This window comes from Chaetodon auriga, chromosome 10 (genome assembly GCF_051107435.1).
Source record: "Chaetodon auriga isolate fChaAug3 chromosome 10, fChaAug3.hap1, whole genome shotgun sequence".
NCBI lineage: Eukaryota > Metazoa > Chordata > Actinopteri > Chaetodontiformes > Chaetodontidae > Chaetodon > Chaetodon auriga.
This window is the reverse complement of record NC_135083.1, coordinates 11,228,507-11,487,500: the sequence shown is the minus strand read 5'-3', so window position 1 is coordinate 11,487,500 and position 258,994 is coordinate 11,228,507. Positions and strand designations below refer to the sequence as shown.

The window sequence follows — 258,994 nt, the reverse complement described above, 5'->3', positions numbered from 1 at the left end:
CTCTGCTGCTCACCTGATTACATCTGCGTGACTCACACACATGGCTACACGTGTTGTCTACATGCATTCTGTTACAGTTTGGCACTTTTGGCTGAAATCTCACACGGAGGACATTATTTGGGTGAACAATGAGACATTGTTAGGCAGGAGGGTACTTTAGAGGTCACTCTTAGATATGACGTGTACCCAGCACATTTGCATTCACAAGGGTGAGATCATGCACCCACATGCACACAACCTTCACACACACGTGCCCCTTAAAAAAATGCTCTTATTGCCCCGAAGGCTGAACAATAACCAGAGTGTGTCTTTCTTCTCTATGGTCTACTGAGCAGGCCTTAATGCCATGTCCAGGGGGTAAGTCAGAGCTTATACAAGCCTTTTTGCCACATACTTTGACATGCTTTATCCATTCCTTTCACCTGTTAGCTGCCTCCTATCTCCTCCTTCCTCATTCCTCCAGCTTATTTCATAGTCTCCCCTTTCCTTGCCTTCCCAGCCAGCAGGTATTTGGGTCAGAAAACACTCACAAGCATGCAAGCGTACATGTTAATAGCCCCCCAAGCTTGGACATGCGCCACTCAGCTGACAACCACAGACTATGTGTGGCCTAATCTCTGACCCAGTACTTCTGGATGGACAGGGATGCCACATAAGTCTGGAGAGTCTAGTGATGTGAGAAAAATCCTCATATCTCAGCACTTGTTTATAAAAAAGATATAAACCTAAAAACACAAATGTTCTCCTTTGCTGGATAGCGTCACATCAGTGATAGAAGGTCAGGTCAGTCCCAGCAGTTCCCTGGAGTGTGTTTTCGTTGCATAACCATGGTGGTTGATGGAGCGTGTGAATTGTTTCTTCCAGTGTCTCGTAGACGTTTTTTGCGGCAGCTGAGAATGTTGGAGTTGTGACCCAGAGGAGAGGCCTGCTCGCCTATAGGGACATTGTAGGGTTTGACAGAATTACACAGGGGTATGATCAGAGCTATGTTAGGATGTTAACCTCGCAAAGTGGTCCTGAAGCCTCATCTGCACATTATACCACATCTCCCAACTCTTCGGTTGTCCTTTTTGTAGTTCATAGTATGTCCTTGCATGGTGCCATTTTGGTGACAGCTAGTCTACCCAAAGAGGTTTAGGGGCTCATGTTGGAGTGTCTGTTTTGGTGTATATGTGTGTGTTCGGTGGTTGGGGGGTTACATCGGGGTACAGTAAGTGCCTGGGATTAATGAAGTAGAGTGTGAACAGTGCAGCTGTCAACCTTCTGCCTCTGAGCGTGCTCAGATCACAGGAGACCTGCTCTCACCATCCGTCCCTTAAAACCCACATAATCACCTCTAATACCCAGAGATTTGATTTCTGTGTGTGTGTGTGTGTGTGTGTGTGTGTGTGTGTGTGTGTGTGTGTGTGTGTGTGAGAGAGAGAGAGAGAGAGAGAGAGAGAGAGAGAGGATATATCAACAGGATGCATGTCTTTGTTTCCATGCATGTCTATACAAGTAGTACTTGAACTGTGCATTTGCATGTGCATTACACAAGTTGTGAGGGAGGTGATGGAGAAATTAGCTGAATGTTGGGTTTGCAGAGTTATTTAAAGAGGAATCTGTGTTTATTGGCACCAGATGTCTCTTCTGTGAAGATGGGCAACAACAACAAGGGTTGCAAGTATCACCAGGGTATCAACTATCCCCTAATGCTGAAAAATTAGCTCTAGAGCTGTATTTAATTATTACAGTGATCAAAATATGTGTGATTTGAACACAAAGATTCATAGAATGTGTACAAACGTACTCATATGTCTTCTTTCTCAGGTGGCGATCAAGTCGATCCGCAAGGAGCGCATCACCGACGACCTGGACAGGATTCACATCCAGAGGGAGATCGAGATCACCGCCTCGCTCAGGCACTCCAACATCATACGCTTCCACGAGGGTAAATGAAATATCATTGCGAATGATTACTTTTAATTCTCATCACCAGGCAGATTTTTAGAGTTTAGTCACATGAGACTGTATATTTGAGGTCCATTTTCAGAGATTTCTGTCCTTAAAAACAGTATTGAGAAGAGATCTAACGCACTGTGGGTTTGGGTATTTTCAACGGATTCATAGAGAACTCTTGAATATTTAATACCCATTTTTGGGTTTTATCCTGTTGACACTTCTTGTCATGTGAATCCACATATTCATGCAGAAAAGCAGCTGTTGTTGTTGTATAATAAACACATATGCATCATGCCGTACTGTAAATGTGTCCTGTGCCCTGTGCAGTGTTCGAGAGCCGGGATAAGATTGTGATCGTGATGGAGTACGCCAGCAGGGGAGAGCTGTACGATTACATCCAGGAGAGGAGGAGACTGCCAGAAACAGAAGCCAGAGGCATCTTCAGACAAATCACATCTGCTGTCCACTACTGCCACAAGGTTTCCATACATGCACATACACACATACTCTACAAACACACATACTTTCTGCAAAACACCACTGGAATTTAGTATGAATTGACCACATGTAAGCACGTGCTGAATTGCATGCTGCGGTATTCAACGGTGCACAAGCAAATACTGTACCACTAAATCCACTAAATCCTAATCCTAATTCTGCAGGAAAACTTGACTTGAGTTTTCAGATCTCTCTGGGTTAAGAGCGCATTATCCCTTGATTGTTTTTTACAGTCACACACTGACACATTTAACAAACACGTTGCCTAAATGAGCTTCCTTCATCCCTCCACAGTACTGTAAGCCCTGGCAAAGGAACAGATTCTTCTTTGTTTCAATTGTTGTGTACATAATATCAAACGTGGCGACAGAAAACAGGAATTATCAAGGCGATACATAAATCCTATGAATGCAGAAGTGCAGTGTGGAAGAAGTGAGGATCTGGGCCTTACAGTCAGCTGAGCTGGATGTGACAGACATGTTTTTGTTTCCTAGCAGTCTTATTTTGGCACGTTGGCTTCTTCATGAATCCCTCACATTAAACTCAGAGATTATCTTTCAGCTCCTGTAGCTTTGTGTAGCAGGCAGGGAGGTGGATTTTGTGCCCTCAAATATTGTCCCAAAATAGACATGAATGTTCCGGCATGAATGAATTATTGAATGTGCCTCTGAGGTATGCAAGGCACATGGAAGGATTATTGAGGCTTCAAGAGAAGAATGAAAATAATTCTAAATCATTTGCTGCTTTTTTTTTTTCTTCAGATCTGTTTGAAGTCAATTGAAATAATAATAATAATAGAATAATAACATGGTCAACATGTATTTCTGCTGTCTTTCTTTCTCTTTCTCTCTGCCTTGCATACACGCACACACATACAGGCACACTGAGGCTTACATTCTGTACATACTGTGCACAAAACATTGAGTAAGGTCATGAGTCAGGTCCTCCGCTTAAGTGCTCTGAAGAGGATGTAATTAGCAAAAGAAAGGAGGCTATTCTGGCTCATTAAGCAGTGATTTGAGAGAAACTGACAGCAACTTTTAAAGTTTCCCTGCATCACAGGGCTTCCTGCGTGGCCACAGTTATCTATAGCGGCACTGTCTCTTCTTATGATTTGCTACCAATTCAATGTCAGGAAAACACAAGTGATCCTACAACAAGCTTTTCCTCTAATCAAGCGTCCAGCGTACTCTGGCTTTTCCTCACCAGGCTGCACAGCTGTCTACACTCTATGGCCTCTTGTTGGCTTTCAGGTGCTTAATGCTATCAGGGGATCAGATCGCATCTCATCAGATGAATTAACCCAAACAAAGCACTTCCTCATGCCTTTCGACAATTAGAAAGTCTGAGGGCCTTTCTCGAGGCTCTCTGATATGTTAGACACATGGCCCTACAACATGAGGCCCAAGTGGAATGTTAATGGTCATAAAGTTTTTAATGAAAGATGAACTGCCCGTGCACCACAGGCTGGGTTTATATTGTAAACTTCACAGCCTTCAGTCTTATGTTTGCATGCAGAGGGAACACATCTGACTGTAAACTGGAGGGAGCACAGGACTTCATGCGCCTCTGCTTTTTCTTGCAGAACGGTGTTGTGCATCGAGACCTCAAGCTGGAGAATATCCTTTTAGATCAAGATTTTAATGTAAAGGTAAGATCGATAAAACACACACAAGCCGAGCCTCCATGTCACTTTCAAACAAAGAGGGTGATTGTGTGTGTTTGGGAAAATAAATGAGAGTTTCCTTCCAAAAACAAGTCATTCATGCTCGGATGAAATAACAGATGTCCACTGACAAAAGCAATGTTGGCCTGAACGGTAAATACATCATGGGTTATTTTCATGGCTTGTCTGAAGACCCCTGATTAAACTTTTGTTTTGGAACATAAAAGGCATACATCTTTATGACACGCTGGCTGATATATTTCAGGAAAAAATCTTTTTCCATTGCTGCACTTAGCATGCCGGAGTGAAGCGTCACGTAGTACAGCTGATAATGGATTTTCTTGCTAGCTCCAAAATAAAATGCAAACAAAATGCACATTCAGAACATACATTGGAGCAGTTTCTACCCACAGCAATTTTTATGTGTTGTTAAGCCATGCACACTGAACCAGCGCAAACATACTGCCTGGTCTTATAAAAGAACCCAGGGGTCATTTTTTGCCTTATTTGGGTGCCTCCTCTCCTTATATGGGAGCTGCGCACAGCCAAAGGGGAATGCAGGGAATCCAGTGGCAATCGCGCCAATCGGAGGGTTTTAATGTAAGTATGCCTTGTCTGTCCGTCAAAAGGAAACACGCCGTGTCAGACCTCGCATTGGCTCTTCATTCATTGCAAACCTGAGGTTCACCACACCGCCCTCTCACAGAATCCGCAGCAGGAAATGACCGAGCCTCTGTGCAATGCATGTGCGAGTTATGCCAGCACTATAGCTGCTCAATGGCATGTTTTGACATAACTAGAGTGAAAAAGTACTGATACTCTTGTGTATAAAGCCAAACACAAATAAGATCGTAGATGATTTTGCTCGACACACCAAATTTCAATTACTTCTCACATGACATTATCACAAGAACCTTGCAGGCAGCGAGCCACTGTAAAACATTTACCAGTGACCTGTTTCAGTCCAGCATGCGTGTGAGAGACGGTGGCTTCTCACAACAGGCCATGTGATTCCCAGACGTGTGTACAGGAGTCATCCGTATGAACTCTTTGAAGAAAGAGCGCGTCTCATACAAGTATTCAGCACTGACGAATGTCTCTTCAGGAGCCTCACACAGATGTACAACTCTTGTGGTGGAGGAGAATTTACACTGCAGAAGGCACACACACAAACACACTGTAGCTTGCAGAACGTAAAGCTGTATAAACTGCACAACTCGCATGCTCAGTCTACACATCATCATTGCCACTGTATGCATAACATGAACTCTTGTATACACATCTGTGAGGTCTCTATTCCCCCGAACCTCTGTTCCACGGAAATAAAGCTGTCATGTTGAGTATTTTTAACACCAGAGGGGCTGATAGCGGACTGGTGCCCATGTTAATAATCTCCTCAGATAGAGAGGAGCCTCGGTCTGTCTGCGTGTGGCTCTCGCAGCCTCGAGTGAGTGATTGTTCCGTGACGTGAGTGTAAGCAGCCTGATGTTTTTGGCCCTCTTCTCTTTCCTCACTCACACTTACACTGGCAACACTCCAGCATACCTACTTTTGGCTCCTTTAAAAGGAATTGCTTTGAGTTATTGTGTTTTTACCACATGGGTAAGAGTTTACAGTACATGCTCACTAAACTGGAATGTGGATTGTCTGACGATGAGCGTGAGTGTTGAAGTGAATAAGTGAGTGAAATTTGTAAACAGTGCAGTGTTAATTGATTAGTCCATTCAGTCATAAACACTCTGAACTTTTACCCCCCCCCCCCCCCCCCCTTCCCCCTTTTAATGAGCAATAGAAGTTTGAATACACTTTTTTCCGCCTGGATATTTTTTTGTAAATGCAGCTGTTATGTCATCTGTCACTGAGACTCACTGTCACATGAACCAAACAGACATGAACACAGCTACACACACATGACTTTTGTGCCCACAGCTGAGCAAATTCTTTCTCTAAAACTTGTTGTTTGGTTGTATTTATTTTTTACGTATTTTTCAGGGTTTCACTTCATATGTATTGTTGTCATAGTTGTTGATTTTTTCTGTGACTCTGCAGCTGGCTGACTTTGGCCTTTCCAATCACTTCGAGAGGGGCACTCTGCTGCAGACCTACTGTGGAAGTCCACTCTATGCTGCCCCAGAGATAGTGAAAGGACTGCCCTACCAGGGGCCAGAGGTGGGTCAAAACACCGCTATCACTGGTTTCCTCATCAGGCAATTTTCCAAACTATGGGTGTTTCTTAAGTTACATCATAGTCAATCAGCGAAGTTGTTGCCCTGGAACCAAAACAAAGAGCTGAAAGACGATAAAGTGCTCCATAGAGCTGAGAGGAACTACAGAGTCGGGTCGTTATTCTCTGTGGGCTCACCACCACAAGGGGCACCTTTCATGTTACACATAGCATTTAAAAATACAGATATTTATTTGTGACGCTTTAAAGCTGAATGCTCGACAATGTTCTATTGAATCTGACTTTGTTATGTGTTTCTGTGTGCTAGGTGGACTGCTGGGCGCTGGGGGTGTTGCTGTATGCCCTGGTGTACAGCAGCATGCCATTTGACGGGGCCAGCCACACCAAGCTCACAGAGCAGATCAGCCGAGGCCGCTACCGCAGACCCAACCCCCCCTCAGGTAAACCTTTACAGTGTCCATGTCTCCATCAGCATTATATTTCTAATCATCAGTGTCTGATGTTTGTTGTTTTCAGTCGTAGTCTGTTAATTACATTATTTTCTAGTGTAGCTGCTATTAATACCTTCTGACTCTGTTCCCTCCAGACGCCTGCGCTCTTATCGACTGGTTGTTGACAGTGCATGTGGATGAGAGGGCTACGATAGAGGATGTGGCCAACCACTGGTGGGTGAACTGGGGTTTTGAAGAGAGTGTGTGTGACTGCCCTTCATCTCCGCATCAAGAATGCCCCTCCCCACTGCTGGCTCGCTACATCGACTGGCAGAATCGGGTCGCAGCTGCTAGCAACTTGACTGTTGACCCAGGGTGCCTATCCTCAGACTCTTCCTGTCCCCCTCAGCTCTCTCCCCACCCCTTTTACTTCAGCTTACCTCTGAAGAGCGACCGTGGAGGAGGAGGGGGAGGAAGGGTACGCGGAGGAATGTCGAGCCTCAGGAAGTCACGCAAGGAGAATGCAATTCCCCAGACTGCACTGGGAGCTTGTGGTGGTGTTTGTGGAACAGCTGCCACCTCCGCTGCAATTTCCGCCACTTCCACCACTGAAAGAAAGAAACCAAAAGGTATTCTGAAACCCCAGAGGAGTTTTGACTCAGTCTTTCACAGCCCTCCTAAAGAAAACTCTCCTTCCCAACCATGTAACGCTGCTCCCCAGCCTTTTCGAACACATACACATGTTGATGTCCTGTCCAGTAGTCTGCCACCTCCCTCTACATTCAGTCAACCCTCATCCAAAATGCCCAAGAAGGGGATACTAAAGAACTTGTATGGAGGGGAGTCGGGCTATGGCTCATCCTCAGAAAAAAGAGTGTCTGGAGCAGGAGTTAAAGAGAATGATGCAAGTGATTTGTGCTCCCACAACCAGCATACTTGTGTCCCAACGGCAGAAGACAGCCCCACCATGCGCACAGAGGCAGTACGGAGAAGGAAGGGTATTCTGAAACGTAACGGGAAGTTCTCCCGCAGTCTGGACCTTCCCGATGACCACCACTCATCTCTCTCTTCAGCACCCACGATATTCCCTGAGGCCCTGCAGCAGCTCCTCCATGCCACAGGGGGCGCCGAGGGCCGCCGCAGCCGCCCCTCCAGTGTGGTGAGCGAGGACAGCCTCTTCTCCTCCGATTCCTTTGACCTACTAGACCTCAGCGCCCAGTCACGTCGCAGGATTTTCTCCCGAGTGATGCAGCACAGCGCCTGCAGCTCTGAGGAGAACCTGGAGCAGCTGAGAGGCGAGGCACACAGGGTTGGTGGAGACGAAGAAGGACAAAAGGAAATGCTAACATGAGCCTAAGGAAAAATGGACTCATCAGTTTGGTGAAAAATGGGTTTGAATAGCAGTTGTTTAGTTCACTTTTCTGTGATAATCACTGTCTGCCATCTTGAAAAGACTGTAGCAAACAGAGAGGTTGCATATCGAGTACATGGACTCAACTCAACTGCATTGTACTGTCAATGTAAAAGTGCATTCACTGACATTTAAATTGTATTCTGAATGCAAGACAGTGCAGAGAGTGACAAGGCACGAAGTGAAACCGAAAGGGGACCAGTATCTGCCAAACTGCAGAGATGGGACCTGAATGCGGCAGAATGCACAGTCCATTTAATGAAGTCACTCTGACCTCACCTGCACAAAAGATCCTCTTTGGAGATTTTACAGCAGATTTCTGTTGGGATGATCTGACTGTGGATGCTGGAATCTGGTTAAGTTAGCACTGCAGGTTTTTGGAAACCATCTTGTGCCATTTTGGATATGTGATTCCATGTATCAGTCTGTTAGTGGTGACAATAAAATAGAAAGAGATATCAAGTGTGTTTCCATCCACCTGCTTTTATGGCCATTTTGCACAGAAAAAAAAGCCTGGTGGAAAAGTTGGTGTATCAATGAAAGGAAAGTGCGACAAAATGCAACTGAAACAGGCTCAGTGAATAAACGAGACGAAAACACCAGATCCATGTGGAGCAATGAGGAGACTGGAACGAGCCTCAAATGAATATATGAAACAAGCATAAAAGCCACAGTTTTCTACCGTTTTGGGTTTGACTGGCACTCTTCTTCTGCAGCAGTTTTAATGGCACGGGACTGGAGAATTAGCCCCACCTACTGTTCATCTTGATGCACTCAAAAAGATCTGTACAGTGGTAGCGGATGGAAATGCACATTAATCCACATCGTATGCCAGTCGTCTGAAAGTTCAGTATTTGCGTTTGAATGTTTGAATGGAATCTTGGCTAAAGATGGCTCTATTGTGAGGATAGATTCTGCTAAACTGAACTGTTGTGATCAGCAGCACTTGACCCTTTTTTATGAGCTCTATATAAACATTTAATAAATTGTTTATAATTCACTAAAATGTAGCTGTAAGCTGATATATAATGATATTTTTAAGTGTTTATTGATGTATAGTAGTAGAAGTAACATTTCTTCAATGATAACTTCTCCTATAAATATTACCAATGTGTTTTACTATATTGTCATTCATTATCTGTTTATTCACTAGCCTACACTTATAGGTGCCCACAGGAAGAGTTCTAAGTTGTTGACAAATCCATTATTAAATGCTTATATCTGCTTACAGCTACAATATAATGTGTTATGAACCATTCACTAAAGGGATGGTTTGGGTTTTTAGAAGTGGGGTTGTACAAGGTACTTACCATATGAATAGTCAGTGTATTACCTACAGTAGATGGCAGTCAGCACAAGCCCAGGTTGGAGGAGCAGACAGGAGTTTCAGCACAGAAGCTAAGCATGTACTGCTGTGAAGTGTGAGTGCTGTGAGTCGACACCCAAATGTATTTTATCTACCTACACAAAGGCCCACAGGTTAAAATAATCAATATCAGTTTGTATTTTGAATATTAAAACCTTGCCTTGCCGTCAGACAGCCATTTCTTTTCAACACAGTCATAAGCAACACTGCACACACTGGTCCAGAGCACTGCTAAATGGGCCAGATAGACACTCACTGAGCACTGCTGTACTAAAACATCAGGTCCTATGTAGCACGAAGTAGTTACAAATAATTGAAACAACTTACCAAACAAGCAATAAAGAAATGCAGGTTCCACAGAAGTTTCCCCTCTCTCTCTCATTATGCCTCTTCTGTCTCCATCTGTACACTCTGGTTCATGAAGGTGTGCTCCTGCTTCCACAGTGAACAGCATTTTGTTGTTGTTACCATCCTAATTGCTCATTTTTATTTTCTTGTATTTGTCATCTCTTCCAAACACTGCTGAAAAGTACATTGTTTTGCTTCCATGCTGGTACTACTCTCTACTTTCGGGGTGCATTTACTGAAGGTAATACATTAACTATGCAGTACCTCATACAATCCTACTTCAAAAAACCTGAACTATCCCTTTAAATGATCATATGCTGTCTATACACTTGAAATAGGGTAAGTTAAAGTAAAGCATTACCTATTTCACCGTGATATTGACTATATTTGTATTACACAGTAATGAACTGTGCACAATTTGCTCGTATGCACCAACAGACACAGTTTGAACCACTGTGCCACCTCCTGCTCGAGGAGGGCCTTTCTGTGTGGAGTTTGCATGTTCTCCCCGTGTTCACCTGGGGTATCCTCCGTAAAAATATACCCCCACTAAAAACATGCAAGAAGATCACCACCTGACCAATGGTGACACAGAAGAATGGGTCCCCGGGCGCCGGTCTGGCAGCCCACCGCTCCTGGTCTGCCGCGGAGGAGGGACGACCAGGATGGGTCAAAGGCGGAAGTCAAATTTCACCTCCGTGTGCTGTGTGCATGTGTGTGTGACAATAAAGGGGAATGTCTCCCCCCGATTCTTCTACTTCTTCTTCTTCTTCTTCTTGAAAAGGATGGATCACATTGCTTTTTACCTTGACAACACCAGTGCTGCTGTGGACATTTAAATAAGTCATGTATGCAGTAGATGCGATTTCTCTGTAATTTTCATACTGTGAGAAAAGAATTCTGTTAACTTTGTTTAAGCATTTCATACCTATTTGTTGTTGCCGTTGAAAATTTTTAATAAATTATGTGAAACTGAAAAGTTTCCAGTTGTTTTTCTGGTGAGAAAAGCAGAAAAGCAGTAGGAGATGAGAGATGAAATGAGCACATGCTGCAAAAGACAACACAATACAGAGAATTCAAGGAACGTTGTTTATGACAACCAAAAGCTATCCATTTAATTGACTTCCACAGTCCTGTGTCTCTATAAACATACAGCTCTATTTACCTTACAGACTGTTTCCATGATGGTGCATGTGCTTAAATAAAAATGCATTTGAAAGGAGAAAACACTCAGCGGAAGAGGTCAGATAAGGCTTAAGTGAAAACATTTGAGTACTGTTTGAGGTCTGTGGTAATTTGAGGATAAATGTGCTTTTGAAATCTAGAAATGTCCTTTCATTTCAGGTTAAGTTTACATTTCATTGGCTCCTTTTGTATAAAGCGAAGGATTAATAAGTGCAAAACTACGTGTTGGAAAAAAGCAAGCAATGAAGCATTGAGTGTAACGCATGCATGCTTTCCCTTTGTTTCCCTGACTGGCTTTCACTAAATACTTTTCCAAACACAGAATGCGTGGTTTGCAGCCTTCTCCTCTTTATAATGGAGACAACCCATCATTGCTGTCAGGTACCTCATACCACTAGGTTTTCATGCTTTAAGACATATTAAAGAATTACACCTTCCTCGATGGACTGACAAAATTCTCCTACCTCTTCATCAAATGAAATCCCTTCAAATGTTATTAGATATTGTCAAAAAGCTGTGTGTCCCTTCTTTGCTGAAAAGCTGCCCTTTTGGACATACAGCGTTAAGATGAAACGAAGCAAAGCTCAGCAGCAGGCCTGTCTAGATGTAGATAGCTGACATACACATGGGGCTTACTTTACACCACACACTTGCATGGTTTTAACACATTTAAGTGTTCTTCCAGTTGAAACACATAGTCTAATGACGTTAATGTAAATGTTTCCCTGTGTCTGTCCTTGTGTGTGTGTGTGTGTGTGTGTGTGTGTCTGGACTGGGCATTTCCTTGCAATCTCGGTTCACCTGCACCTGCTCCCAGCACCAATCAGCCACCACAGCTGCAGTCAATCCAGACTCATCAGCCACAGGATAAAAACCCAGATCTCCTCAACAGTCCTCCTCACTCACTAGCCTGCTAACAAGTCTTGGCCACTTTGCTAGCCCTCATACTTGTCGCTGTTTTAGAGTTTGCATTGTCTGTCTGACTAAAACGAGCTGCCTCTGTCTAGCTCCAGTCCCCCACCTGAAGAAACCACCGACTCATTTCGCCTACCTGCCCCCTCCTCGCCTGGATCAGCCTGGATCATCTCCCTGTGAATATTATCCAGATTTTGTGACAATAAATCCCTTTCACCATTTAAATACTCCTTTGTGTTCTGCATTTGGAGTTAAGTCATTTATCTCAGACCTCATGTAGTTTCTGAGCGTTCTAGTATACTACTCTATACCACAATTTTGAGGGAAATACTGTACTTTTTACTTCTGAGTTTAAGAGTTTACCTAAAGCACATATGAGTTGACACATTTCCCTTCTAAACCTAAGGAAGAAAATAACAGTAATCTCCTCAGTCATAATCATCTCATGACCGTTCAGATTTAGCTTTTAACCTAAGTAAAAGATCTGAATACTTCTTGCACCACTGCCAGACAGACACTGCTTCAGATATTATGGCATTGCTGACCATGTGAGTCTCACTGGGTTTATCTGGGCAGGAATATGCAACAACTTTTCATGCTTCTCCCTCTTGCACCTTTTCGTGTCATGTAATAAGGTAATGGCTCATTTGAAATTTGAAACGTGAGCAGTCTTGAGCCGTAAGCTGTATGATCGGAGTAATGGTCTCCATAACTCAAGGGAGCTCAAGAAACTAAAACGAAGACTTGGCTTTAATAGTCCAAGGAGGATAACTGTAGGGTAACAGCAGCTTAAAGTATTTATGTTGTGTGTGGGCCTCCTGTCGATAATATTGACAACTTCCCTAAACAGCACGGACCCAATGGCCCAAAACTTTAAAGATGTTGAAGTATTCAAAATATCTGCAATGACTACCAATGCAAACCAAGGGTAAGGGGTTCACAGTTAAGTCTTGCAGGCCAAGAGGCTTTTCTTTCTGTTCCCTCACGTGTGGATAAAAGTACCGTTGAGTGAACAAAAGCAGCCAGACTTTACTGGTTTTTAGGCTGATTACTGGGGCCCAGGCAGTTAAGGAACAGTGGCATTATGATGGAGAAATGCTTGACTACCCACATGCTGGTCCTTGAATTTGGTTTTTTAGAGGATATAGCCTTCAGACCTGGAAGAAGCAGTCATAATAAAACAACTGCAGTGATCATTAGAAGTCCTCCATTTAAAGTAATGTAAAGGTAAAGTATTCTGAAGAAAATGTACTAAAAGCACTGATTGTGGCTACTTTGACAGTGCTACATTACAATCGTGTTGTGCTTGAACCCATAAAAACTGTTTTCTGTTGCAGCTCATTTAAGACGTCTATGTTGCTGGCTTGTTTAAACTTTTGTAAATCATCAAACTTTATGAAGTCACGATTTGAGTGTAAATCCTTTAGTGGTGAAATAAACATTTAGATCCTACTAAAGTACTAATACCATACTGTGAAAATACTCCACTATAAGTCAAAGTTCTGCATTCAAAATCTTACTGATTAATCTGACTACTGCATTATGTTGCACACAAAGCATCTTAAAGGCGCCATCTATGACCTCCAAACCAGAAAATCTTTGTTTACCAAACAAAGTAGGAGCTGATTCTTTGCACTTGATAGAAGCACAGCTATCATGTTCCCATTCTGGACAGAACTGGAGGAGAATGATACACATAACTTGTAGAGATAGAATAATCTTTTGTAACAAACCCAATAAGATGAATGTATTGTCACAACTACAACTGGAGTGGTTCAATCTCCTTTGTTTGGATGTAAATACTTCAGGATCCACGTCCTAAAAACATGGGAAAAATTCACCATCTTCCTAGACAAAGAGGAAATCTTTGAGATGATTGCAAAGTCCTCACAAAAGAAATGAGTATGGTGGAGCAGAGCACATCTTTTACTAGATCGCTGACTGGAGGTAATCTGAACCCTAAAGAATTGAACAACAGTGTTTCCTTGTGGCCATTTGGTGTAGTAGGCCAAAAGTACCCTTGTACATACTGTACAATCGCTGCAACAGACACAGTCAGACAGTCACAACCTCTCAAACTTTATTATTATTTTATTTACCCTTGGCAAATTCACATTTGCGTTTTCACATTTTAGCATAGTTATTAGCATTATGGCTATGTTTTCTTTGTAGTTGTTTTTACCTTTGTAGATTTTTACCTTTTTACATATTTTATCCCACTTTCTACGAGTGTTGAGCAAGTAGTACTGCAGCAAAGCACTTTTGTTTGCGTGTCTGCTTTTTTGGCTTTTGTTCTACCAGGTGTTTAATGAACGCCTTGGCATGTTTTACTACAACTATTCATGTGCAGCTTTGAGTTTACCCAGGGCTGACTGGGCATCATTCACAGTCAGCATCACTAAGTGAAGGGCGTGGCTTCATGACATGGTATTTGGATCTTTAATATGACAATGCAAGTTTCACTTTCACTCTGAAAGCCGCATTGATGATGCATTAATGGGTGAGGTGATGACATAAAAGCTGAGTGTTGTTCAAGCTGGCCAGCTTTCTTTTGCCGCAGGTCTGGCTTGATCAGCTCTATAAACAACGTGATATAACATTATTTGTCTGACCATCCCTATATATCTACTGTCTAACGCCAGTCAGACGCAGACTCACAGGAAACCTTAAAGAAAAGGACTGTGGAGAAAAACAAGATGACGGGCATGTAAGTAGTGTCTTACCTTGTTCCATCAGATTGCAGTGTCTAAAAATTATAGTAATCCTGGGTAGAAGGAATTGTGTACAAAGCAGTTTTTTCTGAAGTGGTGGCAGTAGAAATTTGGTGCAACAATGACCTGACTGGATTTCTTTGAGGTTTCACACCTCCCTACTATGCTCTTTAATATTTTCTTCTTTTTTTTTAATTTCCTATAGGAATAATGACAAGCAACAATGGAAGGTAATATTTCCTGTGCCTAACCACACATGCCATTACATTTTCAGATCTGGAGAGATACAGTGAGACAGACTAAATAGAGGAAAGATTATCAGCTTGTAGAATAAACAGCAAAGCAGCATGTAAGATACCACATCAGTAAATGAACCTGTATGACAAAGTCATGAATGTGTATGTTTATTGTCCATTGTTGAGTCCACTGTCATTCTACAGCAAATGATGAGACATGCGAAGCAGGAAAAAATTAAGATGAGGAAGACTGCCGTATGAAAAAACTAGTTCACTGATTACTCAGGAGAACTGGCACTTTTTAGTGTCATAAATAGACTTGGTGTGTCAATATATGTCTGTTTTGTTGCTTAATGATTCCAATCTGCATGTTTTTGAGTCATTACTTTGTAGTTTTGGCCGTATATTCGTGCTCATTGGCCCTCATGCAAGAACATTGTCGTATTCTTATTGTCGAGATCGTTTGCAGAGCCTTCAGGAGAACAGGAGATTTACTGAGACTCTTTTTGTTAATAACTGGACCGGGTTTTTGTTTGTTGTCTATGTTCTACCAGGTGTTCAATGATCCCATCCATGGGCATGTGGTGTTACACCCTCTGCTCATCAAAATCATTGACACGCCTCAGTTCCAGAGACTACGGTACATCAAGCAACTTGGGGGGGGCTACTTTGTTTACCCTGGAGCACCCCACAACCGCTTTGAACACTCCATTGGGTATGTCTGTTGTGTGTTTTCAGATAGGCACAGTTTGGTGTCACAAATCCCAATCCAAATTAAGCATTGTCAAGTTTGCAGCTAAGCACCTAATAAAGGCAGTAAAAGCAATAAACCCAAAGTAAACACATAGCATACCTTGTCATAGGTGTAATAAAAGTTCATTACCAGCTTTGTAGGATATTCATGTGTAGTAATGTGTAATTAGTGTTTGTATGGATGTGTGTGTGTGTGTGTGTGTGTGTGTGTGTGTGTGTGTGTGTGTGTGTGTGTGTGTGTGTGTGTGTGGTGGTGGTGGTGGGGGGGTGCATTAAAGTGTGGGGTACTTAGCAGGACAGCTTCTACAAGCTCTGAGAACAAATCAACCGGAACTTGACATTAAAGACAGAGACGTCCTCTGTGTGCAGATTGCTGGTCTTTGCCATGACCTGGGTGAGTGATACACACCTTTACATGTAGTATGTTTTAAGTGGTAATTGCTTGGTGTGATTGCAAGAGTGAAAAGTAAACTGAAACGATACACAAACTGTCAAATATAAGCCAGTGTCAGTCTAATAAACAGGGTTATGGCCGGCAACAATTAAAGGCTGGTCTCTAATGAAAACAGAAAATAAAAGCAGTGCATGGAATGATTCACGTGAATGTAAAGTGTAGGTTTCTGTTCTTAACAAAACTACTACTGCCAACTAAAAGTCAATAGTTTCATCTGATCTCTGATAGGAAAGGTGATTATATCCATTGAACTACTGGGATCCCTTTAATGTGAAATAAGTGTGAAAGTATTACATTTCATAGAGAGCATCTTAACAGTGAAATAAAAAATGGTAAGTGGAATGCTAGGGCTATGCTCAAAAAGAACTACTTCATATGATGTGTTGTGTGACTATGTCAGAAGGCAAATGTGTCCATAGCTGTTCCAAATGACCTCACATGAAGGCAGGGCTCCTGCGGCTCATTTGCTGCGTGTCGTCCCTTCTCTCTCTGCCCTCTTTCCTGTCGTGTCTTCAGCTGTCTCTGTAACAATAAAGGCAAAAAGCCCCAAAAAAATCTTAAAAAAATAAAATAAATAAATCAGCCTTCAGAGAGAAGGGCAAGAAGCAAAAAAATCATTTGAATATATGTGAATGGTGCACATTTCCAGTCTTTCCCAAAATGTACCTCATCCTAAGTTCAGCAAACCAACAGATGAAACATGGAGGAAATGCTGAAGTTACATTAACAGCAAACTATAATAATAATAGCAAATGTTTACAGATAACAGAATGGTTTATTTTATAAAAATGTGATCATTGGGTTAATTGTTTATTTCTCCACATCAGGACATGGGCCCTTTTCCCACTTGTTTGATGATATGTTCCTCACCAAAGCAGGGAAAGAAATAAAGGTAAGAGAACCGAAGACGATGAAGGTAAAGAAACAATTATTTTTACTGTCCATGATGGAAAACATAATAACCAACACAGCGAGGAACTGCGTTAAAGAAGCAAATCAGGTGGACCCAAATAGTAACCAAATAGCAAAGTTGAAGGAGAATAGTTGTATCAGGTCGGTGCAAGACCATCAGAAATCAGTACAAATTCCAGTAAGCTCTTTCTACTTGTGCAGTGAGTCACTGTATTTTCACTTTGAATTCTCATGCTAAGATACTGAGTCTGTTTCTGCTGCAGCATGAGAGCCTTTCTCTGAAGATGTTTGACCACCTGGTGAAATGTAACAATCTGGAGGCAGAGATGACGAAGTACGGACTAGTGCCATCTGAGGACCTGGACTTGATCAAGGACATGATTGACAGACCAAAAGCAGCCCAAGGACAGGTTGAACCGCTCAGTCCTGCTCATGTGAATTGTGGGAAATCAGTCAGTATAGTCATTGCCACAGCAACCATTGTCTTATGCCGCTATTATCTGTCATCTCCACAGCGGCCATATGAAGGTCGGTTAATGAGCAAGTCCTTCCTCATGGACATCGTGTCCAACAAAAGAAATGGTATCGATGTGGACAAGTGGGACTACCTTGCTAGGTGGGACTACTTGAACAATTTATGATTGAGCAATTTTTGACATCAAATGATGAACTACTGTGCATTATTTCCCCACAACAATTCCAATATTCCAATAGTCGCCCGATTATTTTAACAATATGCTGCATTTTCCTCTGTGCTTTGATTAGGTTATCGTAAGAAGCCCATTTTCACCACATATTTCTTGCCTCTTCTCAGGGACTGCTACTACCTCGGCATCCAGAACAACTTTGACTATCACCGCCTCCTAAACTTCACCAGGGTGTGTAAGGTGAACGGGCAGATGCAGATCTGCTTTAGAGACAAGGTGCTGCCAATGTTACTCTTTCTTTTTGATCAGATTGTGAATAGTGATCCATTTATCTGATTAGTTGTGACTGAACTATAGATAATACTCTCTACAGGAGGTGGACAATCTGTATGACATGTTCCACGCGAGGTACTGTCTCCACAGAAGAGCTTGCCAGCACAGAGTGACCACTAGTATTCAGTTGATGTGAGTACCCACCCATCCCATGCTGGTACTCCACCACATTTGGCTTCGCCTGCGGTCTGATGTATCGTATGTCATCTGCTTCATAATTGACTCTCTTGTATGGTACAAAGCAAAATGTTCTGAAAAGTGATGTGTTGGGTATGATTATCCAGGATCAGAGACGCCTTTTTAAAAGCAGATGGGCACATCACTCTCTCCACAGCCACAGACGACATGGAGGCCTACACCAAGCTGACAGGTCTGTAGATACCGCTGTGTGCTGGTAGCTCCTGTTTGAAGAGCATTAAGACACAAGGAGGAGTGAGCAGGATACACTTCTGTCAGACTGCTGTCAGTGTTATTATCATTCATACTTTATTTTTTGTTCGTTTACGTGAATAGTGATATAAATCCATGATTATTATTCAACCATAAATCCAGATTTACTTGCGCACTCGAGCACTTCAGTTACAACAAGGTCCATCCATCTGTTTTTATGCACAAATTCAATTTGTCCTTTAAAAAAAAAAAAAAAAACCTGAATGGAAATGCAGAAGATTTGAAGAAATCTTGCAAAAACATTTTTAAATGGTTAAAATGGAGCCACCTTGCTCTTGTTCTGTAGATCGTGTGTTTGAGGACATACTCCACTCTTCCTCTGATGAGCTGAAGGACGCCAGGGAGATTCTGAACAGGATCATGAATCGAAAGCTGTACAAGTGTCTGGGTGAAATGCGGGTTGAGGAAACCTCAAAGGTGTGCACTAGTGTCTTTGTGTGTCTGTATTGCATTACACCTCTGTTTGAACAATGAACCTGTGCTGCCTGTCGGCTACACTGACATTTAAAATGAGGCATTACAGAGAAATTTACAGGTGACAGAAACTTTTTCTTAACTCTAACGAAACAAAGCCCCCTGACAGATACTGTGCTGGCTTACTGTTTGTCATTATTTCGCACAAGCTCAATTTTCCCCATAGAGACTAAAACAGTCATACATTCTGCAAAAAGTTTTAGAAAAGCTCCATTATGAGGTGAAAAAAATGTGTTTTCATGTGGACAGAGCCAAAACTGACAGATATGCATTTTTAAATGAACTGTGTATCGTGGATGTAGTCTCGCTGTATGTTTTCAGGATAGAATAAATCTTAAATCTCTTGTTCCTCCCTGTTCTTACCATTTTTCCTCCCTCCCAAAGGAGAAGATTTGTGAATGGGAAAAGGAATTGACTCAAGGCCTCCCTCAGGGGCTGACATCAGAAGACTTTGAACTTTATGTGAGTTTTTAGTCTAATTACTTTCCTCCGTTGTGGCATAATATACTGGCAAGTATAAAAACAGGCTTTCTCTCACCTGTCTTTTAGGACTGTTATATGGACTACGGGATGAAAGAGGGGGACCTGATCAAAAATACGTATTTCTACACAAAGGAAAAGCCTACAATTGCATCAAAGATCCCCATAGACCTGGTCAGAACTAAAGCAATGACAAAAAAAATCATCTTGCTCTTTCTTTGCATGAGCTGTTTGTTCCTTGTATTTCGTTATACAGCAACTTCTGTCATGTCATTATTCTCAAATGAATGCTGCTGTCATTCTTGTCAGGAGCCCAGACTTCTCCCAAAACACTTCTCTGTGCACCTGATCAGGCTTTACTATAAGAAGGCTGATGACAGCAATCTCGAGCCTGTCCAGAAGGTTGTTGAGGAGCGCTTCAAAAGGTGGCGTGCAGAGCTTAAGGTAATGTTTAGATTCAGGCCATTAAATATGCTGTTTGGGGCCCTCAGGTTGGAGGTTCTAATAATGTCAGTGATGTTCCAAGCATCAGGATGGGAACATCAGCTAACATATGTAATATAAGTTACACATATTACAAATGCCGATTAAAGCACATGCCAGTTTCCTAAAACCCACAGTGGCGTCTTCAGATAGCTCGTTTTTATCGACCGACTGTCCCAAACCCCAAACTTATGAATATACTGTGACATAAGAAAAGCACAAATCCTCACGTCACTTTATCAAAAACAGTTGCCGATTCATTTTCTCGATGGACTATAATTCAGCTCCAGTGCGGTCTATAAGCCGATGTCAGTAATGCATCCCTTTTTCTGCACTGCTCTTGTTAATACTGATGCACATCTCTCATCTGTGCTGTCTGTCTTTACATGCAGGCTGAAGAGGAACGCCATAATGCGACGCAGTGAAACGAGGAAGCTGGAGATGAAAAGTGAAAGAAAAGCTCCTTGAAATGTCTGTGCATGAAACTGAATATGTGATCAGCATGTTGGGCATGGTTTTATTCAGCTGACACTACAGGAGACCATATTTAAATGGAAGAAAAAATCATAATTTGGATTTTCATTACGCAGTGTGTATAATGTGACTAATGTGAATAGCACAAAGACAACATATCAAACGCTGAAACTGAGAACATTTTTGAAAATGACATCCTCATTTAGAATTTGATGCCAGCAACACATTTTAAAAAATTTGGGAAGGTGGCAGCAAAAAAACTGGAAAGTAGTGAAACACTAAAAGAAAACACCTGGTGGAACATCTCACAGTTAATTAGGTGAACTGGCAACAGGTTTGTCACATGATCGGATCTAAAAAGAGCCTCCCACAGAGGCTGAGTCTGTCTGAAGGGAAGATGGGGAGAGGTTCACCACTCTGTGACAGACAATTTAAGAATAATGTTTCTCAATGTAAAATTACAAAGAATTTGAGGATTTCACTGTCTACAGTACATAATGTCATTAAAAGATTCAGAGAATCTGAAGAAATCTGCAAGGGACAAGGCTGAAAACTAATATTGGATGGTCGTGATCTTCAGGACTCAAACGCCGCTGCTGTCTCTGGTCCTGGGCTTACTTATGTCAGCAATTTTCCCATATGTTTTGAAACATGTTGCAGGCACCAAATTCTGAAGGAGGATATCATTTTCAAAAACAATAGAATTTCTCAGTTTCAACATTTGACATTTTGTCGTTGTGCCACTTCAAATTTAATATCCCGTAACAACTTAGGCATGTGCTTTAAGCTAATAGCTTCAAGACAAAGATTTGTGCATGCACACATACACACACACACACACACACACACACACACACACACATATATATATATATATATATACACACACACACAGTATATATAAGGACAGCTATATTTGCTCAATGGTTCACCTGCCAAAAACGTAAATATGTTTAAGTGACACCTGAACTGAAGCATTTCATCCCAAAATGCTATATCTATTAAATATTTCAACAATGGATTGTGTTGTCAAAGAAAAACTCAGCATTAATAGCTACAAACTGTTAAAATGTCTGCAGAAGCAAAGAAAGGACTTGATGGACAATCTGAATCTTATTAAAAATTGTTCTGTGGATTGATCTTTGAAAACGATCAATATGGTTTGATCCATGAATGGATCTGAAATTTCAAGTTCAGTCAAAAAACTTTCAAAATCTGTCTCTTTTTTTAAAGAAAACTGTTTCCACTGTCTCAAACATTAATGTTTTTGAGGCTCCCTTACTCTTGCGTAGTGTGTAGTACCACACTCCAAAGAAATGCAGGGTGTTTTCTGATGATAAAATTACTGCTTCTGTAAATGGAGTCTGGTTGCTTTGGTGCCAAGCAGCTGTTTTTGGTTCAGCAAAAAAGATCTTATTCTTTAACAAAAAGGCATCTCTGGAGGGATTTCAATCGTGTTTTCGGACACTTAAAATAACAATCTGAGCCTGTACTGGCTAAAACAAACACTTTTAGTTGACATACATTGAGAGCTCTAATGCCTGGAGGGATTACATTGCAGCCTGTTTCGCAGCTGCTGGACCGATTTCAAAAAACGTGTCCCTATTAGTCACTTAGACACAAAAACATGGGAAAATAGGGTCCATAAACACATATATTTCATCAGAAATCTTGCAGGACACGACTGACTGGGATATGCAGTCCTGCGTGCTCCTCAGCACAAAATTAACCAGTTAGTTACCAGTTAATGTCTGTCAGGCTATTAAAAGCAAAATTAACCAAAACTGACACCCCTAATTGTAATGGCACATTTGCTACATCTCTGCATATGACGCTTATTGGATCGGGTTGGGCAATATGATGATATGTACCACGAGATGTTAGAAATTCGTCTGCCATGACATTCATAATGACAGCTTTCCCCTTTAGTATCACTGACAGTGTAAGACCATCACTGTGGTAGGGTAATTTTGGATTTAGAGGATTTTTGCCCTCACCTGTCAGGTGTTTAAGTCACCAGATTTGTACACGGACATTCTCATCTGGTTATTTTATCCATAAACAAATTCCCAAGTTTCTATAAAATGTATCGTCTTATATATCATCATTATCATCACAATATACAGTATATTGACACTGTCATATAAAATCAGATAGATTTTGAATTGTATTCCTCTTATTATTCCTAACATTTCTCCTTTTTCAAGACACTGCAGTTTCTGCTGCATCATTTATTTGTGGTTTTTCACCTCACTGCACGGACAATTGAGACCGTTATCTGTGATGTCCTGTCCTCTTCCGGGGTTTGGACATCAACGACTCGTTCGCTCTGCTATATTTGGCTCCACCCTCCGCGTGCCAACCAAAGAGGAGCGACCTGCGTCAAGACTTCCGCACATAGCGAGTATTATACCGGAAGTAAGGCGTTTTAGTGGCGATAAAGATAATAAAACATGTTGGTGTTTAACATGTTGGTGTTGCTGATAAACAACCCAGTTCAGCAGGTTATTTTTAGACATGTCAGAAATGTTACTGTTTAATAGACTACAACCAAAATAATTCCACTTGGCATGGAAGAATTGGAAAAGAAACTACTCACATTGGTGGGTGTTTGAATAGTACAATAAAGTATGTGTAGAAATAAGTAGGATTGAAGTACAGTCTGGTGGATTGATCGATAATGGGCACTCCTTGAGCTGGTCTTTTTTTTTTTACCTCCACTGATTGTGGCTATTTTCAAGATCAAGATCAAGATCAATCAAGATCAATATTCCTTTATTTGTCTCGCGAGGGGAAATTCCAGAATACAGCAGCATCAGTAAAGTAATATAAGAAGTGCATGCAAGAAAACAAAACAGTATATACAAAAGAGTGAGGATTTAAATACAAATAAAAAGAAACTGAAAAAAAAAAAAAATGTAAGAAATTGTAGATCATATTTACAGACAGTTATGTACATGTTTTTATTGCACCGCTTATTGTCCAGACTATTGCACTGACTACTTGGAGTAGTTTTTATTGTGCAGTCTGACAGCTGCAGGGACGAATGACCTGCGATACCGCTCTTTCACACACTTTGGATGCAGCATCCTGTCACTGATGGAGCTCCTCAGTGCAGTGAGTGTGTTTTGGAGGGGGTGGGAGTCATTGTCTGTCATGGAGAACAGCTTGGCTGTCATCCTCCTCCCCCCCACCTCCTCCACCAGTTCCAGAGGGCATCCCAGGACAGAGCTGGCCTTCTTGATAAGTTTGTTCAGCCTCTTCCTGTCAGCTGTAGTGATGCTGCTCCCCCAGCAGACTACACCATAAAAAATGGCAGAGGCCACAACAGAGTCATAGAAGGTCTTCAGGAGTGCCCCACGCACCCCAGAAGACCTCAGCCTCCTGAGCAGATAGAGTCTGCTCTGTCCTTTTTTGTAAAGTGCAATGGTGTTATGAGTCCAGTCCAGTTTGTTGTTCAGATGAACACCCAGGTACTTATAAGATGTCACCATCTCAATGTCCCTTCCCTGGATGTTCAGTTGGTGTTGGTGAAGAGTGCGGGCGCCGACGAAAGTCCACAACCAGCTCCTTGGTTTTACTCGCATTAATCTGGAGGTGGTTCTGCTGGCACCAGTCCACAAAATCCTGGATGAGTCCTCTGTATGACCTGTCGCCCCCATCTGTGATGAGGCCGACAATGGCAGAGTCATCAGAGAACTTCTGCAGGTGGCAGGTGGGTGACAGGTGTGAAAAGTCTGCTGTGTAGAGGGTGAAGAGGAACGGTGCCAGCACCGTTCCCTGGGGGGGCCCCACACTGCAGAGGACAGTCCCTGACACACAGTCCCGTGTCCTCACATACTGTGGGCGGTTGGAAAGGTAGTCCACTATCCAGCATGTGAGGTGTTGGTCCACCCCTGAAAGCTCCAGCTTGTGTCTCAGGATGGCAGGCCTGTGGCACAGTGTTACATTACAATCATGTTGTGCTTGAACCCATAAAAACTGTTTTAAATGTTGCAGCTCATCTAAGACCTCTGTGCTGCTGGCTCGTTTAAACTCTTGGAATCATCAAACTTTATGAAGTTACAATGTGTGTAAATCCTTTCGTGGTGGAATAAGCATTTAGATCCTTTACTGAAGTACTAATAAATTGATGTCAGAGTAAAAGGTGCTATATTTCCCTCTGAGATGTAGTGGATTAGAAGTATAAAATAGCATAAAGTAGAAATGTTTGAGTAAATGTACTTACAGTCCACCACTGCAAACCTTTTGCAGCAAAGTAAAAGTACGGTCAAAATTACAGTTATGATTTTCCTCGTCAGAGAAATCTCATTCAGAATGAGAGATAGCGTAGGGTTGATCAGTATGTGAGAGAGGCCAGTTTCAAGTATATTAACGTAATGAATTGCTGGATTAGAGCCCAAGACAAGCAGGTCTCTTCATAGACTACACTCTATGTAAATAAAATGAGATTTACTAAATAATATTATTATATTTTTGTTACATTTTTGTTATTTTGCACTATTTTCTTACTAATTCGTCCAGCAAATACTCTTAGTTCTACTTCATATCTGTTTTGACCCCATCCCTGACTGGTTATTCACTCGTGCTCTAAATTCAGTGTAATTCCATACATTTTTAAATGAGTGATCCTGTTTCCATAACTTTGAATTTCCTCATGTTTTGTCTCAGTATACTCAAGTTCATCTTGGCACAGTTCATTTTCAGTTCAAATTTAACATTATCTTCACTTTGTGTTCTGATACTGTTGCTGAGATTGAACAGTCTCTATACAACAGAAACTTAAGTTTTAATCACGGACATTGGCCTGGAAATAAGTTCTTATCATCGTGATGACGCTGAGATCAACCACTCAGCCCAGTCTGATAACAATTCTGATGTCAGCTGAGAAGGCCTCTGAGGTTTTCTGACCTGACAACAACAACAGTGTCGAAAAGGGATGTCTGTCTGCACACAAAGCATCTTAAAGGCGCCATCTATGACCTCCAAACCAGAAAATCTTTGCTTACCAGACAAAGTAGGAGCTGATTTCTTGCACTTGATAGAAGCACAGCTATCATGTTCCCATTCTGGACAGAACTGGAGGAGAATGGTTCAGTCTCCTTTGTTTGGATATAAATACTTCAGGATCCACGTCTTAAAAACATGGGAAAAATACACCATCATCATAGACAAAGAGGAAATCTTTGAGATGATTGCAGAGTCCTCACAAAAGAAATGAGTATGGTGGAGCAGAGCACATCTTTTACTGGATCGCTGACTGGAGGCAATCTGAACCCGAAAGAATTGAACAACAGTGTTACCTTGTGGCCATTTGGTGTAGTAGGCCAAAAGTACCCTTGTACATACTGTACAATCGCTGCAACAGTATGTCTTCATTGAAGTGTGTAAACATTAAACATTACACAACAATTATTTCCTGACATTAATGTTTCAGATTCTGTGTCAGAATCTGTAGAATTAACAAATGTTTAAAGTGACTGTTGAAATATTGTGTCAAAAATCTGCATACGATAAACTGTCTAACTGTGGCTGGAGTTTCTGCACAAAGACCATCATTATTACTTATTGCTATTATACATTTAAATATTAGATGGTTATTACTGATGCATTCATGTGTGTTGTACCTGATCGAGTTGGAGCTAGTTCTCACTATTTGGGAGACTGTTTTAATCTATAACAATGTGTAATTTAATAAACAATCATGTTTTGGATGATGTAACGTAGATGATCATTTTGAATTTGTTCACACAACACTGACCCACTTTCTCAGATGGACGAATTACTGTCATCTTGTGCATTCAAGGTAAAAACTTGATACTTTTAACTTTTTTTTATAAAATGCATTGCAATGTTCAGATGAAGACAATATGGTATACAAAATGTATAGTATGAAGCTGCAACAGTTTGTGTGTTAGTCTTTTTCGTGTGCAGTAGAAGAGAAGTCCTGCACACTATTCACTCTCCAAATGTAAAAAAACTTTACTCAAGATACTGGACGTTCCTGTCCTCAGACCTTCATCAGGAAAATCTTTTTTTTTTTTAGGACAAGATTCACTCTCACTCAGACATCCACCCCAATCTTCTCCACATTGTTAATGGATTGGTTGCTTTCATAAAGTATGAAAAGGTCACACTTTAATCACATTTCCTCTTAAACAAATTCGGAAATGCAAATTACACGTTCAGTCTGAAGTCAAATCAGTATGTAGATAGAGAGGATGAGATCATAAGATAAAGCCGAAAAGTCAGGTGTTATTCAAACCCTTGTTCAGCAGGTCTGCACCGATCAGCCATGCCAACAATGTGTTTGCGTGACAGTCCCTGCATATGTACCGTTTTTTTGTTTGTTTGTTTGTTTTGTTTTGTTTTATGTAAAATACTGCAAAAAATAACTTAGTAGCCAAAACAGCTTAATAACTTAGACACTCAGTAGAGCTTAAGGTGGAGCAGAGCGCATGGTTTATTGGATCACTGACTGAAAAGCAAGCATTGAACGTCAGCATTATCTCGTGGCCATTTGATGTGGTCGGGTAAAAGTACCTGCGTACAGTGCATTTGGAAAGAATTCACACCCCTTCACTTTCCCCACATTTTGTTATTCTTTTTTTTTCTTTATTCTTTTTTAATTTGTATAGCACCTTTCATACATAAAAATGCAACACAAGGTGCTTGACAAAGGATAAAAACATGATAATAGAAAATAGAACACAACCACAAATACATACACCCACCCATGATAGTGCAAAATAGTACGCAACCACACAACCACACACACACACACACACACAGACACACACACACCCCAACGTAGCTGTCGGTATAATGACATGGCAGGGGACTGAGGAATCAAGAGAGGAAAAAACCACCCATGGGGAGCTCATCCACACTGCAAGGGGTCACAGCCCACAGGGAGCGCCGCCGTAGCAGAGACCCCCGACCCAGATAGACCGGGATGGACTCCACACACAGGGCAGAGCCCCCCAGTCATCCGGGCCCAAGGAGTCCCCAGGACGACGCCCCAGCGGGCAGGCCAGACACACCTCCCAGCGTGGAGGCCCCCCATGAGGAGACACTGGAGCTAAAACATAAAAGACAATGGAATAAAAAGACCTGAAACCTAAAAGACAATGGAATAAGAGACCTAAGACCTAAAGTAAAATCGCCTAAAGGCTAAAGACAATAGGCTAGGATAAAACAGGTCTGAATTAAAAGAGTAAAAGAAATCAATTAAAAGCCAAACTAAAAAGGTGAGTCTTGAGCCTCCTCTTAAAAACACCAACCGTCTCTGCGGTCCTGATGCCCTCCGGCAGGCTGTTCCAAAGCCTCGGACCATAATGGCTGAATGCCGCCTCTCCGTGGGTTTTGGTCCGAACCTTTGGAACAATTAAAAGGCCAGTGCCAGAGGACCTCAGGTTCCGCGAGGGCTGGTATGGTAAAAGCAGTTCAGACAAATAAGGTGGCCCAAGACCGTTAAGACACTTAAAAACTAATAAAAGCACCTTAAAATCGATCCTGAAACACACGGGGAGCCAATGCAGCGATTCTAGAACTGGTGTAATGTGCTCCCGCCCTCTGGTCCTCGTCAGCACACGTGCGGCTGAGTTCTGGAGTAATTGTAAGTTATAGATAGTCTTTTTGGGAAGACCAGAGAGCAGGGCATTACAATAATCTAGACAGCAAGAGATAAAAGCATGCATCAGTACCTCCGTGTTAGCCTGAGAGAGAAACGGGCGGACTCTGGCTATATTTTTAAGGTGGTAAAAACCTATCTTTGTTACATTTTTAATATGAGGAATAAAACTGAGCTCAGAGTCGAAAATGACGCCCAGGTTCTTAACGGATTGTGAGGGTGTAAAACCTTGTAGTTTTGGTAAAAGTGTCTCTCTCTGGGCTTCAGGACCAATAACTAAAACCTCTGTTTTATCCTGGTTGAGCTGTAGGAAGTTCTCTGCCATCCATGACTTGATGTCTAAAATACAGTTTAAAAGGGTATCAATAGGCCCCGTGTCATCAGGAGACACGGCAATGTAAAGCTTTGTATCATCAGCATAACTGTGGAAGCTGATGCCGTGTCTCCTGATGACATCCCCAAGGGGAAGCATGTAAAGATTAAAAAGTACTGGGCCTAAAATTGACCCTTGGGGCACCCCACACTTCATTTCACGGGTTCCAGAGGAACATGCATCCAAACTTACATAGAAACAGCGGTCTGTGAGATACGAGTAAAACCAATTAAAAACAGTACCAGAGAGGCCTACCAGGTTTCTGAGTCTGTTTAATAAAATGTGGTGATCTACTGTATCAAAGGCAGCACTTAGATCCAGTAGCACCAGGACTGTGAGTTTTTGTGAGTCTGCGTTACACCTGATATCATTTAAAATCTTTAAAAGGGCTGTCTCGGTACTGTGGTTCACTCTAAAACCAGACTGATATTTCTCTAAAATGTTATTAGTAGTTAAGAAATAACTTGGTTGGTTAAAGACCAGCATTTCTAAAATCTTAATGTTATGTTACAGCCTTCTTCCAAAATGGATTAAATTCCTTTTTTGTCCCATCAATCTACCCACAATACCCCATAATGACAAAGTGAAAAAGGTTTTTTAGAAATCGTTGCAAATTTATTCAAAATAAAAAACTGAAAAATATCACATGTACATAAGTATTCACACCCTTTGTTATGACACCCAAAATTGAGCTGAGGTGCATCCTGTTTCCACTGATCATCCTTGAGATGTTTCTACAAGTTGATTGGAGTCCACCTGTAGTAAATTCAATTGATTAGGCATGACTTGGAAAGGCACACACTGGTCTATATGAGGTTCCGAATGCACAGTATATATTGTACAATAGGTGCAAGAGTATGTCTTCATTGAAGTGTGTAAACATTAAACATTACACAACAATTATTTCCTGACATTAATGTTTCAGATTCTGTGTCAGAATCTGTAGAATTAACAAATGTTTAAAGTGACTGTTGAAATATTGTGTCAAAAATCTGCATACGATAAACTGTCTAACTGTGGCTGGAGTTTCTGCACAAAGACCATCATTATTACTTATTACTATTATACATTTAAATATTAGATGGTTATTACTGATGCATTCATGTGTAAGCAGCATTTTAATGTTGTACCTGATCGAGTTGGAGCTAGTTCTCACTATTTGGGAGACTGTTTTAATCTATAACAATGTGTAATTTAATAAACAATCATGTGCTGGATGATGTAACGTAGATGATCATTTTGAATTTGTTCACACAACACTGACCCACTTTCTCAGATGGACAAATTACTGTCATCTTGTGCATTCAAGGTAAAAACTTGATACTTTTAACTTTTTTTTATAAAATGCATTGCAATGTTCAGATGAAGACAATATGGTATACAAAATGTATAGTATGAAGCTGCAACAGTTTGTGTGTTAGTCTTCTTAGTGTGCAGTAGAAGAGAAGTCCTGCACACCATTCACTCTCCAAATGTAAAAAAACTTAACTCAAGATACTGGACGTTCCTGTCCTCAGACCTTCATCAGGAAAATCTTTTTTTTTTTTTAGGACAAGATTCACTCTCACTCAGACATCCACCCCAATCTTCTTCACATTGTCAATGGATTGGTTGCTTTCAAAAAGTATGAAAAGGTCACACTTTAATCACATTTCCTCCTAAACAAATTCGGAAATGCAAATTACACGTTCAGTCTGAAGTCAAATCAGTATGTAGATAGAGAGGATGAGATCATAAGATAAAGCCGAAAAGTCAGGTGTTATTCAAACCCTTGTTCAGCAGGTCTGCACCGATCAGCCATGCCAACAATGTGTTTGCGTGACAGTCCCTACATATGTACCGTTTGTTTGTTTGTTTTGTTTTGTTTTATGTAAAATACTGCAAAAAATAACTTAGTAGCCAAAACAGCTTAATAACTTAGACACTCAGTAGAGCTTAAGGTGGAGCAGAGCACATGGTTTATTGGATCACTGACTGAAAAGCAAGCATTGAACGTCAGCATTATCTCGTGGCCATTTGATGTGGTCAGGTAAAAGTACCTGCGTACAGTGCATTTGGAAAGAATTCACACCCCTTCACTTTCCCCACATTTTGTTATGTTACAGCCTTCTTCCAAAATGGATTAAATTCCTTTTTTGTCCCATCAATCTACCCACAATACCCCATAATGACAAAGTGAAAAAGGTTTTTTCCAAATCTTTGCAAATTTATTCAAAATAAAAAACTGAAATATCACATGTACGTAAGTATTCACACCCTTTGTTATGACACCCAAAATTAAGCTGAGGTGCATCCTGTTTCCACTGATCATCCTTGAGATGTTTCTACAAGTTGATTGGAGTCCTGTAGTAAATTCAATTGATTGGGCATGATTTGGAAAGGCACACACTGGTCTATATGAGGTTCCGAATGCACAGTATATATTGTACAATAGGTGCAAGAGTATGTCTTCATTGAAGTGTGTAAACATTAAACATTACACAACAATTATTTCCTGACATTAATGTTGATGTTTTGCTTAAAGTGACTGTTGAAATATTGTGTCAAAAATCTGCATAAGGTAAACTGTCTAACTATGGCTGGAGTTTGTGCACAAAGACCATCATTATTACCATTTTATATTGTGTTAACTGAGAAATGGGATGTTAGCTGCAACAAATCAAATTCATCATGACCAGGGTCAATCCAGCAAGCGGGACACGAAGTTGTGTGGTTAAAAGATCAGATGAATGTTTTTCTGCACATTTGCAAATTTGTGAATCAAAATGGAATTGTTTTTCAGAAGATCACATTTAATCACTTGTATTGGAAAAAGTTTAATTCAGCCCTTTAGCAGCCTTTTAGGGCTTTCAAAACACAGTGTGCACCAAATGTTGCCAATACAGCTTTTTAGAAATTGATGCATCCTCATAACCACAAGTTCTTGTGAAAAAGTCCTGTGTTGTTCAAACCCTTGTTGTTCAGCAGGTCTGCCCTGATCAGCCATGCCAACAATGTGTTTGTGTGATATATCTGCCGTTTGTCAGATCAGCATCCAAAACAGACACAGTCACAACTTCTCAAACTTTATTATTATTTTATTATTTTTTTGATCACTTGGGACAACTGGAAGTGGTTTTTGCCCGTAATCTGTTGTGTCATAAATAGACAGGCTGTGTGTCTGCTTTTTTGGCTTTTGTTCTACCAGGTGTTTAATGAACGCCTTGGCATGTTTTTTCAAACTATTCCTGTGCAGCTTTGGGTTTACCCAGGGCTGACTGGGCATCATACACAGTCAGCATCACTAAGTGAAGGGTGTGGCTTCATGACATGGCATTTGGATCTTAAATCTGACAATGCAAATTTCACTTTCGCTCTGAAAGCCGCATTGAAGATCCATTAATGGGTGTGGTGATGACATAAAAGCCAGGTGTTGTTCAAGCTGGCCAGCTTTCTTTTGTCGCAGGTCTGGCTTGATCAGCTCTATAAACAACGTGATATAACATTATTTGTCTGACCATCCCTATATATCTACTGTCTAACGCCAGTCAGACGCAGACTCACAGGAAACCTTAAAGAAAAGGAATTTGGAGAAAAAACAAGATGACGGGCATGTAAGTAGTGTCTTACCTTGTTCCATCAGATTGCAGTGTCTAAAAATTATAGTAATCCTGGGTAGAAGGAATTGTGTACAAAGCAGTTTTTTTCTGAAGTGGTGGCAGTAGAAATTTGGTGCAACAATGACCTGACTGGATTTCTTTGAGGTTTCACACCTCCCTACTATGCTCTTTAATATTTTCTTTTCTTTTTTTTTTCATTTCCTATAGGAATAATGACAAGCAACGATGGAAGGTAATATTTCCTGTGCCTAACCACACATGCCATTACATTTTCAGATCTGGAGATACAGTGAGACAGACTAAATAGAGAAAAGATTATCAGCAGGAAAAAATTAAGATGAGGATGACTGCCGTATGAAAAAACTAGTTCACTGATTACTCAGGAGAACTGGGGCGCGTTTTTCACTGGCACTTTTTAGGGTCATAAATAGACTTGGTGTGTCATTTGTCTGTTTTGTTGCTTAATGATTCCAATGTGCATGTTTTTGAGTCATTTCTTTGTAGTTTTGGCCACATATTTGTGCTCATTGGCCCTCATGCAAGAACATTGTCGTATTCTTATTCTCGAGATCGTTTGCAGAGCCTTCAGGAGAACAGGAGATTTACTGAGATTCTTTTTGTTAATAACTGGACCGGGTTTTTGTTTGTTGTCTATGTTCTACCAGGTGTTCAATGATCCCATCCATGGGCATTTGGCATTACACCCTCTGCTCATCAAAATCATTGACACGCCTCAGTTCCAGAGACTACGGTACATCAAGCAGCTTGGAGGGGGCTACTTTGTTTACCCTGGAGCATCCCACAACCGCTTTGAACACTCCATTGGGTATGTCTGTTGTGTGTTTTCAGATAGGCACAGTTTGGTGTCACAGATCACAATCCAAATTAAGCATTGTCAAGTTTGCAGCTAAGCACCTAATAAAGGCAGTAAAAGCAATAAACCCCAAGTAAACACATAGCATACCTTGTCATAGGTGTAATAAAAGTTCATTACCAGCTTTGTAGGATATTCATGTGTAGTAATGTGTAATTAGTGTTTGTATGGATGTGTGTGTGTGTGTGTGTGTGTGTGTGTGTGTGTGTGTGTGGTGGTGGGGGGGGGGGTTGCATTAAAGTGTGGGGTACTTAGCAGGACAGCTTCTACAAGCTCTGAGAACAAATCAACCGGAACTTAACATTGAAGACAGAGACGTCCTCTGTGTGCAGATTGCTGGTCTTTGCCATGACCTGGGTGAGTGATACACACCTTTTCACTATTACATGTAGTATGTTTTAAATGGCAATTGCTGAAAATTAAACTGAAACGATACACAAATTCTCAAATATAAGCCAGTGTCAGTCTAATAAACAGGGTTATGGCCGGCAACAATTAAAGGCTGGTCTCTAATGAAAACAGAAAATAAAAGAAGTGCATGGAATGATTCACGTGAATGTAAAGTGTAGGTTTCTGTTCTTAACAAAACTACTACTGCCAACTAAAAGTCAATAGTTCCATCTGATCTTTCAGATTAAATGAAAAAAAATGTGATCATTGGGTTTAATTGTTTATTTCTCCATATCAGGACATGGGCCCTTTTCCCACCTGTTTGATGGAATGTTCCTCACCAAAGCAGGGAAAGAAATAAAGGTAAGAGAACCGAAGACGTGGAAGGTAAAGAAACAATTATTTCTATTGTCCATGATGTATAACATAATAACCAACCACAAAAATGAAGCACAGCCAGGAACCACATTCAGGAAGCAAATAAGGTGGACCCAAATAGTAAGTAGTAGTAGTAGTTGTATCAGGTCAGTGCAAGACCATCAGAAATCAGTACAAATTCCAATAAGCTCTTTCTACTTGTGCAGTGAGTCACTGTATTTTCACTTTGAATTCTCATGCTAAGATACTGAGTCTGTTTCTGCTGCAGCATGAGAGCCTTTCTCTGAAGATGTTTGACCACCTGGTGACATGTAACAATCTGGAGGCAGAGATGAGGAAGTACGGACTAGTGCCATCTGAGGACCTGGACTTGATCAAGGACATGATTGACAGACCAAAAGCAGCCCAAGGACAGGTTGAACCGCTCAGTCCTGCTCATGTGAATTGTGGGAAATCAGTCAGTATAGTCATTGCCACAGCAACCATTATCTTATGCCGCTATTATCTGTCATCTCCACAGCGGCCATATGAAGGTCGGTTAATGAACAAGTCCTTCCTCATGGACATCGTGTCCAACAAAAGAAATGGTATCGATGTGGACAAGTGGGACTACCTTGCCAGGTGGGACTAGTTGAACAATTAACAATTGAGCAATTTTTGACATCAAATGATGAACTACTGTGCATTATTTCCCCACAACAATTCCAATATTCCAATATTTGCCCGATTATTTTAACAATATGCTGCATTTTCCTCTGTGCTTTGATTGGGTTATCGTAACAAGCCCATTTTCACCACATATTTCTTGCCTCTTCTCAGGGACTGCTACTACCTCGGCATCAAGAACAACTTTGACTATCGCCGCCTCCTAAACTTCACCAGGGTGTGTGAGGTGAACGGGCAGATGCAGATCTGCTTTAGAGACAAGGTGCTGCCAATGTTACTCTTTCTTTTTGATCAGACTGTGAATAGTGATCCATGTATCTGATTAGTTGTGACTGAACTATAGATAATACTCTCTACAGGAGGTGGACAATCTGTATGACATGTTCCACGCGAGGTACTGTCTCCACAGAAGAGCTTGTCAGCACAGAGTGACCACTAGTATTCAGTTGATGTGAGTACCCACCCATCCCATGCTGGTACTCCACCACATTTGCCTTCGCCTGCGGTCTGATGTATCGTATGTCATCTGCTTCATAATTGACTCTCTTGTATGGTACAAAGCAAAATGTTCTGAAAAGTGATGTGTTGGGTATGATTATCCAGGATCAGAGACGCCTTTTTAAAAGCAGATGGGCACATCCTGATTGAAGGCTCAGGCGGGAAGGAGTTGACTCTCTCCAAAGCCACAGAGGACATGGAGGCCTACACCAAGCTGACAGGTCTGTAGATACCGCTGTGTGCTGGTAGCTCCTGTTTGAAGAGCATTAAGACACAAGGAGGAGTGAGCCGGATACACTTCTGTCAGACTGCTGTCAGTGTTATTATCATTCATACTTTATTTTTTGTTCGTTTACGTGAATAGTGATATAAATCCATGATTATTATTTAACCATAAATCCAGATTTACTTACACACTTGAGCACGTCAGTTGCAACAAGGTCCATCCATCTGTTTTTATGCACAAATTCAATTTGTGCTTAAAAAAAAAAAAACCTGAATGGAAATGCAGAAGATTTGAAAAATTCTTGCAAAAACATTTTTAAATGGTTAAAATGGAGCCACCTTGCTCTTGTTCTGCAGATCGTGTGTTTGAGGACATACTCCACTCTTCCTCTAAGCTGAAGGACGCCAGGGAGATTCTGAACAGGATCATGAATCGAAAGCTGTACAAGTGTCTGGGTGAAATGCAGGTTGAGGAAACCTCAAAGGTGTGCACTAGTGTCTTTGTGTGTCTGTATTGCATTACACCTCTGTTTGAACAATGAACCTGTGCTGCCTGTCGGCTACACTGACATTTAAAATGAGGCATTACAGAGAAATTTACAGGTGACAGAAACTTTTTCTTAACTCTAACGAAACAAAGCCCCCTGACAGATACTGTGCTGGCTTACTGTTTGTCATCATTTCGCACAAGCTCAATATTCCACATAGAGACTAAAATAGTTTTAGAAAAGCTCCATTATGAGGTGAGAAAAATGTGTTTTCATGTGGCCAGAGCCAAAACTGACAGATATGCATTTTTAAATGAACTGTGTATCGTGGATGTAGTCTCACTGTATGTTTTCAGGATAGAATAAATCTTAAATCTCTTGTTCCTCCCTGTTCTAACTGTTTTTCCTCCCTCCCAAAGATTCCTGAATGGAAAAGGGAATTGACTCAAAGCCTCTCTCGCTGGCTGACATCAGAAGACTTTGAACTTCATGTGAGTTTTTAGTCTAATTACTTTCCTCCGTTGTGGCATAATATACTGGCAAGTATAAAAACAGGCTTTCTCTCACCTGTCTTTAAGGACTGTTATATGGACTACGGGATGAAAGAGGGGGACCTGATCAAAAATACGTATTTCTACACAAAGGAAAACCCTACAATTGCATCAAAGATCCCCATAGACCTGGTCAGAACTAAAGCAATGACAAAAAAAATCATCTTGCTCTTTCTTTGCATGAGCTGTTTGTTCCTTGTATTTCGTTATACGGCAACTTCTGTCATGTCATTATTCTCAAATGAATGCTGCTGTCATTCTTGTCAGGAGCCCAGACTTCTCCCAAAACACTTCTCTGTGCACCTGATCAGGCTTTACTATAAGAAGGCTGATGACAGCAATCTCGAGCCTGTCCAGAAGGTTGTTGAGGAGTGCTTCACAAGGTGGCGTGCAGAGCTTCAGGTAATGTTTAGATTCAGGCCATTAAATATGCTGTTTGGGGCCCTCAGGTTGGAGGTTCTAATAATGTCAGTGATGTTCCAAGCATCAGGATGGGAACATCAGCTAACATATGTAATATAAGTTACACATATCACAAATGCCGATTAAAGCACATGCCAGTTTCCTAAAACCCACAGTGGCGTCTTCAGATAGCTCGTTTTTATCGACCGACTGTCCCAAACCCCAAAGTTATGAATATACTGTGACATAAGAAAAGCACAAATCCTCACGTCACTTCATCAAAAACAGTTGCCGATTCATTTTCTCGATCGACTATAATTCAGCTCCAGTGCGGTCTATATGCCGACGTCAGTAATGAATCCCTTTTTCTGCACTGCTCTTGTTAATACTGATGCACATCTCTCATCTGTGCTGTCTGTGTTTACATGCAGGCTGAAGAGGAACGCCGTAATGCGACGCAGTGAAACGAGGAAGCTGGAGATGAAAAGTGAAGAAAGACAGCGAGCGCTCACTGATACTCATTGGTTCATTATGATTAAAAATTCTTCTTGTTCTATAAGGTTATCATGTTAATGAGCACAGTGGAGCAAAACAAATGCTGTGCATAAATGAGCGTAAATGAGGATGCGTTATTGTGTATTCAGGCCATGTACTCAGGTTTTTTAGAGGCCTGTTCAATATCATAAACATATGTTTGTTTTAGTTTGATCATTTTTAAGTAATTTTTAGACTCCTTTCTCCATCTGCAGCTGGAGGTGTTTCATTTTAAAGTGAATCACCATTTAAAACCACGTTGGTACCCAAAGCAAGCCACTGTGTAATTCTGTCATGCGTAATCGATCATGGCTCCTTAAAATGTCTGTGCATGAAACTGAACATGTGATCAGCATGTTTCAGGGCGTGGTTTTATTCAGCTGTCAGTCACAGTCATGCTTCTTGTATTCTCTGTGTCTTCCTTACAATCAGGGCACTGAGTAAAGCACTGCTGACATGTAATGGAGTCTGTCGTTTAAACAAAACATTTAATTTGTGCTTTAGGGATTTCAGGTACTTAGAGGTGGTTTGTTTTGATGTTAATCACGTGAATTAATGTTGAAATCTGGCTCTTGGGAAGCGCTTTGTGTTTCATTTATCAATATGAAATAAGAATTTAATCATTTGTGATACTCAGGCTCTTTAGCTCAAATTAGCTTTGTCAATGTAACCATCTGTATGAATGTGGTTACGACAAACTTTGGGTGTCACTGTGTTGTGTCATTGTGTGAAAATTTATGATATTCTTAATATGTAATAAGGGCTATAAAAGAAAACCTACCAGACATTATTAGAACCTTTCAACTTTATTTCAATGGAGACGGGTTGGTAATGGATTGTGTCTGCTCTGTTTGAAATAAAACGCTTTTACTCTTAGTTGTGTGGCCTCGTGCAGTTAAACTCATCTGACAGCAGAGGAAATCATGCACTCATGTTTTTCAGCTGGGGTCCAGGAATGCAGACACTACTGAACTGGTAGAAAAAAAATTTATTTGGATTTTCATTACGCAGTGTATATAATGTGACTAATGTGAATAGCACAAAGACAACATATCAAACGTTGAAACTGAGAACATTTTTGAAAATGACATCCTCATTTAGAATTTGATGCCAGCAACACATTTTAAAAAATTTGGGAAGGTGGCAGCAAAAAACTGGAAAGTAGTGAAACACTAAAAGAAAACACCTGGTGGAACATCTCACAGTTAATTAGGTGAACTGGCAACAGGTTTGTCACATGATCGGATCTAAAAAGAGCCTCCCACAGAGGCTGAGTCTGTCTGAAGGAAAGATGGGGAGGGGTTCACCACTCTGTGACAGACAATTTAAGAATAATGTTTCTCAATGTAAAATTACAAAGAATTCGAGGATTTCATTGTCTGCAGTACATAATGTCATTAAAAGATTCAGAGAATCTGAAGAAATCTGCAAGGGACAAGGCTGAAAACCAATATTGGATGGTCGTGATCTTCAGGACTCAAACGCCGCTGCTGTCTCTGGTCCTGGGCTCGTTTAAGATGGACAGAGGCAAAGTGGAAAACTATCCTTTGGTCTGACGAGTCAACATTTGAAATTTGTTTTGGAAATCATGAACGCTGCGTCCTCCAGGCTAAAGAGGAGAGGGACCATCCGGCTTGTTATCAGTGCACAGTTCAAAAGCAAGCATCCGTGGTGGTGTGGGGGTGCGTTAATGGACGTAGCATGGCCAGCCTGCACATTTGCAGTGATAATATCACTCAGCATTAATGGTGCACTCACTCACTCACTCAGGTTTTGGAGCAACAAATGCTGCCAAGCAGATGGTGTCTCTTTCAGGGAAGGCCTTACTTATGTCAGCAATATTCCCATATTTTTTGAAACATGTTGCAGGCACCAAATTCTGAAGGAGGATGTCATTTTCAAAAACAATGAAATTTCTCAGTTTCAGCATTTGACATTTTGTCATTGTGCCACTTCAAATTTAATATCCCGTAACAACACTTAAAATAACAATCTGAGCCTGTACTGGCTAAAACAAACACTTTTAGTTGACATACATTGAGAGCTCTAATGCCTGGAGGGATTACATTGCAGCCTGTTTTGCAGCTGCTGGACCGATTTCAAAAAACGTGTCCCTATTAGTCACTTAGACACAAAAACATGGGAAAATAGGGTCCATAAACACATATATTTCATCAGAAATCTTGCAGGACACGACTGACTGGGATATGCAGTCCTGCGTGCTCCTCAGTGCAAAATTAACCAGTTAGTTATGTCTGTCAGGCTATTAAAAGCAAAATTAACCAAAACTGACACCCCTAATTGTAATGGCACATTTGCTGCATCTCTGCATATGACGCTTATTGGATCGGGTTGGGCAATGTGATGATATGTACCACGAGATGTTAGAAATTCGTCTGCCATGACATTCATAATGACAGCTTTCCCCTTTAGTATCACTGACAGTGTAAGACCATCATTGTGGTAGGGTAATTTTGGATTTAGAGGATTTTTGCCCTCACTTGTCAGGTGTTTAAGTCACCAGATTTGTACACGGACATTCTCATCTGGTTATCTATGAACAATTTGTATGTATGTATCATCTTATATATCATCATTATCATCACAATATACAGTATATTGACACTGTCATATAAAATCAGATAGATTTTGTATTGTATTCCTCTTATTATTCCTAACATTTCTCCTTTTTCAAGACACTGAAGTTTCTGCTGCATCATTTATTTGTGGTTTTTCACCTCACTGCACGGACAATTGAAACCGTTATCTGTAATGTCCTGTCCTCTTCCGGGGTTTGGACGTCAACGACTCGTTCGCTCTGCTATATTTGGCTCCACCCTCCGCGTGCCAACCAAAGAGGAGCGACCTGCGTCAAGACTTCCGCAGTAGCTAGTATTATACCGGAAGTACGGCGTTTTAGTGGCGATAAAGATAATAAAAGTAGCTATAGAATGCTATAGAAGCTATAGAATGCTAGCATGGCACTGTTGATGAACATTACAAGTAATATGAGGAAACAAACTTTATATTCTCATCATAACAGGTTGAGATAACAAAGCTTATTTTCCATAGATAATGGCATAGTTAACTTGTGATCTGGAGATAATGACATTAAATATCGATATGTCCCTGTTGCAACTTTATTCTTGTGGATTTGAACCAGCCCTTCCACCTTGATGTCAGGGAATAACATTAACACGCAATATATTTAAACATAAAACGAATATAACTAAACAAAAACATGATAACTCGACATAAAACATTTTTGAGGGTGTGGTTACTCTTGAGCTCAGTATTTCCCGGCTACGTTTTGTATACTACAGCCCTGGTTTTATTCTGCTGTCAAGGGCTCAACAGACATTTATTTTGAAATTCAGTGGCCGGAAACGTTGTTTATGTTATGATTCGGCTTGACGCTCCTAGTCTAGACACAAAACCCGGGTATTTTTCACCGCCTTAGTGTCTTCTGTGCAGAGCTACCCGATCAGCTGTTGCAGTCGACGTGGGGAAACATTACCGGCTGTAATTTTGTAGGACTCTACTCCTGACTAACCCACATTATCGCCTGTTTGTCAATCAATATGGAGAGCAGAAAACGACCGGCAATGGCACTTTTGACCCCCAGTGACGGCTTCAAAACGCCGGAGAAAAGAGTGGCAGTGGACCGGCTGCAGGACTCGGACTACATGCGATGGGGAGTGGAGGAAACGTGTGGGTACCTACGAAGAGAGGGTCTTGGAGAATGGGCAGAAACATTTAGAGGTTGGTTTTCTGACAGTGTGTCATCCACATACAGTCGGTCAGGTGAGAGCTGCTCATATTATCACACGCACAGGTGGAGATATGTGCAGCCAACCTGCTGTCACATGTGACATACTGGAGAGCTAAACCAGCATCTAAACCGTCATGTTTGCTCTGTTACAGCACAAAGAGTCACAGGCGTCGGGCTGCGGCATCTCAAGGATGCTGATCTGGAGAAGATTGGCATACAGTAAGTTTGCCCACATGTGAAAATTGAGCAGGAGGAAATGTGACCCAAGCTGCTAAGAGTAGTGTCAAAGAAGGGCAAGAGCACATGGCCCTCCTGACTGGGTTACTGTAATGTTTCGCACCTTTTTTCAAATTTTTCATTTTGTCTAGGTGCCTTGGTGACCGCCTGCGGGTCCTGCACAGCCTCAGGAAGCTGTGGCAGATAGAGGCAGAGCAAAGTAAGGTATGGACTGAATCACAGTGCCCCACTCTCAAGGCTGTAGAGACATAATACAGATTAGGAACTTGTAGGATAAACAGCAAGGACGCATGAGAAGATATAAAGCTCATTGCGTGAAACAGGATTGTTCTTTTCGTTTATCTCCTCTTTTGGCCCTCGGCTGGGAAAAAAAGACAAATGATGGTTACAAGCTGAAAGACTGTGGTAGACTGTGTGGTGTGAAGTGAAGAAAAACTCGTTCCTACATCGCCTAAGGGTGATGTTTAGTCTTTCCAGGGATGGGCTCACTTACCTGCCTTGGTTTCATAACTGATTTTTTAATTGACCTGTTTGTTATCCTGTCTCCTGCCAGGTGTTCAATGATCCCATCCACGGACATGTGGAGTTACACCCTCTGCTCATCAAAATTATTGACACACCTCAGTTCCAGAGACTGCGAAACCTCAAGCAGCTTGGAGGGACCTACTTTGTTTTTCCGGGAGCTTCCCACAACCGCTTTGAACACTGCATTGGGTATGTCCTGGGTTAGACACAGTGTTTCTTCATTTGGGTGTATAATGAGGCTTTGCATACGTTTCTAAAGCAATAAAACCAAGGGGAGGGCACATTAAAACTCGTACCATTACATGCTCACATACACCAGCATTGACTGGTGAGGCCAGACGCTGTTGCCAAAGTGACAGAGGTGTAACAAAAGGTGGCTCGCTGATACAACATGTTTTTCCTCAGTCATCATTTTTACAGCTAAACTAAGCAGGAGGCCTACACAAGTGTGGACAAACACACTCACAAAGGAGCTCAGAGTAGCAAAGATATGCTATACCGAAGCATCAAAACTCAGGTTTTCAGCTACAGTCCCTGCATCAGTGTGGCGAGGCCTGCAGGACATCACCAGAAAATCATTTCCTCGCAGACGACCTGAACGTGTTTTTCTGCATCTGTCCTGTTTTGTGATGTGTTCATGCTAGTTCTTGCATGGCGTGAGTTGATTTGTTGTGTGCTGGTGCAGGGTGGGCCACTTAGCCGGACGACTGGTACAAGCTCTGAATGAGAGGCAGCCAGAGCTCCTCATCTCTCGCAGAGACATCCTCTGTGTGCAGATCGCCGGGCTCTGCCATGACTTGGGTGAGTGTTACGCAGGTGCTCACACGGTTCAGGTTTGGGCGTGAGAACAGAAGCCCAAGTTTTGCTCTTCATTATCTTCTATTTTCCAAATGGGAATAGAGCCAAAGTTCACGCCCAACAAAATCAATAACTTTTTTTTCTGTATGCACCCATCCACCCCTCCCAGGACATGGGCCATTCTCCCATATGTTTGATGGGAAGTTCATCCCCCATGCACGTCCGGATATTACCTGGAAGGTAACATGATAATTATAACAATCAACTTGATTTGTATAACACCTTTCATACAAGAAATGCAGCTCAGAGTGCTTCACATGAAAAGAGATGGAATGAACATTAACAAGAGGGATAGAAAATGTATGTTTAATAAGGTGGGGGATTAAAACACACTTAATAATAAAGGAACTGTGATTTATATTTCTCTTGTCGTTCTAGAGAGCCAAAGCCAAAGAAAGTCCTCATGTTGTTGGCATGTGCTGCTGTGCTGAGGTTTCAAACCGCTGTTATGATTCACCAGAAAACCATTTGGCAGTTAGGGCAGCGACTAATGATAACTTTCGTTTTCGAGTAATCTGTTGACTGTTTTCTTGATTGATTGATCGGTTGTCCGAAAATTGGTTTCACAAAGCCCAAGATGACGTCCCCAAATGTTTTGTATTGTCCACAACCCAAAGATAATCAGTTTACTGTCACAGAGGAATGAAAAAAAAACAAAACAGAAAATATTCACATTTAAGTCTGTTTATTGATTATCAAAAGAGCTGGCGATTAATTTGATAGTAACTAGCTACTAACCACTAACCACTACTAGCCACTAACTGATCGGTCAGTGGTTGCAGCTCTATCGGCAAACAAGGAAAAGCAAATAAACACCCTTTGATTCACACCATACTTATACTCAACATACTCAGATGTGCACATCTGTGGGCTGGAAACTGGAAAAGGCCTGGAGCTCTCACTTAGTGAGCCGCTGCACTGATCATTACAGCTTGAGTGCTGTTATGCACTCTGTGCTGAAGTCACTGCAGCCAAGCCAGAGCCAAATAGATCTTAACCCCTAAGTATGCTGGAAAGATCTGCATTAATCCCCTCGCCTGCAGAAAACCTCACAATGAAACTCCCTCCTTGGCACTACAAGGACATTCCTCCTCAGAATTGGTTGATTCATTCCTGAAGTTACAGAAACTTTTTTTTTGAATGACCGTTACCTGTAAAAAAGCAATTACGGCCACCTGAGCGGTAGCATAAGCATGACAGCTGAGGGTAATGATTGCACTGTTCATAATGAATCACTGATAAGAGCTACTTAGCACATGGTCATTATGTAAGTTAGAACCGCAGACCACCTTTCTGATAAACACAGATAAGACAAGTATTCATGTTTTTCGTCCAGCTTGTTTTAGCTGAGATAAGGTCTTTCTATTTGAGTAATGAGTCATTACGCTGTCATTTTCAGATTGCGGCCACTCACGTTCCCGTGTTAATATGAGTGTGTTTCTGTTGCAGCACGAGAAGGCCTCCCTAGACATGTTTGACTACCTGGTGGAAGACAATCACCTGAAGCCGGTGATGGAGGATCACGGCCTGGTGCTGCCCGAGGACCTGGACTTCATCAAGGAACAGATTGGTGGACCACTGGTCTCTAATGCAGGCCGGAAGGTACCAGTTCTGTAGCATCATTGTGCAATAGTTCTTCAAATATTCCTTGGATTCTCACACACTCTTGCACTATTGAAACGCTGTGCATACAGTTTAGTTATGATTAATTTGACCTGTGTATAGACAAACTTGTTCATGGTTTTCTGTGTGGAAGTGGCTGTTACTCAGTCTCAAAACACCAGCCAGACATTAGGTATGACACAACCTTCAGGAAAATATGAATACACCGCTTCTGTCCGTATGATTATAAGGAGTTGGAATTGAAGAAGTGCATAATTTAGGAAAAATCAGAACCATATGATCCTGTAAAAGTGGAAGCTGGCAAGAGATATCTGTGGTAGCAGCTCACTGCTGGCCCTGTGTAGGCAGACCGCTGTTGACCGATGTTTTTAAAATGAGCCATCTCTTAAAATGGGACTCATTTTCATTTCTTGGATTCTTTTAGCTTTGCTGACTTTGTTTTAGCTGCATGTCTGCGTGTTTCTTCCTGCACATTGTACAAAAACACTGAGAGCCACTGCAAAGCGCAGTCACATGCCTTTTATGCTCAATCATACTTGGCTCATAAAGCTGATTCCGATGACACTGCTGTTTGTTTTCTCCACAGTGGCCATATAAAGGCCGTCCGGAAGACAAGTCCTTCCTCTATGAAATCGTGGCCAACAAAAGAAATGGCATTGATGTGGACAAGTGGGACTACTTTGCCAGGTGAGGCTTGTTGATCATAATTTCCTAAATCATATATTAAACATTCAGATTTTTCTCTTTAATTACCCACCTTTCCACATACTTCTCCACTCTGTCTCTTCTCAGGGACTGCTACCACTTGGGCATCCAGAACAACTTTGACTATCACCGTTTCCTGAAGTTTGCCAGAGTGTGTGAGGCGGACGGGCAGAAGCAGATCTGCGTTAGAGACAAGGTGCTGCCAACGTTACTCCTGCCTTTTAATCGGGTGTTAAAACAGCAATGCATTTCGATGATTAGTTATGACTAAAATGCAGGTAATTCTTGCAACAGGAAGTGGGCAATCTGTATGACATGTTCCACACAAGGAACTCTCTCCACAGAAGAGCCTACCAGCACAAAGTGGGCGACATCATCGAGACCATGTGAGTAGCTCATCGCTCTGCTGCAGCTTGTTTCCTTTGCTTCGTGATTCATGTACGGCTTTCGCAGCAAAATGTTCTGAAAAGTGATCAGAATGTTGGGTGTGATCATCCAGGATCACGGAGGCCTTTTTAGAAGCAGACAAGCACATCCAGTTTGAAGGCTCAGGCGGGAGGATGTTCACTCTCTCCACAGCCATAGACGACATGGAGGCCTACACCAAGCTGACAGGTGTGTAGATACCACTGTGTGCCATAAATGTCCTGCCCTTCATCAGCTGTGAGCAGAGGTGTGATGAGCAGTAAACATGTTTAGGAATCATCCTGCTTTCAATCAAAGCAATCAAAGCCTTTTGCACAACAAGTTCAAACTAATGAATCACTCTTTATATTATAAGCTATCAGTCCTGAACTACGTTTAAAGAATAGGCATTTAATGCACAAATTATTGCAATCCCTGCTTTAAACCCAGCGAGATGAATAAAAATGAATGGAATTCATCTTAAAATGAGACTATTTGTAATTGTTTTTACCTGATGACCTGTTTCAGTGATATTTCTCTGGTCTGGATATGTTGAGGTGATTTGAGGTCTGCGTCCTGTGATATTATTTGAGCCTGACTCATTTCCCATTTGTCCTGTAGATCATGTGTTTGAACAAATATTGAACTCCTCCTCCCCGGAGCTGGCTGAGGCGAGGAAAATTCTACGCAACATTGTCTGTCGACGCCTCTATAAGTGTTTGGGCCAAACCCAGGCAGAAAAACCCCTGGATGTTACCCAGGTGCGTGTTTGCGTCTTTGTATGGCTATATTCTAATGCTGGATGTTAGACGAAGATGCTTTGAGTTTTCATGTAGTGCTCCAGCTAACAATAATCTTGATGATCAATTAAGCGATCATATCAGTATCTGTATTATTTATCACAGAATAGCTGGCATTTAGTTTTCTGTTGACTAATCATTTCAGACCCATTGTTTGTGTTTCGATGAAGCCAATGAACTCCCTGTGCACAAAAATACTGGAGATTGCAAAGATCAGATTTGTCAGATTTGAGGCAGGTTAGGTCAAATGTTGACCCCTTTTCTTCTTGCTCTTTCTCCTCTATAAGGAGATGATTCACTCCTGGGAAGCAGTTTTGGCTAAGACTGTCCCTCAGACTGGCGCCCAGGATGTCAGTCTGCAGCCAGAGGACTTTGTAGTCAGCGTGAGTTCTTAATTGAATGACTCAAAATCTAATGCAGTCCTTTTTCTCATAGCTCCAAAATCCAAAAGCTCCATTGTAAGCTAATGCCTTCCCTTTCTCCCCCTTCTCTTTTAGGTAATTTTGATGGACTATGGGATGAAGGAAAAGAACCCCATCAACAATGTCCGTTTCTATTGCAAGGACGACCCAAACACAGCCATCCAGATTTGCAAAAACCAGGTCACAACTGAAGGCCACATAATTCAAATCTTAATATTTCTTTACATGAGCTTCTCTCACATTTAAATCGCTGTTCGTCGCTGACTGTGTCTCGAGCGTGTGCCTCAGAATGAACTCTGTGCTGCTCTTATTCTTGTCAGGTGTCTAAACTGCTTCCGGAGCAGTTTGCCGAGCAGCAGATCAGGGTCTACTGCAAGAAGACGGATGACAGGAGTCTGGAGGCGGCCAAGAAGCAATTTGTCCAGTGGTGCATGAACATGGACTTCTCAAAACCTCGGGTAATACTCCTCTGCTCAAGTGTTGGGAATTGTACAGTGATAATGTTGGATGTTGAACATGTGGCAGGTACTTTGCCGCCACCTCTAGAGATAAATGTAGAGCACAAGAACCTCTGTGGAGCAACATAATGAGCAGGCCAAGAGCACAGTGGTGATAGGATGCCCATTTCAGCAGCCTGCAGAGGGAGCAGTGACAGCAGGTGCTCGTAAACTGATTTAAAATGATTGTCAAACACAAGAATTTGCCATGTGGGTGTTTTATGTGGTAAGAAATACATTTGGCATGTTAGGGCTTAAAGATATACCTTACAAATGTAAAAAAAACTACACCCCTTTTTAACATACAGGTAGTGTTGGGAATAAGGTGCACCAACTGCTGCCTCATTGCTGTAGCCGGAGCAAATCTGCAGAACTGATAATTATTAAGTTAAGACCTGAAAGAAATCTGTAGAAAGGCTGCAAAGTGTTTGAATGTGTGTTTGTACATCGTCTGCCAAGAGAATAGCACTGTTGAACTGTCTCTCATATAAAACGTTGGTTACGTTTGCTCTTGTTTTTACTCACTCACAGGACGGAGACATAATAGCGCCTGAGCTGACGCCTCTGAAAGAAAGCTGGTCGAACAAGAAGAACGGCGCAGACGATGAAGGTGGCAGCTCCAGACAAGTAAACTTCGCCCAACTAAATGGACAAAAGAAAGCCAAAACTCGGCTTTCTGACAAATTTTGAAATCTCCCTCTGGCGCACATTCGGTAGATGAGTGAAAGGTCTTTTTTTCTACGAGGGGAGTGTGTTGATGAGCATGGTTAATTGGCTTCGAAGCTCAGTTTTTCAACCAAGAAGAAATAAAGGGGATTCAGGAATGCACATTCATTCAGGGCCTGCACTCAGGGTTTTTACAGACATAGATCCCCCTGCAATATTTTGTTTTTATAATTTGCTTTTGTTTTACTTTGATCGTTTATGATCAGGTTTTATTTTACGCCCCTTTCCATTTGAAGCTATCATGTGTTTTCTTTATGAACAGTTCATCATGGTCAGTCAAGATGTTTTACTCTCTGCATGCACAATACATATTTCAGGGCAGTGTTTTTACAGGGTGTTCTTTTATTCAGCTTTTAAGAGAAACATGTCCAAAGTTAGTCGGCAGAAACATTTTCTGACATTTAAAATGAGCGTTTCTTTTTACTTGTGGAGTTATTTGAAATTTTTATTTGATCTTACTTAGTATTTATTTTTCAGAGGTGTTTTTCTGGGTGAATGTGTTATAGAGTGCTTTATTTATTCTTACAGGAAGCTGCTCAGCTTGACCACTGGTTATTTTTTGGGGGTTGTCGTTTCACCTCATGGACCTGTGCAACATTTTAAGGGCTATTAGGGATGCCATTTAAAACGTTCTGTAAAATGATTCCCCGTACCAAAATGTGACACAGCCTCATCAAACTTACCTCCTAGCCGGTTGTTTTGTTTTGCTTGATTGTGAGAAAATGTCTTTGAAAGAATGTAAAGAATGTAAACCTACCAAAAGGATATGGGAAATGTAAACGCTATCCCCATTGAAAGGTGTTGAAAACAGTTTGAATATTAAACTCTTTCTGTCAGCTGTGCCCTCCTGTCATTACAGCTCTTAAACACCAGAGGGCAACATTCACTCCGTTTAGACCACAGAGGTGTTGCAGGAAGTGTTTCATTGAGAGAGAGAAGTTGGATTTTGTGTCCTGATAGCACTTTTGTGTTCTGACATCCAAATTTAGAGTTGTTGTTTTGTTTTCCCCACATACATAAAGGCCATAGAGGCACTGCAGTACATAAATAACTCCACTGGTCACAGGTTTATCCTGAATTTCTGTGTTAGTGTGTGGGTTGTTATTCCAATATAAAAGCATAAACAGGAAAGAAAAACTCCCCAAATAGTAATGCAGTATATATTATTTTCTTTTTTAAATCCTCTTATTTGACAGTGAAAACAAATGAGAACAACACATCAAACAAGCAAGATATTAACAGCGTACAATGAAACTGTCTCACACGGAAAGTATAAGGAAAAAAAAAAAAAACATCAGTCCAAAGAAGTGAGTGAATAAAGAGTATGTGAATCTTTTTCTATTTTTTTGTTAATTGAATTAGATGAAGAAACACATCAAAGTCTGAAGCCTGGGCAAAACTGTACTCCAAAGGTTATCTGAGGTTTATATAAGACTTCAGCAGTCCCAAGCCTGGACAAACATGGAAACACAAACATAAACCAGGAAGGGCCTCCAGTGTAAAAAGCTTGTGCCAAATCAAATATGCAGATCCACCTACAGTCCGGGTTGAGAGCCTGGTCGTGCAGATGATCCGCTGTGGTAGCCTTTTGTTATCTGGCCGAGGAGACAGTAAACTGTTGCCATTTAGGCTAGTGAATAAAGAACTGCAGTAATCTGGGTAGAAAGCGGAAAATGACGATTGAGTAACAGATTGTTTCATGCTCTTTAAAATAGGATCACTCATTTAGACTACTTTGAGGAAACTGCATGACTTTCTGCTTTCGCTTGTTTGGTGCAGGCCATTTCAGATTTTTTTTATAATTCTGAAAAATCAAACTAGATATCAGGATGGTTTGTTTTCTCTTGTGGAAACAAGTTTTTCAGGTTTTGCAGCGCATTGGTCAGGTGAGATGTAGTCCTCCAGTGTTGTTATTAATGTGATTACAAATACAGTACAAAGCTGACTTGTTCCATTCAGTATGTGGGTAGCAGGTGTGGCTGCTTGAGGGATAACATAGTGTTTTCTGTTACTATCTTAATCAAATAGGTTATACTTGTGTACGTATTCTATCCACACTGGCACAGCAGCAAACATTCATTTCAATTAAAAAGCATAGAAGTAGCAGTTACGTAAACTGGATATATTAATCCATCACATATGAAGTTCACTAGGTAACATGTTATATTTCTTTGTTTAATCTGTACCCAAAAAAAGCACAAAGATTAGCAATGACAATTTGCCATTTTATGGAGAGGTCATGTCCCGAGCTATTTCTCCGCTGGTTGCCTGTCAATGGCTCACCACAAAGTTAACACAGGGTAGAACCACGCTAGCTGTTTCCAGTATTTGTGCAAAGATATGCTAATATTACTCTGCTCATCTGGTGAACTCGCCCTCAGTATATCTCACAAAATATCAACTGCTCCACGAACAAACTATGAGCAGACCTGGCAAAGTATAATAATGTTTGTTAAACAGTCTGTATGCATTATAACTGAAACAGCACTGACTATGTAAAGTGACTAAACTAGTGGTGGGAGAAATGTCTCGTGAAGTCATGTTTATGCTTGCAGTTTTGCGCTTTAAGGAAACAGAAATCATCGTGGCCCCCTAATCAGGACAGACTGATACTTCAATTAAGGAACAGATGTTAGACAAAATGGGTATTTAGTTCAAAATCAACATAGTCTTCTGGCTGATGAAGAAACATTTTGAAAAAGTATTTCTGATTAATTCATAACAAATGTGTCCTGTGTCCTATCTCTGATTATATTAGACACACCTGTAGTGTTGCAGTGATGTGGTGACTTTGGCAATTCCCAGAAACAGCAATACTTCATGGCCAATGATGAGATGATTTTTAGTCAGAGGACCACTCCAGGTTTACTTCATTTCTTCCATTCTGTAGGAATTAACAGAAATCATATGCATCTCAAATCAAATACATTATCACATTAAGGTTCTGAGTGTTGCTTTCTCATCGGTCTTTCCTCAATGTTTACGAGGGAAAGAAGCCATTTAAGATGTTAACTTTCAAAATACTACTGAAACTATCATAGACTGACTCTAACACACTACTAACCTGAGAGTTTCCAGTCTACAGTTTGGACTCTCCTGGATGTCAGACAGAAGCTTCACTGCTGATTCCTGCAGGCTGTTTTTGCTCAGGTCCAGCTCCTGCAGACAGGATGGGTTGGACTTCAGAGCTGATGCCAGAAAAGCACAGCCTTCATCCGTGACCAGACAGCGTTTCAATCTGCAGAGATTAGAGGATTTTATGAGGGTACTTTCCCATTTTTACCCCCATCATGCACGAACAGCACTCAAGTAACATCTATCTGCAAAATCCAACACAACAGTAGATCCTTGTTCATTATTTAACAGAATTATTTCTTATCTTCATCTAGAGCTCTGCACAGAAGAAAAATACATTCCTTACATCAGAGTCTCCAGTCTACAGTGTGGACTCTCCAATCCAGCAGACAGCAGCTTCACTCCTGAATCCTGTAGATCATTTTCACTTAGGTCAAGCTCTCTCAGACTGGAGGGGATGGACATTAAAGCTGAAGCAAGAGAAGCACAGGAACTCTCTGACAACCAGCAGCACCTCAACCTAAATAAAAGAATAGAGAATGGAGTTAGAGGATACATTATTCCTAGGTTTGAATGCTGATTGCAGGCTTTCATAAAAGAAGAAAAACATGACAAGGCTGCACGGCTGAATCTAGTTCATGGCTGAGGGATTCCTCTGGTACCTTTACAAAAAGTTTAGACCAAAAGTTTGACAATAATGTGTTGAATTTGTGACTTGAGAGTGAACTATTATGGATAATGCTATTTATCCCTTATTATTTAAGGTTTTTAAATATGTAGCTCAACAATGCTATGAAGTACTCTATGGTGGATCACAATACTGTTATCCTTCATTATAGTGTATCAAAACTATTGTCAGTGTCATATTTAATATGCATGTTATTGTAAAACTGAAAAGAGAATGACTCACCTCAGAGCTTCAAGTCTACAATGTGGACTCTCAAGTCCTGCACACAGCAGCTTCACTCCTGCATCCTGTAGATCATTATTACTCAGTTCCAGCTCTCGCAGGCTGGAGGGGTTGGACTTGAGAGCAGAGGCCAAAGAAGTACAGCAGTTTTCCGTAAGCCCACATCTATCAATCCTGTAATTGTAGGATTTGTATTAAATCTGATATGCAGTGCTAAATAAAAGCCTTTGTTTATAACCTTAGTTCAGTTGGCACGGGCAGAGTCCTCTGGCTCAGGTTCTATATACTTCCCAAGTCACTCCTGTGGAGCAGCACATTAAATTTAACATGGACTGATCAGGGTCCTGTCACCAAACCCCTCGAGTGCTGCCTCTCTAAATGGTGGTCTTACCCCACCCTGGTATTCTTGGAGTCAGAACTGAAGGTGTGAAAGGTTACAAGCCTTGTAATCAGACACTGCCATCCAGACACATTGTTCCCTCCATAGCACCATAGCAGCCAATCAGAGGTGATGACTGCTGACAGTGCTGAAAATGCTAAATCAAATTAATATGATGACTGGATACAATTTCAGGCAGGCAAAAATAATAATATTGTTGAATTCTTCACTGTCCACCTCTGGGGTGAGAAACACTAAAAAGGAATGACTCAGTGCTCCATCGCTCTCCATGTAGGAGGAGATGAAGGGGCTAATGCTTGGGGTAAGAAACATCTTGCTGGAACTCTGATGGAATGGCTCTGCAGAATGAAAGCCTACAGAGCCTGTTAGCCGACGTCGATGACAAAAAGAATTTCCCCTTTTGTTCTTTAGATCATTTTCCAGTCACCATCTGCCAAAAATCTAATATTTTCTCATTGATTGTCTCGTGAACTCACCTCAGAAACGTCAGTTTACATTGAGGACTCTCCAGTGCAACAGACAGCAGGTTTACTCCTGAGTCCTTCAGCTTGTTTTTACTCAGGTCTAGCTCTCTCATATGGGAGGGGTTGGACTTCAGAGCTGAGGCTAGATATGCACAGCAGCTCTCTGACAACCTGCAGGAGCTTAATCTAAAGAAGCACAAAGAATATAGCTATTGAAGGCAACATTTTTGGATATAATTTCCTCACTAAACTCTTCACTGTTTCAAACTAAACCTGTTTGAAAGAAATATTTGTACCATGTATTGTAAATATATAGCATGACAGTGTTACTTCTAGATGAACTTCAGCTGTATGGATCAGCACCAAAGAGGAATCGGAATAGGAGGGGAAGGGGCAAGTAGAAACTGAATATAGGGCCAAGGATTCTGCGCTACCCCCTTGAATTTAGCCACATTAATGATACAAAATAATTATTTTTCATGGTTAATAAAATGTCTAACCTCAGAGTCTCCAGTCTGCAGTGTGGACTCTCCAGTCCAGCCGACAGCAGCTTCACCCCTGAATCCTTAAGATAGTTGTTGTTACTTAGGTCCAGCTCTCTCAGATGGGAAGAGGTGGACTTCAGAGCTGATGCCAGATAATCACAGCAAATGTCTGACAAACTGCAGTTCCTCAATCTAAAAAAATACGATGAAGGACAGGAATTAACGCATATTTTAAGGTGGGGTGGGCCATTCTGGAGATCGCACACATCACATCAGCACACATCAGCACACACACAGAACAGAGGCCGAGGGGAGACATTTGCTGAATTTCAAATTCAGTGAATAGTAACAATCTGTCTCCAAAATGATTCATCCCACCTTTCAATCAGATCGCTTAGGGTCTAAATCTATAGCTCAACCTTGCTATAAGTCGAAGTCATACAATACAGTTACAAGCAGAAAGAAAGAAAAAGTCCAAGCTCCATAGAAATAAATATTGTTATGAGAGCATAATAAAAATACAGTCACCTACATGTAAGGTGAAAAGATGACTACTTGAAGATGGAAGAAGAAGGAGGAGGAGAAGAAAAAGTAAGAGCTGTGTGAAAGTTGTCTGACCTCAGAGTCTCCAGCCTACAGTGTGGACTCAACAGTCCAACAGACAGCAGCTTCACCCCTGAATCCAGAAGATAGTCATTTTCACTCAGGTCCAGCTCTCGCAGATGGGAGGGGTTGGACATCAGAGCTGAAGACAGAACTCCACAATGCCACTCAGAGAGCCCACAGCAAGAGAGTCTGCAAATACATAGTCAAAGTCACGATTAACACAAAAACAGAGCAGAGCTAAAGCTAACTGCAATTAATTAGCATTAGTATGAGTGATGGCAATACTGTTTGTAATTAGTGATAATAATGATTACTGTTTACTGCGGAGATAGCTATAGTCACAGCTATAAACACAGTCAACTGATTTAGAAATAGAAATAGACTTTAGGGTATATAGAGCCAATCATGACTGAGTTACAAATTATTAAATAAACATGAGATTAAAAAAAAAAAAGCTTCAGAGCTTTTTACCTTACAGAATTCATAAAAGTCAATATATTAAGTACATCAAAATTTTAAACTGCACATGTATGAGAAACAGGTTGTTAAGGTGGCTTCACACTATTGATATTCACATGTGGACTTACTGAGCATTTCTGCAGTTTCTCACAGCTGGGAGCAATCTCCGTCTTCCATCACCTGATGTGTTGTACCTCTTCAGGTCCAACACATCTAGAACCTTTTCTGACATCTGTAGCATGTAGGCAAGAGCTGAACAATGAGTCTTAGTGAGTTTCTTCTCTGATCTGTTGTCTGACTGCAGGTACTCTTGGATCTCCTGATGCACTGATTGGTCTTTCATCTCCATCAAACAGTGGAAGATGTTGATGCTTCTGTCAGGAGAGATATCATAAGCATTCATCTTCTTCAGGTTGTTTATTGCCCTCTGGATGCTTTCTGGGCTGCTCGCTGTCCAACCCAGCAGAACTCCTAAGAGACGAGGGTTTGACTCCGATAACAGGCCGTGAAGGAAGCGAACAAAGAGGTCCAGGTGGCCATTTCCACTCTTCAGAGATTTGTCCATAACTTTGCCAAGGAAGTTATTCAGACTTGGCTCGCTGTCATTCTTATCCCAGTCCTCTTCCAAGAAGGTCACCAGAACTTTTATGTTTTTGCTCAGGTAACAGTGGACCATGTACACAGCAGCGAGGAACTCCTGTATACTTAAATGAACAAAGCAGTAAATCATTTTTTGAAAGAGTGCACACTCTCTTTTGAGGATCTCTGTGCACAGTCCCGAGAAGACTACGGCTTGTCTGACATCAAGACCACATTGGTCCAAGTCTTCTTGGTAGAACATGATGTTCCCTTTTTCCAAATGTTCAAATGCAAGTCTCCCCAACTTCAGAAAGACTTCTCTGTCAGTCTGCATCAGCTCTGGTTGGATCATCTCATGCCCCTCATCATACTTCTGCGTCTTCCTCTTGAACTGAACCAGCAGAAAGTGTGAATACATTTCAGTCAGAGTCTTGGGAAGCTTGTTTTTGTTGGCGTTCAACATGTGTTCCAGAACCGCAGCAGTGATCCAACAGAAAATAGGGATGTGACACATAATGTAAAGGGTCCTGGACTCCTTAACATGCAAAATGATTCTGTCAGATACTGGTTCATCATTGAATCTCCTCCTGAAGTAGTCTTCCTTCTGAGTGTCAGTGAATCCTCGTACTTCTGTTATCCTGTCAACATATGAAGGAGGGATCTGACTGGCTTCTGCAGGTCTGGAGGTTATCCAAAGGAGAGCCAAAGGAAGCAGATTCCCCTTAATGAGGTTTGTTAACAGCATGTTGACTGATGATATCTGGGTGACATCAGACACAATTTCATTGTTCTGGAAATCCAACAAAAGCCTGCTTTCATCCAGGCCATCAAAGATGAACAAAACTTTACAGAGAGCAAGACCTTCTGCTGTGAGCATTTTTAATGCTGGATGAAAATCATGAATCAGCCTCAGAATGCTGTACTGCTTGTCTTGGATCAAGTTCATCTCCCGGAATGAAAGCAGAACCACAAGGCTGACATCTTGATTTGCCACACCCTGTGCCCAGTCAAGAGTGAACTTCTGCACTGAGAAGGTTTTTCCAATGCCAGCAATGCCATTTGTCAGAACTACTCTGATCTTTTGGCCAGGTAAGACCTTAAAGATGTCAAGGCATTTGATTGCAGTGTCATGCAGGGTCTCCATTTTGGACATGGTCTCAAGTTGCCACACTTCATGTTGGCTATTAATTCCTTCACACTGTCCTTCAGTGATGTATAGCTCAGTGTAGATCCTATTCAGGAGGGTTCGAGGTCCTGTTTCAGCAGTTCCTTCTAGTGCAAATTCACATCTTTCTTTGAGACTGATCTTATGTTTGTCTAAAATCTCCTTCAGACTGCCAGTGACTGAAAGATAAGCAAAAACAATGAATGAATAGGGTTAAGGACTTATACTGCGTTTCCTAAAAAAAAAAAAATCTGAAGTTCAGTTGTAACTTCAACATGTCACATCTGCCTCCGTGGATTCTTGTCCATTCTGCCTCTCTGGTCCTTTCAGCCACATTGCCACATCCCCAGCCCCCTTCCTTGCCATGCTCTACCTGTCCACCAGATGCCCTCAGACCTTTCCACCACACCTGTCTCAATCACCAAACTCACGCCATCAGCCACTCCCTGCTGCCCTGCAGTTAACCCTTTTCCCACCTGTCCCATCACCTGACCTTTCCTGCCCACCTGTATCTTATTCCCCAATCGCCCTGCCAGCACTGAAATCAGCCTCTTTTCCCCAGTCAGTTTACCCATGAACAAAAATGAACAAACACTTCAATATAAACAACCATGCTAAATGAAGATACATAAAATGTATGTGCACATAGAGATAAAGCACACTATTATCTGATACTAAACACAGTATCCCATATATCCTTAACTATGAACAATGTTAAATAAAATAATAGTCTTCCTCCCCTTACACATTATAGGCACCTATTAATGCCTTTATATCATTTAAAAAATTATGCCAGAACTGGTCATGTTTTTCCTATGTAATCATTAAATCTACCTTTCATCAATTCAAAAGAAACATTATGAGTCATTAGCTTAACTCAGTCAGTAAATTCTGGTCAAGTCTAACTCTTTCAGAGGCCTGTCAGTGCTAAACTAAATTCTGCTTTCACATTCTTGGTGGTAACGCTGATTCTTCTCCAAGTAAACTAAGTTCGGGAGGTTCTCGAAAAGTGTGTGTGAGTGTTTCTCCCTTCAACTTGATGAGTCCAGAGGCATCACAGTTGTGGCACAGAGTATTAGTATATAGTATTAGCAATAGCTTCCATGTGCAGAGATCTATAGGAAGAAGGACAGAAACGCTGACTGCTTTAATTCACAGCCTGAAACACAGGCTACATTTTGCCCTGCACATAAAAGACCTGTCTCTGACACTGAACTGTGTTACTTCTGAGAAATGAGTAGCTGTATTTATGCTAAGAAATGCTTGTATAGGGACTTCCCACACCGCCAGCGGGAGAGACCCTGTTTATAAAGATAACGATGCATGGCAGCAGGATGATAGCAGAGCAGAAGCTGCATGTTGTGTGGCTCACACACGTGATGACAATATTTGCATCATCTGCCGCTGTAATGCTTGAAAGCACTCATGATTTTAATTAATGGTAGGATGACGACCATGAGCCCTCCCTAGCTTTAGCCTATTAGCAAGCTTCATCTGAGACATTGTGACACTGACACTAGTGTTGGATTTTGGAGGTCTAGCAGAACCAGTGAACAACACTCAGCTGCCTGACAACATGTTATGCAAAAAACAGTGAAAAAGTGACTGCAGGGACACAAGAAGATTTGCTTTATAAACTGTATACACCTACATGGCTCCGTGCTTTGTCGACTGGGTGTCTGCACTTCCGGACTTCTGGATCTTTTTCCACACTGGGGACATGAGACACTTTCTGCTGATTTCCACTCTTCCTCACAAGAGGCAATGCATTTCCTGCAGTAGCTGTGTCCACAGTTTGTAGAATCTGAATCCCTCAGGACCTCCTGCTCCTTGATGACCTTATAAGTCCTTTTCCGCTCTCTGTGAAGATAAGGGCATTTTCTTTATAAATCAAAACCATTTATTTATTGTTAACAATATCAACTGTAATTCAGTGTAAAGATGAAGAGATATATATCAATCTGATGTAAGCGTAAAGCAACTCCTTCCACTTTTGTAAGTGTTCTCCATTTGTGGATGCAGGTCTGACTCAATCTTAGGCAAGTTTGTCCATATTGTCCACCTCTGAATGTATACTGAAAAGACAAGTCCAGATTTAATGATGAATTGCATACTCCCTGGGCCAAGAAAGGGGTGGTCACCCTACTCCAGAGTGTACCCTAGTCTTAGTGAGTTTCTTTGATCATGTTGTCTTTGCGATATGTCTGGTTATCGCCTCATAACATTTATCATGAGCCCTAGTCCACTGTTGCACAGGTATCTCTTAAAACGTTTTATTTCCTCCTTCATTCTCAAAAAAAAAAAAGTTTTAAAAAACATCTGTCCATATGAAAGCACAAAACACAATTTAAACACTGTCAAGAGCATGCCAAACCACAGGCAGCTCCATTTTCAGTGACCCAAAACTACATCTGTGTGTGAACAAAGGCCAAAACGTATAGAAAATGCTGGATTTTGACAAATACCCATGTACATGTGGTCTTTATCTATCTATCTATCTATCTATCTATCTATATAGATATATGTATGTATGTATGTATGTATAAAATTCTCTGTCATTCCAGATCCAGCCACTCCCTCCTCCCCTGCAGTAACCCCTTTCCTGTCATTTACCTCACCTGGCCTACTCAACCCATTCCTCACCTGGCCCTCATTTTCCAATCAGCCTAGCAGTACTTATGCCGGCCCTTCTCAACTCATTCCCTGCCAGATCGGTTGCCTGTCCGATCTTCCTGTTTGTACCATTACTTGATCTTTGTACCTTGGATTCCCAGCTTGCCCCTTGTCAGACAATTTTGCTTTTGACCCTTACCTTCTTAATTATCTTAGCCAGACCAAGCTCTCATTGTCCTGGAGAACAGGTGAATGCACTGTGGCCCGACCATCCATTTTGTATCTTCCTACCTAGTAAAAGGCCAGCCTCACCAGCAGTATGGAGAGCAATGTGAGCTGAACAATTGATCCAGAAATGGCCTCTAACCTTCTGCTCCACACTCAGCTCATCCTGTCTGGACAATATCACTACATTTCATTGTTTACTGACTGGCGGAGAACACCTTTGCCACTCAGCTGCGCATCAGCCCTGCTAATTTTGGATCCTGCTTATAATGCATATTACAGTATAACCATGGCTGTTTTTGTTATACATTTTACAAAATCCAAAATAATTAAAAAAAAAAAAAAACAGGTGAAAAACTTAAAATACTGACAAAATCACAGCATAAATTACAATTAGCTGTGTTCATCTGGAGTTAGCATTTAAAGTTTTCACACTGAGGGACACAGGTGCACAATCAGCAGCTTACAACCTAATTTCCTGCTTCCTGCAGTGATGACTTTCTTCTTGCACCCAGAAACACGACAATTTTTTTTATGAATGAGGACTTAAAATCTAGGTGAAAATCACAAAATCCTCTCTTTCTAAAAGATATAGGTATTTTTTGGGTGAAATGAGGCTTGTGGCAGCTTACGCAGTCATGGAAGTCATTTATAGCCACATGTCCACGACCTATCTGTCACAGCAGGCCGTCCATACAACAATGCTGAGCGATACATCCTCACTGTGACACGGCTGTCTGCTGTCAGAAATTTAACTCCCTCCACCTCACCATCATTTAGTGGAATGTAAACTTTGAATGATTTTAATTTGTCTTCATGTTCATTAAATGTTGTGTATCTCAGGCTCTGTGAGTTGTGAGTTAAGTGACGTGAGTGAGACCTGAATTTGCAAATTAATTTGGTATGAAAGCCTGCAGTCATAAGCACACAGGTGCATGATGAGGAGTCTGATCTGGAAACACCAAGTTTTTTTCTGACATATTATGTAAACACGGGTCTGTTTTCTGTTGTAAATGGGATGGTTCAACAGTAAGCAAAGAGAATAAGAAGAACTCTTACTTTGTGTTTAATAGTCCAGGTTGATTGCTGAAGCCAAGAGGAGTATCTTTGGACCGGTCACTCTTCATGGACAGACAGGTGGAGACTGGAGACCCTGCTCTGCCCTCCTCGTCTTTCCCACAAACATTCGTTCTTGGTCTAATAGGAAAGTCAGTCACAAACAATTGAGGGCTGTTTACAGCATCCATGAAGAGGTTAAAGGAAATACGCAATACATGAAACATTGATTGATTTAGTCCCTGAAGCAAAGAGAATAAGGACAACTCTTACTTTGTGTTTAATAGTTCAGGTTGATTGCTGAAGCCAAGAGGAGTATCTTTGGACCGGTCACTCTTCATGGACAGACAGGTGGAGACTGGAGACCTCGCTCTGCCTTCCTCGTCTTTCCCATAAACATCCATCCTTGGTCTAGCAGGAAAGTCAGCAATGCCAAGCTCACGTCAGACTCTGAAATCAGTGTGACTCACCGCAGGATGCTTCTGTAGATGACCGCCCAGTTGTCACCTTTTGGGACTATCTTGTCGCATACATTTGCTATTTAATGACAGCAGACAAGGGCTAATAATGGACTATTTGTATTTAGCTAAGGTTGAGTTTGTGGGTCATATTATTAGTAATAACAGACGGGGTACAGAGGGTAAGCTCGATAATTCTAAAAGGACTGAAAGCACTGGTCTTATTTCACATTAATTCACATACTAATTTGCATTATTGTTTTCAATCTTGTACCAAACAAACAGAAACTTGTTGCGTGTTTACTTTAACGTCCACTGAGTTTTTTCAGTATGAAATTCCGACTTGCATTGAAATTGCTTCAAGAAAGAATCTCTTTGCAGCCAGTAAGGACAAGAGGAGCAAGTACACTGACTCATTATGCTTTCAATATAATGTACATTTGAGTATGCAAGTTTTTTATTTAGATAGACTTGAGGGGTTAAAGAGGGTCTCTGACAGCTAAAATGAAAGCTCAGCAGTGGTGGAAGAAGTAGCAAAATCACAGTGTGGAAATACTTCACAAAAGCACAAAAAGTATTAGTATCAAAATAAACAAAGTGCCAAAAATTAATAGTATTATGCAGAAAGTCCCATTTCATAAAAATGCATCTTATTCAACTGGTTCAAAATTCCATACTAATATATACATCTCTTTAATGTTGCAACTAGCAGAAGTGGGATTCATTGTAAATAAAAAGTAACTAATTAAGGTTATCAAAAAAAAAAATGTTGTGGAGTTAAAAGCACAATGTTTGCCTCTGAATTGCAGTGCAGCACCTTCACCTATCAATTAGCAGAACTGGAAATACTCGAGTACAGTACGAGAACCTCAAAATTATTCTTAAGTACTGTGCTTGAGTAAGTGTACTCATTTACTTTGCTCCTCTGCAGCTCACAGGCCTGAGACTAACTGCAGAGAGGAGTTAACTGCTGCCATTGTTTTCAATCATGCTTCATAAAGTTAGTTTCACTTTTGATCGCTCGAAAGAGGAAACATGGACCACGAAGGAACTTCCGCACAATGATACAGAAGAATAACAACGGTGCTGTAATATATAAAGCTATACTACCAGCTACTACTACTAATAAAAATAGTAATAATAACAATAATAACAGTGAAGCCTTATATTTCTGTCATTTGAGTCATGCGCTCAGGAACACCTCTGGCTTATTTCTAAAAAAAAAATAAATAAATAAATAAATAAAATAAAATAAAATAAAATAAAATAAAATAAAAAATTAAGGAGTGCGTCATTGGAGAGATGTGGAGTTTGTTTCAAGAAAGGCCATACAATTTCACATTTTAAATGTACTTTAAGCTTTTTCTAATGGCTTTTAGATGAATTTAACCCCGTGAATATCTTAAAATCATATTTAATAGCATAACCATGCACAGCAGCGCCAACCGTACATACCATTGACTGACCTCACTGGACTTTTTAGCCGTTCATTTCCACAAATCCGTCCAATATCTCCACGTATATATCTCCACACAGTGCGTAAAAGAAATAGAAATTGTCACGTCGTCTGACTTCTCGAGTCCCGTTTCCGCTGTCAGCCCCCCGCACCGCCTCAAGCGCGTTAGTGCCCCCTAACACTCCCATGGTAGTTTCACTATGAGGTGTCGCCTCCCTGCCACCAAACCAGTACACCAAACTGGCCACCACAGACCATTAAATGTCTCTCTTCCGGCTTTTCAAAATAAGTCGACACAGTTCAGTTTAGTTTTCAGGTCACGCTTTCAATCAATAACCAATATCACGTCGACTTCCGTTCCAATGACGTTATTTTCAGGCACTTTATCAACATCCTACTCAGAGCAAAACAGGCAAACGGGAACAAATGAAAACTTGGGGGTGACAAAGACTCGTAAAAGAGATGTGAAATTTTATTGAGATTGTGTGAGAATACAATCATTATAAAATAACAATAATATAATAAACTAATTGTTAATTGTTGGGTCACATACTAGACTGGAAACACAGGGCGCCAGAAAAAAAAGCATATATTGTCCCTCGAAATCAGATCTCAATAAAAAGAAGCTCACTTGAATCTTTATCTCCTAAAATCAGCTGTTTCTTCATGGGTTGTTCATCATTTGTGGCTGCTGTGTCAGTTTCCATCAGTTATCACAAACATCCACAAAGGAGGTTCAAGTAAATTCAATTTAACTTACATTTACTAACATCTGATGACCACCAACAGGGTTTTGACCTCCAGATGTAAACTTCAGGGTGACTAACCAGTTCCAAAGTTGGGCCTTTCTGGCATCAGTGCTCAAGATTGCTGCAGAAATGCTGCGATGGTGCATCACAGTTACAAAGAATTCTGATAAGACAAATATGTGTTTTGAATCAGCTTCAGTCTCTTAGTATTATATCATACATGCAGCCATCAGATACATATTTCAGAGCTTTTTGCGCATCATCTGGTAATTACACGTATGTAACACCAGAGGGGGTCATACACTCATGTGTGTCTGGCTGCTGTATGTCCACTTGAGGTGGGCCAAGGACTGAGACGCCTCAGTTCTTTTCAAGATAATTGATCTCTTTCTAACAGCATAAATATACCTCAACAAAAGTGCACAATTGTTGCTTTAGATGTTAAAGGAATGTGGGACATATGTTTTTCATAACATAAAGTAATTTACATGAGAAATAAGTGGCTTTCTACCAGAGTTTGTTGTTCTGGGACATTGAATAATTTAATTTCTTCACTCATTACGTTACCAAAAATGTCAATTAAGCCATAGTTGTTATCAAAAACAAACAAACAAACAAACAAAAATGTGTCATCTAATTATGCTTTAACTTAGATATTATATATTTAACTTCAGACTGATATTCATTTATATATATATATACAGAAGTACTGACATGTTAGGTTTTCTGCACAATTGATTGATAAAAACATGGGATGAGCCTTTGTTATTCAACCAGGAAGGTTATCTCACAGGATGTATGGAGAACCACATTGCCCTGGTGCACTGTGGGCACAGACACACACACACACACACACACACACACTCACTCTTGCACATCCTGTGGCACTGTGGCAGGCAAGTAATATCCACCACACACACTCACACTGTTCGCCGGCAGGACCAAGGCCAACTGCCTGCTAGTATTTTTATAATCTTCATCCTCCCTGACCTATTGCTCCCCTCCTGGCGCCAGTGGTCTCAGCCCTCCCCCTGCGATGCCTCAACCTTACACACACACACACACACACACACACACACACACACACACACACACACACACACACACACTTGCAAACACACATACTCCTGTACACTCGGCAGCCCCTCCACGGATAATTGAGACCAGCTGTTGCAAGGTGCCTCTTCCCCCGACCCTGCACCCCTCCTTCACCCTGCTGCTGCTGCTGCTGCACTTGCCTTTCTGGCAGAAAGCTACTCCAAAGACCCCCCTCCCCTTCCTTTCTCTGCCCAAACTCACATCATCTCCTTCTCACATGCCTCTGAGTGCTCTTCCCATCAGCTGTGTTGATTGATTAGTGTGTTTTTGTTTTGTTTTGTTTTGTTTTTTTTACTCTTTATCGGTCATTAATGATACTTCAGTTCAGTTCATTCTTGAGTAAGCACAATGCATTCAGTCTTTAACTAGTTTAATTTACAGCATTTTAGATTGTACAGTCGTGAAAATCAAACTTCTGCATTAATTATGACCCATCAAAGTGGTCTGAGGCTCAGCTGTGAAGAAAATTAGTCCTTTTATAAGGCACTCCGTGATGTTCAAAATTGATCATCAAGGCCAAGCTGAGTTTAATGTTGGACAGAAAATTAATCAGTAACTATTTTGAATGAATTATGGTACTAATTTAGAACCAAAGTGTCGAACAATCCCTGCATAAAGGTTCTCAATTGTAAGGACTTGCAATGTTTTTGTGTAATAGTCATGTGCTCGTTGATAGATCATTTTTGGGTTTTGGATTGTTGGTTGAACGTAACAAGCAATTTAAAGGCCTAAACTAAGATTTCACAAATCAAAACAAACATTTATTTCTTTATCATTATTTACTTGTGACATTTTATTGACTAAACATTACATCAATTAATCGAGAAAATATATCATTGATAATGAAAAAATCATTAACCACCCCTTGGTCGCCCCCTTGGTTCCTCCTCTGGGTTTTGGTATATTTGGGAAGAGAGACATGACCCAACCAGTGGTGTCTGCGAGCCACTGATGGTTGGAATTTGTGGAGTTTGGGAGAGGAATGGAGGAGGCGAGGGGCAGGAGGAGGGTTGGGACAGGCATGTCAGACTCTCTTTTCCAGCTGGTCCTGAGGGGTCAAACTGTGTGTGGATGTGTGCATGTCATGGCCTCTCATTAGGGGGTGAGACGCTGCGGCTCCAGACCCCCATGGTAGGATTGCTGGGTGAGTCTGCAATGATCCTGCCACTTTGATGCCCCTGACCCCCATCCCCCCCACCAGGAGGTTAATGAGCCACAGTGAGCTCTGCAGGCGTGCTGTTTTGTGTGTGTGTGTGTGTGTGTATGTGTGTGTGTGTGTGTAGATTTGAGGTGGGGGCATTAAGAGGAGGTGCAAGGAACCTCCAGACCCCTGATATGCTTTTTACTGTGGTCCCAAGCAGCAGTCAGATCAGATGACCCGGCTGTGTATGTTTGGATGTAGAGAATAATATTAGAATAACTCTGAAATAGCTAAAACAGCACCTGCTCCTCATGGTGGATTTATCCATTCCTGCACAGTGAATGAACAAAATAACATAAAACTTTCATGTAAATGGACTTTAAAGGTTTGAAGTAACTAAATCAGCACTGAAAACAGTGTTTTGAGGGAGCATCATATCAGGTTTTGTGCCATTTAGCAGAATTCATCATCCCATCTTTGTCTGGACCTGCTCCTTAAAGCTTGGGGGAGCTTCCTTTTGCTAAAATTATCTTCACATTCAGACAGCAATCAGTAAGTCAAATTTGCTGACAAAAAAGAAAAATATCGTGGCATTTATTTATTTATTTATATATTCATTAAAAGAGCCGTCCTCTCATCGCAGCTCCTCAACGCTCCCTCGTGGACTCCAGCAGTAGTCAGGCAGGGCACGTCATGTGTTTTGAGGGAGTAGCTTTGGAGGGGAGTATGAAGGGAAGAGATGGGATTTTTCGGTTGGGAACTTTCAAAACCATCATCAATTAATCACCAGCCCCAGCTTTAATCAACATGAGGCTGGAGGAGAATCTGTCATAAACAGCAGCTTGGTGGACTTAATGACCCCAATCACCCTGATTTGAGACAGTTAAGCAAATTGAAACTTTTTTTATAGTTTTGCCACATTTTCCATCATTACAGCTGGATTTAATTTAATACAAATTTAATTTGAATAGATAAATCATATTACATAAATAATTTCAGTAAGAAAATCCACAAACTTTTTCAAAGTCTTGTGGATTTGGGGACAGTTTCCCCAAAGCAACCATGAGAATTTTAACCTTCTTTCGCTGCACACTCTCTCAGTTGTCTCATGTTGCCTTGAAATCTCAAACACTGTCAAACATTTTCAGAGCTGCCAAATGTTGCTAACCAGCACTGAAATTAAAATGACCCACCTCTGTGGCAGTGTTTGTGATTGAGTATGTCTACACATCCAAATGCATGAATTTTACACTGTGAGGCAGAATGAAACTCTGGAGTTGAGTTTGATTCACTGCCTTAATCGTCAGTAATTACTGACCATAATTGCTAGTCTTTTTTTTCTCTCAATTTCTGTTCATCTCTAACATCTGCAAATTGCCCCAGTATTACTTCGCATAGCTGAGCAGGCAGTGGAACATGAATGTGTTGTTTTGGGCGGGGCAGTGCAAGCCCTGGCCTGCAAAAGGAAGGCATGGCAGTCCAAAACAGGTGCTCAGACTCTCTTTTTTTTCCTCAATTCTTTTCATCATTCACTCGCTTTCCCTCTTTCTTCTCCCCACACCTGTCGAGGTGTGAGAACTCATGCTGGTTCAGCCGAGCAGCTTAGCCAAACCTAAATAGCATATACTTTATCTCCTCTGCCACCCCCGTCTGCTGTCCCCAGTCACTCCCCGCTGCCCCTTGATGTAAGGTGTTATTTTAGGGTTGATAAGTTGTGTGTCTTTGAGCTCTGCAGCTTAGGCCAAAAAGGGGAAGGGACAGAAAGGCAGAAGTGGGAGAATGGCATGGCTTGTTTGGAGCAAATTTGAAACCCTGTAATTAAGAAAAAATGTTACAGATGGGTGAAAACGAAATGATCCACAACCTGTTACATTACACATGTGCCTTCTGCTCAGAGCTGAAGGGTGTTGGGTGTTTTTACTGTAATCGCACTGTAAAAATCAAATTTTGGGGACCTCTAGTGATTTGATCCTGGTTTGATTGATGGCCTCACCACGAGACAGGTGGTCCCTGCCCCCTGGTGGAGCACCTTACTGGGTCTGCAGTAAGCCGTCATCCCCCCTGTCTGTTGTCACCATGACACAGATCAAGATTTACCCAGCTGTTTAGGCCCTGTGGATGTGCAGGAGCATCAGTGGCTAGAGAAAGTTTCCAATTATCAGCCAATAGAAGAGCATCACTATCCACTGAAAACCACCAGAGTTGGTGATTCTGAATTTTCCAGATAACCTGAATGATTGAATCTTCCTTTATGAGTTTAAAGAAGAATGAACCTGCCCATAAAACTTTCCAGAGTACAAGAGTTTAGCAGTGAGTTACCTTACAGCATAAAATAATGAAATAAACATTTTTACTTACTCCAATACACAGCTGGGAATTTAAAAATATTCTGTGGTGTAATGGCATGAAGGTAATGTGATCATTTTTCAAACTTCCCCTCTGTTTGGTTTTTCCTCCATTATCTTTCTGTTTAACACTCCGCTCTTAGGTGGAAACAGCAATGAATTGTAGACTTTGAAGATGGTGCCAGCATTAAAATAGAAAAAATGTCTCAAGTTATCTGAAATCTGACAGGCTCTTTGTAACATCCCGCAGCTGGTAGCTTGTAAGTACAGTTAAAGAGTAGATAAAACGTATCATGCATTCATTCAGACCCACTTAATGTTTTAAATTTAAGATGTGGGATTTGAAAGCGAAACAAAACTGAACAGAATTTATTAAAATGTCAACACTATGTTTACACACCATCGTGGTAGACGCCTCAGCTACAACCAGAAGTGCAGTTGATTTTCCTTATAAGAAAATCCTCTTTCCATTACATGAATATTCACGGAAACGTGTTCAAATGTGACATATTCTGGTGTGGAACTGACTTCCCGCCTACCTCTGCATGATCATATTTTACATGAAAACACCACTTACTTACTCTGCAAATGTGAAAATGAACTGTACCGCGGTACTTTAATTTGTTTTGCTGATGAATTGTGATCAAACCTAACAGTGAATCTGCTTGGAGCGGTATAATTCCACTGAAACTGATTTGGGCACATCTGGAAAGGCTTTATGGGAAGATTCTGGTTTCAAATACTGTGTTTGTGTGTGTGTGTCTTTGGGTGGCTGTCATGTGGGAATCCTCTCAGCATTCTTCACAGGGGGCTGTTTTCTTTGGCTTTCAAAAAAAAAAAAACAAGCTCTCAGGTAATGACTTCAGTGTGTTGGTGTGTTTTTATTTCATTTGTGTGACACCAAATTCAAGCATCCAGTAAGCACAGCGGTCTGTGTTTCATACGGGGTGGCATGTTTGTGAGGCTGGTGCATGTGTGTGTTTGTGCGTGTTTGGGCACATGTGCGTGCATGCATGCCATCCTCTACTCCTCTCATCTGGTCAGGCCCTCTAGCTGGTAATCTGAGCATAGAGATTAGAAAGAAAAACAGCAGAGAAGAATGTCTTTGGTTGAGCCAGCGAGGAATTTACAATGGCCTTCAGGCTGCTTTGACCTCTCCCTCCCTTTCTCTCTCTCTCTCTCTCTCTCACTCACACACACACACACACACACACACACACACACACACATATCCCTAAAGGAAAATTCATTTGTTTGTAACCCAGGTCTGATTTCATCGTTCAGTTATGATCCCATTTTATTCACCAACTTCAGTTAAGATCTGAGGATGCACTGACATCACTAGAAAGGAGTCCAATGTGCGAAGCAACAGTCGGGCACGTGATCGCACAGGTTAGGAACAAACCCTCAGTTCAGACATCTCATTTTTTTGGAGCTAAAGCAAAAGTGACACACCTACCATGTTGGCATTAGAGTAACCTTCGCAGTGGTGGATCGAGCTATCAAATTATTTGATGCCAAAAAAAAAAAAAATCCTCAGGTTAGGTTCTGAGATTGCCACTGTCTTCCACACGGACTGCTTACCTGCATGCCACCTGCATTACCAAAGCCTGCTCAAACGTGATTGGTCAACACCACCCTGACTACAAATGGAAACCGGAACACTTCCATGCTGCCAAAGTCTGTCCCTTGCCGACAGATCCTGTGTTCATATGCAGAGATCTCTTTCTGGAGAATAATTTGATGCTTCATAAGGTTTATTATTAACATTACAGGGAATTTTATCAAATTTGATGCAGAATATATTTTAAAAAGAAACAAACATTGCCTGAATCATGATGTATAGACTTTTATAGTAAGAAGTATTATTATTTGTTTTGTTAGTTTCTGTGTTAGCCATTTATGGATTCCCAGGTAGTAATCACAGCTGGAATAAAGAAATTTTTAAAACACATAGAATAAATGCAATGAAAATAGTACATAGACATGACAAAGATTGACATAAGATAAACATAAAGAATATTCACTTGTACATAAATATGCAAAACACTGAAATGTAAAGCACTTACAGCACAATTTCTATGCATTTTAAATACTGTTGACCTTTTCATCTTGTACTTTGAAAGAATTGCTGTCATGAGATAATTCAAACAAATTGAAACTGAACAGTCATATTTACATTTGACTTATGTTTTTCGATTCAATTAATCATTTCTTTTCAACTGGAAGTGAAACAATCAAAAAATAAGTGCATTAGTCTAAGCTACTATAAACGTGCCAATCACATTGTTCCAGATATATTTTGTGTAATCTGAACATTTCTGTTGCTACTGGACTGATACTGAAACTGGTGAGTAAAATCCTCATCACAATCCATGAAAATGATGAAAACTTCAAAATAATATGTGAAAACTGTTGTCGCTGTTGGACATAGCGAAGATATGTTTTCAGACGTCTCCATCTGTTGCCGCACGGATGTAATGGTCCAACAGCTTGCAGTGATGTCAGCGTGCGGGCAGAGTTGACACCATGTTGTAGGACAGACAAGGAGTTCGAGGCAGAAAGCTCCGATAGAGTTCTAGTTTCAGAGGGACAGCTGTGTGGACACTCAAGACAAACTGGCAACCAGACCACCTGATCTGACCCCCCTCGCTCAGTCACAGCCCAGCAACCTGCCTTCCTCCCAGACAAACCTCAGCCAGTGTGTGTGTGTGTGTGTGTGTGTGTGTGTGTGTGTGTGTGTGTGTGTGTGTGTGTGCGACAGAGAGAGGAGGGGTATACAGGTCTTTGGACAGACGAAGGGGACAGGTGTTAGGGACAGGAGGTGCCGTGTGGCCCGGAGGCGTGGTCAGGTGGTGACACACCTGTCCCTACTTGCACAAGAGGGTCTAGTTACACATACACACACACACACACACACACACACACAAGCATGCACATCAGTCTGACCATGTGTTCTGACATGCAACGTTAAGCCAACGAGCCTCTCGTGCAATGTGAATCTGCTCAGTGTGACAAACCAGGGCTGATTCTTGTTATGCCAAAGACAACATGGCGAGCTCACTCTGTGGCAAAGCAACGTGATCGTTCTGTGAGAAGTGAGGGGGCACATGAATTGAGCGGCGGGCACGCAATACAAGGCTCTGTGTGGAGATTTGGTTACCTTGAAAGTGTGTGTGACAGAAAAACGAAAGAAAGTGTCTGGATGTGATTAATTGTTGTTTTTGACGCACAGTGGCTTAAGTGTCTTCGTGATCTCTGTGGATCATGTGGCTTGTTGTGCTGATGCAAATGGAGCAAACGGCTCCACAGCAGGCAAATTGATTAAGAAAGGATCGCATAAGACCCAAGGCTCATGCTTGTTCCTTGAAACTCTTTATTTTAGCATAAAATCGATGGTAACTAACAGCTCAGTAAATACTGTTTAGAGTATCAGCCCGCTGCAAATGTACATTAATCCAGTCTGAATGACTCAGAAACGCTTTCATTTGATTTTGAATTCTTCTGATTTCTGAGATCTAAAGTACGATATAGCTTGATGTCCCTCTGTGCTCCCTTTTTAAAAGAGTGTAAGTGGACACCAGTGTGTGTGGCACATGCAGTGTTTCTGTAAAACCTTGGAGATGGGGGGAGATAGACGTCTGGCCCTGGGGTTTGGATTTCAGGCAGGTGCATTCGCCTGCCCTGCGGCTCCTGGAGGGACAGGATAGGACGGGACAAGGCGGGAGGAGGAGGAGAAGGGAGGCAATCTCTGCAGTCACACACACACACACACAAACTCAAGATCCCCAACTCAAAGACTGATCTCCACCCGTCTTAGCCCCCCTCCCCAGCACCCTCCATATCCCTCATTGACTGGAATGCGTCGGGACAATAGAACTGTCCTGGTCCTTCGGCTGGCACTCCCCTGGGCCCACACAGGCCCTGACAGGAGGACAAAAGTGCACCTTGCACCTCTCAGCACCAGTAGCAGCACCCTGGGGGCAAATACCTGAATACCTGTGGTAAATAAGAGGGAGAGGAGAGAGAGAATGGCACATGAGGCAAGAGAGAGAAAAGAGAGAGGGATGAATGAAAGAAAAAGGAAAAATAGTCGACACAGGCGATTTTATGCTCTCAGCTGCCAAGTGTAACACAGACTCATCCAGAGGTCCAAGAAAAACACGACAGCGGTCTTCCTATTTTGATATCCTCTCCTCTCTTACTATAGTAATTCATTATGTCGCTCATTCTTTCATATCTATTCTGACACCTGCTTTCTTTGCACCATCCCCCCAGTATGTACTCTCCACGTCTTACTCTCTGTCAGTACACTCTTGCTCGTGTCAGGACTTGCAGGCTGCTGCCTAGCTTACTCTGTGTGTGGTTTGTGCACATTTGGCTCAGACGCTCCTTTTCTTGCAGCACATTTAAGCCTGATTGGCTCATCGTTGAAATATATCTCAGTACACGCCTCTGATATTTCTGTCTAACAACTGGATGTGCAGGAGTTCTCTGATTTCACTGATTCCTTATTGAGCAGCAGCTCTCAGTAAATCAAGGCCCAAAGGGTTTCCCTCGGAGTAATCCCTGTATTTCACTGACTTGTCCCCACGCTCTGGGTGAATGTGTGCTAATCAGTGAAATGAAGTGTGTTAAGCCACGGTCACATTACCGCTGATGCAACCGCAATCACTTTGCTCTGTGCAACAAACGTGGGCGTAGTGAGACTGTGAGGTCATGCTACAGGATGTGTTCTGGAGGGGAGAACAACTTTTAATAAAAGGTACAAATACCTCACCACTGCTTCTGTTCTTAAGTAGAGGGCGTTGATGGAAAGTACTGATATTTCATGCTTAATCTAACTGTTGTACGGGATGCTGAATATTCTCATTTTTGCACCTGCATGCACATTAGCTTTTAGCCTCCCACTACTGAGACAACCAGGGAAGCCAACACCAAACAGCTAGGAACTTAGCTGCCAAAGTCCTCTCTGTTAAAATATTGATAAAAGAACAACTTCATGGAGCATGTAAAGAATGTGGTTAAGGGATGGTTAGGTAGGAACAAAAATCACTTGGTTTCAGTTAGGAAAAGATCATGCTTTGGCTTAAAATACGCGGCTTAATCACCACAAACACACCTGGGAAATATCCCATCATCTCATTAAATATGCCCAGTTTTGTCGCCTCGAACGCGGCAGCTGTCTGCTGCTTGACAGTCGTCTCCTCTCATCGTCTCATATACATGGAACAGTAATCAGAGCTACGTCACATCGACACCTATTCTAGATACATGTGAAACATACAGATTTAACGTATCCGTGGTTTGCAGGAAAAGTACAATGCCAACATTTCATTCTGTCAACTGGGCTACAGTAAATCACGCCATCTCCCTTTTCGTTTGCATTACATAACATTAATCAAGTGTAATTGTGCCAGATGGCAGGAGCCTGCGAGATCAGATTCCGAGATGTGTGATATTCAAGCCTGAGGTCACTGTGACATCAAGCGTCTCTATTTGTCAACCTTGTACAGTTAAGTGTGGTGGTGGTGGAAGAAGTATTCAGATCTTTGAATTCAGTAGAAGTAGCAATGCTACCTCGTAAAAATACTCCAAGACAAGTGAAAGTCTTTCAAGCATTATTTTATGAACCAGTTTTCCTATGTAAAATCTTAATATCTATAGCTGTCAGATAAATGAAGTAAAAGCACAGCATTTTCTTTAAAGTAGAGGTTTAAAGTAGTGATATATATTATATTACACTCAAGTATCTTATCTATAAACTCTTTCTTCATTTAATTTGCCTATTTATATCAACCCCTGATGGATTTTATCATAGACTTTATCCATATTGCCCCAACAACTTGCTCCTTGCATGATTATGTAAGTGTAATTGTATAATTGGGTGCAATGGAAAGCACAAGCCTGGAAACCTCTGTTACACACAACGCATCTCATCTGTTTACTCTCCTGTCCCTTTATGGCTCATCCTCTACCCTCTGACCCTTTTGGACAGAGAAGGTCTGTGTTTAGGAGGAAACACAGCACCAGCACATAACACACACAGGCGCACACACACACACCATTGAAAGGGGACAGCAGGAGTGCGGAGGTGGGCAGGAAATGGCGTGTACCCCCTCCTAAGGCCACATCCTGTCCTTGGGTAAAACTGGTTTATTTGTCCAGAGATCTGAGCTCTTTGTGTGCACAGAAGCATCCATGTCAGGTTGCCTGTTAAGACTTAATGCAAACCCTGAAACCATCCAGAGTTATACAAATCTCTCACAAGTAAAGCATCCACGGAGAGTGTATCTCTCTGCCCTCTCAGCCCAAGTCATTGATCAAGTGTGCATTGCAACATGTGGCATTCCTCAGCAAATTCTACTCCCTACTGATTTGATAAACGGCCCACAAAACAGAAACACTCATTCTTCACCAGTCACCCACTAACCCACCCACCTCCCTCCTCCACCTCCTCCAGTGCCCAATCTCTTTCCCTCAGTCTCTTCTCCCACGTTGCTCTGTCTTTTCCTCCTCCCATTGTCGTCTTCTTACCCCCAGTTCGCCCTCTCCTTGAAACTGCATGCTATTAGTTTCCCCCATGCTATGTGCCTGTTATTTTATACAGCCTGGAGAAATGCTGTCAGCCTGTAGAAATCTAAATCAGATTTTCTTAAAGCAACATTATGCAAGAATTTGAGGGGTTTTTTTGCAACTTGGTGCCCCTCAGTGCAGTACTCCCAGTACTGCACTGAGTACAGTACAGTACTCCCCCCCTGAGTGCAGCTCACTTTTAAACCACTGTCGTGAATACAAATCACCCTCTTCCTCCGTCAATATCCTCTTCAGTCTCTTCACCTCTGACATGATGTCCATATTAACAATACTGAGCTAGCTTTGTTACTTTGTGGTGTGTGACGTTGTGCTGTACCCACTCAACTCGAGCTACGTAGCGCAGGAACAGGCTTTTGAGGCGCAGAGTGGGAATGAAAAAGGTGCTGTTCTCTCTGTTACAAGTCATTGTGTCATTAAAATAATTTTGAAGCTGCTATTTTAAGGTAAAATAGTTGCATGGTGTTGCTTTTGAAAGACAGGTAGACGAGACAGTGCAGCTCCAGCAGAGGAGGTTGGCGCTGAAGTTTTGAGCAGTGGCATTGTGCAAGAGCGCTTGTGAGAGGGTTTGAAACTTTAACCCAGTGACTTAACCTTCTTGGCTCGAATCTGATCCTCGAGTGATTCAGCTCTGAAACCCCTGCCAGCTCTGATTTCAGCAATATACTGTACGCTGTCTCTTCGTTGAACCCCTGACAGAGACACTTCACAGAGACCCACAAACACGTTCACACATCCGTGTACACACAAACAGCTGTAGCCGCACCCAGATGCTTTATATCAGCACTTTTTGGAAGAGCTGTGTTTATACAAGGCTGACAGGCCGCTTCCTGTGTCCCAAACATTACTACAAACACATACACTGAGAGCAGACCGGTAGAGGGAGGAAACTGCAATTTCAGCTGTCAAAAATGTTAGTTCTACGTGTTGGAGAGGGTTTGTTTCAGCGCTAACATGCACAGAGGAGTTTATACAGCCCCGTAATCTGCTCTCTTACACACATTCGAAGCCCCACTTATGACTCTCCACAGGATAATTGTTTAGAAAGAGGCATATATGCTCTGTTTCCAAGATGACGGCACTCCGGCTGTAAACTGTCAAACATCAGCTTTTGTGTACACAAAACCTAAGTTGAATTCATGAAGCATCGTCCAAGCTTCCAATTCACTTGGGAATCTGCAAAAAGGAGCAATTTAATTTTTATTGTTTTCATTTATTAGACTGAGGCAATAATGCTTAGACATTCTTTCCATGGGAATAACACATGTGAGGAATTAAAATGAATGGCAATTCCCCTTCTCTTCGTAATTAGGTCAGCACAACATTATTTCCTGTTAGGGGAAAATCAAATTATTACTCTGACCCAAGAGCAGACTGCAAGGCCAGCAGACAGAGCAGCCCTCTTTTTCTGTTAGATGATGGTATTGTATGTCTGTCACTAATGGCACAGGAATGTCACATTAGTCAGGGGCTGCATGCGTGACGCTGCGAACATTAAAACACTTTGAGGGGACTGATATGATATTACACACACACACACACAAACGCAGACATTGAAAAAGAAAGGTGACAGGTCCAGTGATCTCATTGCCTCAAAGCTACAGAATGATAGACTGCCTCCTACACACTGCAAAACAGAAAAATGTCCCTCTAGCAAGATGTCAGAGTTAAATTTCAAAACGGCCGAAACACATAAGAAATGACAGTCTGTTTGGTGACATGTTTTTTATTGAATTTGTAGAGGTAGACTTTAGATATCCCAGGGAGAACATGGAATATTATCTAACTCTGAAGCATTATTTGACATGCAATATGTCTTCTCCATCTTTTAACTCATCCAACCCTGCTGCCCTTTCTCTGTGCCCACTAAATCCGATGCTGTCTGCAGTTCAAGCGGAGTTCAGTCCTCGGCGGCCTGCCTTTCTGACTCACTGCCTGTGTAGGTGTGCAGCAGCCAAATGATTCTCACCTCTCGCTTCAAAACAGCCCCAGAGAGGTATAGGCAGACAAATGAAAAATCCCCCTTGATCAAAGTAACTCTCTTCATTCAATATGCTTGCATCTGTGTGCTCGTGCACGCATGCAGCCTTTTGGGTGCTGTTTACACTGGGCAAGCTAAGTCATGCAATCTGATCCCAAGCTTTTTGAGAGGCTCCTCAACACCCCCGCCCACACATCCACCTCTCAACACTGAGAGCTATTGGAGGAAGCGCGTTGTTACCTCACTAAGACATGCTGGCGTCAGTGTGTGTGGGTCAGGAGGGCAATGGGGATTGTAGACACATTGCTGCCATATGTGCACCCTGGATGTTCACCCTCAGCTGGGCTCATAAGCACAGACTTCCTCCAAAAGTTCCTACAAGGTAACCAGAGTTTAACTATTACTGAGCAGATGGCTGCACAGGCTGCGTGGGATCTGTCAGGCCTGAGGTTCTGCCAGCGCTGTCCGGAGCCTGACTCTCTGGGGTGTATTTGTTGGTCCTGTGCCTAAGTTTTCTGCTTCCATCCGCAGCTTCTCCTGCAGCAGGAAGTGGGTCAGTGGGATTCCCACACTCAGCTAATTTCACACTGACTTTCTTTTGCACATCTTGGCCGCTCCAGCACTTGGAGAGGATCTCTTTTCTTGGTTGACATCTTCTTTATGAAACAATTTTTCGCTCGCCTTCCTCCCACCTGCGGTGACTCTGTGACCCACCCTCACCTCTTGAGCATGTGCATCTACTGACAGCCTAGCAGGTGTGTGCAGGTGCTCCCCTTTTCACTCAACATCACACAAACCTGTCCCTGCTTCTCCTAACACACACACACACACACAGCTCTATCTTCCCATTCAGAGACTGTCACGTCTGTCCCAGTGAACTCATTTAGAGTTGTGAGTTAATACAAAGCCTGTTGAAAAAATAATTAATGTTAGAGCACAAAAACAGGTCGACAGCGGGGTTTTTTTAAACAAAAGCTTTTATTTACACGTGGCAGAAAAACAGTACTCAACAGTACCCATATGAAAGGCATTTTCAATGTGGTGAAGGTTCAAAGTGGTTCATAAAAACCGTAGGTCAAAACTCATGTCAAAATAAATGTCATTTAGACTAAAATGACAATATTGGTGAAGGCAAGTTGTGTACCATTTTGGTCAGGATTAAGTGGTCATTTCATGTCTCACAACAATCAGGGTGTGACATGAGGAGGGGCGAGCAGAGGGTCACCTGTTGTCGAGGCCACAGCTAACACGTCTCTCAGCGCCCTGCCTCCACAGTACACCATACACAGGCAGCTGTCTCAACACACACACTTGCTCATACACACACGCCATGTATGTATAGTATGGTGAGGAATGACATCCCCACATACACACAAACACACCCAAGCAGCTGCAACATGGCCAGAGTCCCGGACCGGCCGGCACCGATGGAGTTTCCTGGGAATTAACTGCATGTCCAGCTGCCCCCAAATCACACACACGCATACACACAGTTGACAGGACACGGCAAAAATGTGCTGTACATACAAATATGACCTCAAAACAATTGAAAAATTAAAGGCATTAAAGAAGTTATTTTATAAAAGCAACAGTCCAGTTTTCTGTCCCATCACGTCATTGTGCAGCAGCTTTAACTGGCTCATGAGAGCAGCTCAGGGAATGTGAGTCTATGAGGCAGGGCAGCAGCCAGAGGCGTTGTGTTTGTGCAGCAGGGACATGCGACTGAAGGTCCGCGCACAGGAGCCGCACTGGTACTTCTTCACCTCAGAGTGGGTCTGCAGGTGGGCACGTAGGTTGGAGCGATCAGCAAAGGCCCGGTTACAGTGTTGACAGGAGAAGGGACGCTCACCTGGTTAAAAGAAAAAAAATTAGCATCAGGAAAACACTTCATTAGCAGGCCAAAAGGTCTGTCCTCTGGTCAAATGGCCTACAGGCAACTAACAAAAGGACAGGAACACTACCCTAACGTACTTAATGCAGATTGCCTTTTTTCATGCGCAACCATTGGGCTGAGATTAGATTGTCCCATGCTAAGCAATAACATTTGCTCACACGTCAGGAGACATCAATGAATATCAATGAGCACAAGGTGCAACCAGCTGATCTTGGAAGTCAATACAATCACTCTTGCATACTAATGTGAAAGGTTGCTTTTGATGCATACCTGTGTGTGTGCGAATGTGTCCTCTGAGCAGCCATGGTCTGGAGAAGGCCTTCCCGCAGGTGGGGCACACGCAGGGCAGCGTGTGTGAGCGAATGTGCATCTTCAGCGCTCCCAGGCTGGTGTACTCCTTGGGGCAGTGTTTGCAGTGGAAGGCTGGGCGTGCAGATGCTTCAGTGGGAAGAGAGGGTGTCTGCTGCAGGGGAGTATAGTGGGTGAGCTGGTGGTGGGACAGTGCTGGGAGACTGGTGTAACTGTTACTGCAGTGCAGACAGTGGTAGATGTGCTGGATGATATCTGGGCTCGGAGGATCTGAGGTACGTCCACCATCCTCTTCTTCCTCACTGCTGCTGCTGCTGCTGCTGCTGCTGCTGCTGCTCGAGGGAGAGCTGCTGAGGTCCAGAGGGCCTAGCGGTGAAGGGGACTCTGGGGTGATCGGAGACAGAGGTGCAGGCAGGGTGTCTGTGCTGCTGAAGAGTGGGCTGGTGGGGTAGCAGGTCAGGGCAGAGCTGTTGTTCTGAGTTGGAAGTTCAGCCCGTGGAAAGCTTTCTGGGACAAAAGCTGGTGACATAGAGGAAAGGAAGTCAGGTGGATGGACAGATAATCTAATAAAGCACTAAACTTGTTTTCATTCTTGGTGTCTTGTTACGGCCTGCATACAAACTAACCCTCGTTCATCTAGCTTTCCCATTAGCAGATTTGCCAGGTGACCCAAAAAACACACAGGAAGTCACATGCCAGATAAATCTCCATGTTTTCTGCCACATGGGTTTGTTTGATGCTCGATAAAGCTCTCATTTTACCACTTTCACTGTGATTTACTCAGCATGTCAAATATAATCACAGATGCGTCAAATTAAGTCAATCAGTGAGGAAAAAACTTACCAGTTTGGCTCTCCAGTTGGTTCTCCTTGTAGTATGGCTTCTTGTTGGAAAAATATTTCTTGACAAGGAATGACCGAGGCATTTTTAGGTCTGGCTTCTCCGATAAAAAAAAAAAAAAAAAAAAAAAGATAATAATTCCCACGGCGGAGTGCGTTCGGAAACAAAGATCTCGTCTTTGAAGAGCCACAGAGGAGAACGCTTACGAGACCTAAAAGACCACTGCAGAGGTAGGATGAATATTGTTGACGGATCGCAAAGTTTCCTCCTCATATAGTAACTAGAGGGGAGAAGCAGCGGGGTGGGTGGGCAGATCTCCGCCCAAAGACACACCCCGCGTGTCAGGGCGCCTCCAGCCCCACTCACCACAGGTGCCCAATGTGCCAAAAGCTGTAGCAAAGCGCAAAACTAAGTGCTCATTTCACAGCTCTAATGGCTCGCTCTTCACGCGCATGCATGTTCGTATTGTCTTTAAATGTGAGTTGATGACTCAAAGAAAAAAGGACCTTTAAAAAAAAAACGAGATTCGTCTGAAATGCGTTTTTGTCTTGTTTTTTTGTCCTTTCAAGTTGTTGAATGTGCACAAGAATCAGAGCAGTGGAAAAAGTGGCAGTCACGCCAAAAAATGTGGAATCGATCAGGAATTCTATGAAGAGCTTTCTAACACCTTGTACATTACTCACTGTGCATTCCTTTACTAAATGCGTGATGGCAAATTGAAGCTGGAGCGTCCTCTGTCGGCTCATGAATGATCTGTCTGTGTGCGCCGGTTGGTTGAAGGGTGGCCTACTGTAAACTTCTACACACACATCTCCAGAAAAAAATGTGATTTGTAGACGTGCATTATTTTGAAACACATGAAAAAGGGTGAAACTGGGTGTCCCATTCCTGCGCTGGTTTAATTAAACTGGGCTACTCTCTAATACTATTAAGTGTATCTTCTATTTTGCAATTGTTTAAGATCATTTAAATCCTTTCCGTGCCAAGTAAGGGACATTTTCTGCAGGCTATTATGCGTGTCTGTGCCTCCGGGTTTTTACGCACCCTGGTGAGGGAGAGACGATTTGAGAAGGTGCAAGAGAAAAACGCTCTGTTCTCCTTGCTCCCGTCAACACAAAACACAAGGCGCTCAGTTCATCCTGACCGCATATCTCTTTCTGTGTCTCTCTGCGGGAAATAAGTCCATTTAGATAAAAGAGACACAGTTCCCCGACTCACTCACAGCACGATCTCAGGTCAAATTAGCCGATCTGACAGGAACAATATGATGACGTAAACCCAGACAGGGTCCTATTAAACCTTGTGCCTTTAGGTGCCATGAAATGAAGCAACCCAGGACATTGCCTCGAGAGGAAATGGGTCCTAAATGTTTGATCCGTTTTTTTTCCCTCGCATGCTTACGTGCGTCAAAGTGTGTGCGCAATCGACAGCAGCTCCGCTCTCCAAAATCAAACTTGTACCCTTGTTATCTTTATAATTGAGAAGCAGAGATAACTAAGGACTGTTAGAAAATAGTAAGAGGAAAACTGATTGCTATGAATGTTCATCCAATTATCCAAAATTTTCAGTGATTCTTGACCCCAATTCTGTTATCTTATTTCATCTTCATTATCTTATATGCGTTTGTCCTTGTTTTATTTGAAATACCACCTTTATTTATTTATATATCATCTTTATTTATTTAAGTTCTTAATTTTCTAAAGCTTTTTTTTTTTTTTTTTCTCCTCCTCCTCCTTCTTCTTCTGTAGGTGCACACACCCCATGAGTCCGAAAATCAGGTGCCAGGCCATCAGACAGGAATGTCACAGTCTTCAGCGCTCCTGTTTAGCATTGCAAAGAGCCTAAAAGCTCCATGGTGGCCGAGTGAGCGGTGGTGGGTGATGGGGGTATATGCACCTGTCTAAAGGCGCCATTGTCACGGCATGCCCAAAAGTTCACACGTCGTTAGCGAGCTTGTTGACGCCGACGCCACGTAGACTGGAGGTCACGAGGGCAGGGCAGCAGTAAAAACAAAAAGCAAATAGCAAAGACACACGTGAAAGTAATCTGAGCGCTGCTGAGGATGCCTCTGACCATACGCGTGATGTTTGACAGCCTCAATGTCATAGAGACGATCAATATTCAATAATTCACATTAGTGGTCTGGATTGTGTTTTCTGTCTCTGTGCATGCACACACACACACACACACACACACACACACACACAGAAATGATGACAAAATGAACCATCCACCTGACACACACAGTGCAGGAGGCCCCAAGAGTGAAAACAGCTGATTACACACTGCTGAAGTTGCTCTTCTGTGGAGAGCAGTTTGTCTGTTGGGCTGACTGCAGACAATTTGTGTTACAGCGTGGTTGGAGTGACCTCATGACACACAGAGAACGTGAAGACATGAAAAGTCTGCTGCTCAGAACAGATGTTCTCTCTTCTCTGGCCTCGGGGATGAACCAGCCGGCGTTCCCACAGAGGCTCAGCTGAAACCTCTTCAGACTGAAGACTTTATATCTGTGTGTCCATCAGGGACAATAAAGCCAGTTACTCTGCTGTATGATTTGTTGTATTTCTGTCATACAGAAGATCTGCAGAAGCATTAGACAGTCCAGAGACAGTTCGAGAATCAAGCCGCGCTTCCTGAACTGTTCATCCAGACAGGAAGTTGAATGCATGCTAGTTTGTCCTGATTGAAGATGAGGGCACGTCACACAGCTAGACAATGGATAAAGAGGCTCTTCCACAACCTACTAATACTACCAGGACAATACATAATATACATGGTCTACTTAGGATGTCCATTAAGCGGCATATTCTTTATTCGTAAATCCCTGAATAAGACTACTGAAAAGAATGAAGTTATAGCAGTGTTTTATAGGATTTAAGGCTGCTCTAATGGACACAGGGTTTAATATTTTTTTGTAAATGCAATGCGATGCTGCAGTACCGCTGATTATGTTATAGACTCGCACCTTGTTAATGTATCTGTTCATCTATTTATGTGCATATATATGAGATATTTGTTCATTCTTTGTTTGAATTACATAATGACAATACAATGCTGCAGTACTTATTATCCTGGGGACCCCAGGAGGAGTAGCTGTGGCACTTGTGACTGCTGATGGGAAAAAATAATAAGAGAATTAATGAACAGAAAATTTCCATTTAAAGGGGAAGTCTGCCATTTCTGCACATCAGTATCTGTTTACGAGTATTGTGGAGTACTGTTGCATGTGTAAAAAAAGAGCTTTGCTTCTGGTGATGATGAGAATGAGGACACTTAAGGCAGCCACAGACCTCCTATCTGGTCTGAGTCCAGCTCGTCCCGACTCGCCCCCTCGGCTGGATCACAAACAGGGAGTGCCACCTGATGACAGACCCTCGCAGGTGTGCCTTGATACATAATGTTCCCCAGTTTGTTCATTCGGTGGTAGCTGGTAATAACTCTTCATTTATTAGCTCTTATTTCAAACAGAGTGGCAGGAGTATTTCTTTCAAACTGGATTTTGTGATGGTTGCCAATCAACTAGGCAGATGCTAGTTTTACCTTTTCTGTTGAGTCCCTTGGTTGCTTTTATTATGTTTTAGTTACGTTTTCTCTTGTTGAATTTATTGTTCAGTTAAGGCATCACCTGAAGTTTTATTGAAAGTTCAGTCTGATTACAGGCTTGATCGGTTTTTATATATGGTTTGAAATAGTTTTAACTAGTTTCATATGTTAAAGGAAGCACAAGCTGGTTTTTGTGATAGCTGGCTGTGTTTGACGTAATAAGAATATTTGTTTTTTCATTTCTTGTTTTCATTTCTCTGACAGGATGGTTTTGGATGCAGATATGAACAAAGATAATGAGAAGAAAGAAGCATCATGTCAAACTTCTTCAATAATAATTAACTGTTTTTGATGAAATTGATAGTGATGTTGACATTAAACCCTCAATACACTTTAACTTAATTTTTAAATATTTTTTTGTAAATTTGACCTCAGTATATTTCACATCATGCCTGAGCTGATAGGTGGCAACCGTATCGTACTCCATTGTCCTTTCATGTGTTTGAAAAGGAGCCAACTCCCAAACACCTATTGTGATGGTACAAATGTGTTTTTTCTCAAGTGCCAAGTACACAAGTGCAGCTTAGAGCCATGTTTTACATTTAAAAAACCCTTGCTGATAGCCTTTGAACAATCAGGTGCTTTGTTGCCATTCAGTACATTCAGACGACAGGTAACGATCACTTGAGTACATTTACATCTAATGTTTTCCAGACTGGCCCTGAAGCACAGCAACAACACAAATGCATTGAGTGGAGTTCTCTTTGTTCATGTGATTATTTGCAAGGTACAGTTAGATTTACCAGCATATCAGTCAGTCGGGGATGTGACAAAACGGTGATGCTCCAGCTGAATCTGAAAGAAAACCAGTGAGTCTGTGATTACAATCTGTGCCAGCATCAAGGCCATTGAGGTTTGCTGTGTCTTCAAGTGGAACCAGTTTACTATCTGTTTCCCTCCAGGTTCAGAGGTCTATAAGCCCAGCAGGAGGGAGATAAGATTATCCCACTGGAATGCAGAGCTGGTCGTATGGACACACACTCCCACACACACACACATGCTCTGTAGTCTGTACACACTCCTATTGAGGTCTCTCCATTAGACACAAACACTCACATGTGTAAGTGAAAATCCATCTTGCTCAAGGAGACTTCGACAATGAGAGAAGCAGCCAACGCGTCCTGCAGACTGAGGGGTGGTCTCCCTGTTTGCTGTGTCTCCATATGGTTCCTGCAGCAGATATTTTGCAATATATTGTTCAGACCAGTGGATTACACCACTGTGTTTGTATTAAAATGGTTACACAAAAATGTCAGAATCATTTAAAATATATTTTATTTCCTGCTACTGTTGCTCCCTGGTGCCCACTGTGTTAAAATGAACAGTTTATAACTTGTATCTTAAAAACGTCAAACAATTAAAAATAATCTGTCATCACACACCGAAGAGTGAAAAATTAATTTGTGGTCGGACTGTTAATTCTTGGTTTTCCTCACAATTAAGGGGAAAAAATACATAAAGTTTGATCAAAACGAGTGTATGAAACCTCTTTTGTACCCAGTGGTGGAAAGTACTATAGCTGTGAGTACATTTACTCAAGTACTATGCTTTAATACAATTTTGACAGACAGCATTCAGATTCTTTATTTAAGTAAATGTTGCAATACCACAGAGTACAAATACTGCATTTCAAGAAAAAGCATTGAACATTAATGGAGTAGTTTATTAGCATTAGTATATATTAGGGGAGAAAAGTACAATATTTGCCTCTGAGATGTAGTGGAGTAGAAGTACAAAGTTGCATAAAATGGAAATATTGATGTGAAGTACAAGTAGTTCAAATTTGTACTTAAGTACAGCATTTAAGTAAATGGTAAGGAGCTGTAAAGTAATAAGTAAGTGGTTCAAAATTGTACTTAAGTATCAGATTTTAATTTTAATTTTAATTTTTTTAAATTAATAACACATATTTGGTCAGAGCACAACTGTTGCGCGATGGCCTGAACAAACATTTGACAAGACAGCAGAGAGTTACATGTGAGCAAACACACTCTCATATCCAGTGTATGCTAGTTACTACATTCATTCATTTAAATGAATAAGTGTTTATAGTTAATGGGATGTGGAAAATTGAGGGACCAGCCTGGACCCCAGATGGAAACATCTCCCACCCTTACATGAGTAAAGGATGGGTAAGGTGAGTAAAAGCCCAGAGGACAATGTCAAAACATAACATGCAGGGTTTATTTCTGTTAAATGAAACAGAAATTTAAAGTCTTCTGTGCCCCTCTTGGCTCTCTATGACTGACACCCAGACAACATCAAAAACCTTCAAGAAATGCTAGCAGACGTGGAATTTGCCCAGATGTGTGTGTGTGTGTGTGTGTGTGTGTGTGTGTGTGTGTGTGTGTGTGTGTGTGTGTGTGTGTGTGTGTGTGTGTGTGTGTGTGTGTGTGTGTCTGCTCTTACCTTATCTGGACAGCAGGCAGACTCTGCAGTCTGACCGCAGGCACCCTTTGATATAATATATGGCACCGTGAAAGGTCATCTAATGGTCAGTTGTTTACGTTCTGAGGGAAACTAACACTTCTGGAGAGACCACATAAAGAGTCAGAGAACTTCCCACACCTACCAGGTTACCACTGATGTGTCTCACTTTTGTTCTGTACTGCCCATTTTTATGTATTTAACTTTAATGTCCAACACCATGTCCTGGAACAGTGTCCACCCCTGTAACCCTGTCATGACATGAATGTTTCGTTGTTGCCATGTTGCATTGCCACGTTGTTGCAATGCCAACACTTTCTTAAAATAAATAAATAGATAAAGCCTTAAATGCCAAAAATCGGCTTACAAAGTTCTTCATTTGAGCCTTTATGGAAAAAATTAAGACATTAGAATGGAAGCATTTCAACAGGATTACAAACAGAAATACCACTAAAACAAACCAGGACATCACAGTGATGGAGCAATCGAAGTAATAGTAAGACAGAATACAAATAATACGTGATGAATTAATAAGATTACTGATTAAAAAGAAGGCTGGAAATGTAAAAATATCTCTTAATTTTGAGTTGAAACCCATTATCTTATCATTGCACAGGTACTGTTCAAATTCTGTGATTTATTTTCCTTCCAGCCAAACGAGATTTTTGAAAAGCCGAGCAGCATTCCTTGAATTACGTCTAAACCTGTCATCACTGATGTCTTGCAGAGGCTAATTTACAGTTTTCATAGCTCTGTCAGGATCACGTGGGGTCAAGAACGGAACAAACGATGAAGTTGCACCACCCACTGTCCACATGGTGAACTGACATACAGAGGTTATTCTGAGATAAACCAGAAGGGGGCAGTCAAAGACCAATAATGACCATGTCATTGACGTTTCCAGGTCAGTGGTTAAATCAGAAGTCAGACACGGTATCGTCTTGTTTGCACAAATATCCAGAAAATGTGCAAAGATCACAGTCATTGAGGGTACTTAGTAACTCTCTGCAGCTACACAGTTGTCACAAATAACAATTAAATGACATCAGAAACCCTACAGCCTGCTTTTGCACACACAGGTGTGCACACACCAACATCAGGGCTAAATTAAAGAGGCTAGACACTGAGGAATGTGTGTGTGTGTGTGTGTGTGTGTGTGTGTGTGTGTGTGTGTGTTGAGCCTAGCCCTGGAGCTGGAAAAGGTCAACAATGTTTGTTGTAGTCCAACTCGGGGTGACAGATCCACATCGACCTGTTTTGTCTGATGACTCAGCAACAAAACCTTCAGGGTGGACAAAACAATGTGTACGATAATGACTTGAAACGGAGAGACACACCAGACCTGTTTGCTGTTTTTGATTCAAACAAATTCCGTCTCTTTACAGTTCCATGGGCAAGCCTTTCTTGGAAAATCCAAATGCAGGCAAAATTAGCAGATTTAATGCATGTACGACAGCTTTGACCTCTGATGTTTAAACTTGTACCCCTGACCTTTAAACTCTGGGATGTGACCGAGGCCAGCCTGTGCAGGCATGAATGTGGTTTTCTGACCAGGCTTGTTTTTATCCCTCTGGTTAACCACCTTCACTGTTGAATTTTTGGGTCTTAATGTTTCATAAAAATCCAACTGGGACAAACAGATTTCTGCTGCGTGTATTCTGCAGTGTGATGTCCAGCTGAAGTACAGTCTGCTGTTACAGCTTCAGACAGGAGTGACTCATGTTTCTCCTCTTTTTCTACCGTCAGGAATGTTCGCTTGACACCTGGGGAATGTGGCAGTTATGTAAAGGCATTTCTTTGGGTCATAATGTGCATACATATAGAATGTGGGTTAGTCAGTTACGGACACCTGAATATCACATGTGAGGGTTTGACCCTCAGGGTGGTCTTGTAGTTGATAGCGTGTCCCGCTGGACAACCAGCCTTGACTAACTTGCTAAAAGCAGATGACATTAATTTATGTCGGCCTTATTTTTTTCTAGGTTAGGGGTCTGTCTGTGTGTGTGTGTGTGTGTGTGTGTGTGTGTGCGTGTGCGTGTGCGTGTGTGTGTGTGTGTGTGTGTGTGTGTGCTGCTCTTTATAACTTTTTACCCAATTCCAAAATGAATGCTTCCCCCTGGGTCTCTGTCTGTCCTCTCATTCCTTCTTCTGACAGCAGGCTGACACAGCAAACCTCTAATTTAAACATCCTCGGCGCAGACTGGGTTTCTGTGGCAGTCGACTTGACAAGAAGTGCACATAAAGATCAAATTCCTGTTTAAGAATACCTCATTTTAAATGAATTCAATTCGAAACTATTGGCCTGTAGTTTTAAATAAATCAGCCACCATACATAAGATAATTCAACACACTTGAAGTCATTTTTCAGTCAATTGTACGTTATAAAAAGAAAAGCAAAAGTTGGTGGGATACACTAGATCGTGTGATTCCTGTACTATCTGTTTTACCACCGCTACTCATCGCAATATGCGAAACAGGAAGAAAATGCAAAAACCAAAAAGTGTGGAGATGCCGGGGATTGAACCCGGGGCCTCATACATGCAAAGCATGCGCTCTACCACTGAGCTACATCCCCTACTGGTAGAACACGGTGTTACTACGCCTATTTAAGCAAAGGACATGTCAAGGCTGACGCATTTAACCCTGTAATGGGAGACGGAACGAGTCGAGCGAAATATTTTTGTCCTGACTGAGGCCAAGTTATGTAACGCCAGGTCTCTCTTTTACCCTGGTTTCAACCCTTGACCCAGCCCTATGGACTATATTTGTCTGTGTGTGTGTGTATGCGTGTAAGTTAGCTTGGTTCAAGAGTGCCTTTTTTTTTTTTTTTTTTTTTTTGTGAATGGATTAAAAAGGCCCTAAACACTCCATCCCAAGAGACTCCGGGCTGTTTATAGTGCTGGTTTGTAAACACAAGAACTGAATTGACGTCAGGGTGAATGAATGGAAAAAAAAGCAGCTGCATTTGTAGCTCAGTATTCTTTGATTTAAGTCTTGTTTGGTGCTATTTTTGGTCTGCAGGTCATGTTTTGGTTTTACTTAGGGGTCACATCTGAGCAAGGGGCTCCTCTTCTTCCCACGCTAACTCGGGACATATTGGTGAGGACGAGAACAAATGTCATGAAAGATAGACAGAGACATGAAGGTACATCACATTTTCCAAAATTCAGTGCCTTCATACCACCCAAGGTACCCTAATCCTTTGAGGAATTTAAAATAGCTCCCTCGTTATGTTTCATCCTCCAGGGGAGCGTGAATGAGGGGCAGCCACCCCTCTCGGGAGAGCACAGCCTGTCCTCACTCATGTTGTGTTTATCAGCACACCCTTGCCAAGGACACCACTTCCAGGGCCCTGTTTGCTTAAGCCTTGTAGGGACAGACCCATGGGATGCACGCGTGGCATGGGGGCTTAAGGAGAGATGAAGAAGGGAACGGGAAGGAAAGAATGAGACAAAGGGTGAGAGACAAACTCCTTCCCCCTCTGTCTGCAAAGTGAAACGCACTGGCCTGCAGAAGGGTCTCCCAGGAGGTGGGGGGGGGACGGACACTGGTTGATATCAGCTCTGTTGTTGTTGTTGTGTAAATTTGGATTGGTGACAGGAGCCCACCATCTTGAGCCTGTGCTGAGTAAGGAATAGTAGACGAGTGTTATGTGTGTGGAGCAGGGTTATCTTGGGACTGTTGAGTGCTGGTGAGGGCAGCATGTACAGACAGGCTGTATGCAATATGAGATGCAGAGAGAAATTCTTTATCTAAGGCCACAGACCTCCAGACGTTACAGTGGACAGTAGCCCACCAAAAGCGGATGGCGTATTAATAGGAAATTATTCATGCGGAAGTGCTAATTATGCAGAAGAATGGCCCCCGCTAGTGATAATTACACATTATACTTCAATTGTGAATGCTGATGTATTTTATTGCTGTAGCTGATCAAGATTTTATAGCCTCAATTTGGGGAGTATATTCCACAGATTAATTTCTCAATTCATCATTTGGTCGAGAAAATATGACAAAAAAATAGTGAAGACACCTATCGCAATTCCTGCAAGTCAAACATAAGCAGCCAATCATCAAATATGAGAACCTGGAACCAGCAGATTACTGTAATTTTTGCTTGAAATATGTCATATGTTGTTTTTTTTTTCCGTGTTACCTTGTGAGATTTGTGTGTATTTTGGAGATGGTGATGTAGATGCAGATATCGATCCCTTTATCAGTGTTAGGTGCAAAGACTGATGACTCTCATGTCTGTGCAGTAACTGTGGAGCGACGCCCACAAATCCATTATCTTAACACACAAACTGTAAACAGGAAGAAGCAGGTAAATCAAGTGTAAAAACAAGATGTGGTTATCCAGGGGATTATATGCTGTTTTTGTTTTTTTGGTGATGAGCAGACAGGTGTTGTAGCAACCTTTTGCTGATGCGGTCTTGCAATATGACAGCTACAGTAGCTTGGAAAACAGCAAAACAGGGCACTGAATTTGATTAATTTTCTGTTTATCAGACCGCAGATGAGACAATAATTAGCTAGCATGCTAGTTCCTAACTGTTTGCTCAATGGGTTTCTGGTGCTGAGTAATGAGAAACGTTAATTCTGAAGGACTATGAGTCAACAGTTTGGGACAAGTTTGAGTCTTGTTACATTTTGCCTTGTGTACAGATTACATAAACTAGATAAAACATGTGAAATATAAACTGGTGGTAGGCTTATTTCTATTTTTTTTTTAATTGTACCAGACTTGTTATTTCTCCCAATTTCTAGTCGTTAAGATAAGCTAACCACCTTCCTGCTCTAGCTCCCTGGTTAGTGCACAGACGTGAGAGTTCGATCCTCTCATCTAACTCTTTAAAAAAAAAAAAACCTTAAAACTATATCGAGTACTGTAACTGTATAGAGATCTGCAACCTGAACAGCTCCACTGTGTTGTACTATATGGTGGTGCTGCTGCTGCTAAGGTGGTGGTAACACAGGAAGAAGGTCTAACCTACTCTCCTCTGGGGCTGCCGTCTTATCATCTGCCAGCAGCCAGCTATGCAGGGGCAGATCAGCCTGAGAGAAGCGAGCAGAGAGGCACCAAAATAAAGGCTGCCAAGCACATGAAAAGGAGGTCAGTGAGGTCATACAGGAAGCCATCTAAAAAAAAAAATAGCATTACACAAAATTTTCAAGTTCGAGTTTATGGAATTTATATGTGATCCATTAAATTTAATCAACAAAATCATCCTGCGCAGAGGGAGGGGAGAATGGTTTACACATGTTTGGTATTATTCTTTCCTTTCCATGTTCTAACAGTTTCTCTGTCTCAAATGCACCACTACAGACGTATACGCTAGTGTGACGATCAAACACAGAAACGTCATTCAACAGAATATCGTAACAAACCAACCAACAAACAAAGAACACGAGAGGCCTGTGTGAACTTGTGGGAGCGCTGCCTTCTACATGCACCACCCCTCCTCAGGATCTGTTTTGTCCTCACTCAGAGAAGAGATGAGCTGTCAAATCAAATAGCTTCTCCCAAACAAGTCATTTTACTGTCCTGTTTCAAGTGTTAACACAGGCTGCAAGCCGGACCTCTGAGTCAACTTGTCCATCGCCACACCTCGGCCTTTAACCACAAGCAAAATAGAAGCCCTCTGCGTGCCTTAGTTAGCAGTGTCAGCTGGGGCAAGGATAGGCATGCTGTTGAACAAGAGCTGCATGTCACGTCCATGAACATGAACACACACCAAGACACAGAGAGAGAGAGAAAGAGAGAGAGAGAGAAAGGGAGAGAGAGAGAGAGAGAGAGAGAGAGAGAGACATTGCTGTGACCTCTCACCTATTTCTCCAACCAGCTTGAGAAACTGTGGGAATCCTGTGAAGCCAGGCAACTTCATTGAAAGCTCTGGCATGGATAAAAAGAAACATAAGAGGCAGACAAGTGAAAACCACCACATCCTCTCTTTCTACGTCCTTGCAGCAGTGCACTCTCGCGGCCGGGTTATTCGTGAATGATGTGGTTGTGATCACATCTGTTAGAGGATAATTACTACAAGCATCTTTTTGTATCTATTGTGTCTGACATGGCAGTACACGCTACAAGAACATGACATAACAAGTTCCACCAGGACTGTGACTTCTGTTGATTAGTTTAAGAACACTAACATTAACACAAGCACAGATGCACAAAGCGTTCTTGCTAAATGTTTGTATCTGCTGCGTTACCAGGGTGTGGATATCATCATCACTGCAGGGTGAATACGCGTACTTATGTGTGTGCGTGTCTGCGTGAGTTGCCTAGCACCTGGTAACTGTATAGGCTGAAACCTTATCATCGTGCCTTTAGAAAGCTCATGCTGTGCTGGACTCTTGCTATCAGCTCTCACCGCCGTGGTAAAAACATGACAAAGTCTGCGGTAGAAAAAGTAGCGTCCAAAGGTGTCTGTATGAGACACAGACGTCTGGAGACACAACCCTGTTAGGTGTGGTTCATTTGTTTTCGATTTGCGTTCAAGATGTACGATCAAACAGCCAGGCCAGATTATTCACATGCACACTCACATGTATTACAAAACATGATATGACAAACTGAGTGCAATGCAAAGCTGTAATCCTATATTCACTGCCAAATGCTGAAGTACACACCCAGTCTCTGTTAATCCCTAATAACTTCACTGAAAGTCAGTATACAGTAGACTTTACTCAGTATAGGTGTTTCATCATCTGTATCCAATAACTACAGTATCTTCTGGACTGTTCTTTGGCCAGGAGGAACAAACAGAATGCATATCACACAAGTACATCACAAAATAATGAAGTAAATCATTTTAATATAACCTCGTAGATGTAAAATAATCAAAAGGATCTTCTGTCAAGAGGGTGTCTAAGAGGAGATGCACCAGGATTGCAAACCAACTTAAACTCACATCACATATTTCTTTCAGATGTAATAAATAATATCATTATGTCATCAAATTATATGTCCTAATTAAACATAATTATGATATCTGCCATTAATCAGGTCAAACTACAGGACTGCTCTCAAATTTGAGATGGGTCCAGTTGTGCAGATTAAATATGACTGATATCAACATGATGGCTCCTGCTGGGCTAAGTTTCAGTTGGCAGTGAGGACATAGGAATCCCAAATCCATTTAGAGTACAGGTTGATGTGTGCAGACTGCCTGAGTGACCACTCCAGTTTAGAGGCGACTAGTGTAGATCCTGTTGGATCCTGAAAACCAGCCATCATGGCCAGACTTTGGAGATAATTAAGCTATAAATAGTGTAGCATGTTGCCAGCTTTACTGAAAGAATTCCCTCTTCCACAATAATCCCTGGTGGCATGCTGGTGCATACCACATAAACATGCACATAGCCACACACACTCATCCATGCACGTGAACACAAGCAAGCTGAGACTGTAGGCTGCAAACAAAATAAAGTACAGTTGAGTATTCTGCACCAAATTTGACAGACTTCATCCAAACACAAACTGATCTCTCTCTCTCTCTCTCTCCCTCTCTCTCTCTCTCTCTCGCTCACACACACACACACACACACACACACACACACACACACAGTTATATCAACAGTCACCAGTCTGCACAATCTGCAGGAATAAAAGGCACTGGGTATTCTCAAAGCTTTACAGACTGCAGAATGAAGAAGTGACCACCAGGGGTTTTCAAAACTTCTCCACAGCTCATTGGTTACTCAAATGCTGCATTCAGAAAACTCACATCTGATTGGCTGGTGTAGGTTGAGTGGCAAGTGGAGGTCCTCCCCCACCAAGGCAAAGGGAAAAGATGGATATTGAGGGGGAGGGGAAAGAGGTCTATTTACAAATGAAATTTAAAGTAACATCACCAGCAGTCATTGGACAAGGAACGCTAAGATGGTTTGTGCACTAGGACTGTGAAATAATTTGAATGTTCAAGGTTGCCATGAGCATTTGTTTGGGTAAATGATTAATTTTATAACTCTGTCACAAGAGGAGGACATGGAAAGGAGATTGCCTTGTCTCATTCATGGTGGACAATATTTAGTGCCAGGTGAAAAGTATACACTGAAGTGAAATGAAACGATGCAGCTTAACATTTCAGATAAATAAGCATCCACAGTGTTATATATACAACACAAGGACGTGGATGAGAAAGAATTTGCTCTGCCTGTGGTCCAAAGTCTGCTCAGGAGTTCATATAACATGTTAGTTGCAGCAGCTTCTGTTCTCTTCTTTCTGTAACCGAATGCATTTAATTAAACACCAAGCTGACAATTTAATCACTTTTGCTGTCATCAGATCTTCATCTTTTCTTGTTGTACAAGACTTGTATTTGAAGCTACCCGAGCACAGACTCGGGATCAGTTTACCATCCCCCAGCCCTGACTCCAAACTGCAGCGACGCTGAAAGTAAGAGCTGATCAGGGATCAGTCTCTAAGTGAAGTCCCCTTTTCCATCTGGGTGCAGGTTGACAGCTCCTCTCGCCCAGCCCCCACCCTGTTACCTAGAGGCCCGGCTTGTGGCTTGTGTAATATTCCGATTGGCTGGTTTGTTCGGTGTGGGCGGGGAAAGGGGCGTGGACGATCGTATTGTGATCTCACAATCAGCTGTTTTGTACGCTCTACATTCTGATCCGAGGATCAGCTGGAGGCAGCAATAAACAGGAGGAAAATCTGCAGCGGAAAAAATAGAGAGGAGGGGGAAAAAGCTGCAGATGTTATGATCTGAAAACATCAGTGTAATATTTTTACACGAAGCCCTTCTTCTGAGAAGAAAGCCTTTTATTTTTGTATAATGGTGTTTTAACTACCTCACTTAAAGAAAATCTAAAGCTATGCTTTAAGAATTGTTGTCGTTTCTACTGTGTGTGAGATCTCGTTTACAACTTGAATAATATTGCAAAGGCAGGTAAGCCACTCTTTACTTTACTGCTTTAAACCTGATACTTGGTGTGTTTTTGTGTCAGTGTGTCCTCGAGAGGTGTCAAGCTACATTTGTCTCTGTCAGTGAAACGGCTGCATTCCTCATATCTACAGAAATATCCATCAGACATCAGCCATCGTGAAATTCTTGTAGAATTGCACAGCTTTGTCTGCCACAGACTCGTTTCATGGGCTGTCTGTGGCTGCTCCGTGATGACCTATTATTAGGTCAAAAATAGCCTAGATTTGAAAGCAGCATAGCAGGACAAACCAAACGGTTTGATTAGGTCGATTCGACGTCCTAACCCGCAAATGACACCAGCCCGAATACATCTTAGAGGACGCCAGCAGTCGTTGTTTGGTAAACTGCACCAAATGCTGATGTGGAGTCAAGTCGATGGCGGATGTTGATGTTTTTTTCTGGGAGGCGGACCTTGTAGGCTTCGCTTTTCTGCAAAAATAGCCACTCACGTTATTCTGTGAAATAACAGTGTCACTGTGCTGCCAGTGGCCCATCCACTCGATGTCTTTCTTGCTGTGTCGCTTAGCCACAACTGTCATTGCTTTGACCCTTCAGCTGTGCAGCTTATACGGATAATTCATGTTTAACCTGGATCCTCTGCTGGAAGTCTTGTCCTCTCTCGGCCAGTCGGCCGTCGACAGCCTGAGGCTGATTTTATTTTGGTTCCATTAATTTAAGGGTATCTTTGTGTATTTCAGATGTAAACATTGTTGCTGTGAGGATTTTTTTTTCATAACGTCAATGGGTTTCAACTCCGGACCATAACTGTCGACAATAGCACCCGTTCTCGTATGGATTCTTTTGCATAGCGTTGCAAACTGCAGATTAGACGGAACAATCCATATAGGTCGCATCTACGCGGTCCTGATATCTTACGTTTTCGCTATGTTTGCCATTCAGATCCCTTTTTTTTTCCTCCGGTCGCCAAATAGGCTGGAACCTCTCCGTCAGCGTCAGTGACGTATGCAAGACGTCACAGGCGTCTTGTTTTCATTTCGTGAGTCCCCTCCCATCCGGCTCCACTCCGCCTATTTTTATTTATTTATTTGTTTTTGGAAAAGACCAATGTCAAAAAAAAAAAAAAAAAAAATATATATATATATATATATAAAGAAATCCATATTTTATATTGTAGGTTGTGCAGTTCTGCCTGCAAAATCTTTTTTTATGGCGTCGCATTTGAATAAATACACAAAAGAAGACCTGTCAGTGCTCCTGATGACCATATAAGAATAAGGCGACAGCTCTCTGCTGTAGTGTGCAGGCTTGAGCTATATCCTCAGGTAACTTAGGTTTAGTCTTGCTAAGTTGCTCAGATTTTTCTTGAACTATGTTTACTTGTTACAGTTTACTTTCGAGGTTTATTTGTCAGGAACATGGCTCATTGATCAACAAGGGCGAAAAAAAAGAACTGTAAACACTCCTATCTGTTGTTCCTGTCCAAATACTAAAAAGGCATTCTAAAAATAGAATAAGCAGCCTGTCTTCTCAAATTAATATTTAAAAGATAATAAACAGGATAGCTCCTCACACATCCACCATTAATTAATGCCACAATATACTTACTGTTACTGTGATGTAGCTGCAATCCGGAGTAATACATAAAATATAGGACTGTTAAAAAGAGAAGAGGTTAGAAGGCAACAGCATGCTAACACCATCTTGACCACAAGTTTTCACACAAATGCTGTACATTTGTCCCTCTGCTTCCTCACATAGAAACGTTTTCACATGTTAATGTCCTGTGTTAATGGGTGGCAGTTGTTAGATAATGTTGTTAGACAGCGTATGCCATATTATCATGAGCTGCCTCTTCCAGGAGCCATATCAGTGGTGGTTATTTTTGCTCTATTAGCAGCATCAATAGCTATATTTACACCAGTCAGATAGGCCTGAATTGGCTGCCAAGGCCACCATACTGATAAAAGTGTTTTATCACAGGATTGCTGCATGTAGTCCATATTGAATGTGTTTCTTTCTTTCTTTTTCTTTCTTTTTTTTTTTTTTTGCGGGATATCTGCCACACCTTATGCAAAGCAACCCGAAGGCATCGCGACCAAAATTTTGTTTATCTGGATTTATTCGTCACAGTCTCATGACTTAAGTTTCTGTTAGTGCAGGAATGCATTAAAACAATCTCAGTGTTGAGGAAGGACTGCAGCGCTTCAGTTCAGACTCAGTCCATAGTGTCTTCTTGGATTTCCTTTGTAAAATCCCCAAAATATGACAACCACAGGCCATTTTTTATTTAATTCACCGGGTGGGATTTTTAACACATGACCTAGAAAGTGAGTCAAAATGAACTCATGAAACCCAGAGAAGTTTTGTCTCTCACTGTCTCTTGCTATTTTAAGCATACACCCATGTAAACCATCTCCTAGACAGTGACCATATTTGTTAAAATGATTATTATTTCATGTGACATAACAAATCTCAGGAGCATGTACTGTATGGTTGCAATTAGGATGTCTCTTCCCTCTGTTCCTGGTGGCCGTGGTGATTCTCCAAATAAGGATAAAAAGTGTCAGTTTCCCAACAAGCATCCATGCATATCTTCTTCCATGTCTCTTAGCTCTGTATAGAAATCTCGCTCTTTGTTTCACCTTTTAATCTGTGCTCCTTCGTTATTATTAACCTCTGTCATTTCTTGATCTACTCGTTTAGTTGATGAAAGAGTTGAATGTCGGCGGCGTGTATTGGATTCCCATGAGAAAGGCAGATCAGGCTGTGGGTCAAACAGATGGACTGGGTATGATAGGGTGCAAATAAATGAATATATTAATAAAAGAATAAAATAAGAAATCAATTCAACCTACATTTCAAGAGATATCTTTAAGTGTGTCAGCAGGTTGCAGAAGTATTGGCAGAGGGTTGCGCTCCGTTATCACTTCAGTCTCTCCTTCTGCACTCACGCGGTTTAAGTAAATAAAAGTTAGCCTTTGAACATGAAGGGGTTTGTCATGTAAGCATGGCTGTTCAAACATCTGTTCGACATTACATCATTATGTTAACACTTAGGTCAGGCACTTGTCCTTTGCTTCAGTACCTTCTGTTCTAATGCCTCTGACTTTCTTTGCATTTTAACGTTGTGCTCGGTCACTTTGTTTGACTTTGTGAGACTGTGGCTCTTTGTGTCACCTCCTTCCACCTCCTCCTCCTCCTCGTCCTCTCTGGCCTGTCCATCTGTCCTGAGATTGTGCTGATTGGTTACCTTAATTTCACGGGGGAGGGGGATGCAGCTATTGTTTACCAGCTTCTTGCATTTATTTCTTCATAAAACACATTTTTATGTATTACCACCCGCTGTAGCTCAGTGTTCCTCAGCCACAGTTTATTCATAGTTTAGGTCATCAACATGTGAAAGTTTAAATGTATGTATAATTTTATACACAGGGCGTACTGTATAGCCACTGGCATTTTGAAATCTCGTGATTCAGTTTTCATTTTTTTTACATTACACACTGGGTCTAGGTTGAACAGTCTTAACTGTTGTGCTTGACCCCTTCAAAGCCCATTGAATAACCTGAAATTATTGCATTGTCATCAAGTTTAAAAGTTGCTATGATCAATATTTTTATATTAAAAAACAGATCAAATTACTATGTGTTTTAGCGTCTTTTAGGTCACTGTTAGCATACAACTTTGCTGTTTAGGTTAATTCTTAGTGCCACTCCCCTTAACGTTGTTTCTGGATGCAGCAGACAGATGTTATCAGTGAAAAAGCACAAAGTTAGTGAATAACTAGAGAACATTGCAGAGCAATTAGCAGACAGAGAAGAGCCTAATGTTTCTCTGAAGAGCTGGTGGAAACCAAAACAGAGGTAAAACCTCTCCTGGATGTGTAAATAGGCAACTTTGGGCTAACAGATCTGCCTAAGGAGCTTTAGAAATTGACAATATGTCAGTGTTGTGCTTTTACAGTTGTTTGCTCTGCTCCCAAGGGACCAAAAACTCAGTTAGTATAGGTTTTTAAAACGAATACAATTTCCAGTTTTTCCTTATCTAAAATGCAAGCCATCTAGTGATGTTTAAGTGGAAACTTAAACCTGTTTTAAAGACCCATTGTTTGTGTCAGCCTGCCATTATAATATATATGGTTTTGAGGTTTGAGGCCAGAAAATGACTCCAACTTGTTGCAGTGTGCCTTGAAATATCCCTGAGAGAGCTCTTACCACACACATTGCTCACTTATTGTGCTTATCTAATGTACCCCGACAAAGCAGTAGGAAATTAACCCAATATGTGACTTCTCCTTTTTTATAGATGTCGTTTTTTAAGAAAATGTGTTGGCAGTGAAGCACCTAATCTTCTTATTACCACTAACCACCCCCTTCTTTCTCTCTCTCTCTCTCTCTCTCTCTCTCTCTCTCTCTCTCTCTCTCTCTCTCTCCAGGCCTTTGCTCCGAACCAAGTGAAACCTTACATTTGCACTAAAGAAGCCTGTCTAGTCCTGTTTATCAAAACCGAGATCCAGCAAAGGGCTTCAGTTGAAAAAAGAGACTCAAGAATTCTGATAAAGAATTGCATAAAACAGCAACAAGTGATACGTAAACACAAATAAGAAATTCAAAAAGGCAGCTACAGCTTTTTCTTTGTGGACAACAAAAAGCACCTGAGTCATCAATACTTGATAATATAGGCAGTCATGTTCCAGCGTCTGAGCAACCTGTTGTTTGGGGAGGTAGAAGAGGTGGCAGCTGAGCTGAAGGGACCCAACCCCTGTGTGACGGAGGCTGACGAGGAGGGATGGATGCTCGTCAACCTGCCTGGTGAGTCTCAGTAGAGGACATGCAGTGGTGGCTTGTCTGGATATTTCAGTGTGGCATTTTAGAGCCACACCAAACTATGAAATTCTAAAAATGTGATTTAGGTAGCTGAGAAATGCTTCTGTTCACTCTTGAATGCATATGCTACTAACATTTTTTAGAGTAGAAGTGATGATGGGGATGATGGGGTGAGATGAAGAATCAGTCGGGGCGTGGTTCAACTACACTGATGCTCACCCATATGGCTGCCACACCAACAGTGTTGTCTGTCTGAAGATGGAAACGCATAGTTCTCTGTGAACGTACATCTCCTTCCTCTTTGTTTATGATCTCAATCATGACAAAGGCAATTACTGAGTATGAAATTTTGCTTTGGTGTGTGTTCAGAAGCCAACCAAACATCAAAAGTGCCACTCAGCAGAGTCAAGACAGACATTATGTCAATGACATAATCAAAACCTTAGAGGGTCAACACAACTAATGATGTGACTCTTTTATGTTTTGTGTTTCCTTACCCCCTCTTCTTCCCCTCCTCCAATTTTTTTAAACACCCTTACATTCCCCACACTGGTATGTGTGCGCGTGCGTATGTGATCCCTTAAAAATTGCCCCCTTCATCCCGCATGGCTTTTTGAAAATCTGCCACATTTGCATCTTTTTTACAACCTCCCACCTTAAACATCTGTCTTTATTGGCCGTCTCATCCCCGATGTCATCGCTGCCATGTGCTCAAAAGAATCTGACTGCATGATGCAGGCGGAGGATGAGACGGGAGCCCCAATGATTGCACAATCATTTCCAGATAGTAACCAATCAAATCATCAGGACACACATACAAGGACTGAATGCCCGGCCCCCATTCCCCACGCGCCTCTCAAGCGCCGTAGAACACATAAAGGTCAGGCACGAGGTGCTGTAGCTTCATCAGACCCGCTGTCTTGTCCGAGTGCTAGCCCGTCAGACTTGGGTGCCACTACACCTGTGACCCTGCCGAGACGGGCCAGACTGTCCACGCCCTCCTCCACCCCGTCAATGTCTCCTGGCTCTGGAAGTGAGTGTGGGGGCAGTGGGGGTAGCAGTAGGGCAGGCCCAGAGAGAGGCAGCATGGATGAGAGCTGGTTTGTCACCCCTCCCCCCTGTTTCACTGCAGAGGGAGCCACAGCGGAGGCCAGCCCAATGGAGGACCTGCTCATCGAGCACCCCAGCATGTCTGTGTACGTCTCCTCCAACAACTTGTCCATGGTCTCCAACAGCAACTTGTCTGTGCTGGGAGAGGAAAGCATTGTCAGCCTGGCGAGCAGCGTGAGGTAACAAATTACACTCTTTATGCAAGCTACACTTGACCTTCACCCGCCTTTTCAGCATCAGCACGACTATCACAACAATAACACCTATTCTCACATTTTTTTTCCCCTGCCCTTGCAGCAGAGTGGTCGAGCCAGCTGCTGCCCCCGCCACCCGCAGCACTATGCCCACCAGGGTGAGCCGTGGAGCAGCTGCCCAGGCTGGAGCTCTGGCCAAGGTCACCCAAGTGGCCAGGGTCCAGCGTAGCAAAGCCCGCATCGAGCGGCGCCATCTGGGCCGCAACCGCATCCAGCGCCAAAACCTCACCAGGGAGCAGGTCCCCCGCCATGCAGCTCACACCAGAAACACCTTCCTTCACCAGCCCAGCAAGCGCAACGTCTGCCACTAAACTCTCCAGCAACCAGGGGGCATCGTTTACTCTGAGGGCATTAGTAGTGCATCGTCAACTCCAAGACACCCAAGATTAAATGTATTCGCTCACTGCATATTTGATTTCATTTCTGCATATTATATCATATTAAACTCAGATACCAGTAGATCAGTAGCTTTTTTTGGTTTGGATAAGCCACAAACTGAGTCCACCTGGTAGTTTTATGCCCCATTCTGCTGTTATGAACCAAGCCCTCTGAGTAGATCTGTGTAGACTTTTATTATAGTTATTGTCCATTGCAGTATCCAAACAAAAAAAAAAATGTCTTCAAAATATTTATACAGGTTATACTTAGTAACAATAACTTCTGAAAAACTACTAAAAGTTTAGCTCTATTGATGCTGATTTTTTTTTCTCCTATCTTAGTAAAATATTCTCTTTTCTTTCACTTTTTATCAAGGCATGTCTTTTTAAAATATGAATTTAACAATTAAATCCCTGAAATAGTTGTTAAATTTGGACACAGCGATTGGATATTTTAATATATTTAAATAGCCGTGTGTACTTTGAGACTTTTCTGGTGGAAACAATGCAAGAGGGAGATGAGTTAAGCCTACGTCTTTGAAGCTTTATAGTGCAGGTGATTTTGTTTTGTTTTGGTTTTTTTTTTCAGAGAAGGTGGAAGAATATACCGTGTGTGGCGAGTGAGAGAGAAAAATCACAAGACGTTTGTTCCTCTCCAGTTTGGTCTGTCAACATGCAACGTAAAAAAAAAAAAAAAAAAAAAAGCCAAAGGCGAGGAAATACGAGCAACCCCTTTCATCATAGGAAACAAACGTTGTGATATTTCTCTCTTCTCACTTTGTGGAAGATGGGAGCAAGTAGAAGATGGTGACAGCCCGAGCAAAACAGAGTAAAGAGTAAAAAGCAATGTCACGATGAATTAGAACCACATTATTCTAGTGGTAAAAGGAATGTGGTTAAGATGAAATGGTCATAGGGAAGTGTTATGTAACCCTCTGAGTGGCGGCCCTTGTTTTGCATATTTAATCTGTTCCTCTGGATGAGGAGTAAGGCACCTTCTTTTTGTGAACACGAAGATTTGTGTTATGGGCACCCATAACAAATATAAATAGACATATTGACAGGGAGTATGAATGAGGTGAAAGCATACAGGGCTTGCCTTTGGGTTGCAGGGTATGGCAGGTCATAGTAAGTGCAGAGCGGTATTGATGGCAACTCTTTATTTTGTTTTGTTGTTTTCTGCTCATTTTGTCCCATAAATTGTACCATTATTTTACAGTCTCTCGCTCTGCATGCTTCCACCAGGGACAGGAAAGAAAGCTTGTTCCTGTCAGACAAAGTACACGTTTGGCTTTTAAAGATAACAAACAAAAAGAAATTGCTCCCTGTGGATCATACACAGCATACTGATCATTAAATGTGTGGTCTGTAAACTAAAGCAATGTGCCCGGCACACATAAGCCATTTTCATCCACAGTGTGTGCTGTGAACTTACGTTATCCATGAGAACACCAAAAACAAAGTGCGATCTATTGGCACATCAGTTCCTTTCATTGTCACTGACTGCCCAGGACAACGCTATCATCTTGCTTATGGATGTGCAACCCACCGCTTTCTAACATCTTCTCCATCGCCGTCTGTCCCTTTCTCATTCGCACATCCAGCACTAACAGAGTCCACTTAAAGATCTAGCTTACTGATATGTATTCAACAACAATAGTAAACAATGGTGCTGAAGTGTATACTAATGTTTGTAAATTATTTGAGACATGGATGTAAGTTTGCACTGTCATACATTTTGTGAGTCGACGTTTTAGCGGCGTGCTGTGTGCTTGTTTTTTCTTTTGTGATATTTTGTTTTTCTTTTTTGTTTTTGATTCAAATTGTGTGTGAGAAGCTGTACTGACACGTTAAATGCTAGAAACTCTTTAAAAAGACATGAATAATGGTCATTTATTTGTCTCTTGTAAATATTACAAAAACAATTTATAACGCTCCGGTAGATGTCAAAGCCTCTCAGGACTTGTGTCCACAGCATTGTGTCCAATGGGATTAATGAGAAACCTCTCTCTGCCTCACCTCTGTGCTCGTTATCAAATCAAGAGGGCGTTTCAGTGGCCAAAAGTGGTGTCTTTGCCCCAACTTCAGTCTCATTTCCTTGAGATGTGAACAGCACTAGACTCAGAGTTGATGTGCCATAGGCAAACACTGCCCTCCAGAGGGTCCACTTAGCACAGCACTAGCTGTATGGATGCTGGTGAGGATACAGTACAACGCTTTTTGTACGATCTGTACTGGTGCGTTCAAAAGGACAGCTTGAGAGTCAGTGGCTTCATTTTTGATTGTCTGGAAAGTGGAAATGTCTCGTCTCATCTAGATTTTCTAGAAAAGAAAGAATCACATACCGCAAATTTTTCATTTCTGCCAATAATCCTATACATGACTGTTTTATTCGAAATCTGTTATTATCTGTTCATTAATGATAGAATTATGAATATGATCTTTTTTTCTGTTTAAAGATGACTATTATGTATCCTGTTGATTCCTCTGAATGGTGCAGGAGATGGATCTGAGGTGATGAGTCCAACATGCACGCACACACTCACACAAAGTGATCTCTATGTGGGCTTCCTCGCTGCCCAGGGCTTAGTATTCTAACTGATTGTGTCTCTGAGATTGAATTTGGTTTTGCCTGTTGGAGAATTGTACATACAGAGTGAAACAGGGTAATAATAAGAGATCACGGGTGGAAGTGTGGGTGCATGCAAAATGTAAAGATCACCATAGATAACCATGTGCTGCCGCAAACCTGTCCTGTTTTCCTTATTTTCATTTCTTCCTTTCTCGCCTGTGTCATGTAAAAAGGAAATGTGCTCTCAGTATGGTGTGTGTGATTATTGAAAGGTGTGGTTTAAGACTGAAAGTCATCTAACAATGGGGAGAGGGAGTGGTCACCAGGTGTGTCAAGCTTATATGATGTGGAAAGGGAAAGGATGAGGCAGGAGACAGATAGTTCATATATATATATACATATATATATATATAAAGAAATTAAATGTATTATAAAAATACAATAGAATATGCTTGTATTTTCCCATATAGTTATTAGAACACTTGTTCACCAATAGGATGTTTTAAATGAAAGGCGCTGAATGTCTGGGGAGTTTCATGTTTTATGTTGTGCCCTGAAATGATGGCAGCTTAAAAACACTTGGGGTTTCGCCCATGTTACATCTCAATTAGTACACCCCTCCCCCCCCATAAAAATGAAATATATAGACATATAAAATTTGGTGTATCTGATATCTACAGTATGGTGATTGTGCCTTTCACTACTTCTGCATGGTTTTTGTGATGTACTGATTTTTCCATCCCCAAAGTGGACGGTTGTCCACTGACAGGCAAGACCTATGCAAAAATCAACGGATGGGTTTTCCAGCATCCATTCAGAAAACACAGGTACCCGCCAAAAAAACAACAACAACAATAAATACTCAGGTTAACACCTGAATCTTGTGTCATTATTTTCCTGTGGGAGAGAAGGAGGAATGGGATTAGATCAGAGAGTGTGTGATCTGTCGTGGTGGTATTCAGATACCTTAATTAAAAGTCGCAGCACCACAATGAAGGTTAAAGTCTTGCAAATTGTACTAAAGTAAAAGCAAGCCTTTAAGGGTGTACTTGCCAATGTTTACTACATTATTTGCTTATTATTTCTGATGCATTAGCATGTAAGGTCAAGAGGGCACTAACTGGAAGTAGTTCACATTTATTTAGGTGGATAAACCTTAAACAATACACCAAATTTTGCAAGCTGGTCAAAGTAAATGTAGCTGTCAAGCAGAAATGTAGTGGAGCAAAAATCACAATATTAGGTAAATAAGGTATTAGGTAATATAAGTAAAGTACTTCAAAATTGTTCCGAAGTTGGCCAAAGTACCTGAGTAAATATACTGTGTTACACTCCTGCACTAGATGTTTACACTATGCAAAAAGGGAGGAGGTGAGTTGATGGGTGTGGTAATAAAGTGTAAATATCATTGGACTATTATACACAACATGGACTAATGGTGGCTTACCATGTTTGACAAAGAGAGACGTGATGTAGATGCTTCATGTACAGTGGCGGGATAAGGTGTAAATGAGCCAAATATACCATAACATCTATCCTATTTCTGCAGATTGACTAGTAGGTGGAGGAACAAGGAAACAATAGGGCTTCATGGGCGGGACGGAAGAATAGCAATTGGAGCAGAGGTACCATTTGCTACAACTTGTCTACCCACTTCACAAATACTCACAGGTAGACCTGCAGGGCTGTGTCCTTGGGGATTTGTCCCAAAGACCACTGTTACGATACTGGATGGGAAATGGCTGGAAGCACCTGTGCTGTAAAGGGGATTTAGTCGCTTCTCTCCTGTGAAGTCAGTCTGATATTGGTGCCCAGACGCCAACACAGCCACCGGCCACATTTCCTGACTGAATATGTGTAATTTAAAAACATTCCGTGGCAAACTAGACATTTAAATGATTCCTGTTTGCTTTCGGTCTTCATGTCACACCCAAAGACGCGTTCTTAAATTCCAGCCGGCTTTTCCCCCTGACAAGTCTTACCGGTTGTCCTGAGCTGTAATATGAAGCCAGCTTCCCCGCCGTGTGGTGTCGTGATTCAGGGGCTCTTGTAGTCTTGGTGACGGAGAGCTACACTCCCCTCATCTCACCTGTCCTCTTCAAAAAAAACACCGTCAACACCGTCTACGATGGTTTTTATTTGACTACACATATTTTCCCGACAAAGGTGAGTAAGGTTAGCCTCGCCTGTTAGCTCTACGTAGCCGCACGTTTGTACAGAATTAACAGAAAGATGCGTCAGCTAGCTTGTGGACGGCACACGCAGGGTAACACTTCGGGGGTTGTGCTGCTGTCTTCAACGGTAATTGTGCTGTTTTAAAATATACTCGGATATCATTTTAGTTAGCTTTTTTTGCGCCATAGTCAGGCGGAGGCTGACGTTGTGTCGCATGTCAATATTTGCCGTAGTCTTATGTTTGTCCAGTCTAATGCGTATGCAAGTTCTGTGCGAGGATACGTCGTCGTCTGCGTCTCGAAGGAAATTCAAAAGCTAGCTGACTTGTGTGGTTTTATGTCTCCTGCAGGTGACAGCCTACATGACTGGGAAAAATGCATCATCATCGGAGCTGCACATCCCTGTCTTGGCCTATCAGAAATATTCTCTAAGTATCTTGTAGTAAGGGTGCTTCAGAAAAACTACAAATCCCTGCAGGAGAATTGTGATATAAGGGGATATTAAAGATCCCATCAGCTAGAAGTCATTCTTCAGCGCTACGGCAACACTCGTCGTCCATAAAGGTATATTACAGTGATTTTTCATGTGGATGACAGTAGCAGGTGTGTGACTGATTAGCAGATGTGAGTGGGAAAATGAATATCCTGGTCTAGCTCCCTCACACCCTAAAGATAAAGATAAGTGTGTGACTGCGGGATCAACAGTAGCCATGCATAGCCCTGCTCCTGATATAGGGGCAGGGTACCCAAGTGGATGTGTGGTGGATAAAGATGCCAATCCGGAGACAACCTTGGGGAGTGCCTACTCCCCAGTGGACTACATGAGCATCACCAGCTTCCCCAGGCTGCCAGAGGACGACGTGCTTTCTGGGGAAAACACCCTAAAATCACGCAAAGATGATGACAATGTCCTTAGTGAGCAAGATACAGGTGAGTCAGCCAGGTTAGACACAATTACAACCAAGTATACCCTCCACAAATGTTATATTTGACTGTGTTGAGGTTTCTGGATGTGGATCATTAGAGCAGATTTGTTTTCATTGTAGGAATTGTGGCTGTCCTGCTCTTTTTTGCTCAGTCCAAGCCTTTATGTTGTTTGTCCCAGACCCTGATCTGTTTCTGAAGTCGGCTCGACTCCAGCGTCTCCCCTCCTCAGCTTCAGACCTGGCTAGCCATGATATCGCATCCCTGCGGGAGACCACCACAGACCCCTTTACAGAAGAGTGTGCCTGCCAGCGAGACGGACTGACTGTCATCATCACAGCCTGTCTGACATTCGCCACAGGAGTCACCGTCGCTCTCATCATGCAGATCTACTTCGGAGACCCACAGGTAGCGTTGTGTGTGGGTTGTCTTTTTTTTTTTTTTTAGCCATGTTGCAATAGTGTTGCTTCATTCAAATAATTACAGGTGATTATGGGATTCCAGATAACTCTGCGTGCTCCTCCACGGCCCTCCCACACAAACTGATGTCAGTTCAAAGGCATGTCAGCAATCTCCACCTTCCTGCTTTGTTCTGCTTTCTCTTGCAAGGTTTTTAATCAAGGAGCAGTGGTGACAGATGTGGCCCAGTGTACATCCCTTGGCTTTGAAGTTCTGGGGAAACAGGGGTCCAGTGTCGACGCTGCCATCACTGCTGCCCTCTGTTTGGGAATTGTTCACCCTCACACCTCTGGTATTGGAGGGTGAGTGAGAGGAACATTAATCTCTTCTCATCCGGATTCCCACTGAGGCTCTTAAACTTGTTTGAATATGAGTACAAAGCCAACTTTGTGTTCTGATCTGATTTTTAGTGGTGGAGTCATGTTGGTTCATGACATCCGTAAGAATGAGACGAGGGTCATCGACTTCAGAGAGACAGCACCATCTGCCATCCAGGAGGGGATGCTGCGTACAAACCTTGATCTAAATGTAAGGCATTTGTTTTGGTGTATCCTTATTATAACAGTGACATTTGTTGTCTTTTTGTTTTAATATTTGTTCTTGCGTAGAGTTGTGGTTAATGTGTGCTCTCTGTTCTCGCTGTTGCATTTCAGCCTGGCCTGCTGGTGGGAGTACCAGGCATGCTCAGTGGGATGCATCAGGCGTACCAGCTCTATGGCAGGTATGGTAACTGTTATATAATACTATTTTTATTTGTTCAGTCTCTCCCCATGCCGTGCCATGAGTAGTTATGGTCCTAGTTTCTGGAGATCACTCTCATTGTTTGATATTATTTGTTGTTTTGTGACAGTAAAACCCTGACAGTAAAAATAGAGTAGAACGTATTATATTATTATTATTTTAACACAAGAATAGCAAAGGCTTGTGTTTCATCTCTGACAAAGCCTGTGGCTTGTCTCAGCGTTCAGAGCTAAATGAGTGAGATCTCTTGGTGAAAGTATCACCAGCTGTGTTAAAAGAAAAGCCAGAGTGTCGGCCTACAATTACTCTGATGCTGTGTAATTATCATGATCCTGATCCCTCAGCTGGTTTGAGGAGGATGTTGCGCAGCAAACTAACTTGCTTTATCAACGCATGGAGATTAAGCTAAAATATTGTAGATTATCATTTTAGAACATAATCTCTTTGAAAATGAGGACTTCTGAGAGTATATATATATATTTTTTTAACATTTGTAAATGTTTAAAAAGCCAGTCTCTCATGTCATTTGAATTACCCAGAATGCCGTGGAAGGACGTGGTTACCATGGCAGCAGATGTGGCCAGAAATGGATTTAATGTTACACATGACCTCGGTAAGTATAGCGTAATGTAGTAGTACAAATCACTGGGTCAATTCACTGTCACTGATAACACTGCTCCTGTGATTAAAAGCGTTCTCGCCTGGCCTCAGTCATGTAAAGATTAGGTGTGATTCCATCTGCCTTTCCTCTCTCTCTCTCTAGCTGAAGCTCTGGCTAATGTTAAGGACCAAAACATGTCAGAATCATTTCGGGATTTGTTCCTCCCCAACGGCCAGGCTCCCCTCTCTGGCCTGTTCACCAGACGTCTTGATTTAGCAGCCATCTTGGATGCTGTTGCAGTGAAGGGGATATCGGACTTCTACAGTGGAAACCTGACGCAGGAAATGGCAGAAGCAGTAAGAAATAAAGTTTTTCTTCCCACCTCTCCAACTATGATTATATAAGTAGTCATAAATTCTGCATAGCCTCCACGGGGAGTTCCTGTTGTACTTTCACCAAGGCTTTTTACATTTTGGCTCGGGTGATGTAATAATTCAGTGCTGTCAGATCGTGACAACTTAATGATGTCAGTTAATTTCTACTCATAATTCTGTCATCTAAAGGAAATGTTTAAAGACAGTATTTATTATGTACAATAATCTCACAAAACCATTATTGTAAGGTTTGATAATCGTTTCATAGATCGTTATAGATTCCAAATATATATGGGCACAGCATCATTTATTCTATATATTGTATAAAATGACTGTATGTTACAATACATACAATACAATCTCAGCTAAAACTGAATCTTGAACCCTGCGATTCTGCCATATCAAATCATTTACACCTTCAAACTCTGACCTTCAAACTAACTCATGCTGTCATTTAGATTCACTCTGTATTATTTGACTGAATTTGTGCGTTTAGTGGGTAAATAAGTAGAGTTCAGTATCCACTGCGCGTCAAACGTTTCTTACAGTAACATTTCCCTGCTGGTGACGGCAGTGCAGAGAACAAAGATTATTCATTGACTTTAAATTTAGACTCACTATGCATTTTTAATAGGTGCAAGCAAAAGGTGGAGTGCTCACAGAGGATGACTTTGGAAACTACACCACAGTCTTACAGCAGCCAGCAGAGATCACCTATCAAGGTAAATACTTGCGTTATTTACATTAGAGCTGCAAGGGGAGAAGCCATACATTAACGTAAAAGTCACCTGATCTGAATCGTAGATGTGTGGCGACTGCTTCACACAGAAACTGCAAAGTGTTGAGCTCACTGAGGACGTTATCAGAATGACTTTGAGTGCTTTGCATCTTTCAAACTTTATGAAATAAGTTTTTCAGAAATCAAATTAATGGAGTGAGTGACATGACATGCAGTGTCTTTTTTTTTTTTTTTTTTTTAAATTTTCTCTTACTATTTTACTGCAACACATTCAGCAGTGTCCCCTCTATCACACAGTATGAATCCTTGTATCCCCTTCCTCTCCAACTCGTCATACTCCCTCAGCTGCTCCCTCGTAGAAAGTTAAGCCAGTAATGCAGTTTACATTAGCTCCCAGCATTTCATTAAGCTTCTCTGCAGCCTGTGCAATCCCACTCCAAGTTCTGCAGAAATTACATTCTCTGGTTTCTTCTAGTGTTTCTATAAATACAGTATGTACAGTGTACGCCTGCACATCTGAATGCTTTGTGTTGCGTTCTGGTTGAAAAAATGTAAGCCTTGACTGTTGTCTAATGTCTTTTATTCTCTCATAGACCAACATAACAGCTAAATGGGAATTAAACAAGCAGGGAAAATAATATATTGAACGCTGTTAGCACCAGAAAACTAGAAAATGCAGTTGTCAGCTTGTTTCCCTCTGTTCATTGTTATGGACATGAAGTTCATCCTGTATATGCTGTGTAATTAAATTAAGCTTGTTCCTCACATTGTTCCATGTTCCAACTATTGCACAGTTTTCCTTCTGCATCATACTCATCAGTTTCATTCTTGACGATTATCTGTTTTTCTTTGTGTTATAGGATTTTATTTTTGCTACTAAAATGGTTCTGTTTCACAGTAGAAATCATCACCTTTGCAATCATATGATTTGTTGGTGTTTCTGCAGGACACCATGTGATGGCAGCTCCGGCCCCACATGCAGGTGTTGCCTTGATCAGTGCTCTCAACATCCTGGAAGGCTACAACATCACCAGTCAGGTGCCGAGGAACAGTACTTACCATTGGATTGCAGAGGTAGTATATCATCTGCTTCACCACTATACAGCATAAGTAATGTGCAAAGTGCAGTACTTAATAATAATAGTAATGATAATATAATAATAATTAATAGTAATTTTTCTTACTTCCAGGCTGTCAAGATAGCTCTTGCCCAGGCAAGTGAGCTGGGAGACCCCATGTATGACAGTTCTGTCTCAGACATTGTCACCAAGATGCTGAGGTACAGATCTTAAAAAATATGAAATATATTAAATGTATATAAATATTACAAATATGTCTTTATTCAGTAAGGCACTTCCGTTCAACCCTACCCTTTTTTTCCCTGTCCAAGTAAATCACAGGCTTCCCTGCTCCGCCAGTTGATCAGCGACTCTCAGACCTTCCCTGTCAGCCATTACACTCAATCATTTACCCTGGAGAAGGGTGCAACAGCTGCCCAGGTCGTAGTCATGGGCCCAGATGACCACATCGTGTCAGTCGTCAGGTATGGCGTGCTTTAATTGAACTGCTATGGCACATTGTTAAAGCAAATCCCAGTGAGAGATCAGAGTGGATTGATATCACTGGAAAACTAAGACCAGCTTTCTTTCCACTTGTGTGTGTTTTAGCTCTCTTAACAAACCATTCGGCAGTGGCATAGTGACTCCTTCGGGAATCCTCCTGAACAGCCAGATCCTGGACTTCTCCTGGCCTAATAAAACAAACAGCTCATCACCTAACCCTGTAATTATTCACTTTGTCTTTCTTTAATTAACTGCACTCTTGATTGATTTCTCATTGAATGATTCTTGTAGCTGCTCTTAGTCCTCATGGCTTTTGCTTGCTTTTGCTGTAGCATAACCTCGTCCAGCCTGGGAAGAGGCCAATGTCCTTCCTGATGCCCACAGCAGTGAGGCCCGCCGTTGGCTTATGTGGCACATATGTATCCATTGGATCTTCCAATGCAGAGAAAGCTCTCAGTGGCATCACACAGGTGATTCAAAATCCATGATTGTTATTTAGGTTTTTTTTGTTTTTGTTTTTTTTTTTTACAGTTTTGTTTCTTCCTGTCCAATCAACAATAACATTACCTGTGTTATTCGTAACAGTTAATAATTTATGTAGGTGGTTTTATTCTATTTATCTCACTCTGTTTTCTGATCCTTCACAGGTGCTGATGAATGTTCTGTCTTCGCGTAAAAATATGAGTGACAGCTTAGCGTATGGAAGACTTCACCCACAGCTGCAGCCTGACACCCTCCTGGTGGACTGTGAGTTTTTCCTACTGACCTGTTGTGTAGTTTGGTCCAAACATAACAATCTCTGCAAAAACTATGATTGCAGCGCTTCAGGCACATTGATTTTTTCACTTCGTTTCCAGCTACAGTTGTCGTTTCCTGATATTAACATGCAGTATGCATCTGGATCTGCTAAGTTTGAATGAAGTGTGCAACAATGAAAAATTACTGTTTCTGTAAATGCTCTCTGGTAGCTTTGGCAAGAGTGATATAACAGCTGTTTCTGGTTAAACCAAAAGGATCTTACTCTTTAACAAAAAGGTGTCTCTGTAGGGACCCTTCCCATAATGTTGTCAGACACTTAGAATTACAATCTGAGCCTCTCAGTGGCAAAGTAAACGCTTTTAGTTGTTTAATGGCTGCTGGCTGCAGTGCTCTCATTCAATACTGGGCCAGTTTCAAAAACTATTGTCTCCATTAGTCACTTACACACAGAAAGATGTGAAAATAGTCCACAAACACAGATAATATGGAACCGGAATCCTCCCATCTAGACGTGTATGTTGAACTATGCAAGTAGTATGTCTCTCATTGTATTGGTTTGCCCTCTTATGGACATAACGTGCAAAAATTGATACTCGAATGCTTTAATTTTTTTTTTTTTTGAAGGAATAATGGAATAATAACAGTAATGGTTCCTGACTTCCTGTGTTGTGAAAGCTTCTGCAGTTTTAGTGGGAGGTGGAAGAATCATGATGATATATTTGGAATTGCTGTAAATGTTTGTAAATAACATATATTTTAGCATATTTTTTCATATTTTGTAGTCTACTTATGCTTCTAGACCTGCAGTGCTCGCTTGTTATTTTTCTATTTATAATGTTTATTGTTATGCAAACACAAAACCAGCCTCTTTGAATGCGCAAACCAACTTGGCAAAAAACCTGATTCTGATACTGATCCCATTTTGCAAACATCACATTTCTTGCTGGCTCCAGGAATGATATATGTTCATGTCTGGTACATTGCCACAGTGACTCAGTACAGAGCACAGATCAGGATGTTTTAGATGTGGCTGAGATCTAAATATAATCTGAGCACTTCGTCAGAGGCCACTCTGTGACTGCTTGGTTTTAAACATGATATTCTGTGACCCACCAGAATGCAAATCCTCATAGACATACAATCCAAGCACACCATGATTACTACACCTGCTGTGTGAACTAACTCTGAGTCATTTCCCTTTGCCACATAAACACTGCATTTGAGTACCAAGTGTAAATGTGACCTTATTCAGTTTGACATGTACATTTCATTGTCCATTCTTCCACTGTCTCTTTCTCTCGTATAGCTGAGTTTCTAGATGAAGACGTGGAGCTGCTGCAGGCCAAAGGTCACAAGGTGGAGAGGATAGACGTTCTCTCATTGGTGCAGGGCACCCGGAGAACCAATGACCTCATCATTGGGGTGAAGGACCCACGTAGTGCTGATGCCTCAGCCTTCACTATGTCCAGTATGCCCTAGTACACCCGTCCTTCCCCTATACTCACACATAATGAAGAAGGCGTAAGACTAACACTGCATGATTGAAGGTTAGTGAGGGAGTAAGGAGGCTCCCCATCAGCTAATACACTAGATATAAGTTCATGGCAAAGTACGTTTGTTTGACAGAAAAAATCAACAAAAGACAAGCAGCTTTGTCTGAGATTACCTTGAAGGGATCTGATAATGGATCCTCCGATAAAGTTTTTTGTTGACAGGTAGAAAACTACAATGGAACACCATCTCACATGCACCGTCTCACAGCCTCAAGCAGCGTTCAGTCCTAGTATAGATAGTGTTCAAAAGTGTTCCTCCCTTAATGGCATCAGTCAAAGTCTGCAGCCTATATTATGCAGAGCAGGACAGCAAGTAAATCAAGTTCATAAATTCAGATCTGATACATTCCAGTTCCACTTAAAGAGAGCAATAAGCTGAAGAGGTTTAGAGTGGATTTGCTGAGTGGAATTGAGATAAGCGTGAATGACTTTTGAAGCTATCTTCACAAAGTTGAGCGACACCTAGTTTTTGGCCTGTAAGGAACTGAGCGGGACATTTGAGAGTGTTACACTTTTCAAAAATGGGGAAAATGAATGATGAATGGATTGATTGGGTGCAGAAATGTGCAGACATGAAAAAAGTAATGATGCTGCACCCTGAAGCCACCACTAACATATGTGGTTGTTTGTGCGTTTGATGCACCTTTTTGCTCCTCTGTTCTTCCACTGCATTTCACCATTATTCCAAATAACACACGAAAACACGTGAAATGGTGAAGGTAATAATATTTAAGCCTGTGATTAAGCCTCGCATTGTCTCACCTGAATTAGTCTATTCTAAACAGACTGCAGAGGCGAAAGCATTTACTCTTGCTCTTTATATGGTGTGTAACTGTGATTAGATGTTGTTTGTTACAGCTGCTGGAGTTTTAACTGTTGAGAACAATCATTGGCTCCGTGGGACCATGTTTAAGACATCTCAGTTAATTTCCTCAAACAAGAGTACTGGCTTCAGTTTCACAGGTGTTAAATATTACAAATGATGGATTAAGTGTATTTAAATACATAATTTAAGACATTTTAGTTGTTGCACAATTTAACTCTCATTTGAAGCTTGTGGCTTACAGTTAGTTATTTAGAGCGGTACTTGTTTTTAGATTGGAAGTAATTGATCCTTTACAGATGGATTGGAGGTAATCTGTCTATTTTTATATGAACATTTGTTGGGCTATATACATTATTTTTAATGTTGGTAACAAAGCAGTCAGTCAGCACATTTTAGAAAAGGCTGTTTTGTTTATTTTTTGTGCATTTGTGTTGTTATTTTTGGTAGTATTTTTTAAGTTGGAACCAATGGTTTTTGTTAAGCATTGCATTCTAACAGTGGTTTTATCTAATTCCAGAATTGCCAATGCTGACGATCAAACATGTCCTTAACCCTATTGTTGTTGGGCAGTAGTGCAATATGACTGTTGATGCTTGTTTCCTGTACTGTAGAGTACCATGCCTTAAGGCACGCATCTGCACAACACCTGGTATTTGATTTCATGTGCATTTGTATCTGATTTTAATAAAAATCAGCACTGTCCAAACCCAAGAAATAAAATGTTTGCACACATCACTGAACAATATTTGCCTCTTCGTTACCTTCATGCAGTGCATGTGCTTTTGGTGCATCTGACCTACTGTGGAACAAGCATGCCCTTTCCAGACACTGAGCTTTAAGCATTTGGATGACCCGACTTTTAAAACTCACCTGATGTATTTTACAGATTCCACTCTGCCTACTTATTACTTTTTATTGCTGATAAATGGTAGTGTAATGCACTGCACAACAAAGATTCTGGTGCATATATTTGGAGGTGGTGCAACAATTGAAGTCTGGCATATTTTACTTAGATCCTTGTCTCCAAAGACCATAGAAAACTAAACAATGAATTAATTTCAGAAAACTGAAAACAAAAAGAGGAAATAATTTTTAATTTAAATGGAAATATGAAAAAGGCTTCATTTTTGGACTGGTGAGGTTGGGTGGAAACATAACTGGATATGATTTTGATATCAGTATTAGTTCTTGAAGTTATCTATTTTATATTTTTCAGAAGAATGTCTCATCTACTTCTTCAATTGGGATTTTATTTTGTAAAGCATTACCGGAAACAGTTTTTTTTTTCCCCACTGCTAGCTTGACGTTTCTGATTCTGACTAGCTTGGGATTCATGTTTTGTTAGCTAATCTGGCTAGCAGATGTCGACTGGTTGAACTCATTTTCAGATGAGTATATGTGGTAAGACTTTTATTTTTTCTCATGCGTGAGTTGCTTCTGATGATATGTAACAAGTGAAAGCTAACGATATGATAAGATAATAAGTTGTGTTTCAATGCATTCATGATGAATTAACTGCAATGCTATCAAGCTAACTTAGCTAACGTTTGCTAACTGGAGCTTTCGGAAAAGCCAGGAGGAACCGCCTTTACATGAATTTTATACTCTCTCACAATGCGGTGTCCGATAAAAACATGTTAATTTGAATTGTAAGTTATGTTCATATCTACATGAAATTGCACAAATACATGAGATCCGGGATATTCTTGTTCTCCCTACCGACTTTGATATCGTTGCGTTAGCTTACATATGCGGTAAGGCCCGTGCTATTGCTGGGTCGATCATGTTAACTAAGCTGCCCATCAGTTATGGACGTGAGTTTACATAATATCACATTGTACGACACGATTGCAAATCACACTGCAGTTAAGATATCTCGACCACTAACAGTCGCTTTTGCAATTTGTTCACAAGTCTACTGCTACAAATTCGTGGGTCTCTATGATGTCACTCACGTACAGGTGTGTTAACGTTAGCCTCAACGTTAACGTTGATAATGTTATCTATGTATTTGACGTGGATTTACAACAGTATAGACTTTGTTTGACCTCGTCTCACCTGAGACTTGCACTGTACACCGTCTTACTGAAAACTTGCAGCTACTTATTTATTCAACATCTGATGCTTTCTGTCACTTTTCACTACTTCAGTTCTGATTGTATCCACTGTACCTTGTAATCTCTGTCATGTCTCAACATTAAGTGTAACAGTAGTGGGTTATAGGATGGACTAGTGATCTGTCTCTCTCGTGCAATTTCAGCATAAAACGGTTCAAACGCCACTCCTAGTTAGAGGAGAGGATGGCGCATCGACGTACCCCACCTCAGCTGTCCCAGAGGACAGAGTACCTGGAACCTGATAATGATTCTGACAGGGACTCTGGTGTTGGGGATGATGCAGGGGAGGATGCTGACAGTTGCCAGGGAAGCACAGTAACAGAAGAGGACAAAGTCAACAAGCAAGATGGCACAGAAGAAAACTCTTGGGAGGGAGAAGATTTTACAGTTTTTGTTGCCTTCCAAGGGAATATGGAGGATGAGGATTTCACACAAAAACTTGACACTATCCTCAGTGGGATACCAAACATGCTTGATATGGGTTAGTTGAATTTTGTTTGACTCTTATTTGAGGAAAAAACAGTACAGGTGGTTTTTGCAAACTTAGATACATAATAGACATTAAGACCTACTTATATACTTCCATTTTTTACTTTGTCATCCATATTTGTGCCCTATTTGGATAAATTTGTAGAGATTTGTTGTCACTTCCTCATTGAAAAGTATCTTATCCTGTTCATCAGTGTCCAAATATCTGAGAGGCATTTTTCCACATTTTCCACATTTTTTTCTTTGTTGTAAAACAAGTCCAGTGGAGCTGCATAAGTTTTACAAGCACTGAAAATGTACATTTGAAACATGCCCATATTTCTGTGTAGTATTTTATATTCCAGGAGCAGTTTTGTGTACCCATCCCTTCCTTGTCCTTTTCTAACTAATAGTCTTGATTTTTTTTCCATCTTGCATATGGTGTAATCGCAACTTGCATCCATTCATTGTTCCTCTATTAGGCTCTGAGAGGCTGCAGCCACAGCATGTAGAGCCATGGAACAGTGTGCGGGTTACCTTCAACATTCCTCGGGATGCTGCTGAGCGACTTCGACTGTTAGCCCAGAACAACCAGCAGCAGCTGAGAGACCTGGGGATTCTCTCTGTGCAGATAGAAGGTAATGGCACAGCCCTCAAACTCTGTCACTTCAAAGCATGATGCAAGAGATAATGTTTTTTTCCCCCATTTCTGGCACTTCATAATAATGGGTATAAACTAGACCTCCTGTAGAAAACGTTAGTTTTAAATGTTCCCTCTATTGGTGTTCAGGGGAAGGGGCCATCAATGTGGCTGTGGGACCAAATAGAGGGCAAGAAGTCAGAGTGAATGGACCAATTGGAGCACCTGGACAGATGAGAATGGATGTCGCCTTTCCAGGTCAGCCTGGTCCAGGTAGCAGCTGACTGAAGTTTATTTCTAACACACAAGCATCCATAAAGATATGGCATAAAAAGCTGTAAAGGCCAATTTTTGTGATGGGATCTGGGAAAACCAGTCACATGTCGAAATTTTACCTTTTGGAGATTTTAATATCACCTAGAAGCTTATTTCAAGCTCTTTTCAAATGTGTTTTCTTTATTTTTATGCCTGGTTTGTATTGTTATTATTACTGGTTTGTAAGTGTTATGATCACTCAAAGTCAGTTGATCAGTAGGATTTTTTGGAGCAGAATTTTGAGAAAAACAGGTTTAAAGACAAGGATTCTAAATCAGAAGACGACCAGCTATCTCAAACTCTCTCCGTCTCTGAAGCTTCGACATCCCTCTCTCTGTGTATCTCGTAGCATCTGACTGAGGTGTCAAAATAATGTTTTGATGCGTAGCTCACGTCTTCATGTTATGTGGTTTACTGTGATTAGGGTGACCAGATGGAAATGCGTGACTGTCCTGTACAAAGCGGGACATCTGGTCACCCTAACTATGATAGATAAACCGTCTTCGTAGGCTATGTAAATGAACAAGTTAGGGGCTGATTTCATGCGCTGTTCGTTTTTCATTCATAGGAGATAACAACAAACCGAGTGCCTAATTTAAATAAGGTTTTTAACATATTAAACAAGTGAAATAGAAGGAGATGTTTTCAGGAATGATAGACAAGATGTCAATAGAAACCCAGTTTCACCAATATTTTGACTTTCGACCTATTTTCACGTTTTCCTGGAAAAGTGCCAGCGTGACATCCGACGGGTTTTCCTAGATTCCATTACATTTGTTGAATGTATTGGTAGGTTGTTTTAGTTCTTGTTTTTCTTGTCATAATAATTCATTAGTCACTAATTTTTAATCTGTAATATTATTACAGTAATAATATTTTCCTATTTAGTTTTTAGTCACATGGTAATATTGGGTTTTTTGCCGTTTATACATGGTGATTTAATATACACATATTTCCATAAGGAGGGGTAAGGATGGCAAATCCAGCAATGGTTCCCCCTGGGCCTGGCATGGCAGGTCAAGCTATGGTACCAGGCAGCAGTGGACAGATGCATCCTCGTGTTCCGAGGCCACCTTCACAGACAGGTTCAGGTCTTTATTGCTTGTACGTCAAATGATACATGTTGTAATTTTAACGTTGTTCAGCTTGGACATTGCAATAACGGACAAGCGGCATCTTCCTCTCACAGATGTGATGGATCCGATGATGCCAGGTATGTCAGTTCAGCAGCAACAGCAACTTCAGCACCAACAGGCTGGTCCTCATGGCTCAGGTCCAATGCCTCCTCAGGCTGCCCATCACATGCAGGCTCTGCAGGCTGGGAGACCGCTCAACCCTGCAGCACTGCAGCAGCTACAACAGCAACATCACCAACAGCAACAGGCCCAACAGCAAGCTCAGCTCTCCCAGCTTGGACAGAGACCTCCATTCAACCCATCAGGCCAGATGGCGGTGCCTCCTGGCTGGAACCAGTTGCCCCCTGGGGTGCTCCAGCCACCATCTGCCCAAGGAGGCCCTACCTGGAGAAAGCCTCCACCCCAAGCCCAAATGGTTCAGCGTCCACCTTCTCTTGCTACAGTTCAGACTCCCAGTCACCCTCCGCCCCCTTACCCATTTGGCAGTCAGCAGGCTGGGCAGGTATTCAGTGCCATTGGACAGGGACAATTACAGCAACAACAGCAGACGGGAGTGGGTCAGTTTGCCGCACCTCAGCCCAAAGGCCCACAAGCTGGCCCTGGTGGTGTCACAGGACCACCCAGACCCCCTCCACCCCTTCCACCAACATCTGGACCACAGGGTAACCTCGCTGCCAAGTCCCCTGGTTCCTCCTCATCTCCTTTTCAGCAGGGCTCACCAGGGACTCCTCCCATGATGGCTCAGAGACCTACAACTCCACAGGTTTTTGCACAGGGTGTTGGATCACCAGGAAGAGCAGCCCTTGGACAACAGGGTAACATGCAACAAGGATTCATGGGAATACCCCAGCATGGACAGCCTGGGGCCCAAGTTCACCCAGGTCAGTTATCGTTGGTAGCAGTTTTCTGTTGGGCTAAAATTTAGATCCAGAAAATGTATTTTTTGGTCACAGTAAAACATTATGTTAAAGTAATTATAGGTTTTGTAATCTACTGTCTAAAATAACAAAGTCAACGAATAATGATTACAGGCATGTCGAAGCGTCCCATGGGCTTTCCAACCCCAAACTTTGTCCAAGGTCAGGTGAGTGCCAGCACTCCAGGAACCCCTGGCGGAGGACCCAGTCAGCAGCTACAGAGCAGTCAAGCAATGGCTCACACAGGTAAAATGCCTACAATGCTGCAAACATGTTGGAGTATGTCTTAGGAGAAACACACAAGTTTTAGACTGAGTTGGAGGAATTAAAATAGTGTAAAATGAGTGGAGATGGATGCTTGTTTTTGAGGCAGACATCAATATAAACACCTAACATTAAACCTAAAAAGATCTACTCTTTACACAATCGCAAACATTTTTGGCAAAGATCACTTAAATTTGATTTCATCTCATAGTTGTGAGAAATGTATGTACTTTGGCAAGATATTTTACATTTGAAAAATATTTTTTTTGTCATGGTTCATATCTGTAAAAGATATGCACTGACTAGCTTATGAAATAGCTAAAAAATTAGGTGTTACACACAGAACACAGCAATTGCAGAACCACTTTTAAAATGAATGCATAAGTTACAATATTGTTAAGCCAAAATGAATAGTTGTAGGTCTGAAGTTAGATATCATCAAATATTGTTATATCATAATATTGTTCACCACACAGCAGATTGTTGGATACTGCAGGTAGTGTACTGAAATGGCAGTGCCAATTAAAAATAATTAGCTGCAACGGATTCCTTTTACTGTCCATATATACTGACATCATAAACATTTATCACAGCTAAATCTAGTATTGTTTAGATAAGTAATGATTTGTGTGTGTGTGTGTGTGTGTGTGTGTGTGTGTGTATGTATGTATATATATATGTATGGGTATGTGTGTGTATATGTATATCATGTGCATCTGATTAACTGCTTTTACATGCCAACAGCCTCATTTGACACACCATGGCTTAATGCGCAGTTTGCAGAAGGCACAATAACTTACGACATCTATTTAAGTAATTTTCTTTTTCCCTTTCTATTTTACACCAGGAACTCAGGCATCAGCCTCAACGCCGAACTCAATGCAGGGTCCACCCCATGCCCAACCCAACATAATGGGTGTGCAAAGTAGCATGGCAGGTCCTCCTCCGGGTACAACTGCTGGACCTAGTATGGGGCAGCAACAGCCTGGCCTCCAGACCCAGATGATGGGCCTCCAGCATCAGGCCCAGCCCGTGTCCTCCTCCCCCAGCCAGAAGGTTCAAGGCCAGGGTGGAGGTCAGACTGTCCTCTCAAGGCCCCTCAGTCAAGGCCAGAGAGGAGGGATGACCCCACCCAAGCAGATGATGCCTCAGCAAGGCCAGGGGGTGATGCATGGGCAGGGTCAGATGGTTGGAGGCCAAGGGCACCAGGCCATGATTCTGCAGCAGCAGCAGCAACAGCAACAACAACAACAACAACAACAACAGCAGCAGCAACAGCAGCAGCAGCAACAACAACAGCAACAGCAGCAGCAGCAACAAAACTCCATGATGGAACAGATGGTTGCCAACCAGATGCAAGGCAACAAGCAGTCTTTTGGAGGCAAGATTCCAGCTGGGGTCATGCCCGGCCAGATGATGCGTGGCCCTTCTCCAAATGTTCCAGCCAACATGGCTCCATTCCAGGGCCAGGTTGGCCCACAACAGATGACTCCACAACAGCAGCAACAAATAGCTCAACTCCAACAACAGCAGTTACAGCAACAACACCAGTTGCAACAGCAACAGCTACAGCAGCAGCAACAACAACAGCAACAACAACAACAGCAGCAACACCAGCAAATGAACCAGCAACAGCCCCAGCAGGTTCCCATTGCTGGCAATCCTAATCAAGCTATGGGCATGCATGGGCAACAGATGAGGCTCCCTGCTGGTCATCCTCTTATCCAACAACAGTTGCAACAGCAACAGCAGCTACAGCAGCAGCAGAAACAACAGCAACAGGCCATGTTACAACAACAACAACAACAACAACAACAACAGCAACAACAGCAACAGCAGCAGGCTGCTCAACAACACCCACATCCTTTGGCAGATCCTAATAGTGGGACAGGGGACTTAGGGGTCCAACAGATGGTCCCTGATATGCAGGCACAGCAGCAGCAAGGCATGATGGGGGGCCCTCAGCACATGCAGATGGGAAATGGCCACTTTGCAGGTCATGGCATGAATTTTAACTCACAGTTCCCAGGTCAGATGCCAATGGGGGGACCCTGTGGACAGCCTGGAGGCTTTCCTGTTAGCAAGGACGTAACACTGACTAGCCCACTGCTAGTCAACCTGCTGCAGAGTGATATCTCAGCCAGCCAGTTTGGACCAGGAGGAAAGCAGGGTGCGGGTGTAGGAAATCAGGCCAAACCCAAAAAGAAGAAACCTGCACGTAAGAAGAAGCCCAAAGAGGGAGAGGGACAACAGCAAGTAGAGGGACTTAGGTAATAATTTGTATTTGTTACAGTTTTGGTTTTTGCCAGTATGGATAGTAGTGGTAAATTGTGTAACTGTTTGTGTAACTCTATTACTTTGTCTGTTTATTAATTTATTCTCTTTTTCTTAGCGGTCTTGATGCAGCTGCTGGCATGGAGGATTCTGAACTGCCAAATCTGGGTGGTGAACAGAGTTTGAGCTTGGACAGTTCTGGCCCGAAACTCCCTGATTTCGCCAACAGGCCTGCGGGTAAATTATGTGGAATTAATCAGTTGTGGTAGTTTGTTTTTTAATCTGCATTCAGTTGCTGATTCTTTAGTTATAACAACTTTACAGCATACTGTAATTCTCTAAATTTGTACTTGTGTTTCTTTTGCCCATGTATGCCGCTCTACCATTTTCATAGGCTTCCCTGGACAACCTGGAGACCAGCGAGTATTGCAGCAGGTACCCATGCAGTTTATGCAGCAACAACAACAGCAGCAGCAACAGCAACAACAACAACAACAACAACAACAACAACAACAACAACAGCAGCAGCAGCAGCAGCAACAACAACAACAACAAATGCAGCACATGCAACAGCAGCAGATACAGCAACAGCAAATACAGCAACAGCAGCAAATTCAACAACAAATGCAACAGCAGCAAATACAGCAACAGCAGCAACAATTACAACAACAACAACAGCAGATGCAGCAACAGCAGCAGATGCAACAGATGCAAATGCAGGGTCTTCAGAATGCTCAAGGTCAGCAGGGGATGGCAGGGCCACAGACTTCGGGTCAAAGCCAGCCCCAAATACACCCTCATCAGCTGCAACAACAACAACAACAACAACAACAACAACAACAGCAGCAGCAGCAGCAGCAGCAGCAGCAGCAGCAGCAGCAACCTCCTCCTCAACAGCCACACCTCCAGCAGCAGGTATTATTATCATGTACTTTATTGACAGTGTTTGGTGTAACACACCCATTAACAGTTTATCGTTAATACTTAATGTCCTACCCCATTTTGCATTTTAGCAACAACAGCAGATGATGATGATGCTGAAGATGCAGCAGGAACAGGCAAAAAATCGCATGTCCATCCCTCCAGGAGGGCAGCTCCCTCCTCGGGGCATGAGCAATCCTGAGGTGCAGAGGCTTCCTGTCTCACAGCAAGGAAACATGCCTGTAATGATCAGCCTTCAAGGACATGGAGGGGTACCACCATCACCTGACAAAGCCAGAGGGATGCCCCTGATGGTGAACCCACAGGTGAGAGCCAAGTGCTGTGGCATATGTAAACTTGATCTTCACATTCATGTCTTGTGTTATGAATTTCACTTAGAATGTGCATAGTGCATAGTCATATATTTTCTTGGGAGTAAACTATGCTGTGTGTATTCGTTCTGCTTTCTAGCTTGCAAGCACTGCACGAAGAATGTCACATCCCGATGTAGGACAGGGTCCCCAAGGCACTGGATCTGAAGAGTCCCCTGCAGGGGCCCACCCGAAGCAGGACAGGCCCAGTGGCTCAGAAATTGGGGTACAGCCTGGCAATGGGACCCAGCAGATGATGGCCAATCAGGGCTCCAACACTCATATGATGAAGCAAGGCCCTGGTGCATCACCAATGCCCCAGCACACTGGAGCCAGTCCCCAGCAACAGTTACCGACTCAGCCTCAACAAGGAGGCGCCTTACCGGGCCTTCATTTCCCCAGTGTCCCCACAACCTCACAGAGCTCCAGGCCCAAAACCCCCAACAGAGCCAGCCCCAGGCCATACCACCATCCTCTCACCCCAACTAATCGTCCACCCAGTACTGAGCCCTCTGAAATCAACCTTTCACCTGAGAGGCTAAATGCCTCCATTGCAGGCCTGTTTCCTCCCAAAATCAACATTCCTCTGCCTCCCAGGCAGCCCAACCTAAACAGGGGATTTGACCAGCAAGGTCTTAACCCAACAACTCTGAAAGCCATTGGGCAGGCTCCTCCTAGCCTAACTCTACCAGGCAACAACAACAATGGCAGTGCGGGTGGAAATAACACTAACAGTAATCAACAGCCTTTCTCTACTGGCACAGTAGCAGGAGGTTCAGGTGCTAAACAGGACAAGCAGCCTGGAGGGCAGGGTAAGAGGGCAAGTCCTAGCAATAGTCGGAGGTCAAGTCCAGCCTCTAGCCGCAAGTCAGCCACCCCAAGTCCAGGGAGACAAAAGGGGACAAAGATGGCCATCAGCTGCCCTCCCCCCCAGCAACAGTTGGTCAACCCTCAGGGGCAAACCATGATGGTAAGCCCTACCTCAGTACCCCCAAGTCCAGTATCTATGCCTTCACAAGTGAGTGGGGGCGTGGAGGCACAGCAGACCCAGAGTCCCTTCCATGGGATACAAGGTAACCCTGTTGAGGGAGTCAAGGATAGTCAGGGAATGATGACAACAGAGCAGCGACAGATGCCTCAGCCTCAAACTCTGCCACAGCCTTTGAGGGAGTTATCAGCTCCCAGAATGGCAAGTCCTCGATTTCCAGCACCCCAGCAGCCTAAGCCTGACTTGGAACAGCAGGCTAGCACTCTTGATAGGCAGCCAGCCCAGGCAGCACCCATGCAGGACTCTGAGGTCTCACCTACTCTCAGGACAGCTCCGACTTCCCTCAACCAGTTACTGGATAACACGGGTATCTCAAACATGCCTCTTCGGCCCGTACAGAGTAATACTGTTAGGGATGTTATGGGCAAAGACAGCCCCAAGTCTGCCTTGGATCCAGAGAGACCACTCCACGGTAATTCCCAGAGTACAGATGTGTCATCATCTGCCACTACAACTGCCACTATAAATGAATCAGAAGCTAAACCCAAACCTGCTGTCCCAATCCCTACCAGCAGTCCTAATTTGCAGCCTGCTTCAATACCCAGCTCATACCCGAGCACAAATGTGAACTCTGTTACTACCCCCAGCCTCAACCAAAACCCCATCTCCAGTCTTGGCATCAATCCCAGTCCAAAAGTAATTCCAACAGTTACCCTCTGCTCCACCCTCAGTATTAACACTAATGCCACCATGAGTGTAAGCCCTAATACAGTCACTTGCTGTCAGAGCAGTCTTGCCTCAACTATTAGTACCAGTTCTAACTCCAACTCTGCTCTAAACCCAGCCATTTCAGCTCTAAAACCAAGTCCTAGTCCTAAACCTGTGACCAGTGTTCACTCAGTCATACAGATCCCTGCCTCCTCTACCACCATTTCCCCCAACCAGATCACTGTGTTTGTCACCTCTAACCCAATCACTTCTGCCCCCACTCCCCAGGCACCCACATCTATGGTCTCCACCATGGTAGCTGTCCCCAACAAGAACATTAGACCTCAGGATATCCGGCAGCAGACCCCTGTCCCCAGACCTCCTCAGTTTATCACCACCACTCCTGTATTTATCAACCCAATTTTCCAAGTCCCAGGTGCATCTGTGGCCCCCAATACCTCAGTGGTGTCACAGTCAGTCACCATGATGGGGCCTATCCAGGTATCCACTACAAACATCCAACTTTCCCCTGCCCCAAGCTCCACCCAGTCATCAGGGGCTAACGTGACCAGCACTCAGCCTGCCAGAAGTGCTGCTGGACAGGTCCAGATTGCCACAAGTATATCCTCATCTGCAGCTGTTAGCACCCTACCAGCTCCTCAGCAAATTAACACAGGTGCCCCCAAAACGGAAAATACAGGGGAGGCAGGTTCTGCTCAGAAAAACAGTCCCCCAGTCCAGCAGCCATCTCCCCATCCAAGTCCTTCAGCATCGTCTCCCTTTCAGCCACCTCTGGCTGCTCCTCCTCCCTGCTCTAGTCCTGGGGTTGTCAACACCATCCGAAAGAGCCCCATGTCTCCACCTCCCAGTACCCAATTGAAAAGTAAACCTCCACAGGCTTCTGCAGCTGTTACTGGTACAGCTGACCCCCAGCAGAGTCTTGTAGAAAGGCCTGCACAGGGACCCACTGGGTCTGTGCCAGCACAGGTTTTTCATCCTCCTGCTAGTCCTGCCATTCAGATTGAAGCACTGGCTCCCCAAACTACTGTTGCTGCTGGTGCTCCAAACAGCTTTACTCTGCCTGCAGTCTCGTCTCCAATTCCAGTGCCTGGCCAAGTTGCTGTTTCTACTCAGATTGTTACCCAGGCTCCAGTGCCTGCACCAGCTTCAGTCTCAAGCCCAGCCCAGACTGTAACTTCTCAAGCTCCTATTGTCACTGTAGTTGGTACTACCACAGGTGTCTCTTCTGCTGCCTTGCTCTCTACGGTTCCTCCTGTACAAAGTCCCATACCGTCCATTGTTCCAATTGTTGCTGGACCTGGACCTGTTCAGGAGGTTCCCCCTACTACGTCCTCTCCAGCTGCTAACCCCAGCGGAGTTCTGCCACCTCAGTCTGACCCCCCACCTATGGAGCCCCCTGTGCTGCCAGCTGCAGCACCTGCTGAAACCACCCCAGGTAAACACATAAGTGTGTGCAAAAGAATTATTGCCTGTGTATCCATGTCCCAAGTGAACTGGATAATGACCTTATTCTGGCCACTATCCTCGGTCAGGTTACACACGTAACTTTGTATACACTGTGTCACTGCTGTGGTAAGGCTTAGTTATTACACGCCACATTAACATGTCTAATGCAACCTCAGGTGCAGCCTTAAGTATTAAGCTTTCCTAGGTTTACACATTTGCAAAGAATTTTAGTATTATTTTAGTATGTTTACTACAGGCAAATACTGTTGCAAAGTGGTTGTGATGATAGTGGAGGAGAGCAAGCCTTCTGCTCAACACCCTACCTCGCTGTTCGTTTTGTGGTTTTAGTGGAGCAATTAGTGGTACATATTCCTGATTAATAATTTATTGTACATATCCAATGTGTCAGTTGAACTATTCAATCCTTTTTTCCCCAGCACCTGTTCAACAGGAAGTCCCACAGTCGCAAGAACCTGCTGCCAGTGAGAAGACGGGTAAGTGTGACCATTGTTGTCTTAAGAAAAATGCTTTTATTTTAAACAGAAAATACTTTGATATGATCTCACGTGTCACTTGGAACTATGTGGCATGGACATAACTCTTGTTTTTGTCCTGTTCAGGTGAAGAGGTCTCTACAGGTTCTGAGCCGGGGTAAGCTTCCTCATAACATTTGTGTCCTTTTAAGGTCTGTATTGTTGATTAGATGTGTAATGTTTCATGCGCTGGGGTCTGTTAAGCTGTCCCCTACTATTGATCTCTGAAAAGTCGGCCTAGTCTTGAGACCTGTGCTCTTGAAGGAGAAATGCTTAGACATTTCTAACTCTACTGAAACTCAGGGAGTTCATTTGGTTGGCCAAGGGGGTACATGGTGAAAACAATGAGCCACGTGGCCTCAGCACTTGGTATGTATGATTAGCATGCAACAATATACATATACTAATGCATGTCAGAACTTTAAACCAGAACAGCCTATCACGAAGCAAATCGTACCACTCCACTGAGCTTTATGGCCACATCTCTTTTCCTGGGGATTGTCATAATATGGTGGGGAAGTGAAGCCATGTTTTTTTCAGCACAGTTTATAGTTTACCGCTGTTTTTCCACTTCTATCACAGATGGGCAAAGAAAAGAAAGACGCCCATCAACTTAGTCCCAAGGTATGTATTTTAACATGTTTGTGCTGCAAAGACACAAGCAGTGATCATGTCGACGTAGTGGATGCTGTCGGGATGAAGACGGACAGTATCTGTGGTAGACGAGGAAAAACAGCAGTCCTGAGTGGTATTATATCTTTCTCTGAGTAGAGCAGAGTTAACTCAAACCCTTGCATCATTGCTAACACAACCCTGTGTTGTCCCTCCTTCCTTGTCGTTTGTTGTTTTTCTATCTGGTCCTCCCAGAGCTGCTGTGGAGAAGCCCAAGGGACCGAGCAGACGCAGCTCCCGGGCAGAGAAGGAGGTGGAGGAGGAGCCAGTAGCGGACAGTGGCATTAGGAAGAGATCAGCCAGGCCTGGAACCAGCGCTGCTGTAAAAGGTAACTTCAGACACGCGAGCAGCTTCAGAAAAACAGATTATCTATCACTACACCTAAGCTATACACATGGCATTACTACATTTTCCTTAATATACTTTTATACTTTTTTTGTTATAACAGAAACTGGAGCCAGCCCCACCCAGGCCAAACGAAGGAAGTCTAAATAGCCTGTGAACTGTACTGTAAATGTTTGTGTTTCTCGCTGTGAATCAGTCGATATATTGGTTTCTCTGTCCCAGATTCTGAATTTTGGCTGGAGGAAGGAAACCTTGTACAGATTGTTTTGAAAAGAATTATGCTATTGTTTTTGTCCACGCTATTATGTGAGATTGTAGTTAGAATGTGTGCATACAGTATGTATTTGTGTGAATGTGCTTTTTATATTAAATGCTGGATTAATCATATGAAGACTGAAAATGGAGCTCGTCATGATTGTATAATTATGTTGTAAAACTGAATTAAATTTTCTACTGCTTTTGTTCCGTGAAGCTGTGTAAAATGATTCCTGTATCGTTGCAAGGTTGTTGATCAAGTCTCAGCTTATTTTTTGCCACAGAACTGCATAAATGTACTATATTATTTATTGATCTGCTCTAGTAGGAGGCAGAGTGTGATGTAGTCAGGACTACATTTAGGTGAAGATAAACAAAAGCACGTGATGTTCTGGGAGATGGATGTTTGTCACTCTGCTAAATCTGGACCAGAAACACATATCCTGTATTTCTGTAAGAAAATAACAAGTATTTTTTTAAAAGTAGAAGCCCGTCCACTCTGCCTTTCCTTGCTTGGCATTCTGATGCTGGACCACGCACGGATGAGTGTTAGTGTGCGCATGCGCAGTCGGTAAACGTTGGGACTCCATTCCACTGTCAGTGAGGGTTCCCTGAGCCTTGCATCCTGAACAGCTGGCTCCTGAGATAACTTCACCTGCTTTCCAAACAAAAACCAACCTGACCATGAGCGGAGATCATGGACATGGAGACGCTCAGGTACCCTTCGGTCAATAATTCATGTCTGCTCAGTTTGTATCAATTCCTTGGCAATAACTGACAGGACTGGCGAGTATTTATTGTTATGATATGAAATAACGGTTAAGAAATGTTAGCTAACGTAATAAGTTACCCTGTTCTCTGTCATTTTGATGGAAACTTTGAACTGATGTGTGGAATTTGAATTGCATTGCAGGGTACATTTGTATGCCAGTTGAAACTTCAATAACCGAGCTACCGGCGTTTTCAAAATTGAAATATTAAGAACATTTTTTTTCGCAATTTCCAGGTCAATTCTGGATCTAAAGGAAGCGGTAGGTCCTCTGATGAGGATTTTCATTCATATTGATTCTGATTTGCAAACGGAATCGTGATCTGTGCACTGTTAGTTTTTAAAGGACAGAAATGGCGTCCCAGAGACTAAGTCCCCTCTCCTCCACTCTCTTGCGGCTATTGTTCAAAAAGAGGGTCTGAAATGTGCACTTGCGACCCTCGGTTTTTTAATCTGCGGGGGAATTCCGAAAGGACCCGGCATCGTGTTTATTTTGCATGCCTTGCTTTGGTGATATGTGCGTGCAATCCAGGCGAATTCTGGAGCCGAAAGTGGCCGAATTGGGGCTGAGGACTTAGTCTCTGCGCCATTTTCTTTTTCTGTATGTAGCAGCCAGGGCGCCGATCAGAGAGCCAACTGTCTGCCGTGATATGGAGGCGAGAGCTGGGAGCTTATCGCCTCTCCCCGCCCGTATCTCCCCAGCAGCTGCACTCTGCCTCCATCGCCGTGCTCGCACAGACATGTATCTGCACTGCCAACAGGGAATGCTCACACATGACTTTAAAACTCACAGAAAAGAAAGTTGCACTACATTATTAAAAGCATATGCCTAGAGCAGTCATTTTTGCACAAATTATAGCCTTCACACTACTCTTGCAAAGTTGAGAGCACTTTTTTTCCACCCCTTCTTGCAGACTCAATTTGCTGCACGATCCGATGGAAAGCAATGCAGTGTGCGGGAAATGATTTAGTTTAGAACTGGGATGTGTGTAACTGTTTCATACAGCAGATAATACCCGTTATTAAACTGCCATGACAACAGGGTGCCACGAGGTGATGATCAAGCCAAGCCAGGTCTACCCCAGGAGGGATTTCACACAGCTGGAAACATTTTAATATTGAAGACTCATGTCAAATCATTATTGCAGCTTAATCATTTCGCTGGCTGCGCTGAGAGAATGAAAACAATCTTTCCTCTGAAGTACAAGCTAATATTTTCTATTTATGAAACTACATCAACTGGTTTCGAGGCAAATTAGAGCTGCAATGGTTAGTCAATGAATCGAAGTGGACTGAAAGAAAACTGACCACCAACTGTGCTGATAATCAATTGTTTCAGCCATGAGGACTAACGGTTAATCATGAAAATCATCAGCAGATTTTGAAAATCAACATCAGTTGCAGCCCCAATGCAAATACTGAAGTATGAAAAGGTTTTTACCAACTGTCAAGTCCCTTTTCTTTAGTGTGGGAAACACCATCTTCAACAGCACCAGACAGGTGTATCCTGTAGCATGAGGAAGGTGGTTACACCTCAGGGGGTTTGTGGGTCAGTTCCGTGTGCTGGGTGTGATGCAGGGCACCGACGGCTAATTGGAGTGTGACTTTCAAAAGTAGAGTAAAACAAAGAAGAAATATTGAGAATGCCTTTTATCTCCTCTGTCAGCTTACGTTGATGCACATCAAGGTTCAAACAAAGGGAAGGGGCGTCTAAATATATAAGTGCCGTTTTCCTGTTTTCTTTTAATGCTGCTGAGCAGGTTGATCTCTCCCTTGTATCGTAGACTCTCACAAACATAAAGACAGGCACAAAGACAAGGAACACAGACACAAAGACCACAAGAAAGACAAGGAGCGAGAGAAATTCAAGCACAGCAACAGGTAGGATAACTGCAGCTTCCTCTCATTGATTTGGTGAAATACCAGACAAAACTCGAGTTGCTGTTTTTGCATGTGAACCGTCCAACACCAGTTTAACTGTGTACCTCCTAACGTGTACTTATCTTCACAATTCGCTATTTTACATGCATACTTTATATATGTTCACATACATTGCTTTTATTTTTCTATTTTGTTATGAACTGGTGGTTTCAGCTGTCATAACTGGATCCTTAATGAGGAGGATATGACATATTCCATGCGTTTGGATGCAGATTCTGCCCGTATCAAACATAGAAGCTTTTCAAGTAGAACATGAAAGAAAGAATCACCCAAGTTGCTGCTGATTTATTTGAAGCCAGCGGAACCCTGTCATGTTAAATCAGCAAACATGCATCACAAGGACTCCACAAAATCCACATTTATGAATGACATCTGCAGAGCATCAGTAACTTGAACCACAGTGGAACAGTGGTCATGTTTTCTTTTTGTGTGGTTGGAATACTCGTGCGCCGCAGGATGTTCACGGAGTCACGACTTTGGCCATTCTTAATGGCAGCCGTCCACGTCACTGTCATTGTTTGTTAAACGTGGTTAAGTTTATATTGCTGGTGGTTTCTCTGCACTTTGCAGATGACATCTTTTGTGCCTGTGCATCTGCACCACGTCTGACCTCTTGCACTTGATCTCTGACTTCTGTGGCTTCTGTGTTCCAGTGAACACAAGGACCACTCTGAGAAGAAACACAGGGACAAAGAGAAGCTGAAACACAGTGACGGCAGCTCAGACAAGCACAGGGAAAAACACAAAGAGAAAGACAAGGACAAAGAGAAGAGGAGAGAGGAGAAGGTTTGTTAATGGGGAGTCAGTCTGTCTTTTATGAAAGGATGTGCAGATCTTGTTCGCTTACTGGTTACAGCGCATACCACATAACTGCAGTGTTGCTGGTTGAATTTCAACTGCTGGCCTTTGTTGCACGTCATACCCACTGTTTCCTTTCTTATTCTTCAATATGACTGTCCAATAAAAAGCATTTTTTTGCAGCAGCATTCATCTTTTGTGACATTAACTTAAAAGCTTTGTTTTCCCCTGATCACTTATAGTCAACCCTCTATGAATTCTTATTACAAGTACACATTTAGACTGTTTGAACATTGTTTAAAACTGTGAAAGTGGTTGAGGTATGAAATGAAAAGATCAGAGAGATAAGCTAATATATGTTTTTTCATTTCTCACAGATCAAATCATCCCATGTAGACAAGCTTAAAAAGGAGAAAGAAAACGGATATGTAAGGTAAACAGCATCACTTTGTTGTATTCGGTATGAAATAAAAGTAATGATAAAGAATTTAGTTCAAGCTTAGCCATTGCTCGGTCATGATTAATGGGATATTGCTTTACTAATATGCAGTCTTCGATGTGTGACTTAGAGATACAAGCCCTGCCGCCATTAAGAGCGAGCCTGAAGAAGACAATGGCTTCTACCCTTCTCCCCAACACAACAAAACCTTCAAACGAGAGTATGACGATGAAGAGTGGGTATCATACAAATTACATCAGCTCTGTCACTGTCAGTTCTGCAGTCTGAGATGCAGTTAGATTATCGCTTTGATTGTTTCCAGATCTGAATACAAGCCCAAAAAAGTAAAGGTGGAACATGACAAAAAGGCCAAGAAGAGGAAACATGAGTACGAAGAGGACGAGGAGGATGAGGTTCATTATGTTTTGACTTTATTTTGATGGATACATTCTCGTACTCCCCAGGGTGGAGTTTCAGCTGTTCTCAAGATTTATTCTGTTCTCTCGTTTCAGGACAACAAGCCCAAAAAGAAGACAAAAGGCAAAAAGGTGGCAGAGGGAAAGAAATCTAAAAAAGAAGAAGAGGAGAAGTGGAAATGGTGAGATCATTCTGGGGACAAATAGTTCTTTTCCTCAGGAAATTACACACACAAGGACAGTTAGCTGATATGAACAACTGCTGAGAAGTACACACCGTGTTTGTCTTTTCTCTCCTGGGCTGTACTTTGTTGTTTGTGGTGGTTAGGTGGGAGGAGGAAAGATACACTGATGGCTCCAAATGGCGCTTCCTTGAGCATAAGGGTCCAGTGTTTGCACCTCCGTATGAACCCCTGCCTGACAAAGTCAAATTTTACTACGATGGTGAGTTTGTCTGTGTAAAAATTGAATGTTTTATTCATGTTGTCTGGTCTGTAGTGACTGCAATGGAATTTCTCTGCATTTGTAGGAAAGCCTATGAAACTTAGTGCTCCTGCTGAGGAGGTAGCTACTTTTTTTGCCAAGATGTTGGATCATGAGTACACCACGAAGGACATCTTCAGGAAGAACTTCTACAAGGACTGGAGGAAGGTGAGGAGATATGACGCGTTCAAGTGTCTCAATGTGAGCACACGAGCCGGAGTCAGCAGGAGGTGTGAGGCTGGACATGCTTCAGATGTCTTCTGTTTTATTTTAGGAAATGACATCGGAGGAAAAGTCAAAGATCACCGATCTGAACAAGTGCAACTTCAGTGAGATGAATGAGTACTTCAAGGCCCAATCAGAAGCGAGGAAACAGATGTCAAAAGAGGAGAAGCAGGTATTCCAGCATCCGCGCAGACACTCCCAACCCTGCAAACGTCACGAATTCTCTCATTGTATTTTCATATTTTCATACAACTTGTAGAAAATCAAAGAGGAGAATGAGAAAATCCTCCAAGAGTTCGGTTTCTGCATCATGGACAACCACAAGGAGAGGATCGGAAACTTCCGCATCGAGCCACCGGGCCTCTTCAGAGGACGAGGTGATCATCCAAAGATGGGCATGCTGAAACGACGCATCCGACCAGAAGACATCATTATTAACTGTAGCAAGTGGGTAAACTCCCCACCACTGTCAATGTTTCCTGTTTAGTTTTTATGTTCGACTCCCAAAATTGAATGTTTGAGCTCCAGTGTGCAGAATGATGTGTGTGCAGAGTTTGACGCCAAGAGGCTGTTTTCACTTTCAGCTGCTGAGAGTGGGAAGTTTGTCTGGGCTCACTGAAAATTTTAAAGGTGTGAATTGTGACATCACAACGAATTTGGAAGCCAAATTGGAAGAGAACTGACTTTTCAGGTCGTATTCATAGATTCTGGAATTTTAAAATAAGGAGAAATGAGGGAGAAATTAATATTGACATTATTTTATATCTAGTTCTGACTTTTTACCACAAGGTGGCCCTGTCAAACCATGTGGGTGTACGATGAGGGATTAGTGTGCGATGTTTAAGAGTAAGGTGTGACCAAGTGTGCTTTTATAGCACAATACATTCAGAGGGTGCTTGTGGAAGCTTTTGTCTGTCAAAAGGACCCATACCTCACATTCATTGTCCTGCCCTCTCTTCCTGCTCAGCCTCTTTTTTCATCTTCTTTCCCTTTATCTCCCCTGCCATCTGCTAACTGCCATGTTGTGCTGGATTTATTTATAGACAGTGGGAGTAATTTTCTTTCTATCTCTTTCATTCCATGCCTCAGTGGGCAGTCTGTGTGTGTGAGCGAGAGAGAGAATTTACGGAAAGGCTAATGTGTAGTGGTCAGCTTCTGTCACAGAGACATTAGCTCGTGAATGTACATGCTGTAAGTCCTATGTGCAGTGTGGCAGATGTACGGCTGGCATGCATTTGAACACATGCCGGCACTGTGTCAAAGGTAGTCTTCCTGTCAGAGTACGCTCTACGTGTGTGTGTGCAAACAATAACACGACCCAGGGAGGACGTGTCGACCCCCACACACTGGTTTGTGTTACAGTAACATTTCTCCGTACATTACTGTCTCATAGTTGTAGTGTTTATAACATGAAGTTAATCTGAGACTGGCTTGTGAAGATGGAAAAAGCCCAAATATGTTATTGAAGTCGATCTGTAATAAGCGCTGTTTATTGTACTTAAATGCACTTGAATCAACAGGAACACTGCACCCAGAGTAATACTCCAGCCAGTGGGAAATACCTATTCATAGCAAACCTGCCTCCTTTTCACCCAGGGACTCCAAATACCCTAAACCTCCTCCAGGGACAAAATGGAAGGAGGTTCGCCATGACAATAAGGTGACCTGGCTGGCATCTTGGACGGAGAACATCCAGGGCTCCATCAAGTACATCATGTTGAATCCTAGCTCCAGGATCAAGGTACCAGCGCTCTCACACCTTCAAGAGCCTCAAGCCCGAACGTAACCTGAACCCGTTTCTGAGTTTAAAGATTTCACCAGCTGTCCCTTGATGCAAAAAATGATCTGTCTGTTTCCCTACTGATCAAACCGTGTGTGTGTGCGTGCGTGTGTGTGTGTGTGTGTGCACGCGCGTGCAGGGGGAGAAGGACTGGCAGAAATATGAGACTGCTCGACGGTTGAAGAAGTGTGTGGATCGCATCCGTACCCAGTACAGAGAAGACTGGAAGTCAAAGGAGATGAGGATCAGGCAGAGAGCCGTGGCTCTGTATTTCATAGACAAGGTGAGGAGCAGTACAGTAAAACTGTAATGACGAAATGCAGAACAAGTGGGGGAAAAAAAACATTACAAATGCCAACATATCTTGGATTTTAACTAGTGACACACATGAATGAAATCCAGCATCAGAGTCAGGTTCCCCTTGAGCGAAATTTACTGTTTTACTGCAGACCCCCCTTTCATCATCTCCATCAACCTCCCTACATCCCAGCTGGAGAAATGCTGGTGTACTGTAGGTAAACCAAGCCAAGAGAAGAAATCCCGACAAAGAAAATGTGACACTCTCGAGTCGCCGCTCATGTTGTTTCCCCTGTAGCTTGCACTGAGGGCGGGTAACGAAAAGGAGGAAGGAGAGACGGCGGACACAGTGGGCTGCTGCTCGCTGCGGGTGGAGCACATCAAGCTGTACCCCAAGATGGATGACCAGGAGTACGTGGTGGAGTTTGACTTCTTGGGAAAGGACTCCATCCGCTACTACAACAAGATCCCTGTGGAGAAGAGGGTAAGAGAAGGACGGGACAGTGAGGAGGGACGTGTGAATGGAGGGAGAGAAGCGTGGGCAGATGCGTTAGAGCACAAAACTGATTTTATGGGGTTTTATGAGGGTGGTGTTGGGTGTGTATTTTACAGATATGTGAGTTCAGTGGTCATGAGATAAGGAGTTGCTATGCTGAGGAGGATGTTTGCACAGACAGGTGATCGGGCACTAAAAGCCTTCCGTCAGCTCTGCCTGCTTCCTGCTGTTAGACACACACACACACACACACACACACACACACACACACACACACACACACACACACACGCACACACAGACACACACCAGATGATCTGTTTTTAGTCACGAATTCTTCAGCGTGCCTGGACGCCGTGTATTTGGCTGCACTTCCATCCCCACTTGCTCACAGAAGAATGCACAAAAGGCCGAGTAACCTGTAATCAACCGCTTGCACAGAAACAAGATAGCACCCCCACCTGGCAGAAATGTGATGGTGCATCCCTGAACACTTAAGCTCAAGTGTTGGATGTAAACGATCTCATGCTTAATAAATATTTGATGATTTCTCATCAGGTCTTTAAAAACCTTCAGCTGTTCCTGGAGAACAAGCAGCCTGAAGACGACCTCTTTGACAGACTGAATGTAAGACACACACACACACACACACACACACACACACACACACACACGTATAGTTGTAATACTTGTCGCTCTTTACTCTTCCCCTCTTTTCTTCCTCCGTGTTTCCTGCAGACTTCTATTCTGAATAAGCACTTACAGGAGCTGATGGATGGCCTGACTGCCAAGGTCTTTCGTACCTACAACGCCTCCATCACCCTGCAGCAGCAGCTCAAGGAACTTTCCTGCTGTGAGTAACTGCAGCTTCAGCCTGTCACTTGAATGACACCCAAATACTTTGTGAGCACAGTTACAACTTGTAATCACTCTGGATGGTTTTTCCACAGTTTCTTCCTGCATTTCATCCAAAATTCAACTAGATAGTTTGACATTTTCGTGAGCCCCTCCTCCAAACAGCAACTGTCCAATCATAGAGCCTTGTAACTGTAACAAGGCACATTAACTGTCTGTTGATGTCAATCTGTGAGCCAAGATGTATTTCTATCAAAGTTCAGAGTAATCAAAGCAGCTCAGTCCTGCTTTGTTTTGGGGACTGCAGCCTAGCTCGTGTTAGATACCTTTATATTTGCCAAACTCATGGCTAATTCTTCATATCCTCAGTGAAGCACACTGTTTGAAAATGTGAATAATAAAGCATAGCCTCAATCTAACCACTGTATTGCTTGTCCAAGTACGTTTTTCTGCTTAGGTAAGCATCCAGATAATTCAAGGGAGGTTAGAACGAATAAATTTTAATGAGCCTGCATTTTATTATTTTCACATTTTATTTTCAATGCTATGCTGTGGTGTGAAGCAGCTCTACACTCAAATATACAAACAATGCTGCTCTCATGTATGCATCAACAATTGTCAGGATGCCGATGCTATGCCTGGGAGGTTTCTCTTTAGCCTCAGTCTTCTAGCATTACATCACGTACGCAGCTATCAGGTCCATATTTAAGACCCTTTTACAGGGTTCATGTTTTCAAACGTGTCACATGGAAGCATCAGCCAGGAGACGTTCTTCTCCCCTGACTCACAGAGTTTAAGCATTAGCATTAGCTTACATTAGCTAGCCTCACTTTTAACATCTGCTAGCCAGAGTCATCGTTTTAGTTGACAACAGCCACGGTTGTCTGCTAGCAATGAGAAGCTGCACTCTCTAACTTTGGAGGCCTCCACAGTCAGTTAAAAACTATATTTTGACCAATTTTGTGTAATTAAATTAATAACACTGCAAATTACTGTATATGATGAAGAAGCCTTTAAATACATAACCACTGCAAAATTTCAAATTTCAGTAATTTTAAACTACTTCTCCCACATTGTTGTGTCATTGTTGGTTCTCCAGCGGATGACAGCATCCCAGCTAAAATCCTGTCATACAACCGAGCCAACCGGGCAGTGGCCATCCTGTGTAACCACCAGAGAGCTCCCCCCAAAACATTTGAGAAGTCCATGCAAAACCTTCAGACCAAGGTAAGGTTCCACCTTTCTTCAGATTTGTTGACCCTGCGCAAGCAATGATACCTTGGCGTCATCTTGATCTTGACTGCCTAAGAGAAAATTTTGTCTTCCTCACTTGCCGTGCACTTGTTGTGTTTGCAGATCGACGAGAAACAGAGTCAGCTGTCAGCAGCCAGGAAGCAGCTGAAGGCTGCCAAGGCTGATCACAAGGCTTCCCATGATGACAAGAGCAAAAAGTAAGAAAGCCTGAGTGCTGCTAAATAGTGCAAGAGACTATCACAGTCCTATCTGTTGCTTACTTCCTTAAACCTTTGTCTCCGGTGTGCTGTAAGGCCACCAAGTCTTTTTCAGTCCATCTGTATAATTCTTCCTCTCTGTCTCCGTGCATCTCTTTGTCTTCCTCTATCTCTGTCTTTCTGTCTTCACTCCTCCCTCTGTCTGTCTGTCTCTGTGTCTCTCTCAGGGCTGTGGAGGTGAAGCGTAAAGCCGTCCAGAGGATAGAGGAGCAGCTGATGAAGCTCCAGGTGCAGGCCACAGACAGAGAGGAGAACAAGCAAATTGCTCTGGGCACCTCCAAGCTCAACTACCTGGATCCACGCATCTCTGTTGCATGGTATTTATGTGACACAGCAGAAGATGATTACCTCTGTTTATCAGCTACTTGTGTATTCGATTACAGATGTGACTAGAGGGGAAAAAAAAGGAAAGTTAAATGAGTAAACCACCTACTGTTTCATAGGCCGGCTTTCTCTGGGCGGGTGGGTGTGCGCCGCACATATCCACCTTGGTGACAGAAAGGCAGGAAATGCTCTTGCATTGTAGGAAAAGGAGCAGCACAAGCAAAAAAGCTAACGGCTGCAGAAGGAAAATAAGAGGAAGAAAAGCGTGTGAGCGTGAGGAACAATGGGGTTTGTTTCTGAAAGCCAGGGAGCGTCCCCAAACAGCGCTCCTTCCTCCATGTGGGAAGTCGATGAGGAGCTGTCTGTGGCTGAATGGAGGGCCAGGCCTCCCTAACCCATGCCCCACTGCTATTTATGGAGAGCCAGCTCCTCAAGCACAATGGATACAGGAATGCTTCATGTTTTGCCTGATTGTAAGGCATAAGGGATGGGGTCCCCTCTTGTAGGGTGGTGCATGGGAACCTGGTCTGCTGTAGTTGTATGTGGAGCAGAGATGAAAATACTGAGCCGTTCAAACTGTAAAAGGATTCACCATCAATCTGCTGCCCTCACTGGCACAGTTGATCAGATTAGTTCTGGAGATAAATCCAAAAGACAGCTACAACCAAATTATCTGGTTTTCTGTTTCGTTAGCTACAACCTTACGTTTGTTGCGTGCGTGCCAAATAGTTTGAGTGCTTCTCACTTCCATAATATACAACCCCATTTCCAATAATGTCTGGACGCTGTGTAAAATGTAAATAGAAACATAACTGTGAGATGTTCCACCAGGTGTTTTCTTACAGCTTTTCACGACTTGTCCAGTCTTCTTTTTCCACTTTTAGCATTTTACAGTCAATGTATTTGATCGTGTTTTCTAGTGTGACCTCATTACAGACTCAAAAAACAGAATTTAGTGTTGAATCCAAATCAGAACATGGGTGTGCCTTAAAGTCTGAACCATTATCATGAAGGATTCAAGGGATCAAAGTTTTAAATACATTTCTCAGTTTCAAAGCTGTTGAATGAAGCATTAGTATTTGTTTGATGTGCATAACACGAGAGTATAGGGACACTTTGATTTTCTCAATTAATCAGTTAGTTGTTTGGTCTATAAAATGTCAGAACATGGTGACAAATGTCCATCAGTTTTCCCAAAGCCAGTGTTGGGCAGTAGTGGCGTAGTTTAACTACATTTCTCAGTGGTTTGGTGGTAGCGTCGCTCCTTTCTGAATCAAATAGCTTTTCAGTAGCTCAGCTCTTCTATTGATCAAATAGTGCTGTAGCGTCCACACAAGCTTCATATTGCCAAGCATTTCTGAAGCTCAAACGCTTTCTGCTGCAGACTGAAATAAAACTGCTGCCGACAGAAGCCCTTCCATATGACAGTGAGATCACCGTACCGATCCTGGGGCTGATTCCTGCAACGCGTCTGTTCTGCAGGGAAACACAGACCCGCTCGCTTGAGTTTACCTGTACAGGGTGATGATGGAGAGGAATTTTTTCAATTTTGAATTTGCAAGTTGAGTTTGTCCTGCAAATATGCCCAAGCAGGCATGCCCATGCAGCCACAGGTGCGCGCACACACACACACACACACAGATGAACATACACACGCTTTCGACACCCACAGAGCACATGTTTTTTGTTTGTGTGTCTGTTTTTGTTGGCATATTATTTTTGGAGCAGTGAGAGCAGAGAACACGGCTTATTGAACTTTTTTTGCCTGCCTATCTGTTTGACTGACAGCTTTATTGATCACTGAGATGGCACTGACTTGGAATGAAGTTGGTTCAGTGTAAAAATAATAGCTTCGATGGACTGCTGCGGCTGAGCTTGCTACATATCTCTGAGGGTAGCTCCATGGAGCTTCATTTAGAAGTAACTGGTAGCTTCGCTCACTTTACTTTACAAGTAGCTTGACCAACACTGCCCAAAATCCAGATTATGTCCACGAAATCTTTTCCCACCACCAAAAGATATTCACTTTACTGTCATAGAAGAACAAAGAAACCAGAAACTATTCACATTTAAGAAGCTGGAATCAGAGAATTTGGACTTTTTTTCTTCATGTTATGATGTTCCTGCAGTTCAAGCCATAGAAGTCACTTGTCATCAGAGCAGGAAGAGCACAGGTGTTCCTAATAATATAACAATGTCTCCACTCTTTTCAGGTATCCCAGTCAGCCATGACAGTGTGACCTTTTTACAGCAGACAGTTTGGTGTGTCATAACAAGAAAAACCACAGGCGTTATCAGGAACATTAATAACAAGTGCATTCCGTCTAGATGGGTTTGTTCCAGGGTCCTGGTGTGGTGCCCGCTGGCTCTCTGGCATGACTTACTGACACATTTAATGGAATGGAGCCATCGTTAATGGAATTTGTTCCACCTGTGCTTGTCCTGCTGACAAAAGGTCTATACCAGGTTTCCATTTGGTAACTTTCCCACACAGTTCTAAGAATGTTGTGCAAAAGTTTTCAGTCAACGTAACATTCTAAAAACGTCCTAATAACCACATGAAGTAACATTTTTAGGAGGTGATTTTTAACAACGTTCCCCTTGTACTTTAGGAGAAAACGCATTTGTGAGACTTCTTTTAAAGGCACAACATTCATTTATTATAAATTTCTTAGATTATTTGCAAAATATGTCAAAGAACCAAAAGGTTCATTAAATTTTTTAACTGGTAGATTTTAGAATTGAGATGTAGACTGCCTTTTAGATGATGGTTGAATCAATAAAAGGTGGGACACTGTGTAAAACATGAATAGAAACAGAATGTGATGATTTGCAAAGCATTGAAACCCCATATTTAGTGCAGAGACAACATATCAAATGTTGATATGTTTGTTATTATTTTTGAAAATGATATCCTCATTTAAATTTTGATGTTGGCAAGATGTTTCAAAAAGTTGGGACATTGGCAACAAAAGACTCGAAAGGTAGTGAAATGCTAAAAGAAAACACCTGGTGGAACATCTCAGAGTCCCTTAGGTGAACTGGCAGCTACACTCTGAACCGTGTGTTGTTGGCAGATATTTGTATTATTAGGTTGTTAAGAATTACCGTTGTATATGCTTCAATATACACAATGAACAAACAATGAAAAGACATTTGAATAAAATTAGCAGCAAAAAAAGGCTACCAGCGGGGAACCTCAGGGGAACATCGATAAAATCACCTCCAAAAAATGTCACTTCATGTGGTCATGAGAATGTTTTCAGAATGTTGTCTGTCGCTGATCAAAAACATTTGTGCATCATTCTTGGAATGATGTGGGAGGGTTACTTTAAAAGGCCACCAAGCCTTAGGGGAAAATTACCCAGAAAAATGTTAGATCATGTGGTTATGAAAATGTTTTAGTAATGATACATTGACCAAAATCATTTGCACAACATTCTTAGAGCGTTGTGGGAGGGTTAACAAATAGACACCTGTCAGGAACATTCCAGAAATATGACTGGAACATTTGTGTTCACCGGGACATTGTGTCAATATATGACCAGTTGAAATGTAGCGGCTGACTGGCTTTGTAGATGATGGTTGATTCAGTGTTGATTCAGAGTCAGTTATGGTTGGAAATCCAACCTTAATTCAACATCAATCACAACCAGAGAAGGCAGCTTCTGAAGAAACTGTGGTGTGAATGCTGGATGTTGCTATACTGCAATACTGGCTGTAAAAGTGCAATAGTGCCAATAATGTTTGAAAGATTTGGGATATTTTAAGGTTTAAATGAAGTTTCTGGCTTCAGGTATGAATAAGCAGATGATAGCTGAAAAGAGTATGATTAGGGATGGATGAAGAAACAGTGTAAGCTTGGAGGGTCAAACTATATAGCTGGCTTAACTTTGTATGGACATGTATCTGACGGCAAGAGTTGGAAAACGGGAAAGGTTTAATTAGTATGAATGGGGCTAAAAAGTTTGATCAGTCCCATCATGTCTGAAAGATGTGTAACAATTTAAGGTTGGAATGGAGTTTCCATCTGCAAGTGTAAATGCAGATAGACTTAAAAAATTAGGGCTGTACCCAAACTTTAGAGAGTTAGATGAGACGATCAATACCACTCTCGTGTCTGCAGAGTCAATAAGAAGCTACAGCCAGCAGCAAGTTAGCTTAGCATAGCATAAATACCACAAAGAGGGCAAAATGTTAGCCCGGTTGCGTAATGATGTGCATTGACTCTTGTTAACTGCACTTCCTGTTTTATTTTGTATTAACTCTGCTTTATGCGTTCCCATAAGTTTTACTTCCTGTCATTGTTCAGTTTCCCGCCAGTTTTATCATCACCTGTTCTCGATTATCCAATCGGTCTTCCCAGTACTTATAGTCCTAGCTATCACCACCTGTTTGCCAGGTTGTCTTTGTTCCCTTTGCAGACTGGAAGTCCAGCCTTTATTTTTCCTGTTGCTGTTCAGTTGTGTTTTAGCTCTGCCCGGTGTTTGAATTTAAGTTATAGCCCTGCTGACTTTCTGTTTTGTCTATTAACTCGACTTGATTAAACTTTTGAAATTCTGGGACTTTTTGTGTGATCCTTGCACCTCAGTCTCTTTGAGATGTGGTCGTCACAGGCACACTGACAGAGAAACACTAGTGTGTGTGGCAAAGGAAGCTGTGCAGTATTGCCGTGTTGGGGAGCTTTTGTAGGGATCCGGTTGCTGTATTTTATATCCCTTAATGTTGTCTAGACATTAAAACTGTGGGTTTTTCTGATGTAAAAGCAACATTGCTGTTTTGTTCCCTGAATGTTAACTAAGGATTAATTCAACTAACCTTCCGAGAACGTTCTGTAAACGTGAAGGGGAAACATTCTAATAACTTTCCTTCAATATTCAACCAACCCTCCCAGAACGTCCTGGGAACGTAACAATAATGTTGGTTTTATGTCAGAAAAACTTTCTGTTTTACCGTCCAGGGAATGTCATATTGGAACGTTCAATAAATGGTCCCAAAACCAAAAAATAATGTCTCCAGAACATTTTCGGAGCCAATTTTTGCTCTCTGGACACTACTCCCATCCAGGCTACATTAATGCCATGCACATGACCTGAATAGTTTTAGATGTTCTGTCGAGTCGTCTTCATGGAAGAAGTAGAGGACATAGGTCATTTTTTTTTAAACGGGTCTGTCATCCCTCCCCTCCAGGTGCAAGAAATGGGGCGTTCCCATTGAGAAGATCTACAACAAAACCCAGAGAGAGAAGTTTGCCTGGGCCATCGACATGGCTGACAAGGACTATGAGTTTTAAATGCACTTAATGTTTCACCTTTTCTACCCATGCCTTTGATTCTAAAGATGGTCTGTAATAAGTGTCAAATGATTCCACCATGTGGTTCCTGCAGGTCTGTGAAAGAGGAAACTAAGACTTAGTTGAAGCTGTGACCACAGTTTAAGAATTGTGCTGTATATATGGATCTGTTGTGAATACAGGAAAGTACCCTCTGAACCATTTCAACAAGCTGCCAAAGGGCATCTCTCTTTCAAAAATCACAGTAGTGTGTATGTAGCTGCAGCTGTCTGCCCATGATCTAACAACTATGAACACATTATTATCTTTTGTCAGATATGACTGTACTTAAATTTGTAAGCCATCACTTATTGAGAAATTCTATATTCTCATAGAATAATGAATTAATAAATGTTTTTATGAGAGACCGTGAGGACCATCATGAGAGATAACAGGATGAATTTCAGTTTGTGGAATTTTAGTGTGAAAGTTCGGTACGATAAAATGAGACTGATGACAGTGTGGAGATAGAAACCCGAGCACTATGTTCATGTAATTATTAGCACACCGAATGTTGTCTTTTCTCCCATTGACTTTGATTTTGCTGTTTATTTCAGGGATGTACATATTTTTTGTCATTTTTCAGTAACTATGATTCAGTGTTTTATAAAAAAGTGTGCTGTATGCATTGTCAACAAAAAGCTCTTCATTGCTCAGATGCAACTCGTGTGTGTTTTCACAGTTTTGCGACGAACAAGACGTTAACATTCCTCTTGGTTACTTGAAACAGCTGAAGTACTGTGTAATGTTTTGTGTGCCAGACATAAAAGAGACTGTTCCTTCAGGTGGTTTCTAAGAGGGATGTGGATTTTGCCAAAAAAAAGGTCACAGAAGTCTATCATTGTCATGTGCTGTTTTTTGTATTGCTGTGATTATGCAGAAAGTGTCCTCCTTGCATTCATTTCCAAATGTGAATGGATATTCTGACTTTTGTCATTAATATTTCTTGCTATTTGATCATTTATCACACAACTCCTGATTGGTTGAATGCTTATTGTTTTGAGCTTTGTAGTTTTCAGAATAAAACATCAACCTTGTCTTTTCTTTTTTTTTTCCTCGCTTTGTATGCGTTTGTGGGTGAAAAAGGGGTCGAAACAGCGAGCTGTTTTCCTGATTGTACGAAAAGAGACTTCATCAATCAATCAACAGTGATTGGTCAATTCAGGGGTCATAGTCCGATTTTCAGTGATAAGTCTCAAAATGATTAACTTCTCAGTATTATTTCATCTTTTCAAGTTACATTTCATCACTATTTGGCTGAAGTATCAAAGGTAATGTGATTTGTTTTCCCACGGAAGAGAAAAGCACAATTTAATAATTCTGAGAACAAAACCAACCCTGGGCTTTGATTGGTAATCCGGACATGAAAAGCGCAGTATTCGTTCAAAGGGGGAAAACCAACAAAGTTACTTGTTACTTGAGAAGTTGTGATACAGGTTTTGTTGAGGAGACTTCTTATGATGAAGTACAGTATGAGCAGACGCTCTGCTTCTTTAAGAGGCCGCTAACTGGCGCTCCTACTGGAGAGATGAGCTGCGTCAAGTTACCGGGAGATACGCAACATCACCGGAAGTTGGATAATTGTACCCAAATAAATCAAATAAATGCATAAAGATGTCACTGAAGAAGCTAGTTAACAGAGACAAGACAGAGCTAATTCGAAGTTGACGACCACACTGTAACATAATGAGAAAAAAAAAAAAAAAAAAATCAACAGCAACGAATCAACAAATATGTGCTGGGAGTTTCATAAATACTGCATTTATGCTTCCACTTGTAGATGACTTGTATACAAAACTGATAAATCCCAGTACATGTAAGGAGCAAGAAACCTGAAAATCTGGACATCTATCTAAATGGGTTTATATGTGTACAGTAAAAAAGTAAAATACACTTTCAATGAATAGTGTCTCATTAGGTCAGATGATGAATATCAGATGCAAGGTGCACCCAAGAGTGTCATCAAATATACCAAAATAATAAAACTGCTAATAATGAGCTTTATTTAGATGCCAAATAGGATCTGATGAAATAGGATCTGTTACTTTTTTCTAAAGTTGACAGCAAAAATTGTGTAATTCTAATGAAATAAATATTGCTAATGCTAAGAATAATAATTACATGAACGATACAAACTAAACCATATTACAACCGTACCCAGTCTCCTTGAGCCTCCTTCGTAACAGTGCAACGAGTTCCTCGACACGACTTTTATTGTGAAACCCACAGCGGAAGCCTGGTTTTTGACTCCGGCTAAATTGATACTGTTGGTGGTCGGCTGAGGGAGGGGGGTGGAGGGGGGGAAGGGCCTGCGCTGGCTGGATCTGAGAGCAGACAAACTAGCGTAGTCTTACCAAGGTCCTCGCTGTCTGCCTGCCTCTCTATGGACGACCGGAGGGGAGAAGGGGAAACGGGGATTGTTGTCGTCGGGACCGCCGCGTCTTTCCAGGGCCTAGCGATGATTTAGTCACGGAAAACCGGGGTGTCGGGGGAAAAAGGAGGAGAAAGCCGAGAGGGGAGAGGAGCAGCCTCAGCCGTTGGAGATGTGCGGTCGGGCCGAGATTGCGGCGGTAGGTACAGCACAGCAGTCCCTGCGACGTGTTGTTTTCCACTTGATTTTTCTCCGCACACTAAGGCGAAAAGAGAAGGGGGAGAAAAAGGGCAGAATAGCTGCTGCTACCTGGGCTTTTTTTCAGGGGTGAAACCAGCCACCATTCGTCCTCTCGGCCCAGCGAAATGCTAACTCACACCGGCCCCGTTTCCACGCCGTGAAAATATCCAGACGGTTCTTGTTATCCTACTCCGCTGCCATTCGCTACAAGTTGTATTCCCAATAATGCGATGCCTCCTGTGTCCAAAGGAAACTTTGCTTTCCTTTGGGACGGACTGCAGCAGGTTACGGGCCCGTTTTTACTCTTTAAACCCAGTCTGAATGAGGTGAAACCTCCCCGCTGCTACGTTCAAGGTAAAACCGTGTTAGAGAGAAAGTTCTCCGGCGTGTTCGGCTTCATCAACACGTTTTCAGGCTGCAGCTGTCATTTATTTACATCACTGTTAATCATAAGTCTCATTACTGCTCCTGTTGGGATTTAACAGCGTTTCAATCCTGGGAGCAACCGCATCCATATAGAGAAATCAATAACATCACATATGTCATGAAATGTTATGCTTTGTCTGCCAACATGTGTCTGTCTTTACATGGTTATGAGCATTTTTAAAAGTGGATGCAGCAGATCATAGCTAAGTGATGCGTTCACGTAGCTGTATGTTTATATATTCCCACAGTATGTTCTTATGCTGTAGGTTTGGTGACACGTTTCAAAATGTCCCACAGTGTGCAAAACATGAAATCTGGCCGTATTCATGTCAAACTAAATACAGGTTCACATAACATGGTCTGCCATGGGCATAACATGTACAACAAATGTGATGTTTTATGTGCACGTATAGTTTATTTTTGGCTGTGTGTGATTAATGACAGTATTTGATGCTTGGCAGCATTTAGGAATTTGTTTGAAATGTCACTTTTTTTGATTGGTAATGCATGTGATAGATTAATTTTTGGAAATGAGCATGTTCACATTTCACATATATGTCAAAATGAGCTGTATTTATGTAAAATATGTATCTAGATGGGAAGACAAGAGTAAAGAAAATATATTTTGATGATGAAAAATCGATTTTTACATATCTGAAGGTGTATAAACATGTACTGCCTATGAAAGTTTTATTTAAACGTAAATCTCCTGACAGCATCAACCCTTCACTGCCATATAATGTGTGTACAACACCGACACACTAGAAGTCCCCGAGGAATTGTTGTTTCATGGGTTTCCCCCCCTCTTCTCCTGCTGTAGGTATCCCTGTCTAGGCCTGGACTGAGCAGATTGTTCTGAGAGGAAACGGACAACAAACAGGGGAAGTGAACATGGCTGGGACCTCGGGCTTCTTTTCCAACGGACCTGTTCCGTGGATGGACAACGACACAGAGATGAACAACCTGTACCGAGACCTGGAGCTGGGCACAGTACTGACACTGTTTTATTCTAAGAAGTCCCAGCGGCCAGAGAGACGGACATTTCAAGTCAAGCTGGAGACCAGGACTATTATCTGGACTCGGGGCACGGATAAAATAGAGGGAGAGAGTGAGTAGACACGAACACAAACAAAGCACTGGTTGTAAATGTGCCAGAACTTGTTGGTTTACATACATTCAGAAATGTGACATGAAGGTATTGCGAGCAGCCGGGTGAATGATGTCAGGTAGGATTGCCAAAGTCACTCCCAAAATCCTTTTAGATCCCAAAAAATGTAAGTTGAGGGCCCTGGTGAAAGTAAATATTGCAATATTTTTGACTAAATGTGCGAATATTTAAGAGCATTATAGATGCTTTTCATGGGAGAAAGTTAGGACGAACAAGAATTGGGTATGTGGAAATGAAAGTGAAACAGGAGGCGTTAATTGTTCATTCTGCAGAGATCAAACAGTTTAATAACAACACATGCAGCCTCCAAGACCTGCAAAGACAAAGGTCAAGGCATACAACAATATTACTAAAAACAAAATCCCAGCAGCGTCTCTCAATATCAATATGACATTGTTTATTTCAGCTCTTATCAGTTCCTGAAAGTTGCTATTCCGTCTTGCTAAAACTTCCAGGATTTGGTTCATTCGCGCGTTCGCTGCTGTTTGTTGAGCCACGTTAAAGTCCAATTATTTGTTTCATTTTGTGGCTTTGCGACAAATTTTGACGGCGCAGGTGTGAGTCTGTTAAAGGAGCAGCCACTGTTGTCCTGCAGTAGATAAATCACATCTCAGACACGAATCCACGGTCGGCTACAAGGAGAAAGTACAATTTCCTGGAATTCTTCTGTCGCGTTAGTCGGGATATACTGTAATTTACCAGGTTAATCTTCAACAGAACAGCGCGTCTGACTGAGGACATGTAGGCCTTCGGTGAGTCGTTAAGTCTTCTGTCTCTCGGGTAGCAGGATGCCTTGTGCACAGCTGCACTCTGCTCCGGATGCAGCAAAAAGAGCACACACACACAAAAAAGACAGTCGGCTTAGGTTTTTTTCTCCTCTTCTTTTCTTTCTTTTTTTTTTTTTTTTTTTTTTTCAACACGGCCGTAACATCTTCTGTTGCATGAAGGGTTTCGTACGCACATGAGCTCATAGCCGTCATTTGATACTCTTGGAGTAGGTGAAATGGGCCGAGGCGGGTCATTAATGTACAGAAATAGAATATGAGGGTTTTTACTGGAAGTGTGTGATCATTTGGGAACAATTTGGCCCACTGTGTTTATCCCTTATCAATGGCAGGGAGAGAAAGATGCCCATTAACTGTGGAAACAGCACTCTAGTTGGTTGCTAAATATAAAATGCGGAGAAGGCGTACCTGTTAGTTCCACGATCAAAGTGTATTTTTTTAATGCCTTATGTTAAGGTATACATATTCACCTTTAGCTAGTTGGTCATTAGCATACATATTAGTCGCATATTGGTTCTTTATTAGTCATTATAAAGCACTTACTAATACCTTGATGGTTGGGGGTTATTAAGGGTCAGGGTTATTAAGATTATAATTCATATATAGCAGCTTCCTTACTATCAACAAGCAGCAGTTAGGGGCTTATTGAGAGAAAAGTCTTAGTTAATGACCTGGTAGTTGTCCAATATGATTATACAGAATTAGGCAGGATAATAATATAAAGTGTGGCAGCTCAGTTTCTCCCCAAGATTGATTCGTGATGCTTGTTTGGTGCACGCCAAGTTGCCCAGCTGATATTTATTGCAGATCACATATTCATCATAATGTGATGCAATTAGATGTAGGTCTGGCTTGACAAGGCAGGATGTGGTGTTGCAAAAGAAATGGCGGTAACAGGCTGGTTAGAGGTGCAGGCGGGGCATGTCATCAACATAAGGATGGGGATACATGACATTTACAGTCACAGTTTGCCCAAACTTTACCATCCATACAGGCTGTACGTGAGTGTATTGTGTGTTTTGATACTGGGGAGACTGTTGTGAAGCATCACATATGGTACACTCAGTAAATCTCCAGAGTATCACACAGATCATCTTCAGAACTTCTGGTTTCTGGATATGTTACTGAAAATGAGGCAGCGTAAACATGAATCAGAATCATGCTTGATGGTGACACATCGTTTTTCTACTTCAGCATCCTGAAGTGAGTGAACTGACAGGCTTCGACATTTACTTCACTGAATGAGCCAGATTTAGGTTTTTTTTTTCTTTTTTTTTTTTATGAATGAGCCTCTGTGTGTGTTTTCACACTCTTAAGCTATGATTTATTTAACTTCGGTGGGGGAAACCTCCCATCTCGGGTCTCGGAGCATCAGATCCTCTCATGTTTCATTTCAAACAAAGGCACCTAATATGACCACATATACTGTGAGGTGATGGACATTTGACAGCCGGCAGACATTTTTCTGTATGTCCACAGTGGACGCTGCCCCTATCTGGTTGTATTAGTTCATGGGTACATGAACATCACAGTACATTTGCTCAATTGAATTTCCAGGAAATATACTGTCACCAGAGCTGGACTGATATATCAGGCAGGTCGATACATTGGCTGAGTGCAGATACTGTGTTTATATCGGTGTCTGTCTGTATGCACTGTATGTCAACCGATAAGTGACAAGAACCAGATACATATTCATATTTTGTCCACCCGAGAGCTCTGACAATTTGTTTGCCTGTTGTGAAATGTCCCGATCAATCTGTATCTTGCTCACAATTCTTAAAAAAACCCAAAACAAATGTCAGGGGTCCATGTCAAGATTGCTGGTGTTAAAAAAGAAAAAGCGATCATCTGACTTATTGTTGTTTTTTTAATATCCCAAATAACCTCGGTCAGTATTTGCCTCAAAATATCTTGTATCGGTTGGGCTATATATTGATACCACCCGTGTGAAATTACATGAACAACGATGTCCATGTCGCAGCTTAAACCTGAAAAGGGAACCGATCGGCATAATCAGCTGAGCCATAGATCATGTCGTCCTACTTCTTAGGTTGTTTTTACAATCTATTGAGCACCTTAACAGGCTGAAATGTAACAGAGGGAGAGTTTACACCTGGTATGAAAAGGTATTATACATCTATACGCAAATGAACACATACATTACTTCCTTTTCCCAAACTCCATACCCACCTGCGCATAGAGCTGTCCACTTGTGACCGGATCACCCGGGATCCGCCTTAATCTAAACAGGGCCAGATACACGTGTTAGCGATAAGTAATGATTCACACAAAATGAGTCTGAATGTGGTTCTGTGTTAATGCATCTTCTCTAATAATAACCAGTGAATCAGCGCTCTGTCCACCGTCTGTCCCGGCTCACTGAGCTCTCCCTGCAGGACTAGCTCAACCAGTTAACACACAACTGTGACCCCGAACACCAAGTGAACTTTGACAGACAAGCCTCCAGATGTTTCACACTGCTCTGATTAATGATGCTACATTATGGTACAATGACTGCAGAACATCTGCACACGCTCATACATATCCTGACCCTCTTATCACATACAGTTCTTATTTGAAGGAGACCTGAAACAGAAGGAAAGCAAAGCAGAAAGTGCTTAATTATAGTGTCTTAGTTGTGGTAATTTGATGCTTTCCTCTGTTTTATATCATTGTAAACTGGGTGTTTTTGGGCTGTGGACTGTTCATCGGACGAAACAAGACATTTGAAGGTGTCACTTTGAACTCTGGGAAACTGGAATTGACATTTTAACCTGTTGCCTGACGTTTTATAGACTCTATGATTAACTGAGATGACGGTTGGCAGATTAATCTTTAATGAAAGCAGCTGCTAGTTGATTTTGAAAGGAGCGGCGGGCGGGCGTGGGAATGTGAGGTGTATTTAGGTTTAGAGAGTCTTGCCAGTTATTAAAACAAGAAGCTGCCTGCGCGTTATCAGTCATGGTGCTAGATGAGCGCGTGTTGACCAGCAGTTAAATGTCATCAGCTCCATCCTGGAAATGGCTTCATAAATAGTGAAGCAATCATCAGGTAGTTTTTGTCGTCGGTCTGTGCAAATGTGGGCGGAATTACCTGCACACGCCTGCGGAGGCTGTCGTCTCTCTGACCTGCTTTTTCCATGCCTCCCTCGTGCTTTCTCACCTCAAATGGCTGATGTCATTTTTAGCTTCCTCGCTGCTCCTTTTTTTCCAGTTCCACACTTGACTGTCAGCCCAGTTTGTTTATGACAAGTGTATCAACATATTAGTCTGACAGTATCCCGCAGGCAGCGGCACGATCAGAATCTGCTTTTACATTGTTTATGTCTGGATGAAAACACTGTTGTAAAGATCAGGTTGTGGCTGGAAAACAAGCACAGTTCCACAGTTGACTCGCTCCATTTACAGCGTGGCTGGAAAAGGGAACAGACTCCATGTAGCTGCATGACAGTTATTTGTCGGGGGGAAAGTCCTGTGTTTAACTTTATCCAACATGATGTCAAAGGAGCTGATATGGATCAGCTGACGCGTGTGTGCTCACTGAAACGCTGTCACGCTCCGGGCTGCACAGTCCCTCGAAAATTTGATTGCCGTATGAGCAATTTCAGCTGCTCCGGCCTTGTGTTCAATGCGTGCAGCATAACTTTTTGTTTATTCTGGGGTCAGTCGTGTCATTCGGCTGCAACAGATCTTTTCATAATTGATAATCAGCCAACTACTTAATCGACAAATCATTTTTTCTATAAAATGGCACAAATTAGTGAAAGGTGCCAGCTATATTTTCCCAAAGATGATGTATTGAAATGTTTTATTTTGTTTGACCAACAGTCCAAAACTCAGAGATGTTCAGCTACAAACAGATATGACAAATAAAAACAGCAAATTATCATATCTGAGAAGCTTTAATCAGAAAATAGTTAGATCTGTTGCACCAAAAAATTGCTAAAACAGTCTAATCTCAAAACAGTTGTGCATTGACTTGTCGTTGCAGCTCTAAATGTAAGTCACATCACAGCTGCAACATCCAGCGAAATGCACAGTGACATGATTATACATCGGCATTGTGCAGCTCTAGCTTTCTTTCCGCTGTGAAACACACAGCTAATGCACTCTGCTGTAATGCATCTAACTAACTGAAGGTGTGATTAGGATTATGAAACTAGCTGTAGCTCCAAGTATCAAACTGTCAATTTCCAGAAGTTGGCAGCAAATGAGATCAGAGTGTCGACAGTTTTCGAGTGTATAAAGGAGGCTGTAGCTCATAATTGTTTTCATTATTGATTAACCTTTTGATTATAGTTTTATTGTGAATAGCTTAGGCTGTAAAATGTCTTACTAATCTTCAGAGTGCTTTGTTTACAGCCCAAAAGGTATTTAATTTCTAAGCAAATCCTCACAGGTCAGAAACTAGAGGCAGCAAATGTTTGATGTTTTTCCTCCATGAAAGTTTTTTTTTTTTTTTTTGAAGTTCTCCTGTGGCTGCTTGAGTGTAGACATTTAACATTTGACAGCTTTTTTAAAACCAGTTTGATAGAGAATCTTAGAGTGAGGTATCACAAAGTACAATCGGCTGGAAGGCTTGAAGTGTAATCCAGCCCTGGTGAGGAGTGGTAGGAGTGGTGTGGAGGGCTGGAGGAAGTGTGGGAGTGTGTTGCAGGATACCTCCTCTCATCTCCTTTGCTGAGGTTACACCTCTGGCTATCTCTTTATTTCCTGCATCTGTCTGAGGCAGGATCCAAATATTTTGACTCAAACGACTCACAGTGTTGTCTAACAGATCGGCCTGTTGGAGCCACCGCACTCTCAGCGGAAGCCTGCCGGCCCGTTTGGTGAGCGAAATAAACTGAGATATGACGTATGATTAGAGAGCTCGGCTTTAGTGAAATTCAGCACGAGAAGACGCGCTTTCTTTTTCTTTTTTTTAATGCTTGAGAAAAGAACATGCTCACCTATACGCAAGCACAGATGTGGAGTGTAGGCGACAAAAGCACAGGATGTGTGGTTTGAGGGCAGGAAGAGAAGCAGGAGCTGTGTGTGTGTGTGTGTGTGTGTGTGTGTGTGTGTGTGTGTGTGTGTGTGTGTGAGAGTGTGAGAGTGTGAGTGTGAGAGAGACAGATCTTAAACTTCTCCTAATACACCACTGATAGGAACCCGTCGAGCTACTTCACAGCCTACGCACTCGTAAAGTTTCAGACTGCCCATTAATGAAGTCAAGGCAAAATCGTACCACTTTTTCAGTTGTGTCATTCCTAAAGATAAACCATGAGGTAATGTTGTGTAAAAGCCCACACAGGGCTTTTTTTAATCAGTCCAGTGGAAGAAAACTAGAAGATATATATAGCGTGTTACTGTATACAGGCTCGATTTGAGCTCGGTTGGGTTCTTAAGTGCTGTATCGCTTTCAGATTCCCCGTCTGACGCCCTTCATGCTGTAAATTATTAAAACCATTCCAAGCTTCTTAAAGTCTCACGGTTACCCACGTACAATATGTCTTTGATGTATTTGAAACCTCTGTTGTGCGGACCCGGCCGAGTCGCATCGCAGACTGGTTTGTGCGACTGACTCGAGGTCTGCCGTTGTCGGATGGCTGATTTGGTTTTGGTTGATTTCAGTGGTGAAAGGTGAACAGGGGTTCATTTGCGGTCGGTAGCTTCACCATCTTCTTCATTTGAAATCCATATCTAACAAAAGCGTATCAATGGTATGGCTTGACTTGAAATGTATTTATATGTGGTTGAAGTCGTGGCCTCAGCTTCACTGTTTTATGTGGTCAGGGGGCTTCAAATACTCGTTCATGCTGTGTGTTCGTCTCTAAAAAAAACTCAGATTTATGAAACTAAATTATGAATAAATGGACTGGAAGACGATTTGGACAAGGTTGGAGCAAATTCAAGATGATTATTTATGTACTTTATATGACCATATTCTATTAGCTTTTTATAGAATTTTGTCATACAACTGAATATTTCCAAGCAAAATGTGACTAAAAATTGAACAAATGAGTTATTGAAGGTTTTGTTGTACACGTACGAAGTAGCTTTGCAAATGGTTACACAAAGTGACATCAGACAAAGATCCATATTAATATCATCATTTTGATTTCAGCCATGTCGCCCAGCTCTACTGAGGATACTTTTGTATGTGCAAGGAAATGGCGAGTCTGCGTTCCTGTTAACTGTCGTATATGCGTCTTTCTTTCCCAGTTGACATTCGAGAGATCAAAGAGATCCGTCCTGGACAGAAGTCCCGGGACTTTGAGCGCTATGTGGAGGACTCTGCAGCACGGCTGGACCAGGCTCACTGCTTTGTCATCCTGTACGGCACCGAGTTTCGCCTTAAATCGCTCAGCCTGGCAGGTATGCACAGACACCTTCCACACCCTCACACACAACTAGTGCATTAGTATTTTATATAGCATCCTACCGGCCATCAGCTTACCCTCAGTGTCTCAGTCTCAGTTTGTCCCTTCTGTGCCGCAGCATCCTTATTTAAAGCTTTATAGTCCACCACAAGCTGAAATAGTCTCTAAGTGCAGACTGCATGTTTGAAATTATTTACTGAAATCATACATGCCAGCATAGTAATGATTTCCATTTCGCCAAAAAAGACAGTTTATACCTTTTATTGAATTCCCTCTAAGTCTTCACTGCATGTATTACACGAGCCTGGACTGACATAGACATAAAGGGAACTTGACTGGTTGGACAAATCACAAGTTCGCCTCAAAAGCCTTTACAGTCTGGACAGCATGCAATGCTAAAGCTGCATTTTGATCATCGATTAATAGTTTTAGTCACCTTTCATACAAAAATGCTGCTTCCCTTTGTCATATGACACTAATATATTACAGCTTTGGACTGTTTGTCAGACAAAACAAGCTAACTGGCGACAGCATCTTGGCCACTTTTTCACCATTATCTAACATTTCCTAGCTGTTAAGAGCGATTAATCAATAATAAAAGTAATTGGTAAATGCAGCCCCATACAACACAACATGTCTCTAGACCCATGAGAAGTAAAAGCTCCCCACCAAATAGCATTTAATGGGAATAAAAAGAAAAGAAAATCTGAAATCATTCCTCAAAATATTTGATTTTTTTCCTCAGCAACGTCTGATGAGGAGATGACCATGTGGGTGAAGGGCTTAAACTGGCTTGTGGCCGACACACTGAAGTCTCCGACGCCGCTCCAGATCGAGAGGTAAACAGTGCATACGTACACACACACATCACATCCAAAAGCTGAAGCTATTATAAGGCTCAGCATGTGATGACGAGCCGCATTCGCCCATTTTATGTCCTGTTTTACATTAAATGCTTAAATCATCTTAAATCCCTGTTTTGTTTTGTCTTCTCCAGGTGGTTACGTAAGCAGTTCTACGCCGTTGATCGCAACAGAGAAGACAGGTATGTCCGCTCAGTTAGAAGACAGAGCCGATCAGATCAGACACACAGGAAATAGCCGTAATTAGATATAACTCAATTGGTGCAGCAGTTGTGCGCCCTTTCCCAAGTGTAACATCTAGAGCGAGTAGTCTAGCTGCACCAGGCTGGTAGGTGTCAGTGAGAAAGCTCTGCTGAGGTGTAGTGAAGGAACTAACCTCTCAGCCACACAGCAGCACCTCTTCCTGCAGCAGGAAACAGACTGCAGAGGATGGAGGAGATGTACAAAGATGTTTGTCTGTTACATCCCTGACGAAAGCGCAAGCCTTTGTTACGCTGCGGGGGTATTGTCCTCCCCCGGCCAAAATTCCAGGCTGTGTAGTAAAAGTGAAGCCAAAAAGACTCAGCAGAGAGCAAGGAGCCTGCGTTTGCAGCGTTTCAGCGCGTCTGGAAGTTTCAAAATGCTCGCCACAACAGAATCTACGCAGCGCAAGTGGGTAGGCGGCTTTGCGCTTATTGTGCGTGCCTGTCCGTGTTTGTGTTTGACTTCTCAACAAACCATGTGTATGTGTTTAGGATATCCTGTAAGGATCTGAAGAGCATGCTGAGCCAGGTCAACTACAGGGTGCCCAACATGAGGTTCCTCCGAGAGAAACTTCCGGTAACCTCCTTCTACTTATCACAGACCCCGCATTCCCACTCCATCTCCCTGCCCACTTCCCTTTCAGTACGATGTTGTTGGAGACTAGAGATTTATGATTTGTCATTAACGGCCCTTTTGCTTTCCCTCGTTTCGCCTGTTCTGTAGGACTCGGAGCTGAGGAATGGAGACGTGTCCTTCAGCCAGTTCGCCCAGCTTTATCGTAGCCTCATGTTCGATGCTCAGAAAAACGTAAGTGCAGTCCTTTTATGCATGCACAGAGAGTTCTGTCCCAGCACTTTCATCCCCCATCGCCCCATCTGATGCCCTGCCAAGGCACCCTTCCTCCCCCCATCTGTCTGTTCTCAAATGGCTGCAGGATCAATATGGACCAGTTAAAAACCCACCAAACCCCTCTGGTGGAGCCATTAGGACACACACACTCACACAGATGAGGAGGGAGGCAGGCAGGCAGGCAGGCTGGGTGGGGTCAGATTAAATGGATGACCTCAGTGCCCCCCCAACGACTAACCACCCAGCCCCCTACAGGATGTCTGTGTCCATCTACATGACTAGTGTATGACTGAAAGGATGGCACTTTCATGAATTAACTCAAATGTTCCCACTCTTTCAGGTGGAGATCCCATTTCTGCAGAGGTAGGTTAAAACTAAACACGCACACACACACACACACACACACACACACACACACACACACACACACACACACACAGACACAGTGACTGGCTCTCACAGATGTTAGTTTACTGAGGTGAACCTTCTCTTTCTCTGCCAGGTTCATTGACAGACCAGAGCAGAGGCTCTGCCTGGACGACTTCAAGAGCTTCCTCCTGGAGTCTCAAAAGGTAATATCTCCGGGGCGTTCGGACATCTAGTTCCTCACAGATTGGTTTCGTTTGCACACCCCAATACATCTTTGTTTGGATGTGAATCCAGGAAATGTGGGCCACAGACAGCAGCAAGGTTCAGGAGTTTATGTTCAGCTACCTGAAAGACCCCCTGAGAGAAGTGGAGCAGCCTTATTTCCACCAAGACGAGGTACCCACACTCTCACCACACCTCCCTCTTTTTTTTCCCCTTCTTTTTCTCAATTCTCTTCTCTTTTCTGGGTTTTTTGCACTCTAATGGAAAAAAACTCAAACTTGTTTTTGTGAGTTATGTTTTCCGATGCCCTCCCCTGTGTTGCTAGCGTGGGTGGGAGATGCTCAGAAATTGACATGGATAGCCATGATCTCGGCCTAAAGCACCTCCTCCCACACAGATAGAAAAGGTTATTGACTGTGGTGCCGCGTGAGAGCTCTGCAGAAAGCGAACGATGCTTTTTGTGGTCACCATAAAGCTGTGACTGACAAAAGACACGAGGAAGCTGGTGCGAGGCAGCCTGCAAGAGATGGTACTGTGTTAGATAGCAGGTGTGCAGGCCATGGACATCAGTCTGTGAAAGATAAGATAAAACAAACGGAGTGTGACCGTTAAAGGTAATGTTGAAGTTTTCAGTTGTCGTGTAGGAACGTTCACCGAGCCTGCAACTTTTACAGCTGTGGGAGGGAATTCCACAGTTTTGATGCGTCATTTAAAAAAAAAGGCTGAGCTGCTGAATCTCTTATTTTTGTGATTTTTTTTTTTTTTTTTTTTTTGTAAAAGCCATCATCACATCAAGTCTGCACACCTCGTGGATGCTGGTCCACAAGGGGATTAAAAATGCAGACTAGATTTAAACCTGACATTGACGCTCTTAATGTGATATTAACATGAAATCCTCAACTGATTCTGAGAATGTCGGTCAAAATGTTTTTTTTTTAATTGGATCAAAGTCAACCTTCCCCCGTCTTACTCTGCAGACTGTGCCAAACAAATCAAAGTGCATATTCTGTATGTGTAAATGATCAGATCTCATTTATTACTAACTTCTGACACTTACATATGCACAAGTTGGCCACCAGACAACTAGTACATGGTTTGCAAATGTAATACACTCTGGTGGTGTTTCGCACATGCTTGTGTGCCAATACAAATATATCTGCAAGATGCACTACAAAACTCTGCAGGCGGGTTCATGCAATGAAATGTGCGATGCAAGTTTATTGTAGAGTGCTTTGAGTATTTGCCTTTTAGGGTTTGAGAGAACAGTGCTGAAACAAAGACACTTCATCACTCAACAATATGGCACAAAATTATTTATTTAGAAGAGTTTTTGCACAGAGATGGACTTGACGATCCGGGTGGTCCAAGGCTGGATCAGATCCTGGCAGCGTGCCCTGCAGGAGGCCTTCTGAGCCTTGCCCAAGCGCACAAACATGTCTCCAACAACCTTTTGAAGCCCTGTTCAGCTATGCTCTCAATCTGCAGGGCTGAGTTGCTTTGTTACACATGCTTGGAAGGCTTGTTATTATCATTACATTTTACGTTACCATGTCTACATTATATTGCTGTGGATAGAAGTCATCTGCAGAGCAAAGTCTGAAGTCTGCACTCCGAGCAGACTGTCTGGAACCCCGGAAAAAGGTTGCTTGAGACTTTTGCGGACGTGATGAATTGTGGATTTAGACAGCCCGAGTCTCTCGTGGACCTCCCAGAAACACATAAGTTGAATCTGCAAGTGCGGCACATTTGACTGATTCTCACTTCTCTCCCCCGTCCTGTGTAGTTCCTGACATACCTGTTCTCCAAAGAGAACACCATCTGGGATTCCTCCCTGGACCAGGTGTGTCCTGAGAATATGAACAACCCCCTGTCCCACTACTGGATCTCCTCTTCGCACAACACGTAAGAATGGAGCCCGAAGCTGTCATCACACATACATTTCATTATATCAAGCTTCTGTCAAGTTCGAGCAGCTGTAATTAGGCCTTGGGAACACTTAAATCTGGCATCCTCTCATGGAAGCCTCTAATCAAAGAGGGCTTTTGAACTGACTTCATTCATCAGATAAAAGTGTATTATTTAACAATCTTGTTCCAGAATGAGATCCCACTGTGTATTTTGCAGGAAAATGTATTTTTCCTGCCATTGAAAAGTGTGTGAAAGGCAGTTCAAATGATAACCCTCTGTACTCGACGTGAAACAATACTCATTGGAGCAGCGGAATGAAAACTTCCCATGTTGCTTTGATTAGGTTTGAATTGACCGACTGACTGAGTAAGAAGTGTTTACTCCAGTCAACAAAAGCGGGAGAGAGCCCTCTTTTACCCAGCAATTTCAGCGTTTGTGTGTGAGTGTGTGTCTGTTTGTGTGTTGCAGTCACTGACATGCAAATCCCTTTTGAAAGACTGGTTAGATGTGTGTTTTTCTGCGCGTACTTTGACGTTACACGCTTATTTTTAGCTACCTGACGGGAGACCAGTTTTCCAGTGAGTCGTCCCTGGAGGCATACGCTCGCTGTCTGAGGATGGGCTGCCGCTGTATTGAATGTGGGTAAACACACATACACACATTTCACTTTGACCCACGTACAATAAATCACCTCCACTTGACTTTCAACCTTGTAATTAACTCTTATCCCTCACAATTCTACTTTTAATGCAGCCGCCACACCCTTACCCACACACTCGCTGTTACACAACAGTGCCGTACACTGTCTGGTCTTTGCACCAAAGCCTTGTCAAGCAGGTTTCTATGAATAGGACTGGCTTTCAGCAGGTTAAAGAGTCACTTGTCCTCAAACAAAAATAAACAAACATGAACTTGTGCGTCTTCAAGTTTAAAGGTCTTAAATACTGTGTACTTAATCTTTTGTATGTGGCATCTCACAGATGAAACGACTTTGCGTGTGTGTCTGTCTGCGTGTGTTTACTTCCAGTGGACTGCTGGGATGGTCCAGATGGAATGCCAGTCATCTACCACGGACACACCCTCACAACAAAAATCAAGTTTTGTGATGTCTTGACCACCATCAAAGAGCATGCCTTCGTCACATCTGAGTGAGTCTCCATGAGCACAGGCCACGCCGTTTCTTTTCATCGCCGTCTGTGGCGATGTGGTGATAAAAGGATACGAGATGCTGAATATAGGCTGCCGTGACATCAAAAGTTCAGTCAGATTCTAATTGGCAAATGTCTTTTTATGGCAGGCTAGGTGTTGGTTCTGTGTGTGTGCTGGAAAAAAACTAAGGGTGTAAGCTATGACTGAAAAATTTATATCATTTTTTTTGTTTCTCATTCTACCTCTTTTTCACTCTGTTAGCATGTAAGGGAACATATCTTCAGAGATTAAAAGTGATTTAAAAACGGATGTTTTTTTGGCCCCAAATAGGAATGAGGTTTGGGCCTACATGTGTTTTGGAAGGAGTAACCTGCCCATAATGTAGACTAATTAGTAAATGTAATGTGTAATGTATTAGACATCGCAACAGCATTTATTTGGCAGAAAACCCAAAGTGTATTATGTAAGTACAATAGTCAGTGTACCGCCGAGCATGTCTATCAAGCGCATTGACATATGGCAGCAATAGACACACACACACTGACACAGTACACAGCAGCGGGAGCTTTCCTGTAACAACAAAACCAGCTGAGCTTGTGTGGCAGTATGAAGTGCGGAGATAATGAAAGGTCTGGCTATGGGAGGCTACACGAAAAGCAACGTGAAAAGACACATCCAAGCCGCAAGCTTTCTGTTGAGTTTCCCTCGATATTACTCCAGCCTGTGGGTCAGCAATAGCTGCTAATAGCCACATTAGCCGTAGAACATGCTAACGCCAAATTCAACAGGCTGACCAGCAGAATAAACATCAGCATCTTCCTCTGCCGGCGTACTGTCCCTCTTCCACTACCTCGCCCATGGAAATACACTATGATAGTAATGACATAATGAACTGTAAATAACATCTGAGATATTACCTTGCCAACTTTCTATAAAAATATTTGCCTTGCTATGGCAGACTTCACATTCTTTTGTTTGGAATTATACGTCTTCATCTGTCTAACATTGTTTATTGAGGGTATCTTAGCCTTAGGCAGCAGACAAGTCCACCTTAAATCCTAATCTGTGCTCCTCTTACAGCTATCCCATCATCCTGTCCATCGAGGACCACTGTAGTATTGTGCAGCAGAGGAATATGGCCACTTACTTTAAGAAGGTGTTTGGAGACATGCTGCTGACCAAGGCGGTGGATATCGCGGCAGATGGCCTGCCCTCACCCAACCAGCTCAAGAGGAAGATCCTCATCAAGGTCAGGAGCCACCTCGAGAGATCATTTGATCTTTTTATGGCAATTTATTCTGCAGGGGAAAAAAGTATGAATGGATGCTTTGTGTACAGAATTTCTGATTGTCCTTCCTCCTCTCCCTTTATCTGCTGCAGCATAAGAAGCTCGCAGAAGGCAGTGCCTACGAGGAGGTGTCCACCTCCACCCCCTACTCAGAGAACGATATCAGCAACTCCATCAAAAATGGCATCCTATACCTGGAAGACCCCATTAACCATGTAAGCATGTTCATTGTGTCTAAGTGGATTCTGGAAGCTGCATCAGGACGAACGCTTGAGATACGGTGCTCTTGGCTTCATGAACTGCTTTCCTTTGCCTTTTAGATGATGAAATGCTGCTTGCCTGCTTTGGCCACTTCTCAGTGCGACACACGGATCCTCTAAATATTTAATCTAACCATTTGAACTAAGTGTCTCCCTCCCTTCATCCTCTCGCTCACTCTCTTTCCCCCCAGGAATGGTACCCTCATTTCTTTGTCCTGACCAGCAGTAAAATCTACTACTCAGAAGAGACCTCCAGTAACCAGTGCAACGATGATGAGGAGGAGCACAGAGAGGTTAGTAGGCCTGATCTGCTGTTGATACTCACAGAGACACTAGTCCTGATTGTGAACAGGATCTGTTCACCACCGGACATTGTACGCAAATTACACGCAGTATGAGAAAGACAGCATTTCCTATAGAGATGCATGTTTGTGAAACACCATAGATGCCAGATGACCAACACCTCCTTCTCTTTTCCAATCATCCAGGTGTCCAACGGTATGGACCAGCATGTGACCGAGAAATGGTTCCACGGGAAGCTGGGCGCAGGGCGGGATGGGCGGCAGATAGCCGAGAGATTACTCTCAGAGTACTGCCTGGAGACTGGAGCTCCTGATGGCTCCTTCCTGGTCCGAGAGAGCGAGACCTTTGTGGGAGACTACACGCTGTCTTTCTGGTACTTACTTTTTTTCCTTTGTTCAGGGTCTCTGCAAACTTTCTCCACATTTCACTCGGACTGTACTCAGCTTAGAATTTTGTAAAATGTAATGACAGGAAATGGACATTGAATGCTATTTTCTGCATTTAACTGTATGATAATGTTGATCATTAATGTAATTAATAAATTTACAGTTAGTATTTGATTAGTGTTTTCTGTTTGTAACTAGCAACAGAAGAGCGTTTCACGGTGCCGTGTTATTTAATTATGATGATTGAGTTAATTGAATTATTGCACAACTGCACTTCAGTGGGAAACTCTCCCGTGTGTCAGCAGTGTTAACCCGTGCAAATAACAGTGACACACTGGCAGATAAATCAATGTCAGTCACTCCGTCATTGACTGAACAGGCTTGGTCTGAAGTGTGATCATTCACCTTTAGTTACCTTAAAGCTAATCAATCATTGTGGATTACACGCAATGTACTGTATGGAAACAAAGCTCTGACACTCAGTGGTATGTTGATGATGGTATGTTCAAGGTTACACTCAGTAATCATAATGATCTACAAACAAACTGAACTCTTTCTGTTGTCTCATCTAGGCGCTCTGGGCGGGTGCAGCACTGTCGGATCCACTCACGTCAGGAGGCGGGCAGCCCCAAGTTCTACCTGACTGACAACCTGGTGTTCGATACGCTCTTTGCCCTGATCAACCACTACCAGCAGGTGGCGCTGCGCTGCAACGAGTTTGAGATGAAGCTGACTGAGCCAGTGCCTCAGACCAATGCTCACGAGAGCAAAGAGTGAGTCTCGAGCAGCGTTCGTACAGATTGTAAAGAATGTACAATTATTAAGCACAGAGGACCTTCAGTGATGTACGTTCTGTTAGTATTTAGCTTTTAGGGGGTAGCATCTCATTCAGTTAACTATTTCTGCCTCTCTAAATAACGTTTTACATCTACAGTTTGCATGGAGACTGCTAGCTGACTGCCTCGTCTCGAACGAAGAAGAGGTGTGAAGTGCAAAGCTGCATCCCTGTCGTCATGTGCTGTCTGTTCATGTTTTGATGTTTGTCCCAGGTGGTACCACGCTAACCTCTCCAGGAGCCATGCAGAGAACATGCTGATGAGGGTTCCTCGTGACGGGGCTTTCCTTGTGAGAAAGAGAGCGGAGCCCAACTCGTTTGCCATTTCCTTCAGGTAACATCCTAATTAATGTACATCTGTCTTCATTCTAACATACAAAGATTAGGGAAACAACAGACAGATGGTTCTAAATCCTAGAAATCTCTGCATTAAATTGACGATTAGTTTCTTAGAATAACTGATTCAAATGGATGCAAATTCATTGATATTATGTCTGTGGTTTCTTCACAGGGCCGAGGGAAAGATAAAGCATTGTCGTGTGCAGCAGGAGGGTCAGACCGTCGTACTGGGCACCTCGGAGTTTGACAGCCTAGTGGATCTCATCAGCTACTATGAGAAGCACCCTCTGTACCGCAAAATGAAGCTGCGCTATCCCATCAATGAGGACACACTGGAGAAGATAGGCACTGCTGTGAGTACCACTGTACAATCAATGGCACACTCAGTACACAGTAAAATCCCCTGTAGCTTAGTGAAAAGGCTTATTAACACACACTTTGTCGGCCAATAGGAGCCAGACTACGGGTCGCTGTACGAGGGCAGGAATCCAGGCTTTTACGTGGAGGCCAACCAGATGCCAACATTTAAGGTGAGTTCACTTGTAGTTAATTTCTGCACCACTGCACCTGAAATAAGGTGAAGACGGTGAACATGCACGCCAAATTTCTCCCGTCTTGTCTTTGCAGTGCACGGTGAGAGCCATGTACGAGTATAAAGCCCAGAGAGACGACGAGCTCTCCTTCACTAAGAACGCTATTATCTCGAACGTGGACAAACAGGAAGGAGGCTGGTGAGTGACCTGCGCAACATTAATTCAGGAAGTAGCTCTTAATTATCCATTTGGACAAATCCTATTTGTGCCAGTGGAAAGAGTGAAGGCTTATGACAGGGTGAATTATGCAGGATGGGACTATGTTAGAATATCGACCCATCGTTGGCATCACATTCTGAATATTAAGAAAACCACATCCTCACCACATCTCTTCCAATCTTTTTTTTTTTTTTTCCTCTCTCTCAGGTGGAAGGGTGACTGCGGAGGGAAGAAGCAGCTGTGGTTTCCCGCCAACTATGTGGAGGAGATCAGTCCGTCAGCGGCAGAGCCTGACAGAACTGTGAGGATCAAACCCTCAGACCGTGTTCGGGTCCACTGTGATAGAGATACATGTGCAGTGTGGATTATGGCTTCAGCATTACTGTCAACTCCTTTTCCTAATGCTCCTCTTTTGTGTCAAGCAGGAGATGACAGAGAACAGCCCTCTGGGAGATCTGCTGAGAGGAAGTGTGGACGTGTCTTCCTGTCAGATTGGTGAGTGGCCCCTCCACTTCCTGTTCGACTCCGTGCTGCAGGGCTGCAGAGCAGGCAGTCACCTTGCCGCAGGGCAACCTCCTTTTCTGCCTGTCACATGCATGCACACAGAATCTTTGCCCTCATTGTTTTTAATTGCAAAAGGACACAGTCACCACTTCCTTTACTGTCATTTTTGTCCATTATCAGGCTCTTCTATTATAAATTCTTCACTTGCTTTTATTATTACTGTTGCTCTTCTCACAGCTCTGTATCTGGTATTTTATTGACATCCTCTAGTCCAGTCAATACACACCCATTAGTGTTGGCACATGCTGTCATGCATTGTTGTGGCCTGTGCTAAACAGTTAATACCTGAGCCTGTCTCTCTGCCTTTGGGTGGCTCTTAGGCTCCATCTAGTGGTAGTATAGGAAAGCTCTATCTATATTTTTGTTAACACTTTGTTCCACGGCTTCCTTCACATGACTGCTGGCAGAATTGCACTGGTTGAAGCCATTGTTTTCCTGTGGAGAAAGTGATGACGCTGAAGGGCTGCTGTTTGTTTTGCCGCTGAGCTCAAAGTGCAAATGACCTGAACTTTTTGACCCTGTTGGCCTCTGACCTTTACTAAAGCACGTCCACTCAGATTACAGCCAACTAGGAACTTTGAAAACATAGAAAACTTCTATTAGTTTCTAGATTACTTTGGCTTTTCTTGTCATGAGTTTGACAATTGAATTGATATAAAACCAAGTCTGTGGCCAAACCCAGCAATGAGTTAAGCGCAGACCAGTCAGCATACCTCTCTCCATATCTGCCACTATTCCTATTTAGTGTTTCTTGTTTCTCCAGAATTTCGTGTTCTTGCTATTTTGTTGACATTTGGTGTCATTTTCATTTATTCATTTTAATTAAAATCATTTCACATTTTGACTTTTTGGATACTGGCATGTTCTGGTCAGTGGCTGGATAAAAACTGTTTGAGTTAAACCCTCAGAACCCCACAACCCCCTGTGTGAAAGGCACAGACACCTTTGGTCATAGCCAGAAACTGTAAAAATAGAAATTGTCATTGGATATCTGACGGTCCTGAAACCAATCATGTATGAATCAACATACCAAAGCGTCTGCAAGGATAAATAACCAAACCTATGCTTGAAATAGTGGTATTTCATCAAAATCACTTTATTCTGTGTTCCTCATTTAGAATTTTGCCATTTGCACCAACCAAATCCTGTAAAAAACCATTAAACCCCACACTCCTCAGTGCAACTGGTACACCTTGAATGAATTTCTGTTATGTGACAAAAAAATTCAGTGAAAATGGGCTGCAGGCTGTGGAGAGGAGAGGTTGAAAACGCCCAGTGGTTAGAGATTGAAAAATGTATAGCATGTGGACACCCCCCACCCCTACCTTTTTATAACTGTGTTTTACTGCAAATAAGACATTTTTAGTTCAACCTACTTCTAGCCATGTACCGTTTCCGTAGAGGTGCTGGACTTATATACTGCAGTGAAAAACAAGCCCTCAGTGAGTAAAAATGTGACAGATAAAAACACTGAGAAACTGCTTCGGGTCCAGGGGGATAAATGGGACAGGAAACTTGTGTTTGTCGTCCTCGTTCCTATTTTTTCTGCCATTTTCCTAACCCTTGATTTTCCTTTCAGTCGTACGTCCTGAAGGGAAGGGCAGCAGGCCACATGTCTTCTCCCTGGTGCCGAATGCCTCCATGCGGACGGGCCCGGTGCTGGACGTCGCTGCCAACAACCAAGAAGAACTCAAGGAATGGATGTTCAAGATCCGTGAGGTTACCATGACCTCGGAAGCCAAGGTGAAGACATATGTCACACGGCTGATGGAAAATGCAGGCCAGGACTTAGACCATACTCGTGCTTTGCCCTCTAATACCCATAACCTGTATTTAGGAAACACTGAGAAGTGAGCACATACATTCACACCTGGCAGCTGTAGTTGTTGAGGGGAGGAAAAAGCTTCAGGCTAGCGTTCGCGTCAAACTTAATTTTGTGTGAATACAAACTGAAAAGTGATGTGTGGTACTGTTGGTAAACTCTGTGTCCCTGTGTCCAGCTGGAGGAGGGGAAGATGATGGAGAGGAGGAAGAAGATTGCCCTGGAACTATCCGACCTGGTCATCTACTGCAGGCCCGTGCCGTTCGATGAAGACAGTAAGGATTATGCACGTTTATTGGGCTGTGAACATGCAGTTTAATACACACAGGAGCAGAGATGTGACTGATTGCGTACCTGTGACTTAAAACAAATGGGCACATGTCCAGCATCAGTACAGGAAGGTCAGGTCTGTCTTGTCTCTCTGCCGTCTTTAGAGATTGGCACAGAGCGGGCCTGTTTCCGTGACATGTCATCCTTCCCCGAGACCAAGGCAGAAAAGTACGTCAACAAGATCAAGGGGAAGAAGTTCTTGCAGTACAATCGACTGCAGCTGTCCAGGATCTACCCCAGAGGCCAGAGGCTAGACTCCTCAAACTACGACCCTCTGCCCATGTGGCTCTGCGGGTCCCAGCTGGTAGCACTCAACTTCCAGACAGCAGGTATCTGTCTATCTCCTCCTCAGAACAGATGGAACCAGCATAGAAGACATGTTGTGTTACACTTCCCACATCCCTTTTTCTTTTGTTAACCTCCCTCTTCCCTCCCTGCCTGCAGACAAGCCCATGCAGATGAACCAGGCTCTGTTCATGCTGAACGGAAGGAGCGGCTACGTCCTTCAGCCACCCATCATGAGGGACGACAGCTTTGATCCCTTTGACAGACATACGTTACGAGGCCTTGAACAAGTCACTCTAGAGATAGAGGTACAGCAAAGTGAGGGTTGGGTCGTGTGTATGCGTGTGTGATGCCATAGTGGAGAGGTTTTCAAACTATGAGGTGTGTCAACAATAGAGTCAGCTACTGTGACACACAATTCACGGAGGCCAGTTAAGGTACTTCCAATCCCTTTGTGTGTGAAACTCTTCTTCCTTGAGTCTGGACTCCAAATCTGAAAACACAGACATGATGCACACATTTTTAGAATCAGTGACACTTGCACTTCCCAAGTATATCATTATCTCCAATGTCACGAATAAACGTCCATAAATCTGCTTAGAAATCATCCTTATTACAGAACTTGCCTGAGAATCTTGCCGTTTTTAGGTTTTTTTCAGCATCAGAGTGATGCAGTCACAGTTGTCTGTACATTCATGGAGACTTTACAAACAGGAACTGCTAATAGCTACTTCGACATGCTTTTAATGGTGCCAATTTGCCAAATTATCTACAAATACAGGCTAAAACATGGGATTCAGACTGTCAGACTGTGTTAACTCTGCCATGCAGTTTGTCTTTGTATTTACATGAGTGAGGTGAGAAGATCCAAAGGAGTAACCTTTGTTCCTCTTCTTCTCTTCGGAAGGTTTTGGGCGCCCGGCACCTGCCCAAGCACGGGCGTGGCATAGTTTGCCCTCTGATCGAGATCGAAGTGTGCGGGGCAGAATACGACAGCGCCAAGCAAAAAACTGACTCAGAAGGTGAGTGCTGCTCTAATTTTAACAATAGGTGTGTCTAACAGTGAAATGATACTGTACCAAAACCAAAGGAATGAGTAGCTAGTGTTTACTGAATACATTACCCTAGTGTAATTTCCTGTCTGCTCCAAGAAAAACAGGAAGTTGTACAAACAACCAAGCCATGTGTGGGAATACAAAGACAAAACATTGGACGTAGTTCTGGCTCAGGTTTTATGCTCTGGTTTTAGCCAAAGAAGAAGCATTGCAGTACAAGGTTAATTGCAATGCATATCATACATTACTAATCTTTGTCTTTTTTTTTTTTTTTTTGTCTTCTCCAGCTGATAACGGTCTGAACCCCACGTGGCCCCGAAAGCCATTCCAGTTCACAGTGTGCAACTCTGCCTTTGCCTTCCTGCGCTTTGTGGTTTATGAAATCGACATGTTCAGTGACCAAAACTTCCTGGCTCAGGCCACATTCCCCATTCACAGCCTGAAGACAGGTACACACAGCAGTAATGACGTGCTCGGTAATGTGCTGACTGAAATGACATGAAACAGGTGCTTGAATAAAAGCGGTTTGTGTCTCTGTGTGACCTCAGGTTACCGGTCAGTACCTCTGAAGAACAGCTACAATGAGGATCTGGAGTTGGCATCTCTGTTAGTCCACATGGACATCATGAGAGGCAGGGTGAGCCACTGTTCTTTACTCAGGCTTCCTTGAACAAAACACAACAGGCACCAAAAAAACATGGCAGAGAAAAGCAGCCCAACCTGACAAATTACAATTTTTGTGGTCCTAACATGTCCCTGATGTGTGCTTAGTTACATATCGTAACGAGAGCACATACACATCGTAGTTGTTGGCTAGGTGTGGTAACTTCCTGGAGTCTCTGCTGGCAACATCACAGTGACAGCTTGCTAAGAGAAGGTACTGCGCCCATCCAGGAAATGATCTGACATGTAAGAACATGCAAATCTGCAAGTGTCAGTTTATACCTCAGTTTATGTACAGATGTAACAAGTCAGATATAAGGTGTGAATTGGAGATGCTCGTAGGTGGATTTTGTCATTTTTGGACAGAGTCGGGCTTTCTGTTTCCACTTGTTTCCGGTCTTGATGCTAAGTTAAGCTAACCAGCTGCCGGGGCTATGTGTTTCACGAAGTGGCGAACCTCGCTCCATCCTTGCTTGTGAACGACTGAGCCTTTCACACCCAGTCATGATACAATCACCTGTTACCAATGAACCTGTTTACCTGGGGAATGTTCCAAACAGGTGTTTTTGGAGCATTCCACAACTTTCGCAGTCTTTAGTTGCTCCTGTCCAAACTTGTTTGAAATGTGTTGCTGGCATCAAAATTCAGAATAAGCAGATATTTACAAAACTCAATCAGGATTGCACCACACAGACGTGAGTGTGGTATTGATCTTCTCAAAAAAAAAAAAAAAGATTAAGTGTCCCCCTTTAAATGAGTCTGTATGTTAATTCTGTAGGAAACGATCATGAGTTTATATTTAACTCTAAAACCGTGAGCAGCCTCTGGAGTCGACACTGTGAATCATCTCTCTCCTCCTCTTTCTCTCAGGATGAAAACGGAGAGGTTCTGAGCCCGTTCCTTGCAATCGGGGCCACACCGGCGTCGGTGTCTGCCCAAGCAGGCCGGGAACGTCTGGGCGATTTGAGCTCAGTGTCTTCGACCTCCTCCATGTCTCCTCTGCCCCAGTCGCCGGCCCAGGCCATGGCCTACCGGGGGAGGGAGGGCTCCTTCGAGTCCCGCTACCAGTCGCCTCTCGATGACCTCAGGGTGTCCCAGGAGGCACTGCTGGACCACATGGACCCACAGAACAGAAGGTAAAGGTGTGGCGTGCTGCTTTTTCACAGTGCAGTGAGTTTTGCAGCCGCAGAAGGTTCCAGACATCCCCCTGTCTTTGTCTTTACCTCAGGATGCTGCGGAGGACCAGAGTGGGTGGAGAGAACCGTGTCTAAGTCCAAGCCAATCAGGACGCATTTCTGTTGCACCCCCCCCCTTCCCCTTCCCACCCTGTCCCTCCTCACCCAGTCGCCTCTCCCCGTACTGATGATGTCACTGACTGCTGTGAACACTGTTTCCATGGAAACGCCCACCACCGCTTTGGCCTACATTTCAGGCAGCTCTCTCTCCCTCCATTCTCCAACCTCCCCCCACCTCTCTCTCTCCCTCCCTCCCTCCCTCCCTCCTTCTCTCCCCTCCCTGCCGCCCAGCCTCCTCACCACTCGCCTGACGAGAAGGAGGGACTCGGACATGGGGTGGGGGTGGAGGGCTGAGAGGAAGCTGACCGCTGCAGACAGGAAGAAGAAACGGACGTTCACAGGAGAACAAAAAGAAGGCTGAAAAAGTTCCAGCTCTGGACTGGCGGTTCGCGGGGCGGGTTGTCCTCTCTTGTGTTTTAGGTGTGCACAACAGCTGCTTAGTCTGGAGGCTAAGACGAGGGAAAGAGAGAGTTCTAAAAGGTATCAGTTTGAAACTGTTTCCCCATTAAGTTTCTTTGCTCTTCTCTATTTGGCGTATATGAATATATGTATTTATTCCTGCTGTGCTGTTGGCCAGAGAACAGCAGCAGCTGACCTGCTCTCAAAGAGCTCCTGTCTCCATGTTTTTAATTATTATAATTATTTAAACCTTTAAACATTCATAATGTGACTTTTCACTTTTTTTTAATGTATATGTGTAAAACACGAGGGCTCTCTACGGCTATTTTAATGTCTCTCTCTTCATTGTGGAGGAAATTATGCGCCTCCAGTCTAGTTCACACCCTAAACCTGGAGGAATATTTCATTCTTTTTTTCTTTTTTTTTTTCCTCAAAGGCATCAGGAAGAAGTCATAGCCTGTTTGTGTTGGAAGCAGTGAGAGAGCGGGCAGCATCATGTGTTATGTCTGCATACACAAACACACACGCAGGCTTTTTTTTTTTTTTTATTTCTAACTCACATTCCTAAAAACTGTGCATCATTCCATTGTCCTGCATCGCAGGCGCCGTCACGAGCCAGTCTGACACATTCAAACTTGTGTCTCCCTCGATAGTCTTACTCCTCAGTGATCACGTCTGCCGACACAGTGTGATTCAGCAGGATCAGGGATACATGTCGACCCGCAAGAGGTTGTAGTCTGAGTGAGAATGATGATTGTGTTCACGTTGTCGATTCATGCTTGTATCATCTACCGACAGGTTTGTGGGCCATTTTAATGGCAGCACAGTAATCAAGGGATGATTCATAGGGCAGCAAGGTTACGCCTGAAATGACGATACTGTTAAATCCGCTGGACAATGTGATCATTTTTCAGAATAACAAAGTGGTTTGAGGTACACAATTATGTACTCATATTTGGAAACAATTTGATTTACAGGGAACTTTGGGAATGTCTCAAATTTGTCAGTGTACCACGCTGTAATTATGGAAAGTAAGACTGTAAAGCAGTTACACGATTAACTTTGCAGTCCTGTGTTTCCTTAATTAATTAATATTTCAGAGATTTTCTTATTTTTACTGACATTTTCAAGTTTTAATCAAATTTACGGCCGCTTAATTCAGTGTTTTTAATTAGCTGAGCACAACTACTCCCATAACAACAGCTCTGTGACTACAGTGGATATATAAACTGTCCGTGTTTTAATTCAGTGTGTTTTAGCTCCAACGGTTGTGTCTTCTGAGAGGTTTTGTGGATCTAAACAAAGGCGTTTCACTGCAGCAACCGTTATTTGTCGACATTTGTACAATAGGAGTTCTCCGTGTTTGAAAAGAAATGCAGTCTTGTTGACCAGCAGTGACCAAGTGAGAAGGTTTGCGTTGCCAGTGGAGAGAAAACACACCATGTGCTCTGTCTGCTGGTACATTTCGCCACATCACATAAGGGAACTTCTGTGTTCACGCTGCCGTGGTGTCCTGGGGAGTTTTGTCACAGCACCAAGTTGCTTCCCAGGAACCAGTGAGGATTTTAAGTTACACTGCCGTGATATACAGTTAAATTGTCACTGCCCATGAATTTCTTTGTGATGAAATTGCAGACTTTGTGTGGCTGACGCTGTGCACGCCACAGTTTTGTCATTCCCATCTTTGGACTCTCATCCTGGCTTCTGTTCGTTAACGTTTGTCTCACTTGGTAATTAAGGCCTCTCTCGAGGTAAATGTCGATGCTCTGAAGCGCGCACGGAGTTCTCATTTCCTGCGTTTGTGGTGTCAGAGCGTGTTTGGGAGGATCAGGTCGAGTCGAAGCTTCAGACTTTGTTGTTGCTGTGTTTCTGTGGCTGATGGATGACAAGGTGCCCGAGGGGAAGGGGGTCGTAGAGGTCTGTCGTCTGGGCCTTCAGTGAACCCAGCGGGGCTCGTATATAACCAATGGTGTTATCTTTCCAGGTTTGTATCAGAAACAGTGTTTTCTTCTGCTCGTATGTGATGACTATATGATGTAAACTCAGTATTCTCACTCAGTGTTTGACCACTGAGACACACCTAAAGCCATATGGTATGATTTAAGTTAAGGTAAAAGCAGGGACAGGAGTGAATACTTGTGGTCGCAACTCAAATTTTTTTGCATCTTGTGTTTGCACCCGATATTAATCCCCAAACTCCCCCATATTACTTTTTTTTTTTTTCCTCCATCACTTGGTCGATGAATGGTCTTTGTGGAGAGCTCTCCCTCCAATGCTGCATTACTCTAATAGCTGACCTGTCTGCTACTGTCTACGTGCCTCCATCTGTATACACATCACATTAAAGCCACATCATTCACCTCCCCCGCCGGGCTTAAAGCACCTGCACAGCCATGGCACACCCACACAGGTGTTGTCACTTATTTTGAGTGATGGGACATCCTCCCAGCACTGTGTGAGCATGTGTGACGGACATGTCCAACACTATATTGTTCACGTTGTTGTACCTGTTATGATGGGACACTGTAAATGCCCATGAACCTGTTAAGAGGGCTTATTTAGCAGAGTAACTACGAGCATCCCTGTGGGTGTGCAGGGCCCTTAAGTGTCATTTGTTTTTGCTTCTTTTTCCTCCGATCTTGTCCGTTTTGTTACTGATGGTCTCATTTACAATCGCCTTTCTGTAATGTGCCTAAACTATGGAGAGGAAAAGTATTCATTTTAATTTTGCCTTTCATATGAAACATATTCAAGCCTGAAAAGTAAATAAAATACTTACTACTTTATACTAATTTGTCTTGTTTTCACTGCATCAGAGTGGGATTTGATGGCGTTCAGGCGGGTGCATTTATTTTCTGTTCATGTTCACTGTAATTGCAACAGGAAAAAAGGTTTCATTTGCTTCAGATGCTGCACCACAGGAAGAGAGTACTGAAGTTTCGGTCTTCTCTGAAAGCAGGTTGACTTGAGTTTTGCAAAGCTGAACTGATGAGAAGAAAATTAATCAGCAGTTGGTTTTTAAAGTAAAAACACCAAAGTTCCTTTTAGTCCCAGCTTCTCAATGGTGGGGATTTGCTATTTTTCGTTTTTTTTTACGTTTAAGACATCATCTTGGGCTTTAGGGAACATTAATATTTCCTGACATTTTGGGAGATATTTTGTACCATTATCAGGTGACAGTAGAGCGAGAGATGGGGGAGTGATATGCAACAAAGGGCCTCCCTGTTTCCCGATCTTTCATAGACTAAATTATGAATCGAGACAAGTCAGCAGATTAATTAAAATAATTCTGGTTTATAGTCAAGGTCAGGCACAAGTCATAATACTTTTAGCACCACCACTTTCTTGCTGTACAGCATGAGAAAGATGCCCAATGACACTCGAAGCCACAAATTTCTTACATTCTGTTTATTCTGCAAATACCATCTGGAAAAATTATACATCAAGCCTACATGTGGAACTCTGGTAAAAGTTCATAGTTCTTTTACAGTCAAATTTATTTCTTAGGAAAGTTCCATAAAAACAAACGTACGTACACATCAGTGATGTAAAGAAGCACTTGATGCTACAACACAAACCAGATTCAATATAGTCTACTATATTGTGTCGCTTTTCTGTTTACACACAACAGGGTGCTTGCCTTCTTTGGATGACGGAACCGAACGATTTAAAATCCAATTCAACCAAACATTATGTACAGATAAGAAATGAAAAGTGACCACAAAGAGATGTCAGAAAAAAAAACAAAAACCTAAAGACAAGATCAAATGAACATCAGTGCTGTTTCACATAAGACGCTATGAACAGCCTAGCTAGCACGGTTAAAGTAAGCTGCAAGCATGAAGTCAAAGTGTATGAGTGCAAGTTGGTGGAAAAAGGAGGATGAAGACGACACAATGGAAAGAAGGGTCATTTCGTTTATTTTAAGGCCTAGGCAAGCACCCTGTAGCAAAGAGCTATGCAGTTTTTCGTACCCCAAAACAAACTATGAACAGTCTCTTAACACTCCGCCGATCCTCATCCGAGGGTTGGTTTGGTCGATAACTGTCCAGAAACCAACCCCCACGCCTGATCAACATCTGCTGAGGTCTCAACCCTGACCACACTTCTCTCCCCCGCACCCCCCCTCCTTTAAATCTACCCTCTTTTTCCTCTTCCTTTCACCCATCACAGCAGGCAGGCAGAACAAACACAGCAGAAAAATGCTGTCAGCCCTGCCCCTCCCCTCCACCACATCCACTCCTGCACTCCAGTCTCTGCTGGAACTTCCTTCTGAAGGGAAAATGGCTGACGGGAGGATACCGGAGAAGGTGTGTGTAGCGGAGGGGTAGACACAACAGGGGGGCAGGGAGTGGGTGGGTGGATGGCTGGGGAGGGGGGTTAGTGGCTTTAGCGTCCATCTCACGTAGCGGTGGAGGTCATGCCTACCTCTAGGGGTGTGAGTGAGTGAGTGAGTGAGTGAGAGAGGGATGGGCGAGGATGGTTTCAAGGTCCATTTCCATCCAGTGATCCTGTTACAACCGCATCTGCCGTCTTTTCCAGACTGCCGACACAAAGACCACCTGCGTTGTGAACTCCATCCTCAGGCAAAAGGCCTCTTCAATCAGTCCCTGCAGTCATTAAGAAAAAGAAATTTTAAATCCATCATCACACCAACAGGCTCCAGAAGCACAAATGTCCTTCATGATGCTGCACAGTGGACTGATATCAAACACGATAATGTGCCTCATTACTCATAATTATGATGATTTATCAATTAGTTGATTAAAAGAAACTTAACCTGCAACTATTCTAATGTATGATTTCAGACATTTTTTCAGGCTTCTTCATCTCAAATGTGATGATTTGCTGCTTTTCTTTGACACGAATGAATGGAAAATATCTTGACGTTCTGCAGTTGGACAAAAGGTGCATGTTGAAGACATCACCTCGGGCTTGTGAACATTCAAAAGACGAATCGACAGGTTGAGAAAATCACTGACAGATTCATCAATAATGAAAACCATTTTTAGCTGCATCACTTGTCTGGTTATACAACAGATTCAACCCTACTGTAACGCTGCATGTATCACACTAAAGACGACGGCAGACATGAAAACTACCTTTAGTAGGTTTCACAGTCTTGTCAGTGTTGGCCTCCTCCGCCTCTGTTGCAACACCACACACCGATTGCTCCATTTTCTCCTCCGTCCCTCCTCCTGGCTGCGGCTCCAGAGGGGAGGATCCTGTTGTTTGTGGCTCAGCAGCCGCACCTGGTGCAACTGGTCTTGGTTTTGCCACATGAGCATCAGCAGTTTGTTCCACCCGGGGCAAAGACGCTTTGGTGGAGAACCAGTGCCGCACCAAGTCCGTTGTTAAACCACTAGCCTGAGCCAGTTCCTGCAACTGCGCATAAAGAATCATCTGTGTTAGCGCACAGCCCCTTGTTAGAGGACACGCACTGCAGAAGTTTTTGCCCAATCCACGCTGATCACAAAAATCTCATTAAAGTAAGTCTAGTAACTTTTGCTTCACTGTGATCACAAGTGACAATTACACAATAATGGTAATGGTAAGAAAGATATAGACACACATTTACACCTCTCTATATAACTTCAAAGATCTATATCTGGTGCAATAGTATAATAAAAGAATTCCCAATTAAAACAGTACAGAGCAAACAAAGTGCATTTTCCAGTTTTTTTTCTAAATAGTGTGGCAATAATTTAATTGTCCAAACATGAAGGCAGCCAGAGAGACACTTGGATGCATTAGTTTAAGTCAATAAAGGATGGTAACGTTGATACTAATAAGATCACACCATCAAACACAGGGAGACTATATTGCTCAGCTGTTTTTCTAGTGTCACTTGGTGATGAACATATTAATAACAATTAAACACCTTTTTCATTTATCTAAAAGGAACAGTGAGAGTCCATTTACAGTTACAGTTAAAAGAGAGAGAAATCTGCCACCTACTGTGCTAGTGAACATGTTCCATTTACCGTTTCTGTATATTGTATTTAGCACCTCTTTATCTACTTCATATCATATATACTAGATTCTCACACAGTGTGTTTTGGTTTATTTTCACGTCTGTTTTGCTCTTCTTCTTTGCTGCTGTTACACTTTAATTTCCCAGTGTGGGATCAAGTACATTTATCGTATCTTTCCTGTCAATTGCAGCGCAAGGAAAATGGACCCAGTGAGAAGACACTTAAGACAACTGAAAGCTCCTTAGCTGAGAAATACAGCTATTTTTCTGTGCTCTGATGCACGCAAATCACTAAAAGTGGCACACAGAGCACAACACTGAACATGAGAGTAGCTGTAATAACACACAGATGTTTTGAGTTCAGTACCTCTCCTCAGGCAGCATATCAGAAGCTTGAATAGATATTTTCACTCAGGTGAGAGTGCAAATCTTTGCTTTTAAAACAAAAGGTAAAATCCAAGGCACTCTCAGTCCCACGAATAATAAAAACCCTTTGATATTATGTGGCTAACAGCAAGTTGATTTGTGATTCTGATGATCACTCTGACGAAGACTTGACGCATTTTTCACTGTTTGCAACCAAGAAGCTTCCAGGTGCCATTTCTGACACAGCACACTATTGTCTAAGCAATTATTGTGAATTATAGAACATGCTGCTGCCCCTTATACACATATACAATTTAAGGAGTGTCCCTTGTGAGGGTACACAGTCATTTGCATGTAAAATCCTAACACATTTTGTGTGCAACGCTGTAAAATATCTGAACTGGATTTGAAGAACTTGCGTCTCTCAAAGCCTAAAAAAAGTACAGTGCCAGTGTAAACAAGAGAGACTTTCTGAAGTGGCTGGTTTCCTAGGATGTGAGCATATTTTCTCCTACAAGGCAGTTTGTTAAAACGAACATAATTGAGTGTTAAAACTCAGAAATGTCCTGACATATCTTTTGTCAGAGCAGCACAGACTCATCATCTGTTTCTCACTGTTGTTCAGAGCCGTTGACATGTGTGAAACAAATTACTTGTTGTCATAAATACCTGTGACTCCTCCAGCCTGCCATGGATGTCAAGGTGGGCCTGGAGGATCTGGGGGTTCCCCTTCTGGAGGTCTTCTTCCAGAGCCATGTTCTGGTAATCCTCCAGCCACTTCAGCTGGCTGTTCTTCTGCATGTAACGGCAGTCCCCAAACCAGCGCACTACCTCAGGTCTGGGCAGTCCGGTGGCTGAGATAAGTTCATCGTACTGAGTAGCGCTGGGCCACTGGGTACGAGCGTAGACTAGTTTGAGCATCTGCAGCTGCTCAGCTGTCTTCTTACCTCGGATGGCTGTGGGTTTGGGGGAGTGGGATCGTTTGTGTGCTGGTGTGGAGGACTGGGAAGGCTTGGGGTTGGAGGACGGGGTGGGGCCTGGGGACGACGTAGGTGTGCTGCTGGACTGAAGCGGTAAAGTGAGGCTATCAAACCCTTCACCCTCTGCTTTGCCATTGGCCTCTGTCACCTTCAGCATCTTCAGATTTATCTTAATAGGGTTCACTTTCAGTTCTCCTGAACCGTCCTCTTTCTGTCTCTCCTCCCCATCAACTTCCATCTCCTCCGCCTCCTCTCGCAATGCCCGCTCCGCCTCCTCTTTCTTCTTCTCGGCTGCGACTCTCTTCCTCCTGTCAGCGAACCAGCCATGGATCTCCCTTCTGGTCATCTTTGTCTCAGATCGCAGTCTGTCCACTTCCTCTCCTGACGGGTCAGAATCCTGGGCAAAACTGGCCTCTAGAGCCTTTACCTGAATGTGATACAGGAATGGACAAGGTCACACACCTGCATGAACTCAGCAGGTCAGGTCAATCAACAAGAAATATATTCAACATAGTCATTAATTCAAGTATCAAACAAAAATGCTAAACATTCCCCGGTTTTGGCTTCTTAAGTGTGAGGATTTGCTGCTTTTCTCTATTATACATCATTGTAAACTACATATCTTTAGATCTCGAACATTTGAAGATCAATACGGGCATGTTTCACTATTTTCAGGCCTTTTATAGACTAAACAATTACTTAATTTAAAAAGGTCCGCCACCAATTCAGCACTGAACTCCCATAACATTGTTCAACTCATGACGGACAGTTAGAGAAACAAATATATATCAAAATCAATACTGCAGAAACAGGGATATTGTATTTTTTACTCCAACCACCTACGCAGCATGTTACAGATGTTTTGCTCCTAGCTTGTTACACACCAAGGGCAGAGTCTCACCTGATGAGGTTCTCTCTCCTTGTAGCGTATAGCTGTGAAATCAGGAGATGGGGGTCTGGGGAGTCGACGGGAAGGTGTGGTGGGAGAGGTGGGAGTCTGGGATGCAGTTGGACTCAGGGGTGCCGAGCTGTGCTGGGGTGTCTTTGCACCAGAGCTGCTGCTACTTTCAGACAGATCAACAGGGTTGGAACTGCCAGCGCTACTGCTCCCAGGCGTACTCGAACTGCTCCCTGCTCCCCCTGCAGTGCCAGACTTACTCTGCCCACCTGAGCTGATGCGTGTACCTTTGAGGTTGCGAAAGTGGTAGCGCCGGTCACTGAACCACTTGCGGACTTCTCGTACTGTGAGTCCAGTCAGAGCAATGAGACGGTCCACCTCCTCCTGGTCGGGAAATTGGCTGAGCTGAAAACTGTCCTTCAGAGCGTTGAGCTGCTCTTGAGACTTCTTGCCCTTGTAAAAGCTCGGGTCCAGGAATGCGTTAACAGGTGTCCGAGAGCCAGGTGTGCTGCTTTGAGGCGCTACAGGAGAGGGGGAAGAAGACTTTGAGGCAGGGGAAGACGCCTCCTCCATTTGGATGGTTGGAGAGTCACTGCCGGTGGGGTCGACATCATCTGTGCTTGTGCTGGTTGTGTTATTTTTGCTGCTGCTACTGTTGGTATCTTTGCTTTTCTGTCCATCACTGCCTGATTTGCGGTTACTGTTGTTAGATTTGCTGTCGGTGGTGTTTTTGCTTCCTGTGGTTACTTTGTTTTCACTCTGCACAATGCTGGTGTTGTTGGCTTTGCTGATATCAGTGTTCTTAGCATTTACATGGCTGGTAACATTACTATTGCTTTTGTCACTGCAGTCTGCATTAGCAGTGCTGTGTTTACCATTGACACTGCTCCCCTTAGCATTACTATGATTACTGCTTCCCAGACTAAGGTTGATGACACTTGGTTGACTGCTAGTAATAATACTGCTAGTGCCCCCTCCCCCACTCCTACTACTATTACTGCTAATGATGGTGCTCCCAGTACTGCTGCTGCCCACTGTCCCCACCACCATGCTAATGCCTTTGTCTGCCACCAGGGCTGCAGCAGGTCGGGCCTGCATCATGGGGCGGGCTGCTGCTTGGGGCTTAGGTGTGACAGCCAGGGCCACAGGAGCGCTGCTAACCTGGATACCGTTTGCCATTACAGGCTGCGTGACGATTACCCCTCCTTGGCTGACAAGAGAGCCCTGCAGGATGTGAGGGATCCCAGTAGCCCCCAGTGAGGCAGGCAGGACTGTGATTGTGTGTTGGGCTTGGCTACGCTGACTCTGGGTGTGGTTGTGTGAGCTAGAGGGTGCAGTCTGGATGATGGTGTTGAACATCTTCCTCCTGGCCTCCTCTATCTCCTCAGGAGACCAGCTGATCCCTTGTTTGAGCCTCTGGGCCGTGAACCAGATCTTGATCTGCTCTTCAGGGAACTTTGTGACCACAGTCAGGTAGCAGAGCTCAGCCTTTGTGGGGTACGGGAACTTGCTGAAGGAGGTCTTCAAGAAGGAAGATGAGTCCATGGAGGCACTGTAGGTCGGGATGCTGCTCAAAGGAATCATCACCTGTGTAATGTGTAAACAAGAGCAGGATATTATTATGTCATCTGATACCCAATTAACTTTATAACACTAGGACACAAAAAATAAAGCTAAACAATTACCTTGGGGAGATTTTTGGAAGAAGAAGATGTGGAAGTGGAGGAAATATTTGAAGACGCTGTGATTGGAGCAGACTGATGAAGACTTCTGCTTTGAACCACTGAGACAACCTATAGAAACGGATATGAAAGAATCTGAATGAACTAATCTAACTTTCCCAAAACAGCCACACTAAGAGACAGAAAGAACTACTGCCTACCTGTGTGATGGGAGTCTTCAGCATCGGTAATGCTCCAGATCCATTAACTATCTGGATCGCTGAGGGAAGAGTGACCTTGGTCGTTCCATTGTGGACAATTGTGGGAACATGGGTGACTGTCACTGCAGCAGTCTCTTTTCTCTCAGTCTCTCTGGAGGCAGAGACAGAGAGTGGTTCTGAGGAAAGCTCGTCGGAGACTGGATGAGAAACCACTATCCGTTTTGGCTCCGATTTGCCCTTCAGCATCCTCATAATTGGAGTTTTGGTGATAGAAATCTCACTGTCCTTCCCTGTCTCTGCCCCAGCCACCAGATTCTGCTCCACCACTACTCTCCTGTCCCTCTTCCTCAGCTGCAGAGTCGTGTTCAGTGTGCTGGGGTGAACCCTGGCGTTATGCAGGGCCAGCCCCTCAAATTTGGGCGCTGAAACCCCGCAGCTCATGCAAAAGAAGCTGGGGTCCGCCCGGAAGTCTGGATGCCCGGAGTACACGTGATCCAAAAACAAGTTAAGGTCATGGGTTTCAAAGTTACAAGGCTTACAGGTGTAAGTGCCAGCACCATCCTTGACAGCGTCCCCCGCCTCTGTTTTGGAAGACTCTCCTGGGTCAAGCGGGCTATGTCTGCCCCCTCCAGAAATCCTGGATTGCTGCAGAAGAACAGGAGAGTCCTGTTCAACCTCCTCTGCTGGACGTATGATCTTGCTGGGGATCATGCAAGGAGTCGTAGACTTCCTCTTGCTCGCCATGGTGTGACCACAAGGAGGGGAGGGTTGGTCAAATGGCTGTGAATGGGGTGTTAGTGAGAATATGGCTCGTTTCTGGTGGACTATAGACCAGGCATGGGGGAAGGAGGACAGGGGGACATGCCCATGGGTCCACTTGTAGCTCTCACCGCAATTTTGAGGGAAAAACCTGGAAATGAGAGATGGAAACACATTTAAGTTCAAGTCATCAGTTACCATTCAATACAGTTCACCTGTAATTTGTTGCATAGGTTTGGTTAGTGGCGGAAACTATCAAATTTCTTACGCTAGTCAGTGCAAGCCAGTTTCCTCTCAGCTGGATGAAAACCATGCATGTCTTGATGTTTCCAGGTAAAAATATCAACAGCATAGGCAACAATGGTGAAAAGATTCAGCCGAAGCTTTAAAAAACTGATGTTGTCTTCACCTCAACTCCCCTTCCCCATGAAACTCAAGGCTATCTCTTCCATGAGGGCATTCAAACAAGCTCAGTCTGCTTCTTCACTAAAGGCTTTTTGGGAGAGCTCCTGTCCTACCCCCTTCTTTCCCCTCCCCCACGCAACTCTGTCTCACTTCCCCTCGTTCAGACACACCCCCACAGAGAGAGAGCACATTCTGTATTTTTTTTAATCCAGAGCCTCTGTAGCTTCACTTAACACCTTTATAAAGATTGCCACAGAAGTATTCACGTGTGAATGTGTTGCTGAAGACAGGGGCTACTTGACAATTGTGCAAGTGGGCGGTTCAACAGATGTTCCGCGGAAAAGTGGCGTTCTCGGTCAACAGTAGCACAGACAGTGCAGATAAGAAACACACGGAACAACATGAGAATGTGAATCTTCACATTATCGCTTCACCTCTAGATCACTTGTCTCCATACAAAATGGCGAAGCTTCCTGTGGAGGACTTTCCCCTCCCTCCTTACTACGCTCCCTCCCTCCCTCTGACAGAGAGGTAGTGATGCAGCATTGGAGGACAGCTCTAGGGCAATTACTCTCCCGATCACTCTGCACTGACATGACACCTCACGCACAGAGCAGCAAAAGCTCACAAAAGTTCAACGGCTCAAAGAAGCTCAACAGGAAAACCCTAAAACTTTTCACAGTCCAGTGCCTCCAAATGCAAAGGTACTTGACTAACAAACCCAAACCAAATGCAGCTTTTCTGGTAAACAGGCCAAAATCTAAAATAATCTTGCCCTTCCCATGCACAAACAGAGCAGCCCCATGCAAATGTTAAGCTTGTCTGGGACTGGTTTCAGACCAAGCACAACCTCTTGGTGCACAACACTGCTGCTGCCTCACCACCATCTCTGTCAGATGAGCTGCTTACTCCAAGTAAGAGTCATCATAAAATAAACCAGCCATTCTCCAATGAAGTATGACTTGTTCGATGGCAAATGCTTCCTTTCTCTCGTACCCATAAACACACTGCCTTGCTTTGCAACAGTAAGGTCATGGTACATTAGCTCAAAGCCCAGCTAACCCTCACAGGACTGGGGTGTGACAGATGCCCCTTTACACACTATCAGAGCGATGGTGCACAGAGTTCACTTTTTGGGATTCAAAAGCCTACAACCTCAGTTTCAATGTAAAACTTTTAGTAAGTTATGGTGCAGTTTATCCACAGAGTACATATCTAAAGCAAAACCATGATTAATCAAACCATAATGAGATACTTAATTAAGCCTGTGATGAAAACACAATTTGATTCGCATCAAATTAGTTTCAGTATCTTTGCCCGTTTTTCACCACAGAGAAGGCTACCCCTCTCTTTGGATAAGAGTGTGAGGGGTTAACAGGCAAATGAAGTCTGCTACTGTGGAGGGAACGTGATGCCCCTTGTTCCCCTGTGCACCCCCCAGAGAGAGTAACTGCCCTTCGCATGGGCTGTTGTGCACCCCTCCTACTCCCCTGCCATTCAGTTCTGCATCAGGGGGCACCACTCTGCCAAGGCAGGCTGGTCACATGACCAACACAAAGGCTTATGGGTGGGCAGCCCCAGCCATCCATCACGTGGTTCTGTTGGGTGTGGGTGGGCAGAAGAGAGGAGAGAAGAGGAGAGGGAGAGCGAATGAGAGAGGCTGTTGGGGGATGGGCAGCCAGTTTGGGGTGAGGAGGCAAGGGAAGAAGGGGTGTTAACTGTCGTGGAGGAAGCACTGAGGTGTTTCAGTGAGGAATTTTCCTCCGATACCCCCCTCCAACCAGCCAACACCACCCCACCCTACTAACCCCCGCTCTTCAACGCCCCTTCTTGCTCCAAACTACAATCACACAGTCCTTCCCTCCTCCCTCTCTCCTCGCTGCACTGCAAAGCCTGGAATGTTCCAACCCAAGCTCTTCAGCCAGTGGACATAACCTGAAGTTCAGTAACAGTGTCTCTATGTGCCCACATAAGCATTTACATGCCTCATGCAAAATAATTATCAAACTAAATCAGACAGTGAACACATAAGGTCCCATTAAGTATAATATCCCATTGGTGCATAATGACAGCCATTAAGACGGACAGGCAGTGCTGCAAAGGCGACGAAGTATCGTGCACACTGATGGCATGTGTAAAAATCAAAAAGCACAGCTGTGTGAACACATCAGCAGACAGAAGCTGTGCCTCAGCATGGAGAGACCCACAGGCCTCACACAGGTGAGGACTGAGACAATGCACAACGCAAGCTGAGCTATGACCAGCTCATGTCTCAGCAATGCCATCAGTTCTGTTGACTCGCTGGTAAGGGCGCAACTTTAATTTGAATGTTGCACGTACGTTGACTGACCATGTGGTGATGGTGGATTTGTGTCTGTTATGTGTGTCTGCATTTGCATGTGTGGGTTTCCTGTGAGATTGAGAGTGGAGAGAAGGGAGGTGGGGTGGGGTGGGCGGGGGCGCATGTGTGCTCGTGTTTGTGTGTATGTGGCGTGCGGGGGTGGCTGCCTGCATGCCTGTGTGTTTACTGAGGTAGTGAGGCTGCCATTTTTTTTTCCTGTGTGTGAGAGTCAGAGATCTCCCAGTGACACACAAAGACAATGTTTCTGTCCTCTTGGTTCATAACCTGTATTATCTCTGCCTCATCAGTGGCTCAGCACAGCATGACCTCCTTTCATCCCCTGGCCTGACTCTTGTCTAGGCCTCGGATATATCCTCTGAGTACAGGCCAATAATAGCACTCACACACATGCAAGAAATCCTACAGCTTGGCTGCACAGTGTAGCTGCATGCTAACTACCCCTCTCCTCACCTAGCTGATAATACAGGTGTAATGTTGGTGCAACAAATGCTCTCTTTAGCAGGACAGAGTAGGTGTTCAACACAGGCAGCAGTTTCCTTGCTTCCTCACTCGTCTTCCCCTGTCTCTTCACCCTCACTCCCCCTCCCTCCATTCCTTCTTCTCCTCCCTCTCCGAGCAAGTTTGGCCCAGGGAGACAGGTCGGCAGCGCCACTGGTGTGTTACTGTCCCCATGGCAACCACCTCCTACCCCCTCTCTCTCCCACCAGCTCAATTCTCTAAAGCACATGCGTGTGGGTAAACACACACGGTTACTCAGACCTACATGCACACACATCTCCTATGCCATCCAGTCCCTGGCTCTAGCGGGGCTTGTTTGTTCCACACACCCCTGCGAGTGGTATTTGGAGAGTCCCTGCCCTGCTCCTATTTCAGTGCCTCCCTCACGCGGTGTTGATGTCTCCCAGCTAGGTGTGGTCACCGTCGCCAAGGCCCGCTATTGGCCAGAGCTGATGCCGTCTCTTCCTGTTAACTCAGTGCCCGAGTTCCAGTCCAGACATCTGCCTGGACTACCGCCCCGTCCATAGCTCTCTGTGGCTCTTGTGTTTGGCCTTGCAGGGCTCCTGTATTCACTGTGGGCAACACAGGCATGGACACATGAACAGGGTTGAAAATCTGACAGATGTCGTCTCTTTCAAAGGGGACCAAAGAACCATCTCTACACCCAAGTGATTTCAAGCTAATTATCAAGTCTGCCCCAAAACACAAACCCTTCGCCATTTACGAGTCTCTGCACCAAGACAGAAATCCTTTGCCATGTTTTCTTCTGTCCCAAAACAGAAACACCTTGCCAGTTACTTAACGTACTCCCACCTTTAACAGACATGGCTCCAACTAACCTCCTCCTGTCAGTCAACTCTAAACGCTTACACGTTTTCTTCATCTCAACTTCTTTCCACTACCGTGTCAATCCTTCTACAATACTGGCAACAATAAGAAAACCTCAATGACAGTGTGCAGTGTTGTTCCATCTGCTCCCGAGTCCCATTTGGGCTGCTCTCAGGTCAGGGAGCGGATGGCTGCGTGGGTTGCGAACGGCTGCATTGCTGTGGCCGCTGCCAGTGCATGCGTTAAAACTGGGTTGCTGAGAGGGGAGGGAGAGAAAAATGGCGGAGCACCATGCTCTGTGCTGTCCAACCTAAAATGGCTGACATCACAAGCTGTTAACCAGCCAAGCAGAGCAAGAGGCTGCTACTGCTGCTGACCCAAACCTGCTCGCTCTGGACGTGTGAGTGGATCACACCGCTCTCCCCCCAAGATTGTGAAAAGGCTCTGGAGCAGCAGCCGAGTCTGTTTTTGTGGTCATACTTGGTAGAGGTCTGTAAGTAAATCGTCATGACACAGGTCAACACAGAGAGGAGATGAAGCTCACTGATGAGAAGTCATGACTGAAGGACTGAAATGAATGATCACTCGGTGCTTAACAGGGAAAGAAAACAAAAAAAAAGACTCTAAAGATGTGAAATGGACGAAAATGCGAGCCGATTTCAGTGAGTGTTGTACTGATTAATCCTTTCACACAAAGCAAGTCAACCTGAGTCTGCTGCAAACCTGAAACTGGGGGAGAGAAAGGGAGGAGAAAGAGGGGTGAGAAACGGTGATGGGGGGGGGGGGGGGGCGGGTTTGAGTGAGGCTATTCACTGAGATGCCATTGAGCTCAAGCATCAGCACAGCAACAGAAAGACAAACAGCAAGATGAGACATAATAATAACAATAATAATAACAATAATGACAAACTTTTGTACCGCTGTTATGAACACCCATCACTGACAATTCCTCATATCCAAGGAAAACTCCCACACAGCCAAATTGTGTTTATGTTTGTTTGTTTTTGAAGTCGTCAACAACAGCATGGCAGTGGGCCTCCTCCCAACAGGAAAAGGTGTACCGGGGGTGACGGCTGGAATAAGCTGCTTGTCTACGCCTGGGACTCACGTGGACGTCAGACACAAACGAGCTGTCTGGGAAAGCTTCGCTCTAATCCCTGGAGTCACACCATCATGACAACGCTGACATGATAAATAACCAAGCCTTGCCAACTCATAAGTGCCTGTTAGGCAACATGGAAGAAGGCATGAACTCTGCTTATAGGTCATAAAAAGTGTGACAGCCTTGATTTTATCAACATTTGAACAGCTCCTGACAATAATTAAACATGCATAGGCTTAATAACATAAGATACTGGATAAATAAGTGGACATTACATGTGAGATTTCTTTCACAGGGCGACTCTGACAAACATTATTAGTCATATCTGTGATTTCTAACTTCTTCATTTATGCCACAGACTGGGGAATTAAGGCAATCCTGCCGTTTGTTTATTATAACCCGACAACATCTAATTGCTACTGATATGAAAACAATGTATCTACTGATGTGAGTGAACAGTGGCATTGAGTGAGACCGGCTCAAACACTCAGTGGCTGGACTGTAGCGTCGGTCCCAGAGCGCAGCAGCGTCACACAGATCCGAAAATGATGCGTGTTCATCTTCCGCTCAACTTAGGCGGAGTGAGCCCCAACTTAATGGGCTCGTCTACATTATAGCTTTTAAACACAGTAACCAATTCAGAGTGGAGGAAAAAGACAAGCCCCCTGCCCAAAGGAAAAAAAAAAAAAAAAAAAAAAAAAAAAAAAAAAAGGTACTCTCTCTCTCCCCCCGTTGGCTGTCGCCATTTTAAACAGGCGACATGCAGCTGGCCAGCACCGCTGAGCCGAAGCGCAGCCCGCGAAGGTAAGGCTTCACAGTCGCTCACACAAGTTTGGGAGAGGGGAAACACTTGTGTAAATGTGTATCAGAAAACCACACTCACCTCGCTTTGTCGCAGCTCAGTGTATGCGGCGCAGGGTAAGAAAAGTTTACAATGATATGGGCTCAGTGGAGCCAGGAGCTGACGGGAGGTTCGGGCTTCACTGATGGCAACTTGGAGGTGGAAGCCCCCTCCGTCCATCGGCCGGTGATAAACGCGACTCTGGAGTCAGAGCGGTCCCTACGGCGGCCCTCTTTTTTGCGCTTGTTTATTTCGAGTGGCTCTCAGTGTTAAAGCAGGCGGTGGAGGGGAGGAAAATACGACGGACGTACCGAGGGAAGAGACGGACACGTGACGCAGACGTCACTGACGGTGGAGTTGGCGTGAGGGCTCGAGCTCCGCCGCGCGCAGAGCAGAAGTGAGCCAGACATCCCGTCCTGACTTTGACCCAACGCCGCAGGGGGGTCGTGGTCAAGGTGTAGAAAGCGACAAAAGCGTCACCTGTCCCGGTTTAACGCGATGTTGTAGCGACTCACACCTGTCCCCCTCCCAGGTGACCTCTCTTAAAGAGATAGTACAAACAATGTGTCAAAAGTTATCCCGCATTCACACACCCCCCCCCCTCCCCCCTCACCCAAACAGCACACAGAGAACCCGTGAACCTGTAGTCATATACAGAATTACAATAATATGATCAGAGCATTCACATGCACACGATGGAGTGGACCTTTGCTGTCTCGCCCCTATTACCCCCAAGTTCACATCAAGTATGATTCACGGCAGCTGCATTGTATTTTACACACACACACACACACACACACACACACACACACACACACACAAAATAAATTAAAAAAAAAAAAAATCATCTATCTAATCATCTACTGGAATACTACCTGAACCCAGGTGCATTTAATCATACCACCAAAAACCAGCAGGCAGGGCCTCCTACCAGCCTTGCTTGGTTGGTAATACATGTCTTCTTGCACAGAGACATTTGAAATCCGATTGTAATGACATTTAATTTGTCACATATGTTTACAGTCAAAGGGCTGATATGCCCTCCTGACCACATCCATTTGCTCAGTTGCCACTTTATTAGGTACGTCTGGCTAAAACTAATCTCAGATATCTGATTTTCCGTCACTGATGTAAGTGGAGTGGCTGAAATACACATCTCCCAGCACAGTGCCAAAAACTGCAGCCTCCAAACTGACCATAAAGTTGAGCCAACATCTGTCTAGAAGAGTTTTTAAAAAATGAACGTTAGCATTTAATCCATTCATTTTTCTTAGAATCAGCTGTGGGTCTTCCACAAAAAGGATGATGTAGATGAAAACAAGCTGCTCACTTTCCACCCTTTCTCATAGGAATATTAATGTCATGGCAGATAAAGCTTTCCACATATGGTTACAGCAGGGCGGCTGCAACTGTGATCGTACTCCTGAGTACTGCAAACACATCATGTAAGACATTTCTAAGACTGTTATTTATTTTCCGTTTAGCTGTGTTTATTATGCATGCTTGCCATTAGACTCAAATTAAAGACGATGACACATCCCCCACATCTTCCTGAATGAGTCACGCTTCGTGGGTCAATTTTAAGATTCGAAAGAGAAACTGAAATACACTTACTGTCTCATATCTAGAGGGTTAAGAATTTATTTATAACCAGGTTGATTCCAGCATGTTATATCTTGACAATATGCACACAGATGCTGATGTCTCGGAGCTGTGAAATATATTAAAATATCCTCAGAATCCAGTCTGAATTGAGAGGAAAACGGACAGTTTTGTCGCTTTCTCAACAATGTGCAGAAATCTGAGATGGATTTCCATCATAATCTCATTTAAATTCATTTTAGTTTAATTTTCAATTATATTATGAACCAGCTGTCATTTGTCAAAACCAGTTCATTTTCATTTTCATTGTTTTAAGCCTAATAGACTCTAATCTTTGATTAAATCTGATCATTTAAATTAAATCATGTCACCCTGTGTTCATTCTACTGGCTTTAGGACTGGGGCTGTATCACAACCACATAGTGAAGCATTATCATCACATTATTGGCTAAATCACTCTCTTTACACCGGTTAATTGAACAGTATATAAATTCAGTTCAGGTCGAACAGTTGTGGTTATCGGGGCGTTGATCAGGAGAGGATGGAGCTTGATAAGATTGGCATTAAGTGAAATTGACCCCACCATCATGAAGGAGGCCCTCTGCTGGACAGCAGGGAGAATGACAGAACGACCTTAAATAAACACAGAGAGGTTAGAGTCCAATGCAGTGGACCGTAAAACAAGCAAGCATCTATTAAGGTTCCTTAATAAGAATGACCATATCTTTAAACGTCATCATCTCCTACATTTGTTCAGTGATATTTTCGTTCATGGTTCTCAATTTTCTTGCTGGTGAACTCTTAAAATGCAGTAACACTTCATTGGAATAACCTTTAGAGGCACATTAACACATGAAATAAGCAAAGACTGGGGGTGAGTCTAAATATGACTATCAAACCAGTGTTTTTTTTTTTCTTTTCTCTTTCCTGTGCCATTAATCATCTCATGAGCTAACAGCTGTCTATGTTTTGATGCCACAAAACAAGCACAGATCCTGTTTGGTTTTATGGTATCTAATGAAGTAGTTGACCATAGTGAACACTATCTGACAGCCGGTTCACATGAAAGGAAGTTTGGAAAGAAAAAAAAAAAAAAAAGGAATCAAAGCATTGACAGCAAATGCCAAATTTCATGGCTATTCGAAATGAGTCACTTGATGATAATGACATAATAACTAGGGACAATATAGGAGCTGAGAGCCAATGAGAGAGGACATTTAAATAAGAAAATTGCATTCAGTGCATTAGGGCAGACACTGACAGCACCATGGAGGCAGCGAAGTATTACAGATGTCCCAACGTGAGGGAACATGTATCATTCAGCACCATCATGACCAGCTGCATTTAATGGGTAAACTGTGTCTCAGCTTATATTTAAAAGTGGTTAAAAATGTTATTTTCAGTGTTTTTCTCAGACTGTTAATCATAATGAGGCTGATGGGCAATGGTTATTTCATTGTCAAGAATATGGGCCAGTTTACTTTAAAACTGGGCACCTGTTGCTCATTGTCATCCTTTTGGGATATGAATGTAAACCTGCAATGATTAGACAATCATTCAATGGATCGACTGAAAATTGATTGGCAACTATTTTGTTTATTTACAATTTATAATCGATTGATCATTTTTAAGAAAATAAATACCAAAATTCTCAGGTCCCAGCTTCTCAAATGTAAGCATTATCTGGGTTTCTTTGTTCATATATGATTATAAACCAAACATCTCTGGGTTTTACAAAACAAACACTAAACAATTGATTCATTGAGAAAATAATGAACATAAATTGCTAATGAAAATAATCATTACTTGAAGCCCTAAAACAATGTATTGCTTGTGGAAATGCTTTGTGCCTGTTGTCACATATGACTGTATCAAAATCTACTTTCAGATTTAGCTGTTTCTTGCCACAACAAGGCAATAAAAGTATTTATTATTTTGATGTTACAGTTAAAAACACACGTGTTTTTTTTGTTTTTTTTTCCTGACATGCTGAATCATTGTACTTATTGTAAACTTCATACAACCTGCTTTGGCAGAACTGCACTTGATCGTGGTTGAAATTAATAGCATTTACATTGCCTGACCACAAGGGGGTGATGTAGATTTTAGGCAGTGTCTGGCTGTAGCGGCGCAGAAACGTCGCACTCTCTGATTGGCTCTTGGTGGCTGGGGTCAAACAGTGTTGCGCATGCGCAAATAGCCTTTTTCGGTTCACGACTGCAATCTGTCAGATCAGCGGAGCGTACATTCCCCTAATACCTTGATATATTTGATAGTATTTTCTTCCCCTAGATATCGCCGGAGGCTTAAATCGAGTCTCAGCTGTCAGCAGACTTGGATTCTAACTTTTCGACGTCTGTAGCCGAAGGAAACCGCAAAGAATGACGAACAGTACAAAGCGGAAAGAAGAAAGTCATCTGCTGAATGGGGGTGTGAAACAGTCCACATGGAGCAAAGCCTTCAACAGTAACGCTGTTTGGGAAGAGAAGGTCAGTCACTTGCCCTTTTCAAATTCAGCCCAGCTGTCGTGCTGTTGCAGTCGCTGTTAGTTACCCCGAAGGTCTCAGCACACCTGCGTTGTTGTTGTTGTGAGGTGTTCATAAAGACGGCTATCTGGAGCTAGCTGCCATGCTAAGGATTAATCTGATTTGGCTGGGTTAGCTGTCTTATCGAAAACACCGTCAGTTGTCTCGGTGGTTTTTAGTTCAGTGAAAACAAAGCAACTAACGACATGGAAATGGTGTTGGGTCAAGTCAGTTGAAGGCGTTTTAAATTAGCCACAGCAGGGTCTCACATTGTTAGCTATTAGTTTTCTTTTTGCGATTTATTGATTCACTGCTTAATCTGTAAGAAATGTCAAAAAACAGTGAAAACTCTTCACTTTTCAGAGGCTGGAACCTGAACCAGAGACTGTTTGACATCTCTGCTTGAAAAATGACTGAAACGATTAATCAATCATCAGAATTGTTGTCAGTTAACTTTCTGTTGATGAGCTAATGGATTATTTGATTAACTATTATAAGTTTGTTGTCTGTTTTCCCCAACTTAACCCAAACCTCATGAAATGTATTTATCTATTTTTGGTTTAAAGTACTACCGACAGATTAGCCTAGATTACCTGCACTGGGGCTAAATGTAGACATACTTTTACATCACACGCATGCAAAATAAATTTCCTACATAGGAAACATCAGAAACAAAAGTTGAATTTAAGGAGATTTTAGTGGGTCATACAAACCAGTGCTCTTGTACATGGTGTTGTTCAAGCAAGTTATTCTTTTTTCTTTTACAGGACGAGTTTTTAGATGTGATTTACTGGCTTCGGCAAATAATTGCAGTAATCCTTGGTGTGATATGGGGTGTTGCGCCGTTGAAAGGATTTCTGGGAATAGCCATGTAAGTATTCTGCACCGCCCGTCTTAACCGAACTTCTTTAACTGAGCCTGGAGGTCTCTTCATGTGTGGTTGTACAAAAAAAAAACTCAGAAAAGATGACATCTTTTTACGTCTTTGCCTTTTCAGATTCTGCATCATCAATGCTGGCGTCCTGTACGTATACTTCAGCAGCTTTCAGCAGATTGATGAGGAAGAGTACGGTGGCACGTGGGAACTCACCAAAGAAGGCTTCATGACGTCTTTTGCTCTGTTTCTGGTGAGCATACTAATGTTTATGGCAACATATAGACTTTTCGTAAAGCATGGCAAATTTACTGTGGCTTTCTTTAGAAGTAGAGGTTAAGAAGTGATAGTATATGATAACGGTTTACTCGTATTGGGTGTCAGATTCAGTTGAGTCGCATTTGAGCACCACTGTTTTAACTGCAACATGAAGAAAAGTGTGAGCACCCACTGAGAACCTCTGATGGAGCCTTTACGCAATCTGAGCAGTCCTAGATCAAAGAATCATGGGTGAAATGTGGCGAACGATCTTAGAGCTTCAACAACCAACTGGAATATGACATGAGATGGTGTTACAGCACACTGGCAAACTGGCATAAAGTTGCTGCCAAAAACATCCACAGAATGTCATTTTTTCCTACATTCATAGCTTCTGTTGAAGTTTTTGGACAAAGCTTTGAATATCTGTCGTCATATTTTATGACATCATCACCCTGCTGGTAGACCATCCTGTTAATATCGGTGTGTGTTTGTTTTCAGAGTTTGGGGTTATTTATTTGTTTCTTTTACTTTGCTGAAATGTAGCCTGTCATCAGACTGTGACATGATTTGATCATTGGTGTCTAATGGATCCCTCTTTCTCTTCACCAGGTGGTGTGGATAATCTTTTACACAGCTCTACATTTTGACTGAGAAGAATCCACTGGACACTAAATACAAACATTTCTGTTAAAGTAAATTGTCAAGACAGAGGAACTCCACGGCTTGAGGGGTGTCAACACTCCCACACACAGTATGACTTTTCAGTGTGCAGTGCATCATGGGAATCCTAGTTCGATTAATGAGATCCCGAAAGAGCAGCGTGATCAACATGTTCAAAAACTGTACATCTCTCTCATTGTGGGTTCATTTTTAAGGCACATCCCATACGTTTTATTTCCTTCCTCACCTCATTATCATCATTTCTGACAAAACACTAATGAACACAGAAAGCAGATATTTCGCCTGAGATCGGTTGTAGTTCTGTTTATGACGGAACAGCACCTCGATGTAAATCAGTCAGGATTGTTTTCGCCTTTGTCGATTTACTTCAGGCCTTTCTTCTGTCTTAGAAGAGTGACACAAATGTCAATTTCAGACTGTAAAGATAACAACCAGTATGTGTACTGCTCACGAGCTTAAAGGGTAGTTCCAGAATTTTTAAACATGGGCCCTATTTTTACATATTTTCAGGGTGTAAATGACTAAGAAGTTTTGGAAGTGGTTTGGTGGATCGCCTCAGCCAGCAGCCACGAAATCAGCGGCATTGGCTGCAGTGTCGTCCTTGGGGGCAAATGCTTGTCAGGGTATGTCAGTTAAAAGTGTTTGTTTTTGCCACTGACAGGCTCAGATTTCTTATTGGAAATGTCTGACAGTGTTATGGAAAGGATTCTTACAGGGTTGGACCCTTCACACAGTGCTTTCCAAGGGGCAATTGAACCATTTTTGCTCTCAAAGCCACCAGACTCCTCTGACATAAACAGTAGTTTTACCTTGCAAAACGCGGGACTTGCTGATTTACTGCTGCCTTGATTGGTTCGTTTGTGTTATTGTGTGACTTTGGTGTGTTAAAGGTTTTGTCTGGATCTGAACTACGGTGTAAGGGCTATCTAACAGAAAGAGCCATCGCAGCCTGATTTGTGGCTGCCAGCCGAGGTTGATCTACTGCACCAATACCAAAACTTTTTGTACTTCCTAGACCTCAAAGTACTGGATGTAAAAATAGGGCTCAGGTTTAAAAAAAATACCAGAATTAACCTTTAGGTAACAGGAACTCTGCAATAAAAACTAAGTCTCGCCATATAGTAATTAAGGTTCAATCAGTCCAATGTAGAGTGTGGAACGTTTCCTTTAATTTAAGGATGAAATGGACCGTATTGTACAAAACTGCCTGTAAAGGATTAATTCTGTGGCTTCACTGATAAATCACCCCTGTGAAATTTCACTCCAAAAGTGCATGTTTGCATTTTGTTAGGGAATAATCTGGGCCAGGCAAAGTGAGAAGTTAAAAAGTGTCCTGGCAGTCAAGCACATTATAGATCATTGTTATGGTTACCAGCTACACTGTGTGTCTGTGGAGTCATCTGTCTTCATGAAGTGCTGATAGGTGACTCAGAGCTTCATGATTTTTTCTGACTGGATGTAAACATAGCATTTTTTTTTTTTTAATAAAGTCTGTTAATTGATATTTCTTCTAAAAGTTCTGGTGTCCAACAAATGTGAAAAAAATCTCACTCGTATTGATTTTTACATCAAAAACAAATGCTGGTGGTAAGATGCATATCGGCTGATGATCCAGTATCTGCCAGTAGTATCAGTGCAGTTCAGTCAGGAACTAATAACCATCTAAGTCCATTCATATTATTTCCTTTAAGCAAAGAGGGAGGAAACATGCATGCATGCCATTTTCAGATGCAAATGTTCACAGATTGAAGCTAAAAACTGGTCTGTGCACTGCCACGACTCGCTGTTCGTATATATCTAGGTGTCATTTATTAATGGCATTAGTTAGGAGGGTAGAATAATTTAATTTTTCTCACATGTAGCTTCCAGATCAAAGTCTTGCCTGTTGTTTTTGAAATTAATTTAAACTTGTCTGTAAATTCTGTACAATGTCCCTTCTGTCAAACCCACCTTGTATTACACTGATTTATTTGTTCGTATGTTATATCTTGTTTGATGTAACATATTTCTCAGTATTTTATAGTGAAGAGCTTTTCTTGCAAAGTTCTTGTAATGATACTGTTAAATTAGATATGCAGCTGGTGTTTGAGAGGATTGTATTTTCTGATCAAATCTTTTGGGAATCATTAAACATGGGCTTTATTTGGCCTCCATTTTCAAAGAGATGGTATCTGTCTGGGTTTTTTATTGGAATGTAGAGGAAATATTACTGCGATGATTAATGCAGTGATTGTTGAAAGATGTGCATGGTCTGTAATTTATACCCTAGTTTGCTTAACAGAAATACTCATCGTAAGACTTAGACAACGTAGGACTTTGACTTGAGTAAAAGAAGCACTACTACACGAAAATACAAGTTAGTACTGCATTTCCAATTCCAAAGAATCAGCAGCAAAATGTGCTTTTACAGAAGTAAAAATACTCTGCGCCCTTCACAACTTCTATATTTGGATCGCTGATGTATTAGTGCGTTAGCAGCATTTTAATGAGCTAAAATATTAACTACCTCGTTAACAGTCGGTTGCATCATATTTTCTAAGCTAACTGTATGAGTTGTATTTAAAACCCAGATCCTCATAGTAACTACAGCTGTCACATAAATGCAGTGGGGTGAAAAGTACAGTATTTTCTCATAACTGTAAATGGAAATACGAGTACCTCAAAATAACACTGAAGTACAGTACTTGAGGAGCTGTTTCCCACAACTGGTCATGAGATACCTTTACACCTTCTTTACTAACTTTCATCCGTTTTTTCTTATTTTCCTGGTGCAAATGAAACGTGTATTTTCCACACAGAGACAGCTCAGTCCTCCGTGTGTTTATTAGAGCCTGTTACTGCGTTTGAACCCTGTGGACACCTGCTGGAAAGGACTGGATTTGAACCCGCAGCTGTTTTCAAACACTCACATCATTCATAAAATCTCTGAAGAGAGCCCAGATCATGACGTCACCTACAAAGACGTACAAGAAAAAAAAATGTGACGTAGAAGCCAAGATGGCGGCTCCCCTCTCCACGATGAAATTTTGGAAGCCGGGTAAGTACGAAAATAATGCATGAATTGGACATTTTGCGTGAGTTTTTCGGATTTACGTTTATGGACATACAGCTGCTGATATCGCTCAGTCGGTCTCGGTTTGGCTGATGGCGCGTTCAGGGCGGCTGCGTGATTTCTGCAGCCGGTTCAGTTCAGCTCGGTTAGCTCTGCGGAATCAAAGTAAAAACCTGCCAAAATAAAACACACAAGCTGCAAGGCAGAAAGTACGACAGCTACATGCACACACGCGTCCAAAATGGCAATAATGTAAGTTAGTGGTAACCAGCGGAGGGCTTTCAGCGCCTATAGGTCCTTCATTTAATGTCAGCGCATTGCACTAAACCCTGGCTGACATCCTCTTAAATCCCCAGCCTGCTTTACATTTAAATAAAACATCTCATCTTCACCTTCACCATCTGTTCTGCTCCAGGCTCTGAGGCACCGGGGATCTCAGAGGAGCGGGAGCTCAACACAGAGACCACCGGATCCCCCATCATCTTCAACCCGCACATCGCCCTCTCCATAGAGAAGCAACGACAGAAACTCCCCGTTTTCAAGGTTTCAGATCGCCCCTAAACATGCATCAGTGTAACAGTAGGATGTCCGACGGTGATGTTTACTGCAGAGCTGCAAGCATTAATCGAGTAGCTGTCATCTATGAAATTAATTGTCATTTATTTACAAAATTAATTAATCAGTTTGAGCAATTTTTTTTTAGAAAAGAAAAGTGAAAATTCTCTGACTCCAGCTTCTTAAATGTGAATATTTTCTCCTCTGTGACTGTGAACTGAATATCTTTGTGTTGTAGACAAAGCCAGACATTTTCTAACATTTTATAAACCATCAATTAATCGATGAATCAGGAAAATAATTGATAGATTCATGGAGAATGAAAATAATCATTCGTTGCATCCCTAGTCTAATTGTTTTTTATGAACTGTTTCCCATCCAGCACAGAAACAACATCTTATATTTGGTGGAGAGCTTCCAGACTGTCATCATAGTTGGTGAGACAGGATGTGGGAAGACAACACAGATACCTCAGGTGAGCATCATTTCAAATGAGTGAGAATGGGTGTACTGGTGTGTCGCATTTGCTTTCTGCCTGCTCTTAAAAGGGCAAAATACCCTCAAAGTCACACACGCACCAAACCTAACAGCGAAATGCACAACACTGCTGCAGTGGACTGATACCCTTCATGTGGCTTAGCTCCCATAGTGGTTTTACATGACCTTGTCTTGATGCTTAGTGGTCTTTTTTTTTTTTTTTTTAAGCGAGGTTTGGACCACATCAGCTAGGGTTTAATTTATGCAGAGTCTGCTGTTCTGCAACATCAGTGTCTCTGTCTCATGCTTTGTCCTCCTCGTCTTTTTTGATGTTCCATCTGACTCCTCTCAGTACCTGATGGAGGCTGGCTGGGCTGCGGAGGGGAAGGTGATTGGAGTGACACAGCCTCGCCGTGTGGCTGCTATCTCTGTAAGACTTCTCTTGTCCTCTTACCGCTCACCGTTTGCCAATGTCATTTCATCTCAAGAAAACTGCTTCACACTGAAGGACACGCGTCTGCTTCAAATTCTGTACTTTCCCCCTCTTTCCCGCTGATAGGTAGCTAACCGCGTGGCAGAGGAGCGGGGGGCCCTGCTGGGACATGAGGTGGGCTACACCATCCGATTTGATGACTGCTCTGATCCCCACGCCACAAGGATCAAGGTATTCCCCCGTCAGATGTGTGAAGTCTCAAGCTGTCCTGTGTTTGCTTCCTTTCGGTACTTAGTTGTGCCTTTTTGGTTCAGTTCCTTACAGATGGCATGCTGGTGCGGGAGATGATGGCTGATCCTCTTTTGAAAAAATACAGGTGCGTGATTGTAGTTAAGGTTGTGAAAATGACCAGCATGAACTACACTGGGACCTGGAAACTGTAGCAGCTAAATGGAATTCAGCCACCCTTAATTTTATTATTTACACTTGTGTGTTTCCTGCTGTGATAAAATGCCTTCTGTGAAAAAGGCTGACTGTTATTAGACATGCAGGCTTGTTTTTGTTATCAAGACGGAGACAGATTCACTCTCATGTTTTTTTTTTACTGTGCTGTTCTCCTCAGCGTGTTGATGCTCGATGAAGCACATGAGAGAACCCTGTACACAGACATAGCCATCGGTCTACTAAAGAAGGTAATTCAGCTGTTTCTGTCAGTGGAACAAATGAAGCTTTATTGTTTAAAGGTGTACAATGCAGGAATTGGCGGTTACTTTTTGTAAACAAACAGTTTTCGGTGCTGTGTTCGACTTTTTCATAGCTTTCTCTGGGGGTCTACACACCCACTGCCCAAAGTCTGCAGCCCAGAAACGCCCTGAACACAATAATAAGAAGTCCAAATATATTAAGAATAAAACTCAAGAATAAGAAGAAAATAAGAAAATATAGGCAGATGGCAGATAAATACACTGCCACACACTTGTAGTGGGTCATAAGTGATGATTGAGAGGGGTTACTTTGTGTGTATTGTATGAGTCCATGCATTGCTTGTTAGGAAAATCCTGCATAGTATACCTTTTAACTATACTTTATACTTTACCAGGCTGGAAAACAATCCCAGGAAGTTAGTTTCCCATTTGAACTCTGACTCTGCCTCTCCATTCTCACTGTTTTCTGCTCTCTGATTCTTCTCCAGATTCAGAAGAAGCGGCGAGACCTGAGGCTGATTGTGGCCTCTGCCACTCTGGATGCCAAGGTGACTGCATCATTAAGATGAGCAGATATGCTTGATTAGCAAGAAGAGAGAAAACAAAGACAGGCAGAGGGAAAAGTTGATGTCAGGTCAGATCACATTGTACTGACATCCGCGATGCACTGATGAAAGAAAGACACAATCAGGCCACGACTGTGCTCAGCACTGCACAAGTCAGCTGAAATGCCATATCAGACATCTACTGTACTTTTTGGTAAAAAGGCTTTTATCTGCACATGCAAATTGTTTAGTTACACCGCAGTAGGAGGTTGCATCCTTTAAAAAATGTCAGATTGAGGACAGGAATAGCATTTCATTGCTCAAAAAAACATTTTTAGTGTGTTAACTGGCGAATCTCACTTATCATCATTTCTCAATTAACTTAAAAAGTGAATCGAACTGCTCTTCCTTTGGTCTCTTTACTAACTGTAATATCACCTTCATCCGAAGAAATTCCATGACTTCTTCAACCTGAACGAGTCTGGGGATCCCAACAAGGACACGTGTGGAATTCTGACCGTGGAGGGACGCACCTTTCCAGTGGACGTCTTCTACACCGTCAGGTAGAGAACACACATAATCCAGTTGGAGGAAAAAGTGTATGATTACCGTATTTGTTCTAAACTCTGAAGTGTCTTTTTGCTGTTCTCAGTCCTGTTCCAGACTATGTGAAGGCCACAGTGGAGACGGTGTTGAAGATCCATGAGACGGAGGATGACGGAGACGTCCTGGCTTTTCTCACCGGACAGGTCAGTGGCCTCATATTTATTTGACAAAGAGTGAGTTTGATTAACTTTCATCTGACACAGAGGTGTAAATTGTACACAAGTACGCCAGCATCCCATTTCTTATTTAATTTCTATATTGTAGCTGTCAGCCTTTTATTCCTTCTTTGTCTTTATTGTCTTCTTGTCATTGTCCTCCATATTTGCACTCGTAGGAGGAGGTGGAGAAAGTGGTGTCCCTCCTGCAGGACCAGGCCCGGACTCTGTCACGGTACGGCATGAAGAAACACCTGAGGATTTTGCCCATGTACTCTGGTCTACCTTACGCCGAGCAGATGAAGGTGTTTGAGAGGGCGCCCTCCTCTGTTCGCAAGGTAAATGTGCCACTGTTGTTTTTGTGTATTTATATTGAGAAAAACACTTATAGTCTAAACAAATTTGCATCTACACTATTTGGTATTTCTTCCAACATCCAAGTCATTTGCCCGATAATCAGACTGGATTGCCATTTCACTTCACTTCTTTCATTTCACTTGAATCACTGAACAGATGTGAGATGTGAGTGGCAATTTAAAGGTCTGGAAGCAGCTAACATACAAGAGGATTGAAGTTCTTAACATTTATTATAGTGGCTATGTTTTAACTTGTTTTAATGTTAAGTTGTCATGGATTTACGTTCGTCACTGTCCATATTCTTTCGCACCTCTCAAAAAGACCTCTTTTGGCATTTTGGACTGTATATAAAATGACGGAGATGCTAATAGTCGTGCAGAAAAAGCCTTAAAGTCAAATCTTCCATGTATGTGCTCAATATGACTACATTTAATTATACTACATTAAACGGTACATGAGCACACAACAGCTGGTAACTGAGTTAAATTTACAAACCATGTGACTTATTCCTGTCTGATGTTTCCTCCAGGTTGTGGTGGCCACTAACATAGCTGAGACCTCCATCACTATAAATGGGGTTGTATTTGTTATCGACTGTGCGTTTGTGAAGCTGCGAGCCTATAATCCTCACACCGCCATTGAATCGCTGGTGGTCACCCCCATCTCCAAGGCTTCGGCCAGCCAGAGGGCCGGGAGGGCCGGACGAAACCGACCTGGGAAGTGCTTCAGACTGTACACAGGTGCGTGTGAGCCTGCGGGAATAGTGGAGGAACTTTTTGTGGAAAAGTGTTGCAGTCTTGTCCTCCTCCCTCCTCCCTCCGCCCTCCTCTGCCTGTTTTTGTCTTTGTCATTCCCTGCCTGTGTTTCTTATTACCTCTGTTTCTTTCACCAGAGGAGGACTTTGAGAAACTGCCCGCCTCTACTGTGCCAGAGATGCAGCGCACCAATTTGGCTCCTGTCATCCTGCAGCTCAAAGCATTAGGCATTGACAACGTGCTGCGGTTCAGCTTCCTCTCTGTGAGTAGCTCACTTTGCATCCACGGGGTGGCTGTGATGTGCTCACCCACTGTGAAAGGAATTGTACTTTACATTTTAATTAGCGAGAATGGCCCTTGGCCTCTGGGGAAAAATGTATAGAAACCATAAAATTAACGCAGTCATTGTGTATTTGTGCTTTTAAAGATGTAATGACAACACTTCTCGAGCATGCAAGATTCTCACTTAATTCTGTCTTTCAGAGTGAAAATTGTAATAGTCGGAGGTGTAATGCATTTGTTTTTTTTTCTGATGTTGCAGCCTCCTCCAGCTCAGACCATGGTTCAGGCTCTCGAGCTGCTCTACGCTCTGGGAGGTAGGAAACAAGGCTGTCAGCAGGGTGGAAAAATAAAAAGGGAAACTGTCCTTCAACTGCAACACTAGTGTTCAAAATTCTGTGTCTGCAAGCATCCACAAGCTAAGGTGTCCTTGCACATGATGCAGAATCTTAACCAGCTGTGTGTGTGCTGGCAGGTCTGGACCATTACGGCCGTTTGACTGATCCCTTGGGTGTGCGGATGGCAGAGTTTCCGCTCAGCCCCATGTTTGCCAAGATGCTCCTAGAGTCAGGAAATTTTGGCTGCTCTAAAGAGATTGTTACCATTGCAGCAATGATGCAGATTCAGAATGTGTTTGTTGTGCCGCCCAATCAGAAGAAAGCTGCCGTAAGTGAAAACAGGCTTTCAAAAGGAGAGTGTTGGATATTTGGCAGAAATGCGCTGTCAGCATAACAATTAGCCCATTTTTTGCTATCTCACCCTGCAGGCCCGAGAGCACCGGAAATTTGCAGTGGCTGAGGGAGACCACCTCACCATGCTGAATGTGTATGAAGCATTTATTAAGGTAAAGAGTGTATGTGCAGCATATAGCTCAGCTGGTGACAGCGGGGCTTACAGCCTTGGCCAAAGTCAGGGAAGAAGTTGACTCTGATCAAGACGATGAAGCCTTTTCCTCTTTCCCGCAGCATCAGAAGAGCTCCCAGTGGTGTCAGGAACACTTCCTCAATTATAAGGGTCTGCTGCGGGCTGTGACCGTACGAGAGCAGCTCCGGCGTCTCATGAACAAGTTTAAGGTGCCACGGACTTCCAGTGAGGGTATGCATGCATCGTGTTCATATGTTGGTTTGTATCAGCTGAGCAGACTGAGTGACATGTTGAGACCAGGTGGCCTCAGTATCTGGTGACCTTGTTTGGTTTTCATCCTATGAATGTGCGCCGCTTCGAAGAAACTTGATCTTAGTATGAAAGCTTGAATGTGGAAACAGAGTTCATTTTGCATCACAGTCATATACACAGCTAAGGTAAAATAGTCATTTGACATGCTCACTGCTACTTTCCTTTGCACAGGTGACCCTGATGTGATCTTGAAGTGCATTGTATTTGGGTTTTTCGCGAATGCAGCCCGCATTCACCATTCAGGTTCCTACCGGTGAGAGTTAGCTGTCAGACTTCCAGCAAACGCATTATTCCACTTTCTGTACACTGTCAAATCACATGGCACATACTCGTATTCATTTTGCTCCGCCAGGACTTTACGAGACGATCGCGAGCTTCACATCCACCCCAACTCCGTGCTGTTTGGAGAGAAACCTCCTAAATGGTCAGTACGTGTTCCTTGTACAACACGCATGGCTTCCTTTATTCTTTTACATTTATGGCACGCACAGAGTTTACAGACATTAAGAGTAAGTCTTTCCATTGTCTCCTTTCCAGGGTTGTTTTCAATGAGGTGGTGCAGACAGCTAAATACTACATGCGTGATGTGACTGCTGTTGAGTCGTCCTGGTTGGTTGAGTTGGCCCCTCACTTTTACAAGCAGGCCAAGGTAGGTCAAGAACGAGACCGCAGACTCCAGCTTGTTATGACGTAGCTGTAGCTGTAGCTTGAATCCCATAATTCTCGAACATTAACTGAGTCTTGTCCCTTTTCTCTTTCAGCACGGCTCATTGGCCAGCAAGAGGTCCCGGGTCCTCTAAATCTCGCCATCATTTCACCTCGTTAAGACAGGAAGAGTCATTGAATTAAAAGGAGTAACCCCCTCACAACACTGTGCCCCCCCCCCCAAGTTCATTGTATATAAAGTTGTAATATATATTTATCGTCCATGTCCACCTGCTCAACCCCACCACACTATGCGGCCATGCTAGAATGGGATGAAGTGGATCCATTTTCAGTCTGAACACTTGTGACGTGCTTCATTTGAAAGCGTCCGTCTTGCTTTTTGGCAGGGATGTAGTTTCTATTTGATCTTCGAGAGTAAATGGGGATGAATGAGAGGTGAGATCAGGCTGTGCCTGACGACTGTCCATTCGAGTGTGGTCATGTAGCTCACTTCATTCACACTTGTACATAGTCAGAGCAGGCTTTGGTCCAGGGAACGGCTCCTGTGCCACAGGCCCGTCCACTCCTGGTTCTTGGCTTCATTATTTTTTTAATTGCTGTATTTTCCTGTTGCATGATAAATAATGGAACACAATAGAATGTGAGGATGTTTCCCTCTGAGAGACTTCTGGCTTAGGTTTTTTTTCTTTCGGCTAATTTTCTCCCCTCATAACCTGGGTGCCTTTTATGTTCCTAACTGGTTCACCTTATCTCCAATTTTTGATTTCTGAAACTTTCTGTATCTTCATAGAGAATGTAGTGGAATATATATTTTCAGGAACTTTACTGCAGATGGAAACACATCTCTTTATTTTTTTCAGCCAACCTCAGATCCTCGGTCGTGTATTGATACTGTGAAAAGACTACTTTACTTTTTTGATCTTGTTTTCCGCATTGTATTGCCACTTAATTACAGTCTAACTCAGACACAGTGGCCTTGTCACCACTCTGTGCCAAATTTCTTTATCAGCCTATTTCACGTTTCATTTCCAGATGGAATGTGGAAATGCACTCGAGCATTGTAAATGAAAAGCTGTGAAATCAAAACTAAAAAGTGCCATTTGTCCCTGTGATGACAAACAGTGTACTCAGACATGCGTCCAAAGCCTCAAAGAAACGGTAGCATTTATTCGATTTCAGCCATCTCTTTGGCCATCATAATTGCCTTTCGTCTTACGGTTTGTCTCAGTTTTGAGACAGACCTTTTTGTTCCCTGTTACCATCAGCATCATCTGCCTGGTGTTCAGTAAAAAGACCAGTGATTTATTATTTCTGCGATCCATTCCACACTGACTGCATACACTCTACATTCCTGCTTTTGCTTTGGTTTGTACTTTATGGTTTTGTCTTTCTTCAGAGGTATTTGGCACTGAAAGCGTCAGTGAGCAGTATATTAAAGGTTTTACCCGTAAGGTCACTGTCACCAAATTTTACTTCTGTCTGCATGATTTTTTGTAGATCTTGTTCTTGAGGTCACTACTGTAGATTCAGTGAAAGTGTAATGAAACCACAGAACAACACACCACGCCATAGTTAGGAAAACCAACTCAAATTAGACATACAACCGAGGTACCAATGCATGTTAAATGGTACTCTGATGTAGACCTATACAGTTAAGATTATCTCGTTGTCTTATTGCAAATGAGAGCGTTTGCGAGATGACTTGTTTATCCTCATTTGTGCTGATACTCTGAGTATGTATGCAGCCAAAGCAGTAATCTGTAGACCTGTGTAATTGCTCACCTCTGAGATAAAAACTGTCACCTGCCCTTTCCTCCTCACATCCTCAATAAAGCCTTATTGTCATGCACTGAGTGCGTTTGATTATTCCCCCCCGGATCTAGTGACTGTATTTTATGCAGTACACAACGTCGCCAGGAGGTGTCGCTGTTGTACCACAAACAGTGTCCACCCCGAACGATTCAGAGGATCAGCAGTGGGTGTAAAGGCATTTATGAGTGTCTACATGCATTAGCTCCCCTTGTGATGTGGTGTGTAACTTCAAAATGGTTGTTTTTGCCGTTGACACATAGGCAGAAATTAGGACTTTGATTGATGAGCCGTAAATCCTTTTAGAGATGCAATATGGTGAGCATATGGACTTAACTGCAGTGATCTGTTTATATTCAGTAGGAAAAAACAATGGCCGAAAATAGAAGAATGGGAATATTTTAGAATATATTTTTACCAGAGCCACATTTTTCGTGTCTATGATGTGTTTAGGTGCCAGAGTGATATGCAGGTCAAGAGCTGACAGGTCAGCTGACAGGATGAGGGCCTTAAAGTGGGTTCTGCTTTATGTGTCAACATCTATAGTTTTAAGACCATAATTGTTTCAAAACTTACTGATTTCCAACTGAATGCGTTTAATCAAATTACTGCAGAACAAATCTGTGACCAGGTATATTCTTGCGTAGAAAGACAAGTTAATTTCATACAAATTTGCATGCACCACTGAAGCACTAAAACAACAAACAAGATTTCTACTTGGCTCGTGTATTTTTACCCAACTTTCAGTCTTAAGGGGGTGCGTCAAACTCTGTGCTGTACATATCCCCTGACAAATCCGTGTTTGAACAAATTACCACAAACCAATAAACACATGACAAACCTGTGGCATAATAGCGGCATTGCAGTTGTGGGAGCATACGCGGCTGCAGTACAACTTTTGGCCATCAGTGGAAGCACTGAGCGCATCGTTGCTCAGCAACACCGAAATGCGGAAGAGAAAAGGCGCCAACTTTACCTGTGCTCAGTCGGTGCGTCGCGTGATGACTGAGTCCACTACTCCATGAGTTAGTTTTTTAATGTTCAGCAGTTAGTGTCTACTGAACGCTGAACGTGTGTACTTCGACGCGGCACCACAACACAAACGTGCAATGGAAAGTGTATAAGGTGTGTAACGTAACTCTATCGCTAAATTAATAGGCTTGGCCTCAAACGCTCCACAAACTTGTGTGGGGTTGTTTCATCCAGCGCGGCAATGCTACCAACTCTGATAAAATTGAGTATAGCTCAAGCACTGTATGATACAAAAGTACACTTTTCAGATATTTCTAGTTTACTTGTCATTTTCGTGCTACTCTCTACCTTCAGCTAGTCCACTAAGTTACATTTCTGACTGTCTGCCACTGCAGGTAATGTTGCTGCTGTTTGTCTACATTTAGCCAGATAATGTTAAATTTGATAAAGAAAGACAAAGGTAGCCACTGCTGCTGGTTCATGTTCTACTGTTACTGCCCAATGTTTTAATATTTTATACTTTATGTAAAAAAAGGCAAAGAGAACAATTACTCTCGAGAACAAGCTTAAGTGTGAGGATATTTTGCTGGTAGCAGCTTTCACTACAATGTACTTTTTTTTAATTTTTTTTTTGGCAGCATCAAGCTTTAGATGCAAAGTTTACTCTTGGTACGCCAAAATTACGTGGCCATATGAGTTGATTTTCCTTTTATGGTCTGTTTGCCCAGCTGTTTATGTAGACTTACTTGGTATTTTGATTTCTTAAACCATCCGCTGTCCTTCACATTGTTTTGTTGTAAATTTGCTTTTCAGTTGTTGCCAGTTTTCAGTTGTAATGATACCACTATGGAGCAGTAAGCTTGCTGAGATAGTTTGTGTTGTAGAACTGGTGGAGGATATTAAGGTCAACACTTATCTACATGCAGTAGCCATCAAGAGTGGCCACATCTATTGTCAGAAGTGGGATTGTTCAGATGCATGTCCTTACGTGCATCCTGAAATTCACATATATCTTGCTGACAAGACAGAACTATCACCTAAAAGTGCAGGTTGGACTTCTTCTGCAGGCAGCCGGTGGAGGGTAGTAGAGGGACTGTCTCTCCCCGGTCTTAAAGCCAAGGTGACATGTATGGGTCAGGTGAGCCCTCAGACGTGCATGTTGATATTAAAGGGCATTTCTGGAGATGTGCATCCCAGCTCTTCCAGTGTAGCACTACTTATTTCAAGGCAAATTCTACCCACTTTCTTTTGTTTCAGTGGCAGTTGTGTTTTAGTCTTTGGGCCAGTTATCTCAGACCTACAAAATGATGAAGTGGAAATGAAGTCGGCTTCTTAACAGACTCTGGGTTCCAGCCTGCAGTATAACAGTAAAGTGTCAATGATTCAGGTACATCTGGAGACTGCACTGGAGACCATTTCCTCAACAAATTTTGGTTATTTCAGTTAAAATCTAGCTAAATTTCAGCAGGACTGCTCACAGCATCTCTTAATCCACACTATCAACCGAGTATGGCAGTCTGTAGCGGTCAAATCGGAAAGGATGATTTGCCTCTAGTGTCAGTTAATCAGTAATGGTTATTAGTAACTATCCAATTAAGTGCAGTAATTAGGCATTAACTGTATCGAGAAGCAAATGGAGTGCTGCCGACACATTAGTCAATCATGACTGAATACCCCACTTATCTAAATATGATATCCAAATAGGGACCGCCTTTCAACATTTGTCTTGTCACCCACAGTTTGACGGTTGTCTGGCTATCTCAGGTAACCAGTTTTTAGCCGCTGTCATCCATTTTATGTGGTCAGGTTGCCCCCGTTGACAGCCCAAAAAAAAAAGGTCTTTTGTGATTTATTCTGTCTTAAATGACAAGTAAAATTGTGTGTGAACAAGGTAGAAAAGTCAAGACTATAGTACATTTTCTGACGCAGCTGAAATGAGAAATAGAAACCTGAACATATGGAAATGCTTACTGCAAACCTGTGTGAAGCACACCTTCATCAGTGAGGTAACAAGTGTTGTGGCTCAAAGAAAAACATTGTTTAGAACCACAGAATGTGATAAACAGGAGAGGAGAGCTAAAAATGTGATTGTTGAATGCAAACAATTACCTTTTAGTACTTTTAATCTATCTTTTTTTGCATTATTTGTGACATCCTTTTCGTGTGCCCGTAACAGTGAGAGTGAGCAGAGATGTTTGTGTTATAATATGGTTGATCATGCTTGATATCACTTTTTATGATTGAGACATGGAGGGCGGTTGCACAGCATCATTGACACTGCAAACATTTAATACAGATAACACATGAACCACACTGTGAGCAACCAAAAGCTTCATATCCCATTGGCATTTAATCAGTGATGCAGGCAATTGTTGTTGACAAATATGACCCAATCTTACAAAAATGACATAATCTCCTAATAGAAGCTAATTAATGTTTTATGAAACTAAACATGCAATCTGTTATGGGCCATAACTACGTGTGTCAATACAAGATTTGTCTTATATGTCTTGTATGTCCTGGATTTTAGGGATCCTGGAAAGTGCAATGAATGGAAATGCTGCACCTGTCTCTGCGTCAACTGATGGGAAGGAGACTTTTCCCCACCCGATGTCTTTCAGGAGGTCAAAAACAAGTAAGGAAAAGGACACTTTTCTACATGTGTTTTTCAGTTCCACCCAGTTGCCCATTAGTGTTGTGTAACCACATACATGCGACATGACAGCCGGAGGTATCAGTGATTAATCGCGTGCATGTGACTGGGATGAGGCGGCAGTTTGAGCAGGTTGTGTGTACGTGGTTGAGTGTTCCTCACCATATTTCAGTGCTGTCAAAAAATCATTGACATGTTCCATCTAATTCAAAGAATGTTTAACTGTTTTAAAGGCTTTGATGGGAAAGCAAGTCATGTGTGAATTGTAATTACCCCCGTTCAAAGTTTGTACTTGTTTTGAAAGAAAACAACGTGGTTAATATTTCTCCCCTCAATGAACAATCAGTAATAAGTGCTTTCTCCCAGTTTTTTCATGGTCTTGTTTGTTGAAGGGGTTCACAGTCTGTCTTAGATTTCTCTCTCCCGCATCTCAGATGATGTTGAAATCGTATGAAATGAGACTGAGACCAGATGAATTTGCTCTGCCTTTATATCTGCGGGTGTTTTCAGCCATCCTGGGCAGTGTTGCAAACCAATGAGCAGGACTGCTTTATGGCACTGTTGGATTTTTACATGATTTTTGCATTTACGTGATGCTTGATTGATCGCTGGATTAGCCAAAAACATTACAGTCTTGTTGTTTTATACATAAACTGTTTCTTATTTAATATTCTAGATTAGATATTGACCATATCAGAATACATATACTGTGATTTTATCCATTAGTGATATGAACACATGCACGCAAGATTCAAGGTTCATGCTCAGTACTGTCATTGACATAACATTTGGAGTCACTGCTTGGACTTAATGACTGGCTTGTAACCAGGCAATACTTTTATTACAAATCTCTATTAATAATTGAAACGATAAGCTAAAATTTGTTAAGCAGGAGGGAGAGAAAAATTATTTTGCATTCACCTGCAAAATCATGAGTTTTTAACCACAAAGCAACATCATATTCTGGACCTGGTGTGCGGATGTGATTATCTCTCTGAACCTTTTTTTATAGCATGAATGAGAGGCCCTTTTTAGTAGCTGTATGCATGAAAAAAAAAAAAGAAAAAAAAGAAATCTCTTAGCCGCTTCAAATCTAAGAGATTTCAGGCATGGGAGGAATTTTTACATTTGGGAGGGAGGATGCAATCAGTAGCATGGGACTCGCAGAGGCCTCCTCGGGTGACAAATTGAAAGTGTCTTGGTCTAGTTTATAGCCCTGATCAGGTCAAACGAAAAATATTGGAGGTCTGGGTGAGGAGACAGGCCCGCCTGGTGCAGATAAATGGACTGATCATTTCTTATTGAGAAACAATTCCTAAAAGGTAGTTTACTGTGTGACTGGGGAAGCGGCGAGCGGAGAGAAGAACACGCACCCACTGCTCCCTCCCTGACCCTTCCTCCACTGCCGGAATTAAATGGATAGAGAGAACGCGCGTTTCTGATGGCACTCCTCCGCCGGAGAGACACTCCATTTGTTATGAAGTAGGGGTTCTGATGAAGTGTAGGGAGCTCCTCTTTCTTTTTTCCCCCCTTTTTTCATCCTTCCTTTCTCAGGCACTACAAGGCCGGCCTTCAGTCTGCTTCACATGAAATGGATGGAAGGAGCCGATTGAATTTTACACTCCCCTGGTCATGATTAATGTGTTTGGTGTGGAGCGTCTTGGCAGTGAAACTTCACTACCACTAGCTGGTGCTCAAGCTCTCCCATGACTGTAGCCTAATAACTTTGAAGAGGGGAAGGGGGGGGGTGGCTGTTAAAGCGGGGCAGTTTTGTTCAAGAAACTGGCCCTTTCATAGCCCACAACCCCTTCAACTCCTCTACCCTTGTGTTAATAGAAAATCTCTGCTCTTGCCCACTCGCTCATTATGACTTCACGGTCAGTTTCTCAGTGTGCTCTGTACCCAGTGTTACTTGGCAGGCTGTGCTGTAAATGTCAATTCATCACTTAACCCATTGTTAAAGGGTGAGAGGCCTAATAAAAGATGCCAGGTCATGTTATCGGATTCCTTAACAGATGCTCATGTTGTCGGTTTACTTATTCAGACTTCATGCGTAGACCTGAAATTACACCAGATTTCTAAGAGTGGACCATTTGTCTTTTGAAACTGTTTTTTATTCATCTGTTACAGGGATTTAAAAATGTTAACAGCAAAGTTGTAAGTAATGTGTAAAGTTCAAGGACTAAACGCTGCGGGGAATGACAATAGCTTATGTCCCCACAAGACATAAAGTTGAAATAAACTCAGGAGTTTTGCAGTGTAATTGTATTATCCTGTGAATTAGAAAATGAAGTCACCGTCATGACCAGGACTCGTGCAGCCACAGCTGATCCAGCCATCGTCAGGGTATCTGGTGATAAGGGACTCTTATTTAATGGCAATAATGGCAGTAAGGCTGGGAGGAACAGACTGGATTTACAGAGGTGCCTTAGATGAGAGATCAATAAAGAGGTAACTGAGTGGATGAGCCAGACTAAGCAGGAATAGGAGCAGGTTTAATTTTGCATAAATAATGTACAGTCAGAGATGAGAGGGAGATAGAGGCAGTGCAGCCAGATACCAATTCCATCCTTCTTTTTTATAATTTGTTTTCTCCAATATTCAGGTGCAGTTTATTTAATTTCATCGCAAATGTCCACAACTTATCCCCCCTCCCCCCACAATTTTGTTTCAGTCATAATCTTGTTACCTCATCACTGCTGTTCATCAATTTCTACATTAATTTTGCCATCTAGTGTACACATATCCAATGCGTTTATACAGTTATAGCCCAATAGAAGCCCTTTAAGTGGATTGCATGTTGCCCTGCTGGAACTCCCAGTGCATCCTCCTCCGTAGTCCAAACCCTGCTTCGATCATCAGGAGTTCAGCGGATGATGGATGGAGCTGTCTGCCTCCAGGTTGTCATAGCATCTGTTGCATGGTGCTCACTGTATCCTGCTCTGTCAATGCTTGCATGCACACACATAGGTCTCCACCATTGTTTGTGTACAGGCCGTTTGGTGGGTAATGAAACACAAACCTACCTTTCAGCGCAAACCTCCTGAGCTTTGAAATTACGTCTGTTTTACATGCTACAGGTAACAAGGTAAACTGGGAGGTTTTTGTGGGGGAAATACTACACTGGCTCTCATTAAAAGAGGTGATCCAGGCCCCCTTTGGTCTAAGCTGACTCTTAACAGAATGGGTGTCTGTGGTGGAATGGTTTAAAGGTGGCTGGTAGGCCTGTCCTCTACTTAAACTGGTGGGGGTGAAGGTGTAGAGGGAGGAGAAAGGAGATAACTGGGGATAAAAACAATGGGAGAGTGACGAAGGGAGGGATGGCTGAATGAGGGAGAAATCAATAGGAAATCAGTGTTTGGGGAGGGCCTGTCGTTTATCAGGTGACACGGTTAAACAGCGTTAAGGCACTAAAAGTGAGAAAAATATGGGCCATCCCCATGCTGGTATTGATCACAGTGGAATGGGGCGGCAGAAGGCCGAAGCCACTAATAAAATAAGACATATCTGAGTGGGAATCAGCCAGGGATCGATGGGCACGGTGATCAAGGCCAAAAACATCTTCACTGGGATTTAAGCTTGTTCCGTGTCCTGTGCCCCCCTTACACCCCTCACTATGAGCAAGGGTTGGTGTGATGGAAGTAGTGGTGGGATCATTTACAGGCCCATCAGACTGGCCTTACCTGTAACTATACAAATTTGTGGAGGAGAAAGTTGGGTAAAATCATGAATTGGATGAGTTTGAGGGATGGATGAGACAGAGAAAATGTACCCTTTATCTCCTACATACTTTATATGAAACGTACTTTATTCCAATTGATACTGTAATTTTTACCTGTTTGGCATGGTGACGTAACGTCTCCTTTACACTGGTATTCAGATCTCTTTTTCACCTCTTTGTAGAAGCTACACCTTTAGATCTTTATTGAATATGCCTGTACTACCATTGTACACCTAGATTTATATAGTTTCTCTCCTTTTTTCCTTGCAGATTATTATGAGGGGTTCCTATATTTTCAGTGGGGTTTAAGCCTGGGCCTGGGCCTGGGTCTGGGTCTGGGCCTGGGCCTGGGCCTCCAGCTTGTTTTGACTGCCAATGTAGCCATCTCTCTTTTTTATGAATAAATAAAATGATCCCCTGTTTTATTTCACTGTCTGCCATTTGCGTGACCCTTCCCTTGTGGAATTGCTCACAATTATTAATAAACAACACTAGACATTTCGCTATATAAACCCAGCACCATCCAACAGCACAATAAATCCACCTCACACAAATACAGATGGCCTATATGTAATGTGAATAACCAAATTGTTTGTATGGCTGCGATGAAACGCTAAGTAAGTAATTATGCAGACTAGGAGGTGACAGAATGGATGTTTATCCAGACTGTGCTTGTCCCACAGACATCCCTTTAACATGTAAACAGCGGTCAGATATAGAACAGTGTATATATAGCCTGAGAATCTTCTCTGATGCAGCCACCACACGCGTCATGCTAGGTACGGTATAAGATTACTGATGAGTGACTGGTTTTTGCTAAAAGTTGTATTCGGTGTCATTAGACGAGGGAATTGTTTGCCTCGTTCTCTCAGAGCCATTTCAGTGCTGTTTGTCTGCAGATAGGCCGTCATATGCCTTTTGCGCTTCATTATGGGGTATTGTGTTAATAGTTTTTTTAATTAAATATGAAGCAGCAATAATGAAAAAGTGACGAGGTCTGAAGTTTTGGAGGTTCTTAGGTGCGCCCGATCGACTGTTACTGCCACTCTGCTGTCAGTAACAATAAGAATCCTGCGACATCTCGCACTTGCCTTCCCTCTTTATCTTCATATGTCCTCATTTAAAAGCTGCTGTGTTGGTTTCATCATGGCAGAGGTTTTGTCTCCGATTGGGCCATAACAGAGAGAAAAAACAGGGAAATTAGTTGTTGTGCCTGATTAACATCTGGCAGTCGGCATTTAACGAGTGTAGCAAGGCAAAGAAAACGAGGGTTTTAGTATTATAACTGTTTTTTACTTGTGTTTTAGTATTGGAGCAGTGGTGTAAATAGACAGGATATCTCTAAACAGTTCCTCTCCTGTTCTCTTCTCATTTATTGCACACCAGATGGTGTAAGAAGGATTCTCTGGAAAAAGATATGATAGCAGAGGTGCTAACTGAGAAGTTGAGGCCTGGGTTCCAAGGGGACGTTCATTCCAGTAATTTGAAAGTCTGCTCTGTTGTTTTTGTGTGCGTTTAGTTCTTTATAAACATATGTCAGTGGGCTAACTGCTCCCAAGTGTGAATGAGGACATTGGATGCTCTTTGTGTTTGAATCCCCTCTAGACCCTGACTGCTTTCTGTACTCAGTATGTCTTTCAGCGTCACGTACATAACACTACAAAAACATTGTAATGTGTAATATCCACTGGCCAGCTGCTGTAGTTCTTGGAAAGTTCTGGTCATTGCTGGAAGTTCAATCTTTCAGCATGTTGATGTGCGAGCAGCTATGCTATTCACAGAATTTGGAAGGAAGTTTCCTGTGTTGAGCAAATATGACATCTGGCTGGAGTAGTTCAGAGGCAGTGTCACTGGATAGCAGGACGAAAAAAACCTGGATAGTTGAGAGTTTTTGTTCGGGACAGAGAGGTTACATGGGCCATGGAAGACCTACGATAAGCGAATAGAAATACTAAACACCCAGTGACCAGAATCAGTGTCACTTTTTTCTTTTTTCTCCACATTTTTCTGCGCCTCGCGCTGCAGTGTGTTTAACAAGAGCTACAAGTGAGAGGCGACTGAGGAGAGCAGAAGTGTGACAAATAGCAGCAGATCATGCAGAAAATGTGCAATGCTAAACATCAGTTCCTGCACATGGGAGAAATGGTGTGTTTGTGCAGTGTTTGCTGTCCAAGGAGTTCTGGTGGTGAAGTTAAAAAAAAAAAAAAAGCAGGGTCGCTCTCACATCTGGGGACTTGGAATTGAATACATGGCTTCCTTTTCACAGTTTAAAAAAATTATGTTGAGGAGGGCAGAAAATCTTGCTGGGGTTTTGAGTTTCTTTTGATGTGTCCTGATGGCGATTATGAAATCCAATAAAAACTAATTAGGAAATTAGGAGGCAGATCAATAAGGTTTGCTCTGGTGGAGCATGCTGTTTGTGTGCGCTTGTGTGTGTGTGTGTGTGTGTGTGTGTGTGTGTGTGTGTGTGTGTGTGTGTGTGGCGGTCAGTTTCTTGCCGACCCCTTTCTGCCCAGGGAGTGTGTTACAGCTCTGACCCGGCCAAAGCAATTGTTACTGATACTCCTCTGTGGATTCAGTTTGCTCTCCCCTCATATGGCTGTAATTTATATTTTGTTGACTGCCGCTTTCTTCGTCCATGGGTAATCTGAGTCTATGGGTTCTCATTTTTGCTAATTCCATCCTTCTAATGTTACACCTAATGTACCCTGAACCCTCTTTATTGCTCCAGCTTTGCTTTACTTACTTACTTTATTTATTTAGAGTTGGTTTGACCACCACGAAAACAAGTGACGTAGTGGTGTTGCACTGACAGGAATGTGATGGAGGGTTGTATGAGGTTTCTGTCTCGCCCTTGTCTTGAAAGATGGATGGCCGTGTCCAGAGTCTGTACAGACGATGTGTAATCTTGAATTTTACACTTTCAGCACTTCGACAAAAGCGAGCAAAAATAGTTGAATATTCATGAAATTAATATCTCTGTTTATGATAACCCTCCAAACTCAACAACACAGAAAGTATATCACAGGCCTTTTCATTTCAAGACGTAGAGTGAGACAGAGGAGTAAGACCAAGGCCAATTGGGACATGAAAACAACCAGGTTTCTTCTGGGAATGGGGTTGAAGGGTGTGGTGATGTTGGAGTCGGGGTTTAGTTTGGAGGTGTATCAGTGAGAGGTGGGTTCAAGCATGGGCCTGGAGGATAACAAATGAGTTGCCAGGCCAGGCCAGGCCAGGCCAAGAGGATCGCAGGGTGTATTGGACAGTACCGACCCCTCCCCGCTTCTCTCTCCCACAGCCCGGTCCTCTCCTTGGCCCTACTTGCCGCCCACCCGTCGGTATGGAAACGGGGCCTTATTTAGCGGCCGGACTCGTCCGTGTCCGTGGATGGCGATTTGTCCTTGTCTAATTACGGCTGCTGGCTGCTGCCCGTGTGCACATGACTAATGGAGTGGCTGGGGACGGGGAGGGGCGAGGTTGGGTGCAGGGGGAGGCAGCGGGGGAGGAGGAAGCAGTGGACGAGCAGACCGGCGGCTGGTGATTTGTGGACCAGGCACTCTGTCATTGCCCTGGACCCATTTGTCTTCAAGAGGAGTTGGGAAGAAGAGGGGTGGAGATGGAGGGGATGGTGGTGGTGGCGGTGGGGGCTTCAGGGCAGAAAATGGTTTACAATGACTCCCATTTTCCAGCACTTTCATCCTTGGCCACAACAGTGTGCGTGGTTTGCCAGGATGGGATGGACTGGGCGGCTGACGTGATGTAGGGTATGACAGAAACCTTGACAGCTCGCCGCTGCGATTTCTTTTTAGGGGGTTGGCTTGATGGCCACCCTCCCTCTCCCCTGAGAGCAAGCCTTATCTGTTTTCTCCCTGTCATGTGGCGAGAGCAGAGGCTCTGTAGATTCAATGCTCTGCTGTCTGGACTCTAGCTTGGAGACCAATTTTATCTCACATGTCTCCAACTCTGCACATACATCACCCACAGCTTAGACTTTGGCTGTTGTGTTTGCTTTTTTATGTCACCATTCAGTGCTCCGCATGTGCAATTCATCTGGAGCTCGTAGTGATTATAAATGGCCAATAATGTTAAAATAGTACTAAAAAAAGTCCCATTTGGTAGTCATTATTCAGACGTGTAGCAAAGTACATTTTAGGTACATTTTGGAGCAGCTCCTTGTACTGGCCTTAGTTGTGCATTTTCCTCCTGCTATGTGCATCTTGCAGAGGCCACCTGCGTCCCTTTTCCACCTGGGGTCCTTATTAGACCCGAGCTTAGGTTTCTTCAGCCGCACAGACAGGAAAGAACAGCAGTAGGGCAGGAACTACTAACTCTGTATTGATTTTACACAGTTTTTTTCTCTGCCCTCCTTTGCTCTTTCTCCAGGTCTTTTTAAGTAAATAAACACCAGATTTGTCATGTTTGTCCAGGGAGAGGAGAAGGTCGATGGAGGGGAGAGGAGGTGCTAGAGAGAGGCCAGGCCCAGGCCTCGCACTGGGTCAGCCATGATTCATTCTGCCATCTCATGGATGGAGGGATTCGGGTAGGATTGTTGAAGGGTGCCTGTGGAGCCTCTCTCTGACCTCCCTCGCTCCTGTCCCTCCCCTAATGCTCCTGGGCAGCCCCGGTCCTAAATCACGGGCTGTCAGTGTGTTGGCAGAACAATGGTGCAGGGTCTTCTGCTCCATCTCAGGCTCCAGCAGACTGGACATGGTTTCCTCCATCGTTAGTGTGAGCTCGTACCCTCTCTGGTCCTTCCTGGCCCCTCAGCCCCACAGGGCCCAAAGGAGGCTTGGGGTTAGGCTTAGCCTGATGGTCTGATTAGTTGCTGGGCCTGAGGGCCACTGGTATGGGGGAGTAAGGAATGTTGCCTCATGGATATTATATCTTGTGTCTTTGCTTGCTCTATATGCAAACCGATTACTCTGGTTAAGAGATGTAACTGAGACCGAGACATTTGTTGGCTTTTTGTATAACAAACAAATAAATTGTTATTTATACCATGAGGAGTGATGAAGAACATCAGCAGCGGTTTGACTAATTAACAGTTTGATTCATCGACTGACGTTTTATTGTCAATTTGTATTGTAAACTCCAAGAATGATAATTGTTTAACAGTTAAGTAATTTATTTAGAATTAATAAACCGTTGCTGTTTACAGCTTCTCAGAATGTGACTACCTGCTGCTTTTCTCTTTTTTATCATTGTATACTGAATATTTGGGTGATGTACAGTTTACTGGACAGAACAAGTAATTTGAAGATGTCAACTTAGGCTCTGGGAAATTGTGATATATTGTACTTTGGACTAAAAGTTTTCTATTATTTTTAAAAGTAATGAGCAGCTTAATCAACAAAGAAAGTAATGATTAGTGGCAAACCTAAATGAAACCTATTTCACTGAACTATCTCCATCACAGCATCTCTCTTTTAACCTTTCCCCTTTTGTCTCAACTGGTTTCTCCAACTTCCCGATGTGGCCTCCTCCTTTTACTGTTCAAAGTCAAGAGTCCGAGGTCAATCTATCAAATCTCCTAACTGAGGGTCGATCAATATGTCAGCAGCCCAACACTCCCTCAGCAGTTATGATGATGTTCGTGGTCCTGCGCCTGCCTCGGCTGCTGTTACTGCCGCTACAGCGCGCTGAGCAGGGGATCGAACCCAGCCTGTCAGGGGGCCTGACGGAAAGCATGAATCACTATTACTGGAGCTGCTGTTTGCTCCCGGGTGCTCGGCAGACATGTGCAAACTCTGATGCACCGTAACTAGTGTACCAGCCCGGACCACACACACACACACACACACACACACACACACACACACACACACACTTATGCACGCACATACCTAGGTTATTTATAACAAAAAACTTCATATCCTGGAATGTGAAGGTGATTTAATCACACACAGACACACAATCAGTCACCCACGCTTATACATACACACGGCTAAATGTGCATACTTTATTACTCAATTGACTGTCAGTTGGTATTTGACCCATTAGCTCCTGGAACCTGATCCAGCCTGCCCACCACCTCTGGACTTGTTAGCCCCGGTGTGAGCTCAGTTCAGCAGGCCTGGAAGGGCTCCGGTTACCCCTCTAATCTCATTGGAACGCTTTAGCTATGGCTAGCGGATGCCTACATGTCCGACAAACAGCCCACATACTAATAGCACCATGCTTCGTGTTTACGGTTTTGCGTGTGTGTTCATGCACGTGCACAAAACAATTCTTCTATGGATCTGTTACTGAATAGTGAGCGCAGGGCGAGGGGATGTGATGTTGAAAAATGGTTTGTGTGCGTGTGTGCGCAAGCAGTGTGTTTGTGTGTAGAAATAATATTCTAGTTTACAGGATGCAATTTCCCCTTAATATGCCCATCCTAATGTAATTTGGCGTCTATGGAGTGTCTGTGTGCTGGGCTGGGCTGGTGTGTGTTTCTGCTGACTGCTCCTGTTTTGTGTTTATATGGATGAGTGGCTCTCTGGGAGAGCATTATGCATCCTTTTCAGCATTTAAAGATTATGTGCATGGTGGCGGCAGAAGCATTAGACAAACAAGGAAATATGTCTTTGATTAAAATATCTTTTATCTCTTTATTGATTAAAAGGCTTCGTTTGGTAATAGAATGTCTCTGCCCCTCCCCTCTGGGCCTTTCTTTGCTTTCTTGTGCTTTCTTTTTTTTCTCTTCCCCCTCTACAGCTAAGGATAAAAGAAAGTGGATGTTTTACTGTAAGGATTTTACTTATATAGCTAAACTAAAAAATGTATGTAACCTGTGTGTGAAAGCAGTTGTAGTAATTTGCAAATAATTACATGCAATGACATGAATTAGTAATTGAGTTTTAATTTTTATTTGTGAAAGGTAAATTAGATGACGGCAATTTACGTAACATCCATACTGTGTCACACATTCAGAACCAGGACAGCCCTTCTTGGTCTTTCTCTGTTTGCTCTCGAGCACTCACACTGGAGGATAAATTGGAGCTGGTTGCTGAAGGAAGAAGGGTCAGTCTCCAAGTTCTCTTACATGATCCCACAAGATGTTGAATTACAAGGTCAATTTTCCCCCTAATTGTTTATGACTGTCTGTTTTTTTTTTTTATTGCTTCACTACATTTTCTGTCCTTTCATTCCTCAGAAAGTTACACAAAGAAAAATGGGAGTAATGTTCACTGTTGAATTATTTTGCAAAAGCATACGCAATAATTAGCCCTGCAATTACTACTGAAACGATTACTTGATTGATCAATTAGTTGATCAGAAGGAAAATAATCCTTTGTACGCTTAAGCCTCAGATAATAATTTATCTTGTAAATGCTGTGTACTATACCTTTTAGGGTTATAGTTTCAGAAAAGTTTGATACTGTGCTTATTTTCTCATTTTTCTGTTTTCCACCTTATAGTCCTTTTTTTTTTTTTTTGTTTTTTACATTTAAAAAATCTTCCAGACATCAAACTTCTGAACCACATTTTCCACTTGGCCAATACTTGATTAATTATTTACTTCTGAATTGAGTTACTGGAATTTTCCTTTTTCCACTACTATGTGCACCTTGTAAGTGGAAAAAGTTGGCCCAGAATACTTTTTGAACCTTGGCTTCCCTGAGGGGTCACATGTGACAGCGGGATGACAGACACATTTACTCAGACACAGTGAACGTCCAGCCTACAATGGCTTGATATTCTCCAGTGGCTTCTAGACGTCAGGGTCAAGCCCTGTCTGTACCTCATTAGTCAGGTCATGAGACAAGCTGGGTGAGAGGCCAGATCATGTCCTTAAGTCAGAGCATGTTTATCTCTGTCCCTCTGAACACCTTACTGTCAAGTTTTTTTTTTGTCCCTCCGCTGGTGACAAAGAGAGACAGAGGAAGAAGAGTAAGTGTAATTCAGTGTGTGTGTGTGTGTGTGTGTGTCTTGTGTGCTTGATGGTGAGATACTGAGCTCAGGCTGAATGAGAACAGATGGAGATGTGCTCTTTAATTAACCCTGCAAAATCACAGGACTGAAAACAGGCCTCGGTCCGTGAATAACACCCAGCACTTCCAGGGTGTGTGTAAGGTGCAATGTTAGTGTATATGACGTGTGTGTGTGTGTGTGTGTGTGTGTGTGTGTGTGTGTGTGTGTGTGTGTGTGTGTGCGTGTGTGTGTGTGTGCGTGCGCGTGCGCGTGCGTGTGTGGAGTCTGCTGTGGAGTAGCCGGAGCATCGACCCGTTCCCCCATCCCCCTTCCCTAGAGCGGGGCGTTTTATTTCTCATTAGCGGGCAGCAAACTGCTGGGGGATGAAATTTGCTAACAGGAATTAAAAGTGCATTAACACATCTGAGAGATTCATTTCTGCTAATAGTTTTATTAGTGCTGTGACCTTTCAGTTCATTAGAGGACTGCAGGAGAAGGGAGGGGTGGAGAGAGGGAGAAAAGGGTGGATAAGAGGGTCTTCGGGGCTCAGTGTACTTGGGCAGACCTTTGGAAGCAGATGTAATCACAAAATGGACATAATAGCGGCAAATGACTTCACTTGTGAAGCTTTTTTGATTTGTTGGCTGTGATTGTCTTTTCAAGACTCACATACAGTCGTCCACATCATTCTCCTCGAAAAGGTGTGACCTCTGTCTTCTTTCATGAGATGATAATGATGCAAAAGTGCCGACCACCTGATCTTCCAGCAACTGTTTTAAGGTGCCAACTCGCAGCCCGCTGCTCACCTCCCTCCACTCAATTACCAGAATTTATAACACAATGTTTTTCAGGTCTGTTAGCGCTTGAGTGTATCACTTATCCAGCCGGTTAATTGTTTATGAACTGTGCCCTCCCCCTCTCTCAAATGAAGTGAGAGAACCAAGAAAAGAGCAGTGAGTGTGACAAGAATGGCATTTGGTGCAGGGGAATGGGTTAGAATAGTCAACAGTGTTTTAAATATAAAGTCGACTAATCAAATGCAGCAGTCACTAACAGTGTCCTTCTTCGATGCCACAGATAGACCTTGAGATAGTGTTTGAATTTACCTTACCAGGGAGGGCAGCTAAAAGGGAATTAATGTTGTTTTCTTTCTGTTTTATTGGAAAGCAAGTGAGACAAGTTACAGTGCAATTTGCTTTCCCCTGTTCCCTATAATTAGCACCTTACAGAAATGAAATAACATTGACGAGAAGGTCAATAATCCTGATCTATAGCGAAATTAATCCTGCTATCGACACAACAAGCAAACAATACAATTAAGAGCAGAGGGAGGAGAGAGCGGAAAAAAGAAAATACAAGGAAAGGAGCAGGTCTGAGGAATAGGATGTGTTTTATCTCCAGGGTTCACTGTGCAGAAATCCTATGAAGGTTTCTAATTAATTCATCCATTGTTAATGAAGGCAAAGCGAGGAACCAGGGATTATACATGAGGAGAGGAAGCAACACAATTAGAGATACCAGCCTAATGATTGCTTTTTTAACTTGCTGTTGTTTCTCCCTGGTACTTCGTTGGCTTGCTGGGATACATTTATTGGCCATTTTAAAATGAGCTTAGCCTCTTCTGCGTGCCACCATACGGAAAGACATCTAGTAAAGTGGTCAAGTTAAAGTTTAGTTTTAAGTAACTTTCAGCAACGTTTGGCCTTGAGTCAGTACTCACTGCACAGCAAAGTTGGAAAAATGTAAATATGCAAACTCATCATCAGCCGATATTTCTCATGATCTCTGCTCACAGAATACATTAGCAGGTGTAAAAGAGACAGTTTGTTCTTGTAATATATATAACATGATAACTCATGCATTGGCTAATGTTTGACCAACTATACACAGCTGTGGTGACAGAAGTGCAAGCGGAGCTGCCGAGAAGGCTCTGCACGCTCCTCATGCTGGGTCTGACGGCATTCCCAGGAAGTCTCTCATAGATGTAAATTGCTCATCTCATAGCCAGCTGCAAAAAAAACATAATGCTGAACTCCTCAAGGAGGAGGAAGCTTTTTACCTTTTGTGCTCTCTGAATGCCCACGCTGCAGAGAAATCTCATGTTTGGCCATGCAGACACACAGTGTTCTTCCACTGAAGTCGTAAAAGACATGTTAATTTACAGGGATCAGAGATGCCTCCCCTGTGATCGTCAAATAGGCCAGTCTCCATGCTGAACGGAGGCTGTTGATTCCTTTTTCAACAGTATTTCAAACAGAAGAGAGCATAAGACAACCGTAAAACATGATATACATATCCAAATAACAGCTTCCTGTTGGCAGTGTTGAAGGAATGGACCCTTAAGAGCGAGCTTGGATCTTAGTAGCGTTACCCATACATCTGCAAAATACTGTAACAGGATGCTCTGTCCTGTCAGGCCATAGCAGACAATCCAATGCCACTGACAGAAGGGGCATGGTGCTGTTTCCAGCTGAGTAGTTTTAACTGGCGTTTGGACTGGCCTGGGGATCCAGAGGGGAGCAGAGGCCGAGCGCGGTGGGCTGCCGGAAGGATGGTGCATCTGAGCGTCGGAGGGTGAAGAAGGATTGCCTTTCAAGAATTACGAGCCATTAAATCAGAGCCTGGAAATCTCAAGGTTCCCCAAGACTGCTGCACAAGGAATCTGGGCTGGAGAAATATTGTTTATGGTTTAAAAGGCCTGGCGATGGATTTATAAAAGAAACATTCATCATTGCAGGAAAACGGAACAAAACATTCCGGAAATAAATACTCACTCTATAGGTATACTTGTCACCCAGACAGCACAATAACAAGTGAATTGGGAGGGAGATCCTTCATTTGCTGGCAGCTGGCCCCCAAACCTGCTCTGTGTGAGTCTGCGTGTGCTTAGGCACACAGTGGTTCTGTGAAAACATTATATTGCATGATGAGGCAGATTAGTGTTTTTGATCTAAATGTGTCTAAATGTTTTTCATTTGCATGTGATAGAACGTTATGAAAGAATACTTTGATAAATAGATGATTTACACCCCAAAGTTTTATCCTGACGGTTTTTTGTAAATTGTTTTACTCCACATTACATACGCTAAAAAGTATTTTTCCATTAATTCTCACTTCATGTGCCGATATAAGTGAGTCCTCCAGGAAACATCATTAACAGTATTGATTATCTCTGGCTAACCCGTCCCTGGAATAGAAAAATATGGCTTTAGTGAAGTAGCATTTTACAGGAAGGTGATGGGTTTTGGTCAGTGATGTGACCTTGAGACAGTATGAAAAATCGATGCTGTGGTCTCAGTGCTGTCTGGTACAAGAGCTGCACTGAACAGGTAAATACACTGTTGTATGTTGATCCCCAGCAGTCCAGAAGCAGCAGCAGCAGCAGCAGTAGTGGTAGTAATAGTAGTAGTAGTCGTTGGTGTTCGTATCGGTGTTGCATTCTGCATCATACAGTATTTTGATGATCCACTCTGCCCAGTACTCTTTCTTGTAGAACTTTACTCATTAGAGCTACAACTGACAGTTATTTAACTACACATTAATCTGTCAATTGTTTCCTTGATTGATCATTGGTATATGAACTGAAAATAAAATCGTCAGCAATATAGCTGCAACAATTAATCGATTAGTTTTGCTGAACTATATTTTGATAATTGATTAATCGGCTTGAGTAATTTTTGAAGAAAAAAAAAAAGTCAAAATTCTCTGATTCCAGCATTGTAAATGTCTATTTTCTGGTTTCTTCACTCTCCATGACAGTAAACTAAATTTATTTGCCTTTGACGACGTCATCTTGGGCTTTGGGAAACACTGACCAACGTTTTACACCATTTTCTGACATTTTATAGGCCAAACAATTAATCAGTTAATCGACATAATAATCAATAAATTAATCAGCAATGAAAATGACTGTTGCAGCCCTAGTAAACAAAATTAAGAGTATACAGCCCCGCTGGTGCCTTTGTGAGGCTTTACTTTTAACCTGATGGTGGTGCTCGATGAAAAGTCAGGGGAACACTAAAGTTATTACAGTTCATCCTGAGTGAGACATGAACGTCTGTATTCAATTTCATGATGATCCATCCGTTAGTTGAGGAGGTGTTTTACTCCAAATGTGAAGCTCATGGTGGTGCAACAGGAAAGGCCTGGGAGCACCAGAGCCATGAGGATTCATCAAAAAGTGCTTATTGTTTTAAAGTTTGCACATTGTTTAAATGTAAGAATCGCATATTTGAAAAGTAAAGCTTTACTTACAGTGATGTTATTTGCATGCAATGTTTCACCTTCAAAACAAAACAAGATGGCCACTGCACCTCTGCTAGATGTAATATTTGAAATAAAGGTGTTTCCTTTTTGATCACCTTATTTTACACACTGATTTATTATAGCAACGTCCTCACGGACACCCTGAGGGATAGCATGGGCTGTGGCCAGGAATTTTGTGAAAGGATTGATTGATGAATCTATAAGATAATGTATATTGACTGATATTGATGAGTGAGGATTTGATCAGTGCCTCACTCTTATACACACTTTTCCTCTTGGGGATTTGTGACTCGGGGAAAGTGTCTGTAGAATGAAAATGAGAATACAGGAAGGAATAGAGCTAAAGAGCAGATGACAATGATGGAGTGGTGTGGCAGGAAAAAGAAGCGTGGGAGAATCCACCATTTGAACTACACGTGTAAGTGTGTGTTGTTAGGGCAGCATATGTGGGTGTAGAGATAAGTGTGTGAGGCCTCATGCAGACGTGAAGGAGTATGTAAGTATGTATGTGTCTCATGTCCAGGAAGGCAAGGTGATGACAGTCAGCGGGCAGACGTGTGTATATGTCAGCCCTGGTGTGTCTGTGTGTGTCTGATGGATGGGCTGGCAGGGCAAGGCCGCAGATAAGAGTGCAAACAAACTGGCTAATAAATGAGAGCGGCAGAAGAGCAGTGATGGGACCCACTACCAGGCTCCTGATGCATGCCGACCAGCACCGGCAGCCATTTGTATTAGAGAAATGAGGAAGCTGTCAGTGGGATGAAGAGACAATGTTCATCCTAAAGATGAGAAAGGTCTCTCTCCCTTTATTTTTTTACTCCCTCTGTCTCTCTCTGGCTCTCTTGGCTTCACACACACATGCACACACTTGCACTGTTGATTTCAGCTCAGCAGGGAACTAATCAGAGCGAGGTAGGGTGCTAATGTAGGCCATAATGAGTGGAGCTCTCAGTGACACATCACACACCAGTAGCTCTGTTTGGGGAAAGCACAGTGGTGGAGCTGCTGCTCATACCGCACACACACACACACACACACACACACACACACACACACACACACACACACACACACACACACACACACACACACACTCACTCAGATCCAAGTGCAGGTGTAAATCCCAGCTTGGTGTCACCTGGGTACAATAACTTCACAACAAACCTGACAAGGAAGAAAGTAAGAGGGGAGGAGAAGGTGAGAGACAAGTTATGGTTGATGAAGTTGAAGTGAGCAGAACTGGGGAGTTAAATATATTTACTTGTGTATGATATCATTTTATTATTATTTGTTTGTCCTTTTGCCTCTATTCAATTGTGTAGCTGAGGAGAGTCAGAAGAGGGCGCAAAGAGAAGGAATGACAGCAAAGGGCCCCAGATTAGAATCAAATACAGGCCCCTGCATATCCAGCTGCTGAACTTGCTCCTTACTGTTCAGATTAAGATTTTACATTCAAAACGTGAGCTGAATAGAATACACCAGATTGCTGTCGATTAAACTACCTTTGAGAATATGAAGTCAGATGTAGCACCACCTGAACCGTCCACAATATCAAAATAGTGTCCATACAGTAGGAAGTCACTGAATTAACTCTATTAGAAACTTGTTGAATATTTAAATGCTGGACTTTCAGTTTTAATAGTGTGTTCATCAACTGTGGTATGGCTACTTAAATGAAGGATTCACTGGTTGGATGAGAGAAAGTAAGAGAAGAGGTGAAAGAAGGCAAACCTGTGCTGCTGAGAGGACGCTCCAGGACAAACTCTTTGCGTACATGCACTTGTGTTTGCTATTGGTTTGTTATTTGCGTTTGTGCTAAATCTGGGTGCACAATCGTTCACCGCTGTGACGGCCAGTGTTCTCTGTGCCACCCAGACACTATGTACACACTACACTCTAAGTACAGCCTGGCAAGGCAATGGGGCCAGGCTGCATGTGCGTGCTTTATTTATTTATTTGGTGTGTGTATGTGTGTGTCTCACAGCATAGGGCTACAGCTGGAGGAAGAGGAATTTGGGCCTGCACCTGCATGGGGATAATTAATGTGGATGGAGTGGTACCTAAATAAATCAGTGCCTCTCTCAGCCTCAACAGGACTTTTCTGTTTAGGGTCAAAATCTTCCCACTCTGCACTGGATTAATCATGCCTGCAAGCAGAGACGAGGTACAGGCGGCAGGGACACAAGCTGTAGTCGTGGGGGTATGTGTGTTTGTTTCGTTTGTGTGTCTGCGCCTTCGTGTGCCCTCTCGCAGAGAAGCTGCGAGGCTATTTCTTTCCCCTCCACACCTCCACCCTCAGCATTGTAATCTCTTAGAGGACAAACAAAACAAGAGAAAGTCATAATTTTCACAGTTGTATAATTAGCCCCACCCTCTTCGCTACAGTGATGAATAGGTGAACCTTTTGTTTGCATTTGTCATGCTGCGGTGGCATTGTCACAGATGTGAGAACATGTGATGCAGAGGGTGCAGGGGTCAATGTATGCAGGGATGGATGTGGATGCAGGCTTATGATGAGATGTTTCTCTGTGTGTTTTGGGCCTCTGGCAGTTTGCTATCCCTCTCATTCTTCTCACATATAGTTTCACTAAAGCCTGTCCCCAGTCTACAGAGTGCTTATCTCCACCTCTCGCTGCAATCTCTGACAGCAGGTCTGCTGTTGTAGTCCGGTGCAGATCTATGTCCTACTCTGTCCACTCCTATCTCCCAGACTGATAGCCTCTGATTGATCTCATCACTTCCCTCATTTATTATTCATGCTACCTTTCATGTCCTGATGGAGGAAGGGCAAAAAGTGGAAAGGAGACACTACCTGTTTGCTGGGACCTGTGTTTGGCTTGTAGGCAGAGAAACAAGCAGACTCACAATTAGGAAGTTTTTTTTGTTTGTTTTTTGCCTACTGACTCATCCAGCCCTAAACATGCGTTCGTAGATTGCCCCAACCAGATTGATCTGTAATGAAATGGAATAGCTTTGGAATTGGCGCCCCATGGGAGAACACAGAGATGGGCACAGGGACAGAGAGACATGTACTTACGGCTGTTTGGGGAGGAAATTAATGGTGCATTTTTTGTTTTTATAATGTGATTTAATGATGCAATTCGTCTAATAAAAAGAACATTTTTTAACATTTACACATTCATTTACACATTCCCTCCTTCACAGAGGGAAACCCAGTGGGCCAATACAAACATCTCACTCCTCTCACCCACTCAGAGCGCTGCAGGCCTTTTTATTGCATTGTGATGGATGATTTCAGTTTGGCATTTTTCACCACCGTGCAACATCCAAATACACCCCCTCCCCATCTGAGTGCATAAGGAGGCCATCCTATATTCACAAAGCCGACATCTAATGCATATTGAGTGTGTTTTGTAAAGGATCATTTGATTGTCTTGTAAATGAAGCTTTGCCTCTCAGCTGCTAATTTAGCCACATTCCATCTCATTACAGAGGAGAGGGAGTACAAGCAGCAGAGGCATTCTCTGAGAAATGAACCCTTCTTTCCCTTCCTCTCCTCAAACAGCCAGCACTGCTGCTCATATGCCAACAGTTTGAATAATCTCAGATCATTGGGAGGTAGAGTGCTACAGTAATACAACAAAGTTGGAGGGATGAAAACGAAAGGCAGTCTTCCCCTTAGATCGTCTGGCTCTTTCTCTACCTTTCTCGTTTCCTCCCACCCCTCATGTTCAACCCCCTCCCCTCCACCTTCCGACCCTGTGTCCCTCTATCTCTTTAGAGGATGTGCAAGTGTATCTGGTTTCCTGAAGCGTTTAGCACCTTAGCCACAAAACCCGGACAGGAAGTCCACTCTATTTGCAATGTATCAATTGCTCTGAACAACACTCCTCTTACCTCCACCTCCCTTCAATCGGCAGCTGGCTCAGCACACACTTCTCACATACCTTCGCTCAGTCAAATCTGCAAATGTGCACAAGGATTTTTTCCCTGCAACATTTAGTACTGTGAATATGCTGTAATCAAGCATGCAGTCTTCATCAGCACTAGCACCTTGAACTGTATGTACAAATGCATCCCTTTGTGCGCGCACGCACACACACACGCACAGAATCTGACCTTGGCTCCAGTTAGTCCTGGGGTTCATCCTCCGGCCAAGCTGGCAAGTCAAATGGGTCCAGCAGCCAAGACGGGCCGCTGCAAGGCTGCTGTCATCTGTTACACAGAAGACACACAGAGGAACCAAAGCAGACACAGTGCAGAGAATGAGAGAAATAAAGCTTTAAAGCATAAGAATACAGAGAAGAAATGCAGACAGCAGAGTATAGGCTTTGTGTTTGTCTTTATTTGCGTATGTTTGAGTGTAAATGCAGGTGTGCACCACCGTTTCTTGCATGTTAGCACAAATGTTTGCATCTGTGTGCGTGCAAGTGTGCGTATAGGACTTCACGCATGTATACAAGCAAATGTACGTCTGTGCGTGTGTGTGAGAGAGCAGGGGTAAGCGCCTGAGGTGATGCCTTTTGAAAGGCACTTTAGAAATTAAAGCAATGCCACTGTTCTGTAATGGGGCTTAAATGATCCAGAAAACACAAGATATATTGAGCATTTAATGAAACACACAGCACACTCCTTAATTCTGCTCTCAGCTTCAGCAACGTGTCTTCCAAACCTGGAACCTCACACACATATACAGACACATGCACACATTTTTAACACATTTGTTTTAATTAATTATCCACTTTTCTCATGCTTTATTTTATGCCATTACATAAGCATCTCCATAACTGCTTTGTCAAATTTTTCTACACTGTAAAGTGTAATAACAATAATTATAATAATAGGATTAAATTATTCTGTGCTAGTACCAATGACACTGACACATTACTTTTTTTTATTATTAATTTACAAACATTTGAAATGTCTACACACAATCACTTGACCAGAACTTTGACAAAATAAAATCCTCTAAAAAATGGCAAGCTTTTGTTACATGACAGTTTTTATGCATTTTGATCCAAAAGAGTATTGTGTTTTAATACCCAGCCCTAGTTCTAGAATTATTATTATATTATTATATCATAAAGCATTCATTGAAAATGCACTGAATGCTCTGCTCAGCGGTGGTCTTGAGTGGTCCGTGACAGTGTTAGTTGAATTCAGAAATCTACCCTCCTCATACGTTTTAACTATAGAGAGCAGAGAAGCAGTCACTTTCTTCCTCATTGTCTGTGAATGTCCTTTGTGGTTTGGCCATACATTAATAATGTAAAGGTAATGATCTCTAGACTAAAGGCCCTGTCCTGTCTCGTCTCCCCCTCTTCTCCACCCACCCCCCCACCCGTTCGTCCATCCCCCCACGTCTGTCTGTAGAGAAGAGGGTCGGGCAGAAAAGAAAACGCTGGCCAAAGAGGGTGAGTCAAAGAAACAGGAATTCCTGTATGTGCTGCAGAAACAACGCAGGCACCGTTTGCTTCATTGATTTCTTGAGAAAAAGGGGAAGGAAGCAAATAGTCATTCTGAGAAAACATCTCTTCTCTGCCTTTCCCCTCTCCCTTTCCTTTGCTTCTGAAGTTTGGTCTCACGGAATGATGGATGAGGAACTTGCACTGTGGCCTCCGATGTCCTCTCCTCTTCCTCTCTCCTTATCCTGCTCCTCTTCCTCCTTCAGACACACACACACACACTCACACACACGCACACACACTCAGATGCACAGTGTTAGCGAGTGATGGATGGGGAGCTGGCAGTGTGGCAGTAATAGTAGACACCCAGAACTACACTGCCACTTATTCATTTGTCTCCGTATTCACGTCTTTATTTATACGTCTGTCCCCATACAAACATCCAAATATAGATATACATAATGAAAAATCAAGCTATTCTTACAAATCGTCTGAAAGTCACAGGTTCAAGTCTGAACTGAAATGCGTATATGGGCCTTATCATGCATAACGCACATGGATACAAATGTTATTACATTTTTAGTCTCTTCAGAGATGTGGTATGTAATTATTAGAAGTTGCTGCATGATTAGATGATTTAGACATAACCTAATTTAATTAAGATCAGGTTTGTGTCCCGAGTTTGACTCAGTACCTGAAACTCAGCGTTTGGAGCACACATCTCCGTTCTCCGAATTCAGGTTTTGAAGAATGTCAGACGTGCAGGAATGATGGACAGCAGGCCGCTTACACAACATTACACATTATTAATCATGTTCACATTGTCTGGGGAGGGGGCAACAATAGCACAGAGATGAGAAGGAGTGGAGGAGGAGGAAGATGAAGCAAGAGGAGGAAGTGGAGGGGGGAGCGAAAGCAAAGAGGGAGGGTTAGAAAGCCACAAATAACTACCATCAATCATCAAGCAGTCAACATTTTCACATGTTAGGATGGCCTGGTATTGGCAGCAGCATGAGATCTGTGTGTGTATAGGGTGTATTGTGTCTGTGTGTGTGCATGTGTGTGTGTGTCTGCTCTGTCTTGCCCAGCCCGGACTTCTCTCCCTTTCTCACTGTCTTCGCCTCTCCTTAAACTGACGGCATAAACAACAACAGTTGAGAAATCACCCTCGTCAGCAGGAAGCTGGCAGGTGTGTTAACTCCCCCAGTACCAAATTAGGATGTGCAAGATTGCAGAAACGCCTCGGCTCTTATATCTCCCTTTTTAATCACAAACATTTACATGTGCCTGGATGGAAACACACATTAGGCTTTAGCCAGGGGTTTGCTTTGGATGGCGGACAAGGTTTCGGATCACAGTCAACCCTCCAGAACCTAACTGGGATCTTTGCCTGCTAGCCTGAGAGAAAAATCCCAGGTCAGCCTTCGTCTGGGGTGCAGTAATTTACTGAGTTATAGAAATGTTATTGCCCAAAAAATAAGTGAATGTGTTGGAAATGCATATTAAATGATCTAATTTCAGTGATGGCCTATGGACAGATGCATAAAAAGCAACCTCGCTTGCAGTTTTCTGATTTGTTGCTTTGTCAGGTCGAGTCATGCCCTCATGCTCCATCGAGGAAACATTAAGTGATCCAGTTTTCTTGTTTTTTAAGAAAGATGGGTTCTCAGAAGAAAAGTCTTAATGATATAGAAATGATACCTTCCGCGTGTTGCTGCAGTTTGACCCGCAGCCCTTTGATGTGTGATAGTGTGTGTGTGTGTGTGTGTGTGTTTGGGTTAATGTTAGGGTAAGGTTAGATTTAGGTTAAGGTTAGGGTTAGGCAAGTAGTGGTTATGGTTATGGTTGGGGTAAGTCTCCAGGAAATGAATGTAAATATGTGCAATGTGCCCAGAAATAATGGAAACCTGTATGTGTGAGTGTGTGTGTGTGTGTCAAAAACACATTTTTCTATGTTGATCATTGTGGCCTTGTGGATTATGGAAAAACAACACTAGGGGGTGCTCAAGGTTTGTCCAACCAACTGTTGAGGTTTGGTATAGCTCACATCTGCGTGTGTGTGTGTGTGTGTGTGTGTGTGTGTGTGTGTGTGCCCACGCTTTTGTGAGCATGTAGATGTGAAAGTGTTGTGCACTTGCTGTCCAGACAGCGATCCAATTCGAAGCCAGGACTCGGTCTTCCTTTTCTCCCGTTACAATCACACCACATCCTGCCACAAGACCTCTTTATCATTAACTCTGGGTCTCTGTTTATGTCACCGAATGGTCAGAGGTTAAGTTTCTTAGTTACAAAGTATTGCATGATAATAGAGTTAATAGATGAAGGTTTTTCAGGATTTGGGTCCATCACTTCATATTTAGTTACTGAATGCCGCTGAATATGAACAAACCTGCTGAGTGGACATAAGTGAATGCACTAATTGGATTTTTGAGAGATATCATTTTAGTCTTGCTTAAGCAGTTTCACAATTAGTGAGATGCACTAATTCTGTCTTTATTTTGGACTTTTTGCCCTCTCTGCTTTTGTCCCAAACAGACACACACACACACACACACACACACAGTAATTCAGGAGGTTGGGGACGTGTCTCCTCCAATTCAACACAGCAAAGGCAGTGTGTTTTAAAAAAGAAAAGAACCCTGGTTCCAGACCTATTAACTCTCTGCCAGCCGTGTTGGTTTCATTACTAAGATTAGGTTACAGAGAGTCATTCAATCATGCAGCCTTTAGCAGAAAGGCACTGTGATTTAGCTGTCCTCATAGACGCACATCATTCATGTGGAAGTTCATGTGCACATTCCTCCGATGTGGCACACTGTTTAGATGCACTGTTTCTTGTTGTTGTCTGTCTTTGTGGCATCTGATGCATTCACTTGCATTTATATTGACACACTACAAACCCTCTCGTTGACCCCCAGCTCTATTGTTGTGGGATTCGCTCCGGCTGGAAAAAATATCATATTAGGGCGATCGTAAATTAGATACATATTTTTGAAAGAAAGAACTACAAAACGGCAACATATTGAAATCTGCGTGTGCTGTGTTGTGAGGTCTTGGTGAACTGCAGTTGCATGTTTGTCTGTGTGTTTGTGGCCAGACAGTGTGGCTGGAAGAAACAGCGCCCAGGGCACGGTGGGGGAAAGGACAGTGGCATGGTACTGTGAGGCATTTCCACTCCTTCACCACTCGGTATTTGTGTCACACTCTCAAGTTTGTGGTAGTTTGAGGGGAAAAAAAATCCACTATATATTTAGCTTGTTTTTTGCCATGGAATATTTGTCCTATATTATTAAAGACAAATTCCTCCATAAAATTTATTCCACTATAAATCAGTTCTTCTTTTCCACATTTTCAGTTTTGTGAGGAAACACTGGAAATAATCCCAGAACCAGAATCCTAAACTGTGGAAAATAAGACGTCTTATGCGTGTTTCTTGTTTAGGTTTTTCATGTAAATGTGTTTATTTTTTTTTACTTATGCCCTTAACAATAGAAAATTGAATTGTGCAAGACTTCTTTTACCACACACAGTGATAGAAGTATTTATACAGTGCTCTGTATTTTACACCTTTTCCTTGGTCTTGATCATTTCCTGCCTCTCATAGTCAATTTAGAAATTGTTTAATCATAGAACAAGTCATCCCCAGCCCTCCAGATGTGTGTCTGTGAGAGAGTGCTGGGGGAGAGACAGCGCTCATGTTCAGGCTCCAGATGACAGAGACAAGTGATCCTAAACATGGATGTGTAGTAGAAACGCATGCATCTGTTCATTGTCAACCTGTAGGGATGTTGACTGATGATTCACCTGACTCCTCTTCTCTCCTCCTCCTCCACAGTCACTTTCAGACTCCGACAGACCCCCACCCACCCGCCCCTCTGCAGAACATGGGGAAAAATCACGGAAACACACGGCCAGATTATTCACCGCGCAACGTTATTGAATATGTGACTAACACACTGAGAAACGCTCTGGGAAATCAGATTAAAAAATGAATTATTTATAAGGACATGGAATGCCGGTCCGATAGGGCGGAGAGAGTGGAGGAATACACCTACAATATACCCCAAACAACATTACAAGTTTGATCATGACACTTCCCACTGTAGTTATTCATTTTTATAATGCTCACAAATGTTCCCTTTTATATTCTGATATTGAAATATGACTCATGGTAAAATTACATGGTAAAAGTGCTTTATTATTTTTGTTTAAATGATATTACCTTTATTTTCTCAGCTATTTCTCCCCCACACAGTTGAAAAGACACTTTGATATATTTTCATGGAAGCTATAAAGCCTGATATCGAATCAGTTAACCTGCTTTTGTAGCCATTTCTGTGTAAACGCTCTCTGGTGCATGAGTCACACTTGAATGAAACTGAAATACAATACAGAAAATGTAGTTTAACAAAATGATACGTGGTTTAAAAAAACATTAAAATCCCTTATTATTAATTGGGTAACATATGAGGCAGGAATTGGAATCAAGAATCAGTTATTCTAGTTCTAGGTTTTATTTCATACAGTAGATCTGACAGAAATAAACGTATAAGCGAGGATTCCTGAATTGCTTTTGATTTAATGAAAATATTCAAAACGAAACAAGTGGTATGCTGGGATGATAAGAGGGAGGACAATCAGTTCCAACAAAAGCAAATGCATTATGAGCAACATTTATTATTTCTCAGCATCAGTGGTGCACTGGCATTTATTGTGTGCATGTTCTGAAATACCTAGGCCCCGATGTGCATCGTCAGTCTTTGTGTGTGTATGCGTGTGTATCTGTGTGTGTGCGCGTGTGTGGTTTTACATCCATCCTTAAAACTGCACACCTCCCTCTCTTTATCTTAAATATTTTAACTGGATATTCTTCTCATTTTTAATTTATGTCAAGGTCTGGCCTTTTTTGGTATTTCCTCCCTAAAACTCACATTTTCTTATGCAAGTGTCTGCTGATTGATTCTGCTTAGTGAAGAGTCGCTCACCTGTATCGCCATCTCCTGTTTGTGTGCGTGGATGAACAGTTGCACCGTCAACTTCACCGGCGCTGCGGCTTCGTCAGCCTCTTCCATTGCATCTCTTCCCGACCGTTTTTGGTTTCTGTGCGGAGTAGATTCCCATCTATCGGTCGGGTTCTCCGTCTCGGTCTCTCCGTCGCTCTCCCTTTCTGTTCTTTGACAAGCAGCCAATGTGCTGACACGGGGAAGCGTTTAGGCGTGCAGAGATTTGCCAGAGTAGTCCCTGCCTAAGTGATCACTTTTATCTGATCCTTTGCTCTAACACTAGGGTCAGATATTTTTCCATTCATTTGCCTTTCCCTCTCTCGTTCTCTGTCGTGTTATATCCCTCGCCCCTCCTTTTCACTCTTGCACAATTTTTTGCTCACTGCGAATTCATACATTTCCACACACACACACTTGGCCTCCAGTGACAGGTGTGGCGCTTGAGTCATGCTGGCCATCGCAGGTGAACGTGGTAGAGGGAGGTTATGTCAACACCTCTCGCTCCTTTGACACCCCTCTCCCCTCTCTCTCATGGGCCAAACCACACATTTGGCAGCCCCCAGGGAAATGCCGGGGAGTTTCCACTATGAACACACGCAGAGGTGAGGTATAGAAATAATTCACATCTGGAAATTACCCTCTCCTCTCTTTCTTCACTAGTTCTTCTGTGCTTCCCCTTTGCCTTTTCACCTTTCTCAAAGGGCTATTTTAGCTGTTATCATGTTTTCAGTTTCAGATTTACTGAAACGGAAATGTGGTCAGCTGGACGTCAGTGTCTGTAAGTTGTGGGAACTTAACAGGCCACGCTGTTCTTAAAATTATGAAACAGTAAATTTATTAGTCATTTAGTTCATCAGTTTTTCAGTTGTTTAGCAACTGTGTTTGTTATACAGTGAATTATTACCTTAATACAAAGTATTTCTTGTTCTACCTTTTATCGCGCTCTTGCACTTCACTTCACGTTGCTTTGAACCGGTGGACAAGCCAGATGCAGTTGGTTTTAGGTGAAATAGACTCGTGAGAGCCTGTTTGCCTTGTGGACTTTTTCTCCACAGGGGGCATCAGGAGCACGCTGCAGCCCGCTTGGATTTAACGTCTGCATCAGAGCTCAGGGCTCATATTCAGCTGTGCTCTCTGTAACCATAGGTGTGTGATGGGAGTGGGTGTAAGAGGGGAAAGATGGGAAGGATGAAGGAGTAGTCACATCAGCAGAAAGTTGTTTTTCTGTGGCCTGGAGATTCTATTTAAAGTGGGGTGGGAGGGGGGTACAGAGGGGAAATGGGGAGGCAGACTTGGAGTGGTCCACAGCCTGGAGAAACAGGGGCAGGATGAAGGAGGGAGCATGGGTGGTGGGAGGGAAGGATGCGCCGGTTCCCTCTGTTTTTGGTTTTGATTGAGGTTGGAGTGTGTGTGTTTGCATTTGAAGGGGATCCATGAGGGTACCTTTTGCTGCGTGAGAGCAAATGTGTGCGAGTATGCCCATGCTTGTGTGTGTGTGTGTGTGTGTGTGTGTGTGTGTGTGTGTGTGTGTGTGTGTGTGTGTGTGTGTGTGTGTGTGTAGCTGAGGTATTAATCTTCTTTGTCAGTGGAGCCCAGATGCAGGGCCCTTCCAGCAGCACAAGCCCGGACTCAGCAGTCTGCATTGGACTCTGGGAAACAGGCATGGGGTGTAAGTGGGGGTTTTTTGGGGGGGGTGGTTGCCGCTGGTTGTGCTACTAGAGCGGGGCGCTCTGACGGAGAGGGCAAGGGGGACAACACACAGCAGATTAGCTAATGATATTAGCCAGAGAAGACCCTCAGGTAAAACCCAGTGGTCGCAATTAGTGGAGTTCTCCGAGGTTGCCCTGTGGCCCTTGCGCACACACACACACGCACCCACGCATAGATGTATACCCGCTTCTGCTTGTATATGACACACATAAACACCAGCAACCACCTGCATTAAGTACTGATGCAAGTCTTGCTCCACATTAAATTATACCCCCTCTCTTGTTCTCACCTCCTGTGCTGCCTCCCCAATCTCCCCTTTACCCCGCTCCTTCTTCTCCCCATTAACACCGCTCATGAGCCCCCTTCACTGTTTGCCCACTGTGAGAACAGACGAACGAACATGTTTGCTCTGTGGGAAACGCACACACACAATCACTCAATGGGAGCGAAACTGGGACCGCAAGAGAGCCGACAGACTCTATTCAAGAGTATGCTGATGCGCACAAGTGCTCGAGCAAACATGCATGTCCTACACACACACACACACACACACACACACACACACACACACACACACAAACACACAAACAAGCTAAAAACTTGAAAGCAGGGGGTAGCAGAGATTGACATAACAAGCTGATAAACCTCTTTCTCTGCTTAAGTTGCCAGGACAGCACTGAGAGGAAAGATGTCGGTGTCTGTTGGTCATGAAAGATATTAATGTATTAGCAACACAGACTTGATTTCAAGCATATTTAGTAATGATGATGCTGAGCAGAGCGCATCCTGATGTTAAGGCTTGTAATCAATCACAAATCCATCTGAAAAGAAACTGACTCGACTGATTCATCCGAATCCAGGTTTTTAACAATTAAGAATTTACGTACAAATCATTTTACCTGGATGCCTGTACCACACAGTTAATATCTGTATTTCTGAAACAATGAGTAGATGATTCGTCAAAAAATATTTCATAATGAAAACATTAGTTGTAGTCCTTGATGCTCTGTGTGTGCCAAAGTGTTTGCTTTTACACCAACAGCACTTTTGGATTTTCAAAATTTGCTCTCTGGTGACAGATGCTTGTGGCCTTTCTTTTCATCCTCTCTGGCAGTTCATGTAACTGAAATAAATCTTCCCCAAAAGTGGACAAACACAGCTCTGGAGCTACACCTCCACCACGTCTGTGAAGTTGTGATCGGCACTTAAAACTACGTACACAACCTGGCTTTCCTGTGACAGGCTGATGAATTACGCGAGCTTTCAAAAACATCTCTTTTGCCCTGACTCTTTCTTGTCTCTCTGGCTCCAGGAAGTCTCCCTTTGTTGTCCTCTGCCTGCAACTCCTTCACTGTGCATCCGTCGCTTCTCTCATTTGCACCTTCTGTCTTTTCACACGCACAAACTGGGGTAAAATGATTTCACTGGAATAATAAAGAAGGTTAAATGGCCAATCTTTACAGCGTATGTGTGTATGAAAGAGAGAGAGAGACTTTGAATACTCTCCCTTGGCTTGTCAGCTCTGTCTGATCTTTTATATGGCCTTCCTTATTATAATGCTACTTATCTTATCCAAAAGGCCATCAGGCCGGACGATTAATTTAGGTTCTGTATCCCTGGAAACGATGGCTTCCCTTCCCTCGCTACTGTCCCTCCCTCACTCCCTCCATCTGCGGGAGATTAAACCGAGACCAGCTCTACTTTTCTCTCTCCTTCTGTCCATCATAGTGAAAAATTACCTTTTAGTCTTCTTCCTTAATCGCACTGGCCGCAGAGCAATCAGACAGGAAATAATGGCTTGGCGTCTGGCTGTGCTGGCTCTCCACTACAATGCTTCAAGACTGGATTGAGGTGAGAATGGGGAAGCCTCACATTAATGATTCCTTGTAAGTGTCATCTTTCCAGAAATACAGATAGTGTAAAACTATCACGGTGTCAAATCTTTGTGGAAATACATTTATAAATGTTGGGCTGCTTCACAGGACACCCTCTCAAGTCAATTTTCTCTTGCTTTTGCGCTACACTTCCACATCCTGCCTTCCTCATTTGTCATTTATTCTCTTCTCTGTGAGTTTTTGTAGAAAGTTTATCCCAGTTTAAAACAAGATTGAATTCTGAGAGTGACGCTGAAAGCAAAACTAAAAGCAGCATTTATTTTTTTCTGTGTGTTTTGATCCCTGTGAAAATGGATCAAACTACACACAAACTTCTCTATCATTTACCTTGGCTTCACTCTCCTTCACAAACCACCGCTCTTTTCCTCTCCATCGCTCAATCTCCTCCACTTCTTCCAGTCCTCACTCTGTTCTCTTGCAGTTTGATTCGGTGTAAATTAATTGCTCCTCATATGGGAGACGGCACACGATTAGTCTCAATCCTGATAATGGTGTGTGGCTTGGCCGCGGGGAATACACTGCCAATTTGCTCACGGCGCATCTGCCAAATGATTGGTGTTTACACGCCACATCCCCTGAGGAGTGTTTGTCACAACGCCACTTCTTACATCTCAATAACACACAGGAGCCCAAAGCAGACGTCACCAAAGACGCACGCAAATACACATGTAACAGGCTTTGAGAAGAAGTCTCATGCCATGCCTGACATGCTAGAGAGCAAAGCTTGTGCATTTGGAGTACCGACTGAGACAAGTGGCTTTATGCGAACGTTCTTTTATGTTCTTAATTTTCACATGATCACATATTCCCCCCTTTCCCAAACAGTTTACCTCCTCCCTTCGCACCCCCACCTGCCTTCTCCCCTCAACCCCTCCCACCTTCCTTCATCTCTCCTCCCTAACACAGTGCTCCTTCTCTGCCGTCCCATTAATCACCCCTCTCTAATTAACAGGCCCACTGTTCCCAATCTTCCCACTGCTCCCACTCCACACCTGGCCCAGCCCTGCTGCCCAGCAGGCATGCAGTGCACGGCAACACACACACACACACACACACACACACACACACACACACAGGCATATATGCACACAGCGCACACTGGAGCGCAGCTGGCAACACTGACCACCACAGAAATGCGCTTGGAAGAGCAAAATTATAAGAATGGAATGAGAATACTATTTTAAAAAGTTTGGTTTTAAGCATTGTGTTAAAGTGCGTGGGAGGATGAATCGGGCAGCAGTGTGAAAAGTTGGTGTTGCTCGGCAGGACTGCTTCCCTGTCCTCTACTCATCCTCCTCATACATTCATTCATCACCTCATCAACCCTATCTCCCTTGTAATAACTCATGCATCCAACCCTCTCCTCACCCACTGCTTACTCCCCCTTCACAGTTTTCATTTTTGCAGCCATCCTCACCCGTCCCTCTCTTTGACTCGCATCCCTTCTCCTTCCTCCTTTCCCACCTTCTCCCTGTCCTCCCCCTGTTAGCCAGGGTGGCCCGGCGATGCAGTAATGCCATCTGCCAGCGCAGCATGCCCACAGCCTCATGTCCACACGCACACACTCGCCCACAGACACACACAAACACACGCACAGCTTGGCAAGGACACCTTCCAGCGCAGGATATACCGATATCCACGCTTCCGCCACCAGATCACCACAGTCCCACGCATTGTGTAGCACACATACACACTCTTACACAGCCCTGATGAGTCACACGCTTCATCTGTCTCCCAACAGGGGGAGCCGCGGAGCATCTGCCGGAGACGAGACAGGAGTCGGAGATAGAGAGGCCCCGTTTACAGTAAGAGAGCGAATCATTACAGCAGTCACATACTGCCTAATCATAGACAAACACAGGAAAGATGACCACATGGGTGTGTGTTCCACACTGACTACAAATGAAGTAAAATAAGGGAAAGCAAACCAGCAATTACATGCAAATGCACATTTTTGAGGTAACGATCTCGGCTTTTTTTGCGGCCTGTTGAAACATTGCAATACCATACGCTGTAAAATTGTTTCAGATGTTTGCACTGCAAAAACGTTGGTGGCTAGAGCTAAAATCTATTGATACAGAAACACGAGAGCAGGAACAATGCAGTTATATTTTGGAAAGTGTGATGCAGAAAGTGTGGATAGATGCAGAGGAGCTTTCAAGCAAACGGCGTAACAGCTGGGACACAGTGCATTAAACATCAGTTCATTAAGTCTTCCTAGAAAAAAAAGAAGCTTTTGTGTGTGTGTTTTTTTTTATTCGCTCACAACTGAGAATGGGGAAGATATATCATGTCATAGTATGGCGATGAAGAAGTAGGGGTCAAAAACACATGGAAGGAAGTCATGTAACATGTTTCCCTATTGGTTATTTATATAATTCATTAATTTATTTAAATCCTCTCGCTCCTCTTGACATTGAACAAGACACAAACAGAATTGATGGGAAATGCAGCAATTAGCAAATGAGCTCTAGGATGTGTTGCTGTTCGAGCTGTGTTTGGTGCTGCATCGGGGTGCTGGGGGTGGCAGTGTGAGTGTGTGTGTGTGTATGAGGGTGAGGAGGTATGGTGTGTATGTGCGTGTGTGAACGTGGTGTGCTGCCAGGTGCGAGTGGGGGTCTGTGGCAGTATATTTATTAGCGGCTGTCAGGGAGGTGACACTTTGATGAATGGTGCGGAGTAATCAGGGCTGGGCTGTGACAGGCTGCACTCACAGCCTTCTACCTGCCAACCAGCCCAGTCACACACACACGCACACACACACACAAACATAGTTACATAGACACATAAACAAGTGTGTTTATATACATACACAAATGCTACTGTATATGCACATGTACAAACACAAGCTCCTGTAAATATCCCCCGCTACCGGATGAACTACGTCATCAAACTCCCCTCATCCTCTCCCCCTGTATCTCAAAGCCCTTTCATACGAGTTTCTCGCATCCCGCTCTCCTCTGCCATGCCGTTGTGATTTTCAACGCCACCTTTATTGACATAAAAATGAAGGAACGTGCTTTTCGGGAGATGAATTAAAATGATAAAGTGGGTCGAGTCAGTGTGAGAGGAAATGACAAAGAGACAGAGAGATTTGGGGTAAGAATTTGCAGAGCTTTGTTGTTTTTTTAATTGCTGGTGAGAGACAAGGTAGCCTTAATTAGTCCTCGTCTCTCTCCTGTTGTTCTGCAGGGTCATAATTCTGTGACTTTTGACTAATTAGTCAACTGCTGCCAACTAACTCATACTTTCCCCATAGGATCAGAATAACACTTGGTTTGGTGAGTGGGAGAAATTAGGCAGTTTGGTAAATTACACCAGTTTTCCATTTTTTGTGTAAGAGAGGTTTTTTTTTTTTTTCTGTCACCAATTTAATTGTATCTGTATTTCCATGTAGATAATGTCAATTTAAAATGCCCAAATGACCAAAAAATCAAGCCACTGTTACATGCTGTCCTTGGAAAGAAACCACAGCAAATATTGTATTACAACTCAAACACAAAATGGAAATCATTACTTCTCAGCGAGCTTCTAATGCCTCCAAACCAGCAAGTAATGGGAGGTTGTAATCAAATAATTTCACTGAGGTTTGGGTTTCCAAACAGTTTTCCACTGATTCTATCGACAGACCACAGTCTGGCCCTTAAGAAAGGAGACAGAAGGAGAGGCAGAACAGACGAGAAGAGAGGGAAACTGGGGGAAAGAAACTTGGACAAGAGGAGAGGAAGAGAGAGGACATGACTGAAGAATAGAGGAGCTGAGAGGAGAGAAGTGGCGGGGTGTGTGTAGGTCCTCGTCTTCTGTTTTTCCCCCCATAGGGAGCCTTGGCCAACATAGTGTATGTGGGACCTGCTCACAGAGTCACTTTATGATAGCCTGTCTGAGTACCTTCTGTAAAACGTCAGAGAAAGCATGAGCCTGGCTCGAAAGCACCATCCCTCCTCATCCAAGTGTTCCTCTCACTGCAAAAAAAAAAAAAAAATCCTCCGTCCCAAACCGTTTCTGACGTCCTAAAATCGCATTTTGCCACTGCCAATGGGGTGAGATAATTTTCCCAAAGCCCACATTTCTAGAATTAAGTGTAATTTTCTTAATAGCGCAGTGATCGGTTAAGTTCTGTTTGGTTTCTTGATATTTACACTAATGTACATACAGAAAAGAAATATCCTGAAAAACGGTATACAAGTGTCATTATCGCAGCCCATTAACAGATTTAAGAAAATTCCTAAATGAGACTAAATGACATGTTAGGACGGACATTTTCAGCTGTGGTTTCAGGCTCATTGCTGCACATTGTTGCCCAGTACGGGAAATGTCCAGCTGAAATGAGAGGTGCATGTCTAAAAGAGGAGGTCTGAAAATGCATTCAAACATATTACAGTCCAGATATTTTAAGCTTATTGTGATTTGATCGTACTGTTCCAGATCATCAACTTGCATGAATGAATACACAAATAAACATATGAAAGAACATTGCAATTAATGACTGAACGAATGAATGGACTGGGAGAAGGATTCACTCTTTCTCTCCCTCCTTTCTTCCTCTTTCTCGGAGGAGGATTCCCTGCCAGGTTGAGTGAACATTGACGGAGTAACACTTATTCTCTCCGTCACACCAATGGAAATCAATTGGGCGGTAATTGCAGTATTTGACCCCTCTCCTGTCTCCACCACATCCCATCTCCTCTCTGTCCATACATTCTCCACACTCTGACCATAAAGATGAGGCAGAGACAGTCAATTCATTTTATACAGCAGGCATTTTCCCCTAAACTTAACAAGACTCTGGTGATATATTTCATCAGCCCTGATAAAATCCGAGAGGCCGACCTAAGACAAACAGGAAAAGGAGGAGAGGAGATTGCGGACAAAGTGAACAAAAGCAGGAAAATGGGACGGTGAATTAAGATGGAGATCAGTTTACAGAAGCTTCTCATTACAGCTGCCATCTGCGGGTATTTCTGTGTGTGTGTTTTCTTTTATGTGTTTGGGTGGGAGATGGCTGGTCAGATGGGTAATGAGTGACCCTTCCTCCCTGGCATGGTTCTGCTGTCACACTAATATTAATCTTCCTACATCACCCCCTCTCTGTACCGACAGTAGGCCTCTGGGGGCCACAGACACATGTACACACACACACACACACAGAGAGAGAGAGAGAGAGAGAAGCACTGATGCATGAGCGAGGTGGCAATGATGAATGGAGATGTTCTTAAGATCTGTTTAATAAGTGTTAGGCAGCGCCCCTCTGAGAGCAATGGGGAGGAAGAAGACATATACATATCTGCAAATGGAGCCCAACTCACTAGGGCCTGAATTACAGCCCATTTGACCGCATTTACACTGCTCACGAGAGCAAGAGAAGGGTGCACAGGAAAAAACAGAGAGAGGGCTACAGTGTCGGGATATGGTAGAGCGTGAGGGTTTTTTATTTTTATTTTGCAAAGATGCATTTTTAATCTCAGCAGTGTGTCAACTAATATTCATGACTGTACGATGTGACAGGCTTTAGTGTCATCCCACCTGTTGAATCTGTGTGTGTGCGTGTTCGTGTGTGTGTGTGTGTGTGTGCGCGCACAATGGTGCTGGGAGGGGTTGAAGGTGTCACATTAGGAGTCAACTTGACAGTCTGTCAAGATTACCCAGACAGAGGTGACACCTCAGACAACCTGCTAATGACCATGTACTGTACATATGGCATTAACACGTTCATGTCAGTCAGTGCATATAAATGCACTCTAACAGTTTGATTCTAACGAGATTAATGCAGATGTCATGCAAACATCTTCTGCAAATTATCAGACCTGGATTACGAATCAGTTTTTTTAACCACTGTGTTTTGCTCTCGCATGTAAGAAACAAACGTCAGGGAATGCAAAGCGATGTTTGAGAGGTGGGAGAAAAAGCAGGGTGGTGACAGCGGATTTTATGTTACATCTCGCGTGTACTTGGAGTTCTATATTGAACTGCAATTAATGCCCGTTTTCATTCTGGTATTTTTCGGTGCTTTTTTGGTAAGCTAACACACGTCCTTACAAACATGAACCACATCAAACAAATCCTATGAAGAATTCGTCAGCTGCTACTGAATCTTAATCTGTTTTAAACTGCAGCATTCAGGCTGCTGTGTGTGTGTGTGTGTGTGTGTGAGAGTGTTTGTGTGTGTGTGTGTGTGTGTGTGTAAATGTCCTGGGTTTGGAGAAGTGTTGGGACACCTCTCTGTCATGCATCCTTTGTAATCCAATCTCTTCATCTGCCAAACAATCTGTATTTGCATGTCTTTATCTTCTCATCCATTTGAGCCCTCTCCTACTTCGAACCTTCGTACCTGTCATCTTAGGCCTCACCTCTCAGAAGTCGCTCTCTTGTATTTTCTCTACCCGTTTCTCTCTGTTAAGAGCCTGGTCATGGACGCTTGGGCTCTGTGTTGTCTGACAGCTGCTGCTGCGTGCCTTTTTTTCCCCTCTCTCCCTCCCTTTCTTTCCCCTCTCCTCTCCTCTTTTTTAAACACGCGTCCTCATTTCTAAACTATCTATCATGCTGGCAGGGCCAGTGGGGCCTTTAAACTGTGGGATTGGCACTTTCTCAGCTGCTGAGCTGGAAAAGGCGACTGCTTGCAGACGGAGACACAAGCGGTGGGCCGGCCTGCTGCAGGCAGGAGGAACAGGAGGTAGCCTGTCTGAACGCAGGTGGACTGGCGATACTCCTCCATCCTGTGAGTGTGTGTGTGTGTGTGTGTGTGTGTGTATGTGCCTGCAAAGCTATTGTGCTAATAGTGATTCAAGCACTCCGCTTTTTGAAGTTGTTGAGATTTTGCCATTGCTGGTGGTAAACCCTCAATCTCAAACTAGAAAAGTTCACCAGAGTGAGTTGTCGTCTTAAGAAATTAATTAGAAAGAAAGTCGAGGGTTTTGAGATGGGACTGTGAAACCGAGTGTGTGGATTCGAGGGGGGTTGTCTGCACCGAGTTGACAAACTCTGTCTCACTTGGGAGTGAGAGGTGTCTGAAAAGATGGGAACTGCTGACAACATCTGTGTGTGTGTGCGCGTGTGTGTGTGTGTATGTGTGTACGCGGGCATGTGTGTGTGCGCATCGAGATGCCACATTTGACAAACATGAAGAAATAACAATGCGGCGCTGTCAGCGGGTCTTGTCCCTGGCAGGGGGTTGGAAGCGAGCACAAAGTGTGATTTTCTCAGACGAGCAGAGAACCCGCGATGACGCCTCATATCGATTTGCACACACACTTAAACATGACATGTGCATGCCTGAACACACACACTCGCACACGTACCCACCAGAGCCCTGGTATTGAATCTGTGCATTTACCAGCGATGGCAGTACCCCCAGTTGTAAGTGTAAAGAAAACAAGAAAAAAAATGCGCAGCCAGAAGTGCTCTGGCGCGCGCTCACATATGTCCTAATGCTAAAGGCCCATGTGTCAGCATTAGCACCCCATCAAATATGGTCTGTTTCTCATCCACCCATCATCTCCCTCACCTCCTCTCAATATGCTTTTCCTCTCGAGACCCCTACCCTAAGCAACACGTTCCACCACCACACAATGCTCCCTGCATCTTCTGGCACCCGAGTGGTCACACCATTGCCTCGTCATCTCAAGCAGAGGTGTGAGGGGATGGAGCAATATGTCCAGGAAGAACACATCCATCCGTCCTCTCTCAGTCTCACTGTCACAGTCAACAGTTGGCAGTCTGTGCCACTTGGCTGTCCCTGCTTTGTCCCACAATGAGGTTATTTTACAATGAAAATAAGAGACACAGGCACTCTGCATGGCAAATAGGGTCATCAAATAGGGACAAAGTGATGATAAAACACTATGTGATTTACCCATTGTGGGAAAAAATAGTAGTCATGATAAATTCACTCAATCCCGTTCGTCGGTATTGGTTTGCCTGAACATTTAAGTGTTCATGAGAAGCCCAGAACATGTCACCACTTTGCAAGCGTGGCTACAGTATTTGTCAGAAGTATTTAGATCAAAATAAAAACTTTTTGACTGCAGGAAAGAACCAGCATCCAGAGCTTAATGACTTCTGAAGATTCATTTCTGACGAAGAGCATTTCCATTCATCTGCAGAGAAGTGCACTCAAATCAAGAGAATGATTTTGGAGACATTTTTTGTCACTGTGATTGCATTTAGAGCATAGTCTTCTTTTTTTGTTGTGTGTATTTCGAGGTCTGCAAAAGAGTTGAAGGTTGTGCAGAGTTGATGTTGACCTTTTCTGGTCCGCCAGTAGAGGGCGGTCTGTCCTCAGTGGTCCATCCTCTGTGTGTGTGTGTGTGTGTGTGTGTGTGTGTGTGTGTGTGTGTGTGTGTGTGTGTGTGGTTAATTTCCCAGCACAGTTGTTGTTTTCTTGTACTCTAATTACACCAGGGCACACAGGCTGCCTCCTCCTTTGTCTACCTCTTGCTGTTCTCTGTCTTTCTCTCTATTTCACTCTTTCTCTCACTTGTATCAGGTGGAATAGATAATAGTTTGGGCATAGGGCCGTGGCATAACATCTGTGTGTAGCCCTTCCTGTCAGCCACTTAAAGTTCTGGAAGTTTACTAGTAAACAATACTTGGTGGAACTAAAATTACCAAGTAATTTGCAGCTGTAATTAAGTAACTGTTGGAAAATGTAAGTAGACCCATACTTGATGGGAAAATAAGTCCTTTAAGTGCTCTGTGCCGGAGTTCTTTTTGTGTTGTGACTGAGTTCTTTGTATAAGAAGTACGTAAAATGATTGTTTTGATGAGCCGATGTATAAAAAGTTCTCTTGAGCAGTGATCGTCAGTATCTTGTTTGTAAAGAGAGATGACTTCTCTTGTAGTTTTCAGTTTGGGGCTTGAGCTCAACATCTGACTATGTAACCTATAGCCAGAACTTACAGTATGGATGCAAGGTGTCATGTGTGAGTCACCTTTTTGTCAGAAAACACAAGATGATGCTTGCAGTGGCTAATTAAAATAAATTAGCCTTTTACACAAGTTTTGCTTGTACTTTATTCGGTGAAGGGAACATAAATTTAGAGGGGAACCTTTAGTTCAGTCTGGATTCAACAAGCAGCACTTGGATTTTCAGATTTTGTGCACATATTTGATGTCTAGATGATACAAATCTAAAATTTCTGTAGAACAAATTCATCCTTTCACTGCTTCATCTTTGACTACTTTCCTCTGAAAACGTCCTGTAACAAATAGCCCAAACCATGATTGGATAGGCATCTCTAATTACATAATTTTCTGTATTTGCCATGTATTTAGCCGTGAAACGCTTAGTTTGTTGATGAAAGGAAAGGTTGTGTTTGTGGGTATGTGTGCCACACAGTGGACATGTTTATAGTTATCAAGTTGCCAGAGCACCAGGTATTACTTAATGTTAACTCAACGTGTGCACATTGTTCTAGAAGAGTGAGATTCAGGGAACTGTGCGTGACATTGCGTGAGTCACCCTTTCCCACAGTTCACTAGAGTTCACTCACCATGACTTTGAATACAATTATATGTAAAACAGGTTTTTCTGCAGACTCTGTCAGACATAAGTCATTATTCTCAGACTTCAATCATATCACCCTTATTGTGATCACACCACACCTCTATTATGCCTTTATGACAGTGTATTAACTAACCCCTATGGCACCCAGACACTGGTGTTTATATTAAATATGGTAAACTGATATATCTTGATAAGATGCAGGTCTTCAGCTGCACAGTGAGTGAACAGTCTTGTATCTATATAGAGCTTAATCTTGTGCATAGCATTTTAGCATTGTAGAACAAGAAAGTCTGAAATGCTGTGAAATATATGACTTAGGGTTGTTAATTGGTGGTCTTTAACTTTCTTATTTCTAGAGGCATAATGGCTGCATGTATTCTACACTCTGTGTTAAAACACATTCTAGTTGTGTGTGTGTGTATACATGTACAGGTGTTCTGGTGTGTCTGCGTGGGGACATGCTCAGGATGAGGGAGACGTAAGATAAGAGTCTGCTAGAAGCATGTTCGGATTGCCTTCAATTAGTGTGGTTCAGGAGAGACTTTAGGGGAAAAATTGGATATAGATTGGCACTCCACTGGACAAGACAGACGGCTCACGATGGAGGGTGTGTGAGTGAGGGAAAGTGAGGTTAATGACAGTCTGCTCACAGGCAGGTAATCTCTCTCCCTCTCTCTTCCCCTCTCTCTTTGGGTATAATCAGTTTCCTCTCTCTTCTCCCAGTCGTCATGATAATTATTCTAACAATTAGCTTCCTCCTCTCTCCACCACAGCGAACTGTCCCACCGCTGCCTGGACTGCACTGTTTCTACCCTGTTCAGTCCCCGTCTATCCCCTCCTCAGCCAGGTGTTTCTCTCCATCATCTCATCCTATCACAGTCCGTATCAGTCAGTCCTCTAACGACTGTTTAATCTGAAAACAGCCCTGTGTTATAAAAAAAAAAAGGAAGGAGCCACTTCGGTGGAGGCTTGTTGCCTCAAGTACCAGCGAGACGATGGCTGGATCTGAACTCTAAGTTTGAGCAATAGATCAAACTGTCCGAGCAGGGGTAGTGTGAACCTCCAGTGTGTGATGCCCACTTTGTGAAACTCCTTGCTTGCATGTAGGACAAGCTGTTGGCAACACAATTTGTCATGTAGGCGTGTACTCTTTCACAGGTTAAAACACTAGCTTGACATTTTGGGAAATATGCATATTGACTTTCTGGCAGAATTAGATGAGAGAATCGAGACGTTCTCTGTTTTCCTCTGTTTCCAGTGTGCTAAGATCAGCTAACTGGCTGCTGGCTGTAGCTTTTTATTTACCATACAGATATGAGAGCGTTAAAGATCTTCTCATCTAACTCTTTGCCAGAAAGCAAATACATGTATTTGTCATGCACGTGTAAAAAAATAGTTAGGAACCTGGTTGTGAGAGTACTTTATGAACATATGGATGTTCTTCAGGTGTAATCAAGTTGTGCAGTCCCAATTGCTTGAAATTATGCAAAAGAAAGTTTTGGGGGCTGATGGCAAAATGGCAATCATTAGCCAAGCTTGTGGTGTGGCTCTGGGAATGGCTATGTCTATCGGTTGATCTGTCTAGCCAGCACTTTGGCTCAGACTGAAAGTCGGCAATGAACACTGGCATTAAATTTTGTAAAGACATTCATGGGCCATTCGAGGATGAAGCATGCTGACTTTGGTGATCCATGTCTTGATAACTGTTGGATAGAATATGATGCAATTTGGTGCCGACATTCATGGCCATTAACTGAACTATCTAACAACTTAAAATGTGTGAAAATGTGTTATTGGGGTAGTCAGCCCGCTGTGAACAATATAACAGTCATAACTGAGTCATCATCGTAATCTTGATGTTCACAGTCAACACATAGTCACTTGCATGCATACACGTTTCTTTATCTCTGCCTCTATTGTGTATTTTATAAGTACTGTCCACCATTCCTTTGGCAGGGACTTCCAGATAAATACATTTTCAATTAATTAGTCTTGTCCCATTCTGAAATGAAGATGTTCCTTATGTGGACATATAAACAAGTAAAGAAATATGCTGGGTCTTTGACTAAGTGGCCGCGAAAGGAAATAGGACGAATGACCAGTTAAGCCCATTCGCTAAGAAAAATCGCAGGTTGTGTGTATTTGTGTTCATGTGTACGTCTGCACACGTGTGTCCAGCGTTCAAGTGTGTAACCAGGCCTGTTAGGTTGAAGCCCAGTGCCGTCAATCAGGCAGGATGGGGGTGGATGGGGGTGGAGGGTGGGTGGTGGGGGGTTGGTATGCAGATACTACTAGCTGTCAACAGACCACAGGAAAATGGATGCCTGAGAAAGCCATAACTATGATAAATTCACTCCTTCAATTCTCCAAGTAGCCCCCTCCTCTCTCTGCCTCTCTTCTCTCTGGCGAACACATTCTGATAGACATGCATGCAGTTCACACACAATGGCCCCCTCCCCTCGCCAAACTCCCGTACACTATCTCTCCCAGGCCCCCTCTCTTCCACCAGCAGTCTGTGAGCGTGTGACTAATGTATGCGGTAAAGCTGCTCGCTACCATGGCGCTCACCAGCCCACCACCACCCCGATCGGCCCATCCATCTCTGCATCCGCGCCGGAGACCGCATTCAAATAAATTTGTCACTGTATGTTTATGAAATATTGATGGCGGGAGAGAGGGAGATGAGGAGTGAAAGGGTTGGTTAGGGACAGATCAAAAGGTTTAGCCGGTGAAGGAGGCAAGAGCCAAGTGTGAGGCTTAAATAAAGACATGAAGTCTCAGGACTGCTGGGAGACGTTGGAGAGAATTCAGTTACATCAAAGCTTCAGACTGCCAAAAAACATTAAGATGCAAGCCTCAAACCATTGGTCAACAGAAAAGTGAAGAATTGCAACATTTTATTGACGCTCACATGTTGTTAAAACTAAGGTTTTACTCATTAGCTTAAAAACTTAAAGGCTTTTCCTTCCAAATGGCAAGAAACATATTTTCTCACTTACTCTTAGTGCTATCAAGGCATATAAATGTTTTCCTTGTGTTGGCCCATGGTTTGAGATCCGTCTGCCTTGACCCCATCACAACGGAGGTGAGCAGATTGAGTTTGTAGTGCTCAAAATTAGTTTTGATCAATATTATTATTTTTCAAAATAATTTATTAATAGTTCAGATATATTCCTGATAATTGACCTAAATTGGTGTTCATTGATTTTGGTCTATGTCTGAAAATGTTGGGACAGTGTGTAAAACTAAATAAACACAGAATGCAGTCATTTGCAAATTAACTGTGCTCACCAATAATGGCTTTACGAAGTGTTCCAGAGTCCCTAACAATGTCCTTTAAACAGTCATGTGTTCACAAAGTGGTGAACCTCGCTCCATCCTTGCTTGTGAACGACTGAGCCTTTCCAGGATGCCCCTTTCATACCCAATCATGATGCTATCACCTGTTACCAATGAACCTGTTTACCTGTGAATGTTCCAAACAGGTGTTTTTGGAGCATTCCACAACTTTCCCAGTCTTTTGTTGCTCCTGTCAAAGGTAGAAATCCCAGAGGACGATGTCTCAAAACCTGTAACTAAATCATGGCTGGACATCATTGGAGGTAAACATTTTTATGAGTGAACTGACCCTTTGAGTGTAATTTGCTGTGACGTAGATCAGTGTTTGTGCAAGAGAAAGCTGCAAACCCCCTGTATCAACGAGAATGGGCTGTTCTGTTTTAGCAGCACAAACCTTGACGTTGTCCTAATTAAAAGCGCAGTGATCGGAGTGGTCAGGCCCGAGACATTTTATTCCACAGAGGGAGCTGACTGTGACTCATACAAGCACAGAACAACCAGAGTCACGTCCATTGTGTGTGCATTTGTGTGTTGTGGGTGTTTGTGTGGTACATACCAGAACACAAAGGTCACAAACATCTCATATGGGCAGAGGAATGATAGGAATTCTTGGACAGTGAACTAATGCACTTTCGTAATGGCGATCTTTGCGCAACTACTTGTCAGATATAACTTACCCAAACATACTAGAACAGCAGAGTACAACTTATTATGCTGGAACCCAAAATATTGCTTCTAGTAATCTGTGTGCAAAGGTAAGAGGCCGTTTACTGCGTGCAGTTATTGACTGTTGTGATTATGTGTGATTATTGTGTAGTGCCGTATGATAGGCTGGTCATTGTCTGCTGTTCGGTCATGATGGAGAGAGGAGAATGAGGAGGCTGTCAACAATATTGACTCATCTCGAGAGATGCATTCCTTCTTTCTCTTGCCTCTCTGGTAAACACATGATCCTTGTTTTCTCTTCCTCCCTTCCACCAAAACCTACAGTATCTATCGCACCCCCTCCGCCTGCCTTGCTGTTTTCCATCCATCTGTCTTTCCTTCTGTCCCTCGGCCTATCAACAAGATGAGTCACAGGCCTGCCCGTGTCAGGGGCTAAATGTTTAGTCCTCTGCTTTTAGCCCTTCAAGCACAAATACACGACGAAAACGATCCAAACTGGCCAAACATGATGATGCTGGAACTTTCCACCCTCATCGTGAGCAGACCCATGCTGTATTTGGTCAGAGACAAACACAGCGTCAACAACGTGCTCAAGACATTTTGTGCTTATTGTGGATGTGAAGATCCTCAAGGCCACTGAAGAGATAAGACTAATGAATGATGTTTAGCAGGAAATAGGAATGGAGTTATCTGTCAACCGTGTACTTGATGATTTCAAAAATGAGTTTGCCTATTTGATTCTTAAAACACAACAGCAGTTTTTGATGATTAGGAACCCGCTGGCAATACTTGGAGATACTTAAAGTGACTAGAATCAGTGTTTTTGTAATAGTACTTTGTCAAATGGCAATCTTACAATTTGAAAAGGGTTATTTGTAGTGATAAACCTCAGCTTTAAGCGGCCCACAACTTTGCTGTGTTGGTTCATTCTCTCTCTCTCTCTCTCTCTCTCTCTCTCTCTCTCTCTCTCTCAAAATGTTTTTGGCTGCAGCAGGCAGGCAGCTGTTCACATCGAAAAAGCTCTAAAAACTCGCTGTACACTACCTGCTCAGCACCAAACGACAGACAGACATAGTCACGAGGAGCTGGAGCACAAAGTGGAGTGTCTGGCAGCTGCACAGCCAGATATTTCCCTCAGGAGTTGATGGAGACCAAAAGAGATCTGAAAAAAAAAAAAAACAACAAAAAAAACAAAAAAAAGTGAACGTTGGACTTACACTGACCACATGACCAGAAACACGACTCCAAATTAATGGTGATGTTGTTCCATAACTGCAGGATGATGATACGACAGGGTTATGTTCAAAACTTGTATCTGGCCAAAAAATCTGTTGTTGCAGGTTTAAGATGAATCCTAAGGAACATTTGTGCTTATTCCAAAATCAGTAATATTAGTGATAAATCAGCACACCCTCCCCATTATTGTTCACTTTGAGAGATACTGTTCGGACTCACTTGAGTGGATGTGAGTTTTTGCATTGAAGTGGGTCACAATGTCAACAAAACATGTCGTCATGCCGTGAAGAGGAGAACTGGTTCAGTTTTAGTTCTTGTATACATTCATCATTCATAAGTTTCTTCAGAAGGTTGAGTGTTGAGTCTTTGTGCCTCTGATCTATCTCCAGGCCACACACACACACACACACACACACACACACACACACACTGAGACCATCTGAGAATCAAGTGGATCATTGAGCTTAAAACATTTCACATGACCAAACTATTCAGATATCTGCTCATAGTATCTTTTTTTCCCTAGTATTTAAAGTGTGCTTTCCTATATTTTTTAATTCACCTTCTCTACATATTTGGCTGTTTGGTGTGTCTGTTTGTACTTCGCTGTTTTAGTGACTTCATTCTGGGCGTGCACACTGTTGAATTGATCGGTGTCAAAGGGTGACAGATCAGACCGTCTGGCTGGCTAATATATTCTCTGTGCATATTTCATCTACTTGTGTGCGTGTGTGCGTGTGTGCGTGTGTGTGTGCGTGTGTGTGTGTGTGTGTGTGTGCGTGTGTGTGTTTTGTGGGTGTGCATTGCATTTTATTCCATCTTCTTGTTTTAACTGTGGATACTCATGTGTATTGTAGAAAGACTTGACCCCCTGAGGTGCAGGTGTGTGTGCGTGTGTGTGTGTGTGTGTGTGTGGTTGTGTGTGTGTTTCTGGTCCGCCTGAGAGACAGATATAGCGATACCGTGGACGCTCGTAGGTCACGGCTCTCTATTATCTAGACAAGGACTCTCTGTCACAACCTCAGTCTCACTCTTTCTTTCCACTTCTTTATTTATCCCTTCTTCTCCTCTTATTTATCCATCTCTCCCTCCTCCCCCAGCTGACGCACACGCAGACGTCCCCGAGTCCTCCCTAAATCACTTTTTGACAGAGAGAGGGAAAGAAAGGAGAGATAGAGAGAGAGATAAAGGGGCTAGAGAGATAGATAGGGGAAAAAGAGAGGGATGAGGGTTTGAGCATACATGGAATGAACCTATCAATCCAGGGTGCCTATTATCCCGTGTGAAATGCCTCTCGCTAGCAGACGCCTAGTTAGTGTGCCTGTTCAAAATTAATAAAACGCCAGCCCAGTCTGGGCTGAGACTGCGACAGGCCTGGTTATTGATTAAGTCATGTCACAGGAATGGAAGGCTCTGCCATTAAAAGTACAAATTATGCAGCACGTTTAGCCATGCCTCTTATTCATGTAGGAGACAGGCAAGAGTCACTGGAAGAATGGAAGCCTGCTCCATTTTCTTACATTGTCCAGTGTGCCTCTCTCTCTCTCTCTATTGTATGGGCCTTTTGTTGTATTTAGGATCCTAATAGTGTGAGCCTTTGTGAATGGAGAAGGTTAGACTGCCAGTGTCTGAAAATGGCCCGAGACAAGACAGTCAGAACAAGACAAAGAAGAGGGAGACAAAGAGCGATCACTTTGTCGTGTACAGCAGGACAAAGAAAGCTCATAGCGTAGTGTAGAACACACAGCGAGCGAGAGATACAGTTAAACAGATGATGCACCGATCCTGGAAGTACTTTTTAGGAGTCAGAGCTTCTAGTGAAAAGAAGCCATTTAATCATGTAACAAATTAAATGATATTATTTTGACACGCAGCCAGATGGCACAGCTTCTCTCGTCTTCAGCGTGAAGAGTGATGGAGAGAGGGGGTGAAACAGGGAGAGGTTGATGGAGGCTCGGAGAGGTAAAATTAATTTGTCGGGAGTACGCGTGTTGTGAGCTTCCTATGTCGGGCGCTCGGAGTCAGCGCTGTGATGTGCATGCAGAGTAACAAGACAGGAGCAATGTGTAAGGCTTCAATCAGCAGGCCTCTCGCCTCCTGTTTCCCTGCCTCACACATGGCTCTGTGGAAGGAGGAACATAGGTTGATTTCCTCTTTTAAGTGTTTGTATGTTGAGGTGGTGGTGGTGGTGGTGGTGGAGGGGTCGAGTGTGGGGGGCAGAGAGAGATGGATAGGAGGGAAATGAAAAGATAGGTGGGTAGTGTCAATAATTTATAGCAAGTGCCTTGTGTCAGAAAGGGCAAAAAGAGCTCTACCCTGGGATCCTCAGGCCACCGTGAAGCTTGGAGCTTAAGCTCTCGTTAACACACTCTATACTCACACACACAGGCACACAGGCGTGCACACACACACACACGTGCAGACATAGAAAACCAAAGGCATATGTAAATGAGCATTGGCACATGCACACACATTCACAGCTGCACAGACACACAGTCACAAACATGCACGCCACAAAAAACAGCCTCACTTCAGTCAACTGGCAGGTCATTAATTTCATGATGCAAAACCAGAACACTAGAGATGAAGATGGAGAGAGAAAAAAATAGCGGTGTGTGTAACGGTGTGTGTCCTGATCCATCCAAGAAGCATCCGCCGAGCCCCTTAAGAAACCCGTGTTTATGCATTTTAAAATCTTTTTGTTGTCGTGGTTGTTATTGTTGTTGTTTCCAAAGCGCCAAAACCGTTGTGACGACCTTTCAGATCTCAGATGTAAGAGGAAGGGAGCTTTTCTGAGTGGCAGCTTCTTTGTTGTATGATTCATTACCGATCAAAACTGAACTGGGGCCTGGGTCTTCTCTGACTCTCAGGTGGACAAATTCTGTCATTTTTCTGTCAGAGAGGTTTGTCATCTGATCTGTGACACATCTGTATGTCGAGGCACCTAAAACAGTCGTTTGGGAGGATCCAAACTGCTGCTGGTCCAGAAGAGTCAGTCAATAGCGGCATGATACTCCCAGATTTTTTTTAGCTTCTTGTGAGAATAGGTACAATAAGTGAGGGAGGGAGGGTGGATAACAGAGGAATGTGAGTCCAATTAATCTGTTAATTGGGGCTATTATAGAACAGATGCTGGGGAATAAAAGGAAAATCTCCTTTGCCTGTCTCTCTCTTTGTTTATTTCTACTTTTACCTCTCCCTCTTCTAAAGTACCTTTGGCAATCAGTGCCTGTTTTCCCTTTTCCTCTTGGCTAAAGAACCAGCCGTAGCTAATGGCACAGTGTATGGCAGGCAGACTGCCCCCTTGGCACAGCCCGCTGGAGGAGCAGAGGGCTTTGAGATGGCACAGAGCAGTAAAAATTGTTAGCTGAATAAAGAGGCACTGCAGGGAGGGATAGATCGGCTTTATGGCTCTCTGCATACACCCAGGTGTTTAACTTATTGTGGATTAAGTGGCAAACTATGAAACGTCTTGTGATTAAAATCCTACAAAGTGTCCATTATGTTTGCATGATCTTTTCTTCTCGTGTGCCACTTTATATGTGCATGCATGTACAGTACAGCTCTCCTTGTGACTTTGGGCTGACTGGTCTTACAGCCCCCCAGACATTAGGTGGAGAAGAAGGAGGAGGAGGAGGAGTGTTGGAACGAGGGAGCGACAGAGGGGTAGAGAAGAGGGGGCGGGGGGTGGTGGGGGTGTGAGAGCTGAATCAGCGGGAAGCTTCGCTAATCGCCGCGGCTCATCTGTTAATGGAGTTAATGAAGAATGGGAGCAAACCAAATGCGCTGAGATGAAAGAAGTTCCACCACACTGCATAGGCCACTGCTCTTTGTGTGTCTCCAGCACACAGTCACATAGACACCAACACAATCTTGTGCACACACCAGCTTTCTGTTCCTTCACATTTAACTTTGCTATCCCATGCTGTTTGCCATATTTTCAGCAGTTATTGACACAAAACACTTTGTTTTTGCACCCTATCGCACCTATATGCACATTCTGCTACTTTCGCACTCTCCCCTCCACACTCCCACTCTCACATACGCACACATTGCACACTTTCCTCGCCCATCCTCTTTCCATATGTTTCTTTATTTCGCCTCATAAAGTGTGCAGGCCCCTCTTTAGCCCCTCTGCTTTTCCCTGGGGAGGAGATACACTGTGATACCGCTGTGTTTGCGCGGGAGGTGAAGAGATATTCAGTGACGCCATGCAGACCTCTCACCCAGCTGATAAAGCTGATGGGTTGACAGGTCCCCGTGGAGACACGCACACAGCCACTGCTCACTTGTTACAGGCTCAGTAGCACTTATTAGCAATCTATCAAACACTTGTTATTGACACAGCAGTTATCGTTCAATCAAGACACAATTTTGGAAATCACTCCCATCAATCAAACATTCAATGCATAATTCAGATATTGCCAGAGAGCCCTTAGGTCTGATTGCTTACATTGTGCCCTGAAGAAAGTTATATAATGGCTAATTGGACTAAGAGAAACAGTAATGTATGTACTCACAACACTTTGGAACAGTAATTTTGGCACAGAATTTTCTCTTGGGGAGGGGGGAATTAAAAAGATTGCTGTGCTCGAGGCCGTATTTGGATTAGTACCATTATACCTTTCTCTAAGCAGTCAATGTGGTCAGTGCCTGGAAATGCAGATAAATTAACCAAAGTATAGATTTTACTGACATGCACGCAGTGAAAGCTCATTTTCAGGAAGAAATATCAAAGTCTTTTATGTGAATTTATGTTCAGCTGCTTTTCAGCGGGATTGGGAAACTTTAAGTGGCATTGTGTCACCTCGTAACACCTTGAGGGAATGAAGCAATGACAGTCCAACCAATACTGGGTTTCTGGGGTTGAGACCAAGGAATGTTTGAGTAAAGCTATTCTGATAAATTGGTTAGGCTGATGTATAGGTAAATGCAGATATATCTGTATCTGTGTATATGAGCATGGTCTTATCTAAGCAAGTCAAAGGACGATCAAATTATTTATACAGTACACTGTTAGGTACAGTGTTGTAGTTTCCACTCCATCATCATCATTGGGTCCTTACCCAGTCCATGCTCTCTAAGAAGAGGAGGAAAGACTCCCCAAAATCCTGAGTCTGTGAGGAAATTGGAAAGAAACCTCAGAAGAGGCAATTCAAAGAGAGATCCCCTCTACAAGGATGGCTGGGGGTTCAACAGGATACAATTTTTATTTTTCTTATCTTTTTTTAAGATGAGATCATGTGATTCAGTAGTAGAGTGTGTGATCTTTTGCCTCCTACCATAGTCATGCACTTTTTGGCCCTTGCTTAAGTTCCCATCTTGAGAGAGGCTTTGTGTTTTTAAAGTGCATGTCTTTGTTATTGTACATACAGAGCTTTGTTTATTGACACAAAGTTCATACGGACAGACAGTCCCACCACAGTTAGTTTGTATCTTGACTCTTTAGGTCTCAAATGTGAACAGCGTACAGGGGAAAAAAGCAGTTTATGAGAAAAGAATAGTGTCAGTGCATGTTTTTTATAAATCATCTTTGTGGTATGTGTTTTTTTTTTTAGGT

At 42.9% G+C, this 258,994-nt stretch overlaps 14 protein-coding genes and 1 non-coding gene across 27 annotated transcripts in view; 11 read left to right on the top strand and 4 right to left on the bottom strand.

Moving 5' to 3' along the window:
* The window catches only part of LOC143327480 (NUAK family SNF1-like kinase 1), a 13,878-nt gene extending 3,577 nt beyond the window's left edge, over positions 1–10,301 (top strand). The window contains exons 2-7 of the mRNA XM_076741834.1: positions 1,810–1,930; positions 2,269–2,420; positions 4,025–4,090; positions 6,155–6,274; positions 6,598–6,730; positions 6,877–10,301. Of these exons, the coding sequence (XP_076597949.1) occupies positions 1,810–1,930; positions 2,269–2,420; positions 4,025–4,090; positions 6,155–6,274; positions 6,598–6,730; positions 6,877–8,072 (1,788 nt within the window). The 3' untranslated portion in view covers positions 8,073–10,301. The remainder of the gene's footprint in view (positions 1–1,809; positions 1,931–2,268; positions 2,421–4,024; positions 4,091–6,154; positions 6,275–6,597; positions 6,731–6,876) is intronic.
* Positions 10,302–15,969: 5,668 nt separating this feature from the next.
* Positions 15,970–20,332, top strand: LOC143327482 (deoxynucleoside triphosphate triphosphohydrolase SAMHD1-like). The gene is made up of 12 exons (XM_076741837.1): positions 15,970–16,040; positions 16,928–17,016; positions 17,276–17,422; positions 17,528–17,628; positions 17,827–17,935; positions 18,033–18,124; positions 18,277–18,362; positions 18,729–18,859; positions 19,301–19,378; positions 19,466–19,570; positions 19,706–19,840; positions 20,272–20,332. The coding sequence occupies exons 2-12, from the start codon at positions 16,960–16,962 to the stop codon at positions 20,302–20,304; spliced, it is 1,074 nt and encodes a 357-aa protein (XP_076597952.1). The 5' UTR covers positions 15,970–16,040; positions 16,928–16,959; the 3' UTR covers positions 20,305–20,332.
* Positions 20,333–31,832: 11,500 nt separating this feature from the next.
* Positions 31,833–37,735, top strand: LOC143327481 (deoxynucleoside triphosphate triphosphohydrolase SAMHD1-like). 2 transcript variants are annotated; one of them, XM_076741836.1, is made up of 15 exons: positions 31,833–31,952; positions 32,166–32,190; positions 32,624–32,784; positions 33,074–33,189; positions 33,521–33,585; positions 33,869–34,015; positions 34,121–34,221; positions 34,420–34,528; positions 34,626–34,717; positions 34,870–34,985; positions 35,347–35,474; positions 35,897–35,968; positions 36,056–36,160; positions 36,296–36,430; positions 36,862–37,735. In XM_076741836.1, the coding sequence occupies exons 1-15, from the start codon at positions 31,942–31,944 to the stop codon at positions 36,892–36,894; spliced, it is 1,416 nt and encodes a 471-aa protein (XP_076597951.1). In that variant the 5' UTR covers positions 31,833–31,941; the 3' UTR covers positions 36,895–37,735. The 2 variants fall into 2 exon arrangements, with proteins under 2 accessions (XP_076597951.1, XP_076597950.1); XM_076741835.1 differs by having other exon boundaries at positions 33,869–34,221.
* A 2,655-nt stretch (positions 37,736–40,390) lies between these two features.
* LOC143326696 (deoxynucleoside triphosphate triphosphohydrolase SAMHD1-like) lies at positions 40,391–48,812 on the top strand. The gene is made up of 16 exons (XM_076740503.1): positions 40,391–40,726; positions 40,889–40,955; positions 41,105–41,177; positions 41,527–41,687; positions 42,184–42,299; positions 42,466–42,536; positions 43,806–43,958; positions 44,566–44,666; positions 44,772–44,880; positions 44,979–45,070; positions 45,184–45,299; positions 45,711–45,850; positions 46,177–46,272; positions 46,387–46,491; positions 46,632–46,769; positions 47,340–48,812. Exons 1-16 carry the CDS (start codon positions 40,546–40,548, stop codon positions 47,496–47,498), a joined length of 1,878 nt encoding a protein of 625 aa, XP_076596618.1. The 5' UTR covers positions 40,391–40,545; the 3' UTR covers positions 47,499–48,812.
* Positions 48,688–255,554, bottom strand: LOC143326695 (protein NLRC3-like). Of its 4 annotated transcripts, XR_013077699.1 has the most exons (13): positions 61,496–61,622; positions 59,845–59,982; positions 59,575–59,712; positions 57,329–57,537; positions 54,062–55,856; positions 53,487–53,663; positions 52,884–53,060; positions 52,396–52,569; positions 51,520–51,693; positions 50,956–51,129; positions 50,599–50,772; positions 50,299–50,418; positions 48,688–49,189 (listed from the first exon to the last, which is right to left on the bottom strand). XR_013077699.1 is itself a non-coding variant. In XM_076740501.1 (12 exons), the coding sequence occupies exons 2-12, from the start codon at positions 59,973–59,975 to the stop codon at positions 50,400–50,402; spliced, it is 3,342 nt and encodes a 1,113-aa protein (XP_076596616.1). In that variant the 5' UTR covers positions 59,976–59,982; positions 61,496–61,576; the 3' UTR covers positions 50,282–50,399. The 4 variants fall into 4 exon arrangements, 3 of the variants coding, with proteins under 3 accessions (XP_076596616.1, XP_076596615.1, XP_076596617.1); XM_076740501.1 differs by lacking the exon at positions 48,688–49,189 and having other exon boundaries at positions 50,282–50,418; positions 61,496–61,576; XM_076740500.1 differs by lacking the exon at positions 48,688–49,189 and having other exon boundaries at positions 50,282–50,418; positions 61,485–61,546.
* Positions 76,439–78,521, bottom strand: snai1b (snail family zinc finger 1b). Its single transcript, XM_076741655.1, has 3 exons — positions 78,440–78,521; positions 77,558–78,115; positions 76,439–77,242 (listed from the first exon to the last, which is right to left on the bottom strand). The coding sequence occupies exons 1-3, from the start codon at positions 78,519–78,521 to the stop codon at positions 77,061–77,063; spliced, it is 822 nt and encodes a 273-aa protein (XP_076597770.1). The 3' UTR covers positions 76,439–77,060.
* Positions 86,973–87,044, bottom strand: trnaa-ugc (transfer RNA alanine (anticodon UGC)). Its single transcript has one exon. It is a non-coding gene; the product is annotated as a tRNA-Ala (tRNA).
* tp53inp2b (tumor protein p53 inducible nuclear protein 2b) lies at positions 93,045–100,609 on the top strand. Of its 5 annotated transcripts, none has more exons than XM_076741081.1 (5): positions 93,045–93,366; positions 97,796–98,171; positions 98,905–99,219; positions 99,319–99,475; positions 99,594–100,609. In XM_076741081.1, the coding sequence occupies exons 2-5, from the start codon at positions 98,048–98,050 to the stop codon at positions 99,859–99,861; spliced, it is 864 nt and encodes a 287-aa protein (XP_076597196.1). In that variant the 5' UTR covers positions 93,045–93,366; positions 97,796–98,047; the 3' UTR covers positions 99,862–100,609. The 5 variants fall into 5 exon arrangements, with proteins under 5 accessions (XP_076597196.1, XP_076597198.1, XP_076597197.1 ...); XM_076741082.1 differs by having other exon boundaries at positions 93,077–93,362; XM_076741083.1 differs by lacking the exon at positions 98,905–99,219 and having other exon boundaries at positions 93,073–93,366.
* On the top strand, positions 104,499–113,943 carry ggt7 (gamma-glutamyltransferase 7). Its single transcript, XM_076741122.1, has 16 exons — positions 104,499–104,665; positions 105,024–105,603; positions 105,779–106,005; positions 106,207–106,358; positions 106,467–106,584; positions 106,710–106,777; positions 107,337–107,410; positions 107,561–107,754; positions 108,407–108,494; positions 109,458–109,585; positions 109,702–109,790; positions 109,902–110,054; positions 110,179–110,293; positions 110,406–110,543; positions 110,721–110,820; positions 112,139–113,943. The coding sequence occupies exons 2-16, from the start codon at positions 105,384–105,386 to the stop codon at positions 112,309–112,311; spliced, it is 2,037 nt and encodes a 678-aa protein (XP_076597237.1). The 5' UTR covers positions 104,499–104,665; positions 105,024–105,383; the 3' UTR covers positions 112,312–113,943.
* Positions 114,507–127,819, top strand: ncoa6 (nuclear receptor coactivator 6). 5 transcript variants are annotated; one of them, XM_076741055.1, is made up of 17 exons: positions 114,507–114,612; positions 115,472–115,809; positions 116,279–116,434; positions 116,587–116,694; positions 117,714–117,836; positions 117,941–118,768; positions 118,919–119,050; positions 119,916–121,338; positions 121,461–121,579; positions 121,737–122,257; positions 122,356–122,589; positions 122,735–125,786; positions 126,235–126,291; positions 126,418–126,448; positions 126,913–126,954; positions 127,198–127,331; positions 127,452–127,819. In XM_076741055.1, the coding sequence occupies exons 2-17, from the start codon at positions 115,512–115,514 to the stop codon at positions 127,496–127,498; spliced, it is 7,305 nt and encodes a 2,434-aa protein (XP_076597170.1). In that variant the 5' UTR covers positions 114,507–114,612; positions 115,472–115,511; the 3' UTR covers positions 127,499–127,819. The 5 variants fall into 5 exon arrangements, with proteins under 5 accessions (XP_076597170.1, XP_076597169.1, XP_076597168.1 ...); XM_076741054.1 differs by having other exon boundaries at positions 117,714–117,842; XM_076741053.1 differs by having other exon boundaries at positions 116,587–116,709.
* top1b (DNA topoisomerase Ib) lies at positions 128,174–144,306 on the top strand. Its single transcript, XM_076741058.1, has 21 exons — positions 128,174–128,320; positions 128,610–128,634; positions 130,157–130,253; positions 130,967–131,099; positions 131,489–131,544; positions 131,681–131,785; positions 131,873–131,963; positions 132,063–132,148; positions 132,295–132,410; positions 132,496–132,617; positions 132,724–132,846; positions 132,934–133,121; positions 134,271–134,415; positions 134,594–134,737; positions 135,050–135,235; positions 135,806–135,874; positions 135,986–136,100; positions 137,202–137,329; positions 137,459–137,553; positions 137,781–137,930; positions 143,128–144,306. The coding sequence occupies exons 1-21, from the start codon at positions 128,288–128,290 to the stop codon at positions 143,228–143,230; spliced, it is 2,310 nt and encodes a 769-aa protein (XP_076597173.1). The 5' UTR covers positions 128,174–128,287; the 3' UTR covers positions 143,231–144,306.
* On the top strand, positions 145,552–170,517 carry plcg1 (phospholipase C, gamma 1). Its single transcript, XM_076741050.1, has 33 exons — positions 145,552–145,839; positions 147,127–147,414; positions 154,466–154,618; positions 155,369–155,462; positions 155,621–155,668; positions 156,221–156,305; positions 156,453–156,536; positions 156,919–156,941; positions 157,081–157,150; positions 157,242–157,343; positions 158,953–159,071; positions 159,630–159,715; positions 160,105–160,225; positions 161,307–161,475; positions 161,607–161,729; positions 161,966–162,067; positions 162,263–162,450; positions 163,036–163,236; positions 163,513–163,632; positions 163,810–163,990; positions 164,090–164,167; positions 164,265–164,368; positions 164,597–164,690; positions 164,815–164,884; positions 166,533–166,696; positions 166,954–167,050; positions 167,210–167,434; positions 167,550–167,698; positions 168,298–168,412; positions 168,733–168,894; positions 168,994–169,082; positions 169,979–170,244; positions 170,337–170,517. The coding sequence occupies exons 2-33, from the start codon at positions 147,198–147,200 to the stop codon at positions 170,377–170,379; spliced, it is 3,942 nt and encodes a 1,313-aa protein (XP_076597165.1). The 5' UTR covers positions 145,552–145,839; positions 147,127–147,197; the 3' UTR covers positions 170,380–170,517.
* Positions 174,192–188,032, bottom strand: zhx3b (zinc fingers and homeoboxes 3b). Its single transcript, XM_076740694.1, has 7 exons — positions 187,740–188,032; positions 180,903–181,812; positions 180,706–180,813; positions 179,024–180,607; positions 177,812–178,549; positions 175,905–176,187; positions 174,192–175,412 (listed from the first exon to the last, which is right to left on the bottom strand). Exons 2-7 carry the CDS (start codon positions 181,644–181,646, stop codon positions 175,402–175,404), a joined length of 3,468 nt encoding a protein of 1,155 aa, XP_076596809.1. The 5' UTR covers positions 181,647–181,812; positions 187,740–188,032; the 3' UTR covers positions 174,192–175,401.
* On the top strand, positions 187,606–195,803 carry rab5if (RAB5 interacting factor). Its single transcript, XM_076740695.1, has 5 exons — positions 187,606–187,660; positions 191,592–191,788; positions 192,592–192,695; positions 192,822–192,951; positions 193,569–195,803. The coding sequence occupies exons 2-5, from the start codon at positions 191,681–191,683 to the stop codon at positions 193,608–193,610; spliced, it is 384 nt and encodes a 127-aa protein (XP_076596810.1). The 5' UTR covers positions 187,606–187,660; positions 191,592–191,680; the 3' UTR covers positions 193,611–195,803.
* On the top strand, positions 196,619–205,245 carry dhx35 (DEAH-box helicase 35). Its single transcript, XM_076741918.1, has 21 exons — positions 196,619–196,677; positions 197,108–197,235; positions 197,630–197,722; positions 198,077–198,154; positions 198,284–198,388; positions 198,472–198,533; positions 198,780–198,849; positions 199,350–199,409; positions 199,857–199,969; positions 200,059–200,155; positions 200,347–200,505; positions 201,054–201,264; positions 201,417–201,541; positions 201,821–201,875; positions 202,034–202,224; positions 202,325–202,402; positions 202,524–202,653; positions 202,906–202,987; positions 203,087–203,158; positions 203,272–203,383; positions 203,496–205,245. The coding sequence occupies exons 1-21, from the start codon at positions 196,638–196,640 to the stop codon at positions 203,532–203,534; spliced, it is 2,100 nt and encodes a 699-aa protein (XP_076598033.1). The 5' UTR covers positions 196,619–196,637; the 3' UTR covers positions 203,535–205,245.
* Positions 255,555–258,994: the final 3,440 nt, after the last annotated feature.

Excerpts from the sequence above, each read along its gene's own strand:
- LOC143327482 (XM_076741837.1), top strand. The coding sequence starts at position 16,960 with ATGTTCCTCACCAAAGCAGGGAAAGAAATAAAGGTAAGAGAACCGAAG. Across the intron at positions 17,936-18,032 it reads AGATCTGCTTTAGAGACAAG|GAGGTGGACAATCTGTATGA; the intron begins GTGCTGCCAATG and ends TACTCTCTACAG. Across the intron at positions 19,571-19,705 it reads CAAAGATCCCCATAGACCTG|GAGCCCAGACTTCTCCCAAA; the intron begins GTCAGAACTAAA and ends CATTCTTGTCAG.
- LOC143326695 (XM_076740501.1), bottom strand. The coding sequence starts at position 59,975 with ATGGATGTTTATGGGAAAGACGAGGAAGGCAGAGCGAGGTCTCCAGTC. Across the intron at positions 57,538-59,574 it reads CCTGGACTATTAAACACAAA|AGAGCGGAAAAGGACTTATA; the intron begins GTAAGAGTTCTT and ends TTATCTTCACAG. Across the intron at positions 51,694-52,395 it reads TGTAAACTGACGTTTCTGAG|GATTGATAGATGTGGGCTTA; the intron begins GTGAGTTCACGA and ends CTACAATTACAG.
- ggt7 (XM_076741122.1), top strand. The coding sequence starts at position 105,384 with ATGCATAGCCCTGCTCCTGATATAGGGGCAGGGTACCCAAGTGGATGT. Across the intron at positions 107,411-107,560 it reads TAATGTTACACATGACCTCG|CTGAAGCTCTGGCTAATGTT; the intron begins GTAAGTATAGCG and ends CTCTCTCTCTAG. Across the intron at positions 110,055-110,178 it reads CACATCGTGTCAGTCGTCAG|CTCTCTTAACAAACCATTCG; the intron begins GTATGGCGTGCT and ends TGTGTGTTTTAG.
- plcg1 (XM_076741050.1), top strand. The coding sequence starts at position 147,198 with ATGGCTGGGACCTCGGGCTTCTTTTCCAACGGACCTGTTCCGTGGATG. Across the intron at positions 157,344-158,952 it reads CTTATTTCCACCAAGACGAG|TTCCTGACATACCTGTTCTC; the intron begins GTACCCACACTC and ends CGTCCTGTGTAG. Across the intron at positions 161,476-161,606 it reads AGAGGAAGATCCTCATCAAG|CATAAGAAGCTCGCAGAAGG; the intron begins GTCAGGAGCCAC and ends TATCTGCTGCAG.
- LOC143327481 (XM_076741835.1), top strand. Across the intron at positions 34,529-34,625 it reads AGATCTGCTTTAGAGACAAG|GAGGTGGACAATCTGTATGA; the intron begins GTGCTGCCAATG and ends TACTCTCTACAG. Across the intron at positions 35,969-36,055 it reads CAGAAGACTTTGAACTTCAT|GACTGTTATATGGACTACGG; the intron begins GTGAGTTTTTAG and ends CCTGTCTTTAAG.
- tp53inp2b (XM_076741080.1), top strand. The coding sequence starts at position 98,048 with ATGTTCCAGCGTCTGAGCAACCTGTTGTTTGGGGAGGTAGAAGAGGTG. Across the intron at positions 98,172-98,904 it reads GATGCTCGTCAACCTGCCTG|AATCTGACTGCATGATGCAG; the intron begins GTGAGTCTCAGT and ends TGTGCTCAAAAG. Across the intron at positions 99,476-99,593 it reads AGCCTGGCGAGCAGCGTGAG|CAGAGTGGTCGAGCCAGCTG; the intron begins GTAACAAATTAC and ends CTGCCCTTGCAG.
- LOC143326696 (XM_076740503.1), top strand. The coding sequence starts at position 40,546 with ATGGAGAGCAGAAAACGACCGGCAATGGCACTTTTGACCCCCAGTGAC. Across the intron at positions 41,688-42,183 it reads CGCTTTGAACACTGCATTGG|GGTGGGCCACTTAGCCGGAC; the intron begins GTATGTCCTGGG and ends GTGCTGGTGCAG. Across the intron at positions 45,300-45,710 it reads GGCCTACACCAAGCTGACAG|ATCATGTGTTTGAACAAATA; the intron begins GTGTGTAGATAC and ends TTTGTCCTGTAG.
- rab5if (XM_076740695.1), top strand. The coding sequence starts at position 191,681 with ATGACGAACAGTACAAAGCGGAAAGAAGAAAGTCATCTGCTGAATGGG. Across the intron at positions 191,789-192,591 it reads ACGCTGTTTGGGAAGAGAAG|GACGAGTTTTTAGATGTGAT; the intron begins GTCAGTCACTTG and ends TTTCTTTTACAG. Across the intron at positions 192,696-192,821 it reads GGATTTCTGGGAATAGCCAT|ATTCTGCATCATCAATGCTG; the intron begins GTAAGTATTCTG and ends TTGCCTTTTCAG.
- ncoa6 (XM_076741052.1), top strand. The coding sequence starts at position 115,512 with ATGGCGCATCGACGTACCCCACCTCAGCTGTCCCAGAGGACAGAGTAC. Across the intron at positions 121,339-121,460 it reads CAGCAAGTAGAGGGACTTAG|CGGTCTTGATGCAGCTGCTG; the intron begins GTAATAATTTGT and ends TCTTTTTCTTAG. Across the intron at positions 127,332-127,451 it reads AACCAGCGCTGCTGTAAAAG|AAACTGGAGCCAGCCCCACC; the intron begins GTAACTTCAGAC and ends TTGTTATAACAG.
- snai1b (XM_076741655.1), bottom strand. The coding sequence starts at position 78,521 with ATGCCTCGGTCATTCCTTGTCAAGAAATATTTTTCCAACAAGAAGCCA. Across the intron at positions 78,116-78,439 it reads CCAACTGGAGAGCCAAACTG|CTTTTGTCCCAGAAAGCTTT; the intron begins GTAAGTTTTTTC and ends CTATGTCACCAG. Across the intron at positions 77,243-77,557 it reads ACACATTCGCACACACACAG|GTGAGCGTCCCTTCTCCTGT; the intron begins GTATGCATCAAA and ends TCTTTTAACCAG.
- dhx35 (XM_076741918.1), top strand. The coding sequence starts at position 196,638 with ATGGCGGCTCCCCTCTCCACGATGAAATTTTGGAAGCCGG. Across the intron at positions 202,403-202,523 it reads TGTATGAAGCATTTATTAAG|CATCAGAAGAGCTCCCAGTG; the intron begins GTAAAGAGTGTA and ends TCTTTCCCGCAG. Across the intron at positions 203,159-203,271 it reads GGAGAGAAACCTCCTAAATG|GGTTGTTTTCAATGAGGTGG; the intron begins GTCAGTACGTGT and ends TCTCCTTTCCAG.
- zhx3b (XM_076740694.1), bottom strand. The coding sequence starts at position 181,646 with ATGGCGAGCAAGAGGAAGTCTACGACTCCTTGCATGATCCCCAGCAAG. Across the intron at positions 178,550-179,023 it reads AGGAGAGAGAACCTCATCAG|GTAAAGGCTCTAGAGGCCAG; the intron begins GTGAGACTCTGC and ends TATCACATTCAG. Across the intron at positions 176,188-177,811 it reads GCAGGCTGGAGGAGTCACAG|TTGCAGGAACTGGCTCAGGC; the intron begins GTATTTATGACA and ends CTTTATGCGCAG.
- top1b (XM_076741058.1), top strand. The coding sequence starts at position 128,288 with ATGAGCGGAGATCATGGACATGGAGACGCTCAG. Across the intron at positions 134,738-135,049 it reads CTCTGTATTTCATAGACAAG|CTTGCACTGAGGGCGGGTAA; the intron begins GTGAGGAGCAGT and ends TTTCCCCTGTAG. Across the intron at positions 137,330-137,458 it reads TGCAAAACCTTCAGACCAAG|ATCGACGAGAAACAGAGTCA; the intron begins GTAAGGTTCCAC and ends TTGTGTTTGCAG.